Source organism: Hoplias malabaricus, chromosome 13 (assembly GCF_029633855.1).
Source record: "Hoplias malabaricus isolate fHopMal1 chromosome 13, fHopMal1.hap1, whole genome shotgun sequence".
NCBI classification, from domain to species: Eukaryota; Metazoa; Chordata; class Actinopteri; order Characiformes; family Erythrinidae; genus Hoplias; species Hoplias malabaricus.
In genome coordinates, this window is record NC_089812.1 from 17,259,245 (window position 1) to 17,547,602 (window position 288,358).

The window sequence follows — 288,358 nt, forward strand, 5'->3', positions numbered from 1 at the left end:
CATTTTACCTCCTCTGACCCTTGGCGTATGTGGCAGGGAATTCACACCCTGACTGACTATAAACCAGCCAGCTCTGTTCCATCTACCAACAGTGCTTCACTCCCTGATGAGCTGAACAGCTTCTACACTCGGTTCGACCAGGGCAACAAGATATTTTCAATAAATGATCCTCCACCAGACTACAACCCACTTGTACTTTCCAGTTTGGACGTCACTCGCATGCTGAGCAGAGTGAATGCATAAAAGGCAGCTGGCCCTGATGGTGTACCTGGCCGTGTGCTAAGAGCTTGTGCTGTGGAACTTGCGGGTGTCTTCACTCATTTTTTTAATGTTTCGCTTGCCCAGGCAGCTGTACCATCCATCTTTAAGTCTGCCACCATTGTGCCTGTGCCTAAGCACTCTACTGCTTCAGAGTTAAATGACTTTCGACCTGTTGCACTCAACCCAATAATTTCCAAGTGCTTTGAAAGACTAGTTCTTTATTTAACTCACTTGAAATCCTGCCTACCTGCTATGCTGGACCCACACCAGTTTGCCTATCGTAGCAATAGATCCACCGAGGATGCTATCTCAACAGCACTACACACTGCACTATCCCACCTGGACTGTCAGAACTCATATGTGCGAATGCTGTTCATCGATTTTAGTTCTGCATTCAACACAGTGATTCCGTCTATGCTGATATCCAAACTCAACCAACTGGGTATCAGCACATCACTCTGCCACTGGATTTTAGACTTCCTGTCTAACAGAACCCAATCTGTTAGATTAGGCAGCCTTCATTCATCAACCATCACCTTGAACACTGGCGTTCCACAAGGTTGTGTTCTGAGCCTGATTCTGTACTGTCTCTTCACCCATGACTGTGTACCTGCCTATGGTTCAAACACCATAGTCATATTTGCAGATGACACCACGGTGATGGGCTTGATTACAGATAATAATGAAACAGCCTACCGGGATGTAGTACAGCATCTGTCCTTGTGGTGCCATAACAATAACCTGGTACTAAACACGCTCAAAACAAAGGAGATCATCATGAACTTCAGATGGACTAGGAACTAAGCTCACGCCCCCATTTACATCAATGGAACTGCAGTGGATCAGGTGCTAAGTTTCAAGTTCCTTGGTCTCCACATTTCCAATGATCTCACCTGGTCCTTGAACTCCTCTGTCCTCATCAAAAAGGCGCAGCAGCGCCTCTATTTTCTTCGGAGTCTGAAGAAAGCTCACTTGTCCTCACTTGAACTTTTACCTCTGTACCATCGAGAGCATACTTACCAACTGCATCTCTGTATGGTACGGCAGTTGCTGTGCTGCAGACCCCAAAGCTCTCCAGCGGGTGGTAAAAACAGCACAGCGCATCATAGGCACCGAATTACCTACCATCGAGGACATCTACCATAAACGCTGCCTGGGCAGGGCAAGAAACATCGTCAAGGACGTCACCCACCCAAATCATGGACTTTTCAGCCTTTTACCATCTGGCAGACATTACAGGAGCCTCCGTTCCCGCACTAACAGGCTTCGTAACAGTTTTTTTCCTGAGGCTGTTATCCAGATGAACACTATTCAGGCACTTTAAACAAACATTGCACAATCATTTCATTGCACCTTTTGTAAAGTTGTATTTCATTTATCCCTCAGTACTTAATGCATCACCTACACAATGTTACTTTGTTTACATGTTTTATATTTCAATATGGATATCTGGTTACTTTAACTTCAATAATCGCAATGTCATATCACAGCTGCACTTTAATCACAATCCATAATCATAATGTCATATCACAACTGCACTTTATGTAAATTATGTAAATAATGTTATATATTGCACTTCTGGTTAGAGATGCTAACTACATTTCATTGGCCTTGTACTTGTACTCTGCACAATGACAATAAAGTTTAATCTAATCTAATCTAATCTAAAGTAAAGATTTCCCAGAAAATTATAAGCTGTTCCTGCAGCAAACTACATGTTAATAACCCATAATTTCACAAGATATTCTGGACAAGCAGGTGCTAGTAGGCATACATTCATTTCAGTATCCATGTAGTGACCCTCATGACTCTGACTATGGAGTAAGTCTCTCTAGCATTCATGCAAAATGTACCTCTGACCACATGTTTCTAGGTTCTTTTGGACCTGAGATTAGCTTGATCCTAGAGAACCTGTTAGTGCTTCTGCACAGAAATTTCTACACCTGTCACTTCATGTAAAAGGATTTCAGGAGAACTCTTTTAAATCAATTTTGTTTTACAATACTCCCAAGTCTACATGGCAATATGTATCCCTGTACCATGATAGATACTTGATATTCAAAAAAATCCAGGAAAGAAGAACTGGGACTGCAACTAGAATCCTACATCAGATAAGAATGGGACAACATTCCCCAAACAAAACTCTCAAACTCTCAAAATGCTCCTCAATTCTCAGAAGTTTACAGACTGCTGTTAAAATGAGAGGGTCTACACAATGGTAGACATGGCCCTGCCCCATCTTTTTTGAAATGTGCTGCTGCCAAGTTCTAAATGACTTTTCATTAAATAGTAAAAAGTCTCACTTTTATAATCTGAGATCCTACAAATAAAATATGTCTCTGAGATTTGCAAATCATCACATCCTCTTTTTATATATATTTATTTACATTTCACACAGTGTCTGAACTTTGGAACTGGGGTCAGACACACACTCACACACACCTATGGACACTTTGAGTAGCCAATCCACCTACCAACGTGTGTCTTTGGAATGTGGGAGGAAACTGGAGCACTCGGAGGAAACCCACACAACAAAGGGAGAACACCCTCACAGACAGTCACCCAGAGCGGGGCTCGGAAAAGTATCCTAACTCAAGATATCTGAATGTATCTGCTGCACAAATGGAATGGAACATTTGTTTAAGAAAATGGAGAATACATAGCCAGAATGAGACTGCTGTACTATTAGAGGTGGAATGTAAAATTTCAATAAGACAATGGTGAAATGAAAGCCAGGATAGGACTGGTGTACCACTTAAGGTTGAACAAAAAAATTAATGCAAGATAACAGAGGCATCTGCTCATATAAGCAGTTCAAATGGGTGAGTTTTAAAAAGAGATATTTTCAATTTTCAATATGATGTGTGTAGGGGTGGCACAGTGGCGCAGCAGGTAGTGTCGCAGTGACACAGCTCCAGGGGCCTGGAGGTTGTGGGTTCAATTCCTGCTCTGGGTGACTGTCTGTGTGGTTTTCCTCTGGGTGCTCCGGTTTCCTCCCACAGTGCAAATAATGAATGAATGATGTGTGTATTTTTCCTCTTGGTATTTTCTTCACCTCTTACAACCAGACTGAGCAATAATGTTGTAGTGGAGTATGGACCAGATCAAGAAATGAAAAATGTAAGACACTCCACTCTGATGATGATTTTTGGGACAGAACCCACATTCCACAGAATGTGTGTGTGTTGAAAGACTCCCCAGTTTTATTGCCTTTGGCGCCTAGATTGCGCACTGATTATCTTCTACAAAATCAACAGATGGCCCCAGAACTCGCCTTGTAGTGACCTCTCACAACCCTAGTTCAGACCTGACAAACAGCATGGACCAACAGTGCCCCCAAGTGGACATTTGCGAAATCACTTTTCGCCCTGTCTCCCTCTAAATACATAACGGAATTGGAGCCACTGATTATAAACATGCTTTATGCAATGTGTATTAATGTTACCCTCTGTTATTCTCAGGTGAATGCCTACTAACTAATGAAGTGATGTGTTTTACTTTCAATCACGAGGAAAAATTCCTGTCTCCATTTAGGAAAACGAATTAATTTCTAACATCTAGAATAGTTGGTAAGGTATTCAAGATATATATATATATATATATATATATATATATATATATATATATATATATATATATATATATATATATATATATTGATATAAAATAATCCAGTACACTCATTATGGTATGTCCAAGTATGTATAAAGTATATTTTATCCAGCATTTTGTATTAGCCAGTATTTTGTATTAGAAAAAATGTGATTTCTTTCTCTCTCTCTGAAACGTGAAGAAAGTCACGTGAGCCTCAGACCCAGGATCCAATCAGAGAAAAGAGACCTCCCAAATGGGCGTGACTGCGCCCCATCTGAAAAGAGAACCCCAGCTCTTGGCTCTCTCTGTTTTTCTGAGCTCTTCTTGCTTTCGCTCTTGCTTCCGCTCTCTCGTTCTAAAACTCCTGATTTTCTTTCTTCTCGTACAGCTCTCGTACGCTATTTCCGTTCTTTTGTCTCCTCTCTATGCCGACAAGCCGACACTCAAAAGAACTCTTAAGAAAAGGACTTCACACAACTTCCAAGGGACGCCTTGTGTCAGTTAGCAGTGCGATACAGAAACTACAGAGTAACATCGAGTAATTGTCAGTAATCTTTTCTTTGTTTATTTGTGTTCGTGTTTGTAGCCCAATCCAAGTTTAATTTTACAACTGATCAAAGCAGGTGAAACTTATTCGTGGCCAGAGTAAAAGACACTGCTAAGACAGAGGAAAATCGTAAAATAAGTATAAGCTAAGTAATTCGAAATTAGTTCTGGAGATCGGAGGAAACAGCAAACTTTTATTCTGAAGCCTCCTTTGAAGGGAACATCCCACTCAGGACAGTGAGCCAGAGGAAATCCGTTCATCGACGTCACCATGCTCTGAGTGCGCCCGAAGCGGCCTGCCTCGCGAGTGACAAAGCCTACGCTGACCCAGCATCAACGCTCCCACGAAAGAACCGCGGGAACCAAGCTGGACTCCTCTCTCCCATCACCTCAAAGCGCTTCTGTACCCATCGAGTGGTTGAATCACAGAAAAGTAAGCTAAAATTCCTCATTTCCAGAGCTAAAATTGAATTAAATCTCTTGGTAAAATAATATCTTGATCAGATCATATCAACAAGCCTCACTCCCAAGTCATATAGCCTAGCCTATCTCTAAATTTGAACCGGTTTCACCTGCATTGATTCCGTGAGATTTTGATGATTGTGCTATGTTTATCAGAATATTATCTTCCCTTTTAATAAAGTATTTACATTATTTGAAATAATAGTGTGTGGAGTTTGTTCATTAAGAACCTGAAAATCCTGAAGAACTCACATAGCGGTGACAGTATTCCCTCTCTAATAAATTGTCAATATTTTTGTCATTTAAGTCATTAATAATAATAATAGTTATTATAAGTCATGATCACTATTAAGCATAACTAGCTCGAATACAGTTACTCTGCTACAATGTTCTCAAAGCTGTGTTGCTGGGGAAATTTCTTTAACAACGGTAGCAGTCATAGCCAGATAGAGGCATGAAATATATGTATTTGCCAACAGAACATTATGTTCAATATGCAGATATGGTTAGTTTTAGTACCTTTGACATACAATGATTCATAGTTTAACCTGCACCTTATCTGATCCTCATTCAAAAGCACGTCACAGTCTGAAGCAAAGCTAGCCCAAAATACAGGTGCATTTTAATAAATTAGAAAATCATCAAGATCAATCATTATTTCAATAATTCAATTCAACGTGTATTATAAAAATTCATTACAAACAGATTGATCAGTTTCAATTGTTTATTTCTTTTAATGTTGAATTAGTGCCAAATTGAAAAGCAATCACTGCAATTGGACAATGTGAAATGCAACATCATGCCATTGCTTTTCCAAATTAACATGAAGAATACATGCCAAAGCCGCTATTACAATGTTTTCACATTTTTACCTCTTTACTGATATACAAGAGGATTTGCATTAAAAAAATTATATGCTGATTTAGTGTCAGAATTCAATATAATCACCTAGAAATGTAATCATTACACAACTGTATTGCTTTACATTGTTCCAGTGAATGTGGCAGTCCGGTGTCCTGCTTCCTGTCTCGAGTTCAGTCTCCTTTTCAGTCTAGTGTTTTGTCTCCCTTCCAGTCTCCTGTTGGTCCCATCTCATGTTTTAACTTCCATCCTGTCTCCATTCCAGTCTGGTGTTCAGTGTCCTGTTCCTGCCCCAGTCCTGTCTCCTTTCTGGTCCAGTGTATTGCATTTTGTTTAGTCTCTTGTCTTTTTGTTTTCCAGGCTCCTCTCCTTCGCCAGCTCCTGGGGGGCTAGGTCTATGTGCCCAGGAGGTTGTGCGTTTAGGAGGGGGCTTCTGTCACACTCTGGCCCTGTCTTGCGTTTTCCTGCTGTCTGTCTCACTTGATTTGTTTTGTCCCTGGTCTGCCTTAGTCCCGCCTAGTCTTCAGTGTCTCCACCTGTGTCTCATTTGTTATCTCAGGTCTTCTTAGTCTGTACTGTGTGTGTGTGTGTGTGTGTATAATATATATAATTAGTCTGTATTTTCAGTGCTTCCTTTTCTGTTCTTGTGTGTAGAAGTTTGTTTTTGTTTCTGTCTTACTCAGGTCTGCAACGTGTCTCCAAATGGCTATATCCTGTCTGTTCCTGTCTTAGTTTGTTCCTGTTTGTCCTGTACAGTTTATTCTAGTTTGTGTTTTTGCCTCCCTGCACGTGTTTCTTTTCACTGTAGGTTTTGTTTTTGATTTTGTTAATAAAATTATTCCCTTGCATTTACGTCCGCCTCTCTCACTCGCATGTCAGGTGTGTAGAACAGCAGCATGGTAGACGTCATGTTTCCACTTCTTGTATTCCTCACTCCAAAATAAAAGCCCTCTGCTTTTGTAATTGTGGTTTCATGTAATTATTTAAATTCTGATGCAGCAGTGGCAAAATACACATAGCGGAAACACTGCACTGGGAATGCAAATGCTGTCATTTTAGCTATGAATAAAGTACAGATTTTCAAACACTATAAACCAGTGGCGGATGCTGGTCTTTCAAGGAAGGGAAGCTCAATTTCGGCCTACATCATAAAATGTGTCGGTTTATTTATACGTAAATTCTACCCTCCGTTCCAGGGACTTGACTAGTGTCCTCTCAATGGCCAGCAGAGCTAGGCTGCTTAAACAGCCTTGGCCCATGTAAAGTGTGTCTGCCTGTGAGTGTTTTGTGACGGTGGAGGGGCTCAGCAGCACCTGCTGGACAGAAACTGCGATATAAGTCAGAAAGAGTGATAGAAGTCAGTCTCCAAACACAAGCAGCTACAAAAAACCCACCAGAAATAGAAGCTTGTTTTGTCGCTAGTCGTTTTTAACAAAGAAAATGCAGCTAAGAGGATTAAGAAAGTCTCCGGTTCAACTCAGAACAGAATGAAAATTTAATGCTCCCACGGATCTTTACACTAAAGGATCGCTGATTCGCTGTCAAACAGAAAGGGATACAGCCTCAGACAGATCATCCAATCATCATGCAGAAGCTGAGCATCCGGGCCAGCCACTGCCCCATAGACCCCCAGAGACGCTGAGTATCCGATGGGCAGGACAAAGCCCAGCATTTATCCAATGACTCGTCTCATTTCGCTGCACTTTGCTGTTTCGCTACTGAACTCTGTGGATGCTCAGCGTCCCGACTGTTTAAAGCACTGTGAAGCTGCGGGAATGATTGAGTGGAAAGTCGCGTCTTTACCAGTGATAAGAAGCTGATTCTGAACAAAAGTTGAGTGCGTTGTAGTGCATATTTATTCAATGACATGTACACACAACAGTATATATTTGATCACATATTGATGACATTTTAGGGGAGGCTGAGCTTCCCTTGCAGTCTTAGAGCAATTGCCTCTGCTATAGACTATATATTCACTCTTCTGCAAGCACTAGTATTTTCTTTTCTCATACTATTCATATGTTCTGTTTACTTGAGTCTATTTACTCAATATTAAAGAATAAAATTACTGACAGTGTGCTTGGGAAAAACAAAGTGAAACAGGCCAATCACACTAATCAGCCAGAAACGCCTCATCGGCAGGGTTTACGTCATATGGGGTATAACTGTCGGAGTCAGAATTTGAGAGGTCAGAGCTTTTACTTGGGAGGGGCATTAAACTCTTTTCGATGTATTGTTCTCCTGGATCCAGTATTTTTAAATAAATACTTTGATTTGCTTTGAACTTCACTCGACTGGTGTCTGCGACTCTTCCGGAACGAACACGTCTCCCCGAAGAGGGAGGGTGTATTTTGGACCTTTTCGATATTTTCAAAATTTTAATTACTCTGAGAATGGTCCAAAAGAACATTTTTATCTTCAATTTGTGACCCCGACATGATGGAGGTCCAGACATCCATCCAGATGGAGGACGACTTCGGACTCCGTTCCACTCGCGGCCGCAATATACTGAGGTGGGTGCGCAGACCTTGTTATATTCAAATTCTGCTTATTGAATTGTCTAAATTGGAGTGGTGCGGAGGCCCGACGGCGGTCCGGAGTGGCGTATAGAGCAAATCAATTTATTTTAAATATATTTTTATAATTTCTTATCAGTTTATATATTTGGGGTTGCTTGTTTGAAACGACAAAAAAAAAAAATAAATAAAATATTGAGGTGGATGCTGTTCCCACCCTGGGACTGAGAGTTGGCGTGCTCCCCTCGGACCTGACGAGGTATCGAGGTAACGGCCCGGTTGGAGTGGTCCGTCCGTGGGGTTTTGGTCCCCCCCTAAAGTATAATCAGACGCGGATGCTGTTCCCGCAATTAGGTGGATGCTGTTCCCATCAGGGTTTTGTTGTGTATTTTAATGAAACTTTGTGTATTTCATGATTTGTCTGTTCTAGAGGCTGTGATATTTCTGTTTACATGACTGTTGAGTACGTTTCTGCTCACTAGAGGTTGGTAGAGGATTGCATAAACTGGTCCATCTATTTGAACAAGAGCACCTGGTGTAATTCCAAATCATTTAATGGATTACATATCCAGCCATATTTTATTATATAACATATTCGGTGGTTCTTTGTGAAGCGCATTATATACGTAGATTAAAGCCTCACTTTAATTGTTCCTTTGTTCTTGGGGTTCACTTGGATTTTTATTGATGACTTGGACTTTTGTGAATAAAATATATTTTGTACTTCACTTACTACTTACTGTACAAAGAATCTTATTTTTCCGGTTCAGTTTGCATTTTTTTGTTGTGGTAGTTTGTGCTAACTTATTGTGCTAATTTATTTTCTGCCTCGGTTTGAACTTTTCGTTCATCATAACATATTTTGTAACTTGCTTGCTATTCCCATAGTTCTCAAAATTTTGTTTTCACTTGCTATAATATATCTTGTAATTTGACTGCCTTTTAACGGTGTGCTGATGATGTTTGTCCTGTTCAGTTGGAATTGTTCCTCCACATAATAGGTACTTTTGTGGCTTGCTGACTGTTAAGTGTGTCCGGTTATTAGAGTTTTCATACCTAAAATATAGTCTTTGGATTAATTCTGTGTTGTGAGATAATTGTCCTGCCTTTATAGCTTTTTCCACTTACTACAAATTCTATTTCAACTATTGGTGTGTTATTTGCTTCTGACTAATGAGCTTTTTCGGTCCGTGGGCCGGTTTGATATTTAATGTAAATTAGGCTTAGCTTGCTTCTAATTAAATACTGTGTTTGAAGACACGCCCTATGTTTTTTATCCGCCTGTGAAATTCTTCACAGGGCTGAGGTGGTACTGCTTTTCTTGGCTGAGCTTAAAAACTTGACTCTAAAACTTGGACTTTTTCTTTTTGTTACATACCGCACGGAGAGCGCTAAGTGCAGCGGCTGCTGCCGTGGGCGCTGTGTGGGGGAGACCCTGGGACGCTGTTCTATACACTCTAATTTCGATGAAACCTTGCGGTGTTAATTGATTTGCAATTAAAGAGTGAACTAGAACGAAGACCCATTCAGGTGAGATCCATTTTTTAATCAGCACCTTACAGACAACATGGCTACTAGTAGAGATTTGCATAATGAATTAAACGCCATTTACGGCGTGGGGAATTGGGAATGGAAACCGTTTGTTCAGCAAATTGAAAATATAGCTGAGGGAGTGAAAGAGGGGGTGATAAATTTGAAAAAGCGGAATATCGTGCACAAAAGTGTGCTCAAGAGATTTGATAAATGGGCTAAAACACACACAGGGGATAATATATCTCTGATCACCTGCATTAATCAGATGAAGAGAGACCTGGAGGAAATATTAAGTCAGGCTGAAGCAGAGGTTAGTAGGGCTAGCCTTTTTAAAAGAGCTAAGGCAAAGAAAAGCTTAAAAACAGCTAAGACGGACATTGCGGAGCTCACAGCTATTACAACGGCATTTCTTAGTATGACCCCACAGCTTGTTACACTGAAAACACCAGGTCCGTCATAGCCGAAGGCAGTTTCAACTACTGCTGAGAAGGCGGAAGTGGAAAGTGAGTATACAAAACACAAGGGGGAGGGGCCTACAGCCCCGCCTCCGCCATACAACCTAGGCCACGTCCCACCAGCAGACACTATCCTGCATGTCTTTAGCGTAGACTCAGGCAAAGTAAGCGTGCAGACAGACACAGAAGGGAGGGGCTCTGCTCGTAAGCAGGCAGCCCACAGCTTCACACACACGAACGCACACACAGAAGATCCATTTCAATTGCGAAGGCCACATGAGTCAATTTTAATTCCTCACACAAACATGAACACTGACTGTTCTGACCTTATAGATACCATGGGAAATAATGTAGAACAGGATAAGCCGCGCCTTGACAATAAACAAACATTGACAACACCATTTAAGAACCCGATGCCACAAAAAACTAAACAAAACATCAGGACTAAAGCAGATCTAGAGGGCCATGTCACAACTGATGAATCTGACCATGATGAGGGACATATAGCAGATGATGAGGACAGTGCGAACGGACGACGTGGTGGTAGACGGATGACTGATTTGAACCATACATTGCGTACCGTGGAAAACCTCATACTAGAAGAAAAGAGACAATTGGAATTACAACAACAGACTTTAGAACGCGACATGCACACCTCAGACAGAACGGACATTTTTAGAAGAAGCACCAGACACCGACACCCGCCTGACAGGTATAGGACTGACACTAACGTCGGCACTATGCTTCCATTAGTGGCCACTAGCACAGGAACATATAAATATGTACCATTATCACTGACTGATGCACAGATTTTGGCCGACCAGCTTCCGCCTCTATGTAGTGGAGCGGCTGCTTGGATTAGAAAGCTAGACAGTCTGACAGGGGGCATGACTGTAGCACTAGGGGATTTTAGAAACATCATTAAAAGGTCTACTACTTCAATGGAAGCAGCTGAAATAGAGAGACAGGCTCAGACATCTACTCAACCAAACTATGATCTTTTCCACGCTCACTCGCAGCGCCTCACTGACGCTATGAGAGAAATGTGGCCTACAAGAGCAGCATCCACAATCCCATCATATGCTTGGGATGAAAAACTCAGCCCAGGGGACTATATGGGTAAAGCAGTTGAGGATTGGACTAACACTACAGGGGTTCACCCTGCTAGGGGGCAGCAGGTGGTTTGGTTTAGAACTGCAGTTTTGAAAGGTTTGCCAGCCCTCATAAAGGACAAAATTGAGGACGATCCTGATATGGGCCATGGACCACTGGGCAGCACAATGTAGGGCACCACTCTTTACCGACACTGGCTATCCACACCAGGCACCACACACACAGGCGGCACCAAAACCGGAGCCATCACATCTTCCTGCTGGCCAATACAGCATGGAGCCGTGGGGTGGACATTGGCGGGGCCCAGAGGAGCACCAGGACAGCAGGGCCAGGGCAGAACCCATGCTGTCATTAACTGTGGGGGCCTCCGAAATCCTTTTTCTGGTAGACACGGGAGCCACATGGTCAGCCATCAACACAGTATTACCCGCGCATCTGATGAGCGAACACACTGTGCAAGTAAGGGGCTTCTCGGGGAAACCTACATCACTGCCAAAAACAAGACATTTGCCAGTCAGTACTGGTACACAGACTGTGTCACATTCATTTTTAATTGCACCACAAGCACCCTTGAACATTTGTGGTAGAGACTTGTTTATGAAAATGGGAGTCACTATTTTATGTCAACCAGATGGGATTACACTTACGTGGTTGGATGGACACAAAACTGTGGTGGTGGTGGGGTACACTGATGGTATGTACCTGATGAGACCTCAGCAGGATGAGTCGGTAGACATTTACTGGGGTGTAGTGACTGGACAGACGGACCCGTCACCACCACTAATTGACTTCTTCCAACAGTGGTCGCCTTGGATTACAGCCTTGGCACCCTACGTCCCTCCGCCCGACCCATTCCATGTCACCCTGTTCTATGATGTAGGGGGAGATTTAACTTACTATGAAACTTTTCAAACAGAATTAGAGGGCACAGAGTGGTCGGTTGACACCACAGGGATTTATGTGGGTCCTGAAGGGGTGGCATCTCCTGTCTCACTAACACCACAACAACACAATTGGTACAAACTGTCTGACACGGTGGCACCACACATTTCACTAGCTCTCCATCCGAGGCACGAGGCCAAGCAGTTGGGCCCTATGGTAAAAAGAGCAAATGAGGCCATGGATTGGACCCAGCTGCCCGGCGTCATGTTTTCACAGTCAACACAGACATATCACATCACTGATAACTCACCCATCCAAGTCACATTGCACCATCAATTGCTGCCTAGACATCATGGTTGTGAGGACTCTGATCATCCACAGACGGAGGCATTATTGGCATCACTGCCTGACATATTGTGGTCCACAGGCCCAGATGATGTAGGATACACTAATCAGACACCTGTCTCTTTTTGTATGAATATTACACAACCAATTTGGATTCCCAAATATAAACACAAGCCAGATGCTGTTGAATCCTTGGATAAAACGGTCCAAGCTTTGGTGGAGGCCGGAGTCCTGGAACCGTGCCAATCAGAATGGAACACACCGATTTTGCCGGTTCCAAAAAAGGAGCCACACACTGGTCCGCTATACTGTCACACACAAGACCAGAAACGGTGAAAGACATGTTAGCATTTTTAGGACTGACTGGCTACAGCAAACAATACATTCCTGACTTTGTCGGATGAACACAACCTCTTAGAGACATGGTGAAATCTCTAGGGATTAGAAATTTGTCTGGTAAGCTCACTTGGACGGTGGAGTCAGAACAGGCGTTTATAGATGTTAAACAAGCCTTATCTGCTGCAGTTGACTTAGCCAGACCTGACTATTCACTACCTTTTTACATGGATGTTTCTGAAACAGACACTGTGATTAATGGTGTACTGTTTTAGAAAAAGGGGGAAGGTAGAGCAGTACTAATGTATTTAAGTGTCCCATTGGACCTTATAGAGAGGAGACAACCACAGTGCACAAGACATGTAGCAGGACTGACCAAATTAGTCCAGAAAACAGCACATCTGGTAGCAGGATACCCATTGCGCATTCTAACTACACATGGAGTAGTAGCATACATAAATTCACAGATGTTCACACTCACTCCATTGCGACAGAGAAGCATTCACAAAGCATTGACTGCACCCAACATCACCTACACACACGAAGGAGTCAACATGGCAGATGGGATGCTGGAAGGTCCACCACATGAGTGTGAGGAACAGGTAGAAAGGCAAGACCAGACTTACAAGCCACACCCATTCCAGGGTCATGGAATTTATGGACAGATGGGTGTGGGTACAGGGCAGATACAGGTGAAGTCAGAGCAGGATACACAGTTCAGGAAGCAAAGGGGGAAACATATGAGTTTCAGACAGTCATAGCAGAGGAAGTGAAACAAAATCCATCAGCACAGAAGGCAGAACTACTAGCAGTAATTTCAGCACTAGAAGTGGCAGAAGGAAGGGATGTCACTATTTATAGTGACTCCGCGCACGTAGTGACAGCCGCACATGTAGACATTCCACACTGGAAGCAGGTTGGATATGTCACAAGCACAGGGAAACCAGTCAAACACAAGACAGAACTGATGCGATTAGAAGCAGCTATACACAAACCAAATAAGGTAGCGATTGTGAAGTGTAAAGGACATCAAAAGGGAGACACAATAATAAACAGAGGGAATGAAGCTGCAGATGAGGCAGCAAAAAGAGCAGCAGGATACACGGAACCCAGCAACATGCTTGTGTTGGACTCCAGTGTACCCTGGGAACCGATTCACACAGGACAAGACCTTAGACACATACAGAATCAGACAAGTCCAGAAGAAAAGTCAGTATGGCTAGCAAAGGGGGCTAGCCCAAACAGTCAGGTGTGGACATCACAAGAAGGACAAGTAGTTTTACCAATGTCACTAGCAGAAGCAGTTTTAGAAGAAGCACATACAGTCGCGCACGTAGGAAGACAACAGACACTGGAAAATCTAAAACAATGGTGGCACCCATTCATGTCAGCATTAGTGGTTGATTACATCACTAAATGTCAGATTTGTAACACTCAGAACGTAGCAAAAGCATTTAAACTAGCTCCAGGGAGGTTTCCATTGCCAGATTCTCATGGACACGAGATTCAAATGGATTACACAAATATGATTGACCCCATTAGGAGATATAGATATAGGGAAGATGCAAAATCAGTCTGTAAGTTTCTGATTAATTGTTGGATTCCGAACCATGGGTTTCCTAGGAAACTTTTCTCAGATAACGGGAGTCATTTCACGAGCAAAACACTGCAGTGGGTGGAGCAGTCGTTGGGGCTGCGCCATAGCTATGGTTGTGTGTATCATCCTGCCTTACAAGGTCAGGTGGAGAGGATGAATCAAAATTTGAAATCCAAATTAACTAAGATTACACTGACCACAAGCATGAATTGGCTAGGTGCCCTACCAATTGCCCTGATCTGTATTCGGAGCTCTATTAATAGAAGCACAGGCTTCTCCTCATTTGAACTGGTCAGAGGCGTAGCATTCCCAGGCCCAAAAACAAGACTGAGTCCTGATGCGGGCTCGCCTGGGACGAACACAGATGAGTATCGTCAACTGTTTTTGAAACTAAAATCAGTGTGTGAGGAACTATCTGTGCAGGTACGGAGAAACAGAGGAGGAGATGAGGAGCATGAGATACCTCCCGAGGTGGCCGTGGCTCCATGGGAGTATCTGAGAGCCATTAAGCGAAAGTGGTCAGAGCCTCGCTGGACAGGCCCATTCCAGGTGACAGAGAGAACCAGCCACGCGGTATGACTCCAGGGTAAAGGCAGCTCATGGTACCACCTGTCTTAGTGCAAGCCAGCACTGCCACCAGAGGAGCACCAGACGCAGAAGCAAAAAAAACGCACCCTGTAACTTTAACACTTACACATATAGAGTATAGATAATACTTTATTAAGTAGAAGGAAACTTAGTGGGGAAACACATTGATTGTTTAATAATGGCTTGGTATGGAAAAAGGGGGTGCGACAGGACAAAATACAGACACCATTACTGTTGTATAACAAGTAGTCTGGGAGATAACAAACAGGGAAATAATGTTACTTCCTCCTGTTGACATGGTTAACATTTTGGCCGCCTGGGGGCAGAAGGGGCAGTGAGAGAATTTTTCCTGTCAAAAAAATTGGTTGGTTGGCTGCCGGACAGGTTTTCGCTCTCACAGGTTAAACACATGTTTGGAGGACCTAGAGTGTGATGACGTGTCTTGGGGACATGTCATAAGGAGGAACTGACATGGGAAACAATTTTATTACTTTGTGTTTGTGGACAAATATTCTTAAATGATGATTAGTTAAAATTAGCATTTATAACTACATACTCATTGTGTGAAATCTTGTACCTTATATGCATTTATATGAATGACTAACCAGCATTTACACATGTAGTTAAACATTTTTTTGATCCTGCACGACTAACTATATGGCATGATAACTCACGTGATATTTACACATTCTTAATTCTTAAACGTCTAATCTTGAACAGATGTGCACTCCAGGCTTTTAGCACACTGACATTAATCATAGTGTTGGCTCAGGAGGGCTGAAGTGTAGGGGCATGTTGATGACCTTGAAAGTGCATTTCTGACTCCCTAAATTTTGGTTACGGGAAAGGAGTCTTGGGAAGAAAAGCCCATTGTCAGCCTGGCCATAACGAATGTCTTCGGTCATGGAATGCACTTGAATCTTGTATGTGAAGAGCTGAGTACTAAGACGTGAAATTATGCATATTAATATACGCTAATCAGCCAGAAACGCCTCATCGGCAGGGTTTACGTCATATGGGGTATAACTGTCGGAGTCAGAATTTGAGAGGTCAGAGCTTTTACTTGGGAGGGGCATTAAACTCTTTTCGATTTATAGTTCTCCTGGATCCAGTATTGTTAAATAAATACTTTGATTTGCTTTGAACTTCACTCGACTGGTGTCTGCGACTCTTCTGGAATGAACACGTCTCCCCGAAGAGGGAGGGTGTATTTTGGACCTTTTTGATATTTTCTAAATTTTAATTACTCTGAGAACGGTCCAAAAGAACATTTTTATTTTCAAGAGGTCCTTGACCTATGAGTAATAATCTTCTCCTCTCTGACATTTTTACATTTCATATACTGATGGTAATAAAAACACATAAACCACAAAGGCTATTTTTGTTGATCTGCTCAGCCTGTTTCCATATTTAGAGGAGCTACTGTTGTTTCTGTTACTGTCTGAACCTTGGCCTGAGTTATGAGGCCCTTCAACAGACCTCCCATACTCATCTGTATCATCATCTTCCTCTAAATCTGTCTCACAAAATTAATGTCAACAACTGAGCCAACATATTTTGCACATAAAGACTTTTGGAAAACTAAAAGTACATTTTTGTTTGATAAAAATACTTTGTAAAATTACCTAAACGTGTTTAGCTGCTGTAAAGAAGTTTGATTTTTCTGAATTTTTGCATTTGACTCGTAGAGTACAGTACAAGCTTAGTTTTACTACAAGTAATGTCTTTCAAATCATACCAGTAATAGTTTCAATTTAGCAAGAATTCGTTTTTAAATTTTCACCTGTGTCTTCATGATGATAGCAACAATTTTTAAAGCTAAAAAATCAATCGAGCGACGGCTCGTATCTCGGAAAATTCATAAGTTGATTCACTCTTTTCAAGGCTAAAGAGTAAAATGACCTGAGTTTTTTAAATGACTCTGCAGGCGTCAGACTCATGGCTTTCTTAAACAGTCTTGGGCCTTTAAAGTGTGGTCTAGATAGAAACTACAGATTAAGAAACGCTATAGTTTAACCCTAGCGAAATTTCAATGCCACACCCAGAGCCTGAAGGAAACCTTAGACCTCTGACCCTCAAAAGGACGACAAAGCCACGCACCCTCCGAATGACCTTCTGAGATGAGGAAACCTGCCCAGGAGAGACCTGCATGCACGTGTCTCTCTCTCACAAGGCGGCAGATCAGCGACGACGAAGAATCCCCACAGAGACCTTCAGAACGCCACCAGCTCCGACGGCTGCGTTTGAAAGCCTTGGGAGAAAAGGAACACCTGCGGCTGCAACCTACAAGGCCCGCGTCTGCAATTCTCCAGGAAGTCATGCCGGAAGGCACCATCAGCGACATGCTCCCAGTCCATCTCCGGATACGTAAGGTCACATGGTTTCATGTCTCTCATGGATCATGGGTTGGTACTGAAATGCTTGCTGGGATAAACAATAGCCTTTCTTAGAACTTAGGGCAATAATTATCATAGAGAAATTCCCTCATATATTAATCTCCCTGTTCCTTCATATATCGCTGTTATCCATTTTATTATATGAATGTCTAATCAATATTCATTATTTGATATTACAATTAACAAACCAGTTGTGTGATAAAACCAATCCTTGGTTATTTGTTTGTGTGTGCACCTTTCTTGTATGGAATTATAACTTCTAGTTCAGATTCCATTTCAGAGTCAAGAACCTACGGCGGGTCAATGAGCATAATTCATTAATAATAGTTAATTCTAGCTTATTTTGCTGTGTAATATGTGAAGATGACCTATTTGTCTGAGCTACAATTAAGACAGGTAAGGACACTACATATTAGTTAATGGCTCCCAAACATGGAGCTTAGCAAAATGAAATAAATAATTAATTATTAATAAAATAATGATTAATTATTATTGACTCCGCTATGTAGTGCTAATGCCACCGCAACGTGTGCATACTTTTTCCACTACAATACTCTTGAGTGATATTCCTGGTTTTCAATTCTCGACCAGGGAAAGGCATACAATCAAGGGGTCATGGCTGAGGGTTCATGTTATCTGACAGCTTTCCTCACACTATGGGGGCTGTATAAGTGGGATAGGATTCCTTTCGGGCTAATCAATGCACCAGCTGCTTTCCAAAGAAGTATGGAAGGGATACTTGACACCCCCCAAGATGAGTGCTGCATTCTGTACCTGAATGATGTTCTCTGTTATTCCAAGACATTTGAAGATCATGTGGAAGTGCTGTGAAAGGTCCTGAGAGCACTGCAGAATCATTGTGTGAAACTAAGGCCAATCAAGTGCGAGTTGTTTAACCCCATGGACCCTATATATATAGCTATTTTGCTATTCCGTTTTTTTGTCAGTGCCTCTTTCATTTGCATTTAAACAGTAATTATGTGAAATATTGAATATGGCTATGTTGTTTTAGTTTCTAAAGAACCTTAGCTACTCAAATATGTAATCACTTGAGGTTTTCATGCTGACCGATAAATCAATTTTTCTATAAATTTGTCATGTTTTGACCAAAAATTTTACCTAGCGCCTGCTTTTTTTTCATATTTCTCAATGTACAGCCTTGAAATCATATTCCCACATCGGATATCTTGACACAGATTGTTAGTGTGAGGTGTCTTTTAGTTGAAAACATAAGCATTTTTGATGCTAATTTATTACATGTCATATTACTGTGATAAAATAAATTTGTAGCATCAGACGGACATATTTTTCTTGATATTCTAAGCTCTGGGATGTATGACTGATAAAGTTCTGACAGTCACAGCAGGCCCAGACATTCAGGAATTTAGTTCAGGGCAAATATGGACAATATCCCAACAAATAAAAAACATTTTGGTACTTTGGCAGTTTTCTCAGATGCTGATAATATTTACAATTATTATTATTATTATAATCCTTTTAAAAATGATGAAATAATACTTGTTTATTTAGAAACCACATAATAAAAATTGTTAGGCGATCAACTCAAGATAGGAAGATGACACCACGGTTCACTTACCCTACTTTAGGCTAGCCGGAATTTGAAATACAGCCAACACTCAATGGTGTAGGAGTTTGTGATTATACACACATACCAGTTTGGAGTAACCCACCCTGTTACATTCCACACTCAACTCTTTATTATGCTCAACACTTTATTATGCTCCATTGCCATTTTACCCAGTTCATACGGTGGTGTGCTAGAACATATGTGTGATTTAAAACAGTAGGTAAAATGTTAGAGAATGAGATTTTAAGTATGTCAGGAGCCATTTTAATTTGTCCAGAAGTGTGTGACGCCCACAAAGTGTTGTCACATTTGTAAATAAGTTTTGTTAGGTTTCCTTCATTACCTATAATATGATTTGTTTTAATGTAAAATCAGTGATATATATATATCACTGATCTCAAATTTTTTTTTTTAAGTATAACTGCTATAGCAGTTATATATTTTCACCTCAAGGGGGCAGGGTAACGATTGGTTGTGACAGGGGTATCGACTCTTCTCTGATAGAACGACTCTCATGAGGGACAGCTGCGTTCTCTTGTCTTCATTTCTTTTCTGTATTTACAGGTGAGCAGTGTGTCAAAAAGCACTTTAATCCCTTATAAATCTATGGTGCATAGCACATGAACACATATTTTTATGTTTGTGGTGAATTTACACTGGTAGGACTGAGTTTATTGTGTTCTTGAATGATATGTTGAGTAGACCTCAGCAACGTGAAGACAGCAAAACTAGTGATGGGATTCCCATGGCAACTGGAAGTAGATTTTTCACAATACAAGACTCTGGGGTTTAATACTTTTAAATGTGTAATTATTCAAATGAATATTTAACTTCATAAATTGTTCTAAAGCATTTCATATTTTGTATGAAACAAGCATCACTATGTAAGAATCTCACACAGTATACATGTGACACACCATAAAGTGTAATTCATTCATATATATGAGTGATGAACATAGTTTTAATGGAATACTGCCTAAACTATTCATTGTGTCAACACAAACCCATAGTGAAATGAACTCTCCAGACCCTCATCTTTCTGAAAACATGCAGTTTTATATCAAACAAGCGTCACTGCACATGTAGGAGTCTCTCACACTATAGGCGTGACACACCATGTGGTGTAATTCATTCACATATATAAGTGATGGACATAGTTTTAATGGAATACTGCCTAAACAATACATTGTGTCAACACAAACCCACCAAACCACAGTCTGGTTATTCTTACGTGGACAACTTTGTAGAAAAAATGCTTTCAGGGAATTTCTTATCAAATGATCTGATGTACATTCATGTTTTGTCATTATATAACCGCAAATGCAATGCAGATTCAGTTATATATAGCAGAAACCACATAAAATCCTTATATTACCCACAAACCTGATTACATCTATAGGACTTGATGATTCTCTTAAATCATTTTCCAAAATAAGCAAGTGTAACAAATGTGGAGGAAAAGATTCAGTGTCCATTATTAAAAATGAGACCATTCATTGCCCCAAAACACTATTTGTAGTGTCAGAGCTCTGCCCTCAGTGTTTAGCTGTAATATTTACAAAACTGGAGCCATTATCTCTTTCCATAAAAAGCTTCCGTTTGCTAAAGTTTTCAAAGCAGGTAAAAATGGCTATCAATGGTGTTAATCATATAACTTATAGTTCTACTATTGTTCATAAAATGGTGTCCAAATCTAACTGTGTTCTACTTGCTTTAGAGTTACAAAATTGTGTAAATTTACAGAATTTAAAATTGCAGGAGACAAAACATGAATGTAATGAACAATGTAAAAAATTTTTCCCGTACACGCATTCAGATTTATTTTTGCAAAACCATAATAATCTTCCCAAAAATATATTTGAAGAGGATTTAGAAATAATAAAAGTGGAAGTTGGCTAAATGACAGAATTATAGATGATTTCCTTGCTCTTTTAGAAGAAGAGTGAAGGAAAAAAAAGGTGCTGATGTGTCCATCCACATTTGCAAGTCAACATCTTTGCAGTTTATATTGTGAAGAGACAGAAGTCCTGCCAGATGCTCCAAAAGTTCAAAGAAATTGGTGGAAATATAACATTATAGTTATTCCTCTTAATATAGGCTCTGTACACTGAGTGGCTGCTGTTCTCAATTTAACAGAAAACAAAAAATCAGACAAGAAAAACACTAATGTCAAGCTAAAAATCTTAGATTCATTAAAGTTGAATCTTAAAGTTCTTGCTAAAATACAAAAATTTATGGTTGTCCAATATTTGGCATTACATGGAAGAATTATAGATGTGTCTTTTCGATATGAATTTTATCACAAGTGCCCTCAGTTTTGAAAACAAATTTGGTAGCAATGGTAGGAACTGTGTATGCTTCTTTATAAAATCAGTGTTATTTAATATTCCACTAACTCCATTTTGCAATAATAGAATGAGAGATTATCTGTTGTATGAACTTCTACATCAAAACATATTACAGTGAATTTCTAAGTACCTCCAGAATGAAGTTTGATTTCATGAAATCAAAGAAATGCATGAATGTCCTGATATTTCTTTGCTCTCCTGGTAGACCTTTATTATGTAAACCAATCAAACATAAGGATGCATGGAAAATATGAAGTATTATAAATTACACCACAAAACAGATAAAATGATGTATGTCAAATTTCATGACTTGTCATATGATTTTTATTACATGATGAACAATAAAATGTTTTCTTTTTGTCCATGTACAGAAAAATAGGTTTGTTTTAGATTTGGTTAAATAAATGTAATACAATTTGTTTTTAATTATGTTAAGATGTCTGTATGCAGAATATTGAATTGATTATTTGATTTTTTTAATACTTTGTTTAATATCACTATATTTCCAACTCTCTCTGATGCATGAAATAGCTTTTTTACACCAATAGTGTGAAAGTGAAATGATATAATCATATGATATGATTTTGATTATATTATATAATATTACATTGTATTGTATTATATCAATTAATTAATCAATTCATTGTCTCTAAGAACTTATCCAGTTCAGAGTTGCAGTGGGTCCAGAGCCTAACCGGAAACAAAGGGCGCAAGGTGGGACAGGTCGACTCACACTCACACCTACGGGCACGTTTGAATCGCCAGTCCACCTACCAAAGTATGTTTTTGGACCTTGGGTGGAAACCGGAGCACCTGGAGGAAACCTAAGTGGACACAGGGAGAACAAACCACACAACTCCTCACAGTCACCCAGGGCTCAAACCCAGAAAAAAAAAACACTAATTTCCCTATGGGTTTGTGTTGACACAATGTATTGTTTAGGCAGTATTCCATTAAAACTATGTCCATCATTTACGTATGTGAATGAATTACACCACATGGTGTGTCACGCCTATAGTGTGAGAGACTCCTACATGTGCAGTGACGCTTGTTTGATATAAAACTGCATGTTTTCAGAAAGATGAGGGTCTGGAGAGTTCATTTCACTATGGGTTTGTGTTGACACAATGTATAGTTTAGGCAGTATTCCATTAAAACTATGTCCATCACTTATATATGTGAATGAATTACACCATATGGTGTGTGTGTATATATATATATATATATATATATATATATATATATATATATATATATATATATATATATATATAGTGTAAGAGACGCCTGCATGTGCAGTGACGCTTGTTTAAATGTATAAAAGATATTGTTTAGGCAGTATTACAGTAAAACTTTGTTCATTCTTCTGCTTATTGTTGCTGACTGAACGGAGCTGTAGACCTCATGGTGAGATGGCAGCCATACTCCACATTAATGCTGAGAGTTTAATAAAGCTCCTAATGAATATATTTTGTGAAATGGAGTATAAAACCTGTTCTGTTTTAGTAAAATATTTAAACAAGTTAAATGTTTATCAGGTAAATAATTTTTCATACACTTGTCCTCTCGTCTTATGGAATTTATGCCAATATATATATATATATATATATATATATATATATATATATATATATATATATTTCAGATATATGCTTTAGTATTTTGCATTACTAGAAATTAATCCCTCTTTCTCCCTTTTTTCTCTTCCACTCGTCTCATTATATTTTTCATACCTTGTCTGACCTAGGGAAAAAAAGGTGAAATCCGACTGACCCTGCACACCGACTGGCCAGGTGTGACATTTCAGGATAATAAATATAAAATGAGGACTGTGTGTGGGTGGGGAGTTTTCAGTCTTCCGAACGTGTAAACAAAAAGGGACACAAGGTACATGGCCAGTCCATGAATAACTAATATCTAGTGTGGACAGTATCACTAAATATTCAACAGAAAGACTACATTAGCCTTGTGTCTTTTATCCTGACCTGTGAAAAACAAATGAACACAATTTTATCCTTTTTATTTTTTTTAAACTGTTTTAATTTGGGGCGGCACAGTGGCGCAGCAGGTAGTGTCGCAGTCACACAGGTCCAGGGGCCTGGAGGTTGTGGTTTCGATTCCCGCTCCGGGTGACTGTCTGTGAGGAGTAGGTGTGTTTTCCCCGTGTCTGCGTGGGTTTCCTCCGGGTGCTCCGGTTTCCTCCCACAGTCCAAAAACACACATTGGTAGGTGGATTGGCGACTCAAAAGTGTCCGTAGGTGTGAGTGAATGTGTGTGTGTCTGTGTTGCCCTGTGAAGGACTTTAGAATTAGAATATCATGAAAATGTTGAGTTATTTCAGTATTTGCATTCAAAAAGTGACATTTCACACAGACTGGTTTATTTCTTTTAATTTGATGATTATAACTGACAACTAATGAAAACCCCAAATTCAGTATCTCAGAAAATTAGAATATTGTGAAAAGGTTCAATATTGAAGACACCTGGTGCCACACTCTAATCTGCTAATTAACTCAAAACACCTGCAAAGACCTTTAAATGGTCTGTCAGTCTAGTTCTATAGGACAAACAGGGCAAGACACAAAAGGTCATTGCTAAAGAGGCTGGCTATTCACAGAGCTGTGTCCAAGCACATTAATAGAGACACAAAGGGAATGAAAAGATGTAGTAGAAAAAAGGTGTACAAGCAATAGGGATAACTGCTCCCTGGAGAGGATTGTGAAACAAAACCCATTCAAGAATGTGGGGGAGATTCACAAAGACTGGACTGCATGCCTCAAGAACCACCATGCACAGACGTATGCAAGACATGGGTTTCAGCTGTCGCATTCCTCATGTCAAGCCACTCTTCAACAAGAGACAGCATCAGAAGTGTCTCACTTCCAAAAAGGACTGGACTGCTGCTGAGTGGTCCAAAGTTATGTTCTCTAATGAAAGTAAATTTTGCATTTCCTTTGGAAATCAAGGTCCCAGAGTCTGGAGGAAGAGAGGAGAGGCACCCAATCCACGTTGTTTGAGGTCCAGTGTAAAGTTTCCACAATCAGTGATGGTTTGGCGTGCCATGTCATCTGCTGGTGTTGGTCCACTGTTTTCTCAGGTCCAAGGTCAATGCAGCCATCTGTCAGGACGTTTTAGAGCACTTCATGCTTCCTGCTGCTGGCCAACTTTATGGAGATGTAAATTTCATTTTCCACCAGGACTTGGCCCCTGCAAACAGTGCCAAAGCTACCAGTACCTTGTTTAAGGACCATGGTATCCCTGTTCGTAATTGGCCAGCAAACTCGCCTGACCTTAACCCCATAGAAAACCTATTATGTATTGTGAAGAGGAAGATGCAATATGCCAGACCCAACAATGCAGAAGAGCTGAAGGCCACTGTCAGAGCAATCTGGGCTCTCATAATACCTGAGCATTGCCACAGACTGATTGACTCCATGCCACGCCACATTGCTGCAGTAATTCAGGCAAAAGTATTGAGTGCTGTACATGCTCATACTTTTTATAGTCATACTTTTCAGTTGGCCAGCATTTCAAAAAATCCTTTTTTGTATTGGCCTTAAGTAATATTCTATTTTTCTGAGATAATGAATTTGGGGTTTTCATTAGTTGTCATTATCAAATTCATTATCATTAGTAAAGAAATAAACGCTTAAAATATCAGTCTCTGTGTAATGAATGAGTATAATATACACGTTTCAGTTTTTGAATGGAATTACTGAAATAAATCATGATATTCATTATATTCTAATTTTATGACCGGCACCTGTAGAAGTACAGATGCCTATGTATAGAATAAAGGTGTAAACTCCATAGTTTGTGTGTTTTGTATAAAGAAGTTGACGGATAGCTACTATTGAAATGTGTAAAGACTGTGTTGTGTATTTATATGAAAAAGATGAATACATGATTGAAAAGCTGGCAGTTACACCAATATAAGCATTTCAGGAGGGTAGGCAGATGTTCTAATGACATGATATACACTTGGTTGTGTGTTTCATGAAGAAAAAAATGAAAATAAGAATTTAAAAACGAGTTTTCTTTATTAGACATTATTAGTGCTGTCTTTAGATTAACATAGCCATTTATTTAATGTGGAATGGAGTATTCAAGTAAGAAACTAGTGAATAATGTCAATAAGACTTGTAAACTGACCCATTTAAGAAGGAACTATATGTTTGAATACCATTTCTGAATAAGAAGCAAGGATCTGCCTCTTAAAATTACATTTATGGTGTAAGGGAAAATAAATATATAACAGGCTGGTCTAGTTTAAACAGGCTTGTAATGCCAGAAGGTGGCAGCCCTTTCAGTTTTTGCCTTTCACTAAAAGGCAATTTGCTAGCTCTCCAACCTGTCTGTGCTCTGGAAATCAGTCTAATGTGTTTACCAATACCCCCTGTCAGAAACCAAAAAATAAAAAAAAACTGCTCATAGAGAGAGCTTCAACAGACATCCAAATTTTAAAAACTATGACCTGAGGTGAAGATATTTCTTTATTCTTGCACCATAGGTGGGGAAAAAGTTTACTTTTATCTTTTCTGATTATTTTGGTAGGAACCCATTCTAAATTCATGAGATTGCAAACAACTTGACTTACAAATGAGCTTCTGTAGTAATTCAAACAGAATTACAACTGAGACAACAGACAAGTTAAATTTCCGCCATTTACAAACAACAGCTTATTTTTCTCCTCAAACATACTGTTCCATCTTAAAAGGTGTGGAGCCCCCACAATTGTTGACATACCCTTATAGTAAGTAGATGTTTTAGTGACTTGACTTACAATTGATTTGTGTGTTTTAAATGGAATAACAGTTGCTTCAGAAATTAATTCCAAATGGTAGCGCTATATTCAGGTATTAAGATAGAATTTGACTATTCAAGTAAGAAGCTGGCAAATAACTGCAATGACTCAAAATGACCCATTTAAGGTGGAACTAAATGTTTGAATTTGAAAATTGTGAATAAAAATGCACAGTAAATAGTTCTTTTAATGACGTTATCCAAAAGAGTAATCACAAGGCAGGCAAAGTTCAAAAAACAGGAGCAAACAGTACCTCAGAGGATGGGCAAAAACCGTAGCCAAAAAAAAGGCAGAGTTCAAAAACCAAAGAATACAAACAGTACCAAAAGGGACAAGGCAGGAGACGTAAACCGGGAAAACAGGCAGGAAGTAGGCAACAAGAAATCGTCAGACAGATTACAAGAGAACGCATTGTATACTGGGGTGAACCAAAGCAATACTCGGCAGAGAACAGTTCACTGAAATGGGTTTAAATAGGGAGACAAACAGGTGTGTGTAATTAGAATTCTGGCGAGGGAGACCGTTGGGTAGTCATGTGACTGACGGGTGCATTCTGGGAATTGGAGTCCTGAGATGTAGGCGTGACAACAAGCCTTGCCTGGCATAAATATTTAAGATTTGGAAAATGGCAGCTGTTCACTTGTTTTGCATTTCTCTAGCTTAGGTAATGAAATAATGAACACTTTTCTGTGTAAATAGGCTGATTATGGCATGTTCTTTTTAGCTATTACAATCTGTTACAAAGGGTTAAAGATTTGGCTCAAATTTAAGAGCTGATTGGCTGCCCCGAAATCACATTCTCAGTGCATGCACCCTTCATGGCTCCACTTGTTTAGCCAATCAGAGTGCTAGTTTAGGGACGCGCTGAGAGGGCTCAGTAGCTTTAAATAAGTCAAGGAGTGGACCTATGTTGGTGGACTGAAAAGGACTTTATCGTTGTGTGGAGTATTTGTGGACACTTCTTTCTCTAACTGTGTGCGTTCATATACCTGTAAGTATTATTACTGTTGTCATCCAGCTCATTTAGATTATGTCCAAATGTTATCATCCATCCATCCATTATCTGTAACCGCTTATCCAATTTAGGGTCGCGGGGGGTCCAGAGCCTACCTGGAATCATTGGGCGCAAGGCAGGAATACACCCTGGAGGGGACGCCAGTCCTTCACAGGGCCCAAATGTTATCAGTAGTATTTAACTCTGTAACTGTATTGGTAAAGAAAAAAACAGTTAGTGTGTGCTTAATGTTATACTAGTCATTTAGTATTACCTATATTTGTTATAATGTTTATTGTATGTATATTAGGTATCGTTTAGTTGACATGTAACTTGTATAATAATTAGTAAGTTCCATCCATCCATCCATTATCTGTAACCGCTTATCCAATTTAGGGTCGCGGGGGGTCCAGAGCCTACCTGGAATCATCGGGCGCAAGGCGGGAATACACCCTGGAGGGGACGCCAGTCCTTCACAGGGCAGCACAGACACACACACATTCACTCACACCTATGGACACTTTCGAGTCGCCAATCCACCTGCAACGTGTGTTTTTGGACTGTGGGAGGAAACCGGAGCACCCGGAGGGGAGAACACACCAACTCCTCACAGACAGTCACCCGGAGCTGGAATCGAACCCACAACCTCCAGGCCCCTGGAGCTGTGTGACTGCGACACTACCTGCTGCGCCACCGTGTCGCCCTAATTAGTAAATTGTTACAATGAAAACAGTTAAAAGGCATAAGTGAAATAGGGCCGGTGCCCCTTCAGCTACATCATTGTTTAATGCCTATAATTGTTAAGAAATCTCTCATTGTAGTGTGTACCGTAATTAGCCGTTTAGTTTGAGTGACTGAAAATGTATACGTTCCTTGTTGATATTAAGTATTGTCTGTATGTGTTTCTTTAAGAACCACACATACACCCGCCACTACAAAGGTGTACCAAGACTACATTACGACAGTATCCACAATTTATTCTGTATGCTCCATCATTCCACCTGCTGTAATAAAGAGAATTATTGGATTACATCATCTAAGGCATTTTAATCAGATGCACCACAGCGGTTTCTAACAATTTCTTACCAGACAACTAGCCCTTCAAAACAAATTGGTGCCGAAACCCGGGAGAGAAATTACTGTGGATCAAGCTGATGATGTACACAGATAAGTCCAGTCACATGGACGATGCTCGTCCTAGACGTGATAGGAGAACACCCGCCTGGTTAGATGACTATGCATTCTCATACCCCAGACTTGAGCAACGTCCTTCATCTGTACATGCCATGCCTCATCCTACTGGAATTCAGGAGACCCCTTATGGCATAGAAAGGGTAGCTGAGATGGAGCCACTTGTTTTTCCATCACAAATGAAACAGTTGTCTGAAGAAGGTAGTGTCAAGCCACGGAACCTTAGTCCGCCTGTGCTACTCAGACCTCAATATCAGAGTACCCCTGCTCCCCCAAATAGAACAGCATCAGAAGCTACGTCCATGATCTTGGAGGCACTCAAGCAGCTGCAGGAATATAACCAGCAACTACACTACAGAGTTACACAGATGCAGAGACAGAATGATGCTCATGCTACAGGACAAGTCATCATGCCCCCCCCCACTCCGATCCAGCAGTGTTACAACAATTTACTTCATTAAGGCAGAAAATAGACAGTAGTCTTCCACCACCTCCTACACCTTTGATGCAGTACTCAGATCCCCATTATGGTGCCCTGAAAGACGAAGAGGATGACTGGCCATTGCCACCACCTCCAGAAGAAACAGTAGCCCACAAGCCTGTTACAACTACACATAGTAACGTCGTGGAGAAACTCACAGAACATTTTAAGAGATTGAAGAAGGCACCACAATACCCTTCAGTGCCAACACCCGAGTACTGTGAGCCAGACACATGCTCTGAATGTGACTCAATGGATGGTCCCCCTGGAGAAGGCCAAGGACCAGTAGTTCACTGGCATCATCCCAGAGATGTCCATTATCAACAAGAGAGGGTGTATCATGGCCCTAAGCCCAGCATTCCGTTGTTCACAAAAGGGGATCCAAGAGAGTTTGCCAGGCTAAAGATAGCACTGGACAACTTGTTACCTGCTGACGCAACTGAGCGCTTTAAATACCAAGTATTGGTTGATCATCTTAAGTTTGAGGAGGCTCTTCTAATTGCGGATTCCTATACTAACACCAGTCAGCCGTATTCTGACACTATGGTATCCCTCACTGACCACTATGGACAACCACACCAACTGGCCCTTAGACGCATCGCTGAACTGATGGAAGCCCCCAACATCCGCACTAATGACACTGGTGCCTTCAAGCGGTTTGCTCTAAGAGTGCGGGCGCTGGTAGGGATGCTTGCCCAGATCGGTGAGAGTGGTGGTGTTGAGCTTCATTGTGGGTCACACGTGACACGGTTGCTGTTGAAACTCCCACAGGATATGAGAGCAGAGTTTAAAAGATACCTGTACCCGCAGCGTATCCGCATTCCCAACCTACTGCATTTTGCTGAGTGGTTAAAGTATGAGCTAAAAATGCAGGAGGCCGTGTTTGAGACACTCAGTGGGATCGGAAAAATGGATGGAGACACAAAGAAAGAAAATCGCAGGGATCTGAAATTTAATCGACCTACCAGTATCCTCCATGGAATAGAAAAGCCTGAAGGCAATGTTTTGAGTAAGCCACTCCGGTCATCACCCATCAGATCAGGAGAAATACAGGTTTATTGCCCATACTGTTCCAATTCAGTACACTATTTAAATCAGTGTTCCAACTTCAATCAGCTGACTACAGAGCAAAGGACAGCATGGGTGAAAATGAACAAGAAGTGTTGGCGTTGTGGACGTGCCCATCGGGCAGCTGAGTGTCGACTTAAGACTACATGTAAGCAATGTAAAGGGAAACATCTAGACGCCCTCCATGATGTTAATGTTAAGCCTGCTGCTAATACCACTTCAAGCCCTGTAAGCAACACCAATGATGTGCTATACCTGGATCGACGATCAGGTGGCAGTTCAGTGATGTTAAAGGTCAGCAAGGTGATCTTACACAATGGGAAGCATTGTATGGAGACATATGCCATCTTGGATGATGGTTCTGAGCGCACAATCTTGCTTGCCACCGCTGCACAGACTCTGCAATTGCAGGGAAAGCCAGAAGACCTTACACTGAGAACAGTGCACCAAGACATGAGAGTGCACTCTGTGCCTCTGTGTCTTTCTCCATATCTCCTGCTTCCCAGCCACACAAGACTTTTAAGATAAGTGGTGCCTTCACAGCAGATCAGCTAGGTTTGGCCGAGCACACCTATCCAGTGAAGATGCTACAGAGGAAATACAAGCACCTAAAAGGGCTACCATTGCAAGCATTCAGCAAAGTACACCCTGTCATTCTGATTGGTTCAGATTATCCACATCTTATCACCTCAATTGAGCCAGTGCGCCTTGGCCCTCCTGGTGGGCCAGCAGCAGTAAAGACTAGGCTAGGCTGGACTCTTCAGGGGCCTACTAGATATGTAACGCATAATCTCCAACCAAGCCAGTGTTTGCATGTCTCTACTTCCTCCCCTTCTGCAGAGTTATTCCAGCAAGTTGAGAAGCTCTGGCAGCTGGATATTCTGCCTTATAAAAGTGAGACAATTGTGTCCCGCTCCAGGCAAGACAAAGAAGCCATTGCCCAGTTGGAAGAGAGAACTTTGCGGATGGACATAGAAGGGATTCAACGCTATGCCACCCCATTACTGCGGGTAAAGAACATGCCAAAGCTACAAGCACCAAAGGACGCGGTCTTAATGCACCTCCGCAGTACTGAGAGGCATCTAGCAAAGGACCCAGAGCGGGCAACAGCTTACTGTATAGAAATGCAGAAGCTGGAATGAGCGAGATACGTCACAAGGGTGAAAGAGGAGGAGGTTCAGAAAGGTGGTGAGTCCTGGTATATCCCTCACCATATGGTAACACATAATGGAAAGAACTGTATAGTTTTCAACTGCTCCTTCACCTATAACAGGCTTAATTTAAATAATCTGCTTCTTCCTGGTCCCACCCTAACATCAAGCCTACTTGGCGTATTGTTGCGCTTTCGAGAGCATCCCATAGCTATAAGTAGTGATATTAAAGGAATGTTCCATCAGGTTAGACTGCTGCCTGAAGATAGGTGCCTCCTTCGTTTCTTGTGGAGAGACTTACAGAGGGATGCACCCCTGGCTATTTATGAATGGCAAGTCTTGCCATTCGGAACTACCTGTAGCCCCTGCTGCGCAACATTTGCCTTGCAGAGGCATGTTTCTGACCACAGCAAGCCAGGGGAAGATGTAAGGGTGGCAGTAGAAAAATGTTTTTATGTGGACAACTGTCTTAGAAGTGTGCCCTCATTGACTGAGGCTAAACAGCTGGTGAACAAGCTACAGGCACTTTTGGCAGAGGGGGGATTTGAACTTCGCCAGTGGGCCAGCAATAACCCTGAGACCATTAACCACCTGGCAAAAGAGTTAAAATCAGAAAGTAGTGTACTGTGGTTGAATGAGTCTGAAACCAACCCACAGGAAGTAGCTTTAGGCCTTCGATGGTTCTGCCGTACCGATACCCTTGGTTACAAATGTCGTCTGCTGGATCCCCCTATGCCTACAATGAGAAATATCTATAGAGTCCTGGCAAGCCTCTATGACCCGTTGGGGTTCATCATTCCCTTTACAACGAGGGCGAAAATCCTGGTTCAGTACCTCTGGAGCAAAACTAGAGACTGGGATGATCCAGCTCTACCTGAAGATGCCATGCAGGTATGGATAGAATGGGAGAGAGAATTGACCAATTTGCTGCAGATATCCCTCCCCAGGATGCTATTCAAGCACACAGAAAGATAGTACAACATGTTCAAGAACAGTTCACATTTTCTGTGATTCATCGGAGCGAGCCTACGGTTCCGTTGCTTATCTGCGCACCGAGGACCAACATGGGCGGATTGAAGTGTCATTTCTCACTGCACGCTCAAGAGTGGCACCTAAGAAACAGCAGTCCATGCCAAGGCTGGAGCTCTGTGCTGCACTGACAGGTGCCCAGTTGGCCACCCTGCTGCAGAAGGAACTAACACTTCCCCTCCAGGACACTGTTCTGTGGACCGACTCCACAACCGTGCTTACATGGATAAAGTCAGAGTCTTGTCGCTTTAAAGTCTTTGTTGGCACAAGAGTGGCAGAGATCCAAGAACTAACTGGTCATTGTAGCTGGCGTTATGTTGATTCGGTTAATAATAAACTGGTAAAACTCTTCTGGCAATAGTTGAAGATGGCCGATGGAAGGATGGACCAGCATTTCTGTGTAAATCATTGGAGTCATGGCCTACCCAGCCGGATGCATGTGTAGTGCAAGAAGAGGTTGAACTACGAAAGCCCACTTTATGTATTTACACCATAAAAACTTCAGAAACCCCAATCCCAGATCCAGAACAGTTCAGATCATTGAGGGATCTGGTACATGCTGTTGTACTTTCCCGTCATGGGGCATCAGCGTATGGTCCGACTGCTGAGGACTACAGTGAAACAGAGCTGAGTGTCCTAAGGCTAGCACAGCAGGATAGCTTTATGGAGGACTATTCCCATTTAGCCGCTGGTAGACCAGTGCCATCCAACAGTCGACTCATTACTCTTTCGCCTGAGTATGATCAGACCACAAGATTGATTAGAGTTGGGGGACGATTGCGTCGTAGTGAACAAATAGAAAAGGTCACTGTCCATCCAGTAGTGTTGGATCCAACTCACAAGATCACCCGGCTACTCATCCATGATATAGATAAAGATCTACGACACCCAGGTTCGGAACGCATGTTTGCAGAAATCAGAAGGAGGTACTGGATTTTACATGGTCGAGAAGCTGTAAAAAGACATCAACATTCCTGCCCTGAATGCCAGAGGTGGAGAGCAACTCCGAAAATCCCCAAAATGGCCGACCTTCCCCCAGCACGGCTACGTTTGTTTAAGCCCCCTTTCTACTCCACAGGAGTGGACTGTTTTGGGCCTTTCACTGTAAAACTGGGACGGCGCACAGAAAAGAGATGGGGGATACTGTTCAAGTGCCTGACAACACGGGCAATCCACATTGATGTTCTGGCAACCATGGACAGTGATTCCTTCTTGATGGCCCTCCGTAGATTTATTGCTAGAAAAGGAAAACCTGCAGAATTGCTGTCTGACCATGGTACAAATTTCAAGGGTGGAGATAGAGAACTTCACAAATCATTCCACTCATTGCACCCTAACCTGAAGGAGAAGTTAGCTGCACACCAGATTAGCTTCAAGTTTAACCCACCTAGTGCACCTCATTTTGGAGGCATCTGGGAAAGGGAAATCAGGTCAGTAAAGGCAGCCCTGTATGCCACTGTACAACCCCATGCAGTCTCAGAAGAGGTGTTACGGACTGTATTAATCGAGGTGGAAGGTATTCTAAATTCCAAACCACTTGGGTATGTGTCCAGCGATGTTGCTGACGCAGATCCAGTAACCCCGAACCTTTTGTTAATGGGGCGGCTTGATCCAGCACTACCCCAAGCAGTTTATGAGGAGTCAGATCTACTTAGCAGTAGAAGGTGGAAACACTCACAGATACTCGCAGATCAATTCTGGACACATTTTATCAGGCATTACCTCCCAAATCTCCAAACTCGTACAAAGTGGCAGAAGGATACTCCAGCACTGCAAACTGACAATGTCGTCATGGTGATGGACCCTCTTCTACCAAGAAGGGATGTTGGCCTGTAGGTCGAGTCACAAAAGTACATTCTGGAGCCGATGGACGCATCAGGATGGCGGAAGTTATGGTAAATGGCAGATATTATCAGAGACCTGTAGCCCGTCTCATCATACTCCCTGCTATCCCAGAAATGGACTCAAACCCATTTAACCCTTCTAATGATGACAAATTTGGCGGGACAAATTTGGGGGCGGCTGTTACAAAGGGTTAAAGATTTGGCTCAAATTTAAGAGCTGATTGGCTGCCCCGAAATCACATTCTCAGTGCATGCACCCTTCATGGCTCCACTTGTTTAGCCAATCAGAGTGCTAGTTTAGGGATGCTAGCTGAGAGGGCTCAGTAGCGGTTTAAATAAGTCAAGGAGTGGACCTATGTTGGTGGACTGAAAAGGACTTTATCGTTGTGTGGAGTATTTGTGGACACTTCTTTCTCTAACTGTGTGTGTTCATATACCTGTAAGTATTATTACTGTTGTCATCCAGCTCATTTAGATAATTGAGCTCATTTGATAATTGAATAATTTAACTCTGTAACTGAATTGGTAAAGAAAAAACAGTTAGTGTGTGCTTAATGTTATACTAGTCATTTAGTATTACCTATATTTGTTATAATGTTTATTGTATGTATATTAGGTATCGTTTAGTTGACATGTAACTTGTATAATAATTAGTAAGTTGTTATAATGAAAGCAGTTAAAAGGCATAAGTGAAATAGGGCTGGTGCCCCTTCAGCTACATCATTGTTTAATGCCTATAATTGTTAAGAAATCTCTCATTGTAGTGTGTACCGTAATTAGCCGTTTAGTTTGAGTGACTGAAAATGTATATGTTCCTTATTGATATTAAGTATTGTCTGTATGTGTTTCTTTAAGAACCACACATACACCCGCCACTACAAAGGTGTACCAGGACTACATTACGACAGTATCCACAATTTATTCCATATGCTCCATCATTCCACCTGCTGTAATAAAGAGAATTATTGGATTACATCATCTAAGGCATTTTAATCAGATGCACCACAGCGGTTTCTAACAATTTCTTACCAGACAACTAGCCCTTCAAAACACAATCCAAAGTTCTTAATCTCATCTCATGCTTGTTTGTGTAAGTTCAGCTGGTAACCTGTTTGAGCTTCACATCTGGGGAGGAGGAGGAAGCAGAGAAACAGTTTTAAAACTGTATTGAAACTGTATTGTAGTTCCCGTTTTAAATGCCCTCACTGATCATACTTTTCAAAAATTCATTTCCATATTCAAAAAATGAGTGCAGCAGGTGACCTTTTTCCCCATGTTATCAATGGATATTTTGGTCAGATGTCCATCTTTATGCTAACAAATATTTTTTTATATAAGTTGGATAAAAAAAAAATCAGTTGGAACACCTGAATAAGCATTTTGTGTCTTTCTGCAAAAAGATTATTAAAAGTATTTATATGTTTTAGTGTATCATTGTCTTACACAGGTCAAAGGAACTTACTTTCTCAAACTGCAATCTGACCTTGTAGAACAAGAACACAGTAGAAAGCTCTAAATGCAGTAAAATGACCATAAAATCAATTGTGGTCACAGAAGGACTGTGATCTTCACAACAACAACCTTTTACACTATGCTAATAGAACTTTAACAGTGAGCAGAATCTCAAGATTGTGAGTGTCTGTCTATATTCCCTTGTGTCAAGACATAACTTCAGATCTGTTTGAACTTCTCAGAAGTGGGTACGGATATATACCACATCTCTATCCACCTTCATCAAATGGAAATATCTGAATCAAGTGTCTAATCTAACCACAAGAATTCCAGCACACCCTGTCATTGTGAGAATTTGAGAACAATCCCCAAATGTGCATCAACCATCCAAGACCAGGAGTCCAATAGAGCCCAACCTCATTGTCGCTTTGATCCATATCACTCAGCACGATTGTAGCCAATGCCGGCAACTGTTAACAACCATAACTATTTTGATAGCAAAGAAGCATGCATTTCCAAAGTAATTACTCATGTGGATGAAACCACATCCCATTCTTTGACAAACACAAATTAATCATTACTGCGTCAATCTGTTTTAAACAAAACATGATACACAGAATGCTTTATGAGCTAAAGAAAAACAAACCCTTAGACATGAATGCATTCCCAAAGAAAATCTTCATACGGTCATCATCATCATCCGGTATGTGCTGTGATTTTGTTGACTTGTGTGTGTGGTGTGTCACTTTTTGTGTGTAAGAATTAAAATGCAAATTATTATATTCAAAGACAAAGAAGAAATGTCACTGAACAAATTGATGGTATTGAAGCTAAGAGGAGCTTGGGTCCAGAGAACTTAGTGACATTTCTGCATACAGTTGAATATGGTTAATGCCTTGCATAACAGACTTCTCAGATTTCATTTACATTTTCATTCTACAGCACATCTTTGATTGCAAATTTTGAACTTTTGGTAGATGTTCAGTGCTTATTGTGTAATGAGTTAAAACAGTAAAAATAAATATTTTTAAAAATCTCTTATTTATTTTTTCTTATTGTCTTATTTTGCTATTCTGAAGAGTGTTGCAGGCATTTAAACATTTAAACAGGTCCAACATTTAAAACATCTATTTGGTCAGTAAAACATTGAAAATGCTTTCTTTGCATTTTGTCAGTAAGATTCACCAGTGTTAAATCAACACTATTAGTGTTAAATTAACATGGTTAGTGTAATAATTAAGCGCTCTCAGTGTTAACACTAATAGTGTTGATTTAACACTGGTGAATTTGTTGAGTGATGTCACGTTATTTGCTTCTCTCTCCTTTCACTCCTACCAGCACCATACACATATTTCTTTAAATCTATAAAAAGAAATTGAGTTTTGCAAAATTGATTGATCAATGGGACCTCATACATACACAATGAGAAGAATAAATGTTACATTGTATGTTCAGTCATAGATTACAGATAAATCTATAAGTGGTCTCACACCTATAAAAAACATGCATTTAAGTAAAAAGTCAGTAATTATTAATAAGGATTAATAAACTATTACTGCCGTAAGAGCTTCTACTGTTATGAGGAGGCTTGACAGTAGTTGAATAAACATTTCAATGAGTATTTTATGGCATTCAAATAAACACAGTAAAAAATACGGTGTTAAAATTTCAGAGTTAACTTATTTAAACCTAGAGTGAGTATATGTAACACCATGGAGAATATAAGTGCTCCAATGCTGGAGTTAAAACACAGTGTTAAGAATCTTAAGGAGTGCAGTGAAAATTCTAATCCACAGAGTGATAAATTCGCGCCATATTTCTGTGCGGTCCTGCTTGCTGGCTGACGGATCATTTTGTCCAACATCTTCAAAGTGCTACAGTTTGGTAAGTAACTCATGTTCTAAACCGTAAGTCGCGTTTTTTTTCCCAACTTGAGATGATTTTAGAGTTGTATTTATGCTAATTGGGATCATATTTAAGTCTTATGTTGTCGTAGTGTCGCGGTGAAGTTTTCCATTAGCCGTTTAGCAGCACAGTTGTTGGACATTTTATGTAGAAAAAAGTGTCATACAAATGACATTATATCTGGTTAGATGCTTCCCATATTAAATTACTTAAACTGTGCAGCTATATACAGTTTAGTGTGTGGTTACACCTTAAATTATGAGCTCTGCCCCACCTTAAATGATGCAGCAATTTAGCTAGATTTTAGCGGTAATCTCCACATAAATGTAACCCTAGTATTTATATTCGAATGCCCACTCGTACTTTAAAATGTGTGGAAGTTACATCCTGAGTCTCGTCCCACCTTAAATGGTGTAACAGTTTACATTTTATTATTATGTTCCTCCTTAAATGGTGCAGTAAACATATTCAAGTGGCCCCTCACACATTACAACATGGGGTTATCAAGATTCTGAACCGCGTTCCACATTAAATGGCACGGCAGTTTACATTTTAGAGCCCAGGTCCACCTTAAATGGTGCCGCAATTAGCTATATTAGCTATCTAGCGTGCTCAAAGTTCCTGTCTGAACCTCGGTCTACCTTAACGCCATGGGTACATTCTGTTGATTGTATGGTCCACCTTAAATGGGGCACCGTTTACATTTAGACGCATTTTTTACGTTTATGTGTTGTCCTTTATGCTCATGTTATCTCCGAGCTATTGACATAAACAGGCCTCTGAAAACGGTCTATGTAGCAAATGTATTTCCACAAAATAGTGGTTTACGATGTTATTTTATTTCGTTTATAACGTTAGATTACTGATTTACTGTTAAACATAAAACCTAACCCAAATATGTGTTACTGTGTAAATCTCATATTAAAACTTACACAGCTTTATATAAGGCAGACATGAAAATACTGTGTAGTGGGTGTTAATTTAATACGTCTTTTCCCGCCTTGCGCCCAGTGATTCTGGGTAGACCCACAGCGACCCTGAACTGGATAAGCGCCTACAGACAATGAATGAATGAATGTTCTTATAAGGAACTTTAAGGTGGTGTTTTCATTCATTCATTCATTTATTAATTTATTTTCTAGCATTGTATTTGGCCTATACAGCAATGTTTTTCTTCAATTGTTTCGACTGTGTTATTGATGTTAAAATTAATTTTTTAATTTATTTTACAGAAGCAGTATGTTGCTGCGAGTTCAGTTTGGGGGAGAGCAAAAGTATGTTAAGCTCTCTGAGCTAACATTCAGTTCATTCTTGAAAGAAGGTATGTACATTAGCTTGACGTTCCAACTCAAGAAATCATTTAGTTCACAAATGTTTTTCTTTGTGCTTTATATTTTCAATTATAGGAGTATATAGTCAAATTAGGATGGACTACGCCTTCCTTATATTTCATCAGTAATTTGTAAAAGACAATATTTGTGGATCCTAGATTCAGTGATTTAACCTTAACTATAAGTGGGTGGTGTTTAATGATGCCTCAGGCTGGTGAAGTTGTGGCTCTAAATACAAACAACAGAAATGCCAAACTAATTGACCAGAACACAATTTCTGCAACTTTGTTTTTTTTTCCAGTGCTCCTAAAATTCAACATACCAGAAAGAAGACAGCTGAACATGAAGGTATATGACCAATCTGACACAGAAGTTGACTCAGAGGTTTTTGAAGAAATTGCAAAGGAATCACCTGGAACCTTCCATGTCACTCTGTGCAGTGAAGAACTTGGTAATCATTCAGACTCTTAGGAGATTAATGTATTATTAAGATGAAAGGTATAGGTTAATAAATCAATACTTAAAATATAGATGGAAAATATGGTTAGAAATTGTTAAAAATATAGAAAGGTGTGATGTAATATTTCTATTTTTGTATGCTTTCATAACACACAGGCACCTCTCAATCATCATCATCATCCTCTGTAAGATCTGATGACACAGTCACTCTGAACTTAACAGTGTGTGATCCTCATGAAGAGGCAGTCACTTTTGAAGAAGGCCAGCCTAAAAGGCCTTGCCGAATAAACTGTAAGGCAAAAGCGGTAGGTAGAAGCCTAATCTCAATTATGTTTTATATGGTGGGTTGTGTTCTTCAGCTAATTATTTTCCAATTTACTTTTTACATTTTATTTGATTTTACTATTACTAAAAATACAATATTATTCTAATTACAGCTGATTGAAAATGTCCTGTCTTCAAAACCTGGTGGTGAACGGATTATTCAAGAGTACGGAAAAAACAAAACTTTGACAGATGCAACCAGAAGACAGATGATAAACATACTTGCTGCTGAGATGACAGAAACACATGGGTAAGCATTAAGTGTATGATTAGTGTAAAGATATATTGTCAGTATTTTACAATTAGTAATTATTTTTAGAGCATTGTTTGATGCCAAATTTGTATGATTGTATATTTACTTAATTAATAAACCTTTACTAGGACCCCCCCCCCCTTGGAATATTTATATTGTGTATTCATGTATGCTTATGTGTAATTATATAGGACCATTACTACGATCCAGAGTGTGGGTCAGGATACCTGGCATGGCGATTGAAGACCATACAAAGAAAAACTGCAGAGGAAAGAGGTGCCTCAGGAGTCAGATCCCCCAAAGGTAAGTTTACATCTGTTACACTTTACTAATAAAATTGTGATATTATGAGCTGTGAGTTGTGCAGGCTATAGTCTATGAAATTTTCCTCTGTCCTAAGTTGGTGGTCCAGGCCATAGTCAACAACCATTTACCAGTGAGGAATCGGCAAGTGGTGAGGATGTAGATGCAGCCATTGCTGTTTTGAGATACTCTGCCGATGAAGACACTATCCGGGCAAAGATGGAAACTACCTTCATTTATCGCCAAGCATTGATCAATGATGCAGAAAAATCAACAGATGTCTTTTCGGTCTTCCCACGATTTCTAGACACACCAGGACTGGTATATAATTTTACAACACTACACCACAAAAATACTCAGTATTGTCTCAATCAGAAAGTATAACTCATTTACATGTCTTACATTGTTGCACTGAAGATAGAACAAGACTTCAGACTTATGTTTGGTGAGGTTACAGCCAACAAGTTTCTGGAGAGATGGCCAACAACATTTAAAACAAAAGTTATTGAGGGAAGCCATGGCCTTGCATCAACCACAGAGCTCCTGGATTTAATGCAAAATTCTGAGTCAAAATGTTGATTTTCAGAATGGTACGAATAGTGAATTATCTTCTTCTACACTTTCAGAAAAAGGTTCAGTGTGGTGGTAATCTCAAAGGTACATATTCAGTACCTTTGGTTAGGCAAGGTACACTTACACTGCATAGCTTTTAATGACCAATAATGTACCGTACATTTTTTTTCCTGAAAGTGTATGTGCAAAATATGCATTTGTGTAATTGTGCAAGTTCTCAGTTAAAGGTATTGGTGGTATTATGTCAACTTGACATTGGTTTATTGATCTGTAGGCTGGGACAGTGATATGTCTGCTCTCTTGCTGCTGCTACATCTGCTACCACCATCAGCACAAGGCAGAAAGAGGCCGGGAAAAATGTTTGCCTCTCAAGCAGTCAGCTCATCAGATTCCAAAAGTTAGTTTTAAAAGTTGTTTGAAATTTATGTTCCATCAGCTCAACCTCATGAACAGTGGTGATGTGGTGCATCATCAGAGATTAGTCACTAAATATTTTTATTAAAAATCTCTTGTAGGTTGGAACCAGTGTGCAGCAGCATCTCGATAGCATCACCCAAAGCAGACAGCCTTATTTTCTTGCCGTGGGATCCACAAAGTGCAGCATCCATTCCTACTTCATTGTGATCGACAATCATGCACTTCCATGCATGGCGACAGGTTCAGTGGGAGCTTTTGACAAACTCTTTAAGGCACATTTTGTCTTTGGTACATCGTACAATTCATGCCTAAACAATGTTTTCACTTTTGTGCAAACAACCATCTACAACATTGACATAGGGGAAACAAAGGAGACTCCTAGGGATGCAGAATTAAGAGCTAAAATGATGTGTTAGAGAATAATTTTTGAGGAGAAACCATGAGATGTTTTCAATGTAAAAGTGACCATGAAAGTCCAAACAGCCTCATCAAACACCTTAAGGTAATTCATGGACTCTGTACAGGGAGGACACTATATCTCAAATGTGGTCAAGTGGGATGTTCCCGTTCTTTTGGTAGCTTTTCTGGTTTCAGAAAACATCTTAACAAGTGCCATGTAAGCAGTTTATTAGATGTGTAGAAGATGGTTATTTTTCAAATCCCCAGAGTACCCTCAATATATGTAATGACACACATGTTGAAGTGTCATTTGAAAATGTTGAGTCAGAGCTTTGTTTGCCAGACATTGTAAATAGTTGTGCATCCGTAATTACTGATCTAAAAGCAGCAGGTGTAAGTCAAAGTTTAGTAAATTCAGTTGTGGATTCCATGGAGAATATTGTCCAAGATATCCATCAGCATGCTAAAGAAACATGAAGCATGTGTTTTGTGATGAAAGACAAACCGAAATGTGCAAGAAGGTTGAGGCATGTTTTGAGGAGAAAGAATCCTTTCACTATTTTAAGTTCTGAATACAAACGATCAATTTTTAGCAGGCAAGTGGAATATTGTAGAACCCGTTGAATGTGTAATTGGTTCAAGATTTGACACGACGAAACAAAAAGACTACTTATGATCAGGTAGTAGTTCAAGACAAATTCATGTATGTTCCACTTTTGTCTACTTTGCAGTCAATATTTAAAAGTCAGCATGTTGTGGAAATGTTGCAAAGTACAGGTACCAACAACTCAGGGCTCAGAGATATTTGTGATGGATCTTTTATTAAGAGTCACCCTCTGTTTTCAGTAGAAAAACACACTGCAGATTCAGATGTTCTATGATGATTCTGAGGTTGCAAACCCACTGGGATTCAAGCGGGGTATTCACAAATTGGGTGCTATGTATTTTACTTTATGGAATTTTTCTCCCAAAATGGAATTCTTGTTTGGCTAATATACACCTGTGTGCCTTATTTCATGTTCAAGATATTAAAAGGTATGGTTTTAGTGAAATTATTGCTCCTGTTGTTCGAGATATTAAAGTTTTGGAAAGTGAAGGTATTGAGATTCCTTTATATGGTGGTTGTGTTCGTGGTAGTGTATTACAGGTTACGGGCGATAATCTGGGTTTACACAGTTTATTTGGTCTGGTGGAGTCTTTTAGTGCAAGGTACTGCTGTAGGTTTTGTTTAGCAGAAAAAGATGACTTTCAGACAGAATTTTCTGAAGATTCTTCCAAGATAGTGTTGCGCACAAGAGAAATTCACACTTCTCACTGTCAAGAAATGACAAGGAAAACAACTCTTCCTTATGTTTTTGGTGTGAAAATTTCATGCTTATTAAACTCATTGCAGTATTTTCATTGATGTGATGCATGATGTTTTAGAGGGTGTGGCCCAGTTCGAATTGAAGTTACAGTTTGAATATTTGATGGAAAAACATGTAACATCAGGAGAATTACAATTAAGAATACAGAGTTTTAATTACGGATTTATGGAGAGAAACAATAGACCAGTATCGGTGGGATCCTATGATCTGGGACTGAATGCAGTTCAGTCATGGTGTCTACTGAGAAATGTTCCTCTTATCTTTGGAGATTTAGTAAATTCTGCTGACCAGCACTGGGAACTACTTCTTTTATTACTTCAGATATTTAACATCATATTCTCTCCTGTTTTATCTCAGGGTCTGTGTGTTTTTTTTTTTAAGCATTTGATTGTGGATCACCATAAACTGTTCAAGAAGTTGTTTCCTCAGAAAAAACTTTTACCAAAGCACCATTTTCTTATCCATTATCCCCGCTGCATCCAGAAAATTGGACCTGTACTCCATGCATGCGGTATGAAGGTAAACAAAATTTTTTCAAAAAAAACAACTCAAATCTTTTAAAAATATTACCAAAACATTGGCAAGAAAGCATCAGTATCATATGGCATACAGTTGGCAGTCTTCAGCAACTTTTAGTTGCTTAGACATTGGTCCAGGTAAAATGGTGTCTTTGAACATGGTAAAAGGAGGTTCTGGAATTGACATGGCAATGCAGGTGTCCAGTAGCGCTCAGGTTATGAAAGTGTGTTTGGCTAAATATCATGGATATGTTTATCACCCACACTTGGTTTTCTGTGGCAAAGTTGAATCTGATATGCCTCTGTTTTATCAGATTGATTCTGTTCTGATTTTACACAGAAGATTGTTGCTGATTACCATGCCTTTAGTTACTGTAGCTTTGCAAGAACATTTCCATGCATATGAAGTGACCAGGCAAAAAAATGATTTTGTTTTCTTTCATGTCGATAACCTGCATTATCATAGGCCTTTTGACATACAAATGTCATATGAACTGAATGACACAGCTCTATTTGTTGTCCCATATTGCTTTCTCTGGTGAGCATGTGATTTGTCATTTTGATACTGATCTCAACATTATAGGCAAGGTGAGCATGGGCAGCAGGATTTGTCATGTTTGTTCAATGTTATGACCATTACAATAAGTGATGGTACTGTTATCTTGTGTTATTGGTTTTGTTTGATTTTGATATTAATTACATCACATGTAATTTAAGTTATTCATTCATTCATTCATTCATTCATTATCTGTAACCGCTTATCCAATTCAGGGTCGCGGTGGGTCCAGAGCCTACCTGGAATCATTGGGCGCAAGGCGGGATTACACCCTGGAGGGGGCGCCAGTCCTTCACAGGGCAACACAGACACACACAGTCACTCACACCTACGGACACTTTTGAGTCGCCAATCCACCTATTAACGTGTGTTTTTGGACTGGGAGGAATTAAGTTATACAGTATAATGCAATTAATATTTAAGAATTACACTTTAGAGAGGAAGAAATGCACTAAATGCAACCACTGTAGTGTTAAATATAATTACATATTTAAGTGACAATTTATAACACTTTCAATTTAAATTAACTCTGAACTGTGTAATTATTTTACTATATGCAGTGTGATTAATTAACACTGTTAAATATATTTACATATTTGGGTGTTAAAGTTAACTAAATTTTTAGTTGGATTTACTCTTAAAATATGACACTATCCATAGAGTAAATGTAACACTATTTTTGAGTGGGTCCAAATGTTATCTGAAATGGAGTTAAATTCAACTCTATAGGTGTTAAATTAACACTTTATTTTTTACTGTGCACGAGCATTAGTGAAGTCAGGTAGTGATTATGGATTATTAGTTCTGCCTCATCACTCTGATTGAGTTCCATCAGTCCAGATAATGCAGTTAATGCTCCACTGTCCAGTTGTATCCCTCCTTTATCGGCTTCTGCAAGAAATTAGCATAAAAGTATAAATAAGCAATCAGGTGGGTGTATGGACCAGTGCTCTAGGTTCTAGGATTAAACAATTTAACAAGCTTGAATAAAGAAATTTTAAACCAAAACGTTAATGAGGTAGAAATAATGCGTTTGTTTTCAGTATTCATCAAGAACAATTTTACAGCTTGTTTTGAACTAAAATCACAACAAACAAAAACTTGCAAGAAGTAAAAACAGAAAAACCCAACCTAATTTATTTTTAATTGTATATTTACACCTCTTGAATGTAAAGGTTCTGTTAGTTTGTTTCACAACAGTTATCACAATACACAATCTGTATTTCCTATGTTTGAACTCTTTTTAGTTAGAAGGATTAAATTTCAGCTATTTTCTATGCATAGGTTAAGAGTATACTGAGATTAATTTACATGGTTTATTTTTTAAGCTCTATACTTTTAGGATTCAAATAGGTTTTCATTAATATTTAGAAATCTTTCACATTAACTCAATTAAGCATATATACAATAATGAAATATGAAATCACTTTAAAGCAGGGGTGGGCAATTATTTTTTCCATGGGGCCACATGAGAAACAGAAAATATTGTGGAGGGCCGGCCAAAAGGCTGATCTCAATTCTGCATAATATTAACTGTACTTCGTTGTAAAAAGCAGTAAATAGCATTGTTTTGACAAGCTGGTAAGAGTGTATGTTATAATTAAGCAATGAAAACATGAGGTTGCCTTCCAAAAAATGTAATTTATTCAAGCGAATTTCACAAAACAATGGGAAAGGCAATTAATCACTAAAACGGCATCATAAAAACACGCTAAACATGCAAATAAAAATAAAAAAAGAAGCTTGGTAAAAAACGCCTTGCTGCTTTTGCAGTTTAGCTGGCAAAGCTTCCGATGTCCGCGCCCTTTCAGCATCAGTCACGTTCTTGTATTTCTCCCCGTGTTTCGTCTCGTAATGCCGACTCAAATTGTAGTCCTTAAACACGGCGATCTGCTCCCCGCAAACTAAACACACGGCTTTACCTCTCACTTCAGTAAAGAAATACTTAGCAGTCCAATTTTTGTTGAAAACCCTGCATTCGGCATCTACCTTTCTTTTTTAGCATGAGCAGACATTTCTGAGGGCTAAAGTCGTCTTGTGACTTGCTAGTGACACGCTCATGCCTCAATATACGTTTTGCGTCATCATGTACGTAAATAAAAAACAACTTCAAAATAAAAGCAATGCAGCTTCAGTCCATGCATCAGGTAAAATAAGAAAATATGTTTATTTTGTCATTTCCAATTAACGTTACACGGGCCGGTCAATCAAAGGGCCGTATGCGGCCCGGGGGCCGTACAATGCCCAGGTTTGCTTTAAAGCATACTGGGTGAGTTATTCAAAGTCCTTAGCCTTAAGCTATTCAAGAGGTGAATTAATTTCCGGGCTGGATGTGATATTTTAATGTACTGTCTAATCTGATATCAGGTTTTACATTAGTCTTTAAAATTTGGTTCATATAGGATTACTGAATATAGGATAAGGAACGATATACTTTATTGTCCCAATGTGGGAAATTTTTCTTGGACTTTACATAGCTGCATTTACAGTATAATTTACAACACACACATTCACATATGCAATATCAAAGAACACCATAGCTTGTGACATTTTCCACTGCCTACACACACTGCTCTGTCACCCGCTACTGCTATTCTAAAGTCTGTGATTTCTGTTATTTCTCCTTTCATAGCCCATCTGTTTGATTTGTCTTTCTCTTCAGGCTCTCTTCCTTCTCCTCTAAAAGTATCTGCAGTCATCCCTATATTAAAGAAACCAGGTCTAGATCCCTCCTTATTGGTAAACTTCAGACATATTTCTAACCTTCATTTTCTGGCTAAAATCATGGAAAGAGTTGTAGCCTCTCAGCTGCATGACTTTTTGTCCTCTAATAATTTATATGAGCCAATCTTGCTTTAGCTCCCTACATAGTACTGAGCCCTGGTAAGAGTCATGAATGACTTGCAGCTGTCTACAGATAATGGTTTTACCAATATCTTGATTCTATTAGATCTAACAGCTGCCTTTGACACCATTAATCACAATCTCCTCATTGCTAGACTCTCACCCATTGGCATAACTGGCCTAACCCTTTAGTGGCTACAATCATACCTTTATAACAGGCCTCAGTACAATACTTTGGGTTCTCATGAACCTCATACGGCCCCAGTAGATTACAGTGTATCCCAGCGATCTCCTCTCTGACCACTTCTGGTCACCATTTATATTTCTCCACTCTGACAGATCATTCGTTATATGGTTTTAAATTCCACTGCTACGCTGATGATATTCAAGTCCATATCAGCACTTCTACTCCCTCAGCCTCTGCCCAGGCCTTGAGTTGATGTATTGCAGATTTAAAACTTTGGCTACACAATAATTGTTTAATATTTAATGCTGATAAAACTGAAGTTCTACTTGTCTGAACAAAATCTGCTCTTTCTCATATACCATACTTTCCTGTTGACATTGATGGTGTAGCTATCAAGCCAGCTCCTGTAGATAAAACTTTGGGTTTCTCCTTGATTCTACACTTACCTTTGTGTCAAGTCAGTCACAAAATATGCATTTTATCATCTGCACAACATTGCACGTTTACACCCTATGTGAAGTGATATTGATGTGTCAATGTAGATAAACGCTTTCATAATTTCAAGATTGATTACTGTAACTCACTTTACCACAGTCTTACAGTTAAACTAAGTAATTGTTTTCAGTACATCCAAAATTCAGCAGCCAGAATTCTGACTTCCACCAAACGCACAGCTCATATCACTCCTGTTTTTGGCAACTCCATTGGTGTTCTATTGAGGCTAGGACGCAGTTCAAAATTCTTCTACCCTTCATGGTCTGGCTCCTGTTTATCTCTCAGATCTCATTTCTCTGTATCAACCCTTGCACATCCTCAGATCCTCTAACTCCGGTCTTCTAACTGTCCCTTCAACTAGACTTTCTACTTCGGATAGCAGATCTTTCAGTGCTGCTGCCCCTAAATTTTGGAATTCTCTACCATCCTCTCTTCATAATTGTATGTCCCTGTTATTCTTCAAATCTTTGCTTAAAACTTTCCTCTATTCTTCTTTGGACTCAACATTATTATTATTATTATTATTATTATTATTATAGCTGTCTCAGCATGTCTGATCTTCAGGAACATGATTACCTATAAAATATAAAAAAGCTTGTTTTGTACACATGTTCAGGTTTATAGCTTTATAGTTCTAAATTGTCTAATATATTTCTAGAAATATTCTTCTTTACTTAATTATTTAGCTACAGTAAATAAAAAAAATTGAAATCATAATTTTAATTCAATATTACATTGCTACAGAACCTGAGCTAATCATCTATAACATAACTTTTGTCATTTTATAGTCATTAGTTCTTCATTATTAATTATTGTTGAATGTTCCTATTTTATATTCATATAAATAAAGTTCACACATTTGGTGAAAGATCAGCATTCAGGGTAAAGTTTCCATGAAGGTGAAATGTGTCTATGATGATTTGTTTCAGGTATCACAGAAGGCTATTTTTCCATTTAGCAAAATGTAGAAACAAGTCAATAAAGCAGAAAAAGAAACTCTATCAAACAAAATTATTTTCAGCAACTCAATGGAATAGTTTGGCTGATCTTTTACCAAATGTGTCAACTTTATTCATTCATTTAAGACATAGTATAATTTTTCTACAGTTTCCACGAACAAACTAAATCTGTACAGAGGACAGTAAGTAAAATGTGTTTGTTGATTGAAACATCATAAAACAATTTTTTTTTTTTTGGAGGGGTGCATTTTTAATGTAATAAAAGCTCTGAAAGTGTGGTTCAATTTAGAGCTAAATTTAGAAATCTGGCTTAAATTAGTTACTGTGTAAAGGCGTGTTTAAGTGATAAGTGTTTCAGGAACACTTATCATAAATATTTGTTGGTTAAAAAGGGGTATTTTCCTGTTTGTTTGCTTGTTGCAAGTGTATTGTTTGATTGTGATTGAATGTGATTGTGCACATGTAAAACTCTTACAACAAAAATTTACAATTTAAACAAAAAAAATGTTAGTGTTGAATGTTGGGTTGAATGGAAAGTTGGGGTAAATGTCACTTAAAGTTATACCTTTTGTCCAAATCATTATTTACATTAACCTAAATTCATGAAGTAAGTTCCATTCATTTATTTCAAATTATTATCAAAGTATTTGATGAACAACATGAACATAACATGAACAACAAATGGTATGCACCACCAAAGCATGTAGCATGTTAAGGATACAATATGCGTAAATGGGTCCCTACTTGTTTCCCAACTGAAACAGGGCACACTGCACTGATTTCTCAGTGCTTAACTATCTGCCAGTAAATCACAAAAATTTTAAATTTTGAGCAAGGTTTGATTTATTTATTTATTTATTTCAATTTTTTTTTTTTTTTTTGTAGAAAACAAGTTTAGTCACAATGCTGCCACAGTATACTTGGAACAGGAGTGTCCAATCTTATCCACTAAGGGCTTGTGTGGCCGCTGATTTTTATTAAACCTGCCTGGAGGAAACAATTCATATTTGAAGACTGAAACCAATTTATTACACCAGTGGAACCAGATTTGCTCACTCTTGCTTGAAAAAAGAAGCTATAGTCACACCTACCTTTTGCAGATAAGAATGAAAACTCCACCCTAGCTTTTCCAATTAGTTTGGAAAGACACATGTGAGCACATATCATCATTCATTTCATTATCTGTAACCGTTTATCCAGTTCAGGGTCGCAGTGTGTCCAGAACCTACCTGGAATCATTGGGCGCAAGGCGGGAATACACACTGGAGGGGGCGCCAGTCCTTCACAGGGCAACACAGACACACACACATCTACGGACACTTTTGAGTCGCCAATCCACCTACCTACATGTGTTTTTGGACTGTGGGGGGAAACTGGAGCACCAGGAGGAAACCCACAGAGAACACAACTCCTCCTCACAGACAGTCACCCGGAGTGGGAATCGAACCCACAACCTCCAGGTCCCTGGAGCTGCGCCACCGTGCCGCCCTTGTACACTCATTGTCCATTTAAAAAAAAAATTATATATATATATATATATATATTCCCCGCTCCGGGTGACTGTAAAGCAACTGAGATACATTCATTCATTCATTATCTGTAACCACTTATCCAGTTCAGGGTTGCAGTGGGTCCACAGCCTGCCTGGAATCACTGGGTACAAGGCAGGAATACACCCTGGAGGGGGCGCCAGTCCTTCACAGGGCAACACATACACATCTACGGACACTTTTGAGCCACCAATCCACTTACCAATGTGGGTTTTTGGACTGTGGGAGGAAACCAGAGATCCCAGAGGAAACACACATGGACACAGGGAGACCACACCAAACTCCTAACAGACAGTCACCCGAAGCTGGACTTTAACCCACAACCTCCAGGTCCCTGGAGCTGTGTGACTACCCTAGAAAAAATTCATAACATAGGATGTGTGTAACCTTATATGATCAAAAATTCATACAATGCTTACATATAGCATACAGCATTTTCTTTTAAGCTGAAACCCATATCCGAATAATCCTTTTAGTGAATTGGACTAAATTTATTATTTGGGGGTGAATGAAAATGTCTTTATGTCTTGACACTAAAATCTGATGTGTGGTAAGTGAAATGGTGTGCATTAAAGTACAGTACATCCATAGTCATAGCATTTAAGCATATTGTTAAAAAAAACATTTAACTCAGCAGTGAGTGTGTGCTGCTGTATGAAACATATGAAAAATACACTGATCATTTACAACATTTAAAATAAATGATAGGTGAAATAAGTAACACTGATTATCATGTTACAAAGTCACCTTCCAGGGATTGAATATTTTAGTCAGCAATGAACCCAGTAAACAAGGAACGTCCCTAGACGTTCAAAATAGGTCTAAAAGTAGTCTGACTGTCAAGGACATATTTTAAACGTTAATGGACGTCCAAAATCCATCTTAATAAGTTAGTTAAGTGGTGACCAATCGATAACGTCAGTGGACGTCCAAAATGCATTTTATACAAGTAATTTATTTCGGGACCAATTAATAACGTCAATGGATGTCCAAAATACATCTAATAGTCGTCTTTTCAATGTCTGTGTCTGGACGTCTTTTCAACTTTCATTTTAAGTCTAATCAACTTAAGAGAACATTGATTAGACGGCAGTCATTACGTTATTTCAACGTTGAATCAACGGCTAAATGTTTACTGGGAACAGTCAGTCCTTGAAGTTTATGTGATAGGAGAAGAATAAAATAGAAGACAATTTAAGGATTTGATAAAATTTGTGTAATATTTAGGTCAGAGCATGTCCAAAACAGCAGGTCTCGCAATATGCAGTGTTTAGTACTATTAAGTTGTACAAAGAGGGAAACCAGTGAACATACAGTGCACACAGTATGTCACAGGCTGCTGGAGTTTTGGATGTCAACGATCCGTATTTACAGTTACACACAGGGAAACGTGTACAAAATCGATGATATTATTATGATATATATTCACTAGCTGAAAGATCACAGGATTAATTTGTTCAAAAAACAACCTGTGCCACTGCTGCAAAGCTGAAAGCTTTTCTTCCACCACACAATGTAGTCCGTTAACAGCGTGTAGTGTTGCTGGACAACATGAGGGTGAAGGTTTAACTATAGTGTTGCGGTGTAGCTACTCAATGAAATAAAATATGTTCATGTGCATTTAAGGATTTTAATTTGAGTAGAAATGCATAGATGTTTTCTTTCTGCATGGTATCTTACTACTTAAGGAGAATTTGCAGGAAGCACTTGCCTTGGGGCTGTTTCTTGCCTTCTCAAGAAGCTGGCTGAGTGAATCAAATAATAAAGTCCCATTATTCAGTAGCTTTGATTTTGATATATTTTCAGTTTGACAGCCTCTCTGTATCACTGACTAAGCTGTTTGCTCCAAGTCAATATATCTCAAGTTGGACTCCATTATACTGTCCTTTTTCAAAGCAAAATGCTCCCTCTAATTATTCTCATTAAGGGTCGCTTTGCTCTTCCAGTGGCACTTTCCGCTGTCCCTGGTGGGTGCATCTTTTTGTGAACACTCTCAGACACTGTTAGCTAACATATCTCCCTCACACCTTCAATTTGCTGTCGGTGTGTGAGAAGTTTTGAAGCCACACAGGTTTTTTGCATCAATATATGTATCACTGGAGCCAGACACTCTTTGTCAGTCTGAACTTCAGTCCTACCTGCTCTGTGAAGAATTTCACTGTTAAATTGCTAGACAAAAATGAAATTCATTCATTAATTTGTTCTCTTTATAAATAAGAAAAGGTTGGCTATGTGTTTGGAAAGCAAATTTATTTTCACTTCAGTTCTGTCAGCTTTATTTTTTCGCCTTGTTGTTCAAGCTCCTTGTTTCTACACTTACCACTGACCATATATGTGCACTTTGTATCTCTATGGATTGTATCTCTTTGTATCTCAGTTATTCCAGTTAGGCTCTGGACCCTACGCGACCCTAAACTGGATGAGTGGTTAAAGACAATAAATGAATGAATGAGGACATGATGATGAATGAATGAGACAAAATGAAAGATTTTTGTCGATGATTCCAGGTAGGCTCTGGACCCCCCGCGACCCTAAATTGGATAAGCGTTTACAGATAATGGATGGAATAGATGGATGGAAAGAGCCAATTTATTTGAAGATGTGGATGATTAAGAGGCCAGAAGTGTCCAAAGTGCCAGATTTAAGAGGACATTGAGGTCACACCCTTTCTCTGTTTGAGGAAATGCTCAGGAACAATTGTTTTAATGACCTCTTAGATTCAGGACCTCAGTTTTACATCCAAAGGAGGGTGCCGTTTGTTCAGCATAGTGTCCTGGTAATTGCACTTTTGCCTTGGGAACCACACAGACCATAGGGACAGCACCCCGCTGTCCCATCTATGTAATGGCTTAAATCAAAAAGACTGATCATGATTGCATGTACAAGTTGAAATTTTATTGACAATATCATTAGCTTTTAGATATAATCATATCTTTTTGACTATATGGTTTTAACCATGTGTAAAACATTTTACTAAATATTACTCATTAGAAATTAATAACCTACTTTAGTACAAAAACTGGCTTAGAACACACTAAACCGGTTAGTTGCTTGTATAATCTCCTTGAAGACACAAGAAAGGAAAAAAAATAAAGTGGGATGCTTAGAAGCAGCTCTATGTGAGCCTGATGTCATGTATAATTCCCAAGAGTGGGCTAGAGGGGTTTAAAGCCCCCAGCATTGACTGGTGCATCAGCACAAGTCTATACTTTGGCATGATAAAGCACTATACAATACCTTTGGGATGAGTTGGAGTGATGTTTATGACCATCCAGCATAAGTACCAGACTGATTAATGCCCATGTGGCTAAACACAATCATATCCTCACAACAATATTCCAATATCTATTGAAAAGCCTTCCCAGAAGTCAGTAACACCCTATGAATATTCATGGTTTTATCTGTACTTAAGTGTAAGAGTGTACCTCCGTTTTGCTGGACGCAGTAATGCAGGTGTGGACACTATCTTTACAACTAGGATTACCTAATCTAGTTTTTTCCTAGTTGCAGAGATAGTGCCCACACCTGTATTACTGCATCCAGCAAAATGATGTACACTCCTCTGTCTCTGTAAGTCTGTTGGTCTGCCTGCCTCTCTTTCTTTATGTCTGTAGACAGACATATAGGCAAGGATTTTACTGAAACATGAAATTATGGCATGGTCAAAGTCAGAAGTGTCAGTGTGACCCAGTATCCAGGGCCCTGCTGTATTCTAGAACCTGAAAAAGTTCAGGTTTTAGAAATGTGTCAAGCGCAACAGGCCTTAGAGCACATCTCTTGGGAAAAGGCGTTAGAGACCCAAACTAGGGCTCATTTCCAAAGCAGTAAATCTATAAGCCTTCAGCTTTTATTTATGAACATTGTGACATGGACAATAAAAAACTGAGCTGACCAAAGACCTGTGGATTTGATTCCAAGAACCAAAGTGAATGTAAGCATATTACAAAACATGCAGTTTTTTTTTTTTCATGTAAACATGCCAAAACTATCCGTCTGACCATCAAATCTATATGACCTGGAATATTCTATGAGGGACCTGTGGTGGAATGGTGCTTACTTATGTTCTTTACTTGTGCCCACTGATTCCAGTAGGCTTCGGACCTACAGTGACCTTGATAAGATAAAGTGGTTATAGAAGATGAATTAATGAATTCGTTAATTAATTACTTTGTGTGTAATTACACCTCTGCAAAACACCCATATTAACATATTTTAAAACAAATCATTGTCCATCCATGCCCTCTATGGTGTACATGACCAAATGTCAGTACAGAATGGTCATGCAATGTTTCATTTGAAATGAATTGTACGAGACATGCTTTGCTACAGTAGCAGTTTCTTCCCTTCTGGGAAGATTTTACACTAGATGTTGCAACACTGCTGTAAGAATTTGATGCCATTCAGCCATAGCAACATTGAAAAGGTCAGGTACTAATGCTGGATTATTTGTTCTGGATCACAAAGTCAACTCCAGTTCATCTCAAAGGTATTGAGTTTTGCCCCATCCATCACTGCAGACAAGAACAGACCAGTGCTAGAGGGCATTATACCCCTCTAGCCAACACAGCACATTTAGCCAACGCTCTTATCCAGTGAAACTCACAAAAGTGCTTAGTGTTCAGACAGAATGTATATCCTGGCTAATACAAATAGGTTAGAGTCCAAATTCCCTCTGAGCTCAGACTCTTGCCAGACAAGTTTCCAGTGCTGATACCTAGAACAAAAAATGTAGTAAGTACAATACACAGCTTCTAGTCAGTGCTCAAACCTAGAAAGAATTACTAGTCAGTGCTCACATCTAGAAAGAAAGGAGTTAAGTGCAGTATAAGTGCAAATACAGTCTGTAACGATGCTCACTTAAGTGGGTCACCACTTAAGAGATGAGTCTTAAGTCTGCGTTTGATGGTCGTATGAGAGTACACCGTTCAGACAACCAGTGGACGTTCGTTCCACCATCTGGGCGCCAGGACTGAGACGAGTCTTGTTGCTAGTCCTCCATGTGTCTTTAGGGATGGCAGGTCGAGTAGAGCTGTACGGTAAGCTAGAAAGAAATACTAGTCAGTGCTCATATCAGAGTCTAGTGATGTATTAACGGTTTTATCAAGTGATGTAAACACAGTGTTGCTATGGTTAAGTTTAGAAGGTAGATTACACATTCTGTGCTGAATATATATGTTTAATATCATGTGGATGAAAAAAATATGAGGATTGCTCTATTCCTGTTCCGTAGGTGAGTAATATTGACTTATTTTTGTTGTTTTGAATTCTTCACGTGGAAAGTCTTCAAATTCAAGTTTCTGTGAATTTCAAATGGGAATAGAAACTTACAGTCAAGTTAAATTTCAAACAACAGTCATTTTTCTTCTCAAAGGTACCATTCCACTTAAAAAGACGCATAAAGACACATAGATCCTGAATTTAAACAACCCAAAGAGAATTGCTTTTCCCTACAATCATAGAGGTCCCCTTTAAGGTGAAACTGATGCCAAATTCCAGGGCTACCTGGCATTAAAAGGTCATACATATTCTATAAAAGACCTTACTGATGCATTACTAAAATATAATGGACACTGGCTTCTTCTCAGTTTATAATACTTTACAATGCCGTGTTCAAACTAATGTTATTTGCAAAGAAATACTGGATGTAATATAACTTACATACATTTTCCTCTTTGCATACTTACACAGATTTATCTGCCTGACCATTCTAATCCAAAGAGGTAATCTCACAGACACTACATTTATACTAAAAATTAAGCTTTGTTGGATGAGTTGAATACAATTGCATGAACTGCAGGGGATCTGATCTTAGCTCAGAAAAAATGTTAACACAAGGCCCTATTACCCAAAGAAGAGAGGCCCACAGAACACTGTGATTTGTTTCTTCCAATATACAATAATCATGCTTGAATTACCAAAACATCTCTAATTGCCTAGGGTACAAATTTGCCCTAATAGCTTGCTATGCCTTGGAAAATGCCTTTTAAAAAATATGCCTTGAGGAAAATCAAAGGATTCTTAATGTTCCTTGTCATGTTTCTCCCCTTTAATCATTATCATTATGCTAGTCACTAGATAATCAAAGCCTTTGAGCCATTAGGGTCCCATCTGCCCAAGTCTCCAGACAGAGAAATGGTCATTTTATTAGAGCCTCTTAATAAAATGTGGCCTTCAGGTTTAAGAACATCCCAATCATCCTTTCATCATCTTGTCATATGTTCACACATTTTTTTATGTTACAATTTACATTACAAAATGTATATTTACAGAATTGGGCAGACTCTGTTGCAGTGCTCAAAAACAATTGTTTGTGTACTGTGATATGCAGGGGTGGGCAGTGAACCCTAGTCTACAGTGACAACTATGGTCTTAGTTAGTTCTCTGTTGATCAATGGGAGGGGCAAAGAAGGCTTGATGTCATATTCAAGGTTTTCAGTGACACACCATTGTATATTATTGTCCATAAAAAGAATCATCACAAAAATCAATTGTAGAATGACCCCCACTGAAATACACATTTGGAGGAATGTACTATGGGTTGGTAGAGTAATTCCCTAGAAACATAAAATCATCTTTCGCTCATTCTCTTTCCAAATAGTACCCTTTCAGAAGAGATTTAAGAGATTATTTCTTCTAAACAGAGCTGGTGCCTGCACTAAACCAAATATAGTCTAACATATGTAAGCATGTAATAATAAGCATTATTATTTGAAATATACCATTCACTCCCCAGTCCATGTTGTCCATTCATGGGAACAAAGCTGCAAAAAAAGTTTTTATTATGTCATAAAAAACAACTATGACATAATATGTATGTCTCTGCTTAAAGGGTGGCACAGTGGCGCAACAGGTAGTGTTGCTCTCACACAGCTCCAGGGAGTCTGGAATTTGGGGTTCGAGTCCTGCTCCAGGTGACTGTCTTTGGTGTCCGTGTGGGTTTCCACCCACAGTCCAAAAGCCCATGTTGGTAGGTGGATTGGCAACTCAAAAGTGTCCATAGGTGTGAAGGCTCATATTGATATACAGGCTGCCCTCTTGACTGCTGACCCAGAGTGAGACAAGACTGATGAACCGAATGTAGGTCACTTGAAGATGCGTTTGAAAAACTTTGGACTAGAATACTAAACAAGTGATTAGGTAATGTTTTACCAGTGAATGATGGGGTAATTGCTTTGCTCATGAGAAGCGGAATATGCAACCAACTTATAAGACTGAATTTTAGAAAATATCTCGGCAAGTTTTAATGCAAAAGCAGGTTTCTCAATAATATTGGAAACAGAATATAGTAATACTGAAACAGCACATTATATTTACTGAGGCTTTGTCCCCCCAAATGTAGATTTTATATATATCCATTCCGGGGGCCTGGGTCCAGAGCCTACCCGGAATCACTGGACGCAAGGCAGGAACAACACATCCTGGAAGGGACGCCAATGCTTTATTTATATATATATATATATATATATATATATATATATATATATATATATATATATATATATATATAATTTTACATTTTAATAGCCATAATAAAAAAATAAATAAATAAAAATAGCACCCAGAAAGACGTGGCATATGTGGCCAATATTTCTTGAACTACACGTAAGGAAGTAGTGTCTCTCAGATGCAGAGGTTCCTAATGGTCCTGTGATAATACATCCCACCCCACACCATGACACTTGGCCTTCTGGACGTGTGACAGCATACTTTTTATCATGGCACCAGCCATGGTGCCTCCACAGATTTGTTGGTTGTCTCCACAAAGACAAAAGCGGGACTGATCACTAAAGATGACCTGCTGCCATTCTGAGTAACATGACAGTCTGGCACGTCATCTCTGGCAACATTGATGTGGTTTTAAGGGCAGTCGTCATAATGGTCTGCATGCAGGATGACTCATTGGGCGATTCATAATTGTGGCTGCTGGCTTGAATTTCTTTCAAACTCTTCTCTAATGCATACTTTGCTTCCAAAGGATGCTACCAACAAATAAGCATGAGGCAGAATGGACAGCACACAAAACAGGTGACCTTATATAGTCAGGTACAGGAATAAGACTCATCCTTGCTTATGCCACATGCGGAGCTGGGCATGAAACCTTAATCGTCCGCATGTTTCACAATGTAAAACCTAGCCTTCAAGTTACATTATTGTTGGTTTACTCCTTCAGGGTAATTGTTTTGAAAATGATTGTATTTGATGTGCACTTCTCACATTTATGGTTATTTGAGGGCCAGTGCCCAGTTGCATAAAACACCTTAAGTGAAAATTTACCTTAAGATGTCCCTTAAACATCCCTTAAAGATGTGTGTTGCAGAAAAAAAGCCTTAAATGGTGCCTAACGGCTTTCTTAAGGGAAACCATCATAACCCCTTAAATGTTCCTTAAAATATTGAATATACCTTAAAAACAGTTAAGTGCTGCATAAAATTCCTTCACTGTCAATTCCCTTAGAATTATTTAAGGGACACAAAACCTCACCTTAACACTCAGAAGACTGAGAACATGGCTGCATCTTTTGAGGTTTTTGAAGATGATTGTGTACCTAGGAGAGTTTTTTGAGATAGAGAAAATCTTCTACAGGGTTGGCCATTTATATGGATACACCTTAATAAAATGGGAATGGTTGGTGATATTAACTTTCTGTTTGTGACACATTAGTGTATAGGAGGGGGAAAAGTTTTCAAGATGGGTGGTAACCATGGTGGCCATTTTGAAGTCTGCCATTTTTGATCCAACTTTTGTTTTTTCAGTGGGAAGAGGGTCATGTGACATCAAATTTATTGGGAATTTTACAGAAAAACTAATGGTGTGCTTGTTTTTAACATAACATTATTCTTTCATGAGTTATTTACAAGTTTCTCTTTGTTTACAGCCATTGACATGTCACAGAGGTTAACACGTGAGCGGATAGAAATTGTGTTGATGTCTGAGGAACGCAGTAACTGTGTCATTTGTTAACAAACAAAACCACCGCTATTGGTCTGACACTAACCCACATTGGATAGATCCCTCCAAGACTGTTGGAACAAAAAAATGATGGTATGGTGTGGTATATGGGGTACAAAGATAGTGGGGCCATTCTTCATCAATGGAAACCTCAAGGCCACTGGATATGTGAAATTGCTACATGATGATGTGTTTCCCTCTTTATGCACTGAAACTGGCACGTTCCCTGAGTTTTTCCAGCAAGATGGTGCACCACAACATTATGGGTGTGAGGTCCGAGCATTCCTAGATGAACAATTATCTGGAAAGTGGATTGGTCGTGGCGGGCAAGTTGAAAGGCCCCCAAGGTCTCCCAATCTGACCCTCTTAGACTTTTATCTTTGGGGTCATCTGAAGGCAATTGTCTATACTGTGAAGATACGAGATGTGCAGCACCCGAAACTACGGATACTGGAAGCCTGTGCTAGCATTTCTCCTGCGGTGTTGCTATCAGTGTGTGAAGAGTGGGAGAAGAGGATTGCATTGACAATCCAACACAATGGGTAGCACTTTGAACACATTTTATAAGTGGTCAGAAACTTGTAAATAACTCATGAAAGAATAAAGTTACGTTAAAACCAAGCACACAATTGTTGTGAAATTCCCAATAAGTTTGATGTGTCACATGACCCTCTTCCCATTGAAAAAACAAAAGTTGCATCCAAATTGGCTGACTTCAAAATAGCCACCATGGTCACCACCCATCTTGAAAACTTTTCCCCCTCCCATATACTAATGTGCCGCAAACAGGAAGTTAATATCACCAAACATTCACATTTTATTACAGTGTATCCATATAAATGGCCCACACTGTAGATCTGAGTGATGAAAACGTATTAGGAGAGAACATATTATTATTATTATTATTATTATTATTTGTTAACAACAACAACAACAACAACAATAATAATAATAACTAGAGGGAGAAAGTTGAATGAACTTTGAATTTGACTTGTCACATATTGCTAACATCATTGCAACATTATACACTGCTTAATAGCTATGAGGTTAAATTTTTAAAACAATCAATCCAGCACTACCGTTAAAATACCACCAGCTTAAAAAGACTGCCATTTTATTTAGACTTCTGCATTAAATAAATGACCATTTCAAATAATACTTAAAAACCTAAGACTACCAATATATTTTGACTGCATAAAAAAAAACTCCACCTTTATTTCTTGCCATATTTTTGTTTTTCCCCTACTGTTGGATTGAATATGCTCTTTAAAAAATCTTTTCTATTATCGTATTCTTTCAAGAGAATACACTTATCCACTGGAGAGTTATGACTAGATTTAAGGATGTTTGTTAGTTCCCCCTTTGCAGCACATTATTTGATCAAAGGCTCGATGGAACCTGGGGAAATTTCTATATACTAAAGTCAAGAGTCTAAATACAACAATTAATTGCAATATAGAAAAGAAGGCTTTGTAAAGTTGGAAAAGGTTATGAAAAGTCTGAAAAGCTTTATTCTTGATCCTCGAACTGTTAAATTTGGAAAAGCATAAGGAAAGATGATTGAAAAGCAGTGGTAAACATGGTCCTATTCAGTGGTGGACAGTAACAAAGTAAATTTAATTAGTTACTGCACATAAGTGTTTTTTTTTTTTTTCTTGTATCTGTACTTTACTTAATTATTTCCATTTTGGGTGACTTTTTTCTTTAACTTAACTACTTTATACTCGACTACATTATGAAAATCTGCCATTCCTTTAGGTTTATGTTTGGGTAAAACCGTAACATGTCTGAACAAATCTTTCATATCCGCATGGTACCTTTGCCAGGAGATGGACAGATAACAACAACAAGCTAATCTCAAGTTTCTCTGCCCAAAACCAAATTATAAGCAGTGGTGGACAAAGCTCACAAACCATATACTTAAGTAAAATTACAGATACTCAAGGTAAAATTACTCCAGTAAAAGTAGAATTCCTTGTTCTAGCTCTTCACTTGAGTAAGAGTACAAAAGTATTTTTCTTCAAATTTACTGAATTTGAAAGTAAAAGTACCATGACGTATTATAGCTCTAATGTCCTATTATAATTTTTGTAACAAGACTCATGCTTAACACATTGTATGTGAAAAGACTCTAGTGTCACTCTTGGGGCACCAGTCGTTTAATAGATTGTCATTAATTAGTTTGACATAAATTAATACAGTAGAAATGCCCAAAGATTAAATACAATAAACAATGTTATATCAACTATTACATACACCCAAGGTGCTGCCCCTCCAAACCAGAGGTCACTGTCCCAAGGATATAAAGCCCAGTTTAAGTTTCTGTGGTAAACCTATGCCGTAGGCAGTCTGGCCTGATGTGCACCTCTCCAGAAATGTAACTCATCACATCTACGCAGACCACAGTGACTGTGAGAGGTCTGCAGTTGGACGAACATGCTTCAAGTCAAGAATCCAGAAATATTAACTCCTCTATACTACACTCCCTAAATAGTGCAGTTTAAATATTTGTAAATTAATATCACTAAACCAACACACTGTGTACTACATAGGGTTGAAGATGATGTTTCAAATTCAGACCTAGTGATTTGGTACCAACACACAAGTATAAACTTTCACAATGGCATAGGACACTTGTGCATAAAAGTTTTTTACTCATTTAGGAACACTAGGCAAGATTTGGGTTTTTTTCTGCCCATGGGGCTCCCTCTAGTACAATTAACTTTTACAGCACTGAAATTGGTAGGGAGGGGTAGGACAGAGGTGGTCTCGTACCCTCCTCTAAAACTTACATAGTACAGTTTCTTCAGTGCTGAGTCCAGAGTAGCAACAGCAGAGGCTATATTCTCTCTATTATAGGTGAGTGAAGCATCACAATGATTTTGAAGCTGTAATTTTAAGATAAACATATTACAGGGTGTTCCCTTAAGCTGTCTATTTTGTTTACATAGTTAAATAGAGTACAGTTTGAGCAATTTCTGCAATTCTAAAACACCTGGGTTTTTTTTTTTTTTAAACAGGCTCTGATTTAGTTTACCTGACCTTTTGCCTGATACTAATTTTTGTCTTTTTGGCTATTTCTCTGTACTGATGTTTGGGTTTTGGAATATTTCTTCTGGTTTTGACCTTAATTCATGTGCTGTGTTTAATAAATCTTCAACAGTCTCTGACAATTGGTGAGTGATTTGTGACATTTACAGATTTGTAAACTGTGTATATGAATGAATAGCAGTTACTGATGACACAAATACAAATACAGCCAAATACAAAACGGTATCATTTTGTTCATTCGTAATGGTTCTAAGAACTGAACATGATTACTTACAGTCTAATATTCACAAAACACTTGATAAAAACATAGCCTGTCTTTGGTATTATTGATGTGTTTTTTCATCTCCTAGCAACGGAGACTCTGTGTCACATGGAGAGTTGTGTGGAGTAGTGTTGTTTGATATCACTGATTTTCGTTCCAATCCGATAATGAGAAATTTCAGGCTGGTATTGGCAAAACGGATAAATCTACAAAACTTGTGTATTTCAAATCATAGATTTATAAAGAATACAAGACATCAGAATTATTTATTTATTTATTTAAAACTCTGAAGTATATTGAGATAGCTGCCTCATTTACAATAAATAATTTTGTAAATGATGTAAATGCTAATAAACAGAAAAACCAGAGGATACAATAATACAAAATATGTGAAAATGGTGTTTCAAACTGTGGAAAAAGAAAATAAGTAAAATAAAACCATTCAAATAAATTACAGTTTAATTATAAAGAACTAATATAAAAATGAAAACATGCATCTTAATTCAGGTTACAAGAACATGTCAACATGAAAATAGTGAACATGTAAATAAAACTTTAACAGAAGCATCCAAAAGCTGAAAAAGCTGGAATAGCTTCACACATGACTCCATTAAGTCCCATTCTGGGTGACTGTCTGTGAGGAGTGTGAGGAGTGTGTGTGTGTGTGTGATCTGTAGATGTCATTAATCACACCAAACAGAGGGTGAGAATCAGTTGCAGGATTATTTGACAGTGTTTAACAATTTTACAGTGTAAACACAATACTTTAAGCGAGGTCAATAACAGAAATATTTGAAAACCTTAAAATCAGTACAGCGAGATAAACAAGTCCAAAAGGCAAATCCAAAAAAAACAAAAACAAAAGGGAAGCAATATTTCAGAAAAATTTTAAACGTATTTAAGAAGCAGATAAGGGCGGCACGGTGGCGCAGCAGGTAGTGTCGCAGTCACACAGCTCCAGGGGCCTGGAGGTTGTGGGTTCAATTCCCGCTCCGGGTGACTGTCTGTGAGGAGTTGGTGTGTTCTCCCCGTGTCCGCGTGGGTTTCCTCCGGGTGCTCCGGTTTCCTCCCACAGTCCAAAAACACACGTTGCAGGTGGATTGGCGACTCGAAAGTGTCCGTAGGTGTGAATGAATGTGTGTGTGTCTGTGTTGCCCTGTGAAGGACTGGCGTCCCCTCCGGGGTGTATTCCCGCCTTGCGCCCAATGATTCCAGGTAGGCTCTGGACCCCCCGCGACCCTAAATTGGATAAGCGGTTACAGATAATGGATGGATGGAAGAAGCAGATAGCTCAGAATTGCAAAAGAAGCTCAAACAACAGACCTACTTTGCAAGAATGAAGACTAAACAGAGAGCTTAAATCAATCTTGATGTAATGTTTTTTACCTTGAAATTACAGATTCAAATGTATTGAAAAAGTACAGATTAAAAAAAACTGGGCTGTAATAGGGAGAATAGATCCTCTGTCAATGCTAATCCTGGCTCAGCACTGCAGAAACTGCACTTTTGGAGGTGGTTAGGCACATTTTTGGAATGGATTTTACAAATTCACATTTCACATATTGTCTCAACATATAGAGAACAGGCATTTGTATTTTTAAAAAGTTCATTACAAATTATAGCCATACTCATTTAACATAGATTGGTTAACATAATGCATTATAAACAGCACTCATAAAATGAGTATTATAACCCAACTAATAAATGATAGAATTGATATGTGTGAGTTTTAATGAGGCAGATATTAGGGGGAAAAAATAAATGTAATCACAACTGCTGCGGTAACTGCACTAATTCAACCTAATAACAGATTCTAATACTCATTGTTGATGGAGCTTGTAAGGGATATGATGTGTTATTCATCAGTGAAATGAAAAAAATTATATGACATTCTACTAACACTTTTACTGCCTTCACAACAATTTATAATGCATACTACACCTGATAAAAAATGTATTGACCTCTTTATACATGTGTGATATCATTTTATGGAGGTGATTTAAAAATGTGTCAAATTTATAATATAAAATATCTTATTTTATATTATAAATATATTTTATAGGCATAGCAAGGACCTGAACTTCTTTGAACTTCTTTTTCATACATTGATGTTTTTGTTCTGTTGCCCTAGGCAAACAGAATTGGACATAAATATTGCTGCCCTGTGTTCAATCTTCATATGAATCTGTTTTCAATGTTCATATGGGTCACAGCAGAAGCTTTCAGCCTACAGCTGACCTAATTCACATTTTCATAAAACTGACTGAACACACAAGTCAATTGATTCTGCTTTTTCATTTGCACTGAACTGATTCAACTTATCCAAAAGCATTAGTTTGTTTGTATGAGACTTAATAAATAGATGACACAATATGTTTCTCATGCAATGGATCATTGCCTCCTGTGAGAAGAACATTTAGCTCATTTTCCCCATCTTTTTATTATCCCATTATTGATGTATAATAGGCAATTAATATCAGTAGAACAATATTGAAACCACAAGTGGGCAAAATGACATTTCATGCTTGACTCATATTGACATCTCTCATTATGAGTATGCTGTAGGTTATCAGGGGGATCTCTGTTGAAAGCTGTTCCATACCTTTCCATCTGAAGAAATAGAGTTCCTGAAATATCCCACACCAAATCATTTTAAAATTGAACCTTCAAACTTCTCCACATTCAACATTTTTCTAATATTGTATTTTCCCTCTGAAGTCTACTCAAAAATTGCTTACACTTGCCCATTCAAGATATCTGCTGTAATGAAAGGTCGTAACACAAATTTATTCAGCTTTGCTGAAGTAACAGCTTCTACTCCTCTGGGAAATATTGTTCATTTCTCTGAGGGTTTGATGTCATAAATATTAATGAGATCAGATGTTGATGCTAGATGGCCCTGGCTCAGTCCAAAGATGTGTAACATTTTCTATCAAGGCACAGAGATTGTTTAAATAAATGAGAGTGTTCCCTGCACCTACCGGGCTATTAACGAGTGTATGGTAAATAGTAGTATATGAAACACAAAACAAAATAATAAAATAAAACTGAAGAAACCAAAAAAAATACACAATCACAACTGTATGAGTGGAGCCAAACCACAAGGTGTATGAAACATGAACCAACACTCCCTTTATACAAACACAAAATGTTTGGGCTTTTGGCACATCCTTGATGTTCAAAACATGAAGAAAAAAAATATATGGAGCAGTTTCACCAGTTGGGTAGACAGTTTAGGGAGAATTTGGCCAAACGATGGAGGATTCTAGTTAGTTCAAAGGTAATCCCATATTCAGTCTAGCCAAAAAAAACCATTGGAGATCCCAAAATCAATGATCAATTGATCAATAAAGCTTCATCTATAAATGACGCTCACACAGCAAAAACACCAGGTCTCCTCCTGATAATACATTGCCCACATGATAATTATTATAATTTCTTACTGTATACACTTCTATATTTAACAATATTTCTCAAAATATATTACTTTATCTTTAAAGTGTCTCATCAATACCACCGATAGAAAGCATTATTAAAGTCCTTTTCATTCATTCATTCATTATCTGTAAGCGCTTATCCAATTCAGGGTCGTGGTGGGTCCAGAGCCTACCTGGTATCATTGGGCGCAAGGCGGAAATACACCCTGGAGGGGGCGCCAGTCCTTCACAGGGCAACACAGACACACACACACACACACACACATTCACTCACACCTATGGTGTCACGCCCTTATTCTGTCTTGTCTGTTGTCCCTGCCATGTGCTCATTTAGCACATGGCTCTGTTTGTTTGTTGTCTATGTCTCCGCCCTTGTCCCACCTTTGTTCCGCTTCCTTGTCCGTCCTCCTCGTTATCTGTCTCAGGTGTGTCTTGTCTGTGTTATGTATTTAAGTTCCCTTGTCTAGTTCCTGTTTGTCGGTCATTCGTTTCACTCACCAAGTCATGTTGGTCTCTTTTCCATTGTTGCAGTGTGATGTTACCCAGTCTGGTCTGTCTGTCTCAGTCGTTTTTCTGTGTCATTTTATTAAGTCTGTCTGTTGTGTCTTCTCTAGCCCTCTGTGTTTAGGTTTAGCTTTAGCTCTCTGTGTTTACTTAGCTTACTCAAGGTTTTTAGTCTGTCTGTCTTTCCTGTTTGCTTTAGCTCTCTGTTTTAGGTTTAGTCTGTCTAGCTCTTTGTATTTTAGTTTAGTCAGCTTACCTCACTGTGTCTGTCTCTGTTAGCTCCCTGTGTGTTAGCTTTCTATTAAAGTTTCTTTGATTTGGTTAATAAAGTATCGGTGTTTTAGCAAGTGTGTCCGCCTCCGTCAGTCCGCCACGTGAAACGTGAGAGAATGGCCGACCAAATAAAGGACGCAGCTAACACTGAAGAATACTTTCGTAAGTTGGAAGAAGTCCAAGCGTCAATAATACAGGCGCTGATTGAGTCGAGGACTTCAGAAGAATCGACTCCTGAACCGATTGACTGCTCCAACGGGAGAAATCGGAATAAAAAGAGTCGGCGAAAGCAGTGTGCTGGAGTCTCCCCCTTGCTGGAGGATTTTCCCTTCTGGTCCGGGGAAATTATTGGGGGAGGGTTGAGGGTAGGGGCTGTTAGCCTTCATCCTCAGGACAAGGGAGGTGAGGCTAAGAGGGGCACACCTCGGGGGGGATCCAGGATTGAAGAAATCCCTAAAGAGTGCACCCATCAGTCCCCCTAAACCCTCTACAGCTCCAACACGTGTGCCAGGAACAGCACAACCCCCTGCCTCCGTGGACGCCGTCGCAGGGCCCCCTGCTTCCAAGGATGTCACTGCCGTCTTTCCTAACTCCCAGGACTATCTTTCTAGCATTTATTCATGTCTGGAGGGCTTTTATAGGCAATACCGCACTGACACTGCCATGTCTTCAGAGAAAGCTATTGCTCTGGCAGAGAAAACACTGGCCATAAGGATTGGTGATCAGCCTGCCAGTGTGCAATCTGTCATGGGAGTACCTGTTGAATTTGGAGGAGGTTCTAACTGTATGGGTTTTATTTTGCAGTGTAAACACTAATTTGAATATTTGACCTGTTCTCCTCCTCCTGTCATTTTCCAGGTCGTGTTTATCAAATCTCTTAGAGGAGAGGCGTTACTGTGGGCAGAACAGTTAATTAGGGAAAAGGCCCAGGATCTTACCATGGAGTCCTTTCTGGAACTCATAAAAGAAAGATCCTCTGCTCCGGATCCAGGGCGCGCAGCGCCCACAGCCGAGCCGCTCCTGTCTCCGTGAAGGCGGCACCCGCCGCTCCTGTGGCTCCGGCCGCTTTTGCACCCGTGACTGTGGCTCCGGCCGTTTCTGCTACAGTGACTGTGGCCCCGGCCACCTCTGCACCCGTGACTGTGGCCCCGGCCGCTCCTGGTCATGTCTGTAGAACGGCCCCAAGGACTTCGGGGCCGATCCCCAGAACCATGCCCAGGCTGGTTCCTCAGACTCCTCCACAGACTTTTGCCAGTCCTGGGCATTCCCCAGTTGTTTTGGTTCCCCTGTCTGTCCCTGTTCTGGTCCCTGTCTCTGTCCTTGTTCCTGTGCGTGTGTCTGCATTTGTCTCTTCCTGTCCCTGTCACTGTGTTCATGTCTGTCCCCGTAAACATCCTGGTCCCTGTTCCCCTACCAAGTCCTGTCCAGTCCCTTGTTAATAATCCAGTCCAGTCCCCGTTTCAGTCTAGTGTCTTGTCACCTGTCTCTTCTTCTGTCCAGTCCCTGTTTCAACCCTCTGTCCTGTCTCCTGTCCAGTCCCCATTTAAACCCTCTGTCCAGTCTCAAGTCCAGTCCCCTGTCCAGTCCCAGTACCCAGTTCTGTCACCTATCCTGTCTCAAGTTCAGTCACCTGTCTTGTCCCCGTTGTCTATGCCTGTCATTCTCAATCCCCATCCAATGTTCAGCACCCTATATTGTCCACCGTCCAGTCACGTGTAGCTACTCCTGCCTTGTCTCCAGTTCTGTCCTCTGTCTTGTCCCGAGTTCCGTCTGTTGTTTCTAGTCCTGTCCAGTGTCCATTTCAGTCTAGTCTCCTGTCCACCATTCAATCACCCTGTCCAGATGTGTCCACTGCTGTCCTGTCTAGTCCGTTCCAGTCTCTAGTCCCATCTCATATATCCGGTCCTGTCTTGTCCTGAGTATTGCTCATTTAGCACATGGCTCTGTTTGTTTGTTGTCCATGTCTCCGCCCTTATCCCGCCTTTTTTCCGCCTCCTTGTCCGTCCTCCTCATTATCTGTCTCAGGTGTGTCTTGTCTGTGTCATGTATTTAAGTTCCCTTGTCTAGTTCCTGTTTGTCTGTCATTCGTTTCACTCCCCAAGTCATGTTGGTCTCTTTTCCATTGTTGCAGTGTGATGTTACCCAGTCTGGTCTGTCTGTCTCAGTTGTTCTCTGTTTCATGTTATTAAGTCTGTCTGTTGTGTCTTCTCTAACCCTCTGTGTTTAGGTTTAGCTTTAGCTCTCTGTGTTTACTTAGCTTACTCAAGGTTTTTAGTCTGTCTGTCTTTCCTGTTTGCTTTAGTTCTCTGTTTTAGGTTTAGTCTGTCTAGCTCTTTGTATTTTAGTTTAGTCAGCTTACCTCACTGAGTCTGTCTCTCTGTGTGTTAGCTTTCTGTTAAAGTTTCTTTGTTTTGGTTAATAAAGTATCTGTGTTTTAGTAAGTGCGTCTGCCTCCGTCAGTCCGCCCCGTGAAACGTAACATAGGGACACTTTTGAGTCGCCAATCCACCTACCAACGTGTGTTTTTTGGACTGTGGGAGGAAACCCACGCAGACATGGTGAGAACCCACAACCTCCAGGCCCCTGGAGCTGTGTGACTGCGACACTACCTGCTGCGCCACTTTCATTGAGAGATACTTTTCATTGATCTCTCAAAAGTTTTGACACAGCTGATCACTAAGCAATCTACCACATATGGAGTTTGACCACAAGTTTAACGCTTTAAATACCACTTTTCTGAAGTGATCAATCATTGAATGTGTCAATGGATATAAGTACATGGGAGAATGGCTAGAGGCTAAATGTGTTTTGGGATCACACATTAATTAATAAGCTTACAGGCAAACTGAAGCCAAAACCTGCTTTCCAGTTTCTAATTAAAATGAGCTTCCATTCCACAAAATGAGACTGACATGAGGAAACAATGTTATTTTCTAACCTGGATTATGGTGACATGGTCTACAGATATGCACATTCCAAAGCTATACTGTGGGAAAATCTGACTCTCAGTAGAATCAAGTAATTATAAAGAGAACTTTCCATCTGTAAGGGCGGCATGGTGGAGCAGCAGGTAGTGTCGTAGTCACACAGCTCCAGGGGCCTGGACGTTCTGGGTTTGATTCCCGCTCTGGGTGACTGTCTGTGAGGAGTTGGTGTGTTCTCCCTGTGTCTGCGTGGGTTTCCTCCGGGTGTTCTGGTTTCCTCCCACAGTCCAGAAACAAATGTTGGTAGGTGGATTGGCGACTCAAAAGTGTCCGTAGGTGTGAGTGAATGTGTGTCTGTGTTGCCCTGTGAAGGACTGGCGCCCCCTCCAGGGTGTATTCCTGCCTTGCGCCCAATGATTCCAGGTAGGCTCTGGACCCACCGCGACCCTGAACTGGATAAGCGGTTAAAGATAATGAATGAATGAAGTGAGACATAAGTCTTTGGAGTGTTAGTAGATCATAAATGTTGGTAGATATTTGTAGCTATGTAAAGACCTGCACTCAGGTCCATTCTGTACATAAAACAAGCAATTGTTATGTAAAATGATTTACAACATTGAGGCTGAATCCTAGATGATGTACCCAAAAATGTAGCCTAGTGACATATACAACAACCTCCAGCAGACACTTCAAAACAACTTTTATTCAGAGATAGAAGAAACAGCTGTAATCAGCTTTAATCTCTGTCACACCATTTCCCTGCGATGAACATCTTGGTATTCAGAAAAACAACAGAAGGAGGAACATGACTCAGGAACAGATGCATTTGAATTCATATGAAGCCTCATAAACAAGTGATCTACGCCTATGATCTGTAAAGATACATAATTCTATATGTTGTTGAAGACTGCTGTTGTTGATGCCTGTTGACTACTGCTGTTGAAGTGAAAGTCAATACCCCTTGGCCACAGTACCATCCTTGCCTCTGTTTTTTCAATAATGCTGTAAAAAAAGAGTGTGATAAAGCACACACTGTGATGCAGCTGTTAACTTTACCCACATTGCAGACCACTCCCTTGATGATTGCTTTGACAAATAAATAATAAGTACAAGTTATTTGAGTAGCATTTATGAGTTACATATTGAGAAGCTTACTGTTGTTTCATGTGCCAGCATCACAGATTGAATCTTAGTTTAGGTTTTTTTAAGTTAATTATAATTAATTGAATATTATATAAAAAGACTATTATATAATTAGCTAATATGATGACATAAATTAGCAAATCATACCAATACAACACACTAATACACCACAGACTACAGTCTGTAAGAAACACAAAATCTAACTGTGGTCAATGGAGCTGAGGGACTGGACAGTGAATGTAAAAATAAGGTTATTACCCTTCAGTATTAGCAAATTCCACTACTCAGAATGGAGAGAGATGTTTAATCATGCAAACAGTTTGTAAAACATCTGTACAAAAAATGCCAGGTGTGAACTTGAGTGGTATAATATCCACCAGCTTTGGGCAGTGCAACAGAACAGCTGTTCTCTAGATTTAATGAGCTGCATCCAATACTTTTGAGAGGAGCTTAAGTGGCATAATCTAAAATTAATTGTCAAACATCAGTTAATTCTTACAGCAGCACTCCAATATCTAGTGTAAGACCTCCTCAGAAGAGGAGGGTGTTATACAGCAAAAAAGGAAAAATAAATAATTACAACGTTACACTGGAAATTTGCCATATATGATTTGTGTGTGCCAATAGGAGATTCAGTACCTCCCAACCCAGATGAACTCAGAAATTCCAGTCTGAAGGAATAGGGTAGCCATGTTCTTAAGAGAGGGAATGGTTTGCACATTGTGGAACCCAAAACACAAACTTGAGAGACAACTCACCATATTTGAGACACAATCCAAATTTGCTCTGCATCATGGACCACTGTTCAATTTATACATTCTTTCTCAAGATTGCACTTCAAGTTCCACATGATGTAAGGGATGGTTGCACTGTTCCTCAAATTTGAACTTTACCCCTTTTTCCCTTACCAGGGAAGTCCCAGTTGGGCAGGATTTACCCTAGCACATGAAGACCAGTGGTCTCCTGTGACATCATTTATGTCAATATACACTGAATTAAATGTCCATTATTAACATCATTTGAACACCAGTAGTAGATGTCTATAAGCTATTTTAAAAAGATTTCACAAAAACTTTCATTCTGAACTGTCAATGTCGTTAGGATGTGTCTTTGCTCAGGGAGATACAAGTGGGAGTGCAGAATCCAAAGGGTTAATCACCTTCATTAAGTGATGGTGCTAAAGATGTGGTGGGCATTTAAGCAAAAAGCATTACAGACTGACAGCTGCCTTTTGCTCAGAGGAGTATTTAATTAAGCTTAAAATGAAGAGAACCTGTGGAAACAGACTATATCAGGGATGCTATAGGAACATAAATAAATATATGTACACCATCAACTAAACTGAAATGACATACAAAAAACAAAAACAAATCGTTTCATTAAAAGTTCTGACATGAAACATTAATTATAAATGATTTTACAAATATTATTCACCCGGAGCAGCCCCACACAGACACGGGGAGAACACACCAAACTCCTCACAGACAGTCAATTCGGAGCTGGACTAGAACCCACAACCTCCAGTTCGCTGGACCTGTGTGACTGCGACTTTTGAAATCTGACATGATTTTATTCTTTGAGATATGACTGATAGAACACTTAGTCACTAATATATTATATTTTTAACATTGTATATAAAACATTATTAGTCGAGTGGATCTGAGAGCACACATGGAATATGTATAATAACAGACGTCCCATACTCAATTGTATCATCACCATCTTCCTCTTAATCTAACAAAATCTATGTTGACATCTGAGCCAACACATTTAACAAACAAATGCTTTTGAAAGACTTAAAATACATCTTTGTTTTATAAAAATACTTTGTAAAATTGTCTAAATGTGTTTTGCTGCTGTAAAGAACAGATTTAATTTTCTGAATATTTATTTTAATTAATGAGCATTTGACAGGTAGAATACACTACATCTATGAAATGGAACAAAAATGCTAGGTTTAACTACAAGTAATATCATACAAATCAATTTTCTGCTGGACGTCTTTTGCACACTGTGAGATCTGGACACTTTTGATGAAGTTAAGAAGTATTAAGATGCACATACCTCCTCTTAATGGACAACGCATTGATGTCACGGGGTGAATTCTGCATCTCCTTACTGTCCAGACTCCCTTGGTCTTCCTCCAATCTTATGCTGTGATTAGAGATAAGCCTAGGCCTGGTTTAGTTGTCTTCCAGCAATGTGAATAGTGGACTGGAAGCTGTAGAGTGGGAGGTATTCATATGGTTAGTTTTGTGACTGCTTGATTTGGTGAAAAACCTATTTGATGGTCAGCCCATCAATTTACATTCAACAAACTCTTCTCATTGTTATTTGATGGATTGATTTGATCTATCCACATCCCCAGCTGTTGTTGATACTTTCAGTGTTCAACGCTGAGCCAATACTAGAGGAATCATTTTGGCACTCTCCAAAACAGGATAATTTCACTTTAATATCACCTCAAAGAATGCTGAAAAAAAGTGTTAGCAAAATCAAATATCAAGTATTAAAAATTTAAAACAAATTCAGGATATTCTGAATATTTATTATAATTAATGAATATTTTACAGATAGAATACACCATATTTATGAAATGGAACCTATAAACACAATTCTATGAACAAAATTGTACATTTCTTGTGAGGAAAAATTAGGACACCCTAATAACTGGTATTTCCCAGAGATTCCAAAGATTGTCACTGAGTGTCCTAACATTTTCGAATGACTGTATAGGATTAAGGTAGGAATTTACATAATACATACATACATAAACAGATATTTCCTCAGTATGTCCAACAGGTTTTCATTAATTCAAGTGAACGATTTGAAATTTGTGTGCACGTTTTGATGAATTTGAGCAAACAAACTAGTCATTCTCTCACACATTTTAGTTCATTCGAATGAATGAATTGGTAATCCATCCATATGTTTTAGTTAATTAGAGTGAATGAATTAATAATTCATGCTCAGATTTTTTCTAATTCATTCTGTAGTGGAGTATGGACCGAATATAGAAATGAAAGTTTTGAATAAAAAACTCTACACTCTAACAAGGATTTTCATTTTGCAACAGAACCCAACATTCCACAGGACTGTATGTGTGTGCGCAGACCCGCTTTGATAAACACTCACGCACACACAAGGTCTGCATCAAAGGACTGACCAGGACGCCTGGCCACGGCTCTTTCCTCTCTTCAGAAACGTAAAGATAACACCCCAGTTTATGATGCTTTTAGACAGAAAGGAACTTCAAACAAAGTGGGGGAGTTATAACCCCGTTTATGACGAGTGGCACCTAAGTGTCTCTCATTATCTCCTGCAGAAATCAACAGATGGCTAGCAGGGGTGACCTCGGTTTGAACCCCCGTTAACTCATCCGCACCGGACGAAGAACATGGATCAACAGTGACCCCAAGTGGACATTGGCGAAACTACGCCTCGCCCGAGGTCGCCTAAACAATAACGAAAATAAATTAAACTCTGATTAATATGTATACACAATATGTACGAATGTCATTCTATTGTCTTCATATGAACATCTATCAACCAATGAAGTGATGTGTATTACTGTTGTCAATCATGAAAGAAAATGTCTGTCTCTAGCTAAAGGAAGCGAATTAAAATTTTCTAACATAATGTTGTAAATGGGACGTAAACACAACGTACCCAAGATAAAATCTTATGTAAATGTTTGATATTAATAATCCAGTACACTCATTGTGATATGTCAATAACATGTATAGGAAATTTCGATATACACGAATTTTCTATCTTATTCCTTGTGAATCTGATTCCTGCCTTCCCCCTCTTCTCTTTCGGGAAACAAGTCACGTGAGCCTCGGACCCGGATCCAATCAAAGGAAGGGCACCTCCCAATAGGGCGTGACCGCGCTACCTTTGAAAAGAGGATGCCGGCTCATTTCTCGCTCTCTTACATTTTCCGCTCTCTTAACTTCGCTCTTACGTTTGTCTCTTGTAACACTCTTAACTTCACTCTCTTAACTTCATTTTCTGAACTCTCTTGTTCTTCACTCTTGAACGCTCTTACGCTTCTCTTTTACGCATTCTCTTTGTTTTATTCCTTTAAGTTGCAACCTCTCGAAGCGAGACGTTTTCTTTTCTTCCATCTGACGAACAAAGACTTTTGAAGAAATCTCACTAAGCTCCCAGGAGACGTCTTGAGTTAGCTAGTGTGAGAAAGTCTACGAATACGTCGAGTGATTTGAATACCTTCTTTTCTTTTAATTGTGTTTGTTTTATCGCCCATCGAAGTTTGATCTCACGAGTGATCAAAGCAGGTGAAACTTATTCATGGCCAGAATAAGATATCACCCTTTTAGATTAGTTGATAGCGGATATATTAGCGTTATAAGCCGACTTCTGAGGGCACTACTTCTGGAGAATCGAGCGACGAGGCAACTACTCAGAAGACGCCTCCCCTTTCTCAGGGGAAACCAGCCAGGCCCGCGGTCCTCCGAAAAAAAAAAAAGGGAAATCCCGGCCAACATCACTACGCCTGAGGCCGAGAGCGTCTGACTCACCCTGGGAGGAATTCCCTTTCAACGGGCCTACCTTCAACGGCGCTGAGAGGACGAGAGGCGAAACCCGGAGTACGGAGATCAAACCGTGGGAACCGACGGCTCGGCAGAAAACGGCAAAAGAGTAAGCAAGTTAAATTCTCACATTCTCCAGAAGCTGATGCCTAATTAAGTCCCTTTATAAATTTATATGTAATCAAACCTCAGTTAGCAACATTTTAATCACAAGCCATAGTGCCTAGCTTATCTTTAAAGTCGAATCGGCTTCCCCTGCGTTGATGCTGTGAGATTGCAAGATTATGCTACGCGAGGCCAGGAAAAAGCCCAAAGCTTGATGTGGGCAATTTCGTGTTGTGTATGTTACTGTTGAAAATCTGTTCTGTGGTATATACCGTTGAGAAAAATAAGCTTGGTTGTTTTTGAAGTGCGCGGCTCTGCGCCGTTTTGCATGCATTAAATTGAGGCCTGGGTACACCCATTACGCGGACTCCGTTCTGGGATAAGTGCCGTCGGTTCGACCCCTCAGCCGCGAATTCCGGCAAGAGACCGCCAAACCAAATCCCTCCATTCGTTTTAAAACTGGGTCGCTACCAGCGTTAATAACGAGATCGCGCGCTAGGCGATTGGGAGGTTATAAAAAGAAACAGCCGAAAATACGGCTTGTGTTAAGAGCGGTCTGCTCTCATCAGCTCTTCCGGTTTAGACTGAACGTGGATTCAGAAAAGGAATGACCCCTTTGAAGGGGCGGAGCTGAAACTAAGGAGGGAAATTCAAAACGCCCCCAAAACAGAGGAAGACTAATTCCCTCTTGTGGTTTAAGTGCGTAATTGCAGGGAAACTTCTTCATAACTAGTGTCTATTGAAGCGTGTCCTCCCGTGCTCCTCCTTGTGGTCAAGTGTGGTGCTACCCTTGACGTTTGATTCCCGTACACCCTCTAGTGGTTGGGAGGTTGTCCGCCGAGGCAACCTTAAGTGTTTAGCAGCCCTCTGGTGCTTAAAAGTTGTCATTACAGATGAAATTCTTTTAAAGTACCTCAGTGTAAAATCTCTGTTCCCCTTTTAATTGTAATGTTGATAAAGTATCTGAGCGTTTAAAATCTTTATCCCATTTCAGATTTTAATTTGATAACGCCCTCTGTTGTGTTAAAACTTCCCGCTACAGTGGAAATTCCCATTTGTGTTATATTGTGTCTGCTCCTGCCGTGTTTATTAGGATTTCCACCAGCACCGACTGGTGTTCATTGCTGCTATTGCATTATAACTTGCTTGTCGCCCTCTGGTGCCCCAGTCTGGTATTACAATTTAAGTTCAACTTAAATTCTGAAGCTTGCTGTTGCCATTCAGACTTATCTTCAGTACCCTCTAGTGGAGAAACTTGCTATCGCAATTGAAATTATTAACTAGCTCGCACTGACAAGACCTGGTATTACAGCTCTGGTGGCTGTCTCTAAACTCTGCACATCTGAATAATTACGAGTAAAGGCTTGGAAGCATAGTAAGCTGATACAGCTATAGCAGACAGTGTGCAGTAATTAGAGATTGACACTTTAACTTGAGACCAGATCATAAACGCAATTAAAAGAGAAAGTCTTTTAATTTCGCTATTCTTAATAATTCTTTAATTCGGAAAATTCTTTTACTTTCATAATTCCTTAATTGGAAATTATATTTAGTAATAAATCTTACTTAAAAAATTTTTTTTATTTCTTTAATCCAAATTTTTAGACAATTCTTTAATTCAAAATTTTTTTTATAATTTTAATTATTGAAAAAAAAATTTTTTTTCTTTCTTTTGCTCACTTGCGTATAGCAACTTTCACTCCACCCTCTACTACTAACAGACTTCCCTTAGAGATTCACAAGTGAACTCCAACACCATACAGACTAGCAGTTACTCTTAGAGCACGCGGTACAGGTGAATTTAGTTCGATTTCGTTAGAAAAGGGATTAACGGAATTAATCCTAACTAAATAGAAGTAAGTTACACCTCGCAGTTAAAACACAGCTAACATGGCAGAAAGGACTTTTACCTCGGAAGTATATGTAGAAGGCTTGTGGGATGAGGCATTCTCTGTTCTGACCAGCATCACCAGTGATGTGATGCCGGGACTCGCAGAAACTGTGCAGAAAGCCTCACAGGCCCATCGTGACCACATGGTGGCTAAGTGGATAGAGAACCACTTAACCGACATCCTCAAGGGCAAGCCCCTAACGGAGGCATTAGGTCAAATAGCCCTCCTCGTTGTAGTACAGCTCAGGGCCAGTGAACCTGAGCTTGACGTATCACGGCGACAGCAGGCAAAGGAAGAGGCAGAGTTAAGTCAACTTCAAAGCGAAATAATTGAAGGGAACACACTGCCCCAGGTCTCTCCTGACGTGCCACCTAGTGCCGCTATAGAAAGACAAGACCAGCAGGAAAATAGTGAGGATCAGGAACCAGACTCAGGGACCGTAACCTTTAGAGCTGCTGCAGCACCTCCCCTGGTATCAACGGTTATTTCACCTTCCCCTGTGTCTCCCGTCAGCCGTCCCTTACAACGCCCTGCTAGACCCAGAGCACTGCAGCCCAGTGCCTGGTCCCCTCAACCTTTACCCTCTCACGGTCCCTCATTCAAGGACCTAGACAAAATCGCGCGTAATATAACCCGCTTTGATCCCAAACCTGACGGTTCTAATGATATCTTTTCTTACCTAAAAGACATTGATTCCTACCTCCAACGGTCCCCGGGATCACAATAGATGACAGACTATATGTGATTAAACTGACCTCCAACCGAGACGTCAGTAACTTCATTGAACGTCAGCCAGACTATGTAAAAGCGCGATATGATGTGCTGTGCCAAGCATTGGAGGAAGAATTCTCCAATCACCTGTCACAGACCGGACTGGCCGCTGCTTTGAACATAAAACAGCAACGCCAGGAATCCCCTCAGCAATATTATAACCGACTCAGACAGGCGTATTTCGGACCTAGAAATGACTCCGGAATGGAGGAAGAGTTAAATTTCAAATCACTATTCATCCAAAACATCCATCCCCACACCAGTCATCAGCTGGGAGTCTCAGCTTGCCCTCGCACCCTGTCTAGCAGACAGCTGCGTGATTTAGCACACAGGGGTTTCCTAAAATCCCAACAAATTCCCAACAGACGGTCCGAAACACCCCAAGTCTTTAATGTCGACTCCAGCTCCCCACATTTAGAGTTGGTGGGTGCCACCCAGGCCGATCCACCAAGATCCGCCCTGGACCCTTCCCCCACTCCGTGGGCCAGTGAGGGCCCGAAACCTCCTCTGCCCTCACACCAATACAAGCGCTACCCTCCTCGCAGGCCAGACAGAAATCGCGACAAAGATTTCTGGAACCCTCGGGACAGGGCTGGGTATGGTCGTGACTATTACCCTGCAGAAAACCGCGGTGCGGGCCGTGGAAAACCAGCACATAAGGGATATGAGCGAACAGCTCAGAACCAGCTCTCTGATTCTAATAGAGAAAAGAAAGAGAAATACTGGTATCAAAATAAAGAAAATCACGCCAAAGACAAGCTTAAAGGCAAGGAATTCAGCTCTAAGGAGTTAGAGGACATCCCCCGAATGCTTGCAATGTTTTGTAAAGAGGAAAAGAAAAAACCTGATGTTCTTTCTATCACCTCTGTGCGGTCTAACCCAGAGCCATCCTACACCCCAGAAATGTTAGAGAGTTATGTAGAAGTGACAAGCGAAGCTCCGTCTTCTAGCGCACCGTGCAATCTCCTCATGACCCAAACAAACACTGAAGACCCAATGATACAGGGGGGTGACTCGCAAACACCCTCCAGTGCTGTTTTGGTTGTTCAGTTAGACGGTAAAGAAGGTTTAATGCCAAATGACCATTTAGTCATTGAAGGCGACACACCCGTCCAACAATTCATGGGACACTTAACTGAGAAAGGGGTTGCACGCAAATTCTATTTGTCCACCATTGTGGAGAGAAGGCTAGTACATGAGGCCCTGTTGGACACTGCATCAGATGTCACGCTCATGTCTTCCGCCTTGTTCCACCAGGTTCGAGCCATTGCGCGGCGTGAAAATCGCGAGATACAGCTCCAAAACTGTTCTCTTAAAATTCAGCCGTATTCACATGCAGGCCTCACTATCCAATCTATGGCACTAATACACTTAGCTATTGGACCAATGACTTTAGTGCATCCAGTTCATGTGTCTCCTCTCGAAACAATTCCCTTCCTCATCGGCAAAGATCTCCTTAATCGCTTCGAACCACTGATTGACTTCAAAAGGTCAAAGATCTGGGCACAAGTGCGTGAGCCTTTGCCCATCTGCACCCCACACCACCGGGAAGCTCAGTGCTGCCGTCTCGAAATCCGGCCTGAATCAATAGGAGATCCACCAAGTCAGATCCCTCACTTTGATGAAGAGGAAACTGAGCCCATGGCGGCCACACCAGAGACTGCAGTCTCTTCCTGGCCCCCTAATGCCATGTTAGAACAGCGGAACACATTCCTGTGCACTTTCACTAAGCCGTCCACAACAGACGCTCCCGGCCTTTGTGACTATCATGTGGACAATGTAGTTCTGGCTCTGTGGACTGACAAGTCCGCCATAAGCCAAACCCTCTTTGACACCCTGCGCCTCACTCAGCCAAATATTCCTTTGGTGAGCAGTCCTTGTCGCTTTCCTCTCGACCCGAAAGCAAAAGTAATGTTACCCACTGATGGAATTTGCACTCTAACTATCCAGTGGAACAAAAGGGTAATCACCCATTATTTCTTGGTCGTCCCTAACTTGCCGCACGACGCTTACATTGGAAGTGACTTCTTGGTGCGCCTCGATGTCCACGTAGACACCCTCAATAGTGTGCTGTGGTCCTTGACTGATGTTTCAATGGAAACCTGGTCCTCAGATCCCAGCAACCTAGGCTCAGGACAAACTATTCCCGATGTCTGTCAGGTCACTAACCAAGGTTCACTTGTGGTACCTGCGAACACCGCAAATGTACCCATCCGCTTGGTCATGCGACCTGGCCAACACTTAAGCCACGCGTATACACTTTTCCAACCGTCACCTCAGTTCTTCAAACTAGGCCTCACCCTCGAAGCCACACCTTTGGTGGAAACACGAGCAAGATCCACCTATCTGTTCGTACGAAACGAAACCACTCAACCCTTGACAATCACTCATTAATCTCCTTTGGGTTGGTTGGTCAGTACAAAATTCCATGACTTCAAGTTGCGAATCCCGATCATAGGACCAATGCCTGAATCCCTGCTTCTTGATCATCCAGAATCAAAGGTGTTCTATACTCATCCGACACGAGCTGTTGCTCTCTTCTCAGCTCTGGCGTAAAGACGCCATCTGCAGAATAGATCTTGCTGACGATGATCAAATGACGGTCATGGTTCTTTCTTTAGATTCATCCCCAGAATCCTCCTGGGAACCGCCTCTTCTTCCCGAAGCGGGAGAAGACACTTCAAATTCACGCAATTCGAAAGAACTATCTGACTCAGAATTTCGTATCCAAGTCGAACAAATTCTAAAGGTGGCCGACACCCTCCAAAGCAAAGAAGAACGTGAGAAACTCTGTGAAGTGCTTCTTAAATATCAGAAATCTTTTGCCAAAGATTCAACGGACTGTGGTCTCATTGACATTCATTCAGTGCGCATTCCCACTCGTCCAGGAGCACCACCCACGTTTGTCCGCCAATACAAAATTCCGTTGGCATCCTATGAACCGGCACAAGAAATCATTGATGACTTGCTGGAAAAGGGCATAATTCGACCCTGCAACAGCACATACTCGGCACCATTATGGCCCGTCATAAAACCCAATGGTAAATGGCACCTGACCATCTACTATCGGAAACTAAATCAACAGGTTCCCTTGTCTCGGTGGCCGATGACACAATTGGAGCAAGAACTCCCCTCGGTCCGAAACGCTAAATACTTTTCCACCATCGATGTAGCCTCTGGCTTCTGGACCATCCCGGTGCAAGCAGAAGACCAACACAAGCTCGCTTTCACCTTTGCAAACCGACAGTACACGTTCACTCGGTGCCCCTTTGGATATGCCAACTCACCCGCGGAGTTCAACATTTTCTTAAACAAAGCATGCCCTGATGCCCGCGAGCGAGGCACCCTCATATATGTGGATGACATACTCATGCGTAACCACTCCCTACAGGCACATATTGACGAGATTGATCATGTTCTTGACCAGCTCACAACAGCAGGTGCGAAAATATCACTCTCCAAATGTCAGTGTTGCAGAACAAAGATGAATTACGTCGGTCTGCTCGTAAGCACTGATGGTGTTGAACCACAAGTGAGTCTAGTGCAAGGGGTAACAAACCTCGCAGCACCTACCAATCTTAAGGAACTCTGCAGTTTCTTAGGAGTATGCAACTATTCACGATAATTCATAGAAAACTATGCGGACCTAGCTCGTCCACTTTATGACCTCCTGAAAAAGGATACTCCGGCCTACACAGGCCTTGCTTCCTGCAGGTGATGCAAAGGAGACATTCCTTCCCAAGTGCCACAAACTCCAAAAACCCTCTTACCTACCGTGGCTAACCACCACTATTTCGATCCTAACACATGCAAAGACCTTGTCACTGCGTATGTAGATGGTTGTTCGTTCCGCCGAGAACACACCCTGATGGCAGGAGTGGGTATTATCGGAATAAACGGATGGCCTCACGAACCCCTAAGTTTCAAACTGGGTACTCAGTCCTCCCAATATGCTGAAATAGCAGGAATTCTCATCACAATCCAGTCTGCAGTCCAGAAAAGCGTAAAAACGTTGGTGATCTGCACAGACTCCAACTACGCGCGCCTAAGCTTCACATGCCACTTGAAACTGTGGAAAACCAACAACTACACCACGTCAAACAAAAAGCCAGTCAAACACAAAGAGCTTTTTGCGGCATGTGAACACTTGGTAGACACACATGACCTGCAGATCTACTGGAAGAAAGTGAAGGGTCACTCCCGAGTCCCGGGAGATGACAAAGAATTCAATGATCAAGCAGATAGCTTAGCCAAACAAGGGGCCCGCGAAGGCACATCATGGACATTTGATCCCTCCCTTTATCCAAACCCACCGACATCGAAGTCCCAGCTATTAAACGGTCTTGAACTGTAACGAAGGCATCGCCTGACAATGCTAAACCTACCATTGTCTCTATTAACCCTGCTTTTTCTGACACTGACTTAGTTACTCTCCAAGCTCGAGACCCATCCATTTCTAAAATGCTTAGCCATGTCTCTGACCCATCTACATGTCCCATCTCAGCCCAAGATCTTGACCCCATACCAGGCCTTAAAGACCTATACGGCGCCAGAGCGTCCCTCCAAGTCGTCAAAGGCTTGCTAGTTCATGCCACTGACTCGCACACTTCACCTACGTTCGTGATTCCTCAGTGCCACAGGGGGGTGATGCTGATGCACGCCCATGACTCCCCATCTGTGGGACACAAAGGGGTCAAAGCAACACACCATGCGCTCCGGCAGGTGGCATATTGGCCCCACATGGTAAAAGATGTGGCTGACTACATTAAAGGCTGTCTGGTATGTTGCCAATTTCAACCCTCAAATCCTCTTCATAGAGCCCCCTTGCAAAAGAAAGGATTATCCTTCCCTTGGTCAAACCTCCAGATAGACTGGGTTGGACCACTCACTCGAACAGTAAGAGGTAACAAGTACTTCCTCACAGTCACGTGTGCATTCACTAAATGGGTAGAATGCCTCCCCGCACCGAATGACACAACGCTAACCACTGCATACCTACTGATGAACCATGTCTTCTCACGGTTTGGCCTACCCAACCGTGTCGACTCTGACAGAGGGACACATTTCACAGCTGAAGTCATGCAGCAGCTCTGGCAACTCTTAGGAGTAAAAGCCAGCCTGCACATTAGCTACCATCCTCAAAGCTCAGGTCAGGTAGAGCGAGCCAACCGAACTGTTGTTAGCATACTGAAAAAGTACGTAGCAGCAAACCAACGAGACTGGGATGTCAAGCTACCCCTTGTACTGATGGCCATACGGGCGACCCCACACAATGCGGTCGGGGTCTCACCCTTTGAGTTGATGACAGGGAGACAGATGACTCTGCCTCTACATCTGTTATATCAGCCAGGTGAAGCTAGCATAGCTGTAGCCTACACCACTCATCAGTATATGGAGGATCTGCAGAAACACCCCAAAGCCACTTTCGCCTTTGCCCAGCAGAAACTGGAAAAAAGTGCAGAAGGTCGCAAAGCGTACTACGATCACAAAGCATCCCACGACGAAGTCCAAATAGGGGACAAGGTATGGTACTACATCTTTGTCCAACCTGTTGGGAGGTCGCGAAAAATGGGGGAATCTGGCCCGCAAATTCCTACCCCAATGGTCCGGTCCCTATAAGATCACAGACAAACTGTCCCCCGTTGTTTACAGGATCAAATTAAACAAAGCTCGGGGCAGTACTGAACTCAAGTGGGTCCACCGCAACCAAATCCGACCACACACAACCCCCATGGGACTTGTAGGGGATACTAACACTTGTGTTAGGTCATAAACAACAGAATCAAAGGCAGGAAGGGTGTTGGTTAACAAACAACTACAACCTTCTACTCACACCTTAATTCTTCTATCCCTTTTCCCCTTTTCTCTCACTCTTTAGCAGGCAACAAGCTTCTAACCAGACTGAGGACACTCAGGGTGCAAGACCCTAGTCCCTCATCGTCAATTATTGTAGAATGTTTACCCTAGGAAATTTTTATCAAAAGGGGGGTATCGTGAAAAATTTTTATAATTTGTCTGAAACGACTCGCCATAAATACCCTAAATCTAACCATGAGCATCTCTTCCGGTAGGATGGCCCCGCTGCTCATTCTCCTGATCGTCAGCTCCCTAGGAACTGCCATGCTCCCTGAAGTGATTGAACCGGGTCCTGACTCAGGAATAATACTGAAAGACCAGCCGGGACTACTAATCACTAATTGCCGCCTCCATACCCAGAGAGTATTCGTACGGTTGAATCCCGCCGAAGCGTGTAGCAAAAACCTACCGATAACCACTCTGCAGACTGGCCGGAATGGAGTTAGATGGCCTGAGGAAGCTATCAGCCATGCTGAAGCCAACGTAACTCACATGCTCCGCCAGCTACAAAAGTTTACCGTGACGCAATCAGAACTAAATGGTTTTAACAAACGACCTAAACGCTTCATAGGCGGATTGCTAATGGCAGCTGCAACTGTGGGATCACTACTGAGTCTCGGAACGTCCGCCGTCAACGCCGTCAATATGGCCACTGTCAAACGTCAAGTAGGGGAATTACAAGCTGAAATTCCAAACATTAAAACCCAGTTACACAAACAGCAGCAGCACCTGCAAACAATTGGGCAAACCCTACATGGCACCGTCGTAGTGCTCAATGCTCACAGTGTCGCTTTGAACAAAACGCTCCAGACAGTTAACTCTATGCTTTCAGTAGTGCAACTTGACCTTGCCCACATCCAGCTTGTGAATATGTTATTGTCTGATATGCTACAAGAAATCAGCTCCTCTGTGGATAGCCTAGCCATGGGGAGAATTCCTCCCTACCTGGTGCCTCTATCCTTAGTACAGGAGATTTTGTCTACAGCAACTTGAGAAGTAGTTACTGATCTCCAGGCCCACCTAGCCTATACCTTAGGTAGCGCCATCCCAATTTATGTTAATCTTCAAGACCGAGAATTAGCATTCATCATACCGTTTGAAAGATGTTGTCAACGTTGGCTTCTGGCAAGATTCTGCCTATGTTCGTGTAAAGACAACATCTCTTGTAGCATACCAAGACGATAACCCTGACCTATATCTGGTACCCAATTTGCTTATGATCAACAGGTTCCCTTTGCTCACTCACTAAAGACATTCACTACTTGTGCCCTAGCAAACCTTTCATTCGTGACAGCGCAAATGGGATCTGTGGCCTTAAGCCTATGATGAGTAATACTCAATGCCCGGTAGTCGTCACACCCCGACGTTTGGTAACTAGTACTCAAGCTGAGATTGTTGGAAATCGTTGGCTGGTTAACACCCCCTTTAGAGAGGCCCTACTAACCTATGATCAACATGACACCTCAGAAAGGGTACTCCTTCCTAGTCAAACTTTCTGGGTAGACGTCCCCGTAAACGCAATCCTACATGTAGGAGACCAGGCCCCGTATCACCTAAACCCTGACCAATATGAGAGCAACATAGAAATCTCAGAGTTCTTCTCCAAACACACCATCGAGCTAGATACTAAAAAAACACTAACTCGCCTTGAATATGAGGGAACATTGATCTAACCCCCATAGATAACACTCTTAGAGAGCTGTCGTCTCAACCCCTATGGCCAGTTCAGCCTGTCGCCTATGCATGGTCCACTCCAGACACCTTACTAGTTACCCTGGTAGGATTAGGATATCTTTTGACCTTTGGTATAGCTTGGTTCTATTTCAAACGCACTCGAGCCCTCCAGAGCAGGTTAGAAACTTGGTCTAATAAAATGGTCAAATTTGTTAGACATAAAAGAGCCCAGAGAGGTGAACCCCCAAGTTTTAGATATGAAGCCGAAGGCCACGTCGAAGAACCAGCTCTCGAGGTTGCGTTTGAACAAGACCTACCCCTAAATAATTAGAATCCCTTCAGCATGCAAACATCAACACTCCATATGCACCCATACACTGATAGGAAGACATTAGCTCTGGAAATGTGTTTGAATATGCTTGCTGATCTCACCTTCCTCCACAGCAAAAGTTCTTTTCAGCTCCATGCTCCCTGCCAGACCATAAAACTGAAAAAAGGGGGGAATATAGTGGAGTATGGACCGAATAAAGAAATGAAAGTTTTGAATAAAAAACTCTACACTCTAACAAGGATTTTCGTTTTGCAACAGAACCCAACATTCCACAGGATTGTATGTGTGTGCGCAGACCCGCTTTGATAAACACTCACGCACACACGTAAGGTCTGCATCAAAGGACTGACCAGGACGCCTGGCCACGGCTCTTTCCTCTCTTCAGAAACGTAAAGATAACACCCCAGTTTATGATGCTTTTAGACAGAAAGGAACTTCAAACAAAGTGGGGAAGTTAGAATCCCGTTTATGACGAGTGGCACCTAAGTGTCTCTCATTATCTCCTGCAGAAATCAACAGATGGCTAGCAGGGGTGACCTCGGTTTGAACCCCCATTAACTCATCCGCACCGGACGAACAACATGGATCAACAGCGATCCCAAGTGGACATTGCCGAAACTACGCCTCGTCCGAGGTCGCCTAAACAATAATGAAAATAAATCAAACTCTGATTAATATGTATACACAATATGTACAAATGTCATTCTATTGTCTTCAGATGAACATCTATCAACCAATGAAGTGATGTGTATTACTGTTGTCAATCATGAAAGAAAATGTCTGTCTCTAGCTAAAGGAAGCGAATTAAAATTTTCTAACATAATGCTGTAAATGGGACGTAAACACGAAGTACCCAAGATAAAATCTCATGTAAATGTTTGATATTAATAATCCAGTACACTCATTGTGATATGTCAATAACATGTATAGGAAATTTCGATATACACGAATTTTCTATCTTATTCCTTGTGCATCTGATTCCTGCCTTCCCCTTCTTCTCTTTCGGGAAACAAGTCACGTGAGCCTCGGACCCGGATCCAATCAAAGGAAGGACACCTCCCAATAGGGCGTTACCGCGCTACCTTTGAAAAGAGGATGCCGGCTCATTTCTCGCTCTCTTACATTTTCCGCTCTCTTAACTTCGCTCTTACATTTGTCTCTTGTAACACTCTTAACTTCACTCTCTTAACTTCATTTTCTGAACCCTCTTGTTCTTCACTCTTGAACGCTCTTACGCTTCTCTTTTACGTGTTCTCTTTGTTTTATTCCTTTAAGTTGCAACCTCTCGAAGCGAGACGTTTTCTTTTCTTCCCTCCGACGAACAAACATTTTTGAAGAAATCTCACTAAGCTCCCAGGAGATGGCTTGAGTTAGCTAGTGTGAGAAAGTCTATGAATACGTCGAGTGATTTGAATACCTTCTTTTCTTTTAATTGTGTTTGTTTTATCGCCCATCGAAGTTTGATCTCATGAGTGATCAAAGCAGGTGAAACTTATTCGTGGCCAGAATAAGATATCACCCCTTTAGATTAGTTGATAGCGGATATATTAGCGCTATAAGCCGACTTCTGAGGGCACTAGTTCTGGAGAATCGAGCGACGAGGCAACTATTCTGAAGACGCCTACCCTTTCTCAGGGGAAACGTCACTACGCCTGAGGCCGAGAGCGTCTGACTCACCCTGGGAGGAATTCCCTTTCAACGGGCCTACCTTCAACGGCGCTGAGAGGACGAGAGGCGAAACCCGGAGCACGGAGATCAAACCGTGGGACCCGACGGCTCATCAGAAAACGGCGAAAGAGTAAGCAAGCTAAATTCTCACATTCTCCAGAAGCTGATGCCTAATTAAGTCCCTTTATAAATTTATACGTAATCAAACCTCAGTTAGCAACATTTTAATCACAGGCCATAGTGCCTAGCTTATCTTTAAAGTCGAATCGGCTTCCCCTGCGTTGATGCCGTGAGATTGCAAGATTATGCTATGTTAATTAAATATCCTCCTTCTTTTGTTAATAAAAACTTTCATTATTTGAAATTACAGTGCACACAGTCTTTTCATTAAAGGTCTGAAAATCCTGAAGATCTCACTTAGCTTGACTATTATTCATTCTCAAACTAATTATTAACATTTTAATTGCTTAAGCCAATTATAAACTTTAATTACTATCATTAGTCAAATATCAGTAATCATAAAAGTTTGAATAAGGTCAACGCTATAAACACAATATATAAATATATATACTATATATATTTATATATATATCACGGTGTATATCAACATACATTATACACTACAATTCCTTAGCAACCAGCTGCCTTTTGCCAAAACTCTTATAATGTGTGTGTCCTGGTACTAATTACTGCAGTCACTGCACATGAAGTAAAATGACTTCAATTAGTCCATAAAGACAAAAGATATCAATTCAGTGATTATCACACTGTGTACATATGAATTATGAAGAGAGTGAATGGAAGTGTTGAAGTAAACGGCGTGCATCATATTTTCAGCTGAGCACTATATAAGCTTATAGCTGTCATTTAAACACAACACCCCCAAAATATAATAATTATTTGCACTGAGTTGAATTCCAGAACACTACACTTCACACAATTGTCCTGTTTTTAACTTAGGAGCCATAAATATTTTAAATAATTTCTGTGAAAGTTGGTTAGGCTCCTATCTGTACATGAGCCTCTACGGGCAGGGATATTAGGTGTTTTAAACCCATGCTTATATAAAAAATAAAAAGAACAATATAATAAAAAAAATTAAAATAAACAAAAAATAAACAGAAAATCATGAAATCAAATGGAACGCTTACTGCCCAGACAAGTTATTTCCACTATTAGAAATAAATATTTTAATACAGAAAGAATATTAAATGTAGGAATTAATTTAATAAAATAAAGTTAAAATTTTAAAATGTGAAATAAATACATAAAAAATGTAATCAATATGTAAATTAATTAATAAATTAAGAACAAATAATTTAGAAACCACAAATAACGTTCAAATACAAACCTGATTCCAAAAACGTTGGGGCACTAAACAAATTGTGTAAAAACTGAATGAAATGATGTGGAGATGGCAAATGTCAATATTTTATTCGTAATAGAACATAGATTACAGATCAAAAGTTTAATCTGAGTAAATGTAACATTTTAAAGGAAAAATATGTTGATTCAAAATTTCATGGCGTCAACAAATCCCAAAAAAGGAAACTGACTAAGGAAACTTTACACTGGACCTCAAGCAACATGGATTCTTTGCCTCTCCTCTTTTCTTACAGATTCTGGGGCCTTGATTTCCAAAGGAAATGCAAAATTTACTTTCATCAGAGAACATAACTTTGGACCACTCAGCAGCAGTCCAGTACTTTTTGTTTTTAGCCCAGGCGAGATGATTCTGATGCCGTCTATTGTTCAAGAGTGGCTTGACCAAAGGAATGGGACATCTGAAACATGTCTTGCATACATCGTGTGGTGGTTCTTGAAGCACTGACTCCAGGTGCAGTCCAGTCTTTATGAATCTCACCCACATACTTGAATGGGTTTAGTTTCATAATCTTCTCCAGGGTGTGTTTATCCCTATTGCTTGTACACTTTTTATACTACATCTTTTAATTCTCTTCATCTCTCTATTAATGTGCATGCTCTGTGAACAGCCAGCCTCTTTAGCAATGACCTTTTGTGTCTTGCCCTGCTTGTGTAAGGTGTTAGTGGTCACCTTTTGGACAACTGTCAAGTCAGCAGTCTCCCCCATGATTGTGTAACCTAAAAAACTAGACTGAGAAACAATTTAAAAGCCTTTCCAGGTGTTTTGAGTTAATTAGCTGATTAGAGTGTGGCACCAGGTTTCTTCAATATTGAACCTTTTCACAATATTCTAGTTTTCTGAGATACTGAATTTGGGGCTTTTCATTAGTTGTCAGCTATAATCATCAAATTAAAAACAATAAACACTTGAAATATATCAGTATGTGTGTAATGAATGAGTATAATATACAAGTTTCACTTTTTGAATGGGATTACTGAAATAAATCACCTTTTTCATGATCTTCTAATTTTATGACCAGCACCTGTATGCAATGGCGGATGCTGATCTTTCAAGGAGGGGAAGCTCAATTTCGGCCTACATCATAAAATGTGTCGGTTTATTTATACATAAATTCTACCCTCCGTTCCTTTTTAAGAAAATGATCTGTGACCCTGTCGTACCAACAAGGGGTCTTTTCCAGGGACTTGACTAGTGTCCTCTCAATGGCCAGCAGAGCTAGGCTGCTTAAACAGCCTTAGCCCATGTGAAGAGTGTCCGACTGTGCTCCCACAGATCTTTACACCAAAGGATCACTGATTCACTCATTTCGCTGTCAATCAAAAAGGGATTCAGCCTCAGACAGATCATCCAATCATCAGGCAGATGCTAAGCATCCGATGGGCGGGACAAAACCCAGCATTTATCCAATGACTCGTCTCGTTTCGCCGCACTTCGCTGCTTCGCTATTGAACTCTGTGAACACTCAGCATCCAGACTGTTTAAAGCACTGAAGCTGTGGGAATGATTGAGAGGAAAGCCGCGTCTTTACCAGTGATAAGACGCTGATTCTGAACAAAAGTTGAGCGCGTTGTAGTGCATATTTATTCAATGACATGTACACTCAACAGTATATATTTGATCACTTATTTTTTGACATTTTAGGGGAAGCTGAGCTTCCCTTGCAGTCTTAGAGCAATCGCCTCTACCTGTATGTATAGGAAGGAAGGACTTGGAAGGTAAGAGCTTTGTCCATTAAACATAACATTTGGGATTTGAGGGTCATGAACTTAAGAAACCTTATCCTACTTTATTTTAGCTTAATGCCTAAATGCACTAAATCAATGAACTAAGACGTTAACTTCAGAATTCTTTAGCACTAGGATATTTGTGGTTGTTATGTTCTGTGTACTAAATAGAAAATATTGATAGGTAAGTTTTAATTGGTTTAATTATTAATCATTCCATCAAATGCTTGTTGCAGAAAGATGCTCCCGTGGTTCTGTGTCTGGGAGCCGATGAACCATGTGTTTGTGAGCTGTGTCTCCTGCAGCGCCTCAGAGGGAGTCATGTCTGTGATTATCTTCCATTAGAAGTAACTATGATTTATACAGTAAGTCTCTAGATTTGGTGCTAGTTTATTTATTTATGAAAGCACCTACAAACATGTCAACTTTGTCATTTTTTTGACACCTTCATTAAGAAGATCAAATTTTGTCTTGTATAAATTTGTCAAAAACGGGACATATTTTTTGCTTATTTTACAAGTATTTCACATGACAATTTGTTAGATAGTGTACCTGTTTTGTATCTGTACCAGATATGCAAAAGGGGTTCTGGACCAACAGACTTGATACAGACATAATCTGAACGTCTTTCTGATGTTGCATGTTTGCTGGAGTGATGTTCCTGTAAGAGTCCTGATCATTTAAGAATATGATGAAAGGAGGATAATGTATGCAAATACACTACAAAGTGCAAGTGGAGCTAAACAATGGTCAATGCACTGTTGTCATACTTAAGTAGGTTTGTCTAAACATTGGACAGAGCATCATATAAATAACAATTATCATATTTTCAGCACTGTTTTTAAAAGAGAGATCAAAAAAGTCTGCTGTGTCAGCGAGAGAATAAATGTGTTACCACAAAATGAATCTGCTGTCATCTTAAAACACATATCTTAATGCTTATTATCTGAAAGTCTCATCAATGGTGGTGACTCACAGCAGCCCTAAGAGTGAGTGTTCTAACTAATTTTGAATTCAACTATTGTAAGAAACTGCTGTTTTGTACACTGACATTCATTTGCGCAAGCACAGCTTGCGTAATTTCCACAGAAAATCATGAAATCAAATGGAACGCTTACTGCCCAGACAAGTTATTTCCACTATTAGACAGCTTCATTAGCTAGCATTGCACAGACTCATGGGAGGAGAAAGTGGAACATCCTACACACCTAGAGAGAAAGATACCTATAGTGTTTTCGGGGATGCTCTGCCTAAAAGACTAAGACAAAACCAGAGATCAAACCTGTGATCTTCGGTTAGGGCCAGTGTTTTCTTGTTTCTCCTTTGCTGCACCACTCAGCGGTTGCAGTTTTTTTTTAATCGTTGATTACCCATTATGTCACAAAAATACATGAATTCAACAGGTTTACAGGACCAATGAAACTCAGAGTTTAAATATATTCAATAAAAGGTAAGGGTCAAATCAAAGCAGTAAAAACTTCTCAAAATAAATTCTCAAAAGATTCATAAAGATTAAATAAAAAATCATGGTATATTTACCATTTTAACAATATAAACTCTTAATTAACATAAATAATATAATTCAATAAAATTCAAATTCTTTAAAGGGAATGTTCATGATTTTAATCAAATGTTTATATATATATATATATATATATATATATATATATATATATATATATATATATATATATATATATAAATAAAATTCTGAGGATGTTTCCCCAACCACTTGCTAGCCCTCCAGTCTGTTTGCATGCTTGAAATCCGTCTAATGTGTATACTAAGTGAATTGATTTGGTGAATTGGTGAATTGATTTTTAAAAATCACAATGAACCTAAACAAGAGAGAATAGTGTTTCCCTACAGTTGTAGAGGTCCCATTTAATATGGCCTATTAGATTTTTTGGATTTAGTAAAGTATTCTTGGTTACAGTTAGTCTTTTACATAGTTTTGTCAAAATATTTTTCAAAGAAATCACATTTTCATTACTCCTCAGATGATGAGGAAAATATAAATAAATGCGTGCTTTTTCCTGCACCCAGTTTGCACTCAATTTATATTAATTCAATATATGGAATTAGTAGAAAATGGAAAAGCTAATTTTTACCCTCAGTACCATCAGCAAACATCAAAGACGTCTGGGAACCATCTATGTACATAAAACAACAGGCTCAGTTTTAAATATCATGGAGAAAAAAGAGAGGTTAAGTACTCAAAAGTGAAAATGGGTCAGATTTTGTCCGATCACTTCAGCAAAATGAAAGGAACAGTTCGAAAAAACTCAGTTCAGTAGAATGGATCAAACTTCCCTTCCCTAACGTCAAAGACAATGTGGACTGTGAAAGTAAAATGAATCAAACTTCCTTGATTACCAAGCACATTCTACACAAGTGCTACAACATGTGCTCATCTAAATAAACAACAATATCTGAAGGCTGTGAGATGATTTGTGAGCATCTCAATTCCAATGTATTTGCATGTGTCTCTGAGAGCCTTTACAAAAGATGCCTCAGCAAAGAGGGCACTCTCACATAGCCTTGGTTCACATTAATCTTTTGCTGGCTTAAAGCCCATGTAATACTGCATTATCAGCATTGTCACTTGCCCTCTACTGTTCCCCATCTATAAGGAAGCAATGAGAAGTGTCTGCATCTTTAATGATTCACCTTCATGCAGAGGCACATCGGGAGAAAAAAACCTTGTCCACATGTCTGCAGAGTTATGGCAGTCCATAAAAGCTTACACGGCAGTGGCATGCTTCAAAGAGACAGCACAACAGAGATGGAAGGGAAACAAAAAGCTTTTTTGGCACACTCAAATAAACACACTGAAATACATCCAACCACATGTGCAAACATGCTTTGCAATAAGCACCTATTTTTTAGGTCCATGTTGGATGGTGTTAGATGCTAATCTCTTTCAAAGCACCAAACACACCTTCCATTCGGCTTCCAGAGAAGCAGGTGTCAGCTGTAGAGCTACATGACATGGCAACAGTCTGCAAACATCCAAAAATCCATATGTACATGCTGAACATTTCATTCCAAAAATACAGATATATGAAAGCACTGTAAACAATCTCTATAACTGTACAGCATATTAGACATTTTTTACAATTAATTTTTAGAAAAGTTAGCATGAAAAACCTAACAGCAACCCCAATCATAACCCTAACTCTGCACCTAGCCATAAGCCCAAACCTAAGCCTAACACAGTATTCACAAATGTCCCAGCAAAGTCTACAAAACACAAATCCACATTAACACAACACTTAAATCCACATTAACACAACACTTGTAAGATTACATGAAAAGAAAATATATGAGAATATAGAATATATGAGTTGAAGTTGATATATATATATCTATATACATATAAGGGTGGCACGTTGGCGCAGCAGGTAGTGTCGCAGTCACACAGCTCCAGGGACCTGGAGGTTGTGGATTCGATTCCTCTGGGTGACTGTCTGTGTGGAGTTGGTGTGTTCTCCCCGTGTCCGCGTGCTCCGGTTTCCCCACAGTCCAAAAACACATGTTGCAGGTAGATTGGCGACTCAAAAGTGTCCGTGAGTGTGTGAGTGAATGTGTGTGTCGCCCTGTGAAGGACTGGCGCCCCATCCAGGGTGTATTCCAATGATTCATCTGGATTCATCTGGACCCACCGCGACCCTGAATTGGATAAGCGGTTACAGATAATGAATGAATGAATGAATATATATATATTCATTCAGGGCAGCATGGTGAAAATTGAAGTAGTATCACTACCACACAACGTCTTGGGTTCAATCCTTAACTTGGGTCACTCTCTTTGAATACTATGTTGTGTTCTCTCTGTGTGTGTTTTCTCCATTTTCGCCCTACAGTCCAAAACACATGCTGGTATATGGGAATGTGCTTCTAGAAATGTGAATGAGATCCTAGAAAAAGCTGTATGCCAACAGCTCTGTTCATAACTACAGGGTGGGTCATTTATATGAATACACCCTAATAAAATGGGAATGGTTAGTGATATTAACTTCCTGCTTGTGGCACATTAGTATATGAGAGGGGGGAAAATTTTCAAAATGGATGATCATGGTGGCCATTTTGAGGTCGGCCATTTTGGATCCAACTTTACATGTTTCTGATAACTAAAATGTGTTCAAAGTGCTGCCCATTTTTTTGGATTGTCAATGCAACCCTATTCTCCCACTCTTCACACACTGATAGCAACACTGCAGGAGAAATGCTAGCACAGGTTTCCAGTATCTGTAGTTTCAGGTGCTGCACATCTCGTATCTTCACAGCATAGACAATTGCCTTCAGATTACCCCAAAGATAAAAGTCTAAAGGGGTCAGATCGGGAGAACTTGGTGGCCATTCAACTAGCCCACTGCAACCAATCCACTTCCCAGGAAACTGTTAATCTAGGAATGCTCGAACCTGACACCCATAATGTGCTGGTGCACCATCTTGCTGGAAAAACTCAGGGAACGTGCCAGTTTCAGTGCATAAAGAGGAAAACACATCATTATGTAACAATTTCGCATATCCAGTGGCCTTGATGTTTCCATTGATGAAGAATGGCCCCACTATCTTTGTACCCCATCTTTGCACCTGAAACTACGGATACTGGAAGCCTTTGCTAGCATTCCTCCTGCAATATTGCTATCAGTGTGTGAATCCAACACAATGGGTAGCACTTTGAACACATTTTATAAGTGGTCAGAAACTTGTAAATAACTCATAAAAGAATAAAGTTATGTTAAAACCAAGCCATTGTTAAAACCAAGCCAACCAACACAATTGTTTTTCTTGTGAAATTCCCAATAAGTTTGATGTGTCACATGGCCCTCTTCCCATTGAAAAAACAAAAGTTGGATCCAAAATGGCCGATTTCAAAATGGCCACCATGGTCACCACACATCTTGAAAAGTTTCCCCCCTCCCATATACTAATGTGCCACAAACAGGAAGTTAATATCACCAACCATTCCCATTTTATTAAGGGGTATCCATATAAATGGCCCACCCTGTACATAGAAATCACACTTATGAAAAATATCATTCTGGATTCAGGCCATGTCATAGCACAGATATAACACTTGTTTCTTGCTTCTGATCAAGGCTCTGCTAGTTCTACCCAACTTAAGTGTGGCTTTTGATACCATAGACTAGACTATCCTCTTAGAAAGATTAGAAGGAATGGTTGAAGGCACGGAGCAGCTCTAGCCTGGTTCAAATCTTATCTAACTGAACATTATCAGTTTGTAAATGTAAAAGATGTAGCATCCAGTTATACAAAGGTGAAATACAAAGGTTCTGTTTTAGAACAAGTTTTATTCACATTATATATGATGCCACTGGGTACAATTATAAGTAAACATAGCATCCGTTTCCACTATTATGCTGATGATACGCAGCTGTACAAATCGGCAAAACCAAATGATAAAATTAGATCAAAAGATCAAAGACGTAAAATACTGGATGCTGCATAATTTCTTTTAATGATCTCTGACAAAATAGAAGTTTTCCTTCTGGATCTAAAACCTGTAAAAAGCAAACTGTCAGATGTAATGTTAAATATAGCAGATTTCTCTGTAGCACCTGTGTGAGCAGCAAAAAATCTTGTCATAATCAATTAAGTGTCAATCAATCAAGATCTATCATTTGATGAACACATAGGTAATATTACTAGGACAGCATTTCTTCATCTTTGAAATATTACTAAAATAAGAAATGCCTTAGCTACGGAAGCCCTGAAGGGCAAGGTGAAAATAGGTTTAAAGTGTGTTCCCGAGTTGCACGTTATTTATTTTTTTCTGCCTGTTATACACACCAAAATATTTTGAATTTGTTTTTCTACCATCACATGTATGATGGGACTGTTTCAGCCGAGGCCTAATAAAATTAATTTGACTTTGACTTTATGTATTATTTCATATATATATATAGAACCTAATCTGGAAATTAATGCATTGGATTTACATGGCTCTACAGCATCTTAAGCCTAGGATCACCATGTGCAATGCCAAGTGTCAGCTAGAGTAGTGTAAAGCACAATGCTATTGGTCACACGTATCCTTTACTGATGAATCGTGCTTCACCATCTGGCAGCCTGATGGATAAATCTGGGTTCTGTGAATGCCAGGAGAATGTTATTTGCGGAATGCCATAACAACATGGACAAGAGCTTTATTTTCACAGCAGTGCTTGAATGCAATTGCATAGTCAAAGACCTTTATTATGGAATTGAAGCCAGGATTTCTCATTTGAATGAATGCTCCAAGCATGTACAATCACTCTGTTGTTAATGGAAATCTAATGTCCCAAAGTAGTCACGCTAATATTAGCCCACCATATGTTCAAAGGCTATGACTGGTGCACAGTGACATTAGGCTGTAACTGAAACCCTTTGTACCAAACTATGGATAAATAAAGGCACACGGCTTGCACCAAGGCTTGGAGTGGTGCAACTGTGGGTGGAAAAATCCCAGTGGGTCATTGCTCTCTCTTTCTCTCTTCTATGTGTGTTCTGCTTTAGAATACCATATTATTGTTTTAGTTACAAGCTTCTGTAGGGAACATCATGTGTTCACAACAGGTTCTCTTAGGCTAAATAAAATTATCATGGCATAATTCACACTGTTAAGGTCCCATGCAGTTACCAGCCTGGCAGAATGGCATGTGTACTCATCTGCCAGATACAGAATGACTGAATTAATTTCTTAGTAAATGAGGCAAGGAAAATGAATTTATGTCATTTGCTAAGACAAAGTACATCTGGTTTTAGTTTCATTTGAACAGTTCTCTCAGTTTCAAAGTAAAACCTTTAAAAACTGTTATGCAATACACACACACACACACACACACAAACTAACAAAATGATCACTGGATTAGGAACCCCCACCTTCTATCTTCACACGTTGTCCATTGTATCAGCTCCAGTCACCATACATGAGCACTTTGAAGTAGATTTGTGAAGATTTGTGTAGTGTAAATTTCTCAGTGCTGCAGTGTGTTTAAGCGTTGTCATGGTGGTATGAGTGGATAAGACACAGCAGTGCTGCTCGAGTTTTTAAAGCTATCGTTGTTACTGCTGGACTGAGAATTGTCCACCAACCACAAATATCCAGAAGAAGACCAACACAAAGTATGCAGTGAGCAGACTTTTTTTTTTAACTCCAACACTCATACCAGCACAACACACATTAATTCCCCCACCATGTCAGTGTCCATGCAGCGCTGAGTATGATTAACCAGCCTAATCAAACCTGCTCTGTGGTGTTCCTGAGGGGCTCTTGACCACGCACAATGAATGTAGATACAAGGTAGGTGTTCCCAAGCCAGTGATATTTAATTTTGTGGAAAAACCCTTCCAAAGCTTAACTTCAGAAACAAAAGTAATCCTGGTATGTTCCTGTCCTTGATGTCCCTCTATTTGTTGGAGCATTGGAGTGACCAATTGTAAAATACGTCCTCCCACACAGCTCTGCAAGCCAAAGGGCCAGACGCAGCCTTTAAATTGCAGTCTGAGAATAGATGCATATTCAAATGTCTACTTTCCATTTTGATTATTTCAGCTTATAACAATCTCTATTTGCATAATTTTCAGGGTGTACACAAGACGCATAGTGGATGGAGAAAAAAACATTTCAGTGGCTTTACAGACAACTGAATATTGAAATTTTAACACATCTGACCTCATATAAACACACCCCTCATTATTACTCAGCAAAATCCTGAGCAGCAAAACTGACTCATTTACTGAATCTGAATCTGAATAACAGTGATAGAATTAAAAACAGTCATTACAACATCTGACAGATCTCATCATCAGAGAGAGAGGGAGGGGGAGGAGAAACTATGCAGGGAAAATATAGAGAAAAGAAGGAAAAGTCAGGAGAGAGAGAGCAGAAGGAATGTGTTGGAAAATATAGAATACAGAATAAACAAGAAAAAGCAGGAGAGGGTAGACAGTAGAGGAATAGAAGAAGCTGGAAGGATGGATTGTTAGAAATGAAAAAGAAAGAAGAGGGTAGAAAGAGAGGGAGAAATACTGAGGCATAGCTGTATGCTGTAATATAACATTAGAGATGTCTCTCTGTGCTGGGGTCTGTTATTGCAGTGCAAAATGAGTGAAGATCTGCTGTCATAAAACACTTAAACTTCATACAGGCACACATACCTACACAAACACCCCCCCCCCACACACACACACACAAAATCTCACCACATACACACACACTTAAGAAGCTGTTCCACATGAGTTCCACATGTATGTTAAGACACTCATGTTGAAAACTCTGCTACACTCAGCCCAGATGTTTCCAGAAAACAATGCATTAGGCTAATGGAGAAGATGAATGACTCATGGTGGGATGCATGCTGTGATTCTAGCTGAATTAAATGCGTTCACATGCACCTTTATGACCACCTGACCACTGCAGCTCCCACCAGAACTCACTGATTAAATGCAGGAACATAAAAGGATCCCACCTAAATGTGAAAAGGGGCCACCAAAGAGTTTTCTAAGACCACCAGCAGCCACAGGTCACCGCTAGAGATTTATCATGCAACAGGGAATTTTTTTAGAAGCTCTCAGCTTCAATTTATTTTTGTTGAATGAAAGAACAGCAGAGCTAAACTGTGACTCATGTCTAAGAGACCCTGAAGTGGGCCACTACATACATAATATGCACAATGATGTCTTCACCTCTCTATATGAGATAACAAATTATATCAGATTTGTTCATAGAAATAGCAGTGGTCTGGCTACACTACAGCTATGGCCAAAAATGCTGAATACTGCACCAAGACACATTTATGATAATACTATGGGATTTTAGAAGTATGCTTCAGCGGTAAGCTTATGGCAATATGCAGAACCCTCTATTGTGAGTATCTTTAATGTGAGCTCTTAGTGGGCTACTATGTCATGAGGCTTCTTTTATTGTTGAAATCACTGTACTTTTTTAGCTAGATCACATAATTATGATAAGTAATTAAATATGTTACCTGAGCAAGTAGCATTATCTTGTATTCTTAATTTATCCTGATATATGTCTCAGCTATATCACTCAGCCCTAGTATAGGTCATTCATTCATTCATTCATTATCTGTAACCACTTATCCAGTTCAGGGTCGCGGTGGGTCCAGAGCCTACCTGGAATCATTGGGCGCAAGGCGGGACCTCCAGGGGGCGCCAGTCCTTCACAGGGCAACACAGACACATACTCACACATTCACACCTACGGACACTTTTGAGTCGCCAATCCACCTACCAACGCGTGTTAAGTACACAGTTGTTTTGTGTGTGTTCAGTCCAAGCTTTCAACATATATTTCACAATAAACGTGACAGTTGTTTGAGATATCAACAAATGTAATGTTAAATCGCATGCTAAACTAGATAAACTAAGCTTTTAAACAATAAGCTATTTGTGGTATTTGTTATATTGAATGTCATAGTTCCTTGTTATTCCAGGAATCCCAAACCTGTTCTAAAGTACGTGTGTCTCCGGCCTTTAGAATGTAATCTATTCAAGTCAATGTTCTGTAGCTATTTAATATACTTATTTTCTTTGTTATGGTTAGTACACCATGCAGATGGGCCTTTCAAAGCAATAGTTTAGCTTTAAAGACACTCTTACACTCAAGTAATTTTGTTTTGTAAATGTGACTTGTCCTTGTTGAAAATAAACTAGTTTTACAATCCAAATCTAATTTCAGCCATTGGGACAAACAAGTTGTAAGAAAAATACTGATAATTTTTCTGAGATGTTATCTCACACACTGAGAAACATTCCAGATGATGAAACCTTCACTGTACAACAGATTAATGAGAAACATTAAATTTTCACACTATTCAATATCATTCAAACTTTAAAAGTTTTCATTAACTCTCTGAGAGTTTATTTTCCCACCATGTCATTTACTCCCTTCGAAACATCATTATGGTTTAACTCATTCATTCATTATCTGTAACCGCTTATACAGTTCAGGGTCGCAGTGGGTCCAGAGCCTACCTGGAATCATTGGGCGCAAGGCAGGAATACACCCTGGAGGGGGCACCAGTCCTTCACAGGGCAACACAGACACACACACATTCACTCACACCTACGGACACTTATGAGTCGCCAATCCACCTACCAACATGTGTTTTTGGACTGTGGGAGGAAACCAGAGCACCCGGAGGAAACCCACGCGGACACGGGGAGAACACACCAACTCCTCACAGTCAGTCACCCAGAGAGGGAATCGAACCCACAACCTCCAAGCCCCTGGAGCTGTGTGACTGTAACACTACCTGCTGCGCTACCGTGCAATTCTTGATTACATTGCCTTGTTGTCCAGGCCTAGAGTGAACTGTGTTTTCAGTTTCTGTTGTGTTTTTTAGCCCAAGTTACACACTGCATCTAATATACATTGAAGACTAAATCAAATGTGGCAGGTGAAGCTCTTAGAGCCTCTACTCTTTCGAGGACCCAGACACTGTCTCAGCCATATGTTTGAAGCACCAGTTGACATAACATAGCAAGGTTGGTCAGACAATTGGAAAATAGTCATAGCATGTTAGCACATACAACTACACAGCAAATTTCTTTCAATGAACATGAAACACTTTAGAAAGTAGTCAATATTTTTTCTTAGCTAATCCTAAGCATGTTCACTTTTCTCAAGGTCTCTATTGAGGATGAACCACAGGAACATCACGCAAACATCAATACTTATTTTTTCATTTTAGAGACAGAAGGAAGGCCACCTTTAGGCCAACACTAAGGACAAATCAGATGATACCATGAAAGAAAGAGCAGTTTCAAATGGAGGTCGAAGTACAGTTTGAGGAAAACACATTACCCTAATAAGAGCACCTGTCTGAACAAACATAGAACCTGGATTACAGGTCCACATAATCCCCTGCTACTCTGATGAGTGATGAGTGAAGAGGCCATAACCCCATGCTGACGCCTCCATGCTTCAGCCAGAGGATTAGCTTATGTGGACATAAAGAAACCCCAGATTATCCATCTGAAATCATCTCTAACAAATTGCACCTGCTGAAATCAGATTAAATCCGAGCAATATCTAGCACAAAGTTTCCCATAATACTAAAATCTGTTACTGCAGCAAAGTGGTGAAAAAACTCCTATAAACAGCCTTTATTTATGAACAAACACTGAATACAGGCTATGTTCATATAGGCTATGTTTACACAACAGGTAAATGTGGCCAAAATCTGACATAGTCTTTACAAATCACACTCATAAATGGACTTGGAATGGAACACTTCATGCACGCTCACCAAAGGAATATATCCTTATAAATCATTATTGTTTTAAAATGATAGAATAATATAATGGACTGGTGCTTTACTTCTATGTCAATCGTAGAATGTAAGGTTTTTGATATACATACTAAGATGAACTGATTGTGAAAGTCAAATTTGCGAAATTGCAGTGTGTTTATTTCAGGTGATCCACATTCCATTCTTAATATGCATTGTTTATTTTTTCATTTTTTGTGGATGTGTGAAATAGTGCTGTAGTACCTGAGTCTAGTCTTGGTCTTGAAACCAGTCTTGGGAAACCCATGCGGACACGGGGAGAACACACCAACACCTCACAGACAGTCACCCAGAGCGGAAATCGAACCCACAACCTTCAGGCCCCTGGAGCTGTGTGACTGCGACACTACCTGCTACGCCAACGTGCCGCCAATCTGTCATTCAATTAACTGTAAAACAACCACCACTCCAACAATCCAAGCAACAGTCATGAATACTGGCTACTATTGCATGATAGTCAGGGTCAAGCAAAACAGTGCTACAGAAAATGGTGCCAAGAGAAAGATAGGCTCAGTGCACAAACACCTTGAAGTGTTGAAGACAGGATTGTGTGAAGTGCACATGCAGCAGAGGCGATTGCTCTAAGACTGCAAGCTCAGCTTCCCCTAAAATGTCAAAAAAGTGATCAAATATGTACTGTTGTGTGTACATGTCATTGAATAAATGTGCACTACAATGCGCTCAACTTTTGTTCAGATTCAGCTTCTTATCACTGGTAAAGACGCTTTCCTCTCAATCATTCCCTTCACGGTGCTTTAAACTGCGTCCACAGAGTTCAATTGCGAAGCAGCTGGGCTTTGTCCCGCCCATCGGATACTTAGCGTCTCTGGGGGTCTATGGGGCAGTGGGCTGGCCTCGGCTGGCCCGGATGCTCAGCTTCTGCATGATGATTGGGTGATCTGTCTGGGGCTGAATCCCTTTTTGATTGACAGCGAAATGAGCGAATCAGCGATCCTTTGGTGTAGCTATCCATGGGAGCATTACATTTTCATTCTGTTCTGAGTTGAACCGGAGACTTTGTAAGTTCTCTTAGCTGCATTTTCTTTGTTAAAAACGACTAGCGACAAATCGAGCTTCTTTTGCTGGTGGGTTTTTTGTAGCTGCTTGTGTTTGGAGACTGACTTCTATCACGCCTTCTGACTTCTATCGCAGTTTCTGTCCAGCGGGTGCTGCTGAGCCCCACCACCGTCACAAAGCACTCACAGATGGACACACTTCACATGGACCAGGGCCGTTTAAGCAGCCTAGCTCTGTTGGCCATTGAGAGGACACTAGTCAAGTCCCTGGAAAAGACGCCTTGTTGGTACGACAGGGTCACAGATAATTTTCTTGAAAAGGAACGGAGGGTAGAATTTACGTATAAATAAACCGACACATTTTATTATGTAGGCCGAAATTGAGCTTCCCCTCCTTGAAAGACCAGCATCCGCCACTGGCATGCAGTTATTATATCTTGCAGTCAAAAGCCTCACAATTGTCCCAAAACTGCCAGCTGCAACATATTTAGCATAAGCTGATAATATTGTCACTATCCAATGAAAACATGTATCTCCCAAAAATAGTAATATTACAGGAAAAGGAAACAAATCTCAACTTTCAATTGAAGTCTATGTAAAACTGTTTTATTTTATTAAGTAATTATGGAGAATTTCTTTTTATTCTTTTTATTATTTACTCCCCTATATGTTGTTGAATCCCCCTTTGAGATTCAGCGTTTCTGTTTCATAAAGAGAAGTGTAATGTTGCATATCATCGCTGTTCAATGAAAATCTCCATTTTTGTCAATTTGTAGTTTACCACATCATTTGAATACTTCCACTGGCCTTCAAAGTATGTGACCATTTCAGTATGAAGGCCCAATAGTAATACTCCAAACGTACTTGGTAAAAAATCTGTTTTTCATTGCCTTCCATTGCCAAGAAAGGTTTTCTTTCTGTAAAATTACTCTTTTGAAGATACATGTTTTTCATTGGACAGCGACAATATCCTCTGTCAGATATTTGTTCAATATTGTTTGATCCATGTGTTCTGTTTTGGTGGATTATATGTTCATCCCATCCCCAACACTCAAAATGCTGATCAGTACTCATATGATGCCTAACCCAATTAACTCTGACACACAAGTTCGGAGGTTTGCATATTGTGGCCACTACAAAACTACATCAGGAACGTTATATGAAATGAGATTGGTAACTGGTTAAAAAAATATATGTATATAAGACTTCATATTAGCTATCATGGAATCTGTTAATAAGGGAAATTCCACCTTTCATAAATAAGAGCCAATCAGCTCACAGGTAAATCTACTCGTGGGGAAAAAACCCTTCTATTTTTTAAATGAATTGAAAAAAAATTAAATGAAATGTTAAAAAATTTTAAATTGGAATATCATGAAACAGGGTTTTTTCATTAGTTGTCAGTTAAAATCATCAAATTAAAAGAAATAAACACTTGAAATATATCAGTCTGTGTGTAATGAATGAGTATATACACAAGTTTCACTTTTTGAATGGAATTACTGAAATAAACTTTTTTATGACATTCTAATTTTATGACCAGCACCTGTACATGCACCTCAGCCATGGATTGTGGAGATATGCACATTCACACTAGTCAGAACAACTTGATGTAAAAACAACATTTTACTCAGATGCTACAATATATGACATTTTAGATTTTACCAGTGATTTCAAGGTTTTAACACAATACTAGGGCATTCTTTGGCTTTATATGTCTCTAACCCATTCAAAGAAATTGGAGTCTGGTCTTGTATCAGTGGAAACATCTGCCTGGCTGAAATATCAAATATGGCTCCCAAGTGGACAGAGTAGATATTATCCTTTATATAGACATTTTTCTTAACTTGCAGATCTGGATTCACACCACAGATTTTAATTCCCTCTCTCCTCCAGCAAAGCTAAACAAATGGGTAATTACAGGGACCTGTTGGCTTACACTAACCTAGTCATTTTTCCTAAAAACAAGGTACAAAGCTTGAATAGTATAGAATAAACAAGAAGCAAATGAATAAATGAGAAAAGAAAAAAAATGCTAAACTTCTCATGTCAGCATGAAAAATGCCTCTTTGTCTGCACACAGCAGGAAAAGAGAATCACGTTGAATTTGTTTTAACTGGTTATTAAGCAAAAGAGCACCCTAAAGCTCCAACATGAGATACAATGATCACAAATCATGTCTCCAAATCTGAGGAAATGCATTGGCCACCTCAAGGCTGATGACTTGATTGCCAATTTATTATGGAGTGAAAAAAAATCAATTCTCTCAATTTGGTAGAGGATAAAGAGAAGCGCTTGATAAAAAGCCAAATAACAAGCTATAAAATGCAATCCTTTCCACTGATTCTCCTCTCTAATTTGCTTTTCTGGTTACCAAAGTATTCAAATAGCTAGAAGCTTTTCTCCTGTAGGGAACAATTACCAACACCAACTATCACCAACATTCAGTCCTCTAAGATTGCTCTACCTCAGCTCTAAGTAGTAACTTAGGAAGAGAATTCTTCTGAATCATTTTTTGGAGCTGTATTATTCATTTGTCCTTGCACTTTATTTTTTGCCCATAGTTTGGCTTATTTGTGTAATTTTATGCATCAATAAATTGTCAGATTTCATTTTGCATTATCTTTTTTCCCCCAATTGTCTCTGGTTTACTTATGTGTACACTGTTAGAAAAACTGTCACTGCGGTGGTGCCTTCAAGGTTACATATTAAGTACCTTAAGTTACTTAATAGTAACAGTGACAGCCAAATATGAAGGAGAGCTGCTGTGTTCAAATAATGTAGTAAACTAAATATTGACAGAAATGAAAATACCTGTTTTGATTGGACAGCTATGATATTTTGCTCAGTGTGTGTAGATCTGTCATGTTCTGCTCCTACCCTGTGTATTTTGTAACATGTCTAACTTTGCTCTGTTTAACTTCCCTGTTTTGCTACTGTCTCTTGTTTTCTTGTTGAACTTCCCACGTGTTTCTGTCATTGATTTGTTTTGCTCTTTGCTGCTCCTTTTTTTCCACCCTGGTCATGTGTATTACTTGGGAATGACCTGTAGCCATACATATTGTTCCCAGGTGTTCTTTGTTACCTGCCTTGTGCTTGTGTGTGTCATGGACCCCAATTAAACAACCCAGTGAGGTGGGCGAATATGTGTCATGACTAGGAACACGTGACTTAAAAAAAACTAAACCAAAGTTACCAAAAAACAAAACCAAACTGCTGAAGCCTTGCAGTTACTCAGCCTTCTATGATGTGTATATCCCCTGTCTTTGCCCATGCTGTATATAGTGCTTAGACATAAAAGCAAGGCAGAAATTGGAAGACTATCCACCCACAGCATTTGGAAAGAGAACATGTTGACTCTTGCTCTCAGATCTAACTGTGGCCACATAGGGGGCCAGAAACACATGGCAGAATTAATGAGCTATTACCAACCTCTACAGGGAATTAAATGTACCCATCTCTTTAACAAGGTACTTCATCTTGCATTGATATCTGCAGGTCATTTGTCTCCCAAAGGTAGGGGATAAGATGGTATGGGTAAGGAGGAGAGTAATGACTGACCGAGTCACCTGATAATCGTGCTGGATTTGTATCCAAAAGCCAGGACCAGGCACTTGCCAGTGGACTTCTTCTAATCCTACTGTACATAGGACCATGGGTGACCCACTCTGTGTAGTATAAAGTGCCTCCCAAAGCTGTTTTATTCTTCTTCATAAGTGAGTTGCACTTTACAGTTGCATAAGTGAGTTGCTTCTTTTCTAACTGGCACTAAAGCAACATCATTAGGCAGCCCAGCATGCTAGAAGGACATCTGTTGTGGCTGTGAATTTCTGAAAACAGAAAATGGTTTATTATGATTTAAAAAATATATAATTATGAATAAATGTTTCCCTGTAAATTAAAATAAATGTTTCCCTGTAAAATGTTTCCCTGCAATTCATTTGATAAAAACATTATTTTTCTGCATTCCCTGAATGAAACATATAAGCTCAATATCTTGGCCATGTTTCAAGTAAGTTTACTACAGAACCTTTAATATTTTCAGGCCACTTTCAGTATAATGGCAGTTTAATAATATGAAGAATTGAGGGGGGAAATTACCAGAGTATGTAATATGTGAATATATAATCAGGTCAATGTGTAATGTCATAAATCAGTCAATTTCTGAGCCCAAACATCCTTCCGAAATGAATTGTCTATGACTTTCCAAGCCTACAGTAAAATAAAACCTACGGCAGTCCTCATTTGTTTTATCTGATAATAGGCCTCTTAGTGCTTGGTTATTGATGTCTGCCATTGCAGATCTGTATGCAAATATCTGTTTTTGGCAAATATAGAGTCGATAGTGAGATACTGCAGATTTCATTTAGGCATCTAAACATGTCTCTTATGGATAAGAATGTGGACTAAATAGACTGCAGCAAAGTTGTTTCCCCCACTTAATGGTAGCAGGGAGGAATCTAAACTTTATTTCCTTGAGACTGCAAACCTTTTACAGAGCAATCAGTGGAATGACAAACTAATGGACCACATTGTTTTGCAGCTGGCTCTGAGGTGCTTTTGGTGCATGAATGTGGAACAGCTAAAAAGTGCCCAGTGATTTGAAAATGGCCACTTCTAACAGCATCTGGCGACAGAGAACTAGCCACAAAATGGCAATCGGAAGAGAAGAGCATGTGTGACACTCCCCATTATATCAGATCATTCAAGCAAGAGAGCCTCTTTACTGCACCCAATTTCTTCATTGTCCTATTCTGTTAGGGATTTAAATGGAACACATCACTCCTACTGTACCAAGGATGAGCTGCCATGTGGATAATAGTGCATCGTTACGGCTACAGGCCAATTTAGTTCTAAAAGATGAAGTTGGAAAAACAAACCAGGACATTTTTACTCCCACATTATTTCATCATGTCTAAAATGTCTCATAAAATGTCCATTACTATTAGTCTCGATGTTACAGAAAGAAAATAAAAACTGCAATAGTGAGTATGGAGTCATTTTATTCCCCACACCTGCTCATCCATTTTTTCAGAAGTTAAAGTTATTAATGGCAGGTTTGCCCCTCAACTTTGACTTTGGACAATTAGTTCTGGATCTCAAATGCTGAGCCAATGTATCCCAAAGATATTAATTCAAGCTTAATTTCTCCAAAGAACACAGCTCCACAGTTTAAAACTATGTCTGTACCCCTCCTGCAGTGGCGGATTCTGGTCTTTCAAAGAGGGGAAGCTCAATTTCGGCCTACATCATAAAATGTGGTTTATTTATACGTTATTTAACAATCGGTTTATTTATACGTAAATTCTACCCTCTGTTCCATTTCAAGAAAATGATCTGTGACCCTGTTGTACCAACAAGGCGTCTTTTCCAGGGACTTGACTAGTGTCCTCTCAAAGGCCAGCAGAGCTAGGCTGCTTAAACGGCCTTGGCCCATGTGAAGTGTGTCCGCCTGTGAGTGCTTTGTGACGGTAGAGGGGCTCAGCAGCACCTGCTGGACAGAAACTGCGATATAAGTCAGAAAGAGTGATAGAAGTCAGTCTCCAAACACAAGCAGCTACAAAAAACCCACCAGAAATAGAAGCTCAATTTGTCGCTAGTCGCTTTTAACAAAGAAAATGCCGCTAAGAGGATTAAGAAAGTCTGGTTCAACTCAGAACAGAATGAAAATATAATGCTCTCTCGGGTCTTTACACCAAAGGGTCGCTGATTCGCTTATTTCGCTGTCAATCAAAAAGGGATTCAGCCTCAGACAGATCATCAAGCAGAAGCTGAGCGTCCGGGCCAGCCGAGGCCAGCCCACTGCCCCATAGACCCCCAGAGACGCTGAGCGTCCGGTGGGCGGGACAAAGCCCAGCATTTATCCAATGGCTCGTCTCGTGTCGCTGCACTTCGCTGCTTCACCATTGAACTCTATGGACGCTCAGCGTCCGCGCTGTTTAAATCACCGTGAATCTACGCGAATGATTGGGCGGAAAGCCGCATCTTTACCAGTGATAAGAAGCTGATTCTGAACAAAAGTTGTAGTGCATATTTATTTATGGGAGGCCGTCTAGGGCAAATACTATGGGAGGCCGTCTAGGGCAAATACACTGAAACACTTGCGCACACTACATTGAAACAATTGCACACCACACACTGAAACACTTGCGCACACTACATTGAAACACTTGTGCACACTACACTGAAACACTTGCGCATACTACACTGAGACACTTGCACACTTGTCGATCAATTCCAAAAATGGAAGTGATTCTTTGCCAATTAAATCCCAGATTTAGGCAGTGGATAATCTGTTCTGCTGTTAAATCATACCGTGGGCGACCGGACGTGCCACTGGAAGTTGTTGGAGGAATTATGAGAATATTGTTGCCTTGATGTCTTTCGCCCGGAGATTGTTGTAAAATGAGAATTAGACACTGATATAAAGACTCCAAAAGAGTCGTGCATTCTCTCACCACAGCTCCTTCTCTGCGCCCAACTACACGTATGATGGACTGGATGGTTCTTGTGTGGTGCTCCAGTTCAGTGTAGTGTCTGTGTAGCGGGTCATCTTGTATGGATTCCACACAACGCAGGACATCACGCAAAAAATTACGGATATCCTCACTGTTACCAGAAATACGCAATGGCTGATCAAATATGAAAAGACTAATAAAAAATAATAAGAACAAATGTTTGTTCATCTCTGAAAAGACACAGAGCACAGGAATTAGTCATAAAAGATTGTACCCTGTGCTACACAGCTGAGTGCATCTTCTCTCTCTCTATCTCTCTCTCACACACACACACACGTCATGTATAATATATATACAAGTGTATGTGAAGTGTAGTGCAAATGTTTCAGTGTGTACTGTGCACGTGTTTCAGTGTAGTGTGCGCAAGTGTTTCATTGTAGTGTGCGCAAGTGTTTCAGTGTAGTGTGCGCAAGTGTTTCATTGTAGTGTGCGCAAGTGTTTCAGTGTAGTGTGCGCAAGTGTTTCAGTGTAGTGTGCGCACGTGTTTCAATGTACTGTGCGCAAGTGTTTCAGTGTAGTGCGCGCAAGTGTTTCAGTGTAGTGCGTGCAAGTGTAGTGTGCGCAAGTGTTTCAATGTAGTGCGTGCAAGTGTTTCAGTGTAGAGCGCAAGTGATTTAGTGTGTAGTGTGCAATTGTCTCAGTGTAGTATGCGCAAGTGTTTCAGTGTAGTGTGTGCAAGTGTTTCAATGTAGTGTGCGCAAGTGTTTCAGTGTGTAGTGTGCAAGTGTTTCAATGTACTGTGCGCAAGTGTTTCAGTGTGTAGTGTGCAAGTGTTTCAATGTACTGTGCGCAAGTGTTTCAGTGTGTAGTGTGCAAGTGTTTAAATGTAGTGTGCGCAAGTGTTTCAGTGTGTAGTGTGCAAGTGTTTAAATGTAGTGTGCGCAAGTGTTTCAGTGTGCAAGTGTTTAAATGTAGTGTGCGCAAGTGTTTCAGTGTATTTGCCCTAAACGGCCTCCCATATTTATTCAATGACATGTACACACAACAGAATATATTTGATCACTTATTTTTTGACACTTTAGGGGAAGCTGAGCTTCCCTTGCAGTCTTAGAGCAATCACCACTGCCCTCCTGACATATAGCATGGTGATATTAGGCTCATGTTTATCTTCTCCAGAGCCTCCCATTTCATTTAAGACTTTTCTGTTTAGATTATACAAGCTCGAGTTCACATTTGGACATATGTGTAAACAATGAATGCACCTTAAATTTTTTATCTATATAAGATTTATCTAGACACTGTTCAGAAGAAATGTATGCTTCATCTCGAGGTGCACAAAAGCATTTCTAATGTTTGTTGAATATTTTTAAAGTTTCAATACCATATCCAAGCACACATGAAATAATATGACTATATGAAAAACATTAAATAACATTCACCCGGTGTAAATAGTTATAAGACAATAAGCACACGTTGTGTGGAGATTTTGAAATACAGAGTCATAAACCTAAAGTTCTGCCTAGAAACAGAACTAAGCCTACAGAAACAAAAAGAAAATTCTACTGCACTTTTATTTCCTCCAAAGATATTTCTGGGAGTCAGAAGATGCAAACCACAAGCTTTACCAGTTTATGGCAGGAAATTTAAAAGGTCCACCCAAGGAGTGTTAAACTGATTCATCTTTGCCTGTTGGCTGATAACCAATTACATTTGAACTGCATTAAAGGCATGACTACCTCCAGAACCATTTTGTGTAGTGATTTTACACACAAACCATTGGTTTTGGGAAGGGTCCTGATCCAATTAAGTAATTTCCATTATAGAAACCTGCTTTTAATGCCGTGCCACATGAGGGCAAGCCAATGTTAGTTTTTGGGCCTTGTACCTTGCATAGAGATTTCTCCAGATTCTCTGAGCCTCTTAATGATATTATGTACTGTAGGTTAAGAAATATCCAGTTTTCTTACTATTTTGAGAAACATGATTTGTGAATTGCCCACAGTTTTTCACAGAGTGGGTGACCCCTCTCAATTTTTACTTCTGAAAGACTTGTTTTAAACTCAATCATGTCACTGACCTGTTGCCAAAGTTTTTGTTTGTTTTAGCCACTCTTTCCTGGCCCTGTCCTGACTTTTTTGTAAGGTGTTGCTGTCATTAAATTTAGAATTGACTTGCTAATTTAGAATTGCTAAATTTAGAATAGAATTGCAAAAAAAAAAAACACACACACAATAACATTTCTTGGTTGAAACATCAAAAACTTTTTTTATTAATTTCTGTTACATATAATTCCATTTCCTTTTAAACTTATTTAAACTGCATCCCAACTTGTTTTAAATAGAGTTTGTAGATGGATATACAGTAGGCATAGAAACAATTGAAGACATCTGCAGAAAAAAAAGCTGCAAAAACTGCTGAAAACTGCAAGGGCCCTGACATCTGTCAAACATGAAAACATAGACACTTCATGATTTTTTTTTCCATTCCGAAATAATTCAGACTATAGTTTTAATCATAATGTACAAATGTGGGAGACATGTGAAAACAGATGTTCACTGTTAAGCATGAAGAAATCCCGATGCTTTGTTGTGAAGTAAAGCAGAAGGTCAGAGATTAGGTCCTGACCTCTGCAGAGGGCAGATACTTCCATCAGCCTGGATTAAGAAAATACATTATACCTAATCCCCATTATAAAACACAGTGCCGAAAACATTCAATTCCACTCTACAAGCTCGCAAACTTTGTCATTATGAAATAAGGCTGCTGAAATCTCCAAGAGCATTTGTGAAAGAGAGAAAAAAAGAGCCCAGCTAAGATCAGTTTTGCAACAGGGCAAGTCCTTGGGGACATACAGACTCTTACTTAGCACAAACACATATTAACAATGATCATAAAATATCATGAATACATTTTTCCTTTGCACCACACCCCTGAAATAGAAAAGCAGAAAAGAAGAAGAAGAAGATGATGATGATGATGATTTTTCCTTTAACACTAAAGGCAGAGCCTATGACATAGGCTACACAGGAGCCCTATGTCGTTATGAGTGTTTTACTTTTACATTGCTTTTCAATTATTCTGCCACAACACAAGGGCTGAATCACAAACACTTTGTTCTACACTATGTAGTAAATAATGTAGTGGTGTAATAGTATTAGTATTTGAAATCTTTAAAGTGCACTATTTAGGTAGTAGGTTGTTGTTTGGGACAGAGCATAGTTTACATGATGTGTAAGGAAAATAACAAATACAAATCCGTTTTGTCGCATGGCGTTTATGCCGGAGTTCATGCAGCTTCAGAAGGTACATGGCGAGCGAAGCCTTCGCACGATGTTCCTTTTCTCTTAAATTACGTCATATTTCTTTCTCCGAAGCAACGGCGAACGTCGTCTCCACAAGAAGTATGCTGAGGCCTTCAGGCTTTCCACACGTCTAGCTGCTTCCGAGCTCCAGGCGTCCTTGTAGCTTCGCCGTGTCGCCCTCTTCGTACTAGACGCCGGACTACTACTCCTCCCGTCTGTCCCGTTGCTCGCGGAACGCCCCGCATATAATCTCCCACTGCGTCTGGTTTTCCCGCTCTAACAACATAACCCATTTTCGCTGCAGCTCTGCGCATGCAAAACCAAACCTTTCAATGTTTCCATGTGTTTTTTTTTTTTTTTACCTCCGGTGCATCACACAATCTTAGTTTACTGTTATTTTGCTTGAGTGTTTTAAAACTCAAGCAAAAAAAAAAATTCTTATCACTTTAATAATCTTATAATTTCTTTAATAAGTGGATTTCGTTTGTGCATACCTCCTGCTTATACTTCTGTAGGCAGCATTTTCTGATACACTACATTTATCTCACCTACTCTTATATTAAAGCAACTGTATTTATAAAAGTACACTATGGGCAGCACATTTTGACAAGGTAGTGTTGCTGGCACCAGGTCTAGGGGTGGCTGGGCCAGCAGCAAGGGATACACAGACCAAACAGCACTGTGTATCCTTAAAGTCTGTGAATCTGTGAAGCAGTGAGAAAACACGACAGCAGTGAAAAACTTAGTCGAAGTCAGCGCGAGTTTATTTCTGGACTTTACATTTTCATCACTTTAATAATTATTATTTAGGTTTTGTTCTATTTTTTTCTTGTTACAGTTACACAGCATTGATTTTTCACCATTTCCCCAGCCACACATAGTACATTTACACAACCATTGTAAGTAACACATACTCGAGACAGGCAATGCAGCTTAAGGCTGTCAAACATTACAGAAAAAGAGCACTGTAGTGTACATAAACCCCATAAACTCTACTGATAAGGCTTCTATTACTCAAAAACAACAGTCTTTAACTTCAATAAAAGAGACAAGATGTATTGGTGTGGATATTCTCAACTCACTCGTACATAGCACTTAGGAAGCTCACAAAATGGTGGCTACATCCCCACAGAAGATGAGACATCATGAAAATAGTGTCACTAGCTCCCCATTTTAGCTTGATAACATAACCAAGAGTGCTGTTTAACAAGGCATGACCCTGTAGCTTTAATATTTACAGATTTGCTATTCCACACGAAGGAAACATCTAGAACTACGATTAGAAACATTAGTTCAAGCTCTACCTCATTAAGCCGAATAAGATGGCAGCCATAGCTGGTAGCTAGTCACCCCAGATTTAAACATTGGATTACAGGCAAAACTAAACGTTTTTAACACAACTAAATACCACAAAAACTTCACAAAATGCTCTCGTGGCCATTTTTACCCATGCTTATGCAATCTAAAGCATTTAAGAAGCATTTATAACTACCTGTGAAGCAGTGAGAAAACATGACAGCAGTGAAAAACTTAGTCGAAGTCAGCGCAAGTTTATTTCTGGACTGCGCATGCTCAGAGTCTAAATTTTAATGTTCTCCCTGCAACGCACTGGGACATAGCGCCATCTAGGGGCGAGTGATGTAACACCATATAAAACAAACGAGCGGCTTGAAACGCTTTTAGAATGGTTCTGATAATTAAAATAATAAAAATAAAAAAATAAGTGTGATAAGGGGGGTTGTCTATGTGAGATTAATCTGTAGATGGAGGCAATTTTCTTACCCTCTACACTCTCCCCTGCTTCAAGAGATGTCTCCAGACATTTACAACTAAACTCATAATACTGTTTCAAATCTGTATTTAGTCTGCTGTCTGTGAACGTATCTATATACCTAATGTCTAAGTCATAAGTACTGGTCTGACATAGTAGCATGCTTCAGTGAATGCTGGATAAACTGTCATAGGGTAAGGCCCACATGCAACCATTGCATTCACTCCAGGTCTCCAAGATTGATATGAAGGCTGACCCAGCTGCTCATATGTGAATATTTCTTTGCACTTTGCAGCCCGAGTGGACCTCCTCACTGGCAGCTCTGTATCATCGGACAGCTCTACGTCAGGCTCAGCTTCTTCCATGGACCCTTCTGAATATACCCGGTGAAGCATGTTGTCTTTTTCAGGCAGTTCTTGAACATCCTCACCAGCAAATGCATCCTCATGCGTTGGTGCTTGGTTTGAGTCTGGTTATTTCAATGGCACAACTACTTTATGCACACCCTTTGATTCACCTCTTTGTCTCACCGGTGTGAATTCAGGTGCTACAACTCGGAGGCGGCAGTGGGGTTTGGATGGGAATGTCTGAGATGTGGTCTTCCTCCTTTCGTACACAGGTAATGGTCGAATATTGTAAAAGAATTCTTCATCAGCAGAGTCATCCGAACGGTGCTGGTCTGGCTCTTTACTCTTTGTTTGGTGGCAATTTCGTCCATGAAGTTGTTTTCTTCTCTGATAAGTCTGTTCATTTGGATCAATTGGCAGGTCGTTTACAGGAAGTAGGAGATTGCGATGACACACACGGATGTGTCGGTCCCCATTCTCAGCTTGAATCCTATAAACAGGTCCATCTCCTACCCTTTCCATGACCCTGTGCACCTTGTTCTCCCAATATGGACGAAGCTTGCCTGGGCCACCTCTCTCAGACAAGTTGCGGACAAGTACCCGATCCCCTGGCTGAAGAACGATGCCCTTAACACCTCGGTCATAGTGTTGTTTACCTTTGGCAGAGCACTTCTGGCTGTGACTTGAGGCGATCTTATATGCCTCCTGCATCCGAGAAGCCCACTGCTGTGCATATTCTTGCTTGGTCTGAGTCTCTCCTTCCGGTTTGAGGTCGAACAGTAAATCAATAGGCAGGCGTGGAGCTCTTCCATAAAGGAGAAAGAATGGTGAATAGCCTGTCGCTTCATGCTTCGTACAGTTATATGCATGGATGAGATGAGGCAAGTGGTCCTTCCACTCTGTCTTTTTCTCTTCCTGCAGGGTGCGAAGCATCTGAAGAAGTGTCCTATTCAATCTTTCCACCGGATTACCCTGTGGATGATAGCAGGTGGTGCGAGAATGTGAAACTCCTGCAAGCTGCTCAAGTCGCTGAAAGAGGCTGTTCTCGAACTCCCGCCCCTGATCATGATGTAACTTCTCAGGGTACCCAAAGCGAGGAATAAAGTCAGAGAAGATCTTCTCAGCTGCAGTTTTTCCAGATTTGTTCTTAGTTGGATACGCCTGGGCAAAACGTGTAAAGTGGTCACATAAAACTAAGATGTACTCGTAGCCACCTTTACTTGGTTTGAGGTGAAGATAATCAACAGACACAAGCTCAAAAGGGAAAGTGGACGTTATGGACCCCATTGGCGCTTTGTCTGGAATATTAGGCCGCTTCTGCTTGATACATGAGCACTGTCGGATAACATAGTCCTCAATTTCCTTTTGCATGAAAGGCCAATAAAACCTTTCCCTGGCTAAATGGTTGACCTTATCAGCCCCCACATGCCCCATGTCATCGTGGAGCTGCTTAAGTACCAGTGGCTTAAGTTTACATGGGAGTACCAGCTGTTTATGTGTTCTCGTCTGTCTGTACAGAATTCCTTTGTCAATTTTCAGTCTGTTCCATTCATGTACTAGTCGTCGTGTTTCTTGTCCCATCTGTCTCTTGTCTTTGTCTTTAGGACTCCAGCATCCTTTCTTTAATCTCATCACTTTGCAGATGGAGATATCCTCCTCCTGAGCAGCTCTGATATCCTCTGGGGTGATGAGGGGAACACTCACAGAAAGCTTGTCTTCGTCACCAGCCTGCAGTTGTAGGGCAGCCAACCATGGCACATCCTGATTCTTCACAGCTTCCCCGCCCTGCCAGACAGCAGACATTACTTCTGGGGGCATTATTTCAGTATTGTGCTTAGATGATCTTGGAGTTTCAGTGGATACCGTGAAAGGGTGTCAGCATCAGTGTTTGCTTTACCTGGCCGGTACTTAATTGTAAAGTGGAAGTCAGCTAACTCTCCTACCCATCTATGTCCCACTACACTCAACCGAGCTGTGCTTAAAACATATGTAAGTGGGTTATTATCAGTATATACTGTGAAAGTAGGTGCATAATACAGATAATCCTGAAATTTATCGCAGATTGCCCACTTCAATGCAAGAAACTCAAGCTTGCCAGAGTGGAGATGGTAGTTTCGTTCAGCAGGTGTGAGCGTCCTTGAGCCAAAGGCTATAACTCTGAGTTTTCCACCCTGCTGCTGGTAAAGCACAGCCCCCAACCCTTCATTGGAAGCATCCGTGTGTAACACGAATGGTAGTTCAAAGTTCGGATATGCTAGGATGGATGGGTGAGTTAACATATCCACCAGGTTAGATAGGATGGTACTGTGCTCAAGTGTCCACTGCACAGGTGTCTTGGAGGACAGCTGACCCTGAGTGGTTCGTATTTTTTTGGTTTTACTGCTGGCCTTGTTTTGGCTGTCCTCACTGGGACCCTCCAGGAGCTTGAACAGAGTCTGGAAAAGTCTTGTATGAAGGACCTATAATAACCCAGGAACCCTAATAGAGCTCTGACCTCTCCTACAGTCTTCGGCTCTCTCTCTTTTAATTGAAGAACTGCTTCCAGGTCCTTAGGGTCTATCTGAATGCCTTCACCTGATACTAACCTTCCTATGTACCTCACCTGGCGTTTGAACAGCTCACATTTTTCCGGACGCAGCTTAGCTCCATGCTCCCTTAGACGGCAAAGTACTCGCCTGAGGTCCCTGACATGGTCATGGAACGTCTTGGAAAAGCACAGGACGTCATCTAGGTATGGACAGCAGCATTCATCTCTCAGACCATCAAGGATACCCTCCATAGACCTTTGAAATGCTGCAGGAGCATTCATGAGACCAAATGGAAGCCGATTCCACTCATAAAGGGACCAGGGAGTACTAAAAGCAGTCAGATGTCTGGAGTTCTCATCCACAAAACCCTGGTGGTAAGCGCTGCCCTGATCAAGTATGGAGAACCAGTTATAGCCACCAAGATTATCCAGCAAATCCTGGATACGTGGGAGTGGGTGGCGGTCGGGAACCGTTTTGCCATTTAACTCACGGAAATCCACACAGAGACGCAAGCTCTTGTCCTTTTTCCGAACGCAAACCACAGGGGACGAGTATGGCGAAGTGGAATTTCTTATCCAACCGTGGTCCAGTAAATTACGTACATACCCTTTTACCTCTTTATACAGAGGCTGGGGTATTGAATTGTAACGTTTCTGCACAGGTGTTTCATCTCGCAGATGTATTTTTAGTTGTAAGCTTGGTATGCAGCCAATGTCAGCTTCATCTTTAGCAAATACATCTGACTCACTGTACAGCATTTCTCTGACTACCTGTTGTTCATCCTCACTAAGATGTGACAAATCAACAGGGGGTTGCCACCTGTTCATCTCTTTCTTGGCTTGGACTATACTCTTCACCTTGTTTAAGCTGTGCTGTACACGTTTGAACCATGGGAGAGTACACAGTCTCTGGTGCCCCACAGGAATGCTGTATTGGCTGTACTGCTATAACATCTTCGAGGGTGCCCAGCACAGTCCTCCGTGGCAGATAAATGTCATGTTTAGTTGAGTTCTGAAGTGGGATTTTTGTATGTTTAGAGAGACCAATGGGGACATCTATTAGTGTGGAAAATGGCTCTAATCCCTCAGGATAGTAACACTCAGGACTAGGTTGGAAAAGCATTGTTCCACCTTTTGGCCTTGTTCTGACCCTGCACTTGACTTCATGAATTCGGCCAGCAGGAACTTACACCCTGTTTTCCAACTCTCACACTAAATGACTGGAATGTTTCTTCAGGTACTTGCATCTGAAGAACAGAGACCAGAGACTCCGCTGTTCTCCCACTGACACTCAGTGCTTCCTTAAGTAAGGCAGTAATATTCACTGCACTCTGCTCTTCCTTGTTTTCTTTGATAATCTCTGCGATGACATTACTTTTTATTATTATTATCGTTACACTTATATAGCGCCTTTCTAGACACCCAAGGACGCTTTACAATCTACACTGCTCAGAACGCTCAATTCACACACACACTGGCGAGAAGCGGCAGCCAAACGCGCACAGACCGTCCACCTGGAGGACTGCATCGGGCACTAGGGTTTAACCCAGGACAGAGCGCCAATCCATATCTGGGCTCACACATACAGACATTCATTCACACACCAGGACAGTTATTAGAGAAGCCAATTCACCTACCCTCCATGTTTTTGGACTGTGGGAGGAAACCGGAGCCCCCGGAGGAAACCCACGCAGACACGGGGAGAACATGGAAACTCCATCCAGATGGGACTTGAACCCAAGATCCCAGCGCTGGGAGGCGAACGTGCTAACCACCAAGCCACCGTGCCGCCACGGTACCTAAAAGAGCACAGTTAACAGAACTGTGACCAATTAGTATTGGTACTCGAATAGCTACATGTCCCTGACTCCTACTACATACTTGAAGATCAACTTCTGCCCAACCCTCAAAGGAAACTCCGGTCCCATTAGCAGCGAATACTTCAAGGGGGTGATCAGTCAAAAGAGTGTTATGAGACAATATCTGTAGTTTGGGCAACATTTTCTCTACCCATTCCCTCCCCACTATGGTCACCTGAGCCCCTGAATCAAGCAGCATTTGAATTGGGACCCCATTGATTGCGCATGACACCATACACCTTTTGCCTATGAGCTGGGCTACATACTTCCTAGGAGGCAGACAAGGTTGCTTTGGGTTTTTGGAGTTGGCTGTTTCTTTGCAATGCTTCTGCAACGAGGGCTTTTCAATAGCGATGGTCACTGGCAGCCCCCGCCCCAGTGACCCCACCCCGTTTCCCGACGACTTCCTCTGAAGGCAGCCAACTGCCCTATGCCCCTCCTGACCACATATAAAACAATGAGAACAGCTCAAATTGTTTCGCTGTATACAGTTCTGACATCTGCCTTTTGACTCAAGCATTGGTGCTGGGTGGTAAATGGGAGGTGAAGAGTTATTAGAAGTCATACTCTCAGTGGGTTTTACCATCTGGGCCAAGTTTTTGGTTAAAGAAGACACTTGGGCTGTCAATTCCATGATGGCAGCACGGTTGGCCTGTAACTCCGAGTCAACATGGGTCGATTTAGACTGGTCATTCGGCCCACTACTGGCGTGCTGAGCTGTATTTACAGCCACTGGTCGGGCTCTGGCAACTGCTCCAAGGCGTTTTAATCTATCTGTCTCCTCACTAGTGGACTTAGTGATCTTTTCTAAAAGGCAGTCATCACTAACCTGTAAGACTGTTAGGTAAGGTTTGAGATCACGTCTAACATGGCTACTTTTCTCATTGAGACCCTGGTAGAGTGTGTGTAGGAATGTGCCTTGAACAAGCTTTCGATCGTAGCTAAAGTCAGCACCAGGTTGTTGCGACTCAAAAAGAACTCTTTGTTTTAGACCCATAATGCGGTACAAAAACTGCTGTGGACTCTCTTTTAACTCTAAAAAGAGTTCAGTACTGTTTTTATCTCTAATGTGAGAGCGGAGAAACCGCTTGAGCTCATCTACAGTCAGATCATCCTTATTATTTAGCATCTCTCTAAAGGTACCCGGCTTAGTTATTCTGCGCACTGTACGGATAATCTCAGACTCACTGAACCCTTCTTGTAGCCCTTCATCAAAATGTTTACAAAGGCTACTGTATGACATATCAGACCCTGCATCAGAGATCTGACCACCATGAAGCTTAAATTCTCTGCGTGGAAACAGAGCAGCTACATCAGTGAACCTCACTACCTGATCAGCGATGCTGGAGGGTGGACTGGATATACCTGGAGGAACATCATTAGCACCTCTTGTGGAAGACCTGGCTGTTGTCAAGGTTATGTAATTACTGGGTGAAGTGTTAGTGTCTCTGTCCCGATGCAGATGTTGTATATCTCTGCCAGTAGTCCCCGCAGTCTGATGTAGATCAGGAGAGGTGTGCTCAGGATGAGTTGGCATGACAGGATCTGGCTGATGAGAAGGTGTGTGGTCCGTCTGGAGGGGTGCAGCACTGTCAGCTCTATCGGCTTCTACTTCTTTAGCCAAAAGATCAGTGAGCATGTCATTGAGAATGAGGAGTTGAGACATGCCCTCGTCTTCCATGTCCCTTAACCGATCACTCCGTAGATAATCAACAATGAAGTCATAAAGTTCTGGCTCACTTAGGTTGGCAGGGCTGACTGTTGACTCTTCCTCGTCGATTGCACATGCAACCGTTTGTAGCTGACTCTCATTCAAAACTGAAAGTCTCTTCTGAACCGTGTAGACTAACATCCGCCGTGGGGTAGAGGTAGCCATTGGGGCTAGACACTGGTGGCCTCCGCTCTCTGGATGGCGTATGATACTGCAGCCTTCCCTGAAGCTCCGGACACGTCTTGTCGTCATAGTACACTCCTTCCCCAGGTAGGTGGCGCTAGATCCCGGACGAGCCCCCAATTGTTGCCGGCACCAGGTCTAGGGGTGGCTGGGCCAGCAGCAAGGGATACACAGACCAAACAGCACTGTGTATCCTTAAAGTCTGTGAATCTGTGAAGCAGTGAGAAAACACGACAGCAGTGAAAAACTTAGTCGAAGTCAGCGCGAGTTTATTTCTGGACTTTACATTTTCATCACTTTAATAATTATTATTTAGGTTTTGTTCTATTTTTTCTTGTTACAGTTACACAGCATTGATTTTTCACCATTTCCCAGCCACACATAGTACATTTACACAACCATCGTAAGTAACACATACTCGAGACAGGCAATGCAGCTTAAGGCTGTCAAACTTTACAGAAAAAGAGCACTGTAGTGTACATAAACTCCATAAACTCTACTGATAAGGCTTCTATTACTCAAAAACAACAGTCTTTAACTTCAATAAAAGAGACAAGATGTATTGGTGTGGATATTCTCAACTCACTCGTACATAGCACTTAGGAAGCTCACAAAATGGTGGCTACATCCCCACAGAAGATGAGACATCATGAAAATAGTGTCACTAGCTCCCCATTGTAGCTTGATAACAAAACCAAGAGTGCTGTTTAACAAGGCATGACCCTGTAGCTTTAATATTTACAGATTTGCTATTCCACACGAAGGAAACATCTAGAACTACGATTAGAAACATTAGTTCAAGCTCTACCTCATTAAGCCGAATAAGATGGCAGCCATAGCTGGTAGCTAGTCACCCCAGATTTAAACATTGGATTACAGGCAAAACTAAACATTTTTAACACAACCAAATACCACAAAAAACTTCACAAAATGCTCTCGTGGCCATTTTTACCCATGCTTATGCAATCTAAAGCATTTAAGAAGCATTTATAACTACCTGTGAAGCAGTGAGAAAACACGACAGCAGTGAAAAACTTAGTCAAAGTCAGCACGAGTTTATTTCTGGACTGCGCATGCTCAGAGTCTAAATTTTAATGTTCTCCCTGCAACGCACTGGGACATAGCGCCATCTAGGGGCGAGTGATGTAACACCATATAAAACAAACAAGAGTGGCTTGAAACGCTTTTAGAATGGTTCTGATAATTAAAATAATAAAAATAAAAAAATAAGTGTGATAAGGGGAGTTGTCTATGTGAGATTAATCTGTAGATGGAGGCAATTTTCCTACCCTCTACAGTAGCATAACTCATCAGAACCCTGGTACCAGGCCCACTGCACTTAACCACTATGCCTTGGATCCGCCTCCTTGCTGCAGAGGCTACCCTCACTGGCCACCCTCCCACACTCCCTGGTGCTTCTAGGTGCTTCCACACTACCTCTCAATGCAGTGATCCCAGCGTCGGACCCTGCAGCTGCTGCCACACTCCCAGGTCCATCAGTCTTAGCCCACTGCTATTCCTGTCCTGAGATGGACAGCAGCTGCGGCTGCCCCAAGTCAGATGGCAGCCGCTGCTGCACCAATGCTCCCTAGGCCTGCTCCTGCCCAAGCTTCTGTGTTTTCTCAACTGTCTCCTACCCTCCCTGCTGCCTTTGCTTCTCATTTTCTCTCACTCCCTCCTTCTACTCTACAGGCCCCAGTCTTTTTTCTTTTCTCATTTATTGCCCTCTTCTTCCATACTTCCCGCTTCCTCATTCTCTCAACCCCCACCCCTTCATCCCATTTTACCCCTAATTCGTCATCCCAACCCTTCCCTTTTCTCAGCCCCCTTAAATTTCTCTGCCGTTTTGTCGACGACCTGCCCTGGCCCTGTCCACCAGCCTCATGAAGTTTCTTTCTCTTCAGCAACATTGGCTCCAATCTTCTCCCAGTGCTTGGCTCTTCGATCCACCGCTTGTGTCCCTCAGTCTTAGCGAAAGGATTTTGCATCGACATTGACTCATCAGTTTTACAATGCCCTTCTACAGCTCCGCAGCCCCACGCACTATCGATGTCAGAGATCTTTTCTTTATGCTCAAGGCCAAGCCTCAATTTTCCAAGTGCTCCACCTTTTATGAAATTTCCACCTGGGCCGCTGCCTGCATGCAGGAGTGGAACATCACCTGTTACTGGGGCGCACTGGATTTAGAGCTGTATTGCTAGGTTCTCGCCGGTTGCACCACCCTTTCATGCGACATGTGCAGCAACCCATCTCGTCCCGCCACTTGATGTTCACTTCTCACTCCAACTTCTGCTTCAGCCACCACCACGACTCCCACTCCATCTACGGCCGCTGCCATGCCACGCGTTCCACGTGCAGACACCTGACCTACTTCAACAGGCAGGTGTTTCACCTCCTCGTGCAGATTCGTGCATATCTGTACGTACTGTGGCCAGACTCACGGCCAATCAAGCTGCCCCTCAGACCACTTATATTCGTCAGCAGCTGACTGATTCGTGCTCAAATTCACCACCTGACCCTTCTGTCATTCTGAGTCCGCATTCACCTACCTCCCTACCGCTGACATTTTTTGGGGGGCATGAATCATCATCCATTAAGATAACACTGTGGCTGTTAACATAATTAATAAAGGGCGTTCAGGTCACCCACACTCTCTTTACTCTTTCTCCGCCATCTTATCTGGCAATTGAGATTCAAAGCACTTTCAGACCCTCATCCCACACAGATGCCTCTATATTTAGAAGTCATCTTCCCATTTCATCCCAGCTCCACAATCTTCCAGTCATCTCGCATGACCTTATGTTTAAGGCCATAGCACCCAACACCCTCCTGACATACTGGACCAGCCAGCAAGCCTTCAGATGTTTCCACCAATAACATCCTGTTTTCATATTTCGTCCACCAAACCACCACATTGTTCCTCACCTTTGCCAGCAAACATGTTTCCAGCTCAAAAGCCTACCTGGCAGCCATCAAATTTTTCCACCAGCCTGTCCGCAGTTCTCCACATCCTTTTTTTCATCACCACCAAATCAACCTCCTCCTCCAAGGCACTAAAAGAAATGAACCCATCCTTCTCCCAGAGCACCAGCCTCTCACTTCCTACATCTTAGCATTTTGCCTCTCCACACTACACTTGGGACGTAATTTCCCAGCCATCTCCACCAAACATGAAGCTACATTCCTTCTCATTTCTTTGGCTTCCTCCACAGCTCCTTAATCCAGTTTACTTCTTCGTTCACAAATTTAGCACCAGCAATGCCATCTCCAGCAATGACATCCTCCCTAGGAATTCCCAACCACACTTGTATCCAACTTGGTCACTAGCTATGGTATACCTCCTCCTATCCTCTAGGGGGCAGGAGGGAGGTTAACATGCCTAGGGGTATAAATAGGGGAAGCCAGGTAAGAGAGAGTGTTGACATACAGGCACATGTACTCTCATTGTGAGTATGTTCTACTTATGCCACAATGCTAATATTATATTATGCTAATGATATGCTAATGCTAATATTATGCTAATGCTATTGCTATGCTAAGGCTAATTTTTTAATACCAATATGCGATTGCTAATGTGCTAAGAGCATTGTAATTGGGGGACTCATTTTAACTCTTTTATGCAGAAGGAGGTTCTTAATGTGCAGGTGGTTTGGACTGAGAACTGCTTGGAGGTTTAGCTGTACCCAAGTTCCTTCAGGTTTACATCTTCCCCATGCTGCTCACCCTTTCTGGACTACATTACAACTGGTGGGAGTCATTATCTCCTATGACATTAAGGATTTCTCCAAAACTTAAGCCCATGCTCCCATAGGCTAGGGACAAAATAAGGACTGTGTTTTGAGGGGTTATGTTTGTGGTTTTTTTTTTTTTTGAGGGTTTGTTTGGTTGTTTAATTGGTTGGCTTTGATTTGTTTTTTGGTTGTTTGCTTATGCTATATGTAAATATACTTTTGCTTATTATTAATGTTGTTAATGATTATGAATATGACAATTAGTATGCATTATTATACAGGGTGGGCCATTTATATGGAAACACCTTAATAAAATGGGAATGGTTGGTGATATTAACTTCCTGTTTGTGGCACATTAGTATATGAGAGGGGGGAAACTTCTAGATGGCTGGTGACCATGGTGGCCATTTTGGATCCAACTTTTGTTTTTGTTTTTTTTTTAATGGGAAGAGGGTCATGTGACATCAAACTTATTTCACAAGAAAAACAATGGTGTGCAGGCGGCACGGTGGCGCAGCAGGTAGTGTCGCAGTCACACGGGGCCTGGAGGTTGTGGGTTTGATTCCTGCTCCGGGTGACTGTCTGTGAGGAGTTGGTGTGTTCTCCCTGTGTCTGTGTGGGTTTCCTCTGGGTGTTCCGGTTTCCTCCCACAGTCCAAAAACACACGTTGAAGGTGGATTGATGATTCAAAAGTGTCTGTAGGTGTGAGTGTCTGTGTGCCTGTGTTGCCCTGTGAAGGACTGGCGCCCCCTCCAGGGTGTATTCCTGCCTTGCGCCCAATGATTCCAGGTAAGCTCTGGACCCAACGCGACCCTGAATTGGATAAGCGGTTACAGATAATGAATGAACAATGGTGTGCTTAGTGTACCTTTTTATTCTTTCATGAGTTATTTCCAAGTTTCTGACCACTTATAAAATGTGTTCAAAGTGCTTCCCATTCTGTTGGACTGTCAATGGGAATGGACCTCTTCTTCTACTCTTCACACACTGATAGCAATACCGCAGGAGAAATTCTAGCACAGATTTCCAGTATCTGTAGTTTCAGGTTAGAGTTTCTGGATTTTTGTTTGTTCATCCTCTTTCTGAGGACTGACCACAGGTTCTCAATTTGAATGCAATCTGGGGACTTTCCAAAATTTCAATGTTTTGTTAAGTCACTTGGTCATCACTTTTGCCTTGTTACATGGTGCTCCATCATGCAGGAAAATATTGTTCATCTCCAAATTGCTCCTGGATCGTTGGGAGAAGTTGCTCTTGGAGGATGTTTTGATACCATTCCTTATTCATGGCAGTGTTCTTAGGCAAAATACTGAGCAAACCCACTCCCTTGGATGAGAAGAAAGCCCACACATCGTCTCAGGATGCTTCACTGTCGACGTGACACAGGAGTCATAATACCGGTCACCTTATCTTCTCCAGACATTCATTTTTCCAGATGTCCCAAACAGTCTGAAGGGGGCTTCATCAGAGAAAATAACATATACTTCCTGCAGAATGTCAGTCTGTCCTTGATGTTTTTTTGAAGAGAAGTGGCTTCTTTGCTCCCCTTCTTGACATCAAGTCATCCTCCAAAATCCTTTGTCTCACTGTGTGTTCAGATGTACTCACACCTGCCCTCTGCCATTCCTGAGCAAGCTCTGCACTGGTAATGACCCAATAGCTGCATCCTCTTTGAGATGGTCCTGATGTTTGATTGACTTTCTTGGGCACCCTGAAGCCTTCTTCACTCAAAGTGAATCACAATGATTTGATATATGGTTGATTGGGGTGCTTACAAACAGCAATGTCCTCAATTGTGAAAAACTTTTGATGCAATGATGATTGCACATGTTTCCTTGGATGTAACCATGGTTAACAGAAGAAAATTTAAAAGTATCACTACCCTTGTAAAGCAACCAGTCTGTTCTTCTTATAGGCATGACAGAGTGATATCAGCTGGCTTGTCCTCATTAACCTTTTCTCCTGAGCTAACGAGATAATCACTGAAATTATGTTAGCAGACCATTTTGTAGGACTGGAATGCAGTAATTTATGTGATAAGGTTATTTTCATGACAGGGAATGACTTTGCAATTCATCTTATATTTCAAAATCTAGAGTTAATACAAATTGCCACCATAAAAACTGAGGCAGCACACTTTGTGCAAACCAAAATTTGTGCCATTCTCTAAACTTTTGACCATGACTGTATTCAAGAAGGGGAATAGTTTTACAGGAATCAGGAGTCAGGTTAATAGATAAGAGTGATATGCACTGTGATTTCATAGTAGTCAATTAGTGTGTGTTTGGAAGTTGGTATTTAGTATCCAGTCAAAATAGTTTTTAAATGCAAGTTATTACTTTTTTTTTTCTTAGAATCAACATCAAAACCGGGCAAACCTAGGTTTGCAAGAATAATTTTTTTTTGTATTATATAAAAATAATATAATCATTCATGTATGTCCAAAACATCCATATATAGGACGTCATTGAGACAAATTTAGACCCATAAATAATGTCCTGTGTTTCAAAACATTTGTGGGATAAAATACCAAAAAATGCAAAAATTTGCAAAAAATGCCACAAAACCGTGAATCTTCACTTGGCTCAAGACAAAGAATGGGCTCAAGATTACAGTTCATTGAATTGTACATTAATGCTCAGTATTCCAAACATCTGCCTCCAAAGAGTCATCAGATTTCTAAAAAGCTATTAAAAGAACACTGGGGTGGATTTACATTTAGGGGCTATGCTTTTGTTTGATATTTTAAACTGGTTTCAGACAATATATTTGTTAAAGAATATTATTTTGTTTGCCTTGACTGTTTAGCCACAAATTTTACACCCTAACAGTGAAGTTAACGGAATACCTTTTAGTAGCTTATTATCTAACTGTAGATATGGGCAGGTGTAGGCAAGTGGCTAATTGCTTGTAGCCATTGCCTGATTTATGAAGGTCAACACATCTGTCCTACTTGAGTGGTGTGTTCTCTTGTCTTTACCATGCTGAAGAGTGGATAAGAGAAATAGACCTCCTTGTCATGTTATATTTATACCCCAAGGAAACAGGAATTGTTGAATTACTATTTAAAGGTTCCTAGATACTCTGATCAAATTTATAAACTACAAAAGAAATAACAGAAATGCTTCAATTACATTTCTTTTCTAGGAATTGTTAGGACTACAGGACACTTTTTGAAAAATAATTTCTTAACCAGGGGTTTATTTTATTAATTTTTTTATTCACTTAAGTTAAAGGTTACATTTATTCTAAAATTTTCAGTGTGATTATGCTTCTGCAATAAAAACTGAATTTATTGTAAGGCTTTAAACACGTCTTAACAAGGGGTGCTTGTGGAGGGCGCTGTAGATATCTGCTTTGTAATTGCTCATAGGTGCAAGCAAAAAATGTAAAAAAAGGACCCTTTTTGGACCTTGACAAACCTAAAATATCTGTTTTTGATACCAGGATGTGGTTAATGATTATCTACTCACCTGCACTGAAAACACACATGCAAAGTGCAAATTTCCCTGTTGTCTATTTTCAACAAGACTTAATAGTGTCATCATATTGAAACGCCACATAGCTGCCTTCTAGGCCTTGGCCGTGCATTAGCTGCCCACCACACATCTTGTTTATCGAGCCATTTGAGCACAGATAACAGTCCATAAAGGGCTGATCTAACCACCAGCCAGGCCAGTATGGATTTTTCCTTGCCTGTGGGCCAACTGGAGGCCACCATTTAGAAAAGTGCAGCTGACACTAACCACACTCTCTGACCCAATATCTCTGTCTCTCTCTGTCTGTCTGGCTAATTCTCTAATTCTTTTTTTACTGTCTAATTCTCAAATTTTCTAATTTACTGGCATCTAGTACCCATATATCTTTTTATTCTTTTTTAATAAGCTTTGATATACATCTCCATAGCTATGGATTATTATAATCATACACAGGATAATATGTAAAATATCCTATGCCAATCCTTTAAAGCTTCACATAGGGCCCACCCTCACTCTATTCCTACCTGCAACCACAAAATTTATGTTGTTTAATCCTACATCTAAACCCCATAAGTTTGCTGTAGCTGTTTATGACCCAATCAGCAACCAGTTACATCTGGCAACAATTATTTCATTTAATTTCCTACACTTATCCACTAAGGTTGCTGTGACCATTTATCAGCAACCAGCTACTCTTAACAACTTGGATATCCGATTTAAGGGAAAAATGCTTTGCACTGAGGTGATATTTCAGGCTTGAAGTACTTCTGTGGTATTAAAGTTCTTTGTTGCAGAAACTGCATTTCAGTGCTTCTATTCAAAGTTATGTAAAAGCTAAATCCGTCATTAAAGGGACGTATTGCAGTTTTGTTTGTCTCCATCATGTTATAGTGACCAGAACATTTAATGATGCGCCAGGTCAAAGCCTACCCAGAATCACTGGGCACAAGGCAGGAACACACCCTGGAGGGGGCACCAGTCCCCCACAGGGCGACACACACCCACACATTCACTCACACACTCACACCTACGGACACCTTTCAGTCGCTAATCCACCAATGTGTGTTTTTGGACCGTGGGAGAAAATTGGAGCACCCGGAGGAAATCCAAGTGGACATAACACTCCACTAAAGCCTTTTATTTTTAATTTGAGGTGTTCGTAAATATGTTTAATACTTTACTTTAACACTGTTATATAACAGCACCTCTGTTACTCAAACTCTAGTCTTCTGCCAAAACAACTTGACTATGAAGCTTGCTGCTGTGTGGGATATTCAGGTTTCTGGTGGCAATTCAGTGTGCTTCAGTATATTACAGCAGTATTTGCGTTTAATGTTCATATTTTAAATCCTTCATAGTCTCATAATAAATAATAATAATATAAATGTTCTGATTTGAAGGTAAACCAAGAAAAACTTTGGAATAGTTTAATGCACTGCAGAAGCTCCAGTTTTCAGCTGTATATTTACCCATGGGCAGTTCATGAAGGGTGATTGTGTAAAGCACCACCAATAGGAAAGGGAAGAGTTTATTTTCTCTCTCATTCTACCACAGTTCTAACCAAGCTCTGCCAGAACATTTGCCCTAACTCAGAGTATCACACTCCAATCAGCATTAAGATGCGTTCCATACAATCCTGCCTCTTATGGGGTAATTTCAACATGGTTGGGAACCATTACAGGCTGCCTCTCATATATTCTAAGCTTCTTTTATGTCAAGCTGCAGAGCCTTCAGTTCATTCTCAATGGGGTCTGGGAGGACTCGCACCAACATGTTTTGTTATAATGAACATTAAATACTTATAGCATTAAGAATAAATTAAGCTTGCAGACTTTGACAAATAACCTTCTGTAAAACATTGAAAGAACACGTGTGTCTGTGGCCTGGTCAACTATGGTAAAAATAACATCATACTGATAGATTATATTCAGAAACAATGCCATACTCTCTAATAACTCTCACTGGGAACTAATTTCTTATGGGACATCCATGATAAATGAGTCATCACTCACAGCAATGAAGCAAATGATTAGATTCTGGAAAACAAAGGAAAAGAGAGTGATAATCCAGTCACAGTATGAAGGTTCCGCATTAAAATGGTGAGGGATCAGATGTGCATGGCACAACTCATCAAATAAAGGTCATAAAAATGTATCTAATGTGATATGTAACAGCTGGAATTGCTGGGGATAGAGCAATTTTTTCTAAACTATTTCACTCTCTAGTCAATTTGTTCCTGTAGGTGGGATGAATATCTTTATTAGTAAGCTGCTAAACAAATAGTCTGGAAGGCCTGCATAGATTGAACACATCACTTTTGTAACAAAACCTTGGAATGGTAATGTTTAGAGTAAAATAATTTGAAAAAAAGTATCAAAAAAATAACGCGTTTACCTCAGTAGATCTTATTAATCCAGTTTACTATTAACTCATTCATTCATTTACTCATTCCCTCATGTTTAACAGGCTAAAAATTCTCCACAAATGATGTTATTTCTACTAACATAGCTTTTGGTGCTTAGCATCAGTGACACCATGTCCTTTCATTCATTCATTATCTGTAGCCGCTTACCCAGTTCAGGGTCACGGTGGGTCCAGAGCCTACCTGGAATCATTGGGCGCAAGGCGGGAATACACCCTGGAGGGGGCACCAGTCCTTCACAGGGCAACACAGACACTCACACCTACAGACAATTTTGAGTCGCCAATCCACCTACCCACGTGTGTTTTTGGACTGTGGAGGAAACCGGAGCACCCGGAGGAAACCCACATGGACACAGGGAGAACACACCAACTCCTCACAGACAGTCACCCGGAGTGGGAATCGAACCCACAACCTCCAGGCCCCAGATGTGGTTTTGACATGGGCCAAATAACCTTTTTCCCCTTTCTTTTGGTACAGATGTTTTTGCCAAGAAACTTAGAGAAAAAAAATATATATATTAGTGTTTGACATTTAAATTTATATGTAGAAGTTTAAAATGAAAACAAAATATATTATAAAAGAAAATATATTGTTCCTTTGAACTATACTGTATTTGAGTGAAATATTTAGTATTCTATACTTCAGGATTATACTTATGTTTAAAACTACAAATTTATAAAAGTTTATGTTTTATTAGTTTGTCTTTTAAGTCCAGCAAAATCCATATTAGTCTAAATCAAATTTTTGATTTAGATCAGCTAATGTAAGTAATACTAATTTTGACCCCATTTTCTAACACTGAAACAAAAACAACAGGCTATTTATGTGTACATAGCTGCTTTATTCTGTTTAGAATTAGGGTTTATAGTATCTCCAGTTTTTGAGCACATTCTATGTCTACAGGTATTTGAGATATATAGATATATATATACAAAATTTAAAGAACCGTTTAATTAAAAAAAAACGTTCAGCTGCAATAGAGCCATGTGCCGCACTCGCCAAAATACAGCACGACTCTCAGACTCTCTCTCTCTCTGTATATATGTGTGTGTGTGTGTGTGTGAGTGTGACTCGCTGTCATTCTGGTCTCTCTCTCTTGCTCTCTCTGTCGCTCTATTTTCTTCTCGTTCTCGGTGTCATCGCTGAGCATTCACTTCTAGCCTCTTTGAGGACTTCAGCTCAGGCTTAACTCTCATTTCCGTTAAGAGCAGGAACAATACTATTTTTTTTTCAAACAGGACTACAGTGATATGGTCAGCGCCTTCTTTCTTCAACCGTATTTCTGAAGGTAAGAAACTCAATGCATGGACCTAAACTAACATTTAACGAACGAGGGACCGATGTACCCTTTCACTGTTGCTCGGAACGACGATTAATAAAACATAACGTGTATTGAGACTTTGATAAAGATAAACAATAATGCTTCCCATTCAATGCAAGGGTTTAAATTTATTGAATTTATTAGGAGAAAACGGAATTTAAATTTGAATTTAGCACAGGGATTATGCTATTTTCTTCAGAGATGATAAATGAATGCAATAAGTCTAATTCATTTCAAAATGCAATAAGTCTAATTCATTTCTCTTCTCCTAATAATCTGTTACCACTTGTGATCATGTCTGTGCAATCAGCGTGTCTGCAAGACCTTTATCAAGTCCCCTAATGCGACTTAATCATAAGGTCATTGACTATACCCCCAAAACTCATCTCTGTTAATCAGAGCGACAGATTTAGAAGTTATTTCCCCAAAAAAGTCCACTAGTGCCTTAAAAGGGGCATGTACGTGATGCTACACCACAGCTTTCTTACAGCTCAAAAACTCCACCTCACATGTTGATTGGCTTCATATATTAATGATGTAAGAAACCCTGAATTTGCCCATTTCAACATTGCAACATGGCAGCTTCAAAGCAAAAATCCTCAGCCATGTTTCCAACTGCTTATTTAACACATGATGTATCTTCTAGCATCTAAAAACACAACAACGAGATGTTAACAAGATAAACTGTTATACTTTTATAAATTTGTTATACTTGTTATACATTTTAAGTGCAGAGGGCATTTAACAGTTGTATGCATTTATTGAAACAATTTAGGTAACATTAATTGAAATGGTTAAAGATGGAGCACTTTAAGTTAAGTTAATTGTCTGTGGTATTGTAGACCACCATTTTAGGTTTTATATATACTGACAAAATATAAATGGTTCTCTAATAAGAGAGGTTTAATTTATGGTTTAACCTTATATAAATGGTACTTTTTGTGCTAAAGTGCTTCTCTATGGCAAATCTCTATCTACCCATATCTGTTCATCTATATATACATAGAGAGACAGAGGGAGAGAAGAGAGGCTGGGCTATATGATGATCAGCAGTGTGTGTCATTACAAAAAGAACATTATTAGTCTTGTTTATCTGGATTAAGAGGAATAGTTTCTAATAATATATTTTTAAATGGGCGGCACGGTGGCGCAGCAGGTAGTGTCGCAGTCACACAGCTCCAGGGGCCTGGAGGTTGTGGGTTTGATTCCAGCTCCGGGTGACTGTCTGTGAGGAGTTGGTGTGTTCTCCCCGTGGGTTTCCTCCGGGTGCTCTGGTTTCCTCCCACAGTCCAAAAACACGCGTTGCAGGTGGATTGGCGACTCGAAAATGTCCGTAGGTGTGAGTGAATGTGTGTGTGTCTTTGTTGCCCTGTGAAGGACTGGCGTCCCCTCCAGGGTGTATTCCCGCCTTGCGCCCGATGATTCCAGGTAGGCTCTGGACCCCCCGCGACCCTAAATTGGATAAGCGGTTACAGATAATGGATGGATGGATGGATATTTTTAAATGTAGCACTGCAAGTTTTGTTTTCCAAATGATCACAAAATCTAAATGAATAAAGTGGGCTTTTGCCATAGATGTATTATCAAACTTGTCTGTAAAGTTTATAATAGGAGCTTTATTCCAGCTATTTCCAGACAGGAAAATTCCAGCTTTTGTTCTTTTCAAAGATATTTTTAAGTCCAAAATGTATATACAGCTACACAACCCACATTTATGAATCAAACAATGTTCCAAAAACTCCTCATTGTATAATGTATATGTATAAAAAATGTAGAAGACATACTAACCCTTTCTGTCATTTTTCTCTCACCAGCAAATCAGATATCTTTAATCCAGTATCTTTAATTCTGTAAAAAAGTTGATTAATTATCCTAATAAACATCTGATTCTAATGTTATTGCCTGTCTCTGAGCTCCTCCTACACTGCATTAAATGACCCACCAAGCTGATGCTTGGAGAATTCCGTTTGGTCCCATACCTGTGTCAGTTACTTGAAAAGGATTAATTCAGTGCAAACACACTTTGCTTAATAAATAAAATTGAGCAAGTGTGACACACTAAAGACCTTTGCTTTGGGACTGTGTTTGCCTAACGAAGGAAACTGTAAAGCAAAGGGCAATGCTTTCACAAGTGATTGAATTGAGATCAGGATTGTGAGAGATGATTCTAGTGATTGTTTCACCATAGGGGTTAACATGAATTACCATGTTCAGCGCTGTATAAAACTCATAATGTTCAAGCCATTTGGTTTGGACATTGTGCTTACACATATTGATCTTCTGGAATCAATAGGGGTTACACAGATGAAACTATGTGTCAGTATAGCTCAATGTCACACTCACAGTAAAACTGTACACCACTATGTCATAGTCATAATGTTAATATTTGTTTTTTCTGCATTCTGAGAATGCTATTGCGATATTCTACAACTCTGACTAAGAAACCCTTGGAAAAATAGTTGCAATAAATTAAATATATGATAGAAGAGGAAATTGACAATGTGAGTGTTATTTGTATTCCTTTCCACATAATAGCAACAAACAGCAGAAGGGTGACAAAATCCACTCAGCTTCACCAAAAATATTATCAACCATTCCTAAATTTAGCATGTTACCAGGCAATAACAAATAAATGTCATCTAATATCTACACATAACTAGGGCAGTATGCAATTTTCAAGGCATCAGAGTCAATACGGTTCATACTGTCAACACTGGGATGTTACTTGCCTGAAAATAGACAAGGGAACTATTATTATAATTATTATTGCAAATAATTGCAGAGTTGTATACACTTTGTTCTGATTATTAATTTACTTTTGCCTTTCTTCTTCATCCAGGGATGGCTCATATTCAAGAATGCCTGTGATCTGAGCAAGAAGCAACATGGATTCTTGGATATTTCCGCCATCACCCCCCAACCTGTCTGAGCCCCTCATGTATGACAGCTTTATGCTAGGCAATGACACAAATGAGATCCTAGGGAATGTCACTAACACCAGCTTCACCAGGACTGGCACAGTGGTCATCACCTTCATCTATTTTGTGGTTTGTGCTGTAGGGCTCAGTGGAAATTCTCTGGTCATCTATGTAATCTTGCGCTATGCCAAGATGAAGACAGTCACCAACATCTACATTCTCAACCTGGCTGTGGCTGATGTGCTGTTTATGTTAAGCCTGCCCTTCATTGCTATACAGCTAGCCCTAGTCCACTGGCCCTTTGGTGCGGCACTTTGCCGTGTGGTCATGACTGTCGACTCTTTTAATCAGTTCACTAGCATCTTCTGTCTGATGGTGATGAGCATCGACCGCTACTTGGCTGTGGTGCATCCCATCAAGTCCACCAAGTGGAGGAAACCTCGTGTGGCCAAGACCATTAATCTAGCAGTGTGGGTAGTATCCCTGCTCGTCAACATGCCCATTGTCATCTATAGTGGCTTGATCACCAAGCCAGATGGCTGCTTCTGCTCCATTGTGTGGCCTGAGCCACAGGAGGCTTACTACACAGCCTTCATGTTCTACACCTTCTTCCTGGGATTCTTCTTGCCCTTGATGGTCATTTGCATGTGCTATCTCCTTATCATAATCAAAGTGAAGTCTTCGGGGATAAGGGTAGGCTCCTCTAAAAGGAAGCGGTCAGAGAGAAAAGTGACACGTATGGTTTCCATTGTAGTGGCTGTGTTTGTGTTCTGTTGGCTGCCGTTTTATGTCTTCAATGTAACCTCAGTGACAGGCACCATTAACACCACACCAATCTTGAGGAGCACCTTCGCGTTTGTGGTGGTGCTGGGATATGCCAACAGTTGTGCCAACCCCATCTTGTATGCCTTCTTGTCTGAGAACTTCAAGAAGAGCTTCCAGAACGTCCTGTGCCTCAAAAAGGTAGGTGGCCTGGATGAGATTGAGCGTAGTGACAGCAGGCAGGACAAGTCTCGGATGATGAATGACCCCACAGAGACTCAGAGCACTCTGCTGAACGGAGAACTGCAGACCAGCATCTGAGAGGAGCCAGTCGTCTCTCAACTTGTAGGCACATACGGTAATGGTGCCAGAGATAAATGTATAAGTAAGCTGAAAGAGAACTGAGAAGGAAAATATGGCTACATTCATTAGATGTGCAAGTACCGCTCAGGAGGCATTTGTAACAAGAATGTCTGTTGGTTTCCCAGTTTGCAAAAGACAGGACTTGCCTGTTGTTTCCAGTGTAACGTCATCTTGAACATTTTCAAAACCTAAATAAGACTCACTTAATATTTCTGGACTATTATTAAGACATTTACTTATTGCTAAGGCAAAATTTAGTTGAAATCCTGATGAGCCAACATGGGAACTTATAGTCTTTTGGTGTCATTCCAAACAGGAGATCATGAGGACCATGTATCTGTGTTAAAAACCTATTATGTCATTTATGTTATTAAGTGCCACCACTAGTAGTCATAATTATTATTTTTTTTGATTACTGTAAAATTAAGGTGTCTACAAGCATATCACCACCTATGAATATGTATTATTTACAGAATGGGACTGAATGTCTGTATTTATGTGACTCAGCCCGAATGTACAATTTTGCATTTAACTCTTACTGGCTCAAAAAATTATTCATTGACACATATAATATTATGTAGAATAGTTGACAGTGTTTGCTAAGACCTCTGAGAAGTATGTCATTAAAATTAATTGTCCCTCTCTTATCCTCATGTAGCCTATCTAGAGTATTTATTAGCATAACTGCTGGCATAACACTAACCAAACTGCTGCTAGATTGTATAGATTTTTCTATCTGAAAATGTCATAGTCTTTGATATTGTTATTAGTACTGTTTAAAATTTTACTCCTTTCAGTAGGCCGTAGAATATTAGTTACTTAAGAAACCAAATATTTTTTGACAAGCAAATGTATTGAAAATACTTTCATTTTAGTCACTAAGAAACAGGGACATGGGAGGCATTTTAAATTGGGGTGCTGATGGTGACTTTATGTCAAATTGTATACCACAGTCTTTAATTGAAATGCCAAGCAGTGTCAGAATGTGTTCAAATCTGGCATTTTATTACAGATCCACGTATAACATATCAACATACCTAGAGGTCATTCAATGTGGACAACAGGATTTACCATGAGAGATGTAAATATAACAACAGATAGGGAAAATATTTTATGTTATTTGCGTATAACAAAAGAGATACAAACACAGATGCACACAAATGCAAAATATTGCGCAAAACATATGCTATATATTACAACTGTTAACATCTGGTTTTGCTTAAGATTTAGTACTTGTGTGTATCTGGGGAATTATATATACACACCTGCACGATGACACACCTTCGAAGGCAGCCATGAGAAGATGGAGCACTAGAGCATGGAGAAGTGTTTCTCCAGCAGCTCTCTAGTCCTCAGAGATGTCAAATTGTGAAGGGCTAGAACATGTCCCCTCCTGGGTTCTCATGTTCCTTCTGATTGCAGCTGCATTGGTTTCTCTCATCCTCACAAACCCACTCCAGCAGAGCTGAGAACATCTCTCTTTTAAAAATGAATAGCAGTTTACTGGTGTCATAGCATTCATCTGCTTGAAGGGATTGCCTGCCATTCAGTGTGCCTTTTTTCTAATGTGTGGGTTTGTGTATGTGAGAGATGGTATTCTATTTGTATAGATATTCCTGCTTATGGACAGTCACTCTAGCTTTTATTCCACGTTTGTGTCATATCAGCAAAATAATTAGTTAAACAATGACATAAAGACAAGAAACACAATGACCTGAAAAATGTTCAACAATTACAGGACATGCACACAAACCACTACAATTCTGTAACACACTATATGGCCAAAAGGATGTGGTCACTTAAACCAGACATTTATTATTAGGAAGGTTTATAGGTAGTTTGCCATTCACAAGAGCATTAGTGAGATTATGAAATTGCATGGTTAGTTGTGGTCCACAAATATATACTCCCACTTTCCCAATCTTCCTCCCAAAAAGCTTCTCAAACCCTCAGCCAGAGAAAAAAGTTCCACACATACACCTCTAGCTAATGCTTGGCAGTGTGCTGTCAACTTAAGCTCAGACAAAGCTGCGCTAAAGTATTCCATTTCATTGTTGCTTTTCTTTGGAAAAGCAGCAAGTAGTGTTTACAAATGTTTGGACAAACTATGTTAATGTAACACTGCTTTGTGCAAGCCCATTTAATTATTAAGTTAGATAGCTAATGTTTTAGGGGAAAAATAGGTAAATGCAGTCTGTTAAAAAGTATCCAGTTAGTACATACATGTAATTTCTTTCTAGCATAACTGTGTTGTAGATCTGAGATAAAAATATTGTGGATTAAAAGTTAAGGGCTGGCTATACTTGCTAGCATTTTGTACTGTGAAAAGTACAGCTCCTCATCAAGGTTTCTTTAAAGACACTTGATAGCTGTTGCTGAAGGCACAGACAAAACTCAAAAGGCAAAAGCACTATCATTTGCAAATATTTCATGAATTAGGTTACATTAATATGATGCTGTCAGTTATCTTTGATACAAAGTATATATATTAAATTTTACTCGTCCTTCGCCTGTATGAAAAGTAAGACCTTTACCTGTCGTATCCTTCAATGTCAAATGGTCTTTCCACACATCCCACATACAGAGTTTATTCTTTGAAAAATATATATTTTCTAAACCAGTAGTTTAGCAGAGCAATCAGTCATTTTTTCAGTAACTCATATTCATCACCATCTTCTTTTCCACTTAGTCCATTTCAGGGTTACTGGGCAACAGGTCATGCAAAGAAGCCCAGGCCATTCGGTTCCCAGTGACACCCACAAGCTTGTACTGGTGGATCCCTAGGCATTCTCAGGCCAGCCAGGAGATCCATCCGTTTGGTCCTGGGTCTACCCCAGGGCTGTTTCCCTGTTTGCCATACCCGGTATTCCTCTAGCGTGAGACATCCAGGGAGTCCCTTCACCCTTTACTGAACTTGAAGGAACAGTGTTTACCAGCTCTTCCCAAATCTCGGATTTAACAATCTCATTGTTTCAGTCATTAGCCAATACTCGTGACAAGTATACTCGTGACAGTATCGTGACAATAAGGGTGGGGAAAGAGATTGATATGTAAACTGAGAGCTTCTTGGCTCAGATTTCTTTTTACCTCTATGGTTCCATACATTATACTCGATTATACTTTTAAAGAACCATTTATTGAAGTACTGTGACAGTCATTCTCAATGTTTCATATTTTTAATGGGAACCGAAAGATGGCCTTTGAGTACAGGTTTAAGAACAATTGTTCTTTAAACCTCTCCGTTTTTATCTCTATGTGTTGTTCTAGTTCAAAAACAGAGAATACACAGTAAGAGAAAACTGTTGTGTACTGTCGTTTGCATTCTGAATCGTAAAGTTCAGTGCTCTCTAACATTTTATGAAACATCCCACTGTGAATACTTCAGAAAACCTTAAATGATTTTGGTCCCTTTCAGACAGTGCTGGCAGAGTCTTTGTCCAAAGCAAAACAACTAAGCTATGTGAAAACAGCTTTGTGCCCAAGTGGAATTATGTTTTTTGATCTCCCTACAATTGTTACTGTGTACTCTTTGTAAGAAGCTTTTTGTGTATAGCCCTTCCAAAAGCTTTTAGCTTCCAGGAACTACAGTGCTTTTGTATGTTATTATAAACCAAAACACAGTCACCATTTTCAGTGCATTGATGTATTGAATAAAGGTGAAGCAGACTGTTCTGCGCAATTTTCTAGTGTTTATTTAATGTTTTAAATTGGAATTGAATCTTGGATCATTAAACTGCATTGAAACATTTTGTATTGTGAAATGTCATGGTCACAAGCACCCCTCAGAAAAAAATGAACTAAATGACTTTCCAATAACTGAATTCAGCTTGCAGAAAACTCCCCTCAATACCTGTAGGTATTGTTGGAGTGGCGTTTGCAACCCAGAACTAATTAGACTTGATAATAAATATTCATGCTTATACGAATGAATACCAACAAGTCCTTAAAGCAACGTTCATATTTCCTATGTAAGGCCTTCCAGAATATAAGAAGCTGATATTGCATCCAAGGGGACAAACGATACATGCACTTAATTTCAGTAGTAATGTTAGAAAAGCCAGTGTTTATAAACTAAGTAACTGTGGTGTAGTCAAGGGTATACGAAATGCTATTCCAGAGTACACATTGCCCCCCTGTGGAAATAAGCTTGAAATGCAGAGAACTATACAAGGACTACATGATAATATGCATTCCTAGCCTACAGTCATGGCATAATTACAGTCAATGACTATTGTTACAATGATAAGAGTCAATTATTAAGTCTTAGCCTGTGGGTACACTTTAAGCTGTAAATAGTTAAGTGAATCAATTTTTTTCCCACCCTATCTGTTTAGACGACAGTAGATAATGTGGTATTGCTGAGTGTTACACATTCAGAAGTTTGATGTGAAATTATTTAGAAACATTTAAGACTCACAGTACTTTACACAGTGGTGTAGATGGGAATGAATCATTATGCATCTTCATTAAAAATTATAATAACGCTGCTTAATTTTGATTGAGTCTGAGACATCATTCTTTGAACTTTATTGAGGTATGACTGGTTTTACTGCTCTTCTGTAGTGAATTGGAGAATGACATCAGGGAATTTAATACACTGGTTAAAAAACATTGACATAATCATAATAGTTTGCCTTACTAGACAATGTACATCCCTGTCATGTGACTATTAAGGATGTTCATTTTATAATAGCAATGCTAACATGACAGATTGTGTAGTCAGTTTAATTTATTACTTTCATGCTCTAGCTTTAACAAATATTGAACATTTAAAATATCTGGTTCCTGTCACCACTGTGAATAAATTCTTTATTAGTTTCTTTAAAATGGTGTATGTCACATCAAACCACTCTGATTTTGACCAAATCTTATGGATTTAGTTATGAAATTAGTGAGTTTGTATTTACAAGTGCTGTTTGTCTTAACACTCACTAAAGAAGCTTTAATGACAAACGGCATTTTCAGTGTAAAGCTTCAGACATTTATGTAGGTTTATGTAATTTGTAACAAAAGACTTATGAACCATGACATGTAGTAAAGTGTTACTAAATATGCTGTCTATGCAGGTATTGATTCTCAAACCATATTAATGTTAATATTTCCATTGTCCTGAAAAGCTTATATAGCCTTATGAAAACTGTCTTACTGTTTGTGCTACTAATGAAATGGAGTTCCCAAAATGGGTATAAGTGGCAAATGTGTGCGAGAATTTATAAAAAAAAAAAAAGAAAAAAGGTGAAGCAATACAAGAGGAAGAGCCGACAATCCAGTTTTGTTCTGAGTTTTAATCACTGAAAGAGATGATGATGATGCCCTCTTTTCTCCTCTCATTTCAGCAGTGTCCCTGAATGGCTGAATTACAGCCTCCATATGAGTTTTACTTTAATCTTATCCCATTAACTCTGTCACAGAAAAGAAATTATCTGCAGCAAATAAGGGGAACTGCAAATTTATAAACTATCAGCTCCTACTGTTTTCAAGTCTTATTTTCTGCAGACCAGGTCATTGTTGAAGTCTTTTTTTTTTTTTTTTTTTGGCAGAAATGTGTCATTTTTGTGCGATAGGCTACATGGAAATATTCATGTCTGTGAAACGTACAGGTTCAGTGATATCGAAATAATAATAAAAACATACACACACACACACACACTACCCTGGTGTGTTATTTTTCCTCTTTAGCTCCATGTGGAACAGCATACTGATTCATTAGAGCAGCATGATAGGACTGGAGAGCAGCAATGATGACCCATTCTCCACAAAACTCCTTTAAGCAGGAGCCTAACTCTGCTCCTGAAGGACCAGAGTGCAGCGATTCTGCGATAACTTGGCTTAAACATCAAAAAATACAACTTGTCAGCTCAATAGCAGATTAAAAGGTAATCTGCTAAGGAAATGTAATAGTAAAATTTAATCAAATTACCAAATTTCTGCATAATTCACTGACAAGTCATTCAAAGTTGCTCAAAAACAAATGGTTAACTGCAGAGAAACATACCATATGGTGGTGGGTGGGACAAAGTCAGTGATTGTGGTGCAAATAGACATTTTACTTACTATCCAAAATGACCAGTGAACCCCTTCTCTTAGAGCGTTCTCATACATAAGGTTAAGAATAATATAGCAGTATATAAGAAATACATATGGTTCCTACTGAGACTGTTTTTGCTTATCAAATCCCACATTTAGCCCTCATCTGAAAACTTCATTGTAATAAATTGTCAGGCAGTATGTATATACAACCATTTCAAGTAATATCTTGCTGGGATGTAGCATTTAGAAACATTAAACTAGTCAGAGGTCTGGTTCCTCTCACCACCACGTGTTGGTAAGTTTCTCTAGAAAAAGGCATTTCACATTTGTTTTCATCTTAATTACACTATGCATAAACTTTGAGGGGGTGGAAGGGATGGTGGTCTCATTTAAAGTTCAGTCATCTTCAAATTTTACAAAAGTCTAGCCCTCCAAAAGCAGATGTTGGACAGCCCTGATCTACAGGTCTAATTCATGGATAGTCAGAATGCAGCTCCCATTTATATGGGTTACACTGAGTACCTATAAGACAAAGCCAAATTAAAGGACAAGTTCACCAACTTTTGGTGGGTGGGTTTACATAGTCTGTTAAAAAAATGCTCCAAAGGTTTTTTTGGTGTGATTTCATACCCCAAAAAAAAGAAAAATTCCCCTACACCAGGGGTGTCCAAAGTCTGACCCACTAAGTTTTTAATTGGCCTGCAGCTTCACTTTAAAGAATATATCATTAGTAGCCTGCTGGCACTTTTACCTGACAGTGGCAGCAGTGTGTTAATGTATAGGATATTGCACCACTGTATTAATGAACGAAGCTAAACTTAAATGGCATTCATTTCTCTTGGTGATCAAAGTAATTCACACAATGACATTTGGTGACAGCAAAAAAAAAAAGCAGTAAAATGTTGGTTTTTACATTCTTGATATCATGCAGCAGTCAATGCTCTAAAATTCAGTAGTAAAAAAAATAAATTATGTATAAACTGTTTTGTAAATTTGTGTTTTTCATATTTTGAATACACTGTTATAAACAATTCATGAATAATATGTTTGGAAACAGAGGCTGGGGACAGTTGCACAAAACACCTTAAGATTTCCCCTTAAGTATGATACTTAAGGCCTAATTTCTCCTTAGCCCAGGGGATTTCCTTAAGGGTATTGCACAATATCACTTAACACAAGGGATTTACTGCACTCGCAGATTTTTGATGGGAGTAAAATTCTATTGTTTACATGGAAAATGCTGTTTACATGCACTCAGTGTGATACCCATTATCGCCTCTCTTATACCAGCTCACAAACTTTTCAGAAAATAAATGGAAAAAAAAAAAAAAAAAAAAAACAAAAACAAATTGGTCAGAGGATCCTATACATTTTGGAGGAAAAAACACCCAGCTCACTGATGTACTAACATAATTCCTTGCCTATTACTGACTGGAAGGATCCAGTAGCATAAAATCGGAGAGCAATCATTAACGGCATTGTAGCAGGAGGAGCACAGCTGCAGAAAGTAGCCTTATCCAACTCAAGACAAATCATGGATTGGCTGCTGATCAAATCTATAATTTAAAATCAATTGCTCTTCATTAAAGGACTGGCACCCCTCCAGGGTGCGTGACCGCCTTGCGTCCAGTAATTCTGTGTAGGCTCCGGACCCACCACAACCCTTTAGTTAGGGTGTTTCGTGCAAATGATTTTATTTTAAGGAAACCTTAACTTGGACTTCAAGGAAAATCTTAACTTTAGGCTGTTTGTGCAACCGCCCCCTGGCCCTTAAGAATTTTGATATGATCCTGTTCAGCCCCATTTGAAAAAAGTCTGGATACCCCTGCCCTACACCAATGATTTAATAGATAATTTTTAAAAGGGATTTTCCAGCTATGTTGCTAATAAATATTTACCAGACCCTTTCCTTAAAAATACTTATTAAAATATTAATAGACGGTTTTGAGTAAACATTTGTCAGTTTCTTATTAATTAATGGGAAATTCTTATAAATTACTGTCCATTCTGTGATAAAACAGATGTGGCAGAAGAAAAACACTGCAGTGTTTCTTTAAATAACCATCGTTTATAATTTTGTCATTCCTGAAAATAATCCACTTGGCACTTTGATTTTTCAGGAAAAATCAGCATGTCAAAAGTTCACTAACTCATATGGTCCCAGTCAATTAACTTAAAGAAAGCAGTTACAAGAAACTTCGTAAAAAAAAAAAAAAAGAATAAATAAATAAAATAAAAAAATAAACACGGTGAACTCTTCCTCTAACACCTTTCCTTGCATAGGCCTACAGGCTAGTGGAAAAACAGATGCAATTCACACAAAGGCCCAGGGTTTGAAACTGTATAACACTGCAGTAGCTGATACTGCTTAAATACTGCTTAAGAAAGCTTTCAGTTCAGCTGCTGCTCTGAGACTGAGAGCCAAGTGAGTCAACTTTATAATACTTTCAGTGATTTTTTCCCCCCACAACACGATGGAGGTATAGAATCAGGAAAGTAATTTAGGGGAGAAAAAAAAACCCTGCACACTGATGAGAGTAGCTTACCTGCACTCCAACATAATTTACTATATAGAATCAAATATAATTGCAAAGGTAAGGGCTTGACACAGATTGAGACAGTAAACCAGAACACGCACCCCATTCTCAAAATACAAAAATAAACAAATTAAAACAAAATTTTAACGAAAGCTTGCCACATTCATTGGCATGCCCAGGCTTTCGGTTTCCATGGCAGTGCTGACCCAGGTCATGGCACCAAGCTGGTTCAGACCCGGACCCTCCACCTCTCCAAAGTCCTCTTTTAAAAAATACATACTAGATTGATACAGTATTTCATAACAAATATCACAAACAATATTCATAATCATTTTTTTAAAAAAGAAAAAAAAAACGGCACAAAACTGAAAGCAAATTCAATAACATCTTTGTTGCACTACTCTTTTTTTTTTTCCTTTCCTACTTTTTTTGCATTCAGTTCGATATGCATGACAGATAACCCCACCCTAACCACACCAGGCTTCTAATGCTTGGTCAGTTTGAACAAGAGCACCATGGAATTAACACAAAAAAAAAAGAAAAAAAAAAAAGACAGAACTATGAAACAAACAAACAAATAAAAGGAAACAAATAAAATAATATACTGTAGTCAAAGCTGAGATGTGCCCTCTCCTTCTCTTTTCCTTGATCTGTTCATCTCACCCTCCTCTTTCTCCACCCATGGAAAAAGGAGAAGGATACCTGTCTTGTCCTGGTTGGTGCTGCTTTTGCTTTCCTGTTTCCTCTTGCTCCTCCACTGCTTTCTTTGCATCAAGTAACAATTAGCTCAGTGCTGATTTGAATAAGTTGCATGATTTTTTTTTCCTTTTTTGTTTATTCACTTTTCGTCTCTTTTGCTTTGTTGGCCCCTTGTGGGAGGGAGGCGATGGGTAATCACAGTTTCAGGTAGGCTTGTGTTAATTTTGTCCTCTGCTGCAGGTGGTTTCTCCCTCTCTCTCTCTAGATGAACATTGTACACCACAGACTGCAGATTGGTGAATAAGGCTACTCGTATTCAAGGAACTGCTTATGGTAGAATAACAAATATCTGTAAGGTAGAGAAAATGAAGATTGGTCAATGCTGCCTTCATACATGCACACAAAATATACACGCTATGACACACTTGAACCAAAATAGACCTTTTAAAGATAAAGGGAATAATGTGCTTTTTTTGTTTTAAATAAATATCAGGCTTGTCCAGAACACCCCTCCACATTCACATTTTCCTAAAATATCCCTCACTTCAAAGAAAATGGGAATTCTCAGACCAGGCTATCTCCTAGATATACATAGGCTCAAAGTTAATTATTTCAACAGTGGACATTGGGTATTTTGCATAGTCTGACCAGTCATGTGTATTGTAACATGTGTAGAGTAACAGCTAGGCTAGTGGTCTTAAGGCACCATACAAGTAAACTCTGTGTCAGTGGTAAAATATGTAGATAAAACAATATCCAAATATAAAGACCAGTGCTATATATTGTCAGACTTTTTAGTCCACACATTTAATTTCACAATGTTTCATGTATTATTTGAATTAGGTTATGTACTTATATCTCAGTTCAAAATTAATGAGAATTAAAGAGAATCATATATTTAATGTTATATTGAAAATATTACGTTTTCAAAGGATCAAACGTTTAATTCACTCTGCAAGTACTTGGTGACAAATGGGATCACTGCTATAGTTAAAGCTATATTGCCAAATAAATGTACAGTATCATACTCAAAGCTAAATAAATTTCACCTCACCCTTCACTGTCAAGCACATCTTTAATGCTGGCCTTTGTAATGATAGCATCATCACATTTAAACCACTGGTCCTTGTGCTGGCGAATAAAGCTGGTGTAGTGGCCGCTCTCCAGCGTGCCTTGGTGATTTACCACAGCAAACAAGGCATACCTATTTGAGAGGGGTGGAGATATAGGTAGAGAGAGAGAGAGACTTTAGAAATACACCAAAACATAAAAAGAAAGACGTATCACTTGTTATCAATAATGGACTGCTATTATACCCAAGTGTGGGCTGGATCGGAATAAAGCACCTTAATATTGGGCTGTGATATGAATGCACAAAACACATTTAACATACAGCTTGGCAGATTGCCAGCAGAATTTAAATGGAAACATTTAATAAATTACTGATAATATTTTAATGGCAACTCATATACAGAATTTTAAAGATGGTACTTACTTATTATCATTATTTAACACATCTACTGACTGCTGGTACTGGCCGTTCACTCTGCTCTCTTTACTGTGGGAAATAAAATTAACACACATACAAAACAAACAAACAAAAAGGGCTTTTATATTCATATATGTAAAAAAAGTATTTATCCTGACCATTTCATCATTAAACATACAACCTGCTAGAAATTATGAATCTGAATTGCATTTTTATTTAATGAGTATGAAAAGAGATGCATGCTTTTCTGTTTAAAAAATATAAGCTTCCAATAAATAAAAGATGATTCTGCAAGGCTCTTTATCCTTATGATTAATTCTATGAATAAGACTAAGGCTGAATCCGAAATCACATACTTCCATACTGAACAGTATGCAAAACCAGTACATGAGAATGACTTGGGTGTCAGAATACATAGTATTCTTTGAGCAGTACGTGAAATGTCCCCGGATGACGTAATTTTGAAGCATGCAACCCCAGAACACTGTCCTAGGTAATGATTAACAACAGGGTGGGGAAATTGTTGATGGTGTTCATAAAAGCAGTGGGACAGACCTTTCTAGTATTCTTAAATGTGATACTATGAGGATTGTATATCCTTTTAGAGTGAAAAGACAGTGATAAATAAAACAGCTGCATGATCAGAAATATGAAAATCAATAATGTGCAGGTTAGAAGGTGGAACACAAGTGGTGCAAACAAAGTCAAGAACATGTCCCTTACTGTGTATTGCAGAGGCTACATGTTGGGTAGCAGTGCATCAGGTTAAGAAAATCAACAGAATGTACACATTTTCTTTGAGTCAATGTGAATATTAAAATCACCTAGAACTATCATTGAAGGCAACAATGGATAGAGCACCACTAGCAATTCGGATAGCTCAGATAGAGAAACAGGTACAGAACTAGGTGACCCAGCTATTTTCAGTGCAAAGTATTCAAAGGAATTTGTCGGGTGAATGGACACAGTTTGAACCTTAAAAGAGGAGCAGTACAGAACTGCTAGACCACCACCACAACCCGTGGTATGAGGCTGATCCACATATTGAAACACAGGAGTTGTAGCTTTATTCAGTGCAAGATATTCACCTGGTTGCGAATAACGTTGAATAAGGTAAACTTTCTTTGTACAGCAGAGTCAGGCATGACAGACCAATTCAGCAATTCTAGGGAGTTGGAGTAGCAGGTAATGGTCTACTGATTGCTGCACAGTAGAACAGCCTTGGTGTAGGCTCCATATGCGAAGGATAAATCCAGTTCCAGTGGTGTTATAGTTCACAGAATAATTCTATGACATTTCAAAGTCATAGAATAAACAGTGATGAGCTTCATTAAGAAGCCCAAGGGTACATACTGCAGCCACTGCAACTAAACGCTGACTAGAAAGAGACAGCCACATTAAATATACCACGTTAGCCTACAGATCACAAACCGCTAGCAAATGTCAAGATGAGCAGTTTTATCTACTCATTGTGACTATATAAACACTACAACATGCAAGAATGGAAATGTGAAGAATATGAATGTGAATGCTCGTGTGACTGCTTCAGTGCAAAGGTAGCAGGTAGCAGAGAAGCAAAATATACTGTTAAAAAAAGTCCAACGACAGTCATTGGGAAGAGAGGAGGAAGAAGGAGATACAATAGGAGAGGTAATCCACCGTGTTACAGCAGAAAGGTAATCCACAGTACTCCAAATCCACCAAGACCGGAAGTGAGATCCGAAAAAAAAGATGTTGATAAAATTCCACAGGAAAATGCAACTTACATTTCTCTTGAGGTAAAAAAAAAAAAAAAAAAAAAAAAAAATCAATAAATTTCTCATAGCACATCTTCTCTGAGCTACTGTACAATGCCATCTCAGTGTGGAGTTAGAATCCATGGGGAAGTGGGTCCGGGTAAGTTTCGCAAAAAGATAAAAAATTACAACAATAATGTTGGCAAACGGGGCCTTTAGTGATTAGTGGGAACTTTTGTCATTGGTAGTGTGACGTTATACCTGCACTGGATCTGATTCAGTATGTACTGTTCAAGTACGCGCTTTCGGATGCAGTCTAAGGTTTTAGCCTCAGCTGTCAAAAGCAACCCAGACATTATTGCTCAATATAAGCCACTTTTTTATTTTATTTTATTTTTTATAAATGGTGCAATATTTATTTATTTATTTATTCACTTTTTACCAGTTTGTCAAATGTTACAAAGCGGACAATGTCTAAAAATGAAACGTGGGAAGAGAGCTTCTCTCCATGTGAGCAAAGTCTGAAATTACCCTATAAATGACTTTAAAATACATCAAGTAAAACTATTATTCCTGAAACATATAGAGACAGATGTAACTGAATTTAATTTGAACACATTTCACTTCTTATATGAGCACTGGCAAATATGGAAACCATATTAACCTTACAAGGGCTTAACGGGTCCATGTCCTTCTTTCTCATCTTTTTTGAACTCTCTTTATCCCTAATAATTAAGCAGATTGCTTTGGGTACCCTACATATACCCTATAACATATGGGTCCTTTACATATCCTAACTTATCTTATAGCTAGCTCCTATCTTATATTGGATTTATTTATATTATTCAATTATAAATATCTTGTTATAACATTAATTTATTCAAACCAAACACTCACATAAGAGTAGGCCCAAATGGGTATATATAGCAAAACAGCTCACCTGGAGGCCATGAAAGGAGTCATGTCCAGCTCTAACGGGAAGGACACATAGGTAGTGATCTTTCTCCTCAACTTGGCAGAATGCTCAAAGCGCTGGTACAGCAGAGAGATAGCAAATAATAAATTGAGAGAAATAATAAGGGACCTATTCCCTATTGCCTCTAAATTTGCTTGGTTACAACATCAATACAATGACATCACTGAGTACATGTAACACAAGGTCCTTGCAAAGAATTGGCATTTCAGTCAAATGTCATCTGCAATTAAGCATTATTCTTTTATAACCAAAAAGTAAAATGATAAATAATATTTTTAGCAAATGGTTTAACCAGTCAAGGCTGTACAGAGAAAATGATGTGAACTATTATATTTCATTCATTATCTGTAACTGCTTATCCAGTTCAGGGTCGGGGTGAGTCCAGAGCCTACCTGGAATCATTGGGCGCAAGGCGGGAATACACCCTGGAGGGGGCGCCAGTCCTTCACAGGGCAACACAGACACACACATTCACTCACACCTACGGACACTTTCGAGTTGCCAATCCACCTAACAACGTGTGTTTTTGGACTGTGGGAGGAAACCGGAGCACCCGGAGGAAACCCACGCGGACACGGGGAGAACACACCAACTCCTCACAGACAGTCACCTGGAGCAGGAATCGAACCCTCCAACCTCCAGACACTACCTGCTGCGCCACCGTGCCGCCCTACTATTATATTTTAACTGTAAAATTATGCCACACAATTTTATTGGCAATAAGGTTTTAATATTAAAAAAATATTAAAACAAAGTAATAAAACATGGAGCATCTTACTATTGCTGTCAAAAAAAACAAAAAACAAAAAAAAAAAAAAAAAAAAAACCATTTATCTCCAAAATAGTATATAAAAATGCTTGTGTATTTATCCATATTTAACATCTCTCTCCAATGTATGCTTGTTCAGGTAGCGCAGTAAAAAAAAAAAAAAAAAAAAAAGTTGGAAAAATTATTTCCAACCAAACTTTGTTTTTTAACCAACCTTCCCTAAATACAAGTCTTAATCTTTTTTTTTTTTTAAACAAACATTCTTGTGCAAGAGATGCTTGCAGATCCTTAGTTGTTATCACTGGTTTCTTTGTCACTTAAACTTGGCAAGATGGTGCACTGCTTTGTGGAGGACACCTACACCTATAGTGCAGCAAGGGTGTTACTTCCAAACAATCAGATTGTGAACTAAAGGAGACTGAATTTTTTAGACAATAATTTGTAAACTTTTGTAAAGAGTCTGTTCTTCTGAACTCCTTTGGAATCTAATATATTGCCGAAAAGGAACTTGAACAGAAGTGCTTTGATATCAGAAAAATTTGCTTCCATTTATAAAGTCAGTATTCATGAATTCTGCATTATTTCCCTCCAAACATGAGGATTGTTAAGTAAATTATTAGCACATTTCCCTCTTTACTTGAAGGTCAAACCAAAATTAAGGTAATTCATACAAAAACCAATATAACTCCAATGGATTTGTCAGAAGTTGTGTTAAACTGTTTGTCTCTTGCACTCACACTTGTAAAGTGAGCTCTATTTTGCAGCACAATAATACTTACTTTTAGATGAAAACATGCTACTATGGGAAGCTTCTTCATCGTCAGTTGTTTAGTGGATTCTTGGTAGCTATGGCAACCACCACATTTGATTTTGGCACTGCTTCCTAGATGCTCGGGCCGAGTGAATCTGCAGAACATGAGAAAAAAGCAAAAAAGTGAAATAAAAAAGAGAAACAGATGCGTCAAATACAGTTTATTTAATATTTAGGATATAAATCAGTAAATAAGTAAGCATAGATGTTGATTTTGAATCATATGAATCAATTGATTGTAATTATAACTTGCAGTAATTTGTTAGTGAAGTACACACAGTTTAGTGACACAGAATTGATAAACAAAAGAATATACACAACAGATTGTCATTGTCCTAAGAAAAAACATGCATCTCCATTTATGTGGATTTTTAGTTCACTACATCATAAAAATATTATGCTATATGGACCAATAGAAATGTTCCAAAAGTATTTGGAATACAATATATTCACACTGACACCCATTTCAAATTTGGAACTTTTTACTTCTTCTATAAAATTACCATTTTGAAGATTCAGGTTTTTCCTCTGACAATATGCTCAAATCCTATTTATATAAATATATGCAGCTATAAAATGTATAAAAGCAGTGTGTCAGTTTTATATGAATACTTTCAAATGCAATCTAATAAAATTCTGTATTCACGTATTAACAAATGTATTGCTGCATTCACTCTATCTTTAATGCATTTAGCTTTTGACATGTATGATCATTTTCAAAAACCAAGCCAGTGAAATCTCAATATTGAACTGCATGGCAAAAGCCTTTAAGTTGACAACTGAATACAAACAGAGAGTTTGTTTTATTTTATTTACTTATTAATTTTTTTTAAATATAATCATTTATATAATTCTATGCACTGGCCAGTCAATGACAAGTCTTTTAGTTAAATTCCACGAGTTAACAATAGAAACTACTGCAAAATAAAACGTTATAATTACAGGTATGCTTCAGTAAATATTTATTTATAAAAAATAAATAATATTTTGAATTAATTAATAACATTACTGTGGTGGTAGCAGTAATGAATTGAATGTGAGCATACCTGCGCAAGCAGTCTGTGAGAGTGGTGGAGCCAGTCAAGTGACCCTCACCATTGACCACACCACTGTCACCCCCAGGGCTCAGGGGCCAGAAAGGTGTGGATGAGCCAGGCAGGTCCAGGCTGATGTCCCAGAATGGGTCTATTGTTGTGGAAACGCCACTGGGGAAAAGAATAAAAGGGGTGGGGATTACAGGGATATTTCAGTGCTGACTATAATCTTTGTTCTAATGATTTTAAACATAAGTATATCAAAACTGGTTTTAAAATTAAATTATTAGAATGTGGAAATCCAAACCTTCCCTTTGGAGGGGGGGGGGGTATGTTATGTGTTTGCATATATGTAAACTACTTGCGTGAAGTTTTATCTATAACATAGTAAGCACAGATACAGAAGCACTTGACACTTTAACAAACAGCATTTAACTAAACTGTTTTTTGTTTTTGGCTTTATATGACATGGGACAAAAACAGCCTATTCTTTCCTCCCAATAGTTAAATTGTCAAAACCACTCGATCTGAAACAAAACACTAGCACTTGTCTGTTCTCCACAATCAAAATCTGCGATGAGTCATGATGCAATTTCTGTGTATACCCAGAGGGAGGTGCTAGAGAACACAGCCCTTGCAGTAAAGTGAGTGAATGACTCACAAAGACAAGGCGAGAGTGAGAAAGAGAATGAGTAAGAGCCAAACAGTTATGACAAAGATAAAGAGTGCATGTAAGAGTGTGCCTGTTAAGTAAAAAGAGAGCAAGTTTTGTAGGTAGGCCACAGCTGCTTGCTTCTGATAGGGCTGCTAGAGGCAACAGGCTGAAAGGCAAACAGTCCATATACTTCACTCTGACGTTCCTACAGGGACCATGTATTATTTCACAGCCTGTCAGCTTCTTTACACCACCAATATCCAAGTCTAGCTTCATAAAGCTAAAACAGCTGCAGTTTATATACCACCTACAGTAAAAATAATTTACTGTTTTACCTTGTTAGCAAGTATGTGTGGTGTTTTTCATATGCATGAAATACAGTGCAAGAAATGAGAAGTTGAAGAAATGGCTTAACATTTCTGCTTTGAAATTCCAGTGTTCAAAATACTTAAATGGACAGATTCAAACAGCCAGAGTTTCATACATCATAACTCTATGGAACCTACTCCACCAAGCTGCAGTCAAGTGTCAGATGGGTGAGTGGTACAGGTAGAGACTAATTGTATATTCATGAGCCAAATTTAAGACATTAGCCAATTTTTTCTAAATGGAAAGGGCTTGTCCAGGCAAAAAAACCTCTAGACCTGTAACTCTCTGCACATATATTCAAATGTACATGTATAATTTTTATAAGCTTCATAGGAAGGCATGAAATGACATGGACTGCTCTGGAGCTACTGCACATGATATCATAATGTTCATTGCCAAGCATTAGCATGAGGAGTAAATCCCACAGCAATAGGCTGCTGAGCAGTGAAACTACACTCTCTAGAGTTACAAAGCTTCATCCAATTAATTTGGGATGTTTTAGGGTGTTGCTTGTGATCTAAAACGCATCATCTAACACCTGTACACACAAACTGTCTAAGGCTGAATGCAATCAAATCAGCTTTATTTATCTATAGGCATTACCTGTTCATTGATGTCTCTCTCTCTCTCTTTACCAACACTCGAAACTTAACTACAAGATTCAGTTTTTTTTTTTTTTTTTTTTAGAATCTTTACAAAAGGTCCATGTGAGGTAAATGGCAACAATAGTAAATATACACACATCGGCAAACACACAGACAGCGGGTCTTACTGGCAGACTTGGCAGGTCACGTCTGACTGGAGTCCACCTGTGAAAATTTGGTCAATGATGCAGTTACAGTGATTCGGATTGTTGGCCTTCTTCCCATTGTCATCACCTGAGAAACAGAGATATCCAGAGAAAGAGGGAGACAGAGAAAGAGGGAAAAAAAGGAAAATATACAAATACACAGAAAGAGAAAATTATAAAGAGAGCAGGTTAAAATGTGAGAGGAAAAGACAATGAGAGCAAGAGTGATAATGGTAAATGAAGTTAGGCAACAAGAGAAAAGCAGAGGGAGAAAGAAAAGTTCCAAAAATAGTAAGTGAGACAGGAAAAATTATAGACGAAGAAAAAATATATATAAAAGAGAGAGATAGTTATTTAACCTTGTAAAGTTAATGCCATCTATAATTTGAGATAAGAGTGTCTGTGTGTTTGGGTGGCATTAGCATGCTCTCCACATTCTCTTCTGCAATGCTCCTTCTGAGAAGACAATAATGATGATAGAAGTGTGTGTGTGTGTGTGTGTGTGTGTGTGTGTCACCTTTGCAGTGTCGGTGCAGGACGTCCAGGGCAGCGATAAGGAACTCGTGTGCATCCTGCTGCTCGTAGCCAGCCAGGTGGCGTGCATGTGTCCACACCAAATGCAGCAGCCGGAAGGGGATGTGAGGAGAGCGGTGTCCGGAATAAAACTGAACAGAAATGGACAGAGTAGAAACACTAATCAGGTGTTACTGACATTAGAATAGCGTAAACCCTCATGAGGGGGTGGAGAAGAGGGGGACAATTTTAACACAGAACAATTCACAACCCACAGTAGTCTTCCTGGGCTGGTGGTGGAAATAATGAGAAGTTCTGTCACAATGCACATGTTTAGTTGTCCATGTCCCTGTTTATGCCATATTCTTCAATTTTTATTTGTAATGTAACAAATCCTAATTTGAAATTAAACTCTTGCTGTCTACCACATCCCTTCCTGGATTGGGGCCCTGTTGTGGCGGAAGGGCTTGTTTGGTCTAATGACTTCCAGGGCTTTGTCTATCAGGAGTGAAGATCCAGACAAACATGATCCAAAAAGCATCCCTATGAACACAATTAGAACAAAGTGTACCCTGCCTGGGAGAGGTTTAACGGGACCAAACCCAGGAGCCAGGCCTGGAGGGATAGTCGGACGGCGAGCAGCCCATGTGCCTGCCTGATCTGAACCTGAGTGGTGTAATGTTATTGGACTTCTGTGCTAATCATGGTATGTCCCATAACAAACTCCATGTTCAAACATAAGTTTGCTCATAAGTGTACTTGGCACTGTCTAAGCTGTGCTCAGTAAGGATGGTGAAACCCTAAACTCAACTGAGCATATTGTCAGGCGTTGGAAGGAGCATTTTGAGGAAATCCTTAATCCAAGAGACATACCTCCTGTACAGGAAGTGGGGCCAGAAGTGTCCGGGGTGTCAGATTCCATTTCCTTGGCTGAAGTCACTGAGGTGGTTAAACAGCTATGCAGTGAAAAAGCCCCTGGAGTGGAGAAGATTTGCCCAGAGTTACTGAAGGCACTCCATACTGTGGGGCAGTCTTGGCTGACACGTCTCTACAATATTGCATGGACCTCAAGAGTCCAACAGTGCCTTTGGATTGGCAAATGGGGTTGGTGGTTCCCATTTAAAAAAAAAAAAAAGGGGCCAGAGAATTTGTGCCAATTATCGGGGCATCACACTTCTCAGCCTTCCTGGGAATCTATGCCAGGGTGCCTGAAAGGAGAATCTGTCCGAAAATTGAACCTAGGATTATGATAACAATGCAGATTCGGCAGTGGCTATGGACCAATTCTTTACTTTATCACAGATGATTGAGGGGGCATGAGAGTTTGCTACTCCAGTCTACACATGCTTTTTGGATGCTTGTTCTCTCAGAGTTTGTGTTTGCATCTGCTGCAGTAAGTCAACCTTGTGCAATGTGGTGCTATGCTGTTTGTGGATGTTGTTGTTTTTTCTGGCTTCTTTGTACAGAGGCCTCCAGTGTTCACTTGAGCAGTTTGCAGCCAAGTGTGAAGAGGTTGGTACGCGGATCAGCACCTCCAAGTCTGAAGCCATGGTTATCTCCCGGCAACAGATGGCATGCTCCCTTCAGGTAGGAGGTAAGAACCTACCACAAGTGAAGGAGTTCAAGTATCTCTGGGTCTTGTTCACGTGTGATGGGAAGAGGGATCGTGAGGTTGACCGCAGGTTAGGTACAGCGGCTGCTGTAATGCGATCATTGTACCGGACCGTCATGGTGAAGAAAGAGCTGTGGTTCAGGCATGTGATAAGGATGCCTCCTGGACACCCCCCACTGGAGGTATACCAGGCACGACCAATTGGAAGGAGGCCCCGGGGTAGGAATTATACCTTCTGGGTGGCCTGGGAACATCTGGGGATCCCCCAGGAGCTGGTGAAAGTTGCGGGGGACAGAGATGCCTGGGCTTCTTTGCTCGCCCTGTTGCCACCATGACACCAATGGAATAAGCGGAAAATATGATGATGATGATGTCTGCCACATTATATGTTCATTCATTCATTGTTTGTAACCGCTTATCCAATTCAGAGTTGCAGTGGGTCCGAAGCTTACTCGGAAACACTGGACGCAAGGCATGAACAAACCCTGGATGAAGCACCAGTCCTTCACAGGGCATCGGACACTTCTGAGTCACCAATCCACAAACAAACGTGTGTAGAAACCCACATGGGCACGGGGAGAGCACACCAAACCCCTCAAAGACAGTCACCCAGAGCGGGATTGAACTGCACAGAGATCTGATTTGTTTAATATGACATAACACTAAACTGGAAAAACACTGAACAATCATTGGATTAGGAACACCTATCCTGTATTTACACACACTGTCCAATTTATCAGCTCCACTGACCATACAGGAGCACGTTGTAGAACTACATTTACAGACTGTAGTCCACCTGTTTCTCTGTATACATTCTTCTCCCAATTCACCCTACTCTTTAATGGTCAGGACCACGACAGAGAAGGTATGACATGGGTGGTTGATCATTCTCAGTGTTAATGGTTTAGTGTTTGTTTTGCTGGTAGGAGTGGACACTGCAGGACTGCTGGAGTTTTTAAAGCCGTCATTGTCACTGTTCGACTGAGAATACTCCACTAACCAAAACTATACAGCCAAAATTGTCCTGTGGGCAGAGTCCTGTGTCTACTGAGGAAGGACTGGAGCACAACCAACACAAACTGGGCAGTCATGTGTTAACCTCTAATACCAGCACAACACACACCACCACGTCATTGTCACTGCAGTGCTGAGAACGATCCAACACACAAATCATACCTGCCCTGTGGGGTTCCTGACTATTGAAGAGCTGGGTAAAATGGAGACAAGTATGCAGAGAAACAGGTGGACTATGGTCTGCAATTGTACAACTACAAAATGTATACAAAGTGTAGATACAAGGCAGGTGTTCTTAATCCAGTGATTCATATTACAACATGCAATCAGGTACAGGATAATCAGAACCTCCTTGCAGTGCATTGCCCTGGCTCCCAGCACATTTATCCCCAGTCTGGTCCAGTTAAACCTTGTATTCATCTTGTAATACCAGAGAGGTTTGTATTAATTTGTACTTGAAATTCAAATGTACTCCCTAACAAGGAAAAAATATTGGAAATGAGATGGAGGTTAAATGTGTGATGTTCTAGGTTAATAACTTTGTCAGTATTTCCATGTTGTGTAGTGACAAGGCTGAATTTAGTTTATTATTAATCAGTATCTAATTAATATTTTTGTTCATCTTTTAATAGTATGGCTGCTACAGGGGTTCAAACCCCTGTGCATATAAAGTGACAAGGAAAATTACTGAATAAGAATACATGTTGAGATCTGTGCGATGTGTGTGTGAAGTTCACTGTAGCTATGTTAGTTGTTAAACTAATTTAAATTTGTGTTGTTGCTTTGAAAGCAATGAACTGCAACTTAAATGAGTCATTCTAACAAAAAAAATTATCAGAGATAGATGTGATGAGACAATAATCTCCCAATCACCGCTGCAAATTTATGAATGCTGTAAATTGTGCTTTCTGCAAGACATGGTATGACAACACCCACTTCTTTTCAAACTTCTGGTAACAGAACTCAACAGACTAAGAGGAGAACGCTCACATCCAGATGTACTATGGCAGCTAATAGATATCCACACTGGTTTGTGATTTTGAAGGGAAAAGGATGGCCATCCTGTCCTCCCAGAAAGAGAGGCCATTTATGCTCTCTTAGATTCCAGGCCCTGGTTGTGTGGAGGCACAACACAACAAAAAGTCAAAACTGTGCTTTCTCACATGTTTGGATGAATGCCTCAACTGCTGTGCCACTTGGAAATAGTTTAAAGATGTTTTTTTCCCCCACTTTTCCGGCACTGTTATATAGTTCTCAGTCTGCCTGAATTACAGTACATATATAGTGAATATATTGACTCCAATAGATTCCAAATGTCTACAAGAAACATACTAAAATTACAAAAATTATGTTCTGTAAACTGTATATATTCTTAAGCTTATTTGGTGTCCACACCATTTCAGTGAATGCAACATAAATAACTGCAGACCAGGCAAAATAAAAAAAATGCTTTATTTTACCTGAGGGTAATCCACCCCACAAGCAGCTCATGCCAATGAGGTTGTGGGGCAGTGAATATAGAATTGGACTCTTAGCATAGAACCTACTTCTCCAAGCATTCTGAGCTGTCCAATGGTTCTGCCTTAGCAGTAGTCTGGAAAGGACTTTACTACTGAGGCAATTATTTATAAAGAATATTGGGTTTTCAAAAAAATACATAAATAAATTACAGACAGTAAGCAGACCTTCATCTCAGTTTTCCCCATTGAGACAAACAGCTACTTATTTTTTTCTTCCTGGCTCTTATTAGTTCACACAGTTTGCTGCTCTTTAGGGTGCTAAATATGTGTACACCAAGAGAGGGAGAGAATAAGTAGAGAGGCTGGCCATCTCTCCATCACAGGACAGCCATAGCAATTATGTCACCATCAGCACGGCCATGGATTACAGCAGGACTCTGCACATTTCTTTGGGTCTCTAAAAACGGAGGCAACTGTAATTTTGTTTCTGAGGACTGGGAAAAAAGGGAGTCAGTGAGAAAGCAACATCAAAGATCCTACTCACTGACTCCAGATCAGACCAAGAGAGATGAGAGAAAAAGAGAAAGGCTCAGATCAAAGGCTGCTCTCACTGACTTCAGATCAGAATCACAGGCTCTGATCTTCACCCCCACTGAACACATCATGATTAGACACCCCAATGACAGCAACAGTGTAAGGAGGGAGAAAGACAGTGTCTCTGTGTGTGTGTGTGTGTAAATCACAAAAAAAAAAAAAAATTTAATTAAAAAAAAAAAGTCATCTCTAATTTTCACACAAACAAGACACATTGTCACTTTAGCAAATAAGAGGAGATAATCCCTATGTGAATCTTTTGCGTTGGATCAGTGTTGAACATATAGCTCTCCTGTCGTTTTAAATGTACCAGCTCCATACACACGAGATCACAATGCCTGTTTAATCAAACAGAAAATGTAATTTACAATGCTGGGAAGCAAGAGAATAGTAAACACACGGCATGTTTACGTACCATAACTCAACACAGTTGTGGGCCTTTTTTCAAACTTGCTTGTACATTTCCCAAATAAGGTGAGAGAAACCTTGTTTTCATTGGCATTTGTGCAGTTTATTTTGTTGTATCTGATGAATGTTTGTTGAAATATTAGTGATGTCACAAGGCTGAAGTGGACAGAATATAGGCACCTATATACTGCATTTAAACAGCACTATGAAACAAAACCAGGTTTAATAAAGTTGAACCAAGGAAACTCTTTACACAGCATGTCTCAACTCCAGTCCAGGAAAAAAGAGAATATAGTTTTCCCAGGTACACTGGTAATACCTTATCATAAGCCATTAGCTTATAAAGTAGATTCACATGAACAGAAAGGTAGTGGAAGAACTATATGGGTGGGGTAAATATACTCTACAGACAGTGTGATACAAGCTTTCCAGAACAAGCTCTTTAGCAGCAACTGTCAAATACCCATTTCAATCAAGCTTACTAAAAACTGTCAATTTCAGCATTCAGATCATAGAGCAATATTTGAAACACTATTTTCACAATATCATTACCCCAGCAATTGATTTCATCTTTATTTTGATTCCTATGCATGCTGTTATTAATGTATAAGAGAATATTCTAAGTCTCCATTTTAAATTGTATTATGAATTAATAAAACCTATCCATTCCTCAAATACTCCATTTCAAGTTTTTTTTTTGCCTCAGACCTTATGTTGCAAAAAATGGTCTACAAACTGGATTACAAAAAAGTTGGGACACTAAACAAATTGTGAATAAAAACTGAATCCAATGATGTGGAGTTGCCAACATCTAATATGTTATTCAGAATAGAACACAAATCACAGATCAAAAGTTTAAACTGAGAGAATGTATAATTTTAAGGGAAAAATATGTTGTTTCAAAACTTCATGGCGTCAACAAATCCCCAAAAAGTTGGGACAAGGCCATTTTTCACCACTGTGTGGCATCCCCCCTTCTTACAACATGTCTGGGGACAGAGGAGACCAGTTTCTCAAGTTTAGAAATAGGAATGCTCTCCCATTCATGTCTAATACAGGCCTCTAACTGTTCGATCGTCTTGGGCCTTCTTTGTCGCACCTTCCTCTGCGCCAAATGTTCTCTATAGGTGAAACATCTGGACTGCAGGCTGGCCATTTCAGTACCCGGATCCTTCTACGCTGCAGAATGTGGTCTGGCATTATCTTGTTGAAAAATGCAGGGTCTTCCCTGAAAGAGATGACGTCTAGATGGGAGCATATGTTGTTCTAGAACCTGAACATAGTTCTCTGCATTAATGCAGTAATTAATTAATTAACTGACCACAGAAAAGTCTTCCATTTTGCCACACTCAATTTTAAAAGGCCCCTGGCCCAGTGCAAACATCTGAGCTTGTGGAGCTTGCTTAGAAATGGCTTCCTCTGTGCACTGTAGGGTTTCAGCTGGCAACGGCGGATGGCACGGTGGATTGTGTTCACTGACAATGCTTTCTGGAAGTATCCCTGAGCCCATTCTCTTATTTCCTTGACAGTGGCATTCCTGTTTGAGGTGCAGTGACGTTTAAGGGCCCGGAAATCACAAGCATCCAGTAGAGTTTTACAGCCTTGACCCTTACACACAGCAATTGTTCCAGATTCTCTGAATCTTTTGATGATGTTATGCACGGTTGATGATTATAACTTAAAAGTCTTTGCTATTTTATGCTGGGTAACACCATTCTGGTATTGCTGCACTATCTGTCTGTGCAACAATGGTGGAATTGGTGATCCTCTTACCATCTTGGCTTCAGAGAGACACTGACACTCTGAGAAGCTCTTTTTATACCAATCGTTGTCAATTGACCTAATTAGTGTTAAATGGTCTTCCAGCTGTTCGTTATATGCTCAATTTCCTTTTTCCAGCCACTTATTGCTACTTGTCCCAACTTTTTTGGGATTTGTTGACACTGTGAAATTTTGAATCAACATATTTTTCCTTTAAAATGTTACATTTACTCAGATTAAACTTTTGATCTGTCATCTACGTTCTATTACGAATAAAATATTGACATTTGCCATCTCCACATCATTGCATTCAGTTTTTATTCACAATTTGTTTAGTGTCCCAACTTTTTTGGAATCCGGTTTGTACCTCATCTTATGAAAAGTGATTTAAAAACTCAATTTAAAGCATCACATAAAAATCTGAAAATAAAGCGATATTCTGCCAACACTAGTTTAATACAAGACTCTTTTCTCACAGTCTTGCCATGTCTCTTGGCTTTAAAAAGGCTATTAAGGGCATGAAGAGAAAACTGTCCTTTTTGAGGTATGCTGAACTGTTTCAATAGTCCTGGAATGCAATGCATTTTACCTATGGTTAAAAATGGGACACACTGGCATTGGCATTTTGTCAGGATACATATAGAATATAAATCGGTGGGTAATTAAAGTGATAACTGAAGACAGCCTATTTTTAAAAAAAGGGCTCTCATACCTGGATGAATTAAAGGCAGATTTCAACATATTTCACAACTTGCATTAGGTGCAAGAACCACTCATGGCATGGGTAACATGCATGTCGTTAATGTCGAATTAGAAACATGCATTTCCCAAAATATAAACTTTACAGAAGAAAATTCAATGGAAGTCAATGTAAAACCATTTTATTTAAGTCAATTTGGAGCATAATTATTGGCCCATTTATCATGAAATTTTCATGCAATGTGAAGGACAGCTGCTGTGTTCAAATGTAGTAATGTAATAAATGTAAAAGGGCTCTCATACCTGGATGAATTAAAGGCAGATAATAGAAAATAATTAACTTTTAAAAAAAATCTCTAACATTCATTCATCATAATTTCCAAAATCATGTAAAAACATTAAAATATCAAAAGACACAGTGACCCATAATTCACACACTCACATACTCCTACAAAAGAGAGACAAAAAGTAAAAAAAAATAATGAAAACAGGCAGGGTGTATAGCATGGTGCAAGGAGCAATCACACTCTTCCACTGAACACTACAAAGACACATACATAACATGCAACACATACACTGGTAAACTGAACATTCTACACACTTCTAATTCTTTCAAATAGCTCTGAGTGTGTAAATAAACTGACCTGGATTTATGGCAGTTCCTCCTTCTTGTCTCATACTCTGGCTCCCAGCTCATACAAAGCTTAGTAAGCTACCATTTCAAACCCAGACACCAGCACATCCCATGTATACATGAATACCCACCCACATATGCAGCTCACCTCCTGAAACAGCTGAGACATCTCACACACCAGACAGGAGTTGGATTGCATTTCGCATTTGTGCCGGTCTGACAGGAAGAAGTCTCGCAGCAGCGGTGTGTGCGTGAGCGCCTGGACGATACAGTTCATGAAGCATGTGTTGCCCAGGTTGATCAAGCCTCGTAAACCTGAAGGACACACAGGAAAATAAAAATTACTTACATTAAGTCATAAATCTGTAATCATAACACCTTTAAATGTTCAGTCTTATAAAGTGATTTCCTTTCAAATTCTCACAAAATAAACCTCAAAAACAATCAACAAATTTACTTTTCTATAGTCCAGTGTTGGATATTCCAGCTTTTTAATTTTAAGTTATTTTATGTTTTCTCAGAAACACAGTAGAGGTCAAAATTAGAGAATAACTTACATTTTCCTATAAGTCACAGCTTATTCAATTTTCAAGTTACCATAATATGAATATATAGGTATTATATAAACAATTATCTGCAACATAAGATGTTGAAGTGAATATCGAAGAAATGCCCCTTTATGAAACAAGAGAAAAACTGTTTTTTTTTTTCAGCAGTGCAACTGCTAGAATATTGATGCTTCACAATGAAATTTATTCATGCAACTGCCCAACTATTACTGGTCGTCCAGGTAAGAAATGAATACAGACTGTGGATGGAGAACTTGTCCAACACTGCACCCAAAACTTAGGTGTTTCACCATCTAGAGAAATTCAGGCTGAAACCCCACAAGACTAACCCAGCTTCTCTTCAGCAAGAATCTAATGGCTAGACTAATCTTCTGAACCCAAATTGTGTGAAGACAGTTAAGGTTGGAGGAAGAGAGTTAAGTCTCTATTGCAGCTACACGGCAAGGGAGATTGCTGATGTTTATCAGAACCTCTCTGACAACTAGACAAAAAATGGGTATGAAAATGTTATGTAATCAAATGTATCACAGTTAGCAGTATTATATTTGTATTTTTAAATGTGTTGCAAAGCTTTGCTGCAATAAGATCTGATATACAAACTGAAATTTTATCATTTCAAGTTTAAACACAAAATCTGAAGCAGTATGTACTAATTTAAACAAAGCTTAAACAAAAATAGACCTAAATAAACAATAAATTCTGCAGTCTTCCCCCTGTTTGCCATTATCAAAAGGCATTATGCAACAGCTCCAGGGTCTAGGCTTGTGGGTTCAAGCACTGCTCCAGGTGACAGTCTTCGCGGGTTTCCTCCAGCTGCCTCCCACAATCCAAAAACACACATTGGTAGGTAGATTGGCTACTCAAAAGTGCCCATAGGTGTATGAGTCGCCCTGTGAAGCACTGGCACCCCCTCTAGGCTGTGTGGCTGCCTGTGACTTTGTGTAGGCTCCGGACCAACCTCAAATCTGAACTGAATAAGCGGTTACAGACAATGAATGAATGATTGTATCAGGTTGTGTTTAACATGTAATCATTAACTATAAAATTGATAAAATTCAATTTGTTGTTTTTGTAGGTTTTTTTTTAATAATGTTAATATTGTCAGCAGAATGACACAAAACAATCCCACGTTGTGTGGGCGCAGCCCTGTCGCCACTGAAAGACTGCTCTTAACTTTGATTGAAACAAAAACGTTTCAAATCATTTTGTAAATTGCAATAAAATCCAGAAACTGTGATATGGTCATTCTTTTTTTTTTTTTTTTTTTTTAAAACACAGAAAAATATTTGATCAGTGTATATATAAAAATTTTTATTTAGTATATATAAAATTTAGAATTTGATGCCCACACAAAAAAAAGTGGTAGAGGAGAAAAAGGGTGAAATTTTTACAGAATATTCAAGATACAATCTTAAGATTCCATAATAAGTAGGTGAATTTGTAACAGGAAAGGGCATCATGTTTGGATACAAAAGGAGCTTTCACCCAGTGCTTACTTTGCAAGCAAAGACTGGTTGTGGCTCAACACTTTTTGCCAAATTTTTAAAAGTATTTTAAAACAGTTTACAAACATTTGCAATTTAAATACAAGATTTCAACATATTTCACAACTTACATTAGGTGCAAGAACTATTCATGGCATAGGTAACTTGCATGTTGTTACTATCGAATTAGAAACATGTATCTCCCAAAATATGAACTTTACAGGAGAAAGGAAAAACCTTATAACATTCAATGGAAGTCAATGTAAAAAGATTTTATTCTAAGTCAGTTTACATATTTATAGGTCCAACATGAAATTTTCATGCAAAATGTGGTAATGTAATAAATTTAGTAACCTAAAGAAATCAACAAAAATGGAGACATGTTTCTATTGGATAGTAATAACATCAGAAGTTTTCATTGATATGGGGACAATTTTTTTTTTTTAAAGAGAGAGAAGTATGTCTTATCCTGGGAACAGCATGGCTTCAGGTACATGTGCATGACTGACCTGTTTGCAGTAGAGATCTGTCCCATATGGTGCATCAGGATGAGGAAAATCAAGCAACTACAACCACAAACTCTTGCGCAGATTAAGTCTTATATCAAGCAAGATCACACAAACATTCCTTTTGCAAAATTTTAACAATTGGTATCCTCAGTTCCCTAAATGATTAAAGTGTACTTAAAAGTAAAGACGATGTAACAGTGGTAAACATGCATCTGTCCCAAAGTTTTTGGAGTGTGCTACAGTCATCAAATTCTAAAGTGATTATATTTACAAAATATAAAAAAAATGTTTACATACAGAGAGACAGAGAAAGAAAAAATAAAGAAAGAAAGAGAGGGAGAGAGAGAGAGAGAGAAAGAAAAAAGCTACCTATAGTGCAGTTTGTAGTGATTTTCCTGCGTTTGGGATTGTGCCGTAGCAACTCCAGCTCCCGTTTGGTGGGCTCCCATGTCGAAAACTTCTCCCCCACACCTGGAGAGGAGGAAAAAGTATAATAATATGCACAGTGATGGCAATGACAAAGTAGACCTCTCAATATAAGCATGGACACTGCAAAGGATACCAACCCAGAATCACCCACCTTGCAGTTTCCAGGCCTTCCTTTGTTCTTCTTTGGCAATTTGTTCCATGTCTTTGTCGTATATGTAGTCTTGACATGCAAAGCAATATATTCCACCATATAACAAGTCTATAGCTGGGGAGCAAAGAGAAGATTGTTAAATATTTGCTCCTTGTGTCCCTTGTTGCCAACAGTTTTCTTGAAGCAAATATTTGCACTTACATCACTCATATATGATGTCTGTGATTGATTTTCAGTGTACAAGCAGCACAGGCATGTTCTACATTGCTGTAAATGGATTTTAAAAAGGGTCATTCCACAGCTTGTGTGTTGTGTATCATGTATCACTGTACTGTGATACATACCATTCAGCTTAATGTGTCTACAAACATTTGGTCATACAGCCTGTAGGACTTAAATCCAATTGTGCCCACCTGGCATGGTTACCCCTACAGATCAGAACTTGGCTTTCGTCTTCCTGTCCCTGAAGATAATGAGTAGAAAGGACTTTCTGTAAAGCATCATCACCAGTGTTTAAAAATAATAGTCAGTCCCTATGGCCACTTAGTCGCCCCTCATCCCTCATCACTACCATCTCTATTCAGCTCCACTACCTATGTACTGTTGCCGTGACAACCTATTTATAGACCCGCAGGCTCCTTATGTAAAAGTAGAGAAGAAAAGTGGATGAGGAAGCAGATGGGTGTGTGATGCATGTATATAAGCAATCATGGCAGATGTAATTGAATGGATTTCAAACTTGATATTCAACAAAAAGTAAAATGTGATTAATTTAGTTAGGCTGGTTAGTGTCACAACTGTGTGGTTACAATGTGATTGTGAGAGTGTGTGAGAGAGAGAGACGAGAAAATAAATGTTTTAGGTTAACAAGCAATTTAGCACTTAATAGGATAATATTATTGGGAAAAATATTACATTTCATTACCACATATCCTGACTAGAATAAGCTTTCCCTAAAACCATATACGTGGAAAAATGTATGGAACTATTTTAATTAGAAAAATTTTGGGAAAAAAACATGCTGTATAGACATAATTGAATACATATTTACTGAATTGAATGTGTTTCTTTTCTGTGTGCAATTTAAGCAATTTGTATTTTGTAAAAGTTAAAATTTCATTTGAACTCTCTACCCACACTAATAATTTCATCTCTGTGAAGAAATACTAGTGATCAACCAATATGGGTTTTTTGATGGCCGATGCCGATTTTTAGACAGCAGTAGTGGCCGATGGCTGATATGTAAAGCCCATATTCCCATTCCTCAGGCAGTGAAGAGGCATTTTCATGATTTATTTTTACAGAAAACCCTTCAAATTTGTAAAAGAAACCATTTAGAGGTCCTGAAATATATATGGCCAAAAGCTTATGAAAACCACAAAAAATTAAGGTGCTTGTTATTTTTGAAAAATAAATAAATAAAATGTTAGTGACTATAAACTGAAGATTTCATTAGTTCCATTACCCAGTCCCAATTTTTTTTTAAATACAGTGTATATATATCTTGTCTAGACCTAATGTCAAAATCTTAGTGTTTTTCTTTATTTTCTATGAGAAAGTGGCCATTTACCCCTCACCAAACAGTAAAAACCCTTAGGTATGGTGTGTTTTATTCTAATATACTGAGTTTATTTCTAATGTTTACACTTGTACAGTGTTCCTTTAAATGACTGACCTGTTAAAAGGTGAGAGCTGCACTCTGATTGGCTGTAGAGCAAGGCAACCTCCCCCAAAAACCCTACTGCATTTAAATGCCCTCAATGGGGGAAATGTAACTAGTAAAATACATCTAAGCTTTAAAACATGTTTATTGACTTGATTATTGTTTGTGGCGCTTGTGGCTGTCAAACAGAACAGTCTGAGTCTCTCTCGCGGAATCTGAGACTGTTAAGCGTTGAAAACATATGTGCTCTGCTGCGTGTTTGTCCAGCCTCCTGTATTGTCACTAATATTTTTTCATAACAATTTCCAGCAACAGCAAAAATACTTATTTATCGAGTGAGATTATATATAAAATGATTAAATCAATGAAAATCAGTGGCATTAAGCTTTAATTTGGTAAATTGACTGTCGACTTTGTAGTACTTGAGATATACTGACGGATATAACAATGGGTGATTTTTGTTTATTTTTATATAGGCGCCGCTGACCAATGAGCGAAATAAGAGGCTAAATAACGCTGGGTGTCTAGGTTACAACTATCAACTCAGTTGTTTATGATGCTGATTGAGTGTATGTTACAAAGAGCAGCCAGTAACAAATAGTGAGAGCTGAAAAAGAGAAAATTCATACCATTTTGTCTGATGAGATGGCACGCAGCTACAGGATGGAGGCTTGTACTCCTGTACTTGTGCTCAATGATGTCCGTCTGTAAGAAGGCAAAGTGGACGCAAGGGGCGCTCTAACAGCCAGAATGACGGAGCTGCCTACAGCATTGCCTGTGTGCATTGTGTAAATATCGGCCTCTTGTGCTAATATATCGGCCGATGCCGATTTTATAAAAAATGCCAAAAATTTCAATCTATATTGGTTGATCACTAATACAAAGTTCTAAATTGCCAAGGCATGCATAAAACAAGGAGCAAAGTATATTTTTGTTCTTGTCCTGCGTGTTACCATTGTTACCACTGGTATGTGGCCAGGTGTGCCATTTTTAATTCAGTATGTATTCATTCAATTATTTCTATACAACCTGTTTTCTTAATTCAATAATTTTTGTCATTAAAATATTTTCATAGCAATGCCCCTTTATTCTGTGCTCTTCATGAGGCTTAAGCTGGCTTCTTATTGGCCCACTTTATATTTAATTTTCTGACCAACTTAAATACCTAGTTTAATTTATATTGGAACAGAAAATTTCAGTGAGGTGCAAATTTTAGCAGTTATTTTCATGGTCATGTTAATACTGGAGCAGCAGGTAGTGTCCCAGTCACCCAGGGACCTGGAGGTTGTGGGTTCGAGTCCCGCTCTGGGTGACTGACAGTGAGGTGTTTGGTGTGTTCTCCCCTTGTCCCTGTGGGTTTCCTCCCACGGGCCAAAAACACATGTTGGTAGGTGGATTGGAGACTCAAAAGTGTCCTTAGGTGTGAGTGTGTGAGTGAATGTGGGTGTTGCCTTGTGAAGGACTGGCACCCCCTCCAGAGTGTATTCCCACCTTTCGCCCAATGATTCCAGGTAGGCTCTGGACCCACCACGACCCTAAACTGGATATACGGTTATTGATAATGAATGAATGAATGTTAGTACTGCCAGTTATAGGATAAAGGAAATTTACTTTACATTAAATAAGTGCATTTTGGTAATTTCAAAAACAGATATTTGAGTATGAGTAGCTCAACATCTACCTATGTTTTTGACATGTGTTTGTGTTTAAAGTTTTCAATTTCATACAAAAGTATACCAAAAATATGCACACTTTAAACATCAGAATTGAAAGGTTTTGGACAATTAAACCTTTGACAACATTAACAAATAATATTTTATAAACAATATAGCTGGTTTTCTCCCCACAAATGGCAGCGCTTATACTATTTTCTGCTTTGTTGTGCAATATTGTTTTTGCATCATCCTATATCTACACAAAAAAAATAATTCATAATCAGCATCAGCTCAAAATACCCAAATCGAAACATTTCAAAATCCTTGTTAAGAGGGGAAAATGTGGGATTGGTGCACCCCTAGTAGCTGCCCCTCCTGAATGAGGTTGTGAATCCAGTCAGGCAGAGGGGCCATATGCTGGTCTTTGTGTGTGTGATTAGCTGGCTCAAACATCCTCAAAGACACACACACAGGAGTGGCAAAGTGTGTGTGCTTGTGATCAGTGTGTTGCCCCACAATGCTGATTAGTGCAGTGAGGATAATCACAGCCTCTGTATGCATGTGTCTCCACACATGAGCCAAGAGGATGTGCTCCAGGCACAATCGGAGGAGAACAAGGCTGAATCAGATACAGCTAATCCATGCTTAGCTTTCAGGCTCTCCTCCTAAAACACAGACTTGCCACAGTCATCACTGCAAGATATTTTTTGTAAATATCTGCAAAACATTAAAACATTTTTTGGCAGTTTGTAAACACTGAAGAATTGTGAAACAGGGAAAATGTTATCTTTTTTCTTCCTTCTTCTGTCAACTTGCTAAGCACTCCAGGCATTATTATGGTGAATTTTGAAAATGGGCATTTAAAAAGGTAATGGAAATAAACAAAATATTAACCAAAGCATCCAAATATCACAAAAAGCTTATGTTAGGATGAGGTAAAAAAAAAAACATAATGCCAAAAAAACAAAAATTTATAAATAAAATTAATTAATTAATTTTTTTTATTATATTTTTAAAATAATAAATTAATAATGTTGTTTTTTTGTTGGTGTTGCTTTTTTTCAAGATCACACACTGTGCTTCTTAAGGCACAGTCTGGGACCTTCCTTTTTTTTTTTTTACCACTACTTCCCCAATGTTAATCCAGCTGTTTCTTCTAACTGTACGATGGCGCGGGTAACCTGCTGCGGTTGCGTCTGTTGCACCCACCTAACCCCTGTTTATGTGAGTGTACAGACGGAAGCCAATTTCGCTGCAATGTTGTACTTGTATAACTTTGCATGTGACAATAAAGATCCTATCCAAATGGAAAAAGGTTTTAACAATGACAATTCAGACAGCACTTATCTACTTGTCTGTCAAAACTTTAAGAACAAGTGCTAAACAACAAAATTGATACAGAGGCCTCAACAAAGCTTGTTGATAGATGTCCTATGTGATCCTTCTGGATCTGACACGTTCTGAGTGTGCTGCATTTCTTTGGTCAGATCAAGAGCTTTTAAAAGATGCTTTGGACATTCTGAAATGTCAAATCCAAAGCTTGTCCTGCCTGGCATTTCAGAACTGCCATCAAAAGTTTGCAAATTGCTGTAAAACCAGCCAAATCTATTTCTCACTCATTTTGATGCTGTCAATGATCATAGGAGCCTGTATCAACTAGAATTTATATGCAAACATCAAAAAAAAAAAAAAAAAAAAAAAAAAAAAAACACCCTCATTTAGCAATTGCAAAACACCTCATTTAGTAATTTTTCTGCCAAAATTTCGGTATTGTGCATTACATTTGCAAACTGTTTGGACCTAACCAGGCTATTGAAGCAAATCATGAAGCTCATGTTTGGGACATAAGATATTGAAACAAAACATCTCTCCCATGACCATCAAATTTAATACACCTTGACCGCACTGCTGCAAGTACGTTCCTCTTACCTAGGTTGTGTCGTTTGTTTTTGGCATGCTCATGAATGTGTTTCTTGGAGAAGCAGCCGAAGAAGACGCAGTAGAGACAAGAGTGGAGTCTGTTTAAATGAGCACCGCACATATGACAGATACACGACTTGGCCTGGCAAAAGAGAAGAAAGATTACTCAACATCAAATAAAAACATTTACATAACAATAAAAAATAATATTATCAACCAAATTTAAAAATACACTTGTTTTGCCATTTCAAATACATTTCTGCAAAAAAAAAAACAATGCAGTAAGGATATTTGACATAATAAATCCAAAAATAAATTGTGGATATGAGGTATGTAACTAGACATACACATCAAATCTGTACTGGACACTCAGGCCATAGAGTGTGTCCAAATATTGTGGAAGAACAACAATCAATCCTGCTGACCTTGTTGACCCCTCAGTAAAAAAAAAAATAAATAAATAAAAAAAAAACAAGAGTAAGGTAAACAAGGTATTTTTACACGAATTTGGTCAGAACTGAGAGGACACAAAGGGGGATGAAACCATAAGAAACTAATGTTCAAGAGTTTCCTTTTGACAGTAGCTGAGAGAGAGAAATGCTTTATGCTTTTAATAACAGCATCTCAGAAGAACAAGGGTCAGGGGATAGCATGACTTTCCTGAGGGAGAAGGAGACCGTCAAGAGTGTGTGTGTGTGAGACAAACAGAGCCAAATATCAGCATGCATTATTTTTAGAACTGAACTTAATTATTGCCCATTGCCCTACAGATGTTCCAAACCACAATATCCATTTAAACATATCTATTACTCAAAGACGACAAAACACACCAGGGTTGGACAGTATAACTGCAGTACCATATAATGCTGTATTTTAAAATGTGGTATCTCAAAAAGAGGGAGTTATTTTAAAATGATATTTGTGGTGTGTCGAATTGTTGTTCTATGTCTTTAAATACAAGGCCAGAGTTAATTCATGTGCATTTAAGAGTGCCACAGGGAGGGGGTGCTGTGGGAGCTCATTGACAGATGTTACTGTCTGAAAACGGGCAGGCAAACAACATAAACCCAGAAGTCCTTCACTCAACTTTGTGCTCACATGTATGAGGCTTTATCTTGTAAAACATATTTTGAAAAATATGAAAAATGTGGATACCACCAGTCCCTAGAACATGCTACCAAAACTGTATGATTTCTAGTTAACACCACAGAATACGGTATCTGCTGAGTGCATTAAGGAGGAACAAACTGCCAAAACTAAAAATAAATAAATTACTTTTCTCAAAAATACATTTAAGAAAATATAAATGTAAAAAACCCATAGAATATTAATAAATAAAACCATACATAAATTCAAATTAGGTTTAAAAAATTGAAGGTTTCCTTCATGCTCAGTTAATTCATCCAATTCCTGTTCTTTTACTTCTCTGTTCTATTCCTTGCTTAGAACTGCTGACTTTTCTTCTACTTTGTGCTTCTCTAAATGCTTGAGCACCAGTTTAAACTGGGTATGATGGCCAATGCCTTAACAGTTTGATTGGTCCTGAGGGTTGCAAAATTCCTCCCTGGTTCATAATCTGACTGAAAGTTTTTATAGGTCATTTTTGATTAAAACCTCCCTGAAGTGGTGACATCACATATAATTTATGACATTTGAAAAGACAAAGGAACAACAGAATGAATCCTGGAATCTTTCTGGTGCATGAATATCCAAAATCTTTACATTTCTGAATCCTGCTTTCGCAATTATTACCCATCAATGTTGCTTATACAATCTTCCGACATGAGTTTCTCATGAGGGTATTTATATCACTATAACCTAGAGCAAGTTGATACCATTTAAGAGAGATTAATTAGGATGCGATATACAAGCTATGCTAACACAAAGTAATATCATTCAGACTAAGCTTATTTTATACAGTTCTTAACCAAAATGACACACATCTAGCAGACAGATGCTATATTAAGATGCTGGTTAAAAGTTGGTTTAAACATATCATAATAATTCACATTTAATTGTCCAACTGGAATTTTACACCATGAATATTATGTGAAACTTGAGTCCTCTTATGGGGCCTTTCCACTGCAAGGGACCTACATGACTCTACTCGACTCGGCTCTTTTGCTTTTTCACTATCCACATCTGTTACCTGGTCCTGGGTACGTTTTCAGTCCCAGCGCACTCCGAGTTCCAACTGTGCAGAGTAGGTACTAAATGTTGACGTGTAAACCCTGCAGAGCGCTGAATGGCTAGAGAGACATGCCTATCACCACAAAATGCAGAGCTCATTCAAATCCAGCAAAATCTCACCGCTTGTAAAATCTCTTAAGTTACAGCAGCTTTCACATTTATTTTTAATCGGACACACAGCTCGTAACTTTACCTTGATGTGTTTTGAAAAGGTTTATATGTTCCTTGGGCAGATGGCCGACAAAAATTTCCAGTGAAAGCCAAACGTGCAACAAATAAAACTGATCTGTGAGAACCAGAGCACCGAGCTGTGATCAGTCAAAAAACAAAACAAAAACAGCACATGAATACACGATGAGTAAACAGCGCCTAATTTTAATGGTCATCATTGTTGTGGTGCCAGCAATTCCTGTTAGAGACGGAGCTTTACGACATCATCGGCTCCATTTTGCGGGGGAGCCCTGCCAGTGGAAAAGTGACAAGTTTAATTGTGCCATGGTAGTATGGTATTAAGTGCACAGTACATAAATTCTCAGGATAGTACAGCGCAGAATATTAAAATAATGAACAAAAAAATTAACAGAATTAAAAGAAAAATCTATTTAATTGATATAGGCAAGATTATGTTGATTAAAAGTTATGAATATTGATTTCAATTAATTGACCAGCCCTATGACAGATCAAGGAAAAGTTATGCCTCAATTGTAAAATGAACGTTGGCTTGTTCATGTGAATGATGAATTCACTGACAAAATAAATGACACAAATTTTTTCAATTTCATTGATAAATGTATATATTATTGATGCTAAGTTGTCCACCCCTAAACAGCACAAAATCATCTGTAGGAACACGTGACCAAATCTTACACAGATCTAATACTAGTGTTGCACCGATACCGAATCATTTCGGCACTGATACCGACACTTAAACATGGTATCAGCATGGGCAACAGAAAACACTGATACCATAGGTATGCTGGCAATGGCCCTTTATTCCCTACATGTAATACACATGGCACTTTTTCGGAACACACACAATTAAGCAGATACTGACACGCATGCGTACCGCTAGATGCAGTTCAAATTTAAAGGTGGGGCAGATTATAAACAGACTGGGTATTTCACACTAAAAGACTTTTTTGTTAATTTTATGAAGACTGGAAAAATTCACACAGACCACATGACCCCAAACTCCCCAACCAAACATACATGTATTTCCACATAAATACGGATGCACAACTTGCTGCAGTTTAAAGTTTGCGCTGCTTCTTGGGTAGATCCACAAAGAAAAAACAAACAATTAAAACTGTCTTTGGGTCATGGATGGGAAAACAATCAGCACAGTCTTATAATGTGGAATGGAAAATTAGAATCCAGTTGTAATAATGTCTGTAACAGTGTGTTGGGTGGCGCACCATGTTCTCCTGCAGGGAATACTCATTATTTGGGGACATGTGCATCCAGCACTATGTAATATAGTGTAGTTTTTCATCGTTTTACCTTATAATACGTCCTCCACTGTAGAGCTCCTGTTTTTACTTTCTGTGCTCTGTTCTCATTGGCCATTGAAAGAACTCGTTCAGCCTTGATTTGGTGGAGAGTTTACACTACACATCTATGTCTCCAAAAAAAAAAAAAAAAAACATATCAAATGTCATAAGAAGTGTACTAACACAGGTCGGCAGCAGTCCTTAAAGTGACAAATATCCTCATGACAGTGTAAAAAGCTGTTCAGGCACGCTAGACTATGTCTTCCTACTTGTACTTGTTACTGCATTGCGGAATATTTATTATTCCACGGCTCTGAAACTACATTTTTAATATGCAGTTAATACATGTTGTTCATTTAAGCTTATTATATCCTATTATAGCAATACAGAACACTGCTTTAACAAAATAAAATCTGTAAGCATAGCAATATAAATATCCTGATTTATAGGCCACCAGCTACATAAAGTTGGTATCTGTACTCTGTATTGGCAGGTACTTCAACATGAAATATTGGTATGGGAAGGGAAAAAGTGTTATCGGTGCATCCCTATCTTATACTAACATGCCTTATAAACAACCAGGAATACAATAAGGCTTACTAGTTACAGCAGAGTTATAGGACCTTGATTGTATGTAGCATCAATCCCTGCCAATTGCTCAGAAGAAAGGCATTTTTCCATGGAGGAGTACAAGTTAAAAGTGAGAATGCCTGAAAAGATAACTCAGTGTTGACCCTGCTAATCATTAGCAAACAAATTCACCACATGTATCATTCTCAACATTGATAATTACACAAAACATGTCATCTGAATCATAGTTTTCCAATTGTATTTGAAGAAAAATGAGCAAGAGACAATGAGAGAGACTCAAGCTTGACCAAGCTTGTCAGAATCTGCTGTCCTCACCATGAATCACTAGCAAATGCAAGAGGCAGGAAGAAGACAGGTCGGACTGAAACAGAGCCAGAGATTTTAAGAAACATTTTCCTCACTGCAGCACTGTGTAGTGCGCTCATAAGGGAAAAAGGGAAAGATTAATGAGAAAGAAGGGCAAAGTGCCCGATCTCTTCTCAAAGGAGACAACTGTTTGGAGTCTATCCAGTAGGAAGCAGAACATACAACATGCAACATATGAAGAAGCAACTCAAGGAAGTAGGCATATATGCAAGAGTATAAGTCGTATCTCCTAAATCAGCACTATTATACATGCACCTTAAATGCCTACAAATGTACCAATTTTCCACTACATCAACAATAACACTAATATATTTAATTAATTCATTGCCTGTAACCGCTTATCCAGTTCAGGGTCGCGGTGGGTAAGGAGCCTACCCGGAATCATTGTGTCTCCGGGGCTGTACTTCCACCATGCACCTAAAAGTGCTAAAAACCAAATGAACTCCACTGATGCATGGATTTGTTTGTCTATCCTCATTAGTTGTGCATCGCCATAACTTGGCCCCTGATTGAGCTACAGACTTGCTTAAAGTATGGTTAAAAAGCTGAGAGCCTAAGCTACATGGCTATATGTGTGAAGGTCCACCGTGATCGAGTTTTAATTATTTTATAATTTAATTAATTATTTTAATTATTTTAATTTATACTTTTTTGCCAGTATTCTTTGCACTAACATACAAAGAATACTGACATGAGGATTACCAACGAATGATTTGACATGTTAACCATTTAAATGATTAAAATGATTACATCTTTGTAATCCTGAAAGTCTGCATGGGTAAGTGAAAACTTTTGGCAGTACAGTGTATGCAGGGTTCATACAGTTTTTCCAAAATCAAATTCAAGCACTTTTGAAGCACTTTGAAGGTAAAGTTTCAAGCTTTTCCAGCACCTTACAGCTATTGTAAATTTTACATTTATTTAAATACATACATACTCAAAATTATTACTTCACTTTATATATATTTTTTATAAAAGGGTTAATAAACAACCAGAGCTTGGTAATAGCACAAGGATAAGAATTTTTTTTTTTAAAAATCGAAATTTCAAAATGTGTCACCTGTTTATGGGTAGACTTTCCTTGCTATCTAAACTGGCTGAGTCTGCGTTTTTATTTTTGCCCTGTGTTTTTTTGCATGAAATTCTCAAATGTGCACATTTACATTTTCACCTAGTATTGGCATGAACATGATGCCATGAAAACTAGCATTACCCATTTGTATCACACACAGCGCACATCATTAAGTGTGCAAATTTGCCAGCTAGCAGTATACATAAACAAATTAGCATTCACGAGTTCTCGCAAAGTCCTGAAGGAGCCGTGGGTAAAAAGAAAAACAGACTGAATGATTTTCAATTCGTTCACACATTTTAATTAATTCAAGTGAACGAATTGCAATTCGTGTGCACGAAACAGATTCATTCACTGGGGGTTCCATAGAACCTAGCTGCCTTTTGCCAAAACTCTTAAAATTGTGCGTGCCCTTGTACTAATGACTGCAGTCACTGCACATGTTAAATGACCTTAATTAGTTCACAATGACAAAAGATATCAGTTCAGTGTTTATCACACTGTGTACATATGCATTATAAAGTGAGTGCATGGATGTGCTGAAGTAAACAGCATGCATCATCTTTCGGCTTAGCACTACGCTTATAGCTGTCATTTAAACATAACACAAAAATATAATAATTAATTGCACTGGTTCAAATTCCAGAACCCTACATTTCCCACAGCTGTCCTGTTTATAACTTAGAAGTCATAATTCACATAATTTCTGTGAAAGTTTGTTAGGCTCCTATCTGTGCGTCAGCCTCCCCAGGCAGGGATATTATGTGTTTTAAACTCGCGTTAATATAAATAAATAAAAATAAAAACTGTATGCTTACTGTTAGACACAAACTAAAACTTCAAATAAACAAAAAAATAAACCAATTAAGAAACTGTTTAAATAAAGAAAGAATATTAAATGTAGGAACTAAATTAATAAAATAAAATTAAAATATATACATAAGAATAAATAAAAATTTAAATGAATGAATAAATAAAGAACAATGAATTTAGAAATGACAATCAAATAAAGTTCAAATACATGAGCACGAGGGGACGTGACTGGTTTGCAAGCCGCGTTGTGTTTTCGACCGATACGAGACATGTTTTAAGCCCTATTTTTGAGGTAAAGACGGATGATTCCTTTGAGACAGACAGCTCCACGCTTCCTCAGCCAGAGGGTACAGAAACTCCACAGCTTCTAAACAGAAAACGCACTTATCATAGGCTTAATACAAGGGATGACCAATCAGCAGCCAGAGTTTGCTGTCCATCATTCAGTGCAGCAGCCAATGGAGTCTCAGGCTATCCTACAGGGGCTTGTGGTGCGGCAGAGCAGAAAACGGTTCGTTTTTAACAGTAACCCTACAGTCCTTAATTTACTTATATAAAACCCAATATTTTCCCATACACAGGAATTATGTAAAATATTTATGGCTCCTGCATTAAACAGAAACATTGTGGGAAATGTAGGGAATTCAATCCATTGCAAATAATTATTATATTTTGGTGTAGTGTTTAAATGACAGCTATGAGCTTCCAGTGCTCAATTGGAAAGATGATGCACATCGTTTACTTTATAATACATATGTACACCGTGTGATAAACACTGAACTGATATCTTTTGTCTTTATGAACTAATTAAGGTCATTTTACTTCATATACAGCAACTGCAGTAATTAGTACAAGGGCACACACAATTCTAAGAGTTTTGGCAAAAGGCAGCTGGCTTCCAGTAAATTAACCTGTTTCTTGCACACAAATTACTAATTCGTTCACTCAAATTAACTAAAACGTGCACACGAATTGCAATTCTTTCACTCAACTTAATTAAAGAACGTGAACGAAATGTAAATCTTACACTCAAATTAATATTTTTTTTTTTACCCACATCCCCTCCAGGGCTTCTACCTTTGAACCTCGAGTGCGCAGCCTCTGCCATTGTGAAAAGCTGCAGGTTGTAGCAGAATCAGTGATAATTAATTATTATTTGATTAATAATTGCGGCACGGTGGCGCAGCAGGTAGTGTCGCAGTCACACAGCTCCAGGGGCCTGGAGGTTGTGGGTTCGATTCCCGCTCCGGGTGACTGTCTGTGAGGAGTTGGTGTGTTCTCCCCGTGTCCCCGCGTGGGTTTCCTCCGGGTGCTCCGGTTTCCTCCCACAGTCCAAAAACACACGTTGCAGGTGGATTGGCGACTCGAAAGTGTCCGTAGGTGTGAATGTGTCTGTGTTGCCCTGTGAGGGACTGGCGTCCCCTCCAGGGTGCATTCCCGCCTTGCGCCCAATGATTCCAGGTAGGCTCTGGACCCCCCGCGACCCTAAACTGGATAAGCGGTTACAGATAATGGATGGATGGATGATTAATAATTAATTAAATAATTAATTTTGTTAAGCTCCATGGTTGGGAGTAATTAAGTAAAAATGTAGTGTCTTTACCTGTCCAGTTTCAGCTTGGACAAATATGCTATAATGCTGAGCAACATTACACATAATACAGCATTAATTATTATTAATGAATTATGATGCTCATTGACCCACTGTAGGTTCTCGGCTCTGAAATTGAATCTGACCTAACAGTAATAATTCCATACAAGAAAGGTACACACAGACACAAATAACCAAGGACTGGTTTTATCACACAACTGGTTTATTAAATGTAATATAAAATAAGGAATATTGATTATACATTCATATAATTAAACTGACTACAGAGCTCAGCTCAGAGAGAAGCCACCTCAGAAGGTGACCATTCTGAGGGAGGGCATGCAGCTTTCTCCTTAGTCTCTGATCCTGAAGCTCTTGTCCCACCACTTTGAGGGTCAGGGGCCTGAGGTCTCTTTCATGCTGTGAGGGTGGCATTGAGCTTTGCTGGATTCAAACAATAATATTTCTAAAGCTTTCTAATATTACTACTAGAAATAAAAATAAAACTTCTGTTGGAATTTCTTGGAAGCAAATTCATTCCACCCCTCCTCTTTTCTTATCTCTCTACATTTTCTTTATATGTTCTGGGTTTGTTCTGCCTGGGCCCTGCTTGAAGAGCCTAAGCCTATTTTGAGAGCCATAAGAGAGTCTGTAAGAGAGACTGGAAGAGAGTGGAGTCAGTCTGAAGAGTCTAGAAGAGTCAAGCATGAGATTTTTGCACCACTGGTTTTTAAACAAGGTTTTAGGAATCCTGCCTTGAAGGCCTGATTGGTCCTTAGAGATTGAGGATTGAAGAATCTCTTGCCTCTGATTGGATGTTCTTTAAGATAAAACCTCCCTTGTTAGTGACATAACATACAATTTATGACATTTGACAAAACAAAGACTTAAGGAAGATTCCTGTTGTATCAGTGTCCAAGATTTCTGAATCATGCCCATGTAACATAAAAGATTATATGTTAATGCAAAGTAATATCATTCAGGCAAAACCATGTTTTACATAATTAAACAAATAACACACAGTGTATATGAAGACCTTGGTTCCTACACAAGTTCCTAAAAAAAGATCATTTTAAACATGTTTATAATTCCAGTTTGTCTAACTGGAATTAATTTTACACAGTATCCTATATGCAACCAATGGGAATTAAGGTTTAATTCCATGGTTTGAAATGTTCTTGATTAAGCAGTTTTACATAGACCATCAGTTGATCTTTGGAGTGTCTATGCCATCCACATCAGATTCCTATCCTGACCCTTTGAGAACTTGGGTCTCAGGCCTGAAGGGCCTGTAGTGTGGTTTACGACACTCTGCGTGTTATCTCCGATTCCATTCTGAATTGGGGGAAATGGAGATGTTTCTGACCATCGAGATTCTAAGTATTAAAGTCTTTTATTAGAAATTAATGCACATTCATCATACAACACTACAAGGTGCTTTTTTTGTAGACTTTGCAGTAGGCTACTCGTGGGTCCACACATGAAAACACAATGGCAGATAGCAGTCACATATTAGCAAGCAGTTTATTGGTCACAAACAAGCTATTTGAGCCCAGGCACTTAGGTTAACGATTCCAATAGCCATTAATTCATTCCTTTCTTTCTTTTCTCTAACCAGGGCAGAATGTTAGGGTAATTTTCTCCTCCATAGTATAAAGAAGAGCCATTTAAGAACCCAAAGAGCCGGCACTTCTGGGTGAGCCGAGTCAAATGATTTTGGTTCACCAAAGAGTCAGAATTCCAATAATCACCGCGCGCATAGGCGTTAGCAAGTCCATGTGGAGCAGTTTTCTATTAGGCTCTGTGACTTATTTAATTTGTCCACCTAATATGTGAACTATTCAGCCATTTGTTGTGAAAGAAATACAGTTACAATATCAAGCACTTTATCCAAATGATTATCCCTCTGTGCTCAAGGCCATTCTGCCCTGCAGTGGAAAAGAGATCCTTGTCACTACTGTTCGTCTCAAACATATACTCTCAAAGCTTGAGTTTAGCACCCTCTACTGCAGTGTAGAGTAGCATCATTCAATAGTACACACCCGCACGTCAGAAATTATTTCATGGTATCAAAATCTATACTGATACTGACACTTACAAATGATATTAGTATTATAATAGAAAATCCCATGAAAAGACTATAAAGCCAAAGTCAGAAAATATGACATTGGTATGACATTTTTAGAATGATAATTGAATCTAATCATGATCAACTTGCATTTCATTGCCTCTGGGGTTGCCTTCATCAAGGCCTTCATCAAGGCACCTATGATATGTTTAAATCCATTTTATAGGCCTACTGGCATTCATTTTCAAATGTTTCATTACTACAGTTATTCAGCATGCTGTGGTGGGGAAACTGGCATTGACTCTGATATGTGTAAGTGCGTGTGTTTAACAGGACAAAGCTGCCCTGAGAAGAATAGTGATGAGGTTGCAGTAAAGTACACATTCACAGGCTCAGACACTAAGCTCTGTTTCCATTCAGGCTGCTGTGGCCTGCACATCCCTCAACCAGTTAATACAAGGGCAGGGCCGGACACTTCCAACACACTTGCTCTCTTTCCACAGGGATGTTGCTGTTTCTGCTGCATGTGTGCGTGCCTACATATGAGCAAAAAGTTACTCATTCTGACCCACACAATCATAAGCTTTCAACTCCTAAGCAGGAACTCAGAACTTAAGCTGCAGTTAACTCCTCTCCATCAGTTTGCTTAGAGCACCATGCAGCCTTGCCTGCAATGCACCATGCCTGCACTCCAAAATATTGAAAGGTACACTGTTGTAGCCTCAACAATCCCCCTATGACTAACAGGATGCTTTGAAACTAAGTGTAGAAAATCCATTTTCATTCACCTTACAACTCTCTCCTTCAAGCTTTTCCTTGGTGCATCCCTGGCTTCAGCACCTCTCTGCTATTTAATCAGGAATCAATCCAGTGGCATCCCTACCCTTTTATGGGGCCTCAGTATACCCTCTCCCTGTTTCTAGTGGGTATGCCCTAAATAATATCTTGTACAGAATGTCTTGTATTGTTAAGTGCAATATGTTCTTTTTAGGTTGAAATTGACTTATTTGTCAGTTACTGAGGTAACCATCCTATTCCACAGTTAAATGCAGTAGTTACACTCAGGCACAAAGTAAATGGCACATAATTTAAAGGAGCAATCTGTAGGATATTCACTGTACTTTGTCATAAAATGTCAAGGGTGTGTGATCATAAATTAAGAAAACAGTCAAAGATAAAACACTGCTGCCTCTCACAGCATTGCTAAAGCAGCATATTAATATTCTCATTTTGCAGAGATGTATTCTGACATCTTCAACTCCTCACTGAGTCAGGCTGTGGTCCCTGTATGCTTCAAAGCCACCACTATAAGACCTGTCCCAAAGATGTCATCACCCTCCTGTTTCAACGACTACCGCCCAGTTGCACTTACCTCCATCCTCATGAAGTGCTTCAAGCGGCTAGTCATGCAACACATCAGGTCTTCCCTACCCCCCTCCTTGGACCCCTACCAGTTTGCATATCGATCAAATTGTTCGACTGATGATGCTGTCTCCACTGCTCTCCATTCAGCCCTTACTCATCTGGACAAGAAAGACACCCATGTCAGAATGCTCTTTATTGATTTCAGTTCTGTGTTCAACACAATCATCCCCCAACAGCTCATTCAGAAACTGGACAGACTGAGGCTGAACACATCACTGTGCGACTGGCTGCTTGACTTCCTGACTGGAAGACCACAGGCAGTACGGGTTGGCAGTAACTCCTCCAGCACCATCACTCTGAACACGGGGGCTCCCCAAGAATGTGTGCTGAGCCCCCTTCTGTTCACTCTGCTAACCCACGACTGCTCTCCATCACACACCTCCAACCTCTTCATCAAGTTTGCGGATGAGATGACTTTGGTAGGCCTCATCAGCAACAACGATGAGTCACACTACAGTAGCGAGGTGAGCCAGCTGGCCTCTTGGTGCAAACACAACAATCTCTCTCTGAACACTGAGAAGACCAAGGAGATTGTTGTGGACTTCAGGAAAACCCACACACAACATGCCCCTCTATCCATCAATGAGGCTGCTGTGGAGAGGGTGAGCAGCAGCAAGTTCCTGGGTGTGCACGTCACAGAGGACCTCTCCTGGACCATCAACACAGCATCACTGGCCAAGAAGGCTCACCAACGGCTCTACTTTCTCCGCAAGCTAAGAAGAGCAAGAGGTCTCACCCCCATCATGATCACCTGCTACAGTGGGGCCATCAAGTGTATCCTGACTAGCTGTTTCACTGAGTGGTACGGGGCCTGCACAGCATCCTGCCGCAGAACTGCGTATTGTGAGAACAAAGCCCTCTGCTTGGCAGGCGATCCCACCAACATGCTACACAGCTTCTTCAGCCTGCTGCCATCAGGAGGGAGACTGCGTAGTCTCAGGGCTAGGACCAGGAGACTGAGGGTTAGCCCCATCCATCAGGCTGTGAGAATGCTGAACTCTCTGCCTGCTCCCGCCCCCCGCTTATGCCCCACCCCCCCCCCCCACACACACACACACACACAACGCTCAGCAACCTCATCAATTACCACCAATACCCAACTGTGACTTTGAAAATCAGGCAGGCACTCAATCACTTTAGTGCAAATACAAGGATATGAAGCCTGGAGGCTGGTTACTGTTGACACCGGGTCTGTTTATATTGGTACTGTCACTTAAGCTCCCCATCAGACCTAACTGACTTTTTCAATAGATATGCACTTGTTCACTTTATTTAGTTGTTATATGATTATCTTGCACTACTGTCTACTCTGCCTTGTACATCCAGTATCCTACCTTCTCCTATTACGATTATTTAGCACTACTGTTTACTCTGCCCTGTACATCCAGTATCCTACCTCCTTCTATTACAATATTTTTTGCACTATTGTTTACACTGCCTTGTACATCCAGTATCCTACCTCCATATCAGGTTATTGTTTTCAGTCAGTGCCCCATTGACTCATGTATGTCTATCAGTAAGCTACTGGTATCGTATTTCCTGCACTTGTCTTCCGTTTGTTCACTTTCATATATTTATATACTTAGCTTAGTTGAATTTAGTCTATTTTTTGTTAAATATTACTGCATCTTGGAGAGGAGAGTAATGTAATTTCAATCCTTTGCATGTCCTGTACATATGCAGAATTGACAATTGAAATTGGCCATGTGTTTGAAAAGTGGAGGCAGTTTACAAGCAGCAACACCACAGAACAGAGCCAGAGCTGGCCAATTTCCTCCTGAACAGGTAACAGCAAATCATTTCTGAAGTACAGATGCCTGTGAATAGATTAAAAAAAGTAAACGCCACAGGTTGTGTGTTTTATTTAAGGAAAGTAAAGTATAGCGAACACAGCTCCAGGGGCCTGGAGGTTGTGGGTTCAATTCCCGCTCCAGGTGACTGTCTGTGAGGAGTTGGTGTGTTCTCCCCGTGTCCGAGTGGGTTTCCTCCCACAGTCCAAAAACACATGTTGGTAGGTGGATTGGCGACTCAAAAGTGTCCGTAGGTGTGAGTGTGTCTGTGTTGCCCTGTGAAGGACTGGCGCCCCCTCCAGGGTGTATTCCCGCCTTGCGCCCAATGATTCCAGGTAGGCTCTGGACCCACCGTGACCCTGAATTGGATAAGTGGTTACAGATAATGAATGTATGAATGAATGAAAAGTATAGCGACATTTTAAAGGTGTTAGGACTGTGTTTTGTGTGTTTTATATAAAGAAGGTGAATAACAGCATGGTTGAAAATGTAAATACCAGTGTTTGTTTTAAAGAAATCGATGCAGATTCATGTGTTTGTCTGTGGGGTGTGTTTTAAAACAAATTAAGGAGTAAGAATTGTGTTTGAAAAGCCTCGCATATTCACCTATTTCAGGTGGAATGGAGAAATCAAGCTTGGTAGTACACAGCAAATAAATGTTTTACTAGTAGGTAGATGTTTTAGTGACATGACGTACACATATGTATGTTTTAAATGGATAAAAGTGTTTTAAAATGAGTTTTGTTTATAAATCCTAGAGCTAGATTTAGCTTCAAATAGCTGTTTAAGGTGGAAATGAGACTCTTAAACAGACCCATTTACGGTGGAACTAAATGCTTGTATATGAAAAAAGTGAATAATTGGTTAAAAAATACAATTGGTTTGCATGCTTTAAATGGATAAAGGGGAATAACAGTTGGTCCAAAAAGTTTCAAAAGCTATAATGCGAACTTCAGTTCTTAAGGTGGAACAGAGAATTCAAGAAGTTGGCGGATAATGCCATTAGGACTTGTAAACGGACACACGTAACGTGCAATGAAATGTTTGACTACGAAAATTGTGGATAAGATCTGCCTCCTAAACAACATTTATGGTGGAAAATCGATAAGTAACACCAGCCTTGTCCAGTCAAAAATGTTCAGGTGGATATGGACAGTAAAGGCATTCACCGCATGTTAACTTTTTGCGTAGATGGATGTTTTAGTGAAATGAACACTCTTCTGTGTAAATATGTTGATTATGGCAAATTCTTCTGAGCTATTTTGGCCCAAGTTCTTAAACTTGTCTCTTGCTTGTTGGTTCAGTTTTCCTTAAACTAGCAACCTGCTCGAGCTTCAAGTCAAGCTGACAGCTCTCTCCACTGTTAGAAAACTGTATTATACTACCAATTTTACACTTGGAGTCAATGTTACAGATTGCTCCATTAAGGTAGAAAGGAAAATTCAAATAAGACGATGGCAAATTAGACACAAACATTGGCCTAGGGTATGTGTGGTTTAAAAATGGTTTTAGGCAGCTAAAGTATGGAGATCCAAAATGGAACAAGCAAACTCATAACCCCAATCACACTTGGCATTATCATGCATTCTGAGTAGGGCTGTATATAGTCAAGAACCAGGCGATACAATACATATCACGATTCAGGGGTTATGATTTGATATACTGCAAAATTGTAAGCAAGGCAATAATAAGATTTTTTTAGGAGAAGTGTCGTGTATGAGAAACTAACCTGCTTTAAAAAGTACACATTGATGTAGTATGTAAAACCGTTTATTTTCTCAATCTCAAGTAGTTAAGTGGCACAAATCTTTGCATATACACTATACATAAAAATCGATACTGTGTTTTGACACAGTATTGCAAAACAATCGAGACACTCAGGTGTATTGATATTTCTTTTAAACCCCTAGTTATAGGTGATCCAATTGTAAGTTGTTAGCACTAAGTACAGATGTAAATGGGGTGCAACGCATTATGAGGAGACACATACACAGGTACACATTGCAATCTGATCAATCACACTGAGGTTTTTGTAGTGTGAATGGCAGAAAACAACCAATTCCAATGAAGTTGGGACATTGTGTGAAGCATAAATAAAAACAAAATATGATGATTTGCAAATCCTTTTCAACCTATATTCAATTGAATACACTACAGAGGCAAGCTATTTAATGTTCAAACAGAAACTTTATGGTTTTTTGCAAATATTCACTCATTTTGAATTTCAGGCCTACAACACATTCCAAAAGAGTTAGGAATATGTTACGTTTAAGTTTCTACAACAAAGGAGTGCGACCATAATCCTACTTCAGCAGGAACAATGTAAGAAAACAGATCACCGCACACACATTTAAATGCCAGGTGGCACAGCTATGCGTTTTGGCCCTCATTTGTGGCTGGATCACCCGTGCTGCATATTAATGCCAGGTGTGAATGGGGCATTAGGTGATCTGATATGTATGATAGGACAACATTCACATAATGGAAGATGTTTCTATAAGAGAAGATTCAGTGTAAGGATTTTCTACATGTTAGGCTGTGAGGGAGCATATTCATGGTGACAGCCCTCTAACAGAGAGAGGGCAGAGGAGCATTTGCAAACAGTTCGTCACAGAAGTGCTTGAGCAAGCAGGATGTCCTACCGCTCCCTCAGACACACACACAGTGATGGTGGCTGAAATGTTAGTCACCGGCAGCATTATCCAATGAATATACACCCCTATAGGGGTCCATGTGGTTCATACATTGTGTTTGTATGTGTGTAAACACAAAGTAAACTTACACACAGGGCCACGTCAACTGCAAATAAACACCCATTACTTTGATTCGCCAATCATTTTATTTCACCTAACAGTTGCATTCGATACTGTGCATCACATGCTCAATCGTGGTGTTACTGGTGTGATGGAAATTTGTTCATATAAATGATTCATAATCAATAGAGATATTTAATCAGCAATGGCCACGACTACTTGTGTAAATTGAAATTGTTTTATTCCTAATTCTCTGTGTGAGACCGCAGACTTATGTGTGTGTGTTTCAAATAACATATCGACACTTTCCGTTCAATCAACTCCCTTTGTCTCCAAACCAAGGAGGTAGAGGGGGAGGCACAGGCCACGTCTGGAAAGGTGTTAGAAATACAGGAGATAGGGGAAAACAAATGGTGAGAAACTCTGAGTTTTGGGAACAAGATACAGCGAAAGATGACTGAAATGTAAAAGAGCGAACAGATGGTGTACTTCAAAGGGTTTTCCATGTATAAAAAGACGCTGATCAAAAATGGTCAGCAGAGAGGTGAAAAACAGCGTTGCGCGCACGTCCCTCTCTCACGTTAATTAATAAATGCTGTCTCATTTAATGCCGACTCAGAGACTCAAAGAGCTGTCTTATTTTCTGTCATGATTTTTCCACCACACTGGTCTTGCACTCCCTTGGTTTCAGGTTTACTTGAGAAATCGACAACAGATTGTGCAAGTTAATGGGACATAATCATCCCCTACCAGTCCTATATATGGTGTTCCACAGGGTTCTGTACTTGGAATACATTTGTTTAGTATTTTTATGCTTTCACTTGGGTGCTATCATCTTTACACAGATCTATATTTGAACAAATTCTGATATTCCATCTAATTTGAACTCATTAAACAGCTGCTTACAAGAACTTAATTAATGGATGCACAATAACTTTTTAGTTTTATTTGAGTTGGGCTTAAACTTAAAAGTCATTTTAATTGGACCCAATTCTACTACTGAGCCTGCTCATATTACAATATCCATTGATAGTTTGCATGTTACTCCGTCTGTATGTAAAAAAAAAAATCTGTTATCTTGGATACAATGCTATTTGATTTACATGTTAATAAAGTCAGGCATTCTGCATGTTTTCATCTTAGAAACATAGCTCATTCCTATACTGATGCGGAGCACCTAATACATACATTCATCACTTAGCACCTCGACTAGAGCAATGCTCTCCTTATTGTTTTGCCAGCTTGCACTATAAACAAATTACAGCTTGTGCAAAACACAGCCGCCCGGCTACTTATATCGCCTGGACCAACACATCTCACCCATACTCAAAAACATACACTGATTACCTGTGTTACACCGAGTCACTTATAAAGTATTGCTGATTACATACAAATCTTTACACAACATATCTGAACTTTTAATCCCATATTGTCCATCCCGGTCCCTACTCTCAGCAAGTTCTTATTTACTCGTGATACCAAATACATGTCATCGAAATTTAGAAGATCGAGCTTTCTCGTCTGCTGCTCCAGGGCTCTAGGATCAGCTCCCTAAAAACCATCTGAGCAGCAGTGTGAACACTTTTAAATATCTTTTGAAAACTCACCTTTTCAGGAGCGCATATAATTGTTAATTGGCTTTTATCACAAATCCCTATTTTACTGTATGCTACTTACATGTTCTTATCTATTTGTTTATATGCTTCTATTACGCAATTGCATACCTATTGTTTTACACATAATTCCTTGCTCTTTATTTGCATGTTTTTGTCTGTTCTTACTATTCATTTTATAATTATTAATATTATATGCTATTTAATATTATTATGTTTTTTATACTTATGGTTAGTTTTTTTACTTAATTATTTCTTAAGTGCTCTGTGGTGTTGGAGGATGTGCTTTATAAATAATATATTATTATTCTTATAGTCTATCATATCACCACCCTAAACACAATTAACATGTGGGCTTTGGTGTGATTAAATATCTTGCCAGGTTGCCTTCTGCATGCAATTCGTACCATGAATTCTACAATCAGTTATGAAACATGGCTTAAACGAGTGCTGTTAAATTACAGCATACACATTTGTGAGAAGATTAAGCACACATTGAACAGCATTGACAGGTCCATGAACCCAGTGCTCCTCCCACCCCTCCGTTTAAAGCACTGAGAGCTGCACAAACATGCTCTGCTTGTGTTGGGATGAAAGTCCTACGCAGTTGAGATCGAGGCAGAAAAATATGCAGAGAGACAGCAGAAAAATAGAGCAAAGACAGAGAGAAAGAGAACAGGTGGAAGCAAGTGCACAACAAAATGCAGAAAACCAAGACAAGACGTGATTAATGACATATAGAAAGAAAAGTGGTTATGACGGGATCAGCTGGACTAACGCTTCAGAAAAGCCAAATGGGCCAGCAGGTTTCTCTTGGCTTCAGAGAGCTCCCTACATCATAGGCACAAAATACATTTAGCTGGACGCACTGCATGGACAGTCAGCTGAACACACTCCCACACAAACCAGAGCAAGACCAGGATAAGGCACCCTTGCATTTATCCAATAAAACTCCCGAGAGAAAAACAGTTGACCACAACCGCAGATATGAAAACCAAGGCTAACAAAAACAAACTAAAGGCCAAATCTGACAAGTCACAAAGTAGCAATGAACCAATGTGGATGCTGGGTGTATTGTAGTGAGGGTCTGAAATAGAATATACAGAGATGTTTTTATGATGCTTTTCCACTACATGTTAACTATTCGATTCAGCTGTAGTCAGCTCTTTTGCTTTTTCATTAGTCAAATGTGTTACCTGGTCCCTGGAAGCATGTACTTATTTAATCGTTGGTCACACACCGTTCCAAATCAGTCAAGAAGGGCCTAAACGTGATGTGTTAACATTGCGCAGCACTGATTGGCCAGGGAACGTCTGCGAATTGCAAACTAGCCATGTGTAAAATCTCCAAGCTATAGTAGCAACAACATTTGTTCTTATCTCACTCATAATGGCAGCTCACAGAACCATGGAGTTTTGAAGAGCTCCTTGGATCAGTGTCCGACATAATACTCCAGCAAAAGCCAGATGGAGAACCAAGGAACAGATAACTCCACTGGGAGCTGTGTTCAAACCCCAAAAATCAACATATAAACACATGAAGGGTAAACAGCTATTAACCTTACTGCAGCCATTGTTGTGGTATTCAAAGCCAGCAGTTCCCATTAGAGACTGTTTTGTCGTGTCACTGGATACATTTCTAGACGAGGTGGCTTCACAGTGGAAAATTGCAATTGCAATTGTTTCAATTACGCCAGTGATCACATGGCATATCTGGATCAGACCTAGGTGCAAACCGGCTAAACGTCTAAAATGCTAAGTGTGTTAATATCTGAAATTCGGTTTCCTATATTTTAGGAAAATATCTGTGTTAACATTCAACAAAAAAAAAATCCATAATGTAAAATACTCCAACAGTAAATCAGAGTTTGTGGGTTTGTAGATATTTTGTGATTTTCTGAACAGTAAGTCACAAGTGGCAATTAAATAAGATTTCAAAATTGTAAGGCTTAATAAAAACACTGCAACAGTCCCAATGGGATTTTAACTTTTATAAAACAGTGAATTCTTGACATTCATTCATTCATTATCTGTAACCGCTTATCCAGTTCAGGGTCGCTGTGGGTCCAGAGCCTACCAGGAATCACTGGGTGCAAGAAAGGAACACACCCTGCAGGGGGAGTCAGTAAATCTGCTATATTCATGGATAGTGTATTTTATGCCTTTGAATAAGCTTCAGTCATGTTAAAAATGAAACAATCTTTTCTAGATATAGTAACTGTGCTCATAAATTGAACGGCATAACAGGATAAAACAGCATTACATATTCATATTTTCCATGTATCAAAGCATGTCCGTAAAGAGATAATTGTCAATTCTGTGTTTGTTTTTTGGCCAGTGTGTTTTCATATTCCAAACTGAAACATATCTCCAGGTTTTAAATGGCTGCATACTTGCTTTCTTTTAAGAAGGCAACAAACAGAGCAATAACACTTCACTTTCATCTAATGAAATTCAACACACCCAGTCTCTGGAATAAGAAAAACATAAAATAACATCTCTCATTAACGCATCACCATCAGTCACTGTCTAGGGTTCATCCTGTGTCAAAGAGCAATTGTGGATGCCAAGAAGACTAACAAAAGCAGGAGGGGAATACACAGGATTACTAATGACTTGGTGCAATTTGGGCAGTTTTAGGCCTTTGATATTAACTTATGGAACATAAACAGGATTAATTTTCCTGTCTTTTATAGATTTAATCATTAAGATATGCATAAAAAACATAAGTGTTCTAAATAAAAAGAGAAGCAATAAATAAAGTTTGATCAAAACTGTACAAATCTATGGAGTGCACATATCTGAACAGAGTGTATGCTCTGTGGTACTTATATAGATCCACAATGCAAACACATGCTTTTCTTAAACTAAATAAGCCTAAGCTTGATACAAGAAAAATGCACACAAATTCCACTATAGCCAGAGAGAAAGTATAAAAAACACTACCCAAAAAAGCTAAAGCTTGTCCCATCAACCTCAAACATACATATTTAATGTAGTTCACTTCCCAAAGCAATGTCTTCTCTCAGGGTTCAGACCATAGTTTCAGTTCATTAGTGTCTCAAAAAGCCAGCATAACATTCTCTTCTTAAACCTTGTGGACATATGTTAACATAGTATGTCTAAAGCAGCTATACGCCCAGATGACATCAGCAGGATGTCCAGGAAATATCCAGAAATTCTATGCTTGCCGGCAACAGATGCACGTTAGCAGAAGTAGCTGTGTGCGTGCTCAAGCCAGGCCCTCTGATCACATCGGGCATGTCTGGCTGTCAGACAAAGGCCAGCTCATCTCCCTGTAGGCGACAAAGCAGGAGCAGTAGGCACTGCTTTGGGGCCCCATGGTCTTTGTCTGGTCTGGAGCATTCAGCCACCACAGCGCTGACAGACGCGTTCAACCAAGGGAGTAGGGCTGCAACAATTAATCGATTAAAATCGAGTGTTAAAATAGTTTGCAACTAATTTAATAATCGATTAGTTGGGTCTAAGTTATTATACACATAGGTACAGTTGCTACACGTGACGAAATCTGGAAGAAGGGTTTAAAAAAAATGGCGGAGGCGGTCACAGCAGAGGATAATGTTAGCACAAGCAGAGAGAAAAATGTACGACCCAAGTCATCAAAAGTATGGGAACACTTTACATTAACGCCTTCAAGGAACAGCGTTAGGTGCAAAATGTGCACAACTGATCTCGCATGGCACGGCAGCACAACATCACTGCTCGAACATCTGAAAAGGAAGCCTGTTGGAGCCATGTGTGAAAAAGATTAAGTATAGTAAGTTCATTCTACTTTTTCCTCACACTCAATGATACTAGAGCCTGTTAGAGTAGTTAAACAACATTTGTTTTTCTTAGTACATTGATATTACACTCGCGTTTAGCGAACAAGCCTTAGCATCCTCCCCGAGTTTTCTCTTCCACCTTAAATGTGTCAGCTCGACCAGCAGTTCCAAAACAAGCCGTAGTTTTAGTCAAGCTAACATTAGTGACATTAGTTTTTCTCTCACTCAATGTCACTAGAGCCTGCTAGAGTAGTTAAACAAGATGTCTCATTTTTAGTAAATTTATATCACTCTTGTATTTAGCGAGTTTTCCGTTCCACCTTAAATGTGGCGGCAGTTACATTCAGAGTTTAAAAAAAATCAAAAATCAAAACATTTTTTTAAAATAATATATTTAAAGCCTTTTTCAAGGTCTTTTCTAACTGGCATTGCATGTTAGTGTCTGAGTATCACAGCCAAGTGTATATTACATTACATACACTGTTAAATATTGATAAATATAAAATTAATGTAACAGTTGGGTTAATTCTTTATGTAAACGCTAATTTTTAATAATGGTAGGTTGTGTGTTCCTTATACAATTACAACATTATTTCTCTAAAATTTTAAATATCTTATCATATGTGTTAGTTGAATTTCCCTTTTATTCTCAGCACATGGCAGCATCACCCAATATCCATTTATGAAATTTCAATTTGCCTGTATTGTTGTCTGCATTTTAGATCAGCAGTTATTAACTTAAAAAAAGATATGTTCATATCTACACTTTCTTTCTCACCTCAGATGGAAACAGCCCAGCATTGCTGACTATGTTTTAAAGAAGATCTGCACATTACAGCAAGCAGCTGTTCTCACTGATGGTATCCTGAATATGCTAGTAACAGACAGGAAACCAAATTTGGCTTGTCTTACTTTTTATCCAATTAATAATCGATTAATCGAAAAAACAATCGACAGATTAATCAATTATCAAAATAATCATTATTTGCAGCCCTACAAGGGAGTCAATGCATGTCATGGAGGCCTAAGTGTCAAATTTGGGCATGGGACAAAAGAAGTGGAGGAGATGGACCAGAGCCACTTCGTCCTAGACACTGTGAGCTGCTAGGCTAACCTAATCTTGGAAGAAGATTGTGCCAGGGAGGCCATGAAATATATAAACAAAGACAAGGTGACAAGTTGACACAAGGTGATAAAAGGATGGAGTGGTAGAGCTGTGCAATATGGCCAGAAATAATCACAATAATCTTTTCTATACTACTGATCAATCTTGATATTTATCATGATATTAAATTTGGTAACACTGGCAGTTTTTAAAAACTCACTCTAAAAAAATTCAGAAAGGCAGTGTTCCTCTGCTTTTTTCTTTTTTGGGAGAGAACGCGATCCCCCAGTTTTTTGAGAAATCCATTTAAAGAAAGCCCATTTTCACTTGCTTACTGGATGTAAGCAAATGCTAGAGACAGACGTGAGCAATCTGGATTTTATTTTTGAGGGCAAAGCAAAAACGAGAAAAACAAGCCAAGACCAAGCCAGAGAAATACTCTGAAGCCCAGAAGGCCTAAATCCAGAGGCAAAAAGAGACAAAAACTAAGTGAGAATTCTGTACACGTGAAGACACACTCAGCTGAAGGAAAACATGACTGTTCTTCACATGATTACAGCGCTAAAACAAGATTTAACACAGCACCACACCTTCACCTACTACTACAAGTGCAGAGAGCTGCTGTGAGCACCTGCCCCAAGCCCCTGCCCCCGTTTTCACCTGTAACCTATTAAAAAACATAACTGATATTAAACTGATCTCTTCTCGTTTATTTCTTTCAGAACGCTTACTGCCCATAAATTTAATGTTTTCATAAATGTACAATTTTGTTTAAAACATTCAGTTTAGACCTAATTATTTGAATTCTCTCTAAATTATTTGTATTAAGCATGCAAATTTCAAGTAAATAAAAAGCAACAAAAACATGCAAAAATTTGCCTTATGCCCCAGGAACATAGGAAGAACCAGTGGCACACATGTTCCTGTGGTAAACATCACAGGTGGTACTAGGAGGTTTTGGTTTGCTAATGGGTGGTACTTGGTCTAAACAGTTTGAAGACCACTGATCCACGGGATTGGATCCAATTCAAAAATCACAAGTGGAGAAAACAACTCGGGTAGCGAACAGAGCTCTTTCAGGGAGATTGGGGTGGGGGTACACGTGATAAAAAAAAAACCTTGCCCGAGGACAGTCCTCACACGCCAAGCTCACTGTTTTTAACCTCTATGCATGACCAGGCTGTTTCTGTTGGCAGTGGTAAATGTGAATAGAAACTATTGTTTACTGAGTTCTATTACCCAAAGCGTATAACTGTTCATGAGCAAAAATGTATTGTGAAGAATATTGAGTTGGGTTATCGCCCAGCAATATGGCATACTGTTATTTCATACAGCTGGCTAAGGCTAAGAAAATGAAATGCCTTAAAGGTCTCTACTGAGACAAGGTCTCTTTTTCAGGTAAAATATGACATGAGAAAATATAATAAATGAGTAACATTTACACTTATTTAGATTCAACCCACAAACAGTTCCTATTGGTGGTTAGGCTAGCATGTAATGCAGCAAATGCTTGGACTACATTTCTCCCAACATCTCACAACAATACTAAGCACAGCTCTAAAATCCCATAACCCACCACTTCAGCCTACTCCTCTGATCAGCAAAGCTGTGACTTTACAAAAGCAAGTCTGTTTCATCTTCTCCACTGGCACTAATCAAGTATTGTGTAAAAACTACACCATGATAAACAAAAAACCATGAACTTAATGAATATTCCAGTCACAGCTATGCCTTTCCAACCACTGAAATATATAAATTATGAACAGAGAAGATACAGAGGACCATGCATCTACACAAACCAGTCTGTAGGTCCCACCCTGTGTAACTGAAAAAATAGTACTAAATATTGAGCAGAGCACATGCTAAGGTCACAAAGATAAATAGAAGAGAGTTTCTATACACAAAATACATATTATGATACAAGGTTTACAATTTGACAGTGATATACTGCAATATTGTAAGCAAATAAATGTATTGCAATTTTTAGGAAAAATGGCACAGAAGAATAAAACCTGCTTTAAAATGTTCACAATTTGCTGTAATATGTAAACTAGTATTTATTTTCTCAATTTCATGTATTTAATAGCACGTAGGCTCTGTAACATCCTATCTGAGGGAAAGAATTATATCTTAAAATGTAATCAGAATTTATCTCAAATACATAAGCGATTGCAGGATTCCTGAAAAAAATTTAAAAAAGTAAAAAAAAAAACCCACACGTGAACATTTATGCAGTGTGTACTTGTGGAATCCAAAATAAGCCTACACTTTATCTCAGTGTCATCAGGAGCCTCTATGAAGCTTTCAGATTCAGCCAACACTTGGCAACACATAATTTCGTTAATGCTAACATTAAAGGTGCACCCTTAAGTTATTTGTTTAAAGGGTGAGGAGCTTAATGGCTGAAGAATGGCACTAGTGGTCAGGACTAAAATTAACTACTTCCTGCCACAAATCTTCACATGTAAACTACATATTTAAATTGATACTGTTTTAATAATCAATACACTATTGCAAGAAAAATATGCGATGATCAGATGTATCAATATACTCTTACACCACTATTAGCGACCTTCTTTGACTATTGCTTGTCATTTTCATTATATTAAATTACTAATCATTTCTCTATTTTCTCACAAACGTGTGTCCAACACTGATTAGAGAGACTCAGATAAAGAGGTCGAACTGCTACAGGTACATCTCAACAAATTAGAATATCATCAAAAATTAATTTGTTTTAGTAATTCAATTCAAAAAGTGAAACTCGTTATATATGTTAATTACAGAATTATTTATTATTACAAGCATTTATTTCTTATAATGTTGATGATTATGGCTTGTAGCCAATGGAAACCCAGAAGTCATTATCCCAGAAAATGTAAATAATCAACACAAAACACCTGCAAAGCTTTCCTAAGCCTTGAAAATGATCCCTTAGTCTGGTTCAGTAGGCTACACAATAATGAGACAGATGTCCAGAATGCAGTCATTGTCACTCTCCTGCTCCATCTAGGCATATTAATGGAACGTTGAGTGGGAGGAAAAAGTGTGGGAGAAAAAAGTGCACAAGCAACAGGGATAACCACAACATTGAAAGGATTGTCAAGAAAAGGCCATTCAAAAAATTTGGGGAGATTAACAAGGTGTGGGCTGCTGCTGGAGTCAGTGCTTTAAGAGCCACCACATCCAGGAAATGGGCTACAACTGGATTCCTTGTGTCAAGCCACTCATGACCCAGAGACAGCACTAGAAGTGTCTGACCTGGGACAAGGAGAAAAAGAACTGGATTCAGTGGTCCAAAGTCTTGTTTTCAGATGAAAGCAAATTTAGCACTTTGGAAATCAAGGTCCCAGCGTCTGAAGGAAGAGTGGAGAGAAACACAATCCAAGCAGCTTGAGGTCTATTGTGAACTTTCCACCATCAGTGATGGTTTGGGGAGCCATGTCATCTGCTAGTGTTGGTCCAGGTTCAAAGCTAGCGCAACCATCTACCAAGAAATTTTAAGAGTACTTCATGCTTCCATTTGCTGACAAGCTTTATGGAGATGCGGATTTGATTTTCCAGGACTTGGCACCTGTCCACCGTGCCAAAAATACCTGGTTTAATAATCACAGTATCATTGTGCTTGACTGGCCAGCAAACTTGCCTGATCTAAACCCCACAGAGAATCTATGAGGAAGATGAGAGACACCAGACTCAACAATGCAGACGAGCCAAAGGCCGCTATCAAAGCAACGTGGGCTTCCATAACACCTCAGCAGTGCCAGAGGATGATCGTCTCTATGCCACACCGCATTTATGCAGTTCATGCAAAAGGAGCCCTGACTAAGTATTAAGTGCATGTACTGTACACTTTTAGGTAGGCCAACATTTTTGTATTAAAAATATATTTTTTAATTTGTCTTATATAATATTTTAATTAAGTTAGAGGTTTTCATTGACTATAAGACATAATCATCAACATTAAAATAATTTAACAGAAACAGATCTGTCTGCAATGAATCTATATGAGTTTCACTTTGAGTTGAATTTCTGAAATACATTAACTTTTTGATGATATTCAAATTTACTGAGACGCACCTTTAGCAGTCTGAACTACTTATTCAAGTTTTTCTAATCAGTGTTGGATCTGTGTTTGTAAGAGCGCAAACATGGGTTTAAGAAATTAAAGAAAGAGGGGGAAAAAATAGAGATGAAATAGAGAAATGAGTTGTGATTTAATAAGACACAATACAAAATCAAAACAAAATATAGCCGCAAGCGGCAATTCCCGGGCTCCAAGCTGGTATTTGCTGGTAGAAGAACAATGCGCTAGCATACGAGCTGTCCTGAGATAGAAGGGGATTTTTGGGGAAGTTTGTGTAGTGTTTGTAAGGTGGTCCTTGCTGTTCTGCCATCTCTTTGGAGATGTAGCGTGAGATGGAGGAATAGCGGAAGACAGAGCACAGATGTCACTCTGGAGTTGCATTCTGGTTTCTCACCCTAATGTTCAGGACCCCCAAACAGCAGATATGATGTGGAGTTGCTTGTACTGGAGTCCATCATCAGTGGACACTGAGAATATTGTCTGCTGGATGTGTTTGATTGTGAACTATTCCCAGTCCAGCAGTGATGCTGAGGGATTTAAATCTCCAACACCTGAATCATACCTGCTGTATGTGTGTCCTGACCATTGAAGACCGGGGTGAAAGCGAGAAATCTGTTGCAGAGCAAGAGGTTAGCATATGAAATTTCCTGATACAGGAGCCACAATTTAGGATAGACTTTGTAGTGCTTTTACATATGATCCTTGGTGTTCTGGTGTCTCAGCAGAGCAGGATTTTAAGAGGCAGTGGTAGTGAATGAGTGGGTGAATTTCTGGTCTGCAGAGAGGTGAGGGTTGGGCTTGGGGTACAGAGACAGCAGAGAGCACAGAACTCACTCTGGAATTTCACCCTGGATTCTGACCCATTTTTCAGGAGCCCCACAAAGCAGAGATTATTTAAGGGGTAGATCATTCTGAGAACTGCAGTGACACTGACATGTTGGTGATAGGTCAGCATGTGTAGTGCTCGTATGAGTGAATAAGACAAAGCAGTGCTGCTGGAGATTTTAACATCAAATTCCACTCACTGTCCACACTTGTAGATACACATTTTTTTGATCAAACGCATAGATATAAAGGCAGAGATTGTAGCTCATACATTCTCAGAACTCTAGTGACACTGACATTGTGATTATATGTCAGTGTCTATAGCGCTCTTATGAGTGAATCAGACAGAGCAGTGCTGCTGGAGATTTTAAAACCTTTGTCCACTCACTGTCCAGTGTTACACACACCTACTCTGTTGGTCCACATCATAGAAATAAAGGCAGAGACAGTAGCTCATAGATTTTCAGCATACCTGCTGTGTGTGTGCCCTGACCATTGAAGAACATGTGAAAAGTAGCAATGAAAGTATGCACAGGAAGAGGTGGACACCACTCTGTAAATTTAGATATACAAAGTGCTCCTGTGGACAGTGGAGATGATAACATGGACATTGAAATTAGAAATGAAGTGGTGGTAAGGGTTTATTGCTGAATATCTGCATTTCTGTGTCTGTGTTCTCTGGCCTTCTGTGACTGGCAGGGGGGAGGGGAGGGGGAGAGGTCACAGTCTATGTGTGAGGAGGAGAGGGAGGGGCTGAGGGGGGATTCTGCATAACAGAGAAGTCTGCATGCATAGATGAGATGTAATTGACAGATTTGAGAATGATCTAGTCTCTGGCTAAACATCCAATATGGACATATGTGGTATCACGTGAATCATAAGAACAGAAGTTTAATTATCAAAATAAATAACTATCAAAAAATGGTGGAACTTTTAGTGTGATTGCAGCCTCTACTTAAATAGAATTGTGCAGCTTGCCTTTGAAACATTGCATAAGAGAGAGCTGTAACTCAAAAATGCTTTAGCCATAAGTTATGAAAATGCTCAAGCTCCTTTCCCATGGTCTTCAGAATTTATCGGTCTCATTTTGCTGGTACTGCATCTCTAGGTGGCGGTGTAATCAATTAATAACTTAGGCAATCAGTTGCTCTCTAATTGTAGCGCCGCCTTTCTGTGCAATGTAGTCACATTTGGCACAGTACTTCAGAGTATTGACATACATATGTGTACCAAGTTGTGTCTGATTTGGGCAAAGTTTGTTTGAGTTATAGCTCAAAGAGTGCATTGAGCCCCACCCATGCATATTTGTTGAATAACTGTTGCAACAGATTGTCAAAAGTGCAAACTTTTTAAAATAATTATTTACCTGCAGTCGATACAGATTTCAAAAATACCAGCTGTTTATTGATAAGACAAATTTCCAGGGAGGAGTTCGAAAAGCTCCATTTTCACATACCTGACTATTGTGGATAAACTATGCACTTTTTGACAATAGTTGTAATTGCAAAGTTGTAAGACACTATGCAGAGTATGCAATAAAGTGCTTGTCGATATGTTTAATTGTAGTTGAGATATTCCATATTTTCATGTTGAAAATTTGAATTGTGCCCCCTAGTGGCTATTGTTATGAAAACTTTTATGGGCTTAGGAAGTGCTGACATGTACATACCATGCAAGTCTCATGATGATAGGACCTTGTTAAGACCATTAAACGGCAATGTTTTTTTGAATATGACATCATCACAGAATCTCATTCAGGACATCACCCACTACATGCATACCATCGACATGTCAATTGGACAATCCTGTGAAGTGTAACAAATTTTTTGTTGTTATAGCGCCCCCTAGGCTTGCAGTTGCACAACCAAGTACTTATGTCTTCCAGCCCTTATAGGGATCAAGCATGTGAAGTATCGTAACATTAGAAGAAAGCGTTTGTGAGTTCTAGCTGTATTTGTCTGATTTTTGGAGCGCGAGCTCCACCCCTGGGTGGAGTCTGGAAGCCAAGCAGTGATGTAATTCCAACTTTTTTTGAATAATTTTTAAAGTTCAAAGTCCAGTTCAGGGTCACAGTGGGTCCAGAGCCTACCTGGAATCACTGGGTGCAAAGCAAGAATACACCCTGGAGGGGATGCTAGTCCTTCACACACACACTCACATTCTGCTTAAAAAAATAGTAATTACAAATACTCGTGATAAATTACAAAATCTTATTTTAGCAGTGCCTCAAAGATACTACATTTCAATTATTCCCTCATCACATCTGCGTTGGCAATAAAACCGACTTTTAGAATACAAGTAAAAAAAATTTGCATCAGATAATAAGATTAAAAATATTATGTTTTTGTTTGTGAATACACCATTTACAGCACAGTACAATCTAGGAAAATCTAATTATCAGATCAGAACATTATTTAAAGGCTCGTATTGGGATTAGGGCAAAATATACTTGATCGGGACACTTTCTTAGACATGCTGTTTAATAATTACGGTTAGATAATTCAGATTGTCCTTTTTAGTGTTAAAAATAAACACTAATACTTTGACATTATAGTTTGTTATAGTTTTCATAATATCGTATATTGTCCTTTTTTTGTCATATTGCCCAGCCCTAGTGTTCAGCTTTCAAATGTGTATTATTTTTTTAATAATGAGCAAGCCATGGGCTTTGTTAGCCCTGAGCAAACTTTAGATGGTGCTGGCTCACACTCAGTTTGGGTTGGCTTGTTTAATTTTTATTACATTTTAATGAGGTATAATCAGAGTAAGATATATTCTCCGGTCCATTTTGGGTCAATGAATTAATAGGCTCATATTGAACAATATCATAAAATACATGGAAATCAGAAAGTCCTTTTTGGAGCCAGCCTACTGTCATCAGTTAAGCCTCATTAAGACATGCTTGTGAAATGACTACAGTTCATTTAGTTTAAGAAAACATAAGTCTCTGGTACAGCTAAGGATTTTCTGTCTGATTCAAAATTCTAAAATACTGATATGCCTGTTTCATTTGTGGGTGACAGAATAGGAATCAAAAGCAGTAAACAAAGCTATTGCAGTCTGAGGTGAAACTTACCTATGTGTAACAAATATAATCCATCCGTTGCCTGGAAGTCCAAGAGAGCATAAGTCCTAGGCACAATCACAAACAGTCTAGTGTACATTCACTTCCTCTTCCTACTGTTGGTAGATATCAGCTTTCCAGTGTCACAAAAGAAATCACTCTTTTCATTCCTCAGTCAATACACACTCCCTTGCTTATGTGATTGATTTGTTATCATTTCTACATAGAGGAAGTAAAAACATTTGTTTTCAGTAAACTGGCCCAAGCTTAAATAGGGTAACAATGCTGTTAGGTTAATTTTTTACCATGCATACCAGTTGTAAGCACAGAGAAATAAAAGATTTGTGAGAACAAGAAACTGAAACTGCAAAGGACAACCTTTTTTTTGGCTGTAAATGATAAAGATCTTTTCATAAAACACCAAGCAAAAGATAAATATGATTTAAATTATATCATTATGTGAGTTATGAATCCTCTAACCTTTTTAATGTGTTTGAAGAGCCCCATCAAACAAAAAAAATCTATATTAAAAATGAATAATACAATGTTTATGTATACAATGTACAATCCACAGCCCTCCTTTTGGCAGTAGCAAAAAATCAACATCTTAAGGCTTGGAAAACATGCTTTATCCTATTTTGTCCACAGAATTATCACTATAAACAATAAAAAGTCCCGTTCCGGGTGACTGTTTGTGAAGAGTTTGGTGTTTTCAATCCGTGTCTGCGTGGGTTTCTTCCGGGTGCTCCGGTTTCTTCTCACGGTCCAAAAACACATGTTGGTAGGTGGACTGGCAACTCAAGTGTCCATAGGTGTGAGTGAATTTGTGAGTGTGTCACACTGAAGGACTGGCGCCCCCTCCATGGTGTATTCCTGCCTTGCGCCCAGTGATTATGGGTAGGCTCCGGACCCACCGCGACCCTGAACTGAATAAGCGAATACAGACAATGAATGATTGATTGAACATAACTCAAAAATCTGCAGATGTTACATATTTTGTTGATGACCAATTTAAAATCCACCCTTTAATATGCCATACTCCTGTAAAAAGAAGAGGGAATTTATATGCTTTGTACATGTTGTGGAGTGACAATTTCTAAGCAGTTCTTTATCCCATGCAACATATGCGATTATTGCATGTCTGACATCAGCATTGGGTCATGGGCCTAGGCGTCATATTCATTAATCTTAATTATGTAATTTTCTTTTTACTTCTACATATCTGTTGCTTTCCAGCCTGAGTTTCAGCTCAATATACACCAATCAACCATAACATTAAAGCCATCTCCTAGTTTCTACATTCATTCTTTTTATCAGCCACATTTACAATATGTGTGCACTCTATATTTACAAAGCTTTAATTAATCTGTTGCTTTGCATACTTTGTAAGCTCCCTTTCACTGTGTTCTTCAGTAGTCAGGACCCACCTGAAAACATCACAGAAAAGGTATTACTTGGGTCATAGATCATTCTCGGCTGGTTAATGACTGTTGCACTGGTATAAGTGGATCAGACACATCAGTGCAAATTACATATACAAAAGAAACTTCAAAGACAATTAACCAGTGTTGAAGCGACACTACCAGATTGTGTGTGTGTGTGCATATAAAACTATTATCCACCTAGCTGTCTCTAAGGAGCCATTGTGAACATAATTTTCTGCATTTCCTGGGGCTGCACACATCAGATGGCAGAAGTAATCTTATCCAGTCTTGCAAGCACTTGTTGAAAAAGAACAATATGGCAATGGGAACCATTCTGCTCTACAGTGGAAAGCAGGCCTTTGTTAGCAAACTAGCACAACCAATCAACAACAATTAAGAATCAAAGTCATTTTGGATCTATTATATAATTGTATATGACATATGGTCATACGCGACATTATTCCCCCACCTATCAGAGCAACATTTATACACAGGGCCACATTCATGGCAAGAAAGATAGCAAGATGTTATTAATTTACTAATACAGTTTTATTTTAGGTATGATGAGGCTGTAATCTTTTTAAGTTTGACTTTTGTGTTGCTTAAGTTCTGTTCTCACAATTCAAGAAAAAAAAATATTAACCTCTGCCCCTCCTAGACACGTGACCCTTTTTCAGCCAAAACATGCACCAGTGCAGCGAGCCGCAGTGCAGCCAGGCCAGGTTGACGGGCACGGGTAATCCTGCCGCTTTAATCCATTTCCCATTTGAAGAAAGCATTCTAAATCTGCAGCAAATCAACAATTATGTCCAACATCTGTTTAACAAACTGCATCCCGATTGCAGCCCTGAGGCACAGTACAGACACCTGCAATGAAGCTGAAGAAGGGAATACCAGTCACACATCATTAGCGCCATCATCTGCAATCATTGGAAACCATGGCAAATGAGGCGGAATGATATAAACAAATGCTACTCATATATTGATGCATAATCCAATCTAATAAAATAGAGTTTCGATTTTTATTTTTTATTTAAATGTGAGGAAAACACATGGGTGCATTAAATTATAGAGAAGGAGATACATTTGAAAGTTACTGACATACACTGATACAACTCTAGCTTGTACATAGCACTTACGTCTCATTTAATGAGAGAGCTTATACTAAGTAATTCTGGAATATAGAACATTCAATATGCCATTGAGATTTGTTATTATTATTTATTTTTACATCAGCTAGTCTACATGGACAACATTGCCAAAAGCATTCTGTCATCTCATCTGCATATGAACTTCACTGACATCCCAGTCTAAACTCAGCCCTAGGGGTTTAATATGATGTCAGATGACCCATTGCAGCTTTAACAGCTTCAACTCTTCTAGGAAGGTTTGCCAAAAATTTAGTAGTGCGTTTAAGGGAATTATTTAGTTATAAATACATTTCTGCCAAAACATATTTGTGGTGTCAGTCATGTTCGGACAGGAAGGGGCCATATCCAAACTGTTCTCACAGATTTTGGAGCATGAAATTGTCCAAAATCTCTTGGAATGCTGAAACATTAAGGGTTCCTTTCACTCAAGAACTTTTGACTAAAGGGCCATCCCAAAACCACCAAATTTTACCCACTGCACAATGCACCTCAGCATTGGCCAACCACTTTGTGGCTGAGTTGCTGTTGTTCCCAAGCAAATATTCCACAGTTTACTGTGGAATATGTAGTAGCAAGGAAATTTCATGATTGGACTTGTTGCACAGGTGGCATTCTATCACATTATCATTCACAAAGCTCCTGAGAGCGACCCATTTTCTCACAAATGTTTGTAGAAGCAGTTTGCATGCCTAGGTGCTTGGTTTTGTACACCAGTGGCCAGGAAAGTGACTGGAACACCTAAATTCAATTATTTTTTTTATAGATGAGGGAATACTTTTTAGTAATATACTGTACTTCTTTCCTCAAACATAATGGACATAAGTGGGTCATGCTCAAGATCTGAGTAAAACATTTCCTAAATCAGATATGCTTTGTGTTCTGTATGTAATGGATACTTGACAAGTTTTAACTTTGATTTTAGGTCTGCTTGTTAATAACTATTCACCTACTAACAGCAATTGCTTATGGGTCAAAAGAATTTATTTGTATTCCTTGCTACAGTCTTTAAACTTTATGGACTGGCACATCTCAACACTGTTCTAGAGTAATTAGATGCTACACACCATTCAGGAACAATGGCTTGCAAATCCACAAATGTTTCTAATTAGGGACCATGTCCTCCTTGGTATCTTAGACACACACACACACAAGTGCTGGAGGTATCTTGGAAACTTGCGCACTGGCTTAGAGAAGAACATTTTATTGTTTTTCAAGGGCAGATCAGTGAGCTTTCAACATGCGGCCTACCTTACTAAAGTGTACTAGCAAGGATACATTAAATGTGACTCATCCAATCCATTGTGGACAAGCCACAAATGGGAAATTATATTCTGTGAAGTCTTTACCTAGAGGTAATTATATTAATTAGGAGCTATCCAATTCACCTTAACAGTAACAGGCATTGCAAATAAGCCAGAAAAAATTCAGGAACACTGAAAATGCCAAACGCAAAGGTTCCATTAATTTCAGAGCAGCCTTAAAGCACTGACCTTGGTAGAGAAAGAAGCCTGTGCTGTGAGCTGCCATCCAAGGCTGACGCGTCATCACAGCCCTCACTGCTTTAGCTAAGTCTGCACAGCAGCGACGTGGGAGTTGATGATGCGCATTTAGTCGAGCATGGCTGAGACAGAGAAGCAGTGTGGCTTGCAGGACAAGGGCCCAGGAACAGAAGGGCCTTAATTCCAGTAATGAGCAACACAATATGAGCAGACAGTGTGGAGCACACCATGTCCTCCCAATTCAGTTGGCCAGTGCCTAAGCATCATGGCCTGATCTCCATCAGATAGACAGAACATCCCATATAATTATATAAAAAAATGATTTAAAAAAAAAAGAAAAAAATCCATATTCTTTTGATTAAGGGGCTGAGAACATGCCTTTATTCTGGTGCAGAGAAAGGAGAAAAAACGCAGGCATCCTGAATTTGATTAGCAACTAGTGTAGGAACCAAACCTGAGTTTCCGTGAGGTGTATTAGCTGTCAATTACATCTATGAAGCGAATCTGTGGTGCAAAATTACAAAGCAAAGACAAGAGAGCACACGTTGCTTTCCATGAGGCCTTGTAAGTTCAGCTGGAGCTCTCTTTTTTTATGACTCAACATCTGCCACTGTTATCAGCATGATAATGAGAAAGCAAGCTCCACTCTTTCACATTACCTGTGCAGTTTGTTGAGAACTGATCGATTTGTCAAACATCTGTTGAATCTGCATGACGGTTACAAATTCAGGCTAAAAAACATAGCGAGAAAGTGCGCATGTGACTCTCCCAAGAGACAGGATGTTGTCCAGCATCCCAAACTAGCACCTACTCTACAAAGGTAAAACAATACACGGTGAAATGAGTGACAGAAGGGAGTCCAAAGACAAGAGTTTTGATGCAATGGAAAGCAAGTGGTATCTATAACATTAAATTGATTATGTGAACAGTGACCAACAGCTGTCAAATCAGCATTTGGGAAGTCTAAAGTAGCTCTAAAAGTAAGAATTAGATCACCACCAATTGTGTCATACTGCTGAGGTGGGGTGGGGTGTGGGGTGGCCTGAGCCCAAATGGTGGAACAAAGTAAAGCATGTGGAGCGACTGGCCTCATTCATACTCAGTGGGAGAAGTGATGAGGAGGGGGAGTATGAGTGAATACGGTTTAACAGCAAAGCCCTATCATATCCTTCAAAGTAAGGATTCTATCTTCTATAGAGTAAGGATAAGCCTGTACTGAGACCCTGCAAAAGATCCAGAGAGCACGGGCTGGTGAATTTACATGGCAGTCAACATCAGATAAAGCATACAAACCCAGCATTCCTCAAATGAGATGTATACAAAATCATACTCAGATTAGTTAACTTCCTGTGGAAAGCAACATAGATCTCTTTTGGTTCTGCTATGTTAAGGAGGTACAGCCATCAGCCTCAAGTCTCCCATACAGGAGAGGGTGAATTTGACAAATATGTATTGCCACTCTATTTAAAGATATTAATGTTTTGACACAGAACCACTGCACTAATGTTGCCATTGTACTATTATGGGTACAATCATTTGTTTTCCCCCTTTCACATACTGTACTGAACACTGTGTTCTCTGCGTAATCAATCCTGCAGTTGCTCAGTGTTCTTTAAATACTGAGAACATCCATGATATTCTCAGTAAAGCATTTGGTCGTCATATTACCGACCACTTCTCCCATCCGTCGCAGTGGGTGTTGTTCCAGTCTACACGCCCTGTTACTGGTGTTAGCTTCTCATTCGAATTCAGTAGTTCCACCTTAAATGCTGCAGCGGTTGTTTGCAAGTGCTGCACCATTTAAGGTGGAAGGGACAATTCGAATAAGGACCTGGCGGACGGGGAGCCAACTTCATTAAGTTAGTGGTAGAAAAACTTGCACCATTACTAAGTCTTGACTGAGCCACCTGGCTAGTAGTGCAAAAATGAGACCACCATTCTCTCCAATATGGTTCAGACCCTAGCACATATAACGTTATTGGCTTATTTCTCTTTTCACGCTGACCGAACCTCGGCATTAATGCTAGCATGCTAGCAGCTGGCTGCAATGTTCAAAGCAAGAAGCAAGCGAGCATCCCTCCAGTTGCACACCCCTGTTCATAACTAAAGATACAAATGCTGTTTCAAGGGGGCTCTAGAGCTAAAGATACTGAAGCTACCTGCATTTAAACGGTCTGAGTGATTGACTGATGTGCTTCCAACTGTGTGCAGGGCGTCATATGCACCAAACTTAAGGTTATGCCCGTTTATAACTGAATTGCACCATTAGACTCACTAACCCGGCTATATATGTGTTCAATGCTTTGTTTCCTTTTCTGTTTGGTTACCTTTCGTCTCCTGGTTTCAGCAGAGCCGCTCCACACAAAGCATTGATAAATGACTCGTAGGTTTTGCCTCCAATTGTCCACTTTAAAGCCGTTCACATGGGAGCACCCGGCCGGACACATGACAGAAACCACATGCAGGGTTTTATATGTGTGTTTTCAGTTCAGGAAACGTGTCCCACAAGAATTCAGAGCCCAGAACTAGCTGTTAACGCTAGCTGTGTCCAGAGTGTTTTCCGAATGAATATGGAACAAGGTCCAGGTCAAAAACCGTTCATCTGCGAATTCAAAGTGCTCTTCGTTTTCTCTAATTTTACTCCATTTGTGCGTTTCCTCGCGTTTCTGGCCTCTCCTGTGATGCGTTTCTCTTAAATATTCAATCTCTACTTCCACTCAACAGATTTTTTTTTTACGGTCGGCAACAGCATTATGGATTTGAAGAGTACACCATGAGCTCTACGGGTCCCGTTCACTTTGTTTTTTGATTGGCTGCTACACAACAGTCTCTCTGCCGTTTGGTTAGCTATTTGGTACTATTTCCCTTTGATGCCACGCCCATACGTCTAACAGTGGCAATTTGATTGGCCAAAATACATGCCTTTGAAACAGCGAGGGGTGAATTTACCGGTGAAAAGTCGCCAATCAGATGAGGGTAGTTTACTCCTTTAAATTACAGAGTAATTAAATAAGAAAGTATCGTATATATATATATATATTATTGTCGTTTAAACAAATTTCAATAAGAGTGCCAAGTGCTGACTTACTTACTTACAATAATTACTTTTAGTTTTTTTTCTTTGAGCAAATATATTTTCACTGCTCAGATATATGGTTTCAGATATATAGTATTTTATTTTATTTATTTATTTATTTTTTTGTATGGTTCTGGAGAGACCAGTGAAGTTTAGGTCAGGGGTCGGCAACCTTTACCACTCAAAGAGCCATTTGTACCTGTTTCACACAGTGAAGAAAACACTGGGAGCCATAAAACCCTTCTGAAATTTTAAATGAAATAACACTGCACATAACAGTTTTTTTTTTGCCTTTGTGCTATGTATAAAAAAACTATACTGTGTTACATTTATGAAATCAATGAACGACTGCAGAGAAAATGAAATAACATTTCTGAATGCAACAAAACATTTTTAACTCCGCAAAAAAGCCGTTGGGTTGAAGGTTAAGTAAAATACTCAATGTCTAATTGAGTCCTTGTAGTAATGAAAAAAAAAACAATTTTAACTTAGAAAAAAGATGTTGGGTTGACGGTTAAGTAAAATACTCAGTGTCTATTTGAGTCCTTATAGTAATGAAAAAAAAACACTTTTAACTCAGAAAAAAAGATTTTGGGTTGAAGGTTAAGTAAAATACTCAATGTCTTTTTGAGTCTTTGTAGTAATGGGAAAAAATGCAGAACTGAAAGTATCCACTGGCAGCAAACAAAAATGCTGTCCTCTCTCTGCGTGCCATCATCCTTTTACTGGCGCCGTGCAGATGTCAACCTGAATTAAAAAATGTCTATTTTACTGAACAATTAAAAATATGAATATCTTTTTCAAGAAACCGCACACTGGCGGGTGTCGCATATTGGAAGTTTTGACGTGTATTAGGAGCGACAAAAATATTTTAAATATTAAATATAAAAATATTTTAGATGTTACAAGATCGCCATAATCTTCATAGAATTACATTTTTGAAAATGAACGAACTAAAATAAAATACATTTTAATTAAATGCTCATTAATTATTTTCAAAAGCTGAGCCGCATCAGAGGGATCAAAGAGCCGCATGCGGCTCTGGAGCCGCGGGTTTGCCGACCCCTGGTTTAGGTAGATGGTATAGTGCAGTACTAAATGATACAGAGCAAGTTGTGGGACTAAAAACTGAATTGGTGAAGGCTGTTAATAGCATTGATAGATCATGTTTGCCAGAGAATTGTGGTGCATTATGGCTTAATGCCTCGTACTAGGTGGCCATTGACAATTTATGATGTTTCACAGAAGTAAAGAGGATGTAAAGGGATATGAATAACGGCATACATTAGTGGCTAGGGATGCCACAGTGCCGCAGAGAGGGGTACTGGAGTTACCACTCACAAGTTTAGTTGAGGAATGTAAATGTGCAAAGGTGAGTCAGGATGGAAGGATGAAGTGGTAAAAGCAGCAGTGCCTGTCACAAAAGCAGGAAGGATGTGGAATCCAAAAGTGGCCATGCAAGTAACCAGAAGCTCATATCTGGCAACCCGTTTTGCTGTTTCTGTACCCGTATGGAAGCTGTTTTGATCGCTCGGGTTTTCCTGTTTACTCGTTTCCACTGTTATTTCTATATTTATATCTGTTTTTGTAACCTACTAACCATCCATAGATCTATCTTTTAGATTGTCTCCGCAGGAATATTCATTACAGAGGCACTAAAACTGCCACCGGACCCTGGAGTAACGTTCTTGGTGTAAGTTACTAAAATGAACTAAAAGCGGTAAGTACCTGCAATTCCATGGCTACTACTGGCTGTTTTGCCTGCTCAGAGTGTGGCATGTTTAGTTTAACCCCCTTTTCCACCTCTAGCGATAAAGATAGTGGTTGTGTTTGTACTAAGTGTCAGCTAGTTAGCTCTCTGGTGGATAAAGTGGACCAGTTAGAAGTGCGCATCCGGAGCTTATTATTGTTAAGAGATAAACAGCGAGATTCAGTGTTAGCAACTCCGGGTGCCTTAGGGAGTGTTAGCACCCCCACGACTCCGTCGTTAAAGCCCTCACAGCGGGGTGAATGGGTGACGTCTCGGCGTCATAGCCGGAAAGCTAAGGCTGATGCTAACACTGAGGCCAAAGCTAGCCCACCGGGACACCACGCTCCTCCGATTCGCGTGTCAAACAGGTTTGCCCTGCTCAGCAAAGCACCCGCTGAGGAGCCTGTTAAGAGTGCTCTGGTTATAGGAGACTATTGTTCGACACGTGAAATTAGCTACTCCTTTAGGGGCGCCGGCAGTAACAGTTAGCTGTTTATCGGGAGCCAGAGCGCCGGATATTAGTGGCAACCTTAGACTGTTAGCTAATAGGAGATATTCGAGGGTAGTCATTCATGTAGGGCCAATGATATTCGTCTGCGGCAGTCTGAGGTAACTAAGGGTAATATTACAGAGGTGATTAAACTGGCCCAGACGATGTCCGATGCCGTAATCTGCTCTGGCCCCATACCAATGCAGCGTGGCGACGAAGCTTACAGCAGACTTTGGGCGTTAAACTGCTGGATGTCCAAGTGGTGTTCCGAAAATCAAGTGGGCTTTATAGACAATTGGTTACGTTTTGAGGGCAAGCCTGGTCTTATAGGTAGGGATGGTATCCACCCCACGTGGGAGGGTGCTGCCTTACTTTCTTGCAGCATAGCACATAGTCTTTTAGTTAGTCAGCAGAGTAGTGTAGATAGCTGCTGACAATCCAGAGCCGGGACAAGGCCGCAGACAGACAGGCTAAACCGACCGTCTGCGAACTGTCTTGAGGCGCCACCCAGGTTCAACTGTATTGAGACTGTGTCTTTCCCCCGAACTAAATGTAAAAGTAGAAAAACAAAATCAGCCTGTTTCAGCAACCTAATCAATATTAAATCATACACAACACCTAGCAGCAACACCTCAGAACTAAAATTTGGGTTACTCAACATAAGATCACTAAACTCAAAAGTACTCATCGTAAATGATATTATAAGTGATCATAAATTCAATGTTTTCTGTCTCACGGAAACGTGGGTTAGACCAAATGAATATTTAGCACTAAATGAAGCCACCCCCCTAGGCTATAATTATGCACAGAGCCCAAGAATATCAGGCAAAGGAGGTGGAGTATGTGTAATTTACCAAAATACCCTAGAAATTAGTCTTAAACAATGTGACACCTTCTCTTCTTTTGAGGTTCTCTCCACTATTATTACAAATCCGGTCACAAAAAAGGACGCATTTTTATTATGCAACATTTACAGACCACCAGGGTCTTACTTAGAATTTCTGAAAGAATTCAACGATTTTGCTACAAACCTAGCGGTGTGCAATCATAAAGTTATAATTGTAGGAGATTTCAATATCCATTTTGAGAAGGAAAGTGACCCACTAAAAAGGCATTTACCTCAATCTTAGACTCTATTGGTATTACTCAAAATGTAACAGGGCCTACACACTACTGCAGCCACACTTTAGACTTAGTTCTGACACTAGGTCTTAACATTGACAAAATTAATATCTTACCGCAATCCTCAGCAATCTCCGATCATTACTTAATTTCATATGAGCTACGTTTTAGCCATAATATATGTAAGAACCCTCGCTATTCTACAAGGCGTATAATAAAACCATCTACCGCCCTACAATTTATAGAAAACCTACCAGAACTATCGACCCCAGTTCCACTCCATCAGACCCAATGGACCTAGATGTACTAACTGATTACCTAGAAAATACCTGTCGATCTACTTTAGAAAAGGTAGCACCACTTAAAAGATTTTATGGACTTTTTTAATAATAAAATTGAGAATATTAGACAACAAACTCAAGCCACAGGATCAAATCCATCCTGGCTGCCACCCGATGTGAATGATATAAAACATAATATAACTGTAAAAGAAAGACTTGAAACCTTTTACCCACTCCCACAATTAGAACTAGAGAAGATTATCGCCTCCGCAAACTGTACAACTTGCACACTTGATGCAATTCCCACAAAGTTGCTCAAAGAAGTACTACCAGCTATTATTGATCCTCTTTTAACTATAGTAAACTCATCCCTTAGTCTGGGCCATGTACCCAAAGCTTTTAAACTAGCAGTTATTAAACCTATGATCAAGAAACTAAATCTTGATGCTAGTACACTGTCTAATTACAGGCCTATTTCTAATTTGCCATTTCTGTCTAAGATCTTAGAAAGAGCTGTGGCCCAACAACTTAGTTCATATCTACATAAGAATCATATATATGAAAAATTCCAATCTGGATTCAGGCAACATCATAGTACAGAGACAGCTCTAGTCAAGATAACAAATGATCTTCTTCTTGCCTCTGATCAAGGCCACGTATCCCTGTTGGTGCTTCTTGACCTAAGCGCAGCCTTCGATACAATAGACCACAATATTCTCATAGAAAGGTTAGAAAACATTTTTGGAATCACAGGGACAGCCCTATTATGGTTCAAATCTTACTTAACGGAACGTTATCAATTCGTAAAAGTAAACAATCTAAATTCAAATTATTCTAAAGTAAGATTTGGAATTCCACAAGGCTCTATTTTAGGACCATTATTATTTACATTATACATTTTACCGCTAGGCACAGTTATAAGAAACCATGACATTAACTTTCACTGTTACGCAGACGACACACAATTGTATATTTCAGCCAAGCCCGATGACAAACACAGATTAAAGAAAACAGAGGACTGTGTAAAAGACGTGAAAGGCTGGATGTTGCGTAACTTCCTCCTTCTAAACAGCAACAAAACAGAGGTCCTGCTTTTGGGTCCAAAAGTGGCAAGAAATAAATTATCAGATTTAATTTTAAATCTCACTGACTTTCCAGTTAAACCTGGTTCAGCAGCAAAAAATCTTGGTGTCATAATTGACCCGGATTTATCATTTGATCAACACATAGGTAGTATCACTAGGACAGCTTTTTTACATCTTCGCAATATTGCTAAGATTAGAAATGCCTTATCCCTTCAGGACGCAGAAACATTAGTACATGCCTTTATTACTTCAAGGCTTGACTACTGTAACGCACTACTGTCAGGATGCACCAGCAGCAATTTAAGAAAACTTCAACTAGTTCAAAATGCTTTAGCTAGGGTCCTCACTAAAACTAGAAAATTTGAACATATCAGCCCAGTTTTATCATCTGTTAAATTCCGCATTGACTACAAAATTTTGTTATTAACATATAAAGCTCTACATGGGCTTGCTCCTGGATATCTTCAAGATACAATTTCTTATTATGAGCCTCCATGTTCACTCAGATCACAGAATACTGGATTTTTAATTGTTCCCAGAATTCAGAAGGCCTCAGCTGGGGGAAGAGCTTTTTCTTATAAAGCCCCCAGACTCTGGAATGATCTTCCAGAAAATGTTCGGGACTCAGACACAGTCGCAATCTTCAAATCTAGGCTAAAAACACATTTGTTTAGTTTATCTTTTGGTAGCTAATGCTCCCCCATAGATAAAGGCGGCAGATCCGGGGGGTCCATGGACACAGGGAATTATAGTAAACTGAGAAGCTGGTGCTGTCGTCCCGCCGCTTCTCGCGATCACTCAGGTTTCTTGACGGTGGAGCGGAGGGATGCCAGTGTTTCAGGATGCTCCCGTGTCTGTGTGTCCTCCTGGTTCTCTCCTTTTAGTTAAAGCTGTCATAGTCAGATCTGCCGGAGTCATTATCCACTCTCTGGAAATTTTCATATTTTCTACTTTACAAACACAAAACAGTTCAAAACTAATTCCATCCATTTACATCTTTCCGAGTAAACAACTGCCCACCTGTCTGTCTGGACACTGATGGATGACTGTCGAGACCCTCCTCCACGCTTCAGACCAGCTGCCCACGCTCCAGCAACCACCAAGTGCCTTGAAGCTGTCCCTACACTGAAGTTCTCATGGACTCCTAACTATCATCACCAGTAGATTGACCAAAGGAGGATGGGTCACCCCTTGTGAGCCTTGGTTCCTCCCAAGGTTTCTTCCTCAGCTGGGGGAGTTTTTCCTTGCCACTGTCGCCACTGGCTTGCTCACTTGAGGGTTTTACATTTGTTTTTACATTTCATGTCAAATCTTTGTCTTACTGGAATTCTTTGAAGCTGCTTTGTGACAACATCAGTTGTGAAAAGCGCTATATAAATAAATTTGATTTGATTTGATTTGAAGCTCATTAGAGCTAAGGGATTTGACTGGCCAACTACAAAACGAAAGAGCAGACAAGTCGTATTAAGTTTTTGCTGGGAGCATCTTATGACGTCTTTAAAACACCACAAAATCTTGGACAGTTTAATCTGAGTAAATGTAACATTTTAAAGGAAAAATATGTTCATTCAAAATTTCACAGTGTCAACAAATCCCAAAAAAGTTGGGACAAGTAGCAATACGTGGCTGGAAAAAGGAAATTGAGCATATAACGAAGAGCTGGAAGACCAATTAACACTAATTAGGTCAATTGACAACATAATTGGGCATAAAAAGAGCTTCTCAGAGTGTCAGTGTCTCTCTGAAGCCAAGATGGTAAGAGGATCACCAATTCCACCATTGTTGCGCAGAAGTATAGTGCAGCAATACCAGAATGGTGTTACTGTTGAAAATAATTTTTTTACACTCTCTTCCTCACATGAACTCTAAGATAATGCAGGATGCAACCACCTTGGTGACTTTGTATAATGTAATTACCATGAGGTGCCTTTTGTTCCAACCATTTGGGCCAAGCTGCAGACAGACTGGAAGTCCCCGACACAGCAGGGGTTCTCCATTTCTGTTAACCTGATTGCTATGGTAATTGATTAGGTGTGGTTAAGGGTGGGAGGATCACTGTGTTATTCTTAAAAGGGTATTGTACAGAGAGAGTTTCAGACTTGTTTAGGAAGAGACCCATGCGCACCCAAAAAACTTAATTTCATCTCTACTTTTTGAGTCTCCTCTCCTATTTTCAAGAAACAATTGCCAGCAGAAAAACAACAACTTCCAGCAATGAAAGCAGGAACAAAAGAACAAATTTTAAAAGACAACATTACCCAGTGTAAAATAGCAAAGACTTTTAAGTTATCATCATCAACCGTGCATAACATCATCAAAAGGCTCAGAGAATCTGGAACAATTGCCGTGTGTAAGGGTCAAGGCCGTAAAATTCTAATGGATGCTCGTGATCTCCGGGGCCCTTAAACGTCACTGCACCTCAAACAGGAATGCCACTGTCAAGGAAATAACAAAATGGGCTCAGGAATACTTCCAGAAAGCATTGTCAGTGAACACAATCCACTGTGCCATCCGCCGTTGCCAGCTGAAACTCTACAGTGCACAGAGGAAGCCATTTCTAAGCAAGCTCCACAAGCTCAGACGTTTGCACTGGGCCAGGGGTCTTTTAAAATGGAGTGTGGCAAAATGGAAGAATGTTCTGTGGTCAGATGAGTCATGATTTGAAGTTCTTTATGGGACATTGGGACGCCATGTCATCCGGACCAGAGAGGACAAGGATAACCCAAGTTGTTATCAACGCTCTGTTCAGAAGCCTGCATCACTGATGTTATGGGGTTGCATAAGTGCTTATGGCATGGGCAGCTTGCATGTCTGGAAAGGCACCATTAATGCAGAGAATTATGTTCAGGTTATGAACAACATATGCTCCCATCTAAACATCGTCTCTTTCAGGGAAGACCCTGCATTTTTCAACAAGATAATGCCAGACCACATTCTGCAGCAATCACAACATCATGGCTACGTAGGAGAAGGATCCTTGTACTGAAATGGCCAGCCTGCAGTCCAGATCTTTCACCTATAGAGAACATTTGGCGCATCATAAAGAGGAAGGTGTGACAAAGAAGGCCCAAGATGATTGAACAGTTAGAGGCCTGTATTAGACATGAATGGGAGAGCATTCCTATTTCTAAACATGAGAAACTGGTCTCCTCTGTCCACAGATGTCTGTTGAGTGTTGTAAGAAGGGGGGATGCCACACAGTGATAAAAAATGGCCTTGTCCCAACTTTTTGGGTATTTTTTGACACCATGAAATTTTAAAACAACATATTTTTCCCTTAAAATTATACATTCTCTCAGTTTAAATTTTTGATCTGTGATTTGTGTTCTATTCTGAATAAAATACTAGATGTTGGCACCTCCACATCATTGCATTCAGTTTTTATTCACAATTTGTTTAGTGTCCCAACTTTTTTGGAATCCGGTTTGTAAAAAGGTCAGGTTTGTGTGTGAGGGGGAATGTTTTGGAGAATGTGTGCAGGCTACAAATATTGGTAGATGGGGTGAAGCATCAGATTAGAAATTGCTGGTCAGCATAGGTAAAAAAAAAAACTGCAGGTCCCAGAGTGCATTGTGTTAACTACACTGAGGCCAGACATGGTGCTCTACTCTGAAAGTAAATGGATAGTTTATTTCATAACGTTAACAGTTCCATTTGAGAAAGTAATAGATTAAGATGGGATGTACCTACATGATGATTCCTATTAAGAGCTAGTGATGCAGTGGGTGGTTTGGGTACTCATGTGCTGGTCTCAATGAGTTACCATAGTTTTAAGGGTAGCTGGTTGCTGATCAGATCATAAACGGCCACAGTAACCCGAGTGGGTAGTTGTAGGATACCATTAAATGTTGCTAGATGTTGCTGGTTGCTGATCAAATCATAAACGGCCACAGCAACCTTAGTGTTGAGGTGTAGGAACAATTTATGTATGCAGGTAGGAAGAGAGTGTGGTGGGTCTTATCTGAAGCTCTAATTAATTGGCCTAGGATATTTTACATCTTATCCTGTGTATGATTACGATTTCCAGATCTATAAAACATGCAATCCTGCCATTAACCTGAGTGTAGTATGTTAGTATTTTGAGCCTGGTTTCACGCCCTCGTCTCGTTTAGTCTGTTTTCTTTTCTCAGCACATGGCTTTGTTTTGTTTATGTTCATGCCCCGCCTTTGTTCCGCCTCCTCGTCTTTTCCCTTGTGATCCGTTTCAGGTGTTTCACGTTTGTTATCGTATTTAAGTCCCCTTCCCTCACTTCCTGGTGTCGTTCATTGTTCCTAGTTTCTTGTACCGCTGTCGTTGTACCTTGTTACGTGTTTCGTTCGAGTTGTTCCTTAAGCCGTGTTGTTTGTAGTGTTCCTCGTGTCTTTTGCTCGTTTCACGCTCGTTTCATGCCCCAGTCCTGTTGTGTTTGTTTCGTTGAGTTTTGTTAAATAAAGTCTGTGTTCTTAGCGTTTGCGTCCGCCCTCCGTCAGTCCGCACCCCTCATCCCCCATCGCCCCTGACACCTGGCCTATGTAATACTCAGCAGGTAATTGTTATGAAACAAAGCTTTACTTTAAAAAGCTTGTGTTTACTCTTAAACAATTTCAAATATTATTCAAATTTGTGATGTATATGAAATTGATATAGTACCAGTATTAATGGATTTGAGATTTTTTTCCCTATAGGGTTGAGATACTCAAAGGTGACTGTCCAGGGATGGTACACAAAACATGGCTAGCTGTCTAGGGCTCCATGCTTGACATGTACAGGCCAAGAGCTTTATGTTCAAGTGAGGCAGCACATGGTATTTCATGCAAACCATAGTCACAATATATGTCATAAGTCTCAAGATGTTAAGACTCACAAACAAGAATGACCTGAAAATCCCATCATTCACTGCAGCATCACAAATTTGCTCTTGTGAGGTTACTTCTCAATATTGTCCTTCTGAAGGAAGTTCTTTTTAAGAATACAAGGCCATTCTTTGTGTTCTTGGAATTAATAAATAGCCCAGGCCTTTTCATATTTTGGTCTTCCTAACTTTTTGGCTTTATTAATTTAAGTGATTTTAGTAAGATATTTCCCAGCTTCATGTTCAAATTTTCAAGGTCCACCTTCAGTGGTTTAGCTGTTATGGCAGCTGCACCATTAAGTTTGAACAGAAAAAGAAAATAACACAAAGAAGCTGAGCAACTTTGTAATGTTAAGGAACGTAGGCGGATATTTAGCCGGAAAAAAACGACTGTTGTTTGTACATGGCTAACATTTAACTTGTCTGTAAGTTTTTTCACTGTTTGAATTACTACAGAAACATATTTGTAAATCAAGTTTTGTAGTTTTTTAGCCTTTTCAGTCTGTGTTTTTACTTTAATGCAGTTACATCTCTTTGAAATTTATAGAGAATTTAGAGTTAGTTCCATGTACTGTAACTAAATCACAGCCCCCTAATTACTGGGTAAGTACAGAGAAAGCACCTGTTAAGAAAGCAGTAACATAAGTAAGTGAAGTGTATGCTACTAGAAATATGTGTTTATTACTGGGCATCTTACAAACATTTTACAAATAAGGCAAGTAACTACGTTCCGAATCCAAACATAATTATAGATTATAAAATTGAATTCAAAATATGACAATTTATGCAAGTGACTATTACTGTCATATCTTATAATTAAGTAATGCAGCTATTATTTTGAATTCACTGTAGTTCTGAATGTAATTATAGATTAGGGTGACCATATTTAAGTTTTCAAAAAAGAGGACACCTAGGACAGGTTGGTAGCACAAATGCAACTGTAACAGTAATAATCAGAAATTGTTAGATCTACAAATGCACTGTAAATGGTTTGTTATGATGCAGAATGGGTTGGAAAAATATGATGAGAGATGACGTAAAGGGGAGGAGAGAGAGAGAGGGAGAGAGAAGCGAGCAGAGAAGGTGGTTGGATGTATGCTTTAGCTCGCAGTTAACTAGTAGCCAGAGTAACAGTGTGTTCTACATTAAAAAGTGAACTTCATGCTCGAGTCTCTTTCACTTCTTGCCTCCCCGTCCAAACCACACTACCCTGCACCAGCGGAACCGACCTACTATTGAATCAGGGAAGAACAAAGAACCCACATTAATGGCTGTACAAGAGGTATCGCTTTTACACTGGTGGCAGCGGCCTTTTTTGAATTGAGCTTCCCGCGCCTTTCACGGGTGACGGAGTAGAGCCTTTTAGTTCGTGGATTCAGCTTTTTGAGGTTGTTCTTGATGTTTCAACGGCACAGTTGGAGAAAGCAAAACTACTAGCTGCTAGACTAAGTGGCCCTGCATTTTCATACTGGCAGAGTTTACCTTCACTAGTGAAAGCAGATTACGAGCAAGCTAAAGCTCGTTTGAGCACAGTTTTTGGATGAGCTTCATTTTTGGCTGCTTTCCAAACACATCTAACTGCCCGCCCTCGCAGACCCCAAGAACCTCTCGAAGTTTATGCTGCTGATGTCACTAATTTAGTGATGGAAGCTTTTCCCCAATATGGTGCAGAAGCACAGAGCTGTGAAATTTTTCGGTGATTTGTGACTGGTTTAGATGCTTCTCTCCAGTTAAAAATTCATGAACATGGGGCTGTGACTTTAGAGGCTGCATTGAAAGGATTGATAAACCTAACTAGTCCTTTACCATTATGTAGAGTGGTTATTGTCCTAGCAACAGCCAATACCGAAGTCGGAGGAGGCTGTGGTTCAACAATGCCCACATACGAGTCAACAAAATCAAGACTTAAATTATTACCATTCATGGTGACAGCAACCACCATCTCTGATAAAGGAGGTACAGTGACAGGAAAGGCGGCAACTGCTGTGCACTGTAGTGGAATGGGATGTTGCAGTGGGGCAAAGTGAAAGTGGCAGCTCAGTGTGAACGAGCCCAACTAGCATTGACAGTGTCTGCACATTCGCTTGTTATGCCTGTGGCTGTTACGCCACAAACAGGCTCTGGCTTACAGTATCCAATAGCCGACATAACAGCTGCTATTGCTCACCTTAGAACAGAACTGCAAGATTTGAAACAAACCCATCTGAAGCATACTGAGAGTAGACTGGATCAACTCACTCAGCAAGTGTCTGACTTTCAACGGTTACCACCAAACACTGGCCACCCTACACATCTGCGATATACGGCGGTGAACCACACTTGCCCAGAGAGACATCACACACTCTAGGACAGTCTTCATCATTATAGCTGCGTGGACTGCTGTGTCACCTAGCCGCGTGTTCAGACCAGAGGACGGCAACCCCTTCGTGACGACTTCTCACCACCTCGACGTCAGCGTCCAGCACCTGAATGGACTATCCATGCTAGGGACCAATGTTCCTTCTCTTCTGATGACTACGCTACAAGGCTTCAAATACCTGAACATTCTTACCAAAATATGCACCACCAGCATTCAGATTACTGGGAGGACCACTCTCCTCCAAGGCATCGCCGTGACAGGTACTCTGTTCGCTCCCCTTCCAGGGAATGCCATTCACACCGTAATCACCACACCTCTTGTACCATCACAAGTCACATAGAACCCGTTCACCATCCCCTGCTTCATACCATACACAAGCACGACACCCCCCCTTCACATTCATCACCTTCAGCCCAACATAGTAGATCTCACCCCTCACGTCACTGTTGCCCCTTACGCCGTGTCCATTTTTCCACACCATGTGATCTCTCAGCCCCTACGTCCACCCACAATCAGGAAAACTACTAGAAGCTGGCATTGTGGACCAAATGGCAGCTTCATCAAATCACTTGGTCCCCACCAAACCTGTTGACACTAATGCTAACACATCCCCTGCTCCATTTATACACATTATCCTTTCAGGCTCTGAACAACATGCCCTGATTGACACTGGTTCCGGTCTTTCCCTTATTGCGGATGAGTGTTGTAAAAGTATTCCTGCCCTGGCTTCTCAACCCATTAGTAAGTCCTTTGACTTGGCATCCTCAGTGACTGGACATTTACTGGATATGATAGGTTGTGTTACAACCCCAGTGCGCATTGGTGATGTTACATTAACCCACACTTTCCATGTTGTGCGTAGTTCAAGCCACCCTGTGATTTTAGGATGGGATTTTCTCACTCAACATAATGTGACCTTGTCTGTACCTCACGCGCACTTACAGCTGTACGACACTGTTGTGCCTTTTGCCCCACTGCAACATCCCATTCCACTACAGTGCACAGCAGTTGCCGCCTTTCCTGTCACTGTACCTCCTTTATCAGAGATGGTGGTTGCTGTCACCATGAATGGTAATAATTTAAGTCTTGATTTTGTTGACTCGTATGTGGGCATTGTTGAACCACAGCCTCCTCCGACTTCGGTATTGGCTGTTGCTAGGACAATAACCACTCTACATAATGGTAAAGGACTAGTTAGGTTTATCAATCCTTCCCTAGAACCAGTCTCCCTCGCTAGTGGTTGCCCCTTAGGTCAAGTATTTTCCCTTTTGGGCCGCCCACACGAAGAATACACTCTGGTGTCAACCATGTCTACATCCAATGACTCTGATTGCCCTATCCCCTCAGTGGATTTGTCTGACACATGTCTCACCCCAGCTGAAGTATCACAACTTCAAAGTCTTTTAAAAGATTTTGGTGATATTTTTAGCTCACATCCTTATGATTATGGCCAGACTGATCTGGTCCATCACAAGATTAACACAGGTGATGCTACGCCCATTAAGTTGAGACCCTACAGCACATCTCCAGCCTTGCAAGCTGTGCTGCAGCAGGAAGTTAACAAGCTCTTGGAGTACGGTATCATAGAAGAATCCCACAGGCCTTGGTCTGCCCCAGTGGTGCTGGTCAGGAAAAAGGATGGCACTCACCGGTTTTGTGTACATTACCATAAGCTAAATTCAGTCACAATTAAGGATTCCCATCCACTTCCACGTGTCGATGACACATTAGATAAACTGGCTGGTGCCCGTGTCTTTAGCACCATCGATCTCATGGCAGGATACTGGCAGATCCCACTCCATCCGCGTGACAAAGAGAAAACAGCGTTCTCTACTGGTGTTGGTCTCTTCCAGTTTCGAACAATGCCTATGGGAATTTCAAATGCCCCTCCAAGCTTCCAACGCTTAATGGAACTTGTCCTGCGTGGCCTACACTGGAATGTTTGTTTGATCTATCTCGATGACATCATTGTGTATAGCACTGATTTCTCCCAACATCTTGTGCACTTGAAAGAAGTCTTTCAACGTTTTCGAACTGCAGGCCTCAAAATAAAGCCATCTAAGTGTCACATCGCTCATTCTTCAGTCACCCCCCTGTCAGCCCCCTTCTTGTTATACACTGATGCCTCCACTCATGCCATTGGAAGTGTACTATCACAAAAGGTAGCTGGTAGAGAACATGTAATAGCATACGCAAGTCATACACTCTCTGTGGCCGAAAGGAAATGGTCAACATTCGACCGCAAACTGTATGCCATTGTCTGGTCTGTTCGTCATTTTCGCCACTATCTGGCCTTCCACCAGTTCACTATCATCACGGACCACAAACCATTAGTAGGTCTCAAGAAGCTACCAGTGGAACAGGATCCTACAGGCAGGCGTGCGCGCTGGGCTGTTGAATTAGACCTTCATGATTGGACCGTAGTGCACAGAGATGGCACTAAGCACCTTAATGCAGATGCCATTGTAGTGGAGTATGGAATAGATTGAATAGAGAAATGAAAAACTCTCTACTCTAATAAGGATTGTGTTTGTGACAAAACCCTACATTCCACAGGATTGTCTGTGTGCACACAGACCGTGTTTCCCACACACACACAAACTCACATCAAAGACTGAGCAGGACACATTCCAGTGACCCCCTCTCTCATCTTCAGAAATGGAAAGATAACAAACCCATTTTATGATGCTGTTAGACCAAAAGAAGAACAAACAAAGTGGTGAAAACCACAGTTAAAAGGACTCTTTATGGCCGTGGCGCCTAAACGGTGAAACGTTATCTCGTGTGGATCGGCAGATGGTAAAACTGACTGAACTCGGGTTGACCTCCCGGTAACCATCCGCACAGGACGAACAGCATGGACCAACAGCGACCCCAAGTGGACGTTGGCGAAATCACGTCTCGCCTGAGGTCGCCTGGATACATAATGGAAATAATCAAATTCTAATATATATGTGTACGCGATATGTATGAATGTCACTCTTTGTGTTCTCAGATGAACGTCTACCAACCAATGAAGTGATGTGTATTACTGTTTTCAATCATGAAAGAAAGTTTCTGTCTCTAACTAAGAAAACGAATTAATATCTTCTAACAAAATATTGCAGTGGTATGTGATCATGACGTACCCAAAATAAAATTATACGTAGATGTTTGATATTAATAATCTAGGACACATATTATGCTATACCACAAGTATGTATAAGTAATTTCTATGATATTCAATTTTGTGTATGCGTGTATCTCTCTCTCCCCCTTTCTCTCTCTCTGAAACGTGAAGTAAGTCACGTGAGCCTCGGACCCCGGATCCAATCAAAGGAAGGACACCTCCCAATAGGGCGTGACCGCGCTACCTTTGAAAAGAGGGTGCCGACTCATTTCGCTCACTTCTTACTTACTTACTTCTGTACGCTAAGCTACTTTCCTCTTCCTTTTTGAATCTTTCTCTTTTACTCTCTCTCTCTAATTTTCAACCTCTCCAAGCGAGACGTTTTTCTCTTCTCTACGCCGACAAACAAAGACTCTAAAGGACCTCACTCAGCTTCCCAAGAGACGTCTTGCGCCAGCTAGAGTGTGAAAGAAAATTTACCAGTAACGTCGAGTGACTTGAATACCTTCTTTTCTTTTTATTGTGTTTATGTTTTATCGCCCAATTTAAGTTTAATCTCACGACTGATGAAAGCAGGTGAACTTATTCGTGGCCAGAGTAAGAAACACCGCAGAGATAGAAGAAAGTCGTAGAATAAGTATAAGCCTATAGAATCGATTTTCAGTTCTGGATCTGCAGGAATCAGCAAAGCTTTCATCCCTACGTCCACATAGTGGACCCTCCTACTCAGGACATTGAGTCAGAGGGAATCCTGTCTGCGTCACCATGCTTTGAGTACGCCCGAGGCGACTCGACCAGCAGAGGAACGGACTCCACGCTGACCCAGCCTGAAACATCCAAAAAGAACTGCGAGAACTGAGCGGGACGCCATCACTTTCAGGACCTCAAAGAGACTCTGTATCCGACGAGTAGTTGAGAATCGACGAAAAAGTAAGCTAAACCTATGCACTTCCAGAGCTGAAAATTGAATTAAGTCTCTTGATAAATTTATACGTTAATTAAATCTCAGTTAGCAACACATTAGTCACAAGCCATATCGCCTAGCTTATCTTTCAATTCGAATCCGCTTCACCTGCGTTGATACCGTGAGGTTTTAAGATTATGCTATGTTAAGTAAATATTCTTCTTCTTGTTAATAAATATTTCCATTATTTGAAATCACAGTGTGTGTCTGTTCATTAAAAGTCTGAAGATCCTGAAGAACTCACTTAGCTTGGCCATTATTCATTCTCAAACTAATTAGTAACTTTTTAATTTCTTAAGCCAATTATCAAATTTTAATTATTATCATTCGTCAAATATCAGAAATCATAAGAGTTTGAATAAGGTCAACGCTACAAACACAATATATATATATATCACGGTGTATATATAACATACACTACATATTACCCATTTATTATTTTTGGTGCCCAACGTGGGGCCAGGAAAAAGTCTTTTAATGAACAAACTGTAAACACTGATAAATAATCTCAGCTTGGGTTTATGAAATGCTTTCCGCTGTTTATGTTGCTGAATAACAATTTTTAATGAAGATTGAACGACAAAGCTTGATGTGGGCAATTTCGTGTTGTGTATGTTACTGTTGAAAATCTGTTCTGTGGTATATACCATTGAAAAAATAAGCTTGGTTGTTTTTGAAGTGCGCGGCTCTGTGCCATTTTGCATGCATTAAATTGAGGCCTTGGTACGCCCATTGCGCGGATTCCGTTTTGGGACAGTGCCGCGGTTCAACCCCTCAGCTGCGAAATTCCGGCAAGACGGACCATCGAACGAATTCCTCCATTCGTTTTAAAACTGGGTCGCTACCAGCGTTAATAACGAGATTGTGCGCTAGGCGATTGGGAGGTTATTAAAAGAAACAGCCGAAAATACGGCTTGTGTAAAGAGCGGTCTGCTCTCATCAGCTCTTCCTGTTAGACTGAACGCGAATTCAGGAAAGGAACGACCCCTTTGAAGGGGCGGAGCTGAAACTAAGGAGGGAAATTCAAAACGCCCCCAAAACAGAGTTTAAGTGCGTAATTGCAGGGAAACTACTTCATAACTAGCGTCTATTGAAGCGTGTCCTCCCGTGCTCCTCCTTGTGGTCAAGTGTGGTGCTACCCTTGACGTTTGATTCCCGTACACCCTCTAGTGGTTGGGAGGTTGTCCGCCGAGGCAACCTTAAGTGTTTAGCAGCCCTCTGGTGCTTAAAAGCTGTCATTACAGATGAAATTCTTTTAAAGTACCTTAGTGTAAAATCTCTGTTCCCTTTTAAATTTTAATTTTGATAAAATACCTGAGCGTTTAAAATCTTCATCCCATTTTAGATTTCAATTGGATAACGCCCTGTAGTGTTAAAACGTCCCGCTACAGTGGAAATTCCCATTTGTGTTACATTGTGTCTACTCGTGCCGTGTGTATTAGAATTCCCACCAGCGCCGACTGGTGTTCATTGCTGCTATTGCATTTTAAACTTGCTTGTCGCCCTCTGGTGCCCCAGTCTGGTATTACAATTTAAGTTCAACTTTAATACTCAAGCTTGCTGTTGCAATTCAGATTTACCTTCAGTACCCTCTAGTGGAGAAACTTGCTATCTCAACTGAAATTGTTGACCAGTTCGCACTAACAAGACCTGGTATTACAACTCTAGTGGCTGTCTCTAAACTCTGCACATCTGAATAATTACGATTAAAGGCTTGGAAACATAGTAAGCTGATACAGCTATAGCAGACAGTGTGCAGTAATTAGAGATTGACACTTTAACTTGATACCAGATCATAAGTGCAGTTAAAAGGGAAAGTCTTTTCATTTTGTTATTCTTAATAACTATTTCATTCTGAAAATTCTTTTACATTCATAATTCTTTAATTGGAAATTATATTTAGTTTAATAAATTTTACTTTAGATTTTTTAAATTCTTTAATCCGAATTTTTCTTTTTTTTTCTCGACAATACTTTAATACAAATTTTTTTTATATTTTTGATTATTGAAAAAAAAAATTTTTTCTTCTTTTGCTCACTTGCGTATAGCAACTTTCACTCCACCCTCTACTACTAACAGACTTCCTTTAGAGATTCACAAGTGAACTCCAACACCATACAGACTAGCAGTTACTCTTAGAGCACTCGGTACAGATGAATTTAGTTCGGTTTAGTTAGAAAGGGATTAACGGAATTAATCCTAACTAAATAGAAGTAAGTTACACCTCGCAGTTAAACACAGCTAACATGGAGGAAGGGACTTCTCCCTCGGGAATATATGTAGAAGGCTTGTGGGATGAGGCATTCTCTGTTCTGACCAGCATCACCAGTGATGTGATGCCTGGATTCGCAGAAACTGTGCAGAAGACCTCCCTGGTCGGTCGTGACCACATGGTGGCTAAGTGGATAGAGAACCACTTAACCCACATGGTCAAGGGCAAGTCCCTAACTGAGGCATTAGGTCAAATAGCCATCCTCGCTTTAGTGCAGCTCAGGGCCAGCGAACGTGAACTTGATGTATCACAGCGACAGCGAGCAAAGGTGGAGGACGAGTTAAGTCAACTTCAAAGTGAAATGGCTGAAGAGAACACACTGCCCCAGGTCACTCCTGACATGCCACCTAGTGCCGCTACAGAAAGACAAGGCCAGCAGGAAGATAGTGAGGATTAGGAACCAGACTCAGGGACTGTAAGAGCTGTAAGGGATCTTTAGAGCTGGGTATGGTCGTGACCATTACCCTGCAGAAAACCGCGGTGCGGACCACAGAAAACCAGCACATCCCCATAAGGGATATGAGCGAACAGCTCAAAACCAGCTTTCTGATTCTAATAGAGAAAAGAAAGAGAAATACTGGTATCAAAATAAAGAAAATCACGCCAAAGACAAGCTTAAAGGCAAGGAATTCAGCTCTAAGGAGTTAGAGGACATACGCCAAATGCTTGCAATGATTTGTAAAGAGAAAAAGAAAAAACCTGACGTTCTTTCTATCACCTCTGTGCGGTCTAACCCAGAGCCATCCTCTAACACCTCAGAAATGTTAGAGAGTTATGTAGGAGAAGTGACAAGCGAAGCTCCGTCTTCTAGCGCACCGTGCAATCTCCTCGTGACCCAAACAAATGCTGAAGACCAAATGATACAGGGGGGTGACTCACAAACACCCTCCAGTGCTGTTTTGGTTGTCCAGTTAGACGGAAAGGAAGATTTAACACCAAACGACACTTCAGTCATTGAAGGCGACACACCCATCCAACAATTCATGGGACACTTAACTGAGAAAGGGGTTGCACGCACCATTGTGGAGAGAAGGCTAGTACATGAGGCCCTGCTGGACACTGCATCAGATGTCACGCTCATGTCTTCCACCTTGTTCCACCAGGTTCGAGCCATTGCGCGGCGTGAAAATCGCGAGATACAGCTCCAAAACTGTTCTCTTAAAATTCAGCCGTATTCACATGCAGGCCTCATGATCCAATCTATGGCACTAATACACTTAGCCATTGGACCAATGACTTTAGTGCATCCAGCTCATGTGTCTCCTCTTGAAACAATTCCCTTCCTCATCGGCAAAGATCTCCTTAATCGCTTCGAACCATTGATTGACTTCAAAAGGTCAAAGATCTGGGCTCAAGTGTGTGAGCCTTTGCCCATCTGCACCCCACACCACCGGGAAGCTCAGTGTTGCCGTCTTGAAATCCGGCCTGAATCAATAGGAGATCCACCAAGTCAGATCCCTCACTTTGAGGAAGAGGAAACTGAGCCCATGGCGGCCACACCAGAGACTGCAGTCTCTTCCTGGCCCCCTAATGCCATGTTAGAACAACGGAACACATTCCTGTGCACTTTCACTAAGCCGTCCACAACAGACGCTCCCGGCCTTCCCATCGTGAATGGTCTCATAATGCAGGATTATCATGTGGACAATGTAGTTCTGGCTCTGTGGACCGACAAGTCCGCCATAAGCCAAACCCTCTTTGACACCCTGCGCCTCACTCAACCAAATATTCCTTTGGTGAGCAGTCCCTGTCGCTTTCCTCTCAACCCGACATCAAAACAATGTCACCCACTGATGGAATCTGTGCTCTAACCATCCAGTGGAACAAAAGGGTACTCATCCATTATTTCTTGGTCGTCCCTAACTTGCCGCACGACGCTTAAATTGGAAGTGACTTCTTGGTGCGCCTCGATGTCCACGTAGACACCCTCAATAGTGTGCTGTGGTCCTTGACTGATGTTTCAACGGAAACCTGGTCCTCAGATCCCAGCAACCTAGGCTCAGGACAAACTATTCCCGAGGTATATCAGGTCACTAACCAAGGTTCACTTGTGGTACCTGTGATCACCGTAAATGTACCCATTCGCTTGGTCATGCGACCTGGCCAACACTTAAGCCACGCGCATGCACTTTTCCAACCGTCACATCAGTTCTTTGAACTAGGCCTCACCCTCGAAGCCACACCTTTGGTGGAAACACGAGCAAGATCCACCTATCTATTCGTACGAAACGAAACCACTCAACCCTTGACAATTCCTCATTCATCTCCTTTGGGTTGGTTGGTCAGTACGAAATTCCATGACTTCGAGTTGCGAATCCCGATTATAGGACCAATGCCGGAATCCCTGCTTCTTGATCATCCAGAATCAAAGGTGTTCTATACTCATCCGACACGAGCCGTTGCTCTCTTCTCAGCTCTGGATATGGGTAAAGACGCCATCTGCAGAATAGATCTCGCTGACGATGATCAAATGACGGTCATGGTTCTTTCTTTAGATTCATCCCCAGAATCCTCTTGGGAACCGCCTCTTCTTCCCGAAGCGGGAGAAGACACTTCAAATTCACGCAATTCGAAAGAACTATCTGACTCAGAATTTCGTATCCAAGTCGAACAAATTCTAAAGGTGGCCGACACCCTCCAAAGCAAAGAAGAACGTGAGAAACTCTGTGAAGTGCTTCTTAAATATCAGAAATCTTTTGCCAAAGATTCAACGGACTGTGGTCTCATTGACATTCATTCAGTGCGCATTCCCACTCGTCCAGGAGCACCACCCACGTTTGTCCGCCAATACAAAATTCCGTTGGCATCCTATGAACCGGCACAAGAAATCATTGATGACTTGCTGGAAAAGGGCATAATTCGACCCTGCAACAGCACATACTCGGCACCATTATGGCCCGTCATAAAACCCAATGGTAAATGGCACCTGACCATCGACTATCGGAAACTAAATCAACAGGTTCCCTTGTCTCGGTGGCCGATGACACAATTGGAGCAAGAACTCCCCTCGGTCCGAAACGCTAAATACTTTTCCACCATCGATGTAGCCTCTGGCTTCTGGACCATCCCGGTGCAAGCAGAAGACCAACACAAGCTAGCTTTCACCTTTGCAAACCGACAGTACACATTCACTTGGTGCCCCTTTGGATATGCCAACTCGCCCGTGGAGTTCAACATTTTCTTAAACAAAGCATGTCCGTGATGCCCGTGAGCGAGGCACCCTGATATATGTGGACGACATACTCATGCGTAACCACTCCCTACAGGCACATATTGACGAGATTGACCATGTTCTTGACCAGCTTACAACAGCAGGTGCGAAAATATCACTCTCCAAATGTCAGTGGTGCAGAACAAAGGTGAATTACGTCGGTCTGCTCGTAAGCACTGATGGTGTTGAACCACAAGTGAGTCGAGTGCAAGGGGTAACAAACCTCGCAGCACCCACCAATCTTAAGGAACTCCGCAGTTTCTTAGGAGTATGCAACTACTCACGCCAGTTCATAGAAAACTATGCGGACCTAGCTCGTCCACTTTATGACCTCCTAAAAAAGGATAGTCCATTCACTTGGGGCGAAGCCCAGGAACACGCCATGCAGGCACTAAAATCGAAACTGTGCACAGCCCCATGCCTTGCCTACCCTGACAGTAGCAAAGAATTCTACCTAGAAGTAGGGTTCTCTGACCACTGTCTCAGCTCCGGTCTGTATCAATTACATGACAGAGACAAACGTGTCATAGTCTACGCTAGTAAAACTATGCTGGCTGCTGAAAACAAATACAGTGACTGCGAAAAAGCACTACTAGCAACAGTGTGGGCAGTCAAACATTTCTCCAACTACCTAGGTGGTCAGAAGGTGATTGATGAAACTCATCATCAGCCAGTCACTTTCCTGAACAGCCAACGAATTCGAGAGGGTGTAGTAACTAATGCTCGTGTAGCCTCCTGGCTAATGGCTCTCCAAAGCCAACACCTCACTTTGCCCCACAGGGTCAACTCAGTTGGTTGGTTAACACCCCCTTTAGAGAGGCCCTACTAACCTATGATCAACATGACACCTCAGAAAGGGTACTACTTCCTAGCCAAACTTTCTGGGTAGACGTCCCCGTAAACGCAATCCTACATGTAGGAGACCTGGCCCTGTATCACCTAAACCCTGACAAGTATGAGAGCGACATAGAAATCTCAGAGTTCTTCTCCAACAGACCATCGAGCTAGATACTAAAACACTAACTCGCCTAGAATATGAGGGAACCCAAGTCATTGATCTAACCCCCATAGATAACACTCTTAGAGAGCTGTCGTTTCAACCCCTATGGCCAGTTCAGCCTGTCACCTATGCATGGTCCACTCCGGACACCTTACTAGTTACCCTGGTAGGATTAGGATATCTTTTGACCTTTGGTATAGCTTGGTTCTATTTCAAACGCACTCGAGCCCTCCAGAGCAGGTTAGAAACTTGGTCTAATAAAATGGTTAAATTCGTTAGACATAAGAGAGCCCAGAGAGGTGAACCCCCAAGTTTTAGATATGAAGCCAAAGGCCATGTCGAAGAACCAGCTCTCGAGGTTGCGTTCGAACAAGACCTACCCCTAAATAATTAGAATCCCTTCAGCATGCAAACATCAACACTCCATATACACCCATACACTGATAGGAATACATCAGCTCTGGAAATGTGTTTGGATATGCTTGCTGATCTCACCTTCCTCCACAGCAAAAGTTCTTTTCAGCTCCATGCTCCCTGCCAGACCACAAAACTGAAAAAAGGGGGGAATGTAGTGGAATATGGATCGAATAGAGAAATGAAAAACTCTCTACTCTAATAAGGATTGTGTTTGTGACAAAACCCTACATTCCACAGGATTGCGTGTGTGTGCACAGACCGTGTTTCCCACACACACACACACACAAACTCACATCAAAGACTGAGCAGGACACTTTCCAGTGACCCCCTTTCTCGTCTTCAGAAATTGAAAGATAACAAACCCATTTTATGATGCTGTTAGACCAAAAGAAGAACAAACAAAGTGGTGAAAACCACAGTTAAAAGGACTCTTTATGGCCGTGGCGCCTAAACGGCGAAACGTTATCTCGTGTGGATCGGAAGATGGTAAAACTGACTGAACTCACAATCTTGCCTGAGGTCGCCTGGATACATAATGGAAATAATCAAATTCTAATAAATATGTGTACGCGATATGTATGAATGTCACTCTTTGTGTTCTCAGATGAACGTCTACCAACCAATGAAGTGATGTGTATTACTGTTTTCAATCATGAAAGAACGTTTCTGTCTCTAACTAAGAAAACGAATTAATATCTTCTAACATAATATTGCAGTGGTATGTGATCATGACGTACCCAAAATAAAATTATACGTAGATGTTTGATATTAATAATCTAGGACACATATTATGCTATACCACAAGTATGTATAAGTAATTTCTATGATATTCAATTTTGTGTATGCGTGTATCTCTCTCTCCCCCTTTCTCTCTCTCTGAAACGTGAAGTAAGTCACGTGAGCCTCGGACCCCGGATCCAATCAAAGGAAGGACACCTCCCAATAGGGCGTGACCGCGCTACCTTTGAAAAGAGGGTGCAGACTCATATCGCTCACTTCTTACTTACTTACTTCTGTACGCTAAGCTACTTTCCTCTTCCTTTTTGAATCTTTCTCTTTTACTCTCTCTCTCTCTAAATTTCAACCTCTCCAAGCGAGATGTTTTTCTCTTCTTTACGCCGACAAACAAAGACTCTAAAGGACCTCACTCAGCTTCCCAAGAGACGTCTTGCGCCAGCTGGAGTGTGAAAGAAAATTTACCAGTAACATCGAGTGACTTGAATACCTTCTTTTCTTTTTATTGTGTTTATGTTTTATCGCCCAATTTAAGTTTAAACTCACGACTGATCAAAGCAAGTGAGCTTATTCGTGGCCAGATTAAGAAACACCGTCGAGATAGAAGAAAGTCGTAGAATAAGTATAAGCCTATTGAATCAATTTTCAGTTCTGGATCTGCAGGAATCAGCAAAGCTTTCATCCCTACGTCCACATAGTGGACCCTCCTACTCAGGACATTGAGCCAGAGGGAATTCTGTCTGCGTCACCACGCTCTGAGTACGCCCGAGGCGACTCGACCAGCGGAGGAACGGACTCAACGCTGACCCAGCCTGAAACTTCCATGAAGAACTGCGAGAACTGAGCAGGACGCCATCACTTCCAGGACCTCAAAGAGCCTCTGTACCCGACGAGTAGTTGAGAATCGACGAAAAAGTAAGCTAAACCTACGTACTTCCAGAGCTGAAAATTGAATTAAGTCTCTTGATAAATTTATACGTTAATTAAATCTCAGTTAGCAACACATTAGTCACAAGCCATATCGCCTAGCTTATCTTTCAATTCGAATCAGCTTCACCTGCGTTGATGCCGTGAGGTTTTAAGATTATGCTATGATAAGTAAATGGTCGTCATGCTAACAATGACTCATGTCACAAATCTGCAAACTTAGTTCATGTCCAGATGGATTGGGACCTAGCTACACACCAGCGAAATGACCCTGATATTACTCTGCTGTTCGATTGGTTAGAGCATGGCCGACGACCACCTCTTTGGAAACTGAAAAACGCATCTCCATTCCTTCGCAAATTGTGGTCACAGTTCCCACGCCTTAAGGTGGGTAATGGCCTCATATGTAGATGTGTGAGTCACCTCACTTCTCACAACACCATTGAGCAGGTGGTCATTCCCAGAAAATTGGTTCCACAGGTATTAAATTACTTACATGGTCACCCTACAGCAGGTCATTACGGCTTGGCTAAAACAACTCACAGAGCTTTGTGATCTTTCTACTGGCCGTATATGTCCTCAGACATCTCGCAATATTGTCGGCAGTGTGCCGCTTGTCAGTCACGACGTTCACCAGTACCTCGTCCACAGGCCCCTCTAATTCCTATTTCACCCGGTCGGCCTTTTCAAATTGTGGCAGCTGATATTACTGAGCTTCTGGTGTCAACCAAAGGAAGCCGCTATGTTCTAGTTGTCATGGACCGCTACACAAAATTTGTTAATCTCTACCCTTTACAGACCCAGACAGCTGTTTCGGTGCCACGTTGCATTTTTGAATAATACATTCCTCAGCATGGTGTTCCTGAAGCACTGCATTCTGAACAGGGGCGGCAGTCTGATGTCCGTTCACAGGCTTCGCACTTCATGCACAGTGTGATGGTGCAGTGGAGCGATACAATCGTACCCTCAAGGAAGAACTATCCAAGTACCTGTTTGACCAAGGCCATGAGTGGAATGATCATCTCCCTCAAGTTGCACTGGCTTACAACACCACGATTCATGCCAGCACAGGATTTACCCCTTTCTAATTAGTCCATGGCCGGGAGGCACGTGTTCCAGTAGACACCTTACTAAACAGTCCTGATTCGATCTCAACAGGTACAGGTACACCACCCCAGCTGCTTATGAGTCAGCTACCACTTTCAGGAATGAAGCTCAGGGCCGTCAGCAAAAGTACTATGATCGCCGTCTAAACTACAAGCCCTATGAACCTGGTGATTTAGTTTTAGTGGACGACCCAGCATGCCAACATAATAAGCTTGCCCCACGCCGGATTGGCCCTTTATGAGATCTTAGGCCCCGTGACACACACTGACCAACCACTACCTGTTGATTTTCAGGTTTGTGACTTGACCCGCCCACACAGTAGGCCCAAAGTTCTTCACTATAATCGCCTGAAACCATTTGTTTCCAGGCCCCAGAACACTGTCTTTAGAACCCCACAGTCTTTTCCCAAGGCCCCTTTAATTTGTCCTTTGTGGCCCCCCTCGCCTGTACCCCCTCAGTCAGACCTCCCCCATCCTACCTCACCCTCTACATTCCAAACTCCCCAACGCACCTCACATTCCCATCCTCCTGACCCATTGCCACACACTCCACAGGCAACACCTCACTTTGCCCCACAGGGTCAACTCAGTGCCCCTTCGGGCCTACGTCCTGCTTCACCTAGGCGGACCGCTGACTCCACAAGTCATTTACGGCATCAGCATCGGAGGCCAGCACACCTCAGAGACTTTCATCTGTACTGAATGGACTAAATATTGGTTCTCTTTTCATTGGACGCATTGTTATTTTCAGCAAGTTCTGTTGGGTATAATCAACTGAGTTTTTTTTTGGGTTGGTTGTTGTTTCCTTTCTCATTTGTTTTGCAAATTGGATAAATGTTTGTTTTTCTAGCTACAGAAATGAGGACATTTCTTGCTGGGTGGGAGAGTATATGTAACAGTAATAATCAGAAATTGTTAGATCTACAAATGCACTGTAAATGGTTTGTTATGATGCAGAATGGGTTGGAAAAATATGATGAGAGATGATGTAAAGGGGAGGAGAGAGAGAGAGGGAGAGAGAAGCAAGGAGAGAAGGTGGTCGGATGTATGATTTAGCTCGCAGTTAACTAGTAGCCAGAGTAACAGTGTGTTCTACATTAAAAAGTGTACTTCCCAAACTTCATGCCCGAGTCTCTTTCACTTCTTGCCTCCCCGTCCAATCCACACTACCCTGCACCAGCGGAATCGACCTACTATTGAATCAGGGTAGGACAAAGAACCCACATTAACGGCTGTACAAGAGGTACCACTTTTACACTACTATGCATGCCGAAAAATACCATGCAACTATGCTGCCGAAATTTAATACATAAACAGATACTCAAAACAAATGCCTTTTTTGAACAGGTTCCTTCCCATTCAACATTTGGCCCTAAGCAAAAATAATAAAATAATTATTTTGTCGTTTCTTGACAGTTTATTGTCATGCAAACCTGTAATTTTCTGTTCATACCAAACTTCAAAACTGAAGCCCTGTTTTAAGCCCTGATTTGTTTACACAAGAAAACTCATGATCATGACAGAAACTGAAAGTGTGTCCGTGCATTTGTGTTGTTATAGGGACAGAAGTGACGACTTTGTTTTTTAAATACAGAGCAGAAAGTGAAAAGCCCATGTGACACAGAAACGTCCGAATACGAAGAAGAGACTATGATAAACGCATTTCTGTTTGAGGCTCCAGTGATGTGGAGTGGAGCTCGGCTGAAAGTGATGTAAGTACAAGAAGGTGCGCGCAGCGTAGTGTGTCCCATTTCTGCTCCGAGCGCCGACCCCTTGAGCACTTTTGATCCCGGTGCGCCCCTTTTGCTTACCTAAAACAACGTAATTGAAGTGCACTCTTCAAGAAAGCGATTATGGCTTTTTGTAAGAATTGGCACAGGGGGAAGACTGTGAACGGCAAAATCTCAGACAGTTTTGGAATCCCGACTGGACGCATTTTTTAGTTCCTGAAATAAGAACATGTCCGGCAAAAAGATGCCTGGTCACCCTATTATAGATCCTTTAAATTAATTTGCAGTGCACCTACAGAGGGCATGGTCAGCTAATTTCAGTACAGGCACTAGCAGAGTTTCAAGGTGCTTTGTACTCATTAGGTTCAGCACATGTGATTTACACTGTTTAGATATGTATGGACCAGAGGCGATTGCTCTAAGACTGCAAGGGAAGCTCAGCTTCCCCTAAAATGTCAAAAAATAAGTGATCAAATATATTCTGTTGTGTGTGCATGTCAGTGAATAAATATGCACTACAACGCGCTCAACTTTTGTTCAGAATCAGTTTCTTATCACTGGTAAGATGATGTGGCTTTCCCGCAGATTCACGGTGCTTTAAACAGTCCACAGAGTTCAATAGCGAAGCAGCGAAGTGCAGCGAAACGAGACGAGTCATTGGATAAATGCTGTGCTTTGTCCCACCCATTGGACGCTCAGCGTCTCTGGGGGTCTATGGGGCAGTGGGCTGGCCTCGGCTGGCCCGGACGCTCAGCTTCTGCAGGATGATTGGATGATCTGTCTGAGGTTGAATCCCTTTTTGATTGACAGCGAAATGAGCGAATCAGCGATACTTTGGTGTAAAGATCCGTGGGAGCATTACATTTTCATTCTGTTCTGAGTTGAACCAGACTTTCTTAATTCTCTTAGCAGCATTTTCTTTGTTAAAAATGACTAGCAACAAATCGAGCTCTTATTTCTGGTGGGGTTTTTCGTAGCTGCTTGTGTTTGGAGACTGACTTCTATCACTCTTTCTGACTTCTATCGCAGTTTCGGTCCAGCAGGTGCTGCTGAGCCCCTCCACCGTCACAAAGCACTCACAGGCGAACACACTTCACATGGGCCAAGGCCGTTTAAGCAGCCTAGCTCTGCTGGCCATTGAGAGGACACTAGTCAAGTCCCTGGAAAAAACGCCTTGTTGGTACGACAGGGTGACAGATCATTTTCTTGAAAAGGAACGGAGGGTAGAATTTACGTATAAATAAACCGACACATTTTATGATGTAGGCCGAAATTGAGCTTCCCCTCCTTGAAAGACCAGCATCTGCCACTGTAGCTGACTAATGATGAAATGGGTGTTTCACCTCTGCTCACATGGGTACAGCAGGGAATTAGCATCGGTGTTGTCTTCCACACGTTCCTGCTTGCTCAGCTCAGCAGACTTACGTTTGGGTCATTGTCTTCACACAAGAAATCCTTGGCATATAATGTAATGTAATGTGTACTCTCTAGACTGTTATGTTAGTACAGCTTATTACCCAGTACTTTCCTATAACTTAAGTATCCTGTAATATAGGAAGTGCAGGCTGTAAATTAAAGTGTAGTTTAGCACCTGGTGCTTTCCTGTAACGTACTCTTAAGAACCCTGCAATATACAAAGTGCAGGCTTTAATCTAAAGTGTATCTTTGTACCCAACCAGTGAAATCTAAACATGAAAGCTTGCAATTTTGAAAATACTTTTAACAGAATAATATACCAACAAAGACTCCGCATCCAGCCCAGCAGAACACACAATCTATGTACACAAACTCCAACCAAAGCTTTATACGCTTCTTTTCTTTAATTAGCCCACCAAAAAAACATACATAAAACATACATACAAACTCCATCCATCCATCCATCCATTATCTGTAACCGCTTATCCAATTTAGGGTTGCGGGGGGTCCAGAGCCTACCTGGAATCATCGGGCGCAAGGCGGGAATACACCCTGGAGGGGACGCCAGTCCTTCACAGGGCAACACAGACACATTCACACCTACGGACACTTTCGAGTCGCCAATCCACCTACCAACGTGTGTTTTTGGACTGTGGGAGGAAACCGGAGCACCCGGAGGAAACCCACGCGGACACGGGGAGAACACACCAACTCCTCACAGACAGTCACCCGGAGCGGGAATCGAACCCACAACCTCCAGGCCCCTGGAGCTGTGTGACTGCGACACTACCTGCTGCGCCACCGTGCCGCCATACATACAAACTCAAAAAATATTAATAGTAAGAGTGGATATTGGCTTATCACAATAAATATATGCCCTGTTCACGTTTTATAAGAACAATTTGTGAGAAATAGTACAGGCTTACACTTTGGAATTGTGGCACAACTATAGCCTATTTCACAATAGTGGTGTTAGATATACATGATACATACTAATTGTAGTGGAGTATGGGCCAAATATGAATACCGGACAATGAAGAAATAATGAAATGAAAGGCTTTGAATTAAACCTTTCTCACTCTGACCAGGACTTTCGTCTGGTCCCGAAGTCAGCATTCCACGAACCACAGGGTGCAAGACCCTACAGCCCGCACACACATAAGCTAAACATCAAAGGACTTGAGAAGGACACTTTCAAGTAACATGGCCCCAACGACCCCCTCTCTTCAGGAGATAACCTATTTTATAATGCTCTTAAGAGACAGGAACCTCAAACAAAAGGAAGGGTTATAATCCCGTTTATGACGAAGTGGCACCTCAATGTCTCTCGTTATCTCCCACGGGAATCAGCAGATGTTCAGAAGGGGTGACCTCGAGTTGAACCCCATTGACTCATCTAAACGACAACCTACACATGGACCAACAGCGACCCCAAATGGACACTGGCGAAACTACGCCTCGCTCGGAGTCGCCTAAAACTATAGCAGAAAATAATCAAACTCTGATTATTTGTGTATAAACAAATGTATTAATGTCACTTTCTGTGCCCTCAGATGAATGTCTACCTCCTAATGAAATGTTGTATATTGTTGATTGTTTCTATCATGAAAAGAAGTTCTACCTCTGAATAAGAGAAAGCGGATTAATATTTTTTTTCCAGCGTATCATCACGAATTGGACGTAAAACAACGTACTAAAGATGAAACCTTATGTAACTGTTTGATATTAATAACCCAGTATACTCATTGTTGTATGTTACTAATACGAATAGGAAATTTAGATACGGGAAATGTCTATCTTATTACTTATTGTTTAAATCTCTGATCCAGCCTTCCCCCTTTTCTGTCTCATGAAGTCAGTCACGTGAGCCTGAATTTGTGCCCAATCAGGAAAAAGACACCTCCCATTAGGGCGTGACCGCGCTAGCTTTGAAAACACAGAGCAGCTCAACGGAGATCAGTGAAGAGAGAAGAGAAGAAGAATCACGAGAGCTCAACAGAACAGAAGTAACGGACCACGAAAGAAAGCGAAAAGGAGAGGACGCCAACGACAATAACAACGAGAAGATCCGAGAAATTTTGAAACAACAAAGAAACGCTTTCTTCTCCACGCCGACAACGAAACAAAGAAAAATCTCAAGACTTCAGAAAAAGCTCACAAGAGACGTCTTGAAATTAGCTAAGAGTATGAAGTTTTACTAATACGTCGAGTAAATTGAATATCTTCTTTTCTTTTAATCGTGTTTATGTCTTATAGCCCAATCTAAGTTTAATCTCACGACTGATCGAAGCAGGTGAACTTATTCGTGGCCAGAGTAAGGAAACACTGCCGAGATACCAGAAAGTCTGAGAATAAGTGAGTTTATTGAAACGATTTTCAGTTCTGGAGCTGCAGTAACTAGCGAACCTTTCGTCCAAGACTTCCATACTTTGGACTCTCCCACTCCGGACCGAAGGCCGAAGAGAGGATCCTGCCACCTGCGTCATCACACTCCGGGTACGCCCGAGACAACTCAATCAACGAAGAAAGACCTCCACGCTAACTCAGCCTGGATGCTTCTGCGGTAAGAACCGCGAGACTAAGTGAGACGCCTTCACTCCCAGGACCTCAAAGAGCCTCTGCATCCAAACGAGTGGTGAAAATCGACGAAAAAGTAAGCTAAACGTATGCATTTCCAGAGCTGAGATTCGAATTAAGTTCTTGATAAATTTTGTATTAATTAAACCTTAGTTAGTAACACATTAGTCACAAGTTAGAGCGCCTAGCGTATCGCCGCAATCGAATAGGCTTCCCCTGCTTCGATGCCGTGAGATTTCAAGATCACGCTATGTTCAGTAAATACCCTTCTCTTTGTTAATAAAACTTTCATTATTTGAAATTACAGTGTGTGCAGTTTGTTCATTAGAATTTCTGAAAATCCTGACGTACTCACTTAGCGTGATTATTACTCATTCTCAAACTAATTATTAACGTTTCAATTGCTTAAGCCAATTATAAACTTTAATTAATTTTATTAAGTCAAATATCAGAGATTGGAGGAGTTTGAATAAGGTCAACGCTATAAAACAAATTATAAATATCTATATATATGTTACACTACATAATAGCAAGCCTCAAAGCACAAGCAAAGATCTCAAATCACAAACAAAAATTCAGGCCTTAAAAAACAGACCTACTATTACCTGCAACCTGTCCTAAACTGTTGCCTGTAGTGCCCAGCTCATTTTATTTTATTTACTTTTAGTATTTCCATCATAGGCCCATCTACTTTGAATTTAATCAGTTATAACCCTTGTGCAGCTAAAACATGAAAATGTTCAAATATATCACAGATGTAGCATGTTAACTAGCATGTTTAATCATTAAAAAAAAACAGTTCATTAGCCTAGCGTTAGTTGCTGTATGTAGATAAGGTCACATATTGCTTAAAAATAATAGTTAACTATACTATAACTATATTAACTATAATTATAAGGAACTGCAGTATGTTAAAGCTACATATTTTAATGAAATATGTTTCACCAGTGTCAGAAAATACTCAGCTGAGGGCCGGGACCCTCGCGTTCTGATTCTCGGTTACTGAAACTGGCTTTTGGAACATGTAATGTAACCTCTCTGGTGGGAAAGGAGCCTGAACTGGTGAGAGGGAACTGGGAAAGGGAACTGACTGTTGTTTGTGCTTAAGCGCCGAACAGCAGTTCAGAGACCCTAGCCTTCTTGGGGACCCTAGAGGGGGTGCTGATGAGTACTCATTCTGGGGACTCCATCGTTCTGCTGGGGGATTCTACGCTCACGTGGGAAATGACAGTGAGACCTGGAGGGGCGTGATTGGGAGGAAAAGCTCCCCTTATCTGAACCCGAGTGGTGTTCAATTATTGGATTTCTGTGCCAGTCACAAGTTATCCATAACAAACACCATGTTTAAGCATAAAGGTGTCAATAAATACACCTGGTATCAGGATACTCTAGGCCACATTTTGATGATCGACTTTATAGTCGTATCATCGGTCCTCCATCCATATGTTTTGGACACTCGGGTGAAGAGAGGTGCTGAACTGACAACTAATCACCACTTAGTGGTGAGTTGGATCAGAAGGTGGGGGTAGGATGCTGGACAGACCTGGTAGGCCCAAACATGTGCTGAGGGTTTGCTGGGAACATTTGGCAGAGGAACCTGTCAGAAAGGTCTTCAACTCCCACATCCAGCTGAGCTTTGACTGCATCCCGGGGGAGGCCGGTGACATTGTGTCTGAATGGGCAATGTTCCGGACCTCCATTGTTGAGGCGTCTGAATGGAGCTGTGGTCACAAGGTTGTCGGTGCCTGTTGTGGTGGCAATTCCCGCATTCAGTGGTGGACACCCTGGCTGATGGAGGCTGTCAAGCTGAAGAAAGAGTCCAAGCTGGTCCTGGCTGGCTCAAGGGACTCCGGAGGCAGCTGACAGGTACCGAAGAGCCAAATGGATTGCAGCTTCGGCTGTCGCCAAGGCAAAAACCCAGTTGTGGGAGGAGTTCGGTGAGAACATGGAATATGACATTCGGTCTGCTCCTAGAAGATTCTGGCACACCGTGATGCGACACAGGAGGGAAAAGCAGCTGTCCACCAGCACTGTATATGGTAGGGGTGGGAAGTTGTTAATCTTGACTGGTGAAATCATTAGCTGGTGGAAGGAATACTTTGAGGATCTTCTCAATCCCAGCAGCATGGCTTCCATATAGGAAGCAGAACTTGGGGACCCCGGGGAAGGCTTGTTTATCACCGGGCCGAGGTAGTTAGAAAACTCCTTGGTGGTAGGGCCCTGGGGGTGGATGAGATCTGCACCGAGTTCCTCAATGCTCTGGATGTTGTGGGGCTGTCCTGGCTGACACGTCTCTACAATATTGTGTGGACATCGGGGGCAGTGCCTCTGGACTGACAGATAGGAATGGTGTTTCCCCTTTACAAGAAGGGGGACCAGATGGTGTGTTCGAACTATATATATACACACTCCTCAGCCTCCCCGGTAAGGTCTATGTGGTGTGTAGCGTATGTTAGGTTTTTAATCACACGTCACGATACCTTTGTGAATATATATTTAATATATATATTTATAATTTGTGTTTATAGCGTTGACCTTATTCAAACTCCTCCAACTTAATGATATTAATTAAAGTTTATAATTGGCTTAGGCAATTAAAACATTAATAACTAGTTTGAGAATGAATAATGATCACACTAAGTGAGTACTTCAGGATTTTCAGGAAAATAATGAACAAATTGCAAACACTGATTTCAAATAATGAAAGTTTTATTAACAAAGAGAAGATATTTAATTAACATAGCGTAGCCTTGTAATCTCACGGTATCACTGCAGGAGAAACCGGTTTTGACCTTAAGGTGGGCTAGGCACTGCTGGCTTGTGACTAAATTGTTGCTAACTAAGGATTAATAAATGGTAAATTATAAAGGGGTTTACTTAGACATCAGCTCCTGGAAAAAGTGTGAAATACGCTAGCTTACTCATTTGCCGTTTCACCGAGCCGTCGCGTCCTGCTGTTTAATCTCCGTGTTCTGGGGTTGTTTCTCGTTGTTTCCACGTGGTGAGAGACAGGCCCACTTATGGAGGAGATTCCTTTCCGGTTGAGTTGGAAGCTCTTGGCTTCAGGCGGCGCTGCGTCGATCGAGATTTCCCCTCTTTGGATTTTCACAGGCGTGGCTGGTTTTCCCCCAGAGTGGAGCGGCTTTTTCAGAGTATTAGCTCGTCTCGTTGTTCAGTTTTCCAGGAGTAATGTCTTCAGAAATCAGCTTATAACGTTAATATATCTGCTATCGACTAATCAAAAGGTTGATATCTTATTCTGGCCACGAATAAGTTTCGCCTACTTTGATCACTCGTGAGATCACACTTTGATGGGTAATAAAACATAAACAAGATTAAAAAAAAAGAAGATATTCAAACCACTCGGCACGTTATTAAAACTTCGTACGATCAGCTAATTCAAGACGTCTCTTGTAAGCTTTTGATGAAGTCTATGAGGGTTTTCTTTGTCTTGTCGGCGGGAAGGAGAAAGCGTCTCTTTGTTGTTTCAAAGTTTCTCGAGTTTTCTTGCTGTTGTTGTCGTCTTCCTCTCTTCTCCGCTTTCTTTCGTGGTCCGTTACTTCTGTCGAGCTCTCGTGACTGCTGTTGAGCTCTCGTAACTGAACTGTGAGCAGTCGAGCTGCTGTTTTTCAAAGTCAGCGCGATCACGCCCTAATGGGAGGCGTTCTTTTCTGATTGGACACAAGTTCAGCCTCACGTGACCCTCACGAGGGGGAGAGAGTAGGAGGGGGTTTGAGTCAGTGATTCACAGAAAGAATATAAATTTCGCGTATCGAAATTTCTTATACATGTTATCAACATATAACAATGAGTACATTGGACTGTTAGCATCAAACATCCACATAAGATCCCATCTTGAGTATGTTGTTTACGTCCAATTCATGATGATACTCTGGAAAAGAACATTAATCCGTTTTCTCTATTCAGAGACAGAACTTCTTTTCATGATAGAAACAATCAACAATATACGTCATTTCATTAGAAGATAGGCATTCATCTGAGGGTACAGAAAGTGACATTAATACATTTGTTTATACACATTTAATCAGAGTTTGACTATTTTCCGCTACTGTTTAGACGACCCCGAGCGAGGCGTAGTTTCGCCAGTGTCCATTTGGGGTCGCTGTTGGTCCATGTGTAGGTTGTCGTGTAGATGAGTCAATGGGGTTCAACTCGAGGTCACCCCTTCTAAACATCTGCTGATTCCCGTGGGAGATAACGAGAGACATTGAGGTGCCACTTCGTCATAAACGGGATTATAACCCTTCCTTTTGTTTGAGGTTCCTGTCTCTTAAGAGCATTATAAAAACTTATCTCGATATTTCGAGAGGAGGAGGGGTTGTTGGGGCCATGTGTTACTTGAAAGTTCTTTGATGTTTTAGATTGGGTGTGTGCGTGTGTGTGGGGCTGCAGGGTCTTTCACCCCTGCGGGCACAAACAATCCTGTGGAATGTGACTTGGTCGCAGACGAAAGGTCCCCTTCAGACTGGAAAAGTTTTAATTAAAAACTTTTCATTTCTTCATTTCGATCTGGTTATCTGGTATTCGGTCCATACTCCACTACAGGTGGTACTGGAGAAGAGAGTCAAACTGATAGTTTCATCAGATTCAGGAGGAACAATGTAGATTCCGCCCCGGTCGTGGAACACAGGACCAGTTCTTTACCCTCGCTAGGATCCTGGAGGGTGCATGGGAGTTTGCTCAACCAGTCTATATGTGTTTTGTGGATCTGGAGAAGACTTTCGACAGTGTCCCTCAGGATATTCTGTGGGGGATGCTCTGTGAGTATTGGGTACTGGGTTCTTTGCTACAAGCCATCCAGTCCCTGTATAAGCAGAGCAGGAGTCTGTTTCATATGGCTGGCAGTAAGTCCAAATTGTTTTGAGTCAGAGTTGGACTCTGTCAGGGCTGCCTGTTGTTACCGATACTGTTCATAAACTTTATGGACAGAATTTCTTGCCATAGCCAAGCGGAAGTGGCGGAAGGTGTCTAGTTCGGTAGTCTCAGGAATCCATGTCTGCTTTTTGCGGATGATGTGGTCTTGTTTGCTTTAATGAGCCAGGATCTCCAGCTCTTGCTGGACCAGTTTGCAGCCGAGTGTGAAGTAGCAGGGATGAGAATCAGCACCTCCAAATCTGAGTCCGTGGTACTCAGCTGGAAAAGGGTGGAATGCTCTCTCCAGGTTGGAAGTGAGCTCCTGCCTCAAGTGGAGGAGTTCAAGCATCTTAGGATCTTGTTCACAAGTGAGGGAAAAATGGAGCAGGAGATTGACAGAAGGATCGGCGCAGCATCTGCAGTAATAGGGACCATTGTGGTTAAGAGAGAGCTAAGCAGAAAACCAAAGCTCTCGCTTTACCGTTCAGTCTAAATCCCAACCCTCACCTATGGTCATGATATTTGGGTAGTGACCGAAAAAATGAGATCACGGGTACAAGCAGCTGAAATGAATTTTTCTGCAGGATGGACTTTCCCTTACAGATAGGGTTAGGAGTTCAGACATCTGAACTCTTAACTGATCTGATCTGATCTGATCTGGTAGAGACTCAAAGTGGGGCCGCTGCTCCTCTACATCAAGAGGAGCCAGTTGAGGTGGTTCGGGCATCTGGTTTCGATGCATCCCAGACATCTTCCTGTTGAAGTGTTCTGGGCATGTCCAATGGTGAGGAGACCCCAGGGAACACGAAGAACATGCTGGAGAGACATGTCTTGACTGGCCTGGGAATACCTTGTACCTTGGTATCCACCCGGAGCAGCGGGAAGAAGTAGCTAGGGAGAAGGAGGTCTGGGTTTCTTTACTCTGACTGCTTCCTGTGACACAGACCCAGATAAGAGGTAGATAAAAGATGGATGGACTTCCAGTGTGCATCAGCCTCAGTTTCAACCCCCAATTTGGTGCATGGAAGTCTGGACAAGGGATCATAAAACTGATATTTAAGCTTATTTACCAGACTGGATCTGCATCCAATGGAATGCAGAGAGAAAGAGAGACATACATTCAAATATGACCATTTTTATTTCCTCTGCATACTCAAAGATTCTTGAAAACTACAGAACCAATCTTTCCTTAAATCCCATGGATGAAATAATTGGATCTCTGTTTAACAATCTTCAATGTTGTAAAATGAATTCCAATTCGACAATCAAAAATGAATTATAATGATATGTTTAAAATTAACTTTTATCATGACATCTTCACATAGCAGCTACATGTTATCTGCTAGATATTATGTCTGATTTGGTTAAGAATTGTGTAAAACTGATACTTGGTCTAACTGATATTTTTTTTATTAACTATGTGGCAGTGGGCTGGCCTCGGCTGGCCCGGACGCTCAGCTTCTGCAGGATGATTGGATGATCTGTCTGAGGTTGAATCCCTTTTTGATTGACAGCGAAATGAGCGAATCAGCGATACTTTGGTGTAAAGATCCGTGGGAGCATTACATTTCCATTCTGTTCTGAGTTGAACCAGACTTTCTTAATCCTCTTAGCAGCATTTTCTTTGTTAAAAACGACTAGTGACAAATCGAGCTCCTATTTCTGGTGGGGTTTTTTGTAGCTGCTTGTGTTTGGAGACTGACTTCTATCACTCTTTCTGACTTCTATCGCAGTTTCTGTCGAGCGGGTGCTGCTGAGCCCCTCCACCATCACAAAGCACTCACAGGCGGACACACTTCACATGGGCCAAGGCCGTTTAAGCAGCCTAGCTCTGCTGGCCATTGAGAGGACACTAGTCAAGTCCCTGGAAAAAACGCCTTGTTGGTACGACAGGGTGACAGATCATTTTCTTGAAAAGGAACGGAGGGTAGAATTTACATATAAATAAACCGACACATTTTATGATGTAGGCCAAAATTGAGCTTCCCCTCCTTGAAAGACCAGCATCCGCCACTGGTGCATTATGTTGTGTGCACATTTTATGACAATAATAGGCTACATGTGTGTTTTACAGTATTTCACTAAATGAAATATGCACCTAAATTATTGTCTGTGATCAGGGATGAATTTCTGATATATGCATTAGATGAGCATATGGCTTTGAATATCAACAATTTAATAACTAACTGTAGTAAAATGATCAATTCCAATTTATTTGCATAGCGCTTTTTACAACTGATGGTATGAAAAATCAGCTTCACATGCAAAAACCACCAGGTGAGCAAGCCAATGATGACAAGGAAAAACACCCTCAGAGCTGAGGAAGGAACCTTGGGAGGAACCAAGGTTCACAAGGGGGGCCTATCCTCCTCTGGTCAATCTACCTACCATGTATCGTAAACAAAAAAAAAAAAGGAAACTGACACTATACATCTCATAAGTCTGCTGTTATGGTCTTGTATACTGATATAATTATTTTATATATAATGTAAGCAATGATGATGATGTTATTATTATTAATAATATAGTAGCAGTAGTAGGTAGGAGTCCATAAAAACCTCCATGTAATGTGGGCAGCTAGTCCAAAGCAGGTGACGGAAACCGGAGTGTGGGCAGCTGGTTTGAAAAGGGTAGCAGGAGAGTTTGACAGTCAGTCATCCATCAATGATCCAGCCAGACAGGTGGGCAGTCATTTACTCTGAAAAATGTAGGAAGATTAAATTAGTTTTGTTGTGTTTGGGTATATGTAAAACAGATAATGTGAATATGACTCTGGCAGATCTGACTGTCCCAGTAAACAAGGAACGTCCCTGGACGTTCAAAATAGGTCTAAAAGTAGTCTGTCCATCAAGGACATATTTTAAACATCAATGGACGTCTAAAATCCATCTTAATAAGTTAGTTAAGTGGTGACCAATCGATAACGTCAGTGGACGTCCAAAACGCGTTTTATACAAGTAATTTATTTCAATGGCTAATTGTTTACTGGGGTAACAGCTTAACTAAAAGGAGAGAACCAGAAGGACACACACACAGGAGCACCCTGAAACTTTGGCATCCCTCCACTCCACCTTCAACCTGAGTGATCATGTGTCAGTGGTGGGATGAAAGCACCAGCATCTCAGTGTACTATAATTCCTTGTGTCCATGGACCCCTGTATCTGCTATCATTATCTAAGGGGGAACATTAACTATGAAAAGCTAAATTAAACAAGTGAGTTTTCAGCCAAGATTTGAAGATCGCAAACATTTTCTGGAAGATCATTTCAGAGTTAGGGGGCTTATAAAACATAGGCTCTTTCCCAAGCTGAACACTTCTGAATTCTGGGAACTATTAAAAAGCCAGCATTCTGTGATCTGAGTAATCGTGGTGGCTAATAATAGGAAATAATGTCTTGCAGGTACTCAGGAGCAAGCCCATATGTGGCTTTATACACTGTGTTGTTAACTTTGCTGTGTTGTGAAGACAGGTGATGGAAAAGAATCTCCGCAGACACGGTTAAAGGTGTAAATACATCTTTATTTACAGAAACAGTGTCTTACGGGTTCTTAAGGATCCCGTGAGAGGAGTGTTCAATTCAGCGCTCAAATTCTCTCTCCGCTCTTGGCTAGGACCCCGACCTATATGGTTATTTCTCCTTTCCAAATATGGTGAACGTAGAGGTTGGTTTACATTTGCATGTTTAAGGGACTAAGGGAAGGGTAAAATTTATAGTCTCCTTGTCACGCCTTCGTCCTGTCAGTTTGTTGTCCCCGCCATGTGCTTTATTTGCACATGGCTCCGTTTTGTTTATGTTCGAGTCTCCGCCTTTGTTCCGCCTCCTCGTCCGTGTCATGTGTTACCCGTCCTCGTTATCTGTCCAGGTGTGTCTCGTTTGTCTCTGTATTTAAGCCCTATTGTGTCACGTCCTGTTTGTCGTACATTTTGATTCACATTCTCGTTTGTCATGTTTAGTCAGTCGTGTTTTCAAGTCTGTCCGTCTGTCTCCACAGTTTCTCCTTTCTCGTTTGTTTTGTCGTGTTCTCCGTGAGGTCCTGTCGTTTAGTGTTATTCTCCTTTTCGTTATATTCCAGTTCTCTGTCTTGTTGTTTAGCTTAATATGTCTAGGTTCATCTCTGTTTGTCTTGTTGCCGCTGTTTAATTAAAAGAACCCGTGTTTTAGCGAATGCGTCCGCCTTCCTCAATCCGCCCCTCGCTCCTGACAGAATGTACGACCACCAGGACGCAGCTAGCACAGACTCTATGTTCGACAGGGCTGCGATGTGGAATAGCCGGCTCCGACAAATGCATGCCACAGTGGCTCAACGCCTTCGGGAGGAATCGATTCATGAGTCAATTCATGAGTCGAGTGATTGCTCCAGCGCGAGTCGTAGGAGCCGGCGGAAGAAGCGTGCTGGAGTTCCCCCCTCGCTGGAGGATTACCCCCTCAGGTCCGGGGAAATTTTTGGGGGGGCGTTAAGGGTAGGGGCTGTTAGCCTCACCTCCGTAACTCCGAGGTCTGAGGCTAACAGGGGCGCACCTCGAGGTGATCTGATGGGTGCGCCTGTGAAACCCCCTAAACCCTTTACAGCTCCAGCGCGAGCCCGGCGAGCAGCACGAACTCCTGTCCTCGAGAGCGCGGCTCCTCCTGCCGCGCCTGTCTTCGTTAACGCGGCTCCTCCTGCCGCGCCTGTCTTCGTTAACGCGGCTCCTCCTGCCGCGCCTGTCTTCGTTAACGCGGCACCTCCTGCCGCGCCTGTCTTAGTTAACGCGGCGCCTCCAGCTGCGCCTGTCCTCGAGAGCGCGGCACCTCCAGCCGCGCCTATCTTCGTGAGCGCGACACGCGCCTCTCCAGTCTTCGTGGACGACGTCGCAGATTCATCTGCCTCCGTGGACGTCGTCGCACGTTCTTCAGTCTTCATGGACGTCGCTGCAGGTTCCCCTGCCTCCGAGGACGACGTCGTTGCAGGCTCCCCTGCCTCCGAGGACGACGTCGTTGCAGGCTCCCCTGCCTCCGAGGACGACGTCGCTGCAGGCTCCCCTGCCTCCGAGGACGACGTCGCTGCAGGCTCCCCTGCCTCCGAGGACGACGTCGCTGCAGGCTCCCCTGCCTCCGAGGACGACGTCGCTGCAGGCTCCCCCGCCTCCGAGGACGACGTCGCTGCAGGCTCCCCTGCCTCCGAGGACGACGTCGCTGCAGGCTCCCCTGCCTCCGAGGACGACGTCGCTGCAGGCTCCCCTGCCTCCGAGGACGACGTCGCTGCAGGCTCCCCTGCCTCCGAGGACGACGTCGCTGCAGGTTCCCCTGCCTCCGAGGAGGACGTTGCAGGTTCTCCTGTCTCAGTGATGGCGGCACCCGCCGCTCCAGTGTCCGTGATGGCGGCACCCGCCGCTCCTGTCTCGGTGATGGCGGCACCCGCCGCTCCAGTGTCCGTGATGGCGGCACCCGCCGCTCCAGTGTCCGTGATGGCGGCACCCGCCGCTCCAGTGTCCGTGATGGCGGCACCCGCCGCTCCAGTGTCCGTGATGGCGGCACCCGCCGCTCCAGTGTCCGTGATGGCGGCACCCGCCGCTCCAGTGTCCGTGATGGCGGCACCCGCCGCTCCTGTCCCGGTGATGGCGGCACCCGCCGCTCCAGTGTCCGTGACGGCGGCACCCGCCGCTCCAGTGTCCGTGACGGCGGCACCCGCCGCTCCTGTCCCCGTGACTATGGCGGCTCCCGCCGCTCCTGTCCCCGTGACTATGGCGGCTCCCGCCGCTCCTGTCCCCGTGACTATGGCGGCTCCCGCCGCTCCTGTCCCCGTGACTATGGCGGCTCCCGCCGCTCCTGTCCCCGTGACTATGGCGGCTCCCGCCGCTCCTGTCCCCGTGACTATGGCGGCTCCCGCCGCTCCTGTCCCCGTGACTATGGCGGCACCCGCCGCTCCAGTCCCCGTGATGGCGGCACCCGCCGCTCCAGTCCCCGTGATGGCGGCACCCGCCGCTCCAGTGTCTGTGATGGCGGTACCCGCCGCTCCTGTCCCCGTGACTATGGCGGCTCCCGCCGCTCCTGTCCCCGTGACTATGGCGGCTCCCGCCGCTCCTGTCCCCGTGACTATGGCGGCTCCCGCCGCTCCTGTCCCCGTGACTGTGGCTACGGCCTCTCCTGTCCCCGTGACTGTGGCTACGGCCTCTCCTGTCCCCGTGACTGTGGCTACGGCCTCTCCTGTACCCGTGACTGTGGCTACGGCCTCTCCTGTACCCGTGACTGTGGCTACGGCCTCTCCTGTACCCGTGACTGTGGCTACGGCCTCTCCTGTACCCGTGACTGTGGCTACGGCCGCTCCTGTCCCCGTGACTGTGGCTACGGCCTCCCCTGTCCATGTCCGTAGGTCGGCCCGAAGGACTTCAGGGCCGATCCCCAGAACTGTGCCCAGGCTGGTTCCTCAGACTGCCACACAGACATTAGCCAGTCCTGGGCACCCCCCTGTTACTTTGGTTCCATTGTCTGTCCCTGTCCTGGTTCCCGTCTCTGTCCTTGTCCCTGTACCCGTTTCTGCCTTTGTGTCTGTCCCGGTCCCTGTCACTGTGTTTGTGTCTGTCCCCCTGAATGTCTTGGTCCCTGTTCCCCTACCTAGTCCAGTCCAGTTTCCTGTGAGTCCTGTCCAGTTCCCTGTCAGCCCTGTCCAGTCTATGTTTCAACCCCCTGTCCAGTCTCAAGTCTCGTCTCCTCTCCAGTCCCCGTTTCAACCCTCGGTCCTGTCTCCATTCCAGTCCCCTGTCCTGTCTCCTGCCCATGTCCAGTCTTTGGTCCCCAAACATGTCCAGTCCCCTGTTAGTCCTGTCCAGGCCCCATTTCAACCCTATGTCCCGTCTCCTGTCCAGTCCTTGTTTCAACCCTCTGTCTCGTCTCCTGTCCAGTCCACTGTCCCCAAACATGTCAAGTCACGGTATCCATCCCGCGTTCAGTCACCTGTCCCGTCTCCTGTCCAGTCTCATGTCCAGTCCCCTGTTAGTCCTGTCCAGTCTCTGTTTCAGACCCCTGTCCAGTCTCATGTCCAGTCCCCTATTAGTCCTGTCCAGTCCCCGTTTCAACCCTCTGTCCTGTCTCATGTCCAGTCTCCGTATCCGTCTAGTGTCATGTCACCTGTCCTGTCTTCTGTCCAGTCACATACCCCTGTCCAGTCTAATGTTCCTATCCTGTCCAGTGTCTTGTCACCAGTCTCTGCTCCCGTCCAGTCCCAGCACCCGGTCCTGTCATCAGTCCCGTCTCCATTCCAGTCCCCTGTTCATGTCCAGTCTTCTGTCCCCAAATGTGTCCAGTCTCCGTATCCGTCCCACGTTCAGTCCCCTGTCTTGTCTCCAGTCCAGTCTCCCGTCAATTCCCATGTGTCCACTCCTGTCCTGTCCAGTCCGTTCTCGTCTCTTGTGGCCCCCCTTTGTCAGTCTCCTGTCATGTCCCATGTCCCGTCTAGTATATTCGGTCCTGTCGTGTCCCCAGCTCCTGTGTCTGTTCCCGTCCTGTCCTGAGTCCTGTCACCCGTTGGTTTGTTGTCCTGTCTTGTTTTCCGTGCCCTCTCCTGTGCCAGCTCCTGGGGGGTTTAGGAGTACGCGCCCAGGAGTTGCGCGTTCTTGGGGGGGGCATCTGTCACGCCTTCGTCCTGTCAGTTTGTTGTCCCCGCCATGTGCTTTATTTGCACATGGCTCCGTTTTGTTTATGTTCGAGTCTCCGCCTTTGTTCCGCCTCCTCGTCCGTGTCATGTGTTACCCGTCCTCGTTATCTGTCCAGGTGTGTCTCGTTTGTCTCTGTATTTAAGCCCTATTGTGTCACGTCCTGTTTGTCGTACATTTTGATTCACATTCTCGTTTGTCATGTTTAGTCAGTCGTGTTTTCAAGTCTGTCCGTCTGTCTCCACAGTTTCTCCTTTCTCGTTTGTTTTGTCGTGTTCTCCGTGAGGTCCTGTCGTTTAGTGTTATTCTCCTTTTCGTTATATTCCAGTTCTCTGTCTTGTTGTTTAGCTTAATATGTCTAGGTTCATCTCTGTTTGTCTTGTTGCCGCTGTTTAATTAAAAGAACCCGTGTTTTAGCGAATGCGTCCGCCTTCCTCAATCCGCCCCTCGCTCCTGACACTCCTACCCTCACTGATAGCTTATCCTAAACATTTCTCTCTGTGGAGCACAGACACAGAGCATAGGTCTAAACATATAAAACAGTGAACATCTTTCTTAATACTGCGCTTAAGGCCTTATGTTTAAATGTACCTCATAATTTCCTCCCTTCAAGACTGTTAAAGTCTCGTAAATTTTAAGCAACCCATACATGTTAATGTCAAAACAAATAAGTGATACCTTCCTACACACAATTTTAACATTACTTGCGTTATGATGTAACAAAATTTCATGGAGTGTGAGGGTGAAATAACCTGCCAGGCAGCCATCTTTCTTGAAAATCCTTCAAACATTTTAGAAAGGAAAAATTCCCTCATGATCCCTCTGCCTAGGCGATCACATACTGTACTCCAGTCCAATTAAATGTACTCAATATGTGCAGAGAGTTGACTTAAGTAAATGTGTATAGAAATCTCAGAAAATAAAATCAAACCAATGTCCAAATTCAGGCTGGTCGACCCATCGGACCTTCCAATGGACCTGTCCCTACCTGACACACCCCTTGGCCCTAACATCGAGAAAAATAAAAACATCTGAGATTCCAATACACTTACACAGCTTACATTTCATGAGTCTATAAGTCTTCATAATAAACAGTTGTTACAATTTTTAATATCACTCTTATATTAATGTTTATCAATATCAAAGATTACTAATAATAAACAATTCAATAGGAACATATGACATAATATTGTCTTTTCAGCAATTTTGTCTTCTGATGTGATGTTGATGACATATTGAGCTTCAGCAAGTTTTCACCATTCTGTTTCAAAGTCCTTCTGTTTTATTGTCCTCTTTTGAGTTTTTGGATCCTTGTAGCACTTCAGGAATCTCGAACAACCATCCTCCCTTACAGTGATCTTTCCCCCTTTCTATTCTGGAAGAAAGAAACAACAGACAGTATCTTTTGCAAAAATAACAGATAAAAAAAACATCAAATACAACTTAATAATAGTAATACTAATAGATTAATACAAGTTATAAGCTACAGTTTATACTTCATCCTACAATCTTTATCATTGATTGCTAAATAATAAACCTAACAAAATAATAGAATAATGTCATAATTGAATAGAAAAAATATATGATAGTGGATATTCAAAATGGATATCTTTCCACCAGGTTGTTTTCCAAAATTTCCTCCTCATGTTTGTCTGAGTCGATTCTACTTAATAATGGCATCTGTACTTGATCTCCAGACATTACAACTCCAACCCATTTGAAAATCATAGCTTTTGCAAGTTAACGACAGTGTACAAAAACAAAAACAAAACATTATACACACTGCTAAAAGAGCTGCTCCAAAAATTTGAGCCAACATTGCTCCTAGTGGTCCTAATTTCTCCAATAACCAAGCATTCACAGACCATCCAGCTCCTTTTGATGGACCAAACGCCTCCCTTATATGCTTCAATGCTTTTATAACACTAGTCATATTATCAGAATTATCCAGAATCAAGGTATAACAGGCATCCCCTGTTAGATTCAAAGCCACACATAAACCTCCTTGCTTAGCTAAAATGTAATACAGAGCCATGTCATGTTTTAACAATGTTAATGTTAATGTTAAAGACTTTTTTGTGTATTTGACAAATACTGAAACCCTTTTATTGTGTCATTAGCAAACCCTTAATATTATCTATTTGATCTGCTAAAAATGTCACACCATACCATGGGAATAATCCTATATCCAATTTTTCTCCTATACTGATTCTCAAATGGTAGGCTTCCAAACTACGAAACTGATCCATTTCCCTTGTCTTTCTTTTCCCAGAAATACCTTCAGAATTCCCTTCATCAGTTGCTTCACCTTTTTGGAGAGTATAAACCTCATAAGGAAGCTTTAATGTTGCCATATAACAACAGCCTGTCCACCCATATGGTAGAAATATGTATGCTTTTTCTCCACAAACCCACCATATATCCTTAAAATTTCCTATAGTCACATTTACAGGCAAAATGTCATACTGCACCATTAATGTTCTCCTCTGCTTGCTATCTGGTGTATGAAAATTCACTTTAAACAAAGCATCCTTAGGTTTAGGTTCCTTAAAATTCATCATATAATGTGCACAATCAGATATTCCCATAAATATCCCTTGTCCATTGTGAGTATCATTGGAACAAAAACAGTCTTTAGTCTCCACAGATTTTACTCGCATCAGGCAGTGCTGTATATTTTCATGCTGATAAAGGAAATTCATATATGGCAGCTTCATCAACCAAGTACAATTTAATCTAGATCTAAACAAATGCACTGATAAAGCCATTATTCTATCTTCTGCAGAGTTTTGCTGATATAATAACCATGATAAAGCATAAGATTGACACATAGCATGCAGTGGTTCTGGTACTGTCGCTAAAATTGATGGCCATGTGCTTGGTGTTGGAACTTTCACCACACATGGACCAGTCAACTTCTTACTCATTCTTACGGAATGGGTTATTTGCTGAAACCATACATTTCTAGCTGTCCATGGGTCTGTGATTTGTAACACTGAAGAATCAAATCCATATGCTTTCCATTTTGCTTCTCTTTTCTGTAATGCATGGTAATGGTCAGTCATTTCTTCAGATGTCCAGTCAAAATAAAAAAAACTCTTTCTGCCCTTCTAAAGTGATTTTCTGAGTGGTTACTAAACCATTTGAATCAATGTCTTCCATTGGGTTTCTAGCTTCAAAAGTCACTTGACTAATATTCACTTCATGCTCTATATTTAACTCTGGTCCCTGTGCTATGTTTACTTTCTTCTGTAATGGAAAAGACATTACTTCTGGTGTTACTTTTACAACATTATGTGATCTTCATATTTTTTCATTTACAACAGTTGTGATAGATTCAGATGTACCAAAAGCAGAAGTTATCATTGGCAGTGTAGTAATATTCATCTCCTTTAATGGTATATTTAAAGTAGTAATCTGATTTGTTACATTATTTCCTTTACATATTTCTGGAGCTAAAGTAATCGGCTTAATTTTTTCTTTTTTAACCTTCAGAGTCATTGCTATAGTGGTTTGGTCCTGAACTCTTTTAGTAGATGTAAAAACTTCAATAGGACTCGGGTCCTTTATCATAACTATCACTGTACGAGTTATGTACCCTTCTCTCCACACATTTTGAAATGGCACAAATTTAGGTCTGGCTCCAAATAAGTACAAGTGTATTCCCCTTGATCTTCCCATGTAACATTACGTAAAAGAATTAAACAATCATCTCTAACTTTGAACTTTCTCTGGTCAAGAGGCAAATGATCAACTTCAGGTCCAACTTCAGGTTCAGTGGTTAACACCACTTCCTCACCTCGACTATTTTTCCACTTAGGAGGACTATTACTCCCTGTATTAAATCTTCCGCATTTACAGGGAAGATGAACTGTTTTAATTTAACTTTAATCTACTTTACTTAACTTTAATTTAATTTAATTTAACCTAATTTAACTTTAATCACAGTCTTCAAACGGGATGGCGTTGTTGAAATTATCAGAGGCACTAGTGTAGTTAGATGTGATCCGTTTACCCCCTTAGTAACTTTTGACACTAGAAAAGTAAAATTGTCTAAAGTTTCATTCTCTTTAGTTCTCATACTGTTTAAATCTAACCTTTTTTCGAACTGGTCTTGGACTCTTTTCTTGATCCAAGTCTCTGAACTGTTTTGAAATTCAATTTCTCCAAACTTTTTGTCTTGTTTACAATCTGCTCTGTCATTTCTGGCATCGTCATCAGCATCATCCAAACCAGGGACAATCTCCTCTTCAGGAGATTTACTCTGGTTTGTTTCTTGCATGTTATTTTCAACCTGTTCTCCCTCATGTTCTTTTGGTTCTCCTGAACCTGCAACCTCTCCACCCTTTGAGAAAGGCTTCTCTTCACTTGGTGCTTTAACACAGTGAGATAAATGATACCACGTTGGAGACCCCTTAACTTGAACCGCCGTTCCAGTACTGCGAACAACTTCAAAAGGTCCTTCTCTGCGTTCATTATACCATTTTCTTCTAAATACCTTTATAAACACCTTGTCTCCAGGCTGCACTGTATTCTTCCTTTGCTCATCCAGCCTCTCCTGCTCCTCCTCTTTTCTTTGCTTTTCTGAAACATATGTGGATATTCTTTTATGTAAATTAGCTAAGTATGAAACATATGCCCGCATGTCATCTTCTAAAAGGGCTAAACTTGGACCTTTCCCACTTGTACGCAAACATGGCGTTGGCATTCGTCTGCCTGTCATCAACTCATGAGGAGTCATGTGTAAATCACGCAGCTCACTTGAGCGACACACCATTAATGCGTGGAAGTGCTGCTATCCAATTTAAACCCCTGTACTGACAGATTTTAACAATCCAATTTTTCAAGACACCATTAATTTTTTCACAAATCCCTTGACTTTGCGGATAGTACACAGCCCCCACACGCTGTTTAATTCCCAATTTTTGCAAAATTAATTTCACTGTTTTATCCACAAACTCTTTCCCATTATCTGAGGATATTCGAACTGGAAGTCCCCACCTGCTTATGATTTCTCTACACAAAAACTTGGCAACAGATCTTTACGCTTTTATGGCATGCTTCCTCATCTGGTGCACAAAGAAGAATATCATCCATGTATTGAATGACAGTACTTTTTAACTTCTGATCAACCCCAACTAGATCATCTTTCAATACTTTATTGAAAATGTGAGGACTATGTTTATATCCCTGTGGTAATCTCTTATACTCATAGAATTGCCCCTTGTATGTGAACCCAAATAAACCCTGACTTTCTATACTTAGTGGAACACTAAAAAATGCTCCACATAAATCTAATACTGTGAAATACTTTGCATGTTTTTGGGCTAACAAAACATGTGGATCTGGCACTTCTGCTGGAAAGTCTGCTACTACTTCATTTACTGCTCTCAAATCATGTACTAAACGATAAGAGTTATCTGGCTTCTTCACAGGCAACAAAGGTGTATTACTCTGCGGGTTCTGTGTTATCTTCAGAACATCTGCTTTCACAAGACCTTCAATTTGTGGTTCGATTCCTTTGATTGCTTCTTCATTCAAAGGATACTGAGGACCATGGAGGTTTTGTTCCTGGTCGGAGTTCAACTTTCACTGGTTGAGCTGACTTCACAAATCCAATGTCCAGTGCTATGTTGTGACCATAAACATTTTGGAATATATCACAGCATTTTCTCTTTCAAAGAGTTTGAATCCATCTTCTCATTGCAAAGTGATTCATGTGTCATTCTGACAACTTGTGGCTGTCCTTGTCCTTGAGCAGTAATCATAATCTTAATAAATCGCTGATCTTCACTCCTCCAGATGGAAAGATTCTCTTTTAGCGGTTTAAAGACAACTTCTTCTGCTTCTGCCATCATTTCACCTATTTGTTTCTGCTCACAATCCTCAGACACCAGCAAAGTCATATGTGGTACACTTTTTCCCATATCAAACTCTTTGTGCAAGTAATAATTTTTGTCTATCTTCATAGCAGCTCCTTGTGGTCCCAAAATTATGCAACATAAGCGTAATTCAACTTGCTTTGGTTGATGACTCAACCATTGTTCTGCATCTGATTGTTCAGCATCCTTAAAGTATTTCAGTGTACAATGAAATGGATACTCTGGAGCCTTTGCATCAGGCATGTTTGCTACAATAAACTTCTCCCACAGCTTGGCTGGTTCCAAGAATTCTTTGCTAAGATTTCCAATCCAAAATACTGAAGAAGCTTTAGTCTCTGTTTTCATCATCAATTGATCAATCTTTTCATTCGGCACCTCCACCAGGCAGCTGTCTGGTGTGCATTTTATTGTACAGTTCAGTCTGCACAAAGCATCTCTTCCCAAAAGTGCAATAGGTGTATGTTCTGATACCAGTATGGGTATTGTAGTCTTCAGATGTTTATAGCAGAGCTATATAATTGGTTCTGTGAGAGGAATCAGCTGTTTTACTCCCTCAAACCCGGTTGTCCGAATCATCTGACCAGACCTGAGGAGGTCCCTTACTCTTCCATCCATCATCGCTGTCTTCATTCTCTAGTCTGCAGACGTCGAGTTCTCTTCTTGTTTTTGGAACTTGGATACAGTTTTATCGTTGTCTCTGCTTGTCCTGTTTCAATGATGCATTCATCTTCATCTTGAATGTGATAACTTCCTTCTTGACTGATCAATGGAAGCCGAGGGTAGACTTCCTCAGTTTTCACTTCCTTCTCATAAGGTGGTGGTGTCTTAACTGAGTCCACATGTGAAAAAGACACATTAACTTCTGTCATTTGTTTTTCTATTGCCTTTGTACGCTGATTTATTGCTTCTGCACCTTTCTCCCTCTTTTCCTTTGCAGCCTTTATCAGTTTCTGACTCTCTTGCTCAAATAACTGGAGAATGCCAAGCTCTATTGCTCTTTTTTCCTTTCGCTTTTCTCCTTGATGCCCTTTCTTCTGTCCTGCTTTGTATGTTGATACAAGTACCTCCATTGCTTTAATTACATCTGGGTTAAGTGTCCCCTCTACCAGCCATGGTTGATCTATGTTAGGCCATCACTTATAAAAGTTTTCTGATATTTTTGCAATGCCTTTTATTAAAGGATTATTTTTCTTAACTATACCAACAGGAGTAACCCCTTTTGAAACATTAGTGCCCATTTTTGGCATAATAATGACAAAATATGTTCCCAACTTACACTTTTTTAATTATTTCTCTCCCTTTTTCCTCTGTTTATAGGCCAATATATTACCACAATCAATAAAAATTAAACCCCAATTGAATTTGCCAACTTCAGAGAAATCAAACCTTAATATGCAATACAATTCACACCACTGTAGCGGAGTAACAGTATTCGAGTTGGTTATGTTTACTGGTGATTATAACTTATAATAATTATTAGTATTATTACTGAATTAAATGACAAAGATATTAATAATTTATTAAAGATTGTGATACTGTCAATGCTAGGGAATGAGTTCTTCAGGATTTTCAGACTCTTAAGGAACAAACTCCACACACTATATTATTTCAAATAATGGAAACACTTTATTAAAAGGAAAGATAATAGTTGATAAACATAGCACAATCATTAAAATCTCACGGAATCAATGCATGTGAAACCAGTTCGAATTTAATACTTGGCTAGGCTATATGACTTGTGAATGATGTGTTGCTAAATGATTTAATTAGGGTATACTTTTATCAAGGGATTTAATTCGATATCAGCTCTGAAGATGAGGATTTTAGCGTACTTTTTCCACGATTCAACCACTTGATGGGTACAGCAGCGCTTTTGAGATGATTGGAGAGAGGTCCAGACTGGCTCTCTTTCGTGGGAGCGTTGATGCTGGGTCAGCGTAGGCGTTGTCACTTGCGAGCCAGGCTGCTTCAGGCGCCCTCAGAGCGTGGTGACGTCAGTTGAAGGATTTCCTCTGGCTCGCTGTCCTGAGTGGGAGTTTCCCTCCATATGAAAGGGGCATCAGAAGAAAAGTTTGCTGTTTTCCTCTGATCTTCAGAAGCTGTTTTACGAATTAATTAGCTTATTTTATGATTTCAACGGTGGCCCTTATTCTGGCCAAAATAAGTTTCACCTGCTTTGATCAGTCGTAAAATTAAACTTCGATTGGGCTATAAACGACGAACACAAATGAGAAAAGAAAAGATTACTGACAAGTAATCGACAGTTTACTCTTTTAGTTTCTGTATTGCACTGCTAACTGACACAAGGTGTCCCTTGCTAGTTTGCGTGAAGTTGTCTTTTCTTTAAGAGTCTTTGAAGAGTCAGCTTGTCGGCGTAGAGAGAAGACAAAAGAGCGTAAATAGCGTAAGGAAGAGCGTAAGAAGCGTACAAGAGCCGTACGAGAAGAGATCAAGAAGCGTGGAAAAGCTGTTAAGAGAGTGCGTAAGATTTCGCAGCTCCCTTTTTCATAGGAGGCGCGGTCACGCCCATTTGGAAGGTCTCTGTTCTCTGATTGGATCCTGGGTCTGGGGTCCATGTGACCTTTCACGGTTTCACAGTCCTCTCCAGTTTCGCACATTTTTCTGGACGGATACGTAACCTTAATTGAATCAAAATACTTCATACATACTTGAATATAGCATAATGAGTATACTGGAGTATTTTTATCAAGTATCTCTCTCTCTCTCTCTCTCTCTCTCTCTCTCTCTCTATATATATATATATATATATATATATATATATATATCTCGAGAATATTACCAACTATTCTAGATTAGAGATTTTTCTAAATTGAGACAGGAATTTTTCCTTGTGATTAAAACAGTAATTCACATTACTCGGTTAGTTAGTAGACAGTCACCTGAGAATAACAGAGAATAACAATAATGACACATATGCGTCCTATATGATGTTTTAGAGGGAGAGAGGGCGAAAAGTGATTTTGCAAATGTCCACTTGGGGGCACTGTTGGTCCATGCTGTTTGTCTGGTTTGAACTCGCGTTGGGGGTCACCATTGGCAGTCCTGGGCCATCTGTTTATCTGGATAAGATAAGGGTCGCCATCCCAACGCTGTTGGTAATAAAGCTGGGGTTCTTTAATCCTGGTCTCTAAGGCACTGATTGATCTTTTAGGCTTAATGGGGTCATAAACTTTGGGGTTTCCACTTTACATTCCATAAGAAAAAGAGGGGGTAGTCAACTGGTGTGTAAGTTTGAAGATGACTCCCCCCTGTCTTCCTGAAAAGTGTCCTGCTTAGCCTTTGTTGTCAGACATAGGTGTGTGCGTGAGTGGGGGTGCAGAGTTTTTCAGCACACACACACTCTGTGGAATGTAGGTCCTGTCCCAAAACTTATCATCAGAGTGGAGTCAGAGTCTTAATTTTTAATTTCTTGATCTGGTCCTTACTCCACTACACCACTAAATCCCCTTTACTAAGTGATATAACTACTAAGTGCACCATAAACTTAGATTTATTAAACATTCAATAACTACCTTGTAATTAAAGGATATACAAACTTATATAAGGCTCAACAAGCACTTCTACATATAATTACCACTAAATATTTGCAATTCCATTACACCTACTGCAACGCTTAGATCAGAAACCCCTTTCCAAATAATAGTGTTTACCTCAGTAGTTAACCTCATTGTTAACTCTTAATGGAATTATAATCAAAGCATTATCTTAAAAAAAGGAACAACCTGTTGCCAAGCTTTCTTTGAAAAAGTCTATGTCATGTACTGTAGCACATATAATGGACTAAATGCAAATAGATAAACAAATCAATGAATTTCCAATTATTAATTTTTAATAATGAGACCTATTAATGATTAAATCTAAATGTATCAATGTAGATGTTTGTGAAAGACGTTTGTGGATAAAATGACTGGCCTTTGTGAAGTTTGCTCTGGGTATCTTCAAACTTCAACACCCCTTCTTTCGGCCAGCTCCTCGTCTCCTCGTCTCACGCACCCCCACAGGATGAGAGAAACAGACAAATAGAAATCTAATACATTCAGCTTCCTTTTGGTAAATAAACATTCAATATGATTATTTGTATTTTATTTACCAACATTTAGTTCATTCATAACATTTTACCCTTCATTCAATATTGTAAACACCTCCGACAAATCTCTTCATTGGCTTAAGGCCTGCATGGCCTATTTCTTAACAGCCCAAAAAAGGGTCTAAAGTGATTGATGGCAAAAACTAAGTCCATCCTCAATACAGCTTGCTTTTAACATCTGGTTTTGCTTTCTCGGTTAAACATAAACATGTCACATACTATTTTATGACCACTTGATAGTAAATTTTCAACCCTGCATCTTGGTTCTTAAAACTTATATACTAAGATAATATTGATGTACTATGTTGTAAATTTAACATATAAAAACATTGCAGTGGTATGTTACCACTACTTTTACTTTTACCAGTACTTTTACATTTATCAGTTGGCAGCTAATTAAATTTTTTTAATATAAAGTAACAGTACTTCACAGAGGTCTAAACACCAGAGACTATAAGATTCAACCACTTTTTCTGAGCAACAATGGTTAATTTATTAAATCCAAATGAGCAACATTAAAGCTCAACATCCAACTAAACAACACCATACCAACACACTCTATAATTCAATCCAAATTTCATCTTGTGGCAGCTCTCTCCATATAAGGCCATCAACCAGTTTCACTGGCCAAAAACAATTATCCCATACAATGTGTCTCAATTTCATCAAACTATTTCATTCAAAGAGAACCCAAACAAATTACTGCTCCACCAATTCACTCTCACCCACTATGTTAAATGTATCCTATATTTCCCTTTTATTTTAGATCATAAGCACAACACAAGCACCACACCCATTGGAAAAACACAGTTCAAATGCACCCAATCTCAGGAGCCTAAACCCCTGCACAGCAATATACATCAATATTTCCATACATTTATATTTTTTATTTGCCCAAATAACTATTAGTTCCTATTTAAACCAAATCAACATGGCTTTTATCACTATGTCACAAATCAAAGTCCTGCCATCTCTCTCTTTTTCAAGAGTGAAACTTAGGCCTTACACACTTGTCAGATGAGACCCCCCAATCAAAGTGTAAAATCTCAAAGCTTCAGCGAAATTGAGAGGAACTTAAACCCGTGATCTCTTTTTTCTCCCAATAAAAGCCAACATATGGAGATTTCAAATTTTCTCCTTTTCTCCAATACTAATTTACCTTTAATTCCCATGATTAAACCTTACAGTTTCCCCAATGTGCCCTATTAATTACTCAGCTTTAACACCTCGCTCTCCTCTTTCCTATTCTCAGCATCTAACGTCTTTCTGGAGCTCATTTTCTATTGTTTTCTTAATTTACGGTCTCCCAGAAAGCTTATTTAATTTTACTTTTTATTTTTTAATTTAAAAATGTCTTCTGTTCAAGGCTCATTTCCATTATAAATAAACAAAGCCCTCAATTGTTTTTTTTTGAGGTTCATAAAATAATTTTACACTAATTGTCCTTGAACGAAACTCATACATTTTACCATTACTATAATTTCTTTCCCTATTAGTTTCTAAATCTCTCATTCTTCATCACATTTCCCCACTTTCTCTAAACACACCCACAGAAAATGTATGTCTCCAAGGGAGAGACCAGCTCTACCCACACACTCATGAGGGACCAAAGAAGGGAGGGGGGTGATCATTCCCCCACCTGCACCTAGTACTCCCAAACATAACGCTTTCAGCTGACCATACACATAAACACACATAGTTACAGACTGAGGGGCAGAGATATAGGATGGGAAAGGGAGGGGTGAGAGACACACTCACACTGACACACACACATACACAGCAAGACACTCCTTTAGTCTTAACTCACTAAGCACACACACACATACACGTCATCCAAAAACCCCCAAAAAGCGCTTACAGTCACATCACTTTCAACATTTAACACAATTCTCATAGTTGACTCATTCACACATTAACAGCATGCTTTTTATTACGTGCCGCCCTTATTCCTTTTCCTTTATTTAGGTACCTTATGTACGTAATCATTCAAAGAGAGGCAGCATCAATACAGTGTGCGTCAGCAGTGTTTCGAGTGGGCACCCCTAATTAAATCTCTGTATCACACCTCCAGTTTCTCATTAAACTGACCCAAAAAATCACCTAGTGAATTTTTCAGGGTTTACGGCCGGGCTAATCCTGCCTCAACAAGGGGCTTAATCCAAATCTGCGGCATCCTCACTTTATTTAACTCTATTATCTCTTTTCCTTTTATTCCATTTTCCTCTTTTATTATTTCTATTTTACTCTTCTATTTCCCTTATATTCCTTTACTTTTAACCTTAAATAAATTTAAACCAAATGCCACTGGGCCCAGTGCTTCTCACTATTTCAATATAATCCAATTCCACAATAACTCAAATCTTACTTTCACGCAATGGCTGTCATTAATGTCTTACAGTTTTAAGCAAAAATAGGGCCCTGTTTACCCAAACTCGCATGTCATCATCAGCTCACCTCATCGTTACTAATTAAGCTATTCTACATTTATACTTTTCCTTTCCTTTCCTTTTTCTTCTGTTACATCTGTTTGTTTTTTACTCTTTTACTTTTTCTTCTATTACATCTGTTCCTTTTTACTTTTACTCCATTGTTCCCCTTTATTTCCTTCATTTCTATTCTTCTATTACTGTAGTTAAAAATTTAGAATAGAGAAACTTTATCCAACACCATCATCAACACAATACTGCATACACTAATGAGTCTATTTCGGTGCAACTTTTTCTGCATCAGACAGCCCAAACATCAAACCAGCGCTCAAGTTTGTGAAAATCTCACCTTCTATTTGCCGGCTTTAAGCGGGAGTTCGAATGCAGGAGCCGCCTGAAGCACGAATCCCATCCTCGTCACCATCTTTGTTGTTAACTTTGCTGTGTTGTGAAGACAGGTGATGGAAAAGAATCTCCGCAGACACGATTAACATTAGAACTACCAGGATTTTCATATGACCCCTTTTTCTACCAGAGGCTTCCAAATGGCAGTGCTGGGGTAATTTGCATCCCATTAGGCCATCTTTTGTTATGTACATTAAGCCACTACTAGGTGCTAAACGGGGGGGATGGGTGATAGTGTGAACTATGTTGACTGATAAAGCTCTGACAGTCACAGCAGGCACAGACTTTCAGGAGTTTAGTTCAGGGCAACAATCTCAACAAATAAAAATATTTTGGTACTTTGGCAGTTTTCTCGGCTGCTGATAATAATAACAATTATTATAATCTTTCAAAAATATGATGAAATAATATTTGTTTATTTAGAATACACACAATAAAGAATTATTTAAGCTTTTTAGTTTATATTTGTTGATCTAATGCAATATTATTTGATGTGAAACCTACAAAAACCTTGAGAAATATAAATAAAAAAAATCAGTTAAGTAAAAATTGCTCAAAAATAGTATTTAATCTTAATTTGAGTCATATTTATTTGTCAAGAAAAAAATTGCCAATGGGGTGAGATATTTTGACTTAAAACGAGACAAAATGTCCTGATAAGATTCTTTTACTTTCGGTTTTAAAAAATTTTAAGTAAAAATATCTTATTTACAATTAGCTGAGGGTTGTTTTTTTGTATAAATAAATGTAAAAATATCTTTACCTATTGGCAGTTTTTCAAAAGACAAAAACTACTTAAAATAAGTTTACAAAATATCAGAGCTATTTTGACTAATCAATATGCCACTTTTTGCACTGTGAAAACAATGCTACATTAGTACAAAGGAGGCAGTTTTTCAAAAGACAAAATTACTTAAAATAATGGTTAAAAAATCTGAACTTTAGTTATTTTGACCAATCATCAGTGAAAAAACAATCCAAAATTAGTACAAAGGAGGCAGACTTGAGGTGTTTTGGAATTATAGTTCAAATAATGTCTTTGTGTGAGTTTTAGAATAAAGAGAAAGGTGACTGCAGACACAGGAAAACTTGTTAATAAAGTGCGTAAACTTTATATAATAAACTGCACCAAAGTAAATAGCCTATCTGGCTACATGCTGAGTGAAATAAAATAGAATAAACATTTCTCACTATAATACAATATTATAAATATACATGATGGAGGTAACTGAGATGGGTTCTATATTTATTTTAAAAATGTTGTTGTTGTTTATGGAACCATTTATGGACAAAGGAAGAACTGTTACCACAGACAATTTTTTCACCTCATTGCCACTAGCAAAAAGACTGCTCGGCCGGAAGACCACACTACTTGGCACAGTAAACAAGATTCTCTGTGAGCTTCCAGACTCTGCCAAAAAGACTTTGGACCATGAGGAATTCGATACACAGGTGTTTTCAACCTCTGGTGCTACACTGACCGTTTACGCGCCCAAATGGAGAAAGACTGTCTGCATCCTCAGTAGCATGCACAGTATGGTGGAGACTGGGGACACCCGAAAAAAAAGCCAAACACAGTCACCGACTACAACAGCCTAAAATGTGGTGTGGATGTCATGGACCAGATGGTGCGAAAGTACACTGTATGTTCAGGAACATGACGTTGGCCAGTCACTGTGTTTTATAAGATGATTGACATTTCAGCACTGAATGCACATGTGTTTTTTCATGCATGCACTGGGGTCAAAGAGAGACAGTCGGACTTCTTGGTGAAGCTTGCAAGAGAGCTCGCACAGTCTCATATGGCAGCCAAGGACGTGCATAAAGAAAACTTTCAGCAGCAACCACCCACACCTGACACGGAAAAGGGCATTGTGCCAGGTTAAGTGTGGCTGCAAGAATAACCATGCCACTAAGCATTGTGTTTCTTGTAACAGGTTCACATGTGGCAAATGCGGAAAGGAGATGTTGTGGCAGTGCCAGGTGTGTTCAGACAATTTACATGTCTGACAACAAGCAATGTAGCGCACTACTGCACAATGACTGTATGTAAATAGGCTTATTAGCATAGTTTATATTTCTGTATAGTTTACATTTCTATTTATGAATACTTTTGTTGTCCTAAGTTGTAGTTTTTTTGCACTCATCACACTCCGTTATTTCATTTTTTTGTGTTGCGGTCTGCCCTAGACCAGGTCGTAACAACATTGTTGCATGCTTATTTTATCTTTTATCACTTCCTTTATTTCTATTTCATTGTACAGGGAAACCAAGCAAAACGTTTCTTTCCTGTGCATATACCAATAAAACTACCTTGAATCTAAATTTCTGGTAATGTTGACTTTTTTTGGGGGGTGGGGGTTCACCAACTTGTTGCAGAGAAGAGTGTGGAGTACAGTAGAGTGTCTCCTTTCAAATGTAATGGCCTCATTTACATAACACTGGAGGCAAGAAGAGCTGTTCACACCTGCCAAATGGCAGTTCTTCGGGATTTAAAGGTATAATTGCCAAATGGCAGCAGTTTGGTAGTTCTAGTGTTAAAGGTGTAAATACATCTTTATTTACAGAAACAGTGTCTTACGGGTTCTTTAGGATCCCGTGAGTGGAGTGTTCAATTCAGCGCTCAAATTCTCTCTCCGCTCTTGGCTAGGACCCCGATCTATATGATTCTTTCTCCTTTCCAAATATGGTGAACGTAGAGGTTGGTTTACATTTGCATGCTTAAGGGACTAAGGGAAGGGTAAAATGTATAGTCTCCTACCCTCACAGACAGCTTATCCTAAACATTTCTCTCTGTGGAGCACAGACACAGAGCATACGTCTAAACATATAAAACAGTGAAAATCTTTCTTAATACTGCACTTAAGGCCTTATGTTTAAATATACCTCAACTGATAAAAGAATTTTGTAATCAATACAGAATTTAACAGGCAGCCAATGAAGAGATAATAAAACCGGACTGATATAATCAAATGTTCTCATTTTAGTGAGAACCCTGGCTGCAGCATTTTCAACTAGTTTAAGTTTACTAAAATGCCTGTTAGTGCATCCTGATAATACAATTACAATAGTCAAGCCTTAAAGTAATAAAGACATTATAATGTACTAATGTTTCTGTGTCATGCAGTGATTAGGCATTTCTTATCTTGGCAATGTTGCGAAGATGTAAAATAGCTGTCTTAATTATACCACCTATGTGCTGATCGAATGACAAAACTGAATTAATTATGATGCTAAGATTTTTTGCTGCTGAACCAAGTATAACTGGAAAGTAAGTAAGATTAAAAATTAAATCTGATAATTAATTTCTTACTGCTTTTGGACCTAGAAGCAGAACCTCTGTTTTATTACAGTTTAGAAGGAGGGAGTTAAACACCATCCAGTCTTTCATGACTTTTACGCAGTCCTCTATTTTATTTAATCTGTATTTGTTATCAGGCTTGGTTGATATGTACAATTGTGTATCACCTGTGTAACAGTGAACATTGATGTCATGGTTACTTGTAACTGTGCCTAATGGCAACATGTATAATGTAAATAATAGTGGTCTTAAAATAGAATTTTATGGAGTAAGACTATGCTTTCTAACCTTTCTAGGAGAAGATTGTGGTCTATTGTATAGAAAGTTGTTCTGAGGTCAAGTAGCACCAACAGGGATACGTAGCCTAGATCAGACACAAGAAGATAATTTGTTATCTTGACTAGAGCTGTCTCAGTGCTATGATGTGGCCTGAATCTGGATTGGAAACTTTCATATATATGGTTATTATGTAGATATGAACTACGTTGTTGGATCACAGCTTTTAGGATTCATTTTAGGATCTTAGATATAAATGGTAGGCCTGTCATTAGATAATGTGGTTTCTTGATCAGAGGTTTAATAATTGCTAGTTTAAAAGCTTTGAGTACATGGCTGAGGCTAAGGGACGAGTTTAATATAGTTAAGAGATGATTGAAAATAACTGCTAGTACTTCTTTGAGTAATTTTGTGGGGATTGCACCAAGTGTGAAGGTTGTACTATTTGCAGAGGTGATAATCTTCTCTAGTTCAAGTTTTAGGCTCGGGCAAAAAAGTTTCCAGCCTTTCTTTGGCAACTACATTATGTTTTATATACACCTTTCAGGTTTGTTGATAGCAGCCTTATGCGGCTGATGTAGGTTAAACATTAAAAAAGTTGAAATCCACTAAATATTCTTTACAAAATAAAGCTGATTATTAGAATCTTTTATATTTTCTTTTATATATTCTAAATTATTATATAGAATCCTCATATCTGATGATCTGTAAATGGACAGTGTTGTTGCCCAGTAAAAGGACTGACGCCCCCTTCAGTGTGTGTTCCTGCCTTGCGCCCAGTGATTCCGGGTAGGCACACCAGGACCCTGAACTGAATAAGCAGTTACAGATATTAGTCACTATGTATAAAATCTTTTTACATTGACCTCCATTGAAAGTTTTTTCTTCTGATACTTGGAAAGAATTGGACAGTGATGATATAGGAAAATATGAATTGATGCCTCCAACAGACAAAAAAAGCAGGGGCAGTATGTTTAACATTTGGTCACATCACCTATAAGATACTAATTGTTTCAAGTGGACTTTTTGCACATTCTTTCTAGATAAAATATTTGAGGTGTTGAGGTCTGTGATCATCATTATCTGATCCATCCTTCAACATGCAACATACAAGCAGAAGCCATCCTGCTGTAACGCTTGCAGAATGATGCCTGCCATTGTCCTGCTGAAACAGACATGGAGTTTTTGGAAAAAAATGTCCTTGTGATTGCAACTTAGATTTGATCACTAATGCTGTGGGCTTTGATGCACCCCACCCCACGCCGGGTTTTAAGCTTTTAAGAGCCTGGATGGGCTTTTTATATCTTTGGCACATAAAATCAGTTTCTTCCAAAAAATTTTTTTTATTATATCAATTACAACATTTAATTTGTCAGTGAATTGGGCTTTATAATTAAATAAATAAACAAACACCATTTCCTGTTTCAGGTTAACTACACTATATTTGTCACGCCCTGGCCCTGTCTTGTCTGTTTTCCCCTCTGTTATTAGGGGTCCAAGCACTGCAAGTGCTGGAGCCCTATTGTTTTTGGTCTGTTTCCTCTTCTTTTTCTACGATGAAACGCGATGGGCAGCCCAAACCGTAGGTCCTAAAGACTTGCCAGATTTTTGTAGAGACGAAATCCTTTATTTCCCTGATTCCTCAGGTCAGGCCCTACAAAAAAGCCTCAAGAACCCATAAGCTCGGCCCACTTAGATTTTGAGCTCATTTGCATAGTATGCAAAATCACACACATTTTTGAGCGCGAATTGGTCCCTGGAAATTTACCCACTATGGACATATCAGGAGAATCCTAAGAACCTGAATTTTAATAATTATCAAAAAAGTTCCAAATACAGCTATAACTCACAAAAGCTTTCTTCTAATGTTACGATACTTCACATGCTTGATCCCTATATGGGTTGGAAGACATAAGTACTTGGTTGTGCAACTGCAATCCTACGCTTCACAGGATTGTCCGATTGACATGCCGATTGGTATGCATATAGTGGTTGATGTCCTGAATCAGATTCTATGAGGATGATGCCAAAACATGGCCGCCATCGACCAATCAAATTTCAGCAGCTGTTTCATGACTTTAACAAGGTCCTATCATCATGAGACTTGCATGGTATGTCCATGGCAGCACTTCCTAAACACATAAAACATTTTCATAACAATAGCCACTAGGGGGCGCAATTCAATTTTTCATCATGAAAATATGGAATATCTCAGCCAAAATAAAACACATCAACAAGCAGTTTACTTTATTGCATACTTACAATAGACTTACAACTTTGCAATTACAACTATTGTCAAAAAATGCATAGTTTATCCACAATAGTCAGGTATGTGAAAAGCTTTAAAAGCTTTTCGAATTCCTCCCTGGAAATTTGTCTTATCAATAAACAACTGGTATTTTTGAAATCTGTATAGACTGCAGGTAAATAATTACCAAAAAAAGTTGGACCTTTTAACACGCTGTTGCAGCAGTTATTTAACAAATATGCATGGGCGGGGCTCTATGTACTCTTTGAGCTATAACTACAATAAAACTGCACCCAAATCAAACAAATCTTGGTACACATGTGTAATTCATTACTCTGAAGTAGTGTGCCCAATGTGACCATATTGCACATAAAGGGGGCGCTACTGTTAGACAGCAACGGGTTATATATTTTATTAATTGATTACACCGCCACCTAGAGATGAAGTACCGGCAAGATGAGATAGATATATTTTGCAGACCATGGGAAAGGATCTTGTGCATTTTCATAACATATGACTAAAGCATTTGTGAGTTACAGCTGTTTCTTATGCAATTTTTCGAAGGCAAGCTGCACATCTCTATTTAAGCAGAGGCTGCAATCACACAGTAATGGAAGTTCCACATTTTTTGATAATTATTACACTTCAGGTTCTTACGATTCTCTTGATACCACATATGTCTATATTGGGTTTTGATCCAAGGACTAGTTCTTGATCAAATATATGTCCGCTACATCTCATCTGTGCCTGCAGACTTCTCTCTGTATGCAGAATCCTCCCTCAACCCCTCCCTCTCCTCCTCACACACAGACTGTCACCTCTCCCCCTCCCCTCCCCCTGCCAGTCAGAGAAGGCCAGAGAACACAGACACAGAAATGCAGATCTACACCAATCAACCCTAACATTATGACCACCTCTTTATTTCTACATTCAATGTCCATGTATTCAGCTAAATTACGCACAGGATTACTTTGTATGTCTTAAAATACAGAAAGTTCCTTTGTTCCTCCTCCTCGTCAGTGTTATATGTAATCCTGCCTCCTCATTATCAGTCTCAGGTGTTCCTCCCTTGTCTCACTTCCTCTTGTCGGACATTCCACCATTATTTTGCTCAAGTCTGTCTGTCTCTGCTCTCCACCTTTCGTGTTTCTCTCAAGTCTCTTTGTCTCGTCTGTCCCTCACTTCGATTTGCTCTCTCCTCATTTCACTCTCCCACGCAGCCACAGGGAGAACACACCAACTCCTCACAGACAGTCACCCAGAGTGGGAATCAAACCCACAACCTCCAGGCCCCTGGAGCTGAGTGACTGCGACACTACCTGCTGCGCCACTTTCATATGTAAACTCAGATGTAACACAGAGATGTGTAATATAAAATGGTATTTCAGGTGTACTTCTTGCAAACTTATCCAAATCTAACATCTTTACTGGCCCACTTTTATAGAAATCTGCAGTATAATCAAGGGATGTGATATATCCCTTATATATATATATATATATATATATATATATATATATATAATAATATATATATAATATATATAATATAATATAATAATATATAAATCACATCATGACATAATAATATATTTCATCACACACACACACACACAGACAAAATGAAAACATTTCTCACAATTCTCAATACTGACTTGAATGAATGCTGTTCATATAGATAATACATATTGCTCAGAAAAAAAAACAAGGCTTTATACAGTAAATGGGAGATGTGTCGTAACCACGAAACATCGTAACTCGGGTCTGACGTAACCCGAGGACCTCTTGTATTTTATATTTTTAAGAGATATAGTCACAACGGGGTTTAGCAAACACAGCACTGGAGTTTTTAAACACTGTGCCCACACATTGTTCACTGCATTAGACACACCTTCCTTGTTGTTCTAGATGCAAAGTCAGAGACAGTAGCTCACCTGTTGCTGCATAGTTTCTCTAGGCACTTTAAGCATTTTATATTCTTTGAAACATTAAGAGATTGCCTCAGTCACAAACAATGTGCACAATGTCACAAAATATTTACTGTACAGGTAAAATATTGTTCACTAAAAGTACAAGAGTGGTTTAATGTCCGATTGTGTTCCGTAAAGGTACATTGCATTCTACAATATTAAGATATGGTTCAATTAGGTTCCCTAAGAGTACTTAATATGTATCCTTAAATTTGTCATGAGTATGAGTTTTTTCTGAAAGTGTAACACTTTCAATACACCAGTAAGCTCAACAAATATCAGTTTATAGGTAGAAAGGAAACAAGAGGTAAAAATATATATTTTTTCTTTTTTTCAGAAGTGACCACACTGGCAGTTTTAACCAGGCACTCACACTCGAGGAAATTCCCAGGGACATTTTATGATCTCAGAGAGTCAGGGTGTCTGTTTTAAATCTCATCCAAAAAAGACAGCACCATTTGTTCAATACTGTATCCCCATCACTGCACTGTCCTGGCCCCAACAAAGCCACTTCCAAGAGCCAACCAAGTTTTCATAGTTCTCCCATCCAGCACCTGAGGAATTCGACATTTTCTCACTAGAGGGAGCCAGACACTTGTTCATTTGCCCTGAGTATTGTATTCCTTTACCTGTTTCAACTCACATGATTAATCCCAGAAGCTTTTTACATCAGACCAGAGATACATGAAGCACAACATTAGGAACACAGAGAAGTCTCTAAAAGGATGAATGGCAGGCTTGGATGAGCCATTTAAATGATATTGAAAGGTGATGCAATCCTGCTCCCAAATATCATGTAATTTATAAACCGCTCTTCAGTCCTTACCATCTCATGACAGTCCTCACCTTCACCTCTTCCACCAAATCATGCTCTTTCTTTTCTTGACAAGGTTGAGCTACTTTCAAGCCTGTAGGCAGCCCAGGTTTCTTAGAATTCCTCTGTCTCACCCTTGTCTCAGCTCACAGTGAGTGTGGTTGGCAAATGAATAATAAAATGTCCTTGCGATGGCAGCTTAGGTTTACCAAATCATAGTAATCAAAGGTTTACATAAAAAAAAACCTAAAAAGGGATGTGATATTATATATATATATATATATAGTGGCCGGGGGCCGTCTCATCAATCCAGCAGCTCCATGCCATGCCAGCCATCGGCCTCTCAGGGCGGGGTGAGAAACCACCCACGCCTGGCGGTTACGTGGCCCAGCTCCTCCTACTTCCCAGGGCGGAAGCGATGACATAAAAGACCGCCGAGGGACCACCAAGAGGGAGAGAGAGAAAAGGGGTAACTACTGGTCAACACGGGAGATTAAGTTGTGCTGATCTGTCTAATCATTTCCCTCTCGTCTTCTCTCTCTCTCTCTCTCTCTCTCTCTCTCTCTCTCTCTCTCTCTCTCTCTCCCTGTTGTTTTTCTTGTTTCTCTTCTCTGGAGCAGACTGACCTGGCGTGGACCGCCGCCCTGGACGCCGCCCTGCTGTCCTTGAGAAGAAGAAGCCCAGTCATATTCACTGGTGTCGGTGCTCGTTGCACGTAGTATTTTTGAGCGCCTGAGATTTTTGTTGTTAACCCTTTATGTTGTTGAGCATTAAAAAGTAACGTCTGAGTGCTGAACTCTGACTTATGTTCTCCTGTGGTCCCTCGCCACGGTCTAGAGTCTCACAGTGGTGGAGAACGCGGGCATTTGCGCCTAAGGGATCACAAAAAAAAAAAAAAAAAATGTGCGTTGAAAGTAACCCTAACCCAATCTCCTAACCCAATCAATGGCATGGATCCAGTTATCCAGCACCTCTTGGAGGCCAGCCTCCATCAACTGGCAGCCACACAGGAGCTCGTGAGGGGCGTACGAGCTCTCACCGAGGACCTGCTCGTGACCCGCCTGGCCCCTCCCATCCCTACCCTACCTAGCCCCAAAAAAGCTGCCCATCACCTCCTCACGAAATTAGCACAGGAGGATGATGTGGAGGCTTACCTCCATACGTTTGAGATAGTGGCCGAACGGGAAGTCTGGGACAGAGAGCTCTGGGTCCAGATACTCGCACCTTTCCTGTCGGGCGAGGCTCAGCTTGCGTATTATTCTCTAGTACCGGATCGTGCCCACGACTACGAGCAGCTAAAGCGGGAGATCCTCGCACGAGTGGGTCTCAGCCCGGCGGCCCCCGCTATGGAATACCACCGCTGGACCTATCAGCCTGGCCAGACCCCCCGGCAACACAGCCGCTGGCTATGTCCCGAGGTCCGGAGCTCAGAAGAGGTGGCAGAGCATGTAGCCATGGAGCGGTTCCTGAGGGCCCTACCGACAGACCTGCATAGGGCGGTTGCCATGCGGGACTCAATAAATCCCCGGCCCATGGTGGAGGCCACTGAGGCGGCCGAGCGCATGCTCGGGCTCATGCGGGCTGATAGGCCGGAATCAGCTTCTCCGGCGCGCCGCGATCGTTTTCTCCTACGACGGACTCCAACGAGGTAGAAGTCCCCACTCCTCCAAATCTGCACGAAGAGCCGATGCCTACAGAGCCCGAGTTAGGACCTCCTCCACGGCCAGCGAAGACCTTGCTCGCTGGGTGTGGTGTGCATGGGAATTTTCAGAAGGACAGCTCCCACCGCCTGCTGCATGTGGATGGCCGGCCCGTCCAGGCGTTCATGGATTCGGGGAGTACCGTCACCCTCCTCCGCTCGGCTGAATTTCCCTGGCTCCAGCCCTCCCTCCAAACCCTACCCGTTACCTGCGTGCATGGGGAGGTGCAGCAGTTCCCCACTGCCTGCGTCCTGTTGGGGGAGCAAGGACGTCAATGGCCCCTCACCATGGGCCTTGTTCCTGATCTCCCTGTGCCATTGCTCGTGGGATGGGATTTTCCTGGATTTGGCCAAGGCCACAACCGGCTCCCATCTCGGCGACGACGTCACCATCACAGGAGCCGGTCCAGGCCCCGGTCGGCTTTGTTGGCCTGGCCCCAGGAGGATAGTGCAGAAGCCAGTGGTGAAGGTGAGTGTCAGGATACCATTAATCCTCTCTCCTCTCTTTGTCAGCAGATACAAGCGGAGGGAGCGTTCGCCTGAGAACAGAGGGAGGATAACCGGTTGAAGTGGGCCTGGGAGAACATTGCGGTTCTGGACGGGATTCCCCACTTTCTGGGCCCTCTCCCTGACCCACATTTCGCTCTCCATGAAAATCTCCTCTACCGGGTACACCAACTTCCAGAGGGACCTCAGGAGGCTCTCGTCCTCCCCAGGCCTGCATTGACGCGGTCATGCACCTGGCTCACCACCACCCGCTGGGGGGACATCTAGCCTGGCAAAATACCTTGACCCATATCCTGCCCCGCTTCTACTGGCCCTCCATCCAGGCAGAAGTCAAGAACTACTGCCAGCATTGTGCGAGGTGCCAACTAACTTCACCCAAGGAACCATCGCCGGCACCCCTCATCCCGCTCCCCATCATCGGAGTTCCTTTTGAGTGGATCGGGATGGACATTGTCAGACCATTGCTGAAGTATGGCTGGGGACATGAGTACATCCTGGTGATGGTAGACTATGCCACTAGGTATCCGGAGTCTGTCCCCCTCCGGAAAGCCACCTCCAAGGCGGGGAGTGAGGATCCCCAATTATTACTGACCAGGGAACCCCCTTCGTCTCCCGGCTGGTGGCAGATCTCTGTAAGCTCCTGCAAAACCACCTGCAAGTTCCTGGCTACTTGGCAGGGACCCTACACCATCCTCGAAAGAGTCGGCCCCGTGAATTATCGCCTTAACCAGCCCGGTCGGAGAAAAACCCAGCAGATTTGTCATGTGAACCTGCTTAAAAAGTGGGTGGAGCCGATCCCTCAGGTCTCTGGGTTTGCCTCCACTGAGATTCCAGCTCGGGCGGAGATTCAGTGGGGCGACGACCTCAGCCCCGTCCAACGCCAGGAGTTTGTAGAGTTGGTGGAGCAGTTCCAGGATGTATTCTCTTCCACCCCAGGGCGGACCCAGGTTGTTCAACACGACATCCGAACCCCTGTGGGGGTGACAGTTCGACAGCGGCCCTACCGTGTCCCCGAGGCCCGCCGGGCGGCCATAGAGGAGGAGGTTGAGCGTATGTTGTCCGCCGGTATCATCGAGCCGTCTAACAGTCCATAGTCCAGGCTGAAGATAGAAATGTTTCTTTGGACCATTCTCAAAGTATTTAAAATTTACCAACTCATGAGAAAATAACATAAAGGTCCAAAATACACCCTCCCTCTTCGGGGGAGGCGTGTCCGTTACGAGAGAGTCGCAGACACCAGTCGAGTGAAGTTCAAAGCAAATCAAAGTATTTATTTAACAAAATACTGGATCCAGGAGAATTCACACATTGAGAACAGTCTAATACCCCTCCCAAGTGAAAATTCTGACCTCCCATCATCTGACTCAAAAAGTTATACCCATGATGACGTATAGCCTGGTGGTGAGGCGTTTCTGGCTGATTAGCGTATATTAATATGCATAATTTCACGTGTTAGTACTCAGCTCTTCACGTGCAATATTCAGGTGCCTGTTGTGACCCTGAAGACATTCTTTCTGGCCAGGCTGAATCCTGGAGTGCACATCTGTTCAAGGTTAGACGTTAAGAATTAAAACTGTGTGTAAATATCAAGTTATCATGCCATATAGTGAAGTTAGCTTATAATATGTCTTTAGGAGTAATTATCATATGAGTTAGTAGTGCAGGATCAAGCAAAAATGTTTAACTACATGTGTAAGTAATTCATAATGTAAATACTGGTTAGTCATTCCTATAAATGCATATAGGGTACAGGATTTCACACAATGAGTATGCTAATTAACTAATCATCATTTAAGGATATTTGTCAACAAACACAAAGTAATAAAATTGTTTTCTACAACAATTCCCCCTTTTGACCTGTCCAACTGACAGGTCAATACATTTAGATAAATGGTAAGCAATTAATGTTAGATTGGTCTGCCTAGGTCACCCCCGGCTTGGCGAGTGACTTAGGTAGAGCGTGATGGCAGATTGTGGTGGTAGCGGGCAATTACACTGCTCCTGTTGGGAATGGACACCTCTGTCCTACCACTCACTCTCTGGACTAAGAGATTACAATGAGCCCTATATGTGTATGTGTTAGTGTATTCTTCATCTGTTGGTAGGGATCTGCGCTGGGGGCAAGGATAGACTTTCCTTGTCGTGCCCCTGCCTCAGGGGATTATTCTGCCCCTATGTTGGTTGAGGCTGCTTGATCAGCCTCTTCTGAGGTGTTGTTTTTCCTTCAGTGAATGTTTGATGTTAGGTGTCGGTGTGGCTCTGCACTGTGTGAGGTGGTACCACTATAAGCCTTTACCCTTCAGCCGGACTGCACAACTGGTTCTCTCTGTCACCTGGTAGGGTCCTGTCCAGCAAGGTTCGTACCACTTCCGCTTTATGACCTTCAGGAGGACCCAGGGTGAGACTGTCACTTCTGGATCCTTCTCCTCCGTTTCTTCTCCTTCTCTCCTTTCCTGCACCTGTATAGAGAAATCTTTACAAACAGCTTTTAGTTCTTCATATAGCTGTCGGTACTCTGCTTGACGTGGTTTCTGTGGGGACGCAAGCGCATTGTTGGGGCCCGGAAATGGCATGTCTCTCACTAATTCAAAAGGAGTAAATCCTATAGTTCTATTTACTGAACTACAGACACTAATTAAAGCAATCGGAAGGGCCTCAAGCCAATTCATGCCCGTGGCCAGTTTGATTTTTGCTAATTTGGATTTCAAAGTTTGATTCATCCTCTCCACCTGACCTTGTGAGGCAGGATGATACACACAACCATAGCTATGGCGCAGCCCCAACGACTGCTCCACACACTGCAGTGTTTTGCTCGTGAAATGACTCCCGTTATCTGAAAAAAGAAAAAATTTCCTAGGAAACCCATGGTTCGGAATCCAACAATTAATCAGAAACTTTCAGACTGATTTTGCATCTTCCCTCAGAGTGGGGACTGCCTCTACCCACCCCGAGAATCTATCTACAACGACCAGGAGATATCTATATCTCCTAATGGGGTCAATCATATCTGTGTAATCCATTTGAATCTCATGTCCATGAGAATCTGGCAATGGAAACCTTCCTGGAGCTAATTTAAATGCTTTTGCTACATTCTGAGTGTTACAAATCTGACATTTAGTGATGTAATCAACCACTAATGCTGACATGTATGGGTGCCACCATTGTTTTAGATTTTCCAGTGTTTGTTGTTTTCCTATATGTGCCACTTCTAATGCTGAAATTACTGCTAGCAGTTCTGCGTTCCCCCTTTTTCTGAAACAGTACACCATTAATCACAGTGTCTGTTTCAGAAACATCCATGCAAAAAGGTAGTGAATAGTCAGGTCTGGCTAAGTCAACTGCAGCAGATAAGGTTTGTTTAACATCTATAAACGCCTGTTCAGACTCCACCATCCAATTCAGCTTACCAGACAACTTTCTCATCCCTAGAGATTTCACCATGTCCCTAAGAGGTTGTGTACGTTCGACAAAGTCAGGAATGTATTGTCTGCTGTAACCAGTCAGTCCTAAAAATGCTAACATGTCTTACACAGTCTCTGGTTTTGTGTTTATATTGGTGAATCCAAATTGGTTGTGTAATATTCATACAAAAAGAGACAGGTGTCTGATTAATGTATCCTAAATCATCTGGTCCTGTGGACCACAATGTGTCAGATAGTGATGCTAATAATGCCTCCGTCTGTAGATAATCAGAGTCCTCACAACCATGGTGTCTAGGCAGCAATTGATGGTGCAATGTGAGTAGGATGGGTGAGTTATCAGTGATGTGATATATCTGTGTTGACTGTGAAAACCTAACGCCAGGCAGCTGGGTCCGGACCCAATCCGTGGCCTCATTTGCTCTTTTTACCATAGGGCCCAACTGCTTGGCCTCGTGTCCTGGATGGAGAGCTAGTGAAATGTGTGGTGCCGCCGTGTCAGACAGTTTGTACCAATTATGTTGTTGTGGTGTTAGTGAGACAGGGGATGCCACCCCTTCAGGACCCACATAAATCCCTGTGGTATCAACCGACCAGTGTGTGCCCTCTAATTCTGTTTGAAAAGCTTCATAGTAAGTTAAATCTCCCCCTACATCATAGAACAGGGTGACACGGAATGGGTCGGGCGGAGGGACGTAGGGTGCCATGGCTGTAATCCAAGGCGACCACTGTTGGAACAAGTCAATTAGTGGTGGTGACGGGTCCGTCTGTCCAGTCACTAAACCCCAGTAAATGTCTACCGACTCATCCTGTTGAGGTCTCATCAGGTGTGCGGGTAATACTGTGTGGATGGCTGACAATGTGGCTCCCGTGTCTGCCAGAAAAGTGATTTTGTAGGCCCACACAGTTAATGACAGCATGGGTTCTGCCCTGGCCCTGCTGTCCTGGTGCTCCTCTGGGCCCCGTCAATGTCCACCCCACGGCTCCATGCTGTATTGGCCAGCAGGAAGATGTGATGGCTCCGGTTTTGGTGCCGCATGTGGGTGTGGTGCCTGGTGTGAATAGCTGGTGTCAGTAAACAGTGGTGCCTTCCATTGTGCTGCCCAGTGATCCAAAGCTCCACATCTTAGGCACGCCCCGGTCTGGTGGTGGACCCTGCCCCTCCACCTACCATTACCCCGCCACCTGCCCCATGAGTAGGGCTGATATGGGAAATATGAAATTAGTCCATAATTATACGGTGGGTTTTGTGGTGGCCCTGTTTGGGTTGGCATATATGTTTGTGTGTTCATGTATGTTTGGGGTGATTGAATGTTTGGTTGTGGTACTGCAGTCATAGGCATCATGGTGTCAGACTCTGTTTGCTTTTTATTATCATTAATAGATTTCCTGGCTTCTGCTAGTTGAACAGTTAGTAGGTCCCTTTGTAACTTAACTGTCTCCTTGTCTTTATTATCTAATTTTTAATGGTACATATTTATATGTTCCTGTACTAGTGGCCACTAATGGAAGCATATTTCCGACCTTAATGTCAGTCCTATACCTCTCAGGCGGGTGTCGGTGTCTAGTGCTTCTTCTCAAAATGTCTGCTCTGTCTGAGGTGTGCATGTCGCATTCTAAAGTCTGTTTTTTTAAGTCCAATTGTCTCTGTTCTTCTAATATGAGTTTTTCCATGGCACGCAATGTTTTGTTCAAATCAGAAATCCGTCTACCACCACGACGTTCATTCGCACTGTCCTCATCATCTGCTATAAGTCCCTCATCTTGGTCAGAGTCATCAGTTGTGACATGGCCCTCTAAATCAGCTTTAATCCTGATTTTTTGTTTATTTTTACGTGGCATCGGGTTCTTAAATGGTGTTGTTAATGTTTGTTTATCGACAAGGCGCGGATTATCCTGTTCTACATGCTTTCCCGTGTCATCTATAATGTCATAACAGTCGGTGTTAATATCCGTGTGTATATTTAAAATTGACTCATGTGGCTTTCGCAATTGGAATGGGTCGTCTGTATGTGCGTTTGTGTGTTTGTCACTTTGAACTGGCTGCTCACAAGCAAAATCCCGGCCTCTTGTGTCTGTCTGTACGCTCACTTTGCCGGAATCAACACTGAAAACAGGGAGGATATTATCAACTGGTGGGACATTATCAACTGGTGTGACGTGACCTATGTTATATGGGGGAGGCGGAGCTGTAAGAGCTGTAGGCTCCTCCCCCTTGTGGTTCGTATAGGCAATTTCCACTTCCGGCTTCACGGCAGTGAGTGATACAGCGCTCGAAGGTGACGGACCTGGTGTTTTCAAAACCACAAGCTGCGGAAGGAGACTGAGGAACGCCATTTTAAAATTTTGAAGCTCCGCAATGTCCGTTTTGGCTATATTTAAACTTGTGTTTGCCTTAGGTCTTTGGAAAAGGCTAGCCTTACTAACCTCTGCTTCAGCCTGACATAATATTTCCTCCAACTCTCTATTTAACTGATTAATACAGGTGATTAAAGAAGTTTTCTCCCCTGTGTGTAATTTAGCCCACATTTCAAATCTCTGGAGCACACTTTTGTGCACAATATCCCGCTTTTTCAAATGTATTTCTCCCAGTTTTAATCCCTCAGTAATAATTTCAATTTGTTGTACAAACGGTTTCCATTCCCAATTCCCCACGCCGTAAATGGCGTTTAATTCATTATGCAAGTCTCTAGGAGTAGCCATAGTGTCTGTAAGAAACTGATTAAAAAATTGGACCTTACCTGAAATGGTCTTCGTTCTAGTTCACCCTTTAATTGCAAATCAATTATCACCGTTAGGTTTCATCACAATTCAGAGTGAACCAAAACAGTTTCCCAACACCCATGCAACCTCGGACGATATATAGAAAAGAAGAGAAAAAATCTAAGTTTTAAAGACAGGTTCTGAAACACAGCCAATAAAAGCAGGACCACCTCAGCTCTGTGAATAATTTCACAGGTGGATATAAAACATAAGTTTGTCTTCAAACACAGTATTGAATTTAAAAGCAAGTGAAGCATAATTTACATTAATTATCAAACCGACCCACGAACCGAAAAAGCTCTTTTGTCAGACGCAAATAACACCAATATATGAAATATAATTTGTAATAAACAGAAAAAAAAAAACCCAAAGACTATAGTTTAGATAACCGAACACACTTATCAGTCAACAAGCCACAAACGTGCCTATTATGTGGACTATCAATTTCCAACCGAACAAAACAAACATCCTCAGCACACCATCAATAAGCAGTCAAATTACAAGATATATTATAAAAAGTCAAAACAAAATTTTGAGAACTACAGAAATAGCAAGCAAGTGACAAAATATGTTATGATGAACAGAAAGTTCAAACCGAGGCAGAAAATAAATTTTTAACACCAACTACCACAGTAAAAAAATGCAAGCTGAACCGGAAAAATAAAATTCTTAGGACAATAAGCAGTAAACAAAATACAAAATATATTTTATCCACCACAAGTCTAAATTAACCCCATTAACAAAGAAACCAGATTCAAAATTAGAGCAAGTGTTCAAGTAACAATTTTCCCTTTAAATCCCATGTTTAAACCTTACAGTTTCCCCAATGTACCCTATTAATTCCTCAGCTTTACACCTTGCTCAACTTTCTCCTATTCTCAACCTCTAAAAACGTCTTTCTGGAGCTCATTGTCTATATTTTCTTAATGTATAGTCTCCAAGAAAGCTCATTTATTTTTACTTTATATATTTTTACTTTAAAAACGTCTTCCGTTCAGGCTCATTGTCACAAATAAACAAACCCCTCATTTTATTGAGGTTCATATTCTTTAAATAACTGTCCTTGAACGAAGCTCATAATTTATACCATTCCAAATTTCTTTCCCTATTAATTTTGTAAATCTCACATTCTTTGACATTTCCTGCTTCTGTAAACACACTCTTTCTCTGACACTCTCTAGGCAGAGATGTCCTTACCCCCCTTTTCTCTAAACACACTCACATAAAATTTATGGCTCTTTACAGCACATGGAGAGTTCTCCACACACACACTCAAAGGCAACCGCAGAAGAAAAGGGGTTTGATCAGTCACCCACTTTCTCCCTTTTTTTTTTCAAAAAAAAATTCTGTCAGCTGACACACACACACATACACAGCAAGACACTCCTCTATCACCCTCTAGCGAGCAGAAACGTACACAACAGTCATGCAAACAGCCCCAAAAAATAACACAGCCTCTTAGAACATAGAACACACGAATACACAATCAGGTTGCATTAAAATACACTACAAACTGTGGCGGGAACAACTTCCGCTCTTTTTATTTAAATTATTTCGCGGGGACAACTTCCGCTGCTACTTTTAATAAATTTGCGAGGACAACTTCCGCTTATGAATATACTTCTGAGGAGACGAACTCTCACGGCCTACCCTTAGACCAGGCAATTAACACGAAACCTCGTCAGGTTCCGAGCTGAGGACGCCACCACTCTGTCTCAGATGGGTACAACATCCATCTATTCCATTTTAAATTCCATGATGGGTACAACATCCATCTATTCTATTTTAAATTCCATGATGGGTACAACATCCATCTATTCCATTTTAAATTCCATGATGGGTACAACATCCATCTATTCCATTTTAAATTCCATGATGGGTACAACATCCATCTATTCCATTTTAAATTCCATGATGGGTACAACGTCCATCTATTCCATTTTAAATTCCATGATGGGTACAACGTCCATCTATTCCATTTTAAATTCCATGATGGGTACAACGTCCATCTATTCCATTTTAAATTCCATAACCAAGCAACCCCAAAAGTATAAACCAATAACAAATTATAAAAACATATTTAAAATAAATTGATTTGCTCAATACCCCACTCCGGACCACCTTCGGGGCTCCACACCACTCCAATTTAAAAGTCCAATATGCAGAATTTGAATAAAAAAGGAGTCCTAAGGTGTCCAGTCTGGACCTCCCGCACGTCGGGGTCACCAATTTGAAGATAAAAATATTTCTTTGGACCGTTCTCAAAGTATTTAAAATTTACCAACTCATGAGAAAATAACATAAAGGTCCAAAATACACTCTCCCTCTTCGGGGGAGGCGTGTCCGTTACCAGTCCAGTGAAGTTCAAAGCAAATCAAAGTATTTATTTAACAAAATACTGGATCCAGGAGAATTCACACATTGAGAACAGTCTAATACCCCTCCCAAGTGAAAATTCTGACCTCCCATCATCTGACTCAAAAGGTTATACCCATGATGACGTATAGCCTGGTGGTGAGGCGTTTCTGGCTGATTAGCGTATATTAATATGCATAATTTCACGTGTTAGTACTCAGCTCTTCACGTGCAATATTCAGGTGCCTGTTGTGACCCTGAAGACATTCTTTCTGGTCAGGCTGACAATGGGCCTCTCTTCTCAGCACTTTTTCCCTAGAGACTAAAATTTAGGGAGTCAGAAATACACTTCAAGGCCACAAACAGAAGCTACAGATCAGCGCCTCAGTGCCCAACACTATGATGTCAGTGTGTTACAATCCTGGAGTGCACATCTGTTCAAGGTTAGACGTTAAGAATTAAAACTGTGTGTAAATATCAAGTTAACATGCCATATAGTGAAGTTAGCTTATAATATGTCTTTAGGAGTAATTATCATATGAGTTAGTAGTGCAGGATCAAGCAAAAATGTTTAACTACATGTGTAAGTAATTCATAATGTAAATACTGGTTAGTCATTCCTATAAATGCATATAGGGTACAGGATTTCACACAATGAGTATGCTAATTTAACTAATCATCATTTAAGGATATTTGTCAACAAACACAAAGTAATAAAATTGTTTTCTACAACAAGGCCCATTGTCCTGGTTCCCAAACTGGACAGTTTGTGGAGATTCTGCAATGACTTCAGGAAATTGAATGAAGTCTCGCAGTTCGACTCTTACCCTCTTCCCAGGGTGGATGACCTGATCGATCGGCTAGGTAAGGCCCGTTTCATTTCCACCTTAGACCTCACCAAGGGATACTGGCAAGTAGCTCTCGCTCCAGAGGCCCATCCCAAGATGGCCTTCTCCACCCCCGCAGGTCACTGGCAGTATCAGGTTCTCCCATTCGGCCTACATGGGGCCCCAGCCACCTTCCAGCGTCTCATGGATGTGGTCTTAAGGCCACTTTTGCTTTTTGCGGCAGCCTATCTGGACGATGTCATCATCCACTCTGAGACTTGGTCTGAACATGTCGACCACCTGAGGAGGGTATTGAGTCGACTCCGTGAGGCTGGACTCCTGAAGGCATGCCTAACCTCCGAACCCGTCCTAAGGAGCCCAGACTTTGACCGACCATTGCGGGTCCAGACAGACGCTTCGGTGCGGGGGCTCGGGGCGGTCCTGGTGCAGGATTTCAACGGAGAGTAGCATCCTGTGTTATACATCAGCCATAAGTTAACTCCCCCCGAGCAATGCTATGCGGCCCTGGAGCGAGAGGCCCTGGCCATCAAATGGGCAATAGAGGGACTCCGGTTTTACCTTATGGGTAGACCCTTTATCCTGGTCATGGACCATGCCCCTCTGCAGTGGCTGGCCAAGGATTCCAACCCTCAGGTCACCCGTTGGTTCCTCTCCTTACAGGACTTCTTGTTCCGGGTACAGCATAGGGCAGGGGTCCTACACGGCAACGCGGATGCCCCCTCCCGCCTGCCGGTCTGCTGGGAGTCCAGAGGCCCTCTTACTGGCGTGTCTCTAAGGGGGGGGGGTGTGGCCGGGGGCCGTCTCATCAATCCAGCAGCTCCATGCCACGCCAGCCATCGGCGGGGTGAGAAACCACCTGCGCCTGGCGGTTACGTGGCCCAGCTCCTCCTACTTCCCAGGGCGGAAGCGACGACATAAAAGACCGCCGAGGGACCGCCGAGAGGGAGAGAGAGAAAAGGGGTAACTACTGGTCGACACGGGAGATTAAGTTGTGCTGATCCATCTAATCATTTCCCTCTCGTCTCTCTCTCTCCCCCTGTTGTTTTTCTTGTTTCTCTTCTCTGGAGCAGACTGGCCTGGCGTGGACGTGCAGCCGGCTGCCGCCCTGGACGCCGCCTTGCTGTCCTCGAGAAGGAGAAGCCCAGTCATATTCACTGGCGTCGGCGCTCGTTGCACGTAGATTTTTTGAGCGCCTGAGATTTTTGTTGTTAACCCTTTATGTTGTTGAGCATTAAAAAGTAATGTCTGAGTGCTGAACTCTGACTTATGTTCTCCTGTGGTCCCACCGTCTAGAGCCTCACAATATATATATAATAAACTGTTACATGATATACTGTACATCAAAGCCTTCTCCAAACCAGATTGTTCTACATCAAGACTCATCTTTTTAACAATAGAAAGCTTAGCAGATTGTCACTCAAATGCTTGTATAATCTACATAGAAAAGCAGAGCATGGGATACTGAGCATCAGGCTATGAAACAGTGGACTGGGTTCTCTGAATTGAGCAGACATTTTTGGGTGAGTTGGAGTGGCTTTTATGACACAACAATAATCATTCAACATCTGTACCTGACTTCACTCACAGTCTCTTATTAATATCTTATTAATAATATCTTATTAATATAGTGTGTAGATGCCCACAAACAATCAAGCCTATCCATAGACTGAGTGGTCAGATGAGCATGTCATCACTTTCTAAAAAACTGCCAGACTGAAATTTACTGATAGTGCTGTAAGAAGTCAGGACACTGCTGAGCAATGATCTTGTCAAGGCACAGGACTTTTTGTTTCACATAGCAGGATAATCACAGGATTATTACCAGTTTCAAGCCACTCTGGACTCCTTCCCAAAAACATTTGAGTTTACCTCCCCATTTCAGTCTTTACAGGTATGGTCTGTATTAGCTAAATACTAAGTAATAATCAGTTCACACTAGTTAAACTTAGTTTAGCCAGACTGCCATTAGCCAGATAATCATTGTAACAGAGGTGTTTCTGGCATTTCAAAAACTGGAAAGCCCAAAATACCCTTTATATTGGAAGTTCTGTAAAAGCTTTGGTGCTTCATATCAATGTCTTTGTTTTCATGTGGTTATGTGGTTTTTATTATGTGGTTGTGTTGTACAGAATACATGGAGGGCAGGACTAATAAATGCAGAAATTAAAAAAAGGAGCACAGTTTTGTTCATAATATATAACAATGGCATCCGTGTTTTTCTTGTTCATTTGATTTAAAACAAATCCTAGATAATCTACCAACAAAGAACAAAAATGACCAAGACCATTAGGTTAATTTTAAGAAATAATATTACTTATGTATTCCATGTAACAGGTAAAGCACGTCAAGTTTAAGGAGACTATATGGTGATTTATAAACAAGCTAATGCCACAAAATGTTCCTGTTTTACATTATAAATGACCCCGTCCAGCTGCACTGGGTGATAACACTGTGTTTGACAGCCACAGTTTGCGCTGAAGGACCTATTCTAATCCACTTTTTATCCACAGACATCCACAGGCTCAGTCTGTGCAAACAAATATTGGTTGATTGTCCAACATTAATTAATAAATAAATAATGCAACATTTTAAAGAAATTATGTTTTTCACCATGTACCATATATAATATTGTGAAATGTTTCAGGAAATACAGAGAAATCTAAGCCTGTGTAGGGCAAGACCAGGTAGGGCATGACTTTTTATTGTGCATGACCTTTGAGCCCTCAGACAGTATTGCATAAGAATAAGTCATGCTATTGTGATAAATATTTCTTAGAAGAATACTTCTTAGAAGTGTTGTTACTTATCACAGTCCACCGCTGC

The 288,358-nt window shown here is 40.4% G+C and overlaps 2 protein-coding genes and 2 long non-coding RNA genes across 8 annotated transcripts; 2 read left to right on the forward strand and 2 right to left on the reverse strand.

The window, feature by feature from the left end:
• Positions 1 to 40,210: 40,210 nt before the first annotated feature.
• On the forward strand, positions 40,211 to 41,210 carry LOC136664583 (uncharacterized). The gene is made up of 3 exons (XR_010795158.1): positions 40,211 to 40,331; positions 40,858 to 40,980; positions 41,099 to 41,210. It is a non-coding gene; the product is annotated as an uncharacterized lncRNA (long non-coding RNA).
• A 21,965-nt stretch (positions 41,211 to 63,175) lies between these two features.
• LOC136664326 (uncharacterized) lies at positions 63,176 to 114,094 on the reverse strand. Of its 3 annotated transcripts, none has more exons than XR_010795118.1 (3): positions 113,978 to 114,094; positions 72,483 to 72,639; positions 63,176 to 63,376 (listed from the first exon to the last, which is right to left on the reverse strand). It is a non-coding gene; the product is annotated as an uncharacterized lncRNA (long non-coding RNA). The 3 variants fall into 3 exon arrangements; XR_010795116.1 differs by lacking the exon at positions 63,176 to 63,376 and adding an exon at positions 70,048 to 70,277; XR_010795117.1 differs by lacking the exons at positions 63,176 to 63,376; positions 113,978 to 114,094 and adding exons at positions 70,048 to 70,277; positions 101,914 to 102,014.
• Positions 114,095 to 124,311: 10,217 nt separating this feature from the next.
• Positions 124,312 to 136,579, forward strand: LOC136664422 (somatostatin receptor type 2-like). 3 transcript variants are annotated; one of them, XM_066641599.1, is made up of 2 exons: positions 124,312 to 124,329; positions 134,679 to 136,579. In XM_066641599.1, the coding sequence occupies exon 2, from the start codon at positions 134,725 to 134,727 to the stop codon at positions 135,838 to 135,840; it is 1,116 nt and encodes a 371-aa protein (XP_066497696.1). In that variant the 5' UTR covers positions 124,312 to 124,329; positions 134,679 to 134,724; the 3' UTR covers positions 135,841 to 136,579. The 3 variants fall into 3 exon arrangements, with proteins under 3 accessions (XP_066497696.1, XP_066497697.1, XP_066497695.1); XM_066641600.1 differs by lacking the exon at positions 124,312 to 124,329 and adding an exon at positions 124,581 to 124,630; XM_066641598.1 differs by lacking the exon at positions 124,312 to 124,329 and adding an exon at positions 131,668 to 131,806.
• Positions 136,580 to 141,164: 4,585 nt separating this feature from the next.
• On the reverse strand, positions 141,165 to 208,361 carry LOC136664421 (ubiquitin carboxyl-terminal hydrolase 22-like). The gene is made up of 13 exons (XM_066641597.1): positions 207,881 to 208,361; positions 170,862 to 170,994; positions 165,615 to 165,728; positions 165,404 to 165,505; positions 162,621 to 162,787; positions 154,295 to 154,442; positions 153,760 to 153,865; positions 151,976 to 152,134; positions 150,898 to 151,024; positions 149,314 to 149,405; positions 146,644 to 146,706; positions 146,203 to 146,352; positions 141,165 to 145,497 (listed from the first exon to the last, which is right to left on the reverse strand). Exons 1-13 carry the CDS (start codon positions 207,998 to 208,000, stop codon positions 145,455 to 145,457), a joined length of 1,524 nt encoding a protein of 507 aa, XP_066497694.1. The 5' UTR covers positions 208,001 to 208,361; the 3' UTR covers positions 141,165 to 145,454.
• Positions 208,362 to 288,358: the final 79,997 nt, after the last annotated feature.

What these genes read in the sequence shown, in the direction of transcription:
- LOC136664422 (XM_066641599.1), top strand. Translation starts at nt 134,725, where the DNA reads ATGGATTCTTGGATATTTCCGCCATCACCCCCCAACCTGTCTGAGCCC.
- LOC136664421 (XM_066641597.1), bottom strand. Translation starts at nt 208,000, where the DNA reads ATGTGTCCGGCCGGGTGCTCCCATGTGAACGGCTTTAAAGTGGACAAT. An exon ending in CTCACAGACTGCTTGCGCAG is followed by an intron (nt 151,025 to 151,975) that starts GTATGCTCACAT and finishes CATGTTCTGCAG; the next exon opens with ATTCACTCGGCCCGAGCATC. An exon ending in GTGTTAAATAATGATAATAA is followed by an intron (nt 146,353 to 146,643) that starts GTAAGTACCATC and finishes CCTCTCAAATAG; the next exon opens with GTATGCCTTGTTTGCTGTGG.